The 274,982-nt window shown below is 45.4% G+C and overlaps 2 protein-coding genes across 2 annotated transcripts; one reads left to right on the forward strand and one right to left on the reverse strand.

Annotated features, from left to right (window-relative positions):
- Positions 1–2,261: 2,261 nt before the first annotated feature.
- On the forward strand, positions 2,262–145,757 carry NOP14 (NOP14 nucleolar protein). Its single transcript, XM_069203512.1, has 18 exons — positions 2,262–2,588; positions 59,665–59,799; positions 60,529–60,670; positions 68,823–68,965; positions 71,460–71,597; positions 74,803–74,925; positions 79,352–79,489; positions 80,853–81,162; positions 84,783–84,913; positions 95,199–95,284; positions 107,372–107,507; positions 108,478–108,579; positions 122,215–122,368; positions 131,280–131,439; positions 134,857–135,004; positions 142,342–142,460; positions 144,507–144,662; positions 145,042–145,757. The coding sequence occupies exons 1-18, from the start codon at positions 2,391–2,393 to the stop codon at positions 145,142–145,144; spliced, it is 2,622 nt and encodes an 873-aa protein (XP_069059613.1). The 5' UTR covers positions 2,262–2,390; the 3' UTR covers positions 145,145–145,757.
- Positions 145,758–156,661: 10,904 nt separating this feature from the next.
- On the reverse strand, positions 156,662–230,592 carry LOC138296090 (vimentin-like). Its single transcript, XM_069234931.1, has 3 exons — positions 230,055–230,592; positions 193,121–193,786; positions 156,662–156,882 (listed from the first exon to the last, which is right to left on the reverse strand). Exons 1-3 carry the CDS (start codon positions 230,548–230,550, stop codon positions 156,797–156,799), a joined length of 1,248 nt encoding a protein of 415 aa, XP_069091032.1. The 5' UTR covers positions 230,551–230,592; the 3' UTR covers positions 156,662–156,796.
- Between the last annotated feature and the right edge of the window lie 44,390 nt (positions 230,593–274,982).

Here is a 274,982-nt window from a genome sequence, read left to right on the forward strand (position 1 = left end):
ATGCAAAGAGGACCACGAGAGTATGAAATCATAACGGACATTCTATCCGCTGAAGACGTCAATCATAAGGACAAATAAACTATGTGAGAACTGTTATGGGGTGACAAATTTAATGAAGTCATTGAAACCCTATTGGAGGGAGATAGTGGGGTGCTGACCCCAACCAATTAAAACTTAGGGGATTGTACAACAGAAAAGGGATAAAAACCCTTGACACAAGGAAGTAAATTAGAATAGGAGACTAGGAGATAGAGGAGGGGGAGATGCTGTTGCGATTTGCTATGACCCAGACACTTTGTCACTCTGCATAGAGACTTTGCTCTTTGGTTCTTCAAACCATCCTTGCCCTTATATTGCCCATTTACACTTTACCTCCTTATGAGGGAAGTGCCCCTTTTACCAGACTGCTGAATTCCTGGCTGATGGCGAATCAACTGATGTCCTGAGGACGAAGACCGAACCTGTATGCTGACCCAATACGGAGGGTAACTATATGACAATGAAATTGTAATTGTCTGTTTGCTTTTCCTTTCTAGGTACCAACTGCTTCTTTTGACAGAGACCATAGCTAGATGTTTTCTAAATTGGTGTTGCTAAATTGTTTTGCATGAAGCCCAACATGCCAATGCTAATTCGAGGTTAGATGAGAGGTTCACTAAACAGACGCAAATAGACAAATAACAATCTATGCTTTGTTGAACAATGTGATAATGATTCTCTGCTAAGGATAACCTATGTTGACGTTGTGCTATATTCTAATATTTGTGATTCTTGCCTTGATGAAATCTTATCAGAGTTGTCATATTGTGACTATGCTAATGTGTTTCTTGGTTTTGAGACTAATAAACTTACTAGTAGAATTGTAATAAATAGGGAAAAAACTTCATATAATAGTACTAAACTAGTGTGGTTATTCATGACTGCAAGGTCATGGTGGTTTCTGAGTTTTATTAATGTCTTTGACTAATCTGAAATGTCTGATTATGGTAAATATTGATGACGTTATTGACATATTGTTTGACATGCTGATTAGTTATCTCGTCCTAAGGTGTCTTCAATCAGGGTCAAAAGATTCATTGGCCTAAAACGAGTCCCAGAGTGAGTAAATTAGTCATAAAGGGACGCGTTAACACTCCTAACTCTTTTGACCCCCTCATTCTCTGGGTTAAATGCCATGAAGGTGCCTCTTTGTGGCTTGTTTGGTGCTATAAAAATTTTAGTAAACACACTAGCAAGGGTTGTATCTCTAAGTTATCACAGCCAGTCTGTAGGATTGAGACAAAAACACTCCCAAGATGGTGGCCTTGTCGTGTCCTCTCTTCTATAGTGACAGGCCTGGGAGGGTTGCAGTGGCACGTGGCGTACATCCACTACTCTCCAAACCAAAACACATAAGTAAAAGACATTGTCATTTACAAGCGAATAGCTCTAACTCTCACAAATGTGAGACCTATTGCATTACAAATGCCTGTTACCCACGAGCAGTATAGCCTAAAGCACGAATTTCTCCACCAATAAACACAAAAGAAAGACTATGAGCTTCTTCCTCAAATTGATTGAAAGTTCTCGCCATTTTAGTGTTTATACCGCTGTTATAATCGCAAAACACGAAGGAATGCAATATATTGCTTTATGTAAAAAAAATACTAAAATCTATCATTATTTGTACTCGAGTGGCCCGTTTCTAATTTCTGAAAACGCAAAGACTGGCAAAGGATGTTTAGCTTTGATGGTAGTTTAGATAAGAGAGGATGTGGCACTACGGCCAGACCAGCCGACGTTTAGAACTGAAGACAAGGTTCGACTCTCGCGGTCGGCTCGATATGCTGTGATTTCTGACAAATCATTTAATCTCCCCGTGCCTAAAAAATAGATGCAGGCACAATTTAAGGTCGAGTTCGCGCTATATAAAACAATTAAAAAAAAATAATATGATGATCTGCAATATTGCTTCTTTGCACTGGAAAAAAATGTCTATCGTAAACACTATTGGGCATACCCTGCGTCAGAAACGCTAGACTATGGTATCAAATCTAAAAGACACTAACAATCGCTTATCAGCGACAAATGTTTCATTTTCATGATGTTTTCGTTTGCAGCATCCATCATATTTGTGCCAGTCGGAATGTTTTTACGTCCGGCTGGTAGTGAAATGACACTGGAACACTGTTCCAATGTGTCCGACCTGTTTGCAGCAGATCTTAGAGTCTGTCTTTTATGTCTAGTGAAATTGGCCCACGTGTGTAAAGCATGCCACTCTCTGCTGGACACAGACGAAGGACTAGTTCTGGTCTTTACAGTTTGCAGTGAAGCTGGGCACGACTGTCCGCTGCCAGACAGGTATTTTGCTCTGCTCAGGTACCTGCACGGTAGCAGTCTCTGTGGCGACCATGGGGAAGGCTCAGAAGAAAAGAAAACCGCTCCCAGCGGGCAGTAAAATGCCCAAAGGAATTGCTCAACAGAAATTAGACATACGAAACAACCCTTTCGAGGTTAAAGTCAACAAGCAAAAGTTTAACATCCTGGGCAGAAAGACCAAGCACGACGTGGGGCTACCAGGGGTGTCCAGGTCCAAAGCCATTAAGAAGGTAAGAACCTTTGGGTGATGCGGGCTGCTGGTTGATTGAAGACGTTTCAGGGATTTTTCATTTCCGACTGTGGTGTATAACAACTTGTCATTGGGGCTTCTGGTGTGGGAGGGTCGCCCTGGAGAAAACAGCTGCATACTCTCCAACATTTGGGAACAGGGAAGAATAAGATTTCGAAAGAATAGTAGGAAATTAATTTCTCCGTTGACTTGAATTGATCTGAAAGATTTTCTAAGATGAGTAATAAAGCTATACCTTTTTAAGGTCTCACCTACTAGACAGTGCATGTACTGTCTATTATACTTATTGTTACCTTAAAGAGGGCTAGAGTCCACCCATTGGTTGGTTCCATTGTTACTCTCATTTGCTTGCTTTTTATTTTTTAGTGTGTGTGGGCGTTCCTGCCTCTTCTTGTGCTTGTTCCTCCCCTGGAGAACTGACGCATTACTGTGCCCTTACAATGCTTGTTTTTCTGGTGCTACTTTTTTCTTTTTAAGTACTCAAGAGAGTCTGTGTGTTTTACACCGATCTCCCTGTTCACGTCTCTTCCCCTCATTGTGGTGATCACATTTGCCCATGTACTTCTCCCTGCCCCCTCTGCGGTGGACGTGTGTGCTTCACCCTCCTGCATTGCTTTCTCACCAGTGTGCATCTATCCTATCTCAGCTTCAAATGCAATCTCGCCCGTTTGCTTTTCTTCTGTACCTTCAGCACTGCTTTTCTCTTCTTTTCGCCTATTTGCTCTTTCGCAAATTCTTTTCCTTTTCTTTGCCAATCAGAGTTAGTTCAACACATAAAAGGGGGAAAAAAAACACCTGCATTCTTTTTCTGGGGTGCATGCACCATTAAAACAATGCGTTTAAGTTTTTTTTCTTTTTTTTTTACTCAGCCATGCTGCACATTTAGGATTCTGCACAGCATAACTAAAACATTGTAAAAGCCAATCTGTCCAAAAGGCAAGAACTATTGGCTTTGTCAATGAATATTTCAAATGGGGCTCTCACATCTAAAGTGGGAATGTTGCAGCAGCGGGAAGGGATCCATTAAGGGCATTATTGGGGATTCTACTTTGAGAACAGAGTTGTTGCTGGGAGAAAATACACCAAGGTGGTAGTGATCAAAGCTACAGTTCCATTTGGAGGTGGCAGGACGGTTATTGCAGATGCATACTGGGAAAGAAAGCTAAAAGGTGATCAGCTTTGGTTGAAAAATAGAGGTATGAGGGACCATTGCATTCCCTTGGCCTGCCTCAGTGTTGCTCCAGGGTAAACTTTATAGAGAACTTTTAGGTCTCAATTACAGACATATTTACCTGTATGTGGTTAAAGTCACATTGTCTACAGTACAAAGATATATAGAGTGAATTGAAGTAGTATCTTGCTCGGTAGTGGATGGCTTTGTTTTCTGTTTCATTTCGATTCTTCTGATTTGATGGCTTTTCCCCCCCTATTCTTGTTTGTCCTGCCCCTGGGGCATAGTGTATTTACCATCATTTTAATTGGAGGACTTCCATCCTCCCAGTGCTGAGATCAGGGAATTCGTTTTTCATTTATTTGTTTACCTTCAGTTGAACACAATTTGATTAAAATGGCTTCAAAGAGGCATGGCAGGCTGCTGGTAATAATCAACGTGGATGGTTTTGCCCATAGTATACACCTATTTACTTTGGCAAAGATGCCTGCCAAATCCAAGAATCCATAGAAAATGATATACAGTTTTTTTTGTTGGCTTAGCATGTCAGCTAGGTTTTTTAAGGGACAGTTAGTTGAGGAGGCTGGTCTAAAATTTGGCCTGCTGAACTGGATTTTTTTTTTTAAACACTTTTATTTTATTGGCATTTCATCAAATACATTCCAACTATACCACATATTTTCCAACCATCGCAGGAGTACTGTTGATACAAGCATATATATGTCCTATGTCTAGACACATGTACAGTATAGTGCCCCTTACAGCAAGTATAGTGTTGCAGTTTCTCATTATATATCGTGTGTATCAGATTTGTAATGGGTATACTTTTTTTCAGGTTGGCTTATTGGTTCCTATGGTCTGGGTTGGGTTGGGATAGGCTTAGCCGCTGGGATAATATTACATAGATTATTAGTGCCCGGTGTATGGAACTAAGCAAACCTGAAAGTTCAGAACTGGGAACTGACCCGTGGTGGAGGCACAACTTGGTGTCATAGGTATCAATGTCTAGACACAGTATGTCAACTATTTAATACTGATTTTAATACCCGTGTGGGGATGCTTGGGGGAGGGGGAGGAGAGGTAGGGTGTCAATGCTTGCACCAGGCGCCTAGTCCAACTGGCATCTATATCCCTGGTGGGTACATTCACTTTGCACCCTTGTCACACTCTGGCTCTCACATCCCTCTCTGAGGCACCATCCGAGCCTGAGTCCTCCTCCGAACCCAATGTTCCCCACTCATCTATTACTTCAGACCACTGAGGAGCTATCGGCTTGCGTCTGATCCCTTTACTCTCCTCCCTCCCTGGGCTCTCTCTTCTGCTCTGGCCCAGCGCGTTACATCCCTATTCCATGTGGTGAGGTTTGGACCTCTACTCTGCTTCCAAGTTAAGGATATTCTGCGTTTAGCCAGGGTCAAGCCAGGTCCACAAACCTGTTACCAACTTTCCAGAGGCTGGGTCTACTGTACAACCCTAACAAGCAGGTCGCAATGGAGTTCTCAAGACTTCTATGTGGTACCTGATTAAGTTTGTGTATAACCCCGTTCCAAAGCTCTTGAAGAGTCAGATATCCCCAGGTCATATGGCTAAACTCTGCATCCTGCATTCTACAACGGAAACAGTTCACCGCATCTCCACCATATATAAGCCTAATTCGACGTGGAGTAAGATAGGTCCTATGGTTAGAGTTGTCTTGGATATATTTCAGTTGTGTATTTCTGGATACTGTGGGAGCATAAGCTAACACATTTTTCCACTCTGCTTCTGTGAGGGTCCAGTTCAGGTCAGACTCCCATTTAGTCCGGAGGTTGTCTAGTGAACTGCGCATCATTCCGACCAGTGCTTTATATAACCAGGAGACAAGATGAAAACTGTCTCTGATGGACAACATAGTCTGAAGAACTGCTGATAGCCCTGACCACTGCTTCATATGTCAAGAATTGCCCCTGGGGTAAACCAGTCTGTTCAGCCAGATCGCCAAACGGGATCAGCATTCCCTGGAGTACATCTCACCCAGCATTTGTATCCCTGCCATCAACCAGTGACGTAGCTGGTTCCCTGTGAAGCAGGTGTATGGATCACTATGGGGGATTCGCACCAGGGGAATAGCTGGGGTGTATGGAGCTCTGGTCTTTGTTCTCTTAAGCGTCCTCCACCAGCTAGCAGGGGCCAATACCAGTAGCAAACCCAGTTGGGGGCACCGAAGAACTGGAATTTAGTTCTTACTAATTACCCAAGTTTGTTAATCTTCCAAGAGAGGTTTGTGATGAGCTTCCCTGTACAATCCCACAGTGCAATCGTAGAGTACCTGCGAGGGTCAACCAAGGAACTTTATTTGGTATGCATAAAATAAACCATAAAAGTAATGCATGAAAACAAATAATTAGTTAATTATAATTAGAAAATTCTAAAATGGTGCAATATGGATAAAGATTAAAATAGGCCACATCTATCTTTCCCACATCCACAGAGAATCTCCTGCTCCCTGGCCAATAAATATTATACAGACGACATTAAAATTTAATCGAAAGTCTCCTATTCGATTTCTTATACAAATTGCATGCCAGCTATACATGTGAACAGGAAAGCAAACCTCTGGTGACTGTTTTGTTGCAAGTAAACGAAAGCAGGTTTATGTTTCCTCAGTTGAAGTTTATGCAATATTGGTTTAACCCCTTCGCTGCCAGGTCTTTTCCCCTCCTGTGCCGAGCCTTTTTTTGGCTATTTGGGGCAGTTCGTGCTGAGGCCCTCATAGCTTTTTGTACACATAAGCTACCCATGCCAAAATTGCGTCTTTTTTCCAACATCCTAGGGATTCTAGAGGTACCCAGAGTTTGTGAGTTCCCTCGGAGGAGACCAAGAAATTAGCCAAAATACAGCACAAATTTAGTTTTTGTAAAAATAAATGGGGACGGGGCTGCAGAAGAAAGCTTGTGTTTTTTTCCCCTGAAAATGGCATCAACAAAGGGTTTGCGGTGCTAAAATCACCATCTTCCCAGCTTTCAGGAACAGGCAGACTTTAATCAGAAAGCCATATTTTTCAACACAATATTGGCATTTTATTGGGACATATCCCATTTGTACTATTTTTTTATGCTTTCAGCCTCCTTCCAGTTAGTGACAGAAATGGGTATGAAACCTCACATTTCAGTGACAGAAAAGTTCTGGAATCTGAGAGGAACCACAAATTTCCTTCCACCCAGCATTCCCCCAAGTCTCCCGATAAAAATGATACCTCACTTGTGTGGCTAGGCCTAGTGACAGGAAATGCCCCAAAATGAATGGTGTTTGAACTTGTATTTATGGTTCAATATTAAAAAGCCTTTATTATTAGGGGGAGCGCTGTAAATCAACATTTTATGGTTACACTGCACTACTGACTGTGGTTCCAGTAAAAAATAAAAAAAAGTGTACACACATTTGAAAAGTTTAGCAATTCAAGGCTAAATATAATGCTCCCAGAATGCTTTCTGATTAGATGCAAATGTTTGCAGAAGCTTGTAAGCAATAGTGATGATTCTTTTCTTTGAAAACAAAATGTTTAGAAAAAAATGCAAGTAGGAAAAAATGTTTAGCTACTATAAAAATAGGTGCTATTTCTTTATGGATCAAATCTGTTGATTGATTTTTCAATTATAGAACATCGCATATGCACTACATCACAGTATTGCCAAAAGGCTCGTTATTAGCTTACTCCATGCGAAACATTAGAAAAGAAGAAGGTTAAATACACAATACAACTATGTTTCCCCACTACTGGCTGACAGTACAAGAATCAAACGATCTCAGGCTCTTTTACAATGTAATTCTGGTCCAATATATACATCTCTTTGAAGGTGCACTCCCCTGCACTCAATTCAAATTCAGAACCCTCAAATAAGTTGGACATGTCCGCTCTATAAACTCCCCGGATAGAATACGTAAGTATGGATGCCAAAGTTCTTTAAAGTCCCCACTCCGCTGCTGGGAAGTCAGGGTGAGCTTTTCCATAGCGAGGATAAACCAGAGCCTGTGCAGCCAAGAGACTGTTGTCGTGATTCGTTCGGTCCCCCACACAGATAGCAACAGCTGTATTGCAGCATTTAAGGCTAAAGCCATCTGCCGTCCCTTCAATGATCTCGGGGGGAAAAGTGAGAGGATTGGGAAGGCCCAACAAGATATACGCAGGAAATCTAGGGATCTGAGTGTCAAAAGCCATGTCCACAGTGTCTATTATGTCCTTCCAGTACCGGTGTGGTTTGAGACAATGCCATAGTAAATGCACAAGCGAACCCCCTCCCCCACAGCCCCTCCAGCAAAGACTAGATTTATCATGGTCCCAGGCATGGATCCTAGTTGGGGTGTAATACCAAGAGGAGGCTACTTTATAAGCTGTCTCTGTACCTGCTGAATTGTAAGCTGTGTGGTGCGCCCTATAAAAAACACTCATAGGACATAAAGCTCAGAAACCACGCGCTTATCGCCCTCTTTCATTAGAATCCATTTTTCAAACGGTGTTAACGGCCTGTCTATTAATTTCCTGTTGGCTGGAAGCAGGGCCCAGTGTCGTATTTGATAGTACATCATCCTGTCAGCCTCAGTTAGGCCATATAGCTCCCTCAGCTGGTCAAAGGGGATAACCCACTGCTCGTCGAATAAATATCCCACCCTTTTGCAGCCCCCCTCTTACCATCGACGCAATGCTTCAGACTGTAGGCCCGGACCAAAATCAGGGTTCACACCCAGGGGAGTCATTGGGGACGGGAAGGTCGTCAAACCCACCCTGCCGGCCACCCGATCCCACACTCTCATCGAAACCTCAGTGACCGGGGATATATACAACCCCTGCGCCCTGTGACGGCACCTAAGCCAGGGTTCCTTCCATATGTGAGAGCCAGCCACTGCCTGGTCCATGAAACACCAATGCTTCTCAGAAGACGGTCGGCTCCATTCCAAGAGGAAACGCAACTGTGCTGCTTGGAAGTATCGAAGGAGGCAGGGGACCGCCAGCCCCCCCTCCCCCTCCCTCTTGGGGCGATACAGCACCTGCAGCGATAACCGCGCCGCCTTCCCTTCCCATATAAATCTTAGAACCGCTGTTTGGAGGGTCACTATCGTTCGCGGCGTGGGGCTCCGGCGGGAGTGCCTGAAACAGATAAAGTATACGTGGTAGGATGGTCATCTTCACTGCCGCAACCCTACCCAGCCAGGACAATTTAAGTCTCCCCCATGTCTCTAAGTCGCGCTGCACCTCCCGGGTTAGTTTTGCATAGTTCAAAGTCGCCGTGCGGGCGACTGTGGAGCCCAGCTCGATCCCCAAGTATGGAAGCCCCGAGGAGGACCATATAAAATGGAATCGGGCCTTCAGGTCCCTTTCATGCTCCGCACTGATAAACTTGCCCATAGCCTGCGATTTAAGCATGCTCATTCAGAACCCCGAGACCCGTCCAAATTCCTCTAAAACACCCGTTAGCGCCGGTAATGAGGTCATAGGCCCCGCCAGAGTAAGGATGACGTCGTCCGCGTATAGCGATATGAGATTTTCATCCCCCCCCAAACTTCACGCCCGTGATCTGAGGTTATCCCGGAGCATCTGCGCCATAGGCTTCATGTAGAGTGCGAACAGGAGGGGCGAAAGCGGACACCCCTGCCTGGTCGCTCTTTGGACGGCGAATGGTAAAGAAAGTGTCCCATTAACTCGAACCGCCGCCCGAGGCGCCCGATAAATGCAGCAAATCCATGCCATGAAGCCCGGACCCAGGCCGAAGCGTTCAAGCACCTTGAACAGGTATGGCCAGTAAACCCTATCAAACGCCTTTTCAGTGTCGATAGATAGGAAGAGCGCCGCCCTACGAGAGCGTTCGGTTTTATCCAAGAGATGAAGCAGTCGCTTAGTATTATCACTACACTGTCTATACGGTATAAATCCCGCTTGGTCGGGGTCCACAAGCCCCGACATATAATAGTTGAGACGGTGTGCCAAAATGCCAGTGAATAATTTGGCATCAATATTCAGGAGGGAGATCGGCCTGTACGAGGCGCATTCCTCGGGATCCTTCCCTGGTTTCGGGATAACCACGATAGTAGCGTCTAACATACTAGGCGTAAGAGCGCCCGTTTGATGAAAGGAGTTAAAGAGTCGCACAAGAACGGGAACAAGTTCCACACAGAAGGATCCATCGGGCCAGGTGACTTCCCGGTCTGCAGCCGAGCGATCGCTGATATAACCTCTACTGCCCTTATAGGTTGATCTAACGCGGTTGCCTCCCTTACAGACAAAGGAGTAATTGCTATACCCTCTAAGAAGGATTCTGGAGTTAAGGTGCTGGGCTCCTCAGCCCTGTATAGGCTTCGATAGAATTCCGCAAAAGCCTCTGCTATTTGGTCGCTTGTGCGCGCTTCTGCTCCAGAAGGGGAGCGCACCATTTTTATCATTGACGCTGCGCTCTCAACCTATGAGCCAGTAGCTTCCCGCACTTGTTACTTCCTGCATAGTACCTTTGATTGAGGCGGACTACCACATACTCTGCCCTGTCCCAGTCCAACCTCCTCAGCTGCTTTCGCACCTTCTCGAGCTCTCGCCATGTTCTAGGAGCACCGGTGTGTTTATGTGAACACTCTAACACCCTCACTCGCTGCTCTAGGTCCCCCCTGAGTCGACTCCTTGCCTTATTGTCCCTAGAAGAAAGTGACATCACCTTGCCCCTCAAAACAGCCTTCAGTGCCTCCCACAGCATTGCAATGCTTATTGTCCCATCATCGTTAAAGCTAAGATAATCTGTTATTGCCCTTCAGATCGCCTCTAACGTTGCCCCATTCTGAAGCATCGAGTCCCTAAATCGCCATCCCAATGCACTGACCCTCTCCATGTCCATGTGGATCTCAACTGTAACCGGGGCATGATCTGACAGGGCCCGCGGCTCAATCGCTGAGTCTCTAACCCTGGGGAGAAGCTCCTGAGTTGCCAGAAAAAGGTCCAACCTAGCGTATGTTTTAGTTGCTGATGAGTAAAAGGAGTAGTCCCTCAGCGAGGCATGCGCACTCCTCCACACATCCACCAGACCACACTCGCTCAACCACTGCAGCCCTGCATCCGACAAAGACCCCGTCTGCCCATACCGATGGCCTGAGCGATCCAGGTCCCCGTCCATCACCAAATTAAAATTGCCCCCCCAGCAATAGAGCACCATCAGGGGATTGGAGCAGCGGAGTCAAAGACTGTCTTAGGAAGGTTTCTTGTTGGGAATTAGGTGCATATAGGGAAGCGATCGTAAAGGAAAAAAACCCCAGTCTAAGCCTCATGGCCAGAAGCCTCCCTGGAACCTCGTGCAATTTTGATATCACTTTCCCCGGAAATGAGCGTGATAAAAGTATCACCACCCCTGCATCCTTTGATGGTAGCGAGGACCAGAACTGCCTGGGGAACCACTTAGAGCGCATACGGTAAGTATCTTTGAAGACAAGGTGCGTCTCCTGCAAGAGACATATATATGACTCCCCGATCTCTCTAAGGCAGATAGGATGGCTAGCCTCTTGGTAGGGTTATTAAGCCCCCTAACATTTAAACTTATACATTTAATGGTCATAGCCTATACTGAGGGGAACAAGCAGCAGAGGCAGAAGCACGACAGAGGACCACCCCCTACATTAAGATCTAGACCACCTAGAACACTCAGGCCTGAGGGTGTCTCTACAAAGAGCCAGCATCGCAGGGAAACCCAACAACAGACAACTAATAAGCACAACTGGTGCATAGAACACAGAAGTCCTCGGTCGTCCATCCTCACGAGGTGAAGTCTCCATGGGGCAATATATCCAACCATGTCAGGTAACCAGGTCCATCGCCCCCGCCGCCCCGACCCTCTTCGACGATCAGCATATTGTTAGTCAAATTTAGATAAAAAAAATAAATCAAATTTTCCCATATTTCTGTGTGGTATCACTGAAAAGGCACAAATTTCCTACCACCCAACGTTACCCTCCTTCTCCCAATAAAAATGGTACCTCACTTGTGTAGGTGGGTCAAGTGCCTGTGACAGGGAAGAGCCAAAAATACAAAAAAAAAGAAAGTGGGTGGGAACCAAAGAGGGTCCAGAAGGGCAGTTTGAAAAAAAAACGTTTTTAGGCTGACAAGTGGGGCAGAATTTTTATTGGTATAGATGAGACAATGCTGGTTGGTAGGAATTTTGTGTGTTCCTGCAGATTCCTGAAGGTTCATTCACAGAAATGTGGGGAAAATTGTGTGATTTCAAGCAAAGTTTGAGGTTTGCAGGGCATTGTGGATAAGAAAATGGTGCGGGGTGCATGTGAAGCACACCAACCTGGACTCACCCAGATGTTTAGTTTTCAGATGTGTCTAGGTTTCGTAGATTTTTTCACATGACAGCGTCCCAAAGTCCCAAAAGTGCAGCCCTCAACATTCCAAGTGGGACGATTATGAGAGTTAGACAAACTCTCATGGCCCAAATGTAAAACCAAAACCCGAAATAATCAAATGTCCTCTTGCTTGCCGTTGGGATAAGACCTTTTAGTGTGCGGGGGCAGAGCTGAAAGACTGTTACCCCCTTTAGTTGGGGTGGGGGCATAACCATACCAATACTAGTTGGTAGCCCCTACCTCATTATTTTTTTTTTCAATTCCCTGGCATCTAGTAGGCTTTCTGCTTCCCCGGAGAGTGGATCGGGGGAGCCAGTGTTTCTGCCCCTCCCTTGGGCAGATCGGCCTAAGAGAAATAGGCTGATCTGCCCCCAAGGGGGGCAGAAATGGCTTAAAATAAATTTGCCCCCTGTGCGAGCGACCCTTGCCTAAAGGGGTTGCTCCCCATGTGTAAAAGAAATACCTGGAGCCTAGTGGTTTCTGCCCCCCCCGCCCCCTTGGGGGCAGATCGTCTTAAATAAAATCACCCCACTTGTGTGAAACTGACTTAAAAAAAATCCCTGGTGTCTAGTGGTATCTGCCCCTGGCAGAATTTGCCCCCCAGGGGAGTGACCCTTGCCTAAGGGGTCGCTCCCCACCTTAAAAAAAAAAAAAAAAAGTGGCTTCTGCCCCCTGGGGGCAGATCGGTCTAATTAAAATAGGCCGATCTGCTCCCCGGGGGGGGGGGGGAGATGGAACAGAAAGGGCCTCATAAATGACTGCCCCCCAGGGGAGCGACCCTTGATCAATGGGTCGCTCCCCTTCATTGTTTATGTAAAAAAAAAACTAAAAAAAAACTCCCTGGTGCTTAGTGGGCATTTCTGCAGCCAGATCATAAAGCGATCAGGCTGCAGAAATGCTCAGAGAGTGCAATGGGGACGGCCTCTGATGAGATCAGTGCGCAATCGCGCTGACGTCATCAGACGTCACTGGGGTCGGGGGTGGAAGGGGAAGGACTCTCCTTCCATCCCTGCCTGGGGGAGGGGGGTGGGAGGCCCATGCTCCAGTGCCAGGACGTAATGGTTATGTCCTTGGCACAGGAGCACTGTGCCGCAGGGCGTAACCATAACGTCCCCGGCACACAACCGGTCAATAAAAGTAGACCTCGGAACATTGCAAAGGATGCAGAAAAACAAAGTATACGGAACAATGTTTTGAGATGCCATCAAGGTCACTAAACGGTGAACCATATTACATCTGCACCTGCTTAGCACAAACCTGTGCTGAGGAATTATTCCAAGTAAGGTTGTAAACCTTCAATGACCATAAGTCTGTATACAGGGAGACCACACTTTTCTGACCTCTGCAATTTCATAAGATTTGTGTCCCCCCAGACATCTGACAGGTAGGTGGCCAGCACTATGCCCGATAAATGGTGCCCATCTGCTTTAGGGGTTTAATGTCTAACTTTGAGGAGAAATGAAAAAGGGCAGTTGTGGCCTTCTGAGATTTGCTGATGACAATTTGCTGTTTCCAAGTGCCACCAGAACCAAATTGTACACCCAATAATAAGGGAAAGTGAAGCTGAAAGTACGGGAGCGCCATAACTCGCAGGTCCTAATGCAAGCTTTATCCATGTTTACCCTAATGTTCTGCTCTCCTATAAAATCTACATAGGTGTTCAACACACGTTGGCGGACCCTTTGGGGGAGGGCAAGACATTAATACTGCGTCATCCCCCTACAAGAGGGCTGGTACAGAACAATGACCTATTTGGGGTATGTCATTCCCCCACCCTCCCAACACCCTCTCCAGATTACTAACAAGGAGGGTAAAGAGGAAATTAGCAAGGCCACATTCCTGCCTGGCAATGCAGAATTCCTTAGTGCATTTTCGTTAAGGTTCTTATTGTAATCTGGCTCTCAAACCTATATAGATTTTCTGTAAAATGTTAATAATAGGTAGCTCACACCACAGCTTCTCCACCAAGTGCCACAATTTAGAGTGTGAGACACAGTCAAAGGCACTTGACAGGTCCATAGTAGATAGATAAATTGCACTGTTTTTAGCCACTGTGTATTTTGTAATGAGCAATTCCAACTTCAGCACTGTTCCATAGTATCAGTGCACCTGTGGAACCCATACTGGATGTTGGATATGTTTGAATGAGTATCAGGCCAATGCTCTAGTCTATCTAGTATAATTCTACCTGTGATTTTCACTAATGAGTCTAACAGGGACATCGGGCGGTAACAACTTGGATCAGCCCTGTTGCCCTTTTTGCAAATGACAATGAAAGCCTCAAACTATGAGTCTAGTTTACCCAAATTGCACGAGGCCCTCAAGATGGTGGTTTACGGAGAGTCCTAGAAGTCAATGTTTTCCCTAAATATAAGGGCCAGGGCGTTGGCATTTGGACTTTTGACAGTGGCGGCAATAACTTCTTATAGTGTGTCCTGCCAAGGGTCTAACTCAGCACAAGGGGAAGTAGTACTACAAGTAACAGAGGTTTCCAGGCCTAACCCCATTTCAGACCTTGAATCATTGTAACGGCTGCTGAAATGGTCGAGCCTGGGTTCAGCCCTAAACCACAGACTCCAACAATGGAGCACCAAAATCTCTAAAATATAGTTTAATAACCTTCCAGAAAGGAGAGGTATCCCTTTTCTCACTCACCTCCACTAGGGCTGCCTAGACCTCAACTTTGATGGCTTGTGTTCTCATTTTAGCACCTGCACAAGCAATTACTTCTCCCTTATTTCTGTTTGATTTATTAAAAGTTTATTTGAAAGCAACATGTGCCTTAGTGCAATCGTGGTCAAACCGGGCTATTGGCTTAGAGTTGTTTCTATAGAGATTGTGCTTTATATATGGGGACAGTTCTAAAAATGCCCTCTTAATATCCCCATCATCAGCCATTTCATCCAGACAGGTATCTATTTGCAGGGGTGTGGAATTTAACAAAATATCTATTTGTCCATGGGGCAGGTTGCTTCATAAATCCATGTAGTCCAGCGACACATTATGGCAGCAATCTCATTTTGCACGAGCTCTGATAATAGCCTCTCTGGTTATGTCAGGGCTAATAATATAGTAGGGCTTGAATAATAGAAATTTCAAGCCCTACTATAGCAATTTCCTTTTTTGTCACCTTTCCCCACATCTACAGACTGGGGCTGGAGGAAACAGTAAGCAATGGTTACAGGACTGGAATGGCTTTGAGTCTGTGCAAACCTACTAACTTGCATGTTTTAAGGATTTTCACCCCCCCCCCACTCTAGTCATTTCCGATATTGAGAAAGACTGGAAATTTACTCCTGACAAGGTCAAAAGTAGACATTCTTCCAGGGTTGGAAAAAAGAGTGGTTGGAGGGAAAGTGAACTTGTAAACACACAGTAGATTTTCGTATGAGCAAATCTACACATGCATGTTTACTTCTGTAAGCTCTTGTCAATTCATGAAAGCCACTATTGCAAAGACATACACCAGGGGTGAACTTTTGTGACTTTCTTTAGGAATTGGGTCCCTTACTAGGTCTGGCATTGACCAAGACATTTTGGTATTCTTAACATTTTATTTCTTTCCGGCTTTACTGTGAGTGATAGCATTCTGCTCTTCCACAAGGAGCATATTGGCACACAAAGTAGTTTTATTCAGTGCCGGGAAAACTACTGTGGCAGTGTGTGCTTTATGAGACTATTTTATTTTTTATTTTTGCCAGTGTTTGTTACAATGGTGAGGCCCTGGCAGATCCCACAACAATAAAGTTCCACAAAAGCCACGTCAAAGCAAGACATGCATTGAATAAAAACAAAAGACTGACCACCAATGTCAAATCTATTGGTTTTGCCAGAGATTGTTTATTTTCATGTTTTCCATCATTTTGTTGAAAATGGTCAAACTGATTTTCCATTATGAATATTTTTATGGAAATATTAGCATGCATCAACACATTTTAATAAATTATGCTTCAAAGAAATAGTACTTACAATTTCACAGTAATTTAGCAAAACTTTTTTTTTCTACTTGCATTTTTTTCTGAACATTTTATTTTGAAAGCAAAGAGTAATCAGTCATACTTACCAGCTTCTGCAAACATTTGCATCTAATCGGAGAGCATTCTGGGAGCATTTCACATAGCCTCATATTGTTAAACTTTTCAAAATGTGTGTACGCATTTTTTTTTCTTTTTTCTTTTTCTGGAACTACTGTTAGTAGTGCAGTGTGATCTTACAATGTTTAGAGTGCTCACCCTAATAATAAAGGCTATGCATTAATGAATCATAAATGCAAGTTCGAACAGCATTAACATATGGACACCATTACCTCAACTGCAGAGAGTCCCTTTCCCTGTAAACTGGCAGCTAATGGGTTTGTGCTGCAGGGGGTTGGGCCTCGTTACCCAAGGGCAAGCTAAACATGAAAACTTGTTGTCCTTGACCCTAAACAATATGCCCTGGGCATTGGTCTATAGGAATTCCACCCCCTTAATTAGCATTGTTTCCTACACCCATTGGACATCAAGATTTTATTATTTCAAATTGCTGGCTACGTACAATAGTGATGTATCCAACTGAGTTTCAAGATATACTAGTAAATTGAGGCCCATTGACCTAAGTTGGAAGGTATTTTGTTTTGCATTGAAACTGACAAAGGCCAAGACCAATTCGGGTTTTCTGTTCCTCTTAAATAATGATTGTCAATAAGTCTCACTCAAGACCTTCCTTTAAATACTTTAAAGTTGAAATATGAATGTTTTGTACCATGTTTATAATTGTATCTGCTGCCATATTGTAGTGTAATTGCCTTAATATAAAATGTTACAATGAGACATGACGTGATGGCTTATTTCTTATAGTTGAATCTTTTGTCACATGATCTGGAAAAAATATAATGTCCTGAAGTACAAAGCTAAATTAATTTGACTAAATAACTTGCAGATTGCACAATGGTTTTATTTGCTCCAGGTGATTCATGGCTAGTTGACCTACTAGGTTGCAGTCACTTGATTTAAACTCTGTCAATGAAGATTTAAAATGACATGTTGTATATAGGTAGACAAAAAGAACTTGGAATTAATTACAGACCTCTGATTTAAAAGAATGAATAGGACTCCATTTCCCTTTGTCAGATAGTGACACTTAACACTATTGTTGTTGTATTCAGGTTGATATACTTTATAACTTGACCCTTGTCAAATGCCAGCACTAGTTCATGACTCAGCTGACAAGCCAAGATGTCCTGCCCATTGTGAAACTGGACAATCTCATCAGAGTAAGTGACGAGGCTGCAGAGTTAAATGAAACCCTGACCCACCTTCTCCCGTGTTATGATAGCTGTATCAGATATTCTATCCCAGTTGGCAAATTTCCTTTTCTTTTTTACTCATCTTGAAATTTGTACAAACTGGGTGATTTTTCTTTTTTCTTCTATGAGCTACAGTTCTTCTGATTGTCATAATCATATGCAACAGACAATTGACGGGTTACCTTTTAAGTATGTGTGTATGGTTTTGTGGTGTTGTGTGTTCCATCACAGGGCATTAAGTGCTGTGATTTTATAAATAGTATTCCATTACTGAACATGGAGTTCTAAAGTTTCCATGTCGGAGACCTAGAGTTGCTTAATACAGTTTGTACATGCTTCCTGATTTTACAACAGCACTGATCTTCGCTTAGCTGCTAATTGAAACTGAAAACTATCTGAAGTGTCCCTAGTCGGTACATGGATGCGAGTTAAAGATTGAGAATGTTCAGTTGAACAGCACATTCTGAAGATGTTGGTCTTCATAAAAGAAATACAGTTGTCAAGCGGTACTTACCAAGCCAAATAAACTGGTATTTATTGCACTTATCGCTTGAAGAACTATGGTTAAATTAGTGTCTCAGTGCTTGTTAACGTGTTAGGAGACTTGAAGATTTTCCTGATTTCTGCATGTTGGATTTTAGACCATTAAAGGTTCTGACTCCGGTCCCTGAATCCCAGTTTGCCGCAATTTTCATCCGATACTGTCCGCACTTCCTGTGCTGGGATGATGGCTTGTGATGTTGATGTCGGGGTCAGCTGTAATTGGAGGCATAGTTGTAGTGATCATTCAGAGTTTGAGGGTGCAAGAGGCCATTTGGCAGTAGAGTCGTGGCTGTACATTTCAGGCGATATACAGTATTTGTTGTGTTTTAGGAAGGTGTTTAAGGGCGAAAGCCAGGAAGCAACAGTGCCCAGCAGCCTGAAGGCGATGAGCCTGGATCTACGCCTCGAGTGCACTTCCCAGTAATCCAAGGGTTACCCTCGGCTCGTTTAAAGTGCGGTGCGTCGAGTATAGAACCAAGTTAGCAGTAGGTGACAGCAGACAAAAATACAGTGTTTCAGAGCTTCTCATATATTAGTACATTTGTGCATGTGAGCAGAAAGGGCTGAGAGGAAAACAAGGGACTCGACTGAATTGGCGCTAAATCTATGCTCAGATTGCATTTCCCACTGGATCTGCTTTTCTTCGTAGGTCGTTCACAGTGCGATGTGTAGTGTTAAAAAGCAGGTTAGCAGCAGGCAACAGTAGCATAAAACTGTTTTATAAATTAAGTAAGATCCCACCCAGAGGGACATTTTTTTGTGAGAAAGTGTCAATCGCCAAGACTTTGCGGCAGGAAAGTGTTCAGTCACTGCTTTCGAGATAATTTTGGTGGTGGTTGCACTGTCTGGCACAAGTGAGTCCCACCTGCAACATATTCTGTAAAGAAGATAGTAGTATAAGAAGTGACTCTATTACTAGATTGTTAAGCTATGAAGTACGAATAATGTGTGGTGTTTATTAAGTATGCAGAAGTCTGTCCAAGATATGTGCTGAATATAGCTCCAAAAAGACGTTCATAGTTTACATTTGGACACACGTTGTTGAAAAGCTGATTTTGAGCGGATTCGTTTCTCCATTCCACACCACCTAAGGGTTTTATGCAAATGTCAAAGTGCATGATCTCTGAGGACATAAACTAGCCCTGGGAGAAGTACTATCTAGGAAAGTCATACTTGGAAATTCATACTCGGGACCACCAAAAGATGCTGCAGTGCTATACTAATGGCAGATTCTGTGCTTACAATTGTTGATTAACGGCAAGAGTACATTTGTGCGTTCACACAAATCAAATGAGATTTTCGAGAAGAAAAAAAACGTTGAAACCAGATAGCTAATTCAAGCAACTGTGAAATGATGAAACAATGAACACACTCTTCTCAATTTAAAATAACCTCTCCAAATTCTGAATGCTTAAAACCACTTTTCAGCGAAGGTGGCAAGTAATGGAATAAAATGCAGTGAAGCTAGGAGATGGATTGTTAAACTAAGGAAAAGCCTAGATTACATGGTCCTGAGGACCACTTGCTGCTGACACAGTTTTCACCTTCTTTTAATTATCTGCCAGGTTTGTGAGCACAATAAGGATATCTATCGGTTTTAAGTCTTATACCTGTGTGCGCGACCATCACCTTTAGTGGTATAGCTCGTACAGTATCTTGGCGCATTTTGATCGATGTTTGCAAAACTTCTTACCTGCTACTGAGGCACCATACTTTGGGATTGTGTATGTATGTGGTAGGTGAGTCATTAGGATCTGCCAGACGACTTTGATTCTTTTGTTTGATGAGCATGAAAATTAGCATTGGATTTTTTTTTTTTAATTTATTTTATTTTTACCCCTAACAATTTGCCATTTGTGGTTTTCGTGGCGGTTTGCCAGGGCTGAAAGGGCATTGGATTTGCCTGGGGCAGCTTTGTTGATGTTTATTTGATGTACATGGACATAAACATTAGAGTATGTTTTGGTTTTTCTAACTGAACTTTACTTGTGCCCTGTGGCAGCAGGAACTGCCCTTTTCTGCATGGCATCGATTAATGTTTGTGACTAGTTCTGTTTATAGGAATTTACTTTACAGTATGTTCAATAATCGCATGCACAGTGTTTTCAATTTTATTTGTTGGCAAATGATTATTCTCTGAGAATGAATGAATGTGTGTGTGTGTGTGTATGTGTATATATATATATATATATATATATATATATAGAGCACTGCCCGTTTCAAAAACAGCTAATTGTAATCTCACCAAACCAAGAAAAGGCAGCAGACAGAGAAGTGCTCAGCGCGTCTGGAAAATGTGCTGTTCTTTCTTTTAACCCGGAGGTTCTAACCTTTTGACTTCTGCGGACTCCCACCTCATCATTACTGGAATCTGGGGGCCCCACTGAATCATGGTTTGAAACCAGTGGCGCCCACTGAGTCATTAATGGAAGCCGGGAACTGCGGCTTAAGCAGTTTTAGTGATTTGAACCCCAAAACAATACACAAAAATGCAGAAACAAGCATTCATTAAACAAATGCACAAGTGATGAAATGTGTAATTCGCAATTGTTACAAAAAAACTTTAGCCTCCAATTTCAAATTCCTTTACATTTACGACCTGTTTTAAAATTCTCAATTTTTAATTTTGATTCTTTCTTAATATACACTTAATTAATCTATATTATTTAATTTTCTAAGGCGTCACAGCATCCCAGGGATTTCTGGTCACAGGTTAAAAACTGCTGGTTTAATCCTTTTTAGTTTTTTGCGCAGAAAGTCAGTTAAGGTGGTTTCTATGTTGTTCGGAAAATCAGTGGACTGCGGAACCTCTTAAGACTTCTAACCCCATTTACTAATCTGCACCAATGTGTCACCCTAAAAGGTTGAGTTTTGCAGGTTGTTTCCCTGAAGTTGGTTCAAATTAGTCATTGAAGGTCAATGGACTTAAGAGTGCAAAAATGGAATTCCTTATGGAGTGAGGTGTCAAACTACTGGTCCTTGTTATTATGAATATGTATCATATGACTTAATAACTGATTTCTTAATATACATCACAATTTTATGTAACTAAAGTCGTAACCCATTTAAATAGCATTTCCAAAATCAATTTGGGCCCTCCCCGGCCACCACCAAGAGCCGTAGCCAAGATCCATGGCTGGAGCTCACTATTCACCAGAGAGTAAATAGTGGTGTGTCTTTTTGAAGTAAAGAGCGACCACCCTTACACCAGTCTTTCAGGGGTTGGCTGGATTAAAGGCAGCGAGTAAAGTGTTTTAGTTACAGCCCATATTGCACTGAGCAAGCAAACCTGTTCCTGGAAGTGACTTTGGGGAATTTCTCTTCTCCATAATGAAAATTGAACCACATGCTTTATTTATTGTCACCCCCGCCTCTCATCTCGTCACCGGAGACTGGCCATAGTGGTTTCCCATGTTGCACGTCAGTGGAAGAAAACGAACATTTGCAGAGCCAATTGCTTCACAGCTCGCAGAACAGGTGTTAAATGTACAGCAGGAGAAGTGCAAGGTCCTTGCAAACGGATATACTCAAACACGTACACCTTGCCTCCCCATTACCGCCCAAACAACGAGTGTAAGTTTCCTTCAAACACAGAAAAGGTACTGCAGCAGCACTGCAAGTGTCACTTGCTAGTCTCGTGAAAACTGAAACGGGCTGTGTTAGAATTGGGGTCTCTAGTTGGCAGTGGTTTGCACCCTGTCCAAGTGGGGATCCTCACTCTAGTCAGGGTAAGGGAGTCACACAGCTAAGATAACCCCTCCTCACCCCCTTGGTAGCTTGGCATGGGCAGTCAGGCTTATCTCAGAGGCAATGCGTTAAGTATTTGTACACACACAGTAACAGTCACACAGTAACAGTCACACAGTGAAAACCCCACAAAAGTACTCCACACCAGTTTAGAAAAATTGGCAATATTTATTGTGAAACAGCCATTACAGCGTGGTCATTACCACGAATGGCCGTTACCACGATTCCATTACTACGCAAATGCCATTACCACGCTTCCTTTACCACAAAATTCATTCTAAAGGCATGAATCGTCAAAGCATATGTTTGGCATGTGGTAAATGTTTTACAGATGAGAATTAAGCGTTTTAAGTGTGTGTGTGTGTGTGTGTGTGTGTGTGTATATATATATATATATATATATGTGTCTGTTATTTTAAGGGTTAGGATAGGTACTTGTTTTTGAGGGGTAAGGGCGATTTTAGGGTGGGTATGGGTTTTTGGTGTTAAGGGGGGTTTAGGGTAGGAATGGGCTTTAGGGTGGTAAGGGCATTTTTAGGGTTTAGGGTGGGTACGGGTTTTTGGTTGGTAAGGAAATTTTTAGGTTTTAGGGTGGGTATGGGTTTTCGAGTGCTAAGGGGTGTTTAGGGTGGGTTTTGGTTTTAAGGTGGTTAAGGCGTTTTTAGGTTTTAAGGTTTTAAGGTTTGTATCGGTTTTTGGGTGGTAAGGGTGTTTTAGAGTTTAGGCTGGATATGGGTTGAGGGTGGTAAAGGTATCTGTAGCTTTTAGGGTGGGTGTGTGTTTTTGGGTTGTAAGGACATGTTTAGATTAGGGTGGGTATGGGGTTTTGGGTGGTAAGGGTATTTTTAGGTTTATTGGTGGGTATGGGTTTTTGGGTGGTAAGGGGTATTTAGGTTTACAGTGGGAATGGGTTTTTGGGGGTGGTAATGGTGTTTTAGGTTTGGTGATAAAGACATTGTTAGGTTTTAGGGCGAGTATGGTTTTTTGGGTGTAAGGGGGTTGTTCAGGGTGGGTATGGGTTTTCAGGTGGTAAGGGAATTTTTAGGTTTTACAGTGGGTATGGGGTTTTGGGTGTTTAGGTTTTAGAGTGGCTGTTTTTTTGGGTGGTAAGGGTATTTTTTTTAGGTTTTAGGGTGGGTATGGGTAGTTCAGTGGTAAGGGTGTTTTTAGGTTGTAGGGTGGGCATAGGTTTTTGGGTGGTAAGAGATGTTTGGATTTTAGGGTGGGAGTGGATTTTTGGGTGGTAAGGGCATTTTTAGGTTTTAACGTGGGTTTGGGTTTTTGGGTGGTAAGGGGATTTAGGGTGGTATGGGTTTTAGGGTGGTAAGGGCATTTTTAGGTTTTAGAGTGGGTATGGGGTTTTGGGTGCTAAGGGGTGTTTAGGATGGGTCTTGGTTTTAAGGTGGTAAAGGCATTTTTAGGTTTTAAGGTTTGTATGGGTTTTTGGGTGGTAGGGTGTTTTAGGGTTTAGGCTGGGTATGAGATTTAGGGTGGTAAAGGTATTTGTAGCGTTTAGGGTGGGCATGGGTTTTGGGTGGTAAGGGCATTTTTAGGTTTTAGGGTGGATATGGGTTTTTGGGGATAAGGGGTGTTTAGGGTTTAGGGTGGGTGTGTGTTTTTGGGTGGTAAGGGCATTTTTAGATTTTAGGGTGGTTATGGGTTTTTGGGGGTGGTAATGGTTTTTTAGGTTTGGGTGATAAGGACATTGTTCGGTTTTAGGGCAAGTATGTTTTTTTGGGTGGTAAGGGTTATTTAGGGTGGGTATGGGTTTTAGGGTGGTAAGGAAATTTTTAGGTTTTAAAGTGGATATGGGGTTTTGGGTAGTGAGGGGTGTTTAGGTTTTAGAGTGGCTGGTTTTTTTGGGTGGTAAGGGTATTTTTTTAGGTTTGAGGATGGGTATGGGTTCTTCAGTAGTAAGGGTGTTTTTAGGTTGTAGTGTGGGCAGTGTTTGGGTGGTAAGAGGTTTTTGAATTTTAGGGTGGGAGTGGATTTTTGGGTGGTAAGGGAATTTTTAGGTTTTAGGGTGGGTTTGGGTTTATGGGTGGTAAGGGGTTTAGGGTGGGTATGGGTTTTAGGGTGGTAAGGGCATTTTTAGGTTTTAGGTTGGGTATGGGTTTTTGGGTAGTAAGGAATGATTAGGGTTGGTTTGGGATTTAGGGTGGTAAGGACATTTTTAGTTTTTAGGGTGGGTATGGGTTTTTGGCTGGTAGCATTTTTTAGGTTTTAGGGAGGGTATGGGTTTTTGGGTGGTATTGGTGTTTTTAGGTTTTAGGGTGGGTGTGGGTGTTTGGGTGGGAGGGTCATGGTTAGGTTTTAGGTGGAGTATGGATTTCTGGGTGGTAAGGGGTGTTTAGGGTGGGTATGGGTTTTAGGGTGGTAAGGGCATTTTTAGGTTTTAGAGTGGGTATGGGGTTTTGGGTGCTAAGGGGTGTTTAGGGTTTAAGATGGTTATAGGTTTTTTGGGTGGTAAGGGTATTTTTTAGGTTTTAGAGCGAACATGTTTTTTTTGAGTGGTAAGGGTATTTTTTTTAGGTTTTAGGGTGGGTATGGTGTTTTGGGTGGCAAGGATGTTTTTAGGTTTTAGGATGCGTATGGGTTTTTGGGTAGTGATGAGGTTTAGGGCGGGTATGGGTTTTAGGGTGGTATGTTTTTGGGTGATAAGGGCATTTTTAGGTTTTAGGTTGGGTATGGGTTTTTGGGTAGTAAGGAATGATTAGGGTTGGTTTAGGTTTTAGGGTTGGTATGGGTTTTTGGCTGGTAGGAGCATTTTTTAGGTTTTAGGGAGGGTATGGGTTTTTGGGTGGTATTGGTGTTTTTAGGTTTTAGTGTGGGTGTTTGGGTGGTAGGGTCATGGTTAGGTTTTAGGGTGAGTATGGATTTTTGGGTGGTAAGGGGTGTTTAGGGTGGGTATGGGATTTAGGGTGCTAAGGGCATTTTTAGGTTTTAGGGTTTGTATGGGTTTTGGTTGGTAAGGGGTGTTTAGGGTTTAAGATGTTTATAGGCTTTTTGGGTGGTAAGGGTATTTTTTAAGTTTTAGAGCGAACATGGATTTTTTGAGTGGTAAGGGTATTTTTTTTAGGTTTTAGGGTGGGTATGGTGTTTTGGGTGGTAAGGATGTTTTTAGGTTTTAGGGTGGGTATGGGTTTTTGGGTAGTGAGGTTTAGGGCGGGTATGGGTTTTAGGGTGGTATGTTTTTGGGTGATAGGGGCATTTTTAGGTTTTAGGTTGGGTATGGGTTTTTGGGTAGTAAGGAATGATTAGGGTTGGTTTGGGTTTTAGGGTGGTAAGGACATTTTTAGGTTTTAGGGTGGGTATGGGTTTTTGGCTGGTAGCATTTTTTAGGTTTTAGGGAGGGTATGGGTTTTTGGGTGGTATTGGTGTTTTTAGGTTTTAGGGTGGGTGTTTGGGTGGTAGGGTCATGGTTAGGTTTTAGGGTGAGTATGGATTTTTGGGTGGTAAGGGGTGTTTAGGGTGGGTATGGGATTTAGGGTGCTAAGGGCATTTTTAGGTTTTAGGGTTTGTATGGGTTTTGGTTGGTAAGGGGTGTTTAGGGTTTAAGATGGTTATAGGTTTTTTGGGTGGTAAGGGTATTTTTTAGGTTTTAGAGCGAACATGGTTTTTTTGAGTGGTAAGGGTATTTTTTTAGGTTTTAGGGTGGGTATGGTGTTTTGGGTGGTAAGGATGTTTTTAGGTTTTAGGGTGGGTATGGGTATTTGGGTAGTGAGGAGGTTTAGGGCGGATATGGGTTTTAGGGTGGTATGGGCATTTTTATGGTTTAGGGTGGGTAGGGTTTTTGGGTGGCAAGGTGTGTGTATATATACATATATTTATACTTACCACTTCACTTTTTACCACACATATGCTTTTACCAACCATGCCTTTACAACAAACATTTCATGGCAAAGGCATGTGTGGTAAAGCCATATATGTGGTAAAAATGTTAGTTGTAAATGCATGTATGGTAATGACGCATGCATTGCAGTGACCGCATTCTAAAAGGATGCGTGTTGGTTGCATGCATGGTTCCTTCATACAACTATATTTACCTGAGTAAAACATACACAAGGAAAGATGTGAATTTTCAAAGATTAACTGTAATACAGCGCTTAGAAACACAGTAACTCCAACTGGGGCTATCACAGCGTCTTGACTGAGTCGTTTCCAACAGTCAGACGCCACTCGCGAGGGAGTGCGGACCGGTTACGGAGTCGCATGGACCCCCGGGTAGAGTACCCTGGAAAACGATGAGGAAAAAAGACATTGCATGGAGTCAAGGAGGTGAGGCATCACTGGCGGCGGTGCAGCGTTGCTTCCTTACTGCTTGCAGGGAGGAAAGGCATTGTTCCTTAGTGCTAGACAGGGGAGGTGAAGCGTTGGTTCCTAATGGTCTCAAGGGAGGTGTGTCGTTGGTTCCTTACAAAAAGGTGGGATCGATGAATCCAGCAGGTTAAGATGCGAGGTGTCAACTTTGTGGTGTTGCAATCACACCACGGAGCCACAGGTGCTGCAGCAGGGTCGGATGTCACGGACGTTAGTGAGACGGCACTCTGGGCTCACACGGAGGAGGCACTGCAGCGGCATCAGGCCTGTGTTGCATGTTGCGGTTGTTGAACTTTGGCGGGTACCATAGTTCCGGTGTAGGCAGCCCCCAAGAGCGGCATAGGTTCTGGAGTCACTCTGTAGTCGATGTGCTTAGTGTCTTAGTTGCAACAGAGCTCACTTCCAAGGGCCCAGAAACTGGATTTGGATTTCTCAGCGAGAGAGCCCAGGTGCTGGCAGGTGAAGTCTTTCATGGCACTGAGACTTCTTAACAGGAGGCACACTCAGTTCAAGCTCCTGGAGAACCTTGGAAAGCTGGATCTAGGAAGCAGAGTCCAGTACTTGTCCTGGGAGTGAAGAAGCAGCAGGCCATCACAGCAAAGCAACTTGCAGAACTGCAGTTCCTCCTATAGAATCCAACTCTTCTTCCTAGTAGAATGTCCTCCGTCCAGAAGTGCCCTTACTATGTGGTGTCGGAGGAACAGTACTTATACCCATTTCTGTCTTTGAAGTAGGCAAATTTCAAAGAGAAGTCTTTGTAGTGCACAAAATCCAGCCTTTCCCTGCCTTGGCCCTAGGCACACTCCAGGGGGCTGGAGACTGATTTGTGTGAGGACAGGCACAGCCCTATATAGGTGAAAGTGTTGTCAGCTTCTCCCACCACTCTAGCTCAGGAAGACCCATCAGTCTTCAGGATATGCAGGGCACACCTCAGATTTCTTTGTGTGACTGTCTAGAGTGAATGCACAAACAGCCCAACTGTGATCCTGACCCACATGTGTATTCAGCAGACAGGTAGAGGCGCAGAATGGTTAAGCAAGAGAATGTCCACTTTCTAAAAGTGGCATTTTCAAACTCACAATTCAACAAACCAACTTCACCAAAAGATGTATTTTTAAATTGTGAGTTCAGAAACCCCAAGCTCCATATCTCTTTCTGCCCCCACTGTGGAAGTTACACTTAAAAGGTATTTCATGGCAATCCCTTTGTTACCCTGTGGGAGAGATAGCCTTGTAATAGTGAAGAACCAATTTAGCATTATTTCATTGTCTGGACATGTAAAACACATTACCTTAGGGGTGACTTACTGGTAGTAAAAGGGAGATTTTGGGCCTGGCAAGTGAGTGCACTTGCGATGTCGAAATGGCAGTTTAAAACTGCACACGGTATTGGCAGGTCGGAGACATGTTTGCAGGGTTACTTATGAGGGTGGTACCATCAGTGCTGCAGACCCACTAATAGAATTTGATTTACAGGCTCTGGGCACACCTGGTGCACTATACTAGGGACTTACTAGTAAATCAAATATGCCAATCATGGAGAAGCTAATCACCAATACAATTTATTCAGGGAGCAGTTGCACTTATGCACTGGTCAGCAGTGGTGAAATGCCCAGAATCCTAAAGCCAGGAAAAACAAAATTCAGCACCGGATCAAAAACCAGAGGTCAAAAGCACAAAGACAGGGGAAACCACGGCAAGAGCTGCCAGGTCTAACAGGTTGTGAAAGCCAGTACAGATTCAGTCAGGCCAACAAGACTAATAGTTAAATGGGGTGATGGAGAAAGATTAAAACTGTTAGCTTAGAAATAGTGCGCTTGAAACAGCGGGTGTGAGCTGGGGTCTTAGATTGAGGACCTAGATCGTGTTTTATTGATTGATATATTCGAGGCCAGTAGTGCTTCAGGAGAGTCATCTTTAAAGTTTTGCTTATTTCTTTTAATGAAATGTTTTTGCACATAACCCAAAGGAAACAAAATTTAACAGCCCCGTGCTCTGTTGTCTAGCTTACATATGCGTAGACACAGTACAGCAATACAATTCAATACCATACCCATCAGTTGACGGAAGCCATTTCATATCTAGTTCGTACCAACACTGGTGACAATGTCTAAACACTTATTTGCCTAAAGATTGCTATTATGGGGCATAACTCTACCAATAAAACAAATCCCCTCTTTCTTTGTGACATCTTGTACAGTTTGGAGACTATGCTGTACACATTTTCCAGAGTCGACTGAGGGCTAAGAACACCCTGTGTATGTACTCAAGTTTTATAGAAATGTGCTATGCTGATATTCCCAGTTCTCCATATGCGAGCAGCACACATGCAATCTGCCTCTTCTAGCCAGCCTATTTGTGAGCCCCAATGGACTTTTTGGTTGACAAGTTGGTTGGTGCGTCGAACATAAGGAACAGTATGTTTTGGAGCCACCACCCATATCAATTATTTCCATGGCCATATGCGCCTCAAGGGGGCTATTGTGTGGCAGTGTGAGTTGCTGAGAGTGGTGTGCTTCAATGGCATGCCATACTTGCAGGTAGGTAAAAACTGTGACTTATAAAGCTTAACTTCCTTTTATAGATTGATAAAGTACTTCATAATAGATATCTCTCGCACATTGCCAGATTGGGGGATTCCGTTGAAGTCCCAAGACCAAAAACCCTCGTCACATAGTGCACGCCAGGCAAGTGTGGTGCCAAAGTGGTGTTGTGTAAGTTTATCCTCCATTCTTATTCATCACCAAGCCGTATGTAAGCACTCCAACACTGGTTTAGTAATTTGGGGAAGTGTCTTTTGGATCCGTGAAACATAAAGGCAATTCAGTGTGCACATTACTTCTAGGAGAGGTTGCTTTGCATGGAATGCTGTTTCTCCCCTATTTCCCGAAAGCTAGTGGTGTACCACAACCAGTTGGGATACCCAGTAATACAGCTACAAATCTGCCAATACAGCCCCCTCTAAAATACTGAATAGGGTCAATTGTCAAATGCAAGCCAAAGGGGTTTGTTTGCCCCTAGAAAGCTAATCATGATCAACCTCGTTTGTGAAGCTTATATGTGTAGTTAGGAGAGCCATACTCTCCGGCCCTCATGATAAGTATGCTGCATTTTTTTTGCTGCTGGATACAAATCCCATTTTTACAAATCCTGGACTGATAGACCTGGAATTGGAGATGGGTTCGAATGCCAGTTGAAGTTTATTAGTATAACTGATGTGGTCGTAGTGGAGCGACAATTCTATCAATTCATTGCATGAAATTCTTTAAGTAAACCTTTATGAGATGAGGGTTTACTTAAATAAATCTTTTGAAATGTAGGTCATTGGAGACTATAACAAAGACACTTGCTTTCATTACATGTTTGTAAAGAATTGCTGAGTGTCGTAATGCTCAGGGTAGACAGCACAGGTGGTTGTATAGGAGATACGTGATTTAGGTGACACATGAGCTATAGAGTCTAGGTTGTAGGTCGTGCAAGTATAGATTCTAGGTGGTGCTAGATAGTGGCTTGAGGGAATTTAGAGGAAGAAGGCAGCACGTGATGTAAGAGAGAGAGAGATGAAAAACAGGAAAGGCCCACTGCTGCTTTTTAGTCTTACTGGGAACACAAATGATCTACGTATGCCAGGGTGTAGATGGTAGTAATGTACTGTGGGCTGTAAGATCTAGGGTCTAAAGCAGAGTGTTGGGGTTGCATAAACTTTCACTGGTGCTGTAGGTGGTGGTTTGAGATGTTGTATGTTTCAGCTCTAGATGGATGTATAGTTGAAGGTGATAGTGCAGAATTTAAGGGGAGAAGTGGCCATTTGGCTGTAATGTCATCGCTGTACATTGTAGGTGATATATGGTGTATGTTGTGGTGTGTTTGGGTAGTATAGGGTGAAAGCGAGAAAGCAACATGCACTGTGAGCTGAGTGGTGTATGTAGTGATGCGGAATGTAGCAGGTGGTGGTGTTATAGGGATTAGATAGTGCTGTAGTTTAGAGTGCAGGTTAGTGTCTGCTAGTTCAGAATGCAGTAGAATACTGTAAATCATGGCTTTGGTACATACATAGGTAAGTGTTTAGGCTATATGGTGTAGATAGTGGTGTGCAGTGTTTGGCATTAGCAATGTTGCCACCGGGTCCTATAAGGTGCTGGTGAAGGGGGTGGTGTAAAAAGAAAGGCAGTGGGGTAGTGTTTGCAATCCCCTAAGTACTTCACAAACATCAGATAGTCGCATGTGGCCAATGTATTTTTTTCTAAAGAAGGATCAGTGTGCCATCCATGTGCCCATATTTGCTGCTCAAGTCTTTTTTTGAGAAAATAACTGACTGTCTTCAGTAAGGGAAAAAGGAAAGCAGATTGCCAATAATTATTCAAATGTTGTGTTGTCCATCCCACGTTCTTTCCTTATATTGGTATGGACAATAATGCACTGGAAATATCACCTAAATATACGGTTTTTCAAGCCACGCTGGCAAAGGACCAGTTCTTTTGTTGAAGAAAACAAAAAATTGGTGAATGGAATGCTTGTATTAATCTTGGCCACTGGTAATTTACTCGGGCCATATTCTATTCCATTGTGTTTTTTTGCCCATTGTGTCACCACAGGTAGGAGCCAGCTATATGCAACTCAACTTTAGACCAGCACGAACCACCAGTTTTTTTTCCTCTCTGAACAGCAACACAAGCAACTCCAACCTGGCTTTGGCCTAGATAATCCTTGTCCGTGAGATACTGCTTGATCCCTGTGACACGTAGACATTTGACCCATGTCTGGGCACACCCTTCACACATAAGGCATCAAAGCGATGAAAACAAAAAAGTGATGGATGGAATTCTTGAATTAATTCCAGCCACTGGTAATTATTAGGGCCAGGTGTTTTGCTTATTTCTTCTGAACCGTTTTCATACAGCAAACATTTAAATTCCCCTTAAAAGCTCGTTGAGAAAGTATGTTGCAGCTTGATCATGACAGCCCAATGTACAGACTGTGATAAGTGTGCCATATGTCACTGCCCGCTGCTTTTTTGCTAAGAGTCACATAACAAATCATCTAAATTACATCCCTTTTGTCTGAGGCACACTGTTCTATTTATTTGCGTCATCTCAGATTCTCTGAAATAGAAATTGGTTGCTGACTACTAGAAAACTGTATGAATTCAGCGGCAATTGCAGGCACAGTGGAAGCCTGAATGTATTTTTCCCATAAAAAGTAATGTGATCTTTCCCAGTTGTGATTGTTTTCCTCCAGGCTTTCAAAATCTTTCTGACTTGCTCACATACATCTCTCTGACTTCTCAGTACTGACCTTTTTGTTTCTGGAGGAGATTGAGTTTGCACTCTTTGTGTGTTACAGCTGGAATATAACCATAGCCTGGGGGCTCCATAGAGCCAGGCCACAAGATGGTCACACTGCTATGAGGCTGTTGCCGTGGGGGACCATAATCCAGCATCATCCGCTTCCTAGTGCCTGTCTAACAGCCCATGTACAGTGGGACCGCACATATCCTGACCCCCGCATGGCCTGGCATTGTTCATGTCTCCAGATTGGGATCCTGATCATCTTCTGTGTCGGACTGGAGGCAGCCGACCCTGCAGACTGCAATGTGGTGGCCCCCAGGTCGTGCTCCCACTGAATCCGGGGCTGAAAAGGGGGTCTGGCAGTGGACAGGGGTGCTGATTGGCTTAAGTGCTCCCTGGGAATGACCGCTGCAACTTTGCTGCTTAAGTGAGGGGGCATTGTGGCATTCTACTGTGAGGGCTGCCTTGAGGATCCTGCTGCACCAGCCCAGGCGTGGTCCCGGGTCGTTGAAGGCCCTGTCTTTCGATGCCAGTCACTCATCAGAGTGCATCCCTTTGCTTCTCTCTGACCTGCTGAGGCCCAGTGTCTCGGGGAGGACTCTTCACCCTGGGGATTCATCTTTTCGGTGAAGCTTTGCTGACTGCGTTATTCAGGCTAAGAGGGTCTGCTTATGCTTTTCACCCCTGCCCCCACCCCGACCTCCTCCAATGGTGCAGGTACCCAAACACGGGAGGGTGAGGCTAGACCCATTGCCTTGTGGCTCTGGGGAAAATTGTGGATTGTAAGGTGCCATTGCTGCTGTGCATTGTTCTTGTGCATTGTTCTTGTGAGTTGCGGATTCGCCCTTGGGCCCTGGTGCACTGTGCCTGATTCTGCTATTGGCTACATATGCACTGCAGGTTGTCTGCACCCTGAGATGAGGCCGGATTTGTTGTCTGGGGCTGCAGGTCTAGCACAGGCTTTAGTCCATCACTAATGCTGTTCCGCTTGCCTTCTAGGACAGCTTCAGTATTGCTCCTGACTTCGATTTAGGGTGCTATGGGTAAAGTGGACAGGCAGGCAAAACTGCACTTCGAATCCTGCAAGGAGATGAAATCGATTGCCGAGGCTGGATGTGGTGGGGAGACACCAGATATGCGCTCAGACACGGGAGCTCATTCAAGATATTGATGTAAGGTATGTGCTCGAAGCCATGCAGGAGAGCCTGGTGTCAGTAGACACTAAAAGACTGGATGAGGTCACTTATAAGCTCAAGAACCATGGTGACCATTTAAAAGTGGCTGAGGATAGGATCTCCACGTTGGAGGATGGATTGGCATCCAAAGAGTGAATATATAAAAGGTCCTAAAAGTCATTGTAGCCAAGAATGAGGACTCTGAGGTAAGATTGTACTGCAACAACGTTCGTATACATGGGGTGCCAGAGTCTGCAAGTACCAGCAAGATGGAAAACTGTAGTACGGCTCCCCAGTTCTCTTTTTGGTGCGGATGCTTAGCCCCCTTGCCCCCACTGTGTCGTGGAGAGGGCCCACAGGGTGCTGGTGAGCAGGCCACCTCTCGGAGCACAACACATCCCATTATAGCACACCTGTTACATTTCCAGGATAGAGATGCAGCTCTCCAGGGCAATACTGTGTCACTTTTTCCTGATTTCACCATTGTGATGCAAGAGGCCAGACGTAAATTAATTCATGCTAAAAAGAAACGTATTCAAGCCATGATGCTGTACCCAATTCTGTACCTGGCACATCTAAGTATCATGCATCAGGGACAACAACACATCTTCAAAAAATACTTAGCGCTGCAGAAGGAGTCGAACTAGCAGTAGGATGGTGCAGCACTGACAGCCAGGAGCGACCCGCTTCAGCCCTCCATGACTCCTTGATTTTTGCTGAGGGTCGCCTCTTGTGGCGCAACTGATGCACACAATGCAAAGCTGATGAGGTATGTGTCCCCATGCCCATGAACTAACTCCATCTCCAAGCTACCCTACCCTTCTGACATTTTGCTGTTTCCCCCTCTAGAGGGGATGGGCACTGGTCGCTGATTTAATGCCTTCACTCTGGATATGGGTAGCATTCATAGATGTGCCGGCATGGTATGCTGATATCCCTGACAATTTCACCTCCTCACCCCCGGCAGAGGATGACTTATTGACTCTATTGGCACACCCTGGGGGTTACACCGTGTTTGTAATTCTTGGTTCTGTTTGCATGCTTTTACTTCTTTGTTCAGTTGTCCCACAGTTCCCCCTCCTGAGAGTTGGGGGGTTTCTTGCTTGATGGTATTGGCCATCAAATTGGGTGGGCCAATGGTTGGGACTCCTGTCCCGTTTTTTCTTTGTTATGGGGTAAGTTCTGGCGTGTTTCGGCTGCCAGAGTGGGAGGGGAAGAGGAGGATTTTTTATTTTCTCCATTTTTTTTATTGCATGGATGTGTCATAGTATGCTGGGATATTGGCATGTACACCATGTACCATGCTCTCTGGTCTGTGGGGTAAGAAACCACCGACAAGCTGCTCATCATTTCCGTGGCACCTAAATGCTGCCTGTCATACTAAATGGCACTGCTCACCCACTGTAGTGTGTGAGAACGTCTGGGGTCTAGCTGATCCTAGAAAAAAGTGGCTCGTATTGTAGTTCTTCGACAGGCACCACATAAGCGTAGCCCCCTTGGAAGGATGTCCCCTCCGGTCCCCATAGTGTAAGGCACAAGGCAGTGGTGCTCCCTTTCCCAATACTATTTGCCCTGGCACAAGAACCTCAGGTGACTAGACTCAGACAGCATTTCCCTGATCACGCAATCGGCTACACCAGCCGGACACTCCTTATCTTGCTCATTGCGGACAATATGACTCTATGCTTGAGGGACCCAGTTAAGGACCCATATAATATTTAGAAAGAATACATAAGATATGGATTGTTATCTGGGATCCATAGCAATTGGTCAAAATCGGTCCTTTTTCTGCTCACCCCCAAGACTCCGAAGTATGTCTCAAAATATCCACTGGCGTGGGCCAGTGATTCTGTCAAATACCTGGGAATATGGGTGCAAAGGTATATGGGTATGGTAATTAGTGAAAATTATGGCTGTGACTTAATAAAGATGAATCCGCAGATCACAAGATGGCTGTCTCTTCCTTTGTCATTTGCAGGGAGAATAGGTCTTATTAAAATGGTGCTACTCCCACATCTTTTTATCAGTATACCAATGCCTCTGACACAAGCCCTATTCTGTCAGATAGGAGCGCCGTTTGTTAGGCTCTCTTGGGCAGCACAGAGACCTAGAATATGTTGGGACACTTGTTCTCCCCTTCTACTTAGAGGGGGCGGGTTTGAATCCCAAGACACGGAGCTATTGTATGTATGTGCGCAGGTTGTCCTCCAATTTCTCCCGGTCACATCTCCCACGAGCCCATCCATCACCACTGATACCAATGCTTCATGCTCCGATTCCTTGCTACTTGCTTAAAATGGAGACTGTGACCTGCACCTCAAGAGCCTGACTGGCCTGGCCAGGCACACAGGCAAGAAGCTGTTATTTTCTCCTCTGCTCCCCCTCCATCATCATTTTCTCCTTCTCGTCACACATGAGCCAAAAGCGATTTCTCAACTCCATACTCTGTGCCTTGACACATTGGGTGATTTATATCGTAATCAACAATTTAAGTAACTCTGACTTTCTGGAGAGTCGGCCACACATGCCCCACGATGTCTTTTTGTATTACAGATTAAGGGAGAGTAGTACGCACAGTCGTTCTGGACTTCCCATGTGAGCGCCCGCCTAGTCACACCTTTGAAAAATTCCTATCGGCCCCAAGAAGAACCCGTTTAATGTCTATGTTGTGTAATGTAGAATTGTATTGAGCCCCTCTGAATCGCCTTCTGGTGAAACGTGGGTGGGAGGAAGAATTGGGTCTTGAAATATCTGATAAGATGTGGTGTTTCTGCTTTGGGCAATTAGGCATTTTATTAGCCAGTATTTGGATGGGCATTATACATTATAATTGTATACACATGGCCTACTTCACACCCCAAACTATTTTCAAACTTGGACTGCATCAGGACACAAGTTGTGAATGATGAATCCAGGAGGACCCAGGTTTTCTGCATCTCTCATGGTTGTGCGTCAGGGTCCGTGAGTACTGAAGGGAGGTCTTTTCATCACTCTCTGAGATGATGGGACATGATATACCACGTGCCCCCTGTGTGGTACTACTGGGGTGGGTGTGGGATGTGCCTTCTTCCTTTCACCGCTCCACCACTCAGGCTGTTTTGCAGGCAACGCATTTGGTGGCCTGGTGCTGGTGTAGGGGCAGGTCACCTAAATACAAGCAGTGGCTCACTTCCTTTATCTTTTGTAATGATCAGCTGAATCTCTGTGCAAAGTTGATCCCGCCTACTGCTTGGCTCAAAGACATTTGGAGCCTACTTCAGGACTACCTGTGAATGCTTGATGCTGGTGGTGATGTCGAGGGAGGGGAATTATTGCGCCAGATCATTTGTCTGAACTAGATGGGGTCTGCACTGCAAAGCCGGTCACCGGCTGTAGAATAAGTGAGAGGGATGTACGGGCTGGTCCCACGCTACCCACTGGACTCAGTGACTTATGATGGTGAACGTTTTGCTAACTTTGTGATCTCCTTCGATGGGGGGAGTGCCCTCCTTCGATTATGTCTGTCTGTTGTTTGTAGCAATAATATTTCATTTTAAAAATATATAAACTTAGCCCAAAAGGCAGCCAGGTAACTGTGGCATAGCTGCTTTCCAGTTGGTCCTTTGGATAGCACATCTTCTTTTTTACCAGTATAATTATTCTGTCACTCCTTTTTTGTGTTTTCTTGCTATGAAGTTGTGGTGTGTTAGCTTGTGTTCTTGGCCGTTGCGCCAATTTTGAGAATCCCCACATCCTGCAGTCTTTCTTCCCTTTATGTGTTATATTCAGAAAGACGTCTTTCCTCTCTGTCTGTTGTACACCTAGGCCTATATTTTGAAGTACCTATTGCCCAGAAGTAGCAGACAGACTTTTGTATATTTATGAAGCCGCTAGGAGCAGACGTGATCTAGAGAGAATTTGACAGTGGAATTTACATATTGCATAGATGATTGTTTAACATAGAAGATGCAGATAGTGTGTCTGTCAGTGTTGAGCTTTGCAGTATAGTTTAAACACCGACTCCTCAGCCAATGTCCAAGCCCAACTTAATGCCCATATCGATGTACTGCAAGCCCTGCTATCAACACCAGGTCATATTAAAGCAATCCTCCTATCATAGGTATCAGATACTGTATTAACCCTATCTGTAGTCTCTGAAGGGGTTTCTGGATCGCATGCTGCTGGTAACTGCATTGAGTTGTTTGCCAAGTAGGAGCACCAAAGTGGTCTGTCTGCCACTGGACGTCCTTCTGCTTTGAAAACCTTTATTACCTGCAATGGCATGCATTTTTATTGAATGCTTGCTGGTAATATTGGATAATGAAACTCGCAAAGTAATTTGGAAACTTGCAAATGTAAAGCAGCTGAAATATCTGATCCCATAGAATCTTATTTAACTCTGAAATAAACCTTTGATAAAGATGTTATTTAAACTATTAATAATTATATTTCAAAGTATCTGACCACCCATGCCTGATGTTAGCCACCATAGTGCAGCCGGGCGTTTCCTATGTCCATCGCTTTGAATCTTTAGAAATTAAAATAAGAGTATCTTGAAGATAACTGTAGTTCTGTTTTCTACAAAATAAATGGGTATTGTTCTTTGTGTGATGTAGTCAGGTTTAAAACCAAGGTAGAATCCTTTAGCTCACAGTGAATACATGGAAGAAGCGAAAGTAAGTTTCCAAAGATGATGCATTATGTCTAGGTTTCAGACTGAACACGAGTTCCTCACCACCGGTCGTGCAGAGAGGAATTTCCAGCATGGGTTAACCACAGAGTGTCCGCTGATGTGAGCCATAGAATTAGCAGGGTTGGAAACAAACCGCGACAAATGACAAAATGCCATTTGCAGGGATAAACTAGTGGCTGCTGAAAAGGTAATTGTATCATTCAAAAATATCATGTCTGCAGCGTAACCGGAGCTTTCGTTCTCTAAAGACCACCAAAGAGGCGCTTCTGATATCATCTGCAGTGTGATTACACTGCAGAACAAGAGCAAAACAACAGCTTTGGCAGCAGGAGGAGGTACACACGAGGACTTGGCATCATTGACCTTTATCCTGTCCACGGAGGATCAAGGTGTTTTCATAGGGTATTTATAATATAATCAACCTAGACATCTTGAATGTGACTGTAGATTTAATTCTAGAAGCTTTTCACGGCAAATAAAAAAAACAAGCATTGGTAAAGCAAATAGGTCTCGCCCATGGGTGAGTTATTAACTTTGACAATCGGATGGGTGCGGGGAAGGCGAACGGGAAGGGGCAACAGGAATTGAAGAAGGGGTGTGCGGGTGTCAGTCAATGGGATGGGTAATGGTAGATGGCACCAAAAAAGTGTTTGAGAAAATAGAAGCTTTTTAGTGTTTTTTGTGCAGTCGTGGCTCTAAATTCTCTGAATCAGTACAGCCAGCACATGGCCCCTGCAAACCCTACATCTTCTCTCTTAAACCGCATATGAATTCGAAGCACTGTGGATTTAATCATGCAGTCACAACTGCCTCTGGTGTGGAAGGAGGATGAGAGAAGGGAAAGTGAGTTGGTCAGTGGAAAATTAATCCCATTGTAGTCGCAGCTGCAACCCTGGAAAAACTTGCATTCAGTCATCGAGGATCAAGCTTGGTAGCTGGATGCGATGCGGCTTCTCACAGCCCTGGTGGCGTTAGGATAAATGCTGCCATAAGAAGCTGGAAACCAAGTTAAGGATGTGTCGTAACATACAGAGCTGCTGATTTTGGGACTGGGGAACTGGGTTTGAGTCTCAGCGTCCGCTCTACAAAATACATGCAAATCATAACAAATAAAATTAAACTCGTAACAAAACTAAACAATGGGTTTAAATTAAACTTTGTATGCATATGAAACTTGAAGCACGTGTGCCAGGCTGCTAAAATAAAAGCTGTGGGCTCAAAAACATAAAATTAAACTTTTGGATACACAAGTTATAACTGTAAATGCCAAAAAGCACCAAAAGCGCACAAGCTGAGGCAGGAAACAATTAAAAAAAGAGTTCCTACAAACAACAGGTAAACTATACAAAGCGTAAGGAAACTGTACTTGGCTGGTGCTCCTCAGCCAAGAATGGAAGTGATATATCGACTGTGCGAACCCGTTAGGAGGCAGCAAAGAACAGCAACACTGCAGTTGACCTATGGTAAGCAGCAGGCGTGATCAAAGTCCTTTTACTGAATAAAACAGTTCTTGCAGACAGTGTATGCGCACTGCCTAGGCTCGACCTAAAAACTTAGCAAGTAACCTGAATGTGCTGCTGCAAGTAACAATTGGTGAATTTGACAGCACACCAACTTCCTGATTTGCTTTCATGTGCCTTATGAATACAGCTTAATTTCAAAGCAAGAGAGACTGCTGGTAGAAAACATTTAATGCCTGCAGCACTATTGATCATTATGTCCTTGTAAACAGTTCATATATATATATATATATTTTTTTTAAGTCCATTTTTTTCATTTGAGCAAACATTTTGTATATGCATGGATCTCTAAAGAGATCATGAAGGAAAAAAATATAAGTATTGGCAAAGCCATAGATCTTGCCCTTGTAATACAAGTGCTAAGCCATTGACTTTGCCGCTGCTTGTTTGTAAAGAAAAAAAATGAAAGTTCTAGAGGAAAATCAAACCTATATGTTAAGCAATTTCAGAATGGAACAATAAATTTAATGTTTTCAGTCTTTATGAACTGCAGTTTTTTCCCCCCGAAATTTCACGCAGGAACTTCCTATTAGAATTTATGAGCAATGGCAAAGCCAGCTGGTCTGGAATTGGCTGCCAGCACTTTGCGTTTTCAATGCTTGTTTTGTCATGATTTTTATACAACTTCATTACTGGGGGAAGCTTCTAGCCCCTCACCAGTTTAAAAAAAGTTGGCTAAAAGCAAAAATTTATTTTTGGTCTCAGAAGGCATAAGTTGCCGTAGTAGTTCTTGGCACTGAAGGGACTTGCTTTGGGTGTGGATGTGCTTCTTGTGAAAAGGCATAATCCCACCATTCACAGTGATTATCCAATGATTGAAGTGGGTTGACCCATTGGCCCATGCTGCATTTTCTATTGCATTTAAGAAAAATGTGAATGATATAACAACAAACCAGTGGCTGAAGAGGGTTCACTGAAACCCCATGCAAATATAATATATATCGTTTTAGTAAAATTGAAAGGTCTTGACTAACCCCAGACTTTAAAGGCCTGTTGCCCATGATCTAGCTTAACCTTAACAGAGTACTTAAAAGAACATATCAGCTGCATGAGGAAGTGTAAGAATTTAAAGAAAAATTTTACCATCTACTTTCCCAAAAAATCTGAACTGGAACAAACGCTCAGACCTTTTGATCTCTGCAGCAGCGGTGGGAGCAGATTTATGGTCCTCTTGGAGACTATGTAAACCTTCTGTCTCAAATGCAGGCTGAGTGAGTGCAGCAGTCTGCTCCTTCCCCCCACCATAAATGCTGTATTTGTGCGCCAGAAGCCTGGGCAGAAGGCAGAAGCTAAAAGAAAACAAGCCCGATAAAGTTTGCTCGTTATTGAAGACCTGTGCAAGAATACATAATGCTGTGATTTTGCGGTTTAATGGTACGGATGGGAAGCAACACTGAAAACATGGGCAGTGGGGTTATGAGGGAGGAACACCGCACTTTGGGGAAAGAGCATGAAAACACATGCACTTTCTTGGAATGTGCAAAGAAAAGGAAAAAGGGTAGTTCCATGCTGTGAGCTTTGAAAGAGTAGAAGTCACCCATTCAAAAGGAATATAAGGAAACTGTGCTCCAGGGAAGGAGGGGCAAAAACAAGAAGAAGAATTCAAGCCATCAAATAAGAAGCAAACACATGAGAGTGGCAAGAAGCCATTCACTGGTAAGCCGTGGGCTGGCCAAAAGCCCACTGTGAAGTCTCATGTTATCCAAAATAGGTGTTCGTCAACTTAACCTGTAGGCAAGACTACGATGTTACCATGCCAGTCAAAGTTATGCTAGAGAGAGCACCACACTGCGATGTTTGCTTTTGTAGTGCCAAATAAAATATATTTGAGCCATGTCCTATGCTGTCTTTGGGTTTTTTCTGTGAAAATAAAGAAGCTTGGATGAATTGTTTGTGTAGTTGTCAGTTTTACCCCTTCAGTAAAAGGACTATCTGGCACGTTCTACTATGTAGTTCTCTGAATGTTATAAGCTATGTCTTGTATTATCCCGTATGTTTGTCCACATACCTGACTTCATACATTGTAGCATGTTCAACAAATTGGGAGCAAAACACCCACCTAATGAACATTAGCATACATGCCAACCCTCCTGGTTCAGTTGGGGGGACTACTGATTTCAAGGCTAGCCTCCCGACTCCCAATTCCTGCATGCAAAAACCTGATTCCTCTGCAGGCTTCAGCTGACCGGGACTGGTCTTGTGTGACTTGGAGCATCCCCTTCTCCTGCAAACCAATCCACAACATTTTTGTATCACTTTCTCTGCCAGCCGTAGCGCTTTCTCTGGACAGGTAAAAAAAAAAAATGTATTTACACTCTAATATCGGTTCTGCAGCAGCTCACATGCAAGTCCAATATACGAGAATAACCAAATGTAGGCCTCACTAGAAGTCAATGGAGAAAATACAGTCTCTCAATTTTATTTGTTTAATTCTTCCACCTTTCTCTTCTAAAATGTAGGCATGTATGCATTAGACCCAGTTTATCTAAAAATAAGCCCTCACTGATGTATTGCTACTTATATCATCAGATTCAGGAAAAGGCTCTTATTGTATTTATCATCTCTCGTCTTTCATCTTGAACACTTGCCGCTTGTTCAAAAGTAGATGGTATTTCGTGACAGGAAGAGGGACATCATCCAGAATATTAAGAGCAACATTTCTGCTTACTGTCGGGAGGTGGAGGAGGGTTCGGGTCCACCCTTTGTCATTAAAGTATCTGCTAATTCCAGTTTGAAACTGGTGTTGATATTAGCTTCCTGGTTACAAAGCCGCTTTTCATAGCTTGCTTCTGGAATTTCTTTCCCAATTGCTTTTGGGTAGCCAACTTTTGTTTCAATGGGGGAATCTATTCACCACATGGATGCTGCAGTGCAGGCCATGTGATACAAATTTGCACATCTTATTCATTGGATTTGCTTTCCAAATCACTTTAGCACGGTTTAGGATTGTTTGTCATGACTGTCAGTGGTCGGCTTTCAGTCATTCAGCTTCCACTTACATAGCCTGACCGTGTTGCCACACTTGAAAATACTTCTATAACACCACAATAATATACACATTCTGTTTTCTAGAAAAATGTCAATTACTATTTTAACACCCTTTTTATGCCTGTTTTATTTGTAGCTCAGAGAAAAGAGGAGGATTATCGCATTGAAAGCACTATAGAAAAAAGGCTATATTGAGGTTCACATCTAATTCTAGCAATCCTATTCTGGGCGCACTCCCCCCTTAGCTGGTTGTAGTTATAAACCACACATATTAAGCATGCATTCAGGTGTTTTTGATGAGTGATTAAATGACACTTCATTTGGCATCTGTTGAAACACCAAGACATTTGAGATTTGTAAGCATATGTATTTATCTTGCATAATTGCCAACAAGATACATCCTGACTGAGTTTTGGCTTGGAAAGTTTTGGGAGGGCCCAGTTGCAATATATTTAAGAAGCTATTTAAGTTTTGCCTCCCTCAAACCTTTATCTCTTTGCTGTGAAAGGCCAGGCCCTTCTTCGTCAGTGCAGTATGGGAGAATTTCTTTTGACTGCGTAATCATAGGGTCAGCATTTGTGTGGTGGACATTAAATGGTAGATGATGATGGTGGTCTTTTATAGTATACATTAAACTCCGTAGTGCTGTTCCCAGGTCCAGTCTCTATCTTATACAGTGGGATATTTTCCTGTTGGTCCAGTTGTTCTAAATCAAGATTGTGTTCAGTACACTGGTCTTCTAATGATTTAATTAATCCTTTGGTGCACATGGTCTATTTTGTGCATGGCTGCTGTGGATTAAGCTTCCCAACTAAATTTGCAGCTACCTATTTTATGGCCCGCATTGACCCATTTGGATTTGGGGGGATGGAGAGACGATTCTAACGAAAGTACCAGAAGATCTATTTTCAGTTTTTTGTTAACTGACTTCCAGACCAGGAGGATGGATTAAATAATGGGGTTGATTGGCACGTAATCTGTGGATCTGACATAACAGAATATCTCAAGATCTGGTGGTTTTGTAGCAGTGATAGTTGGAATTGAACTCGTAACGGATTGGATCGAGAGTGAATGTCGAAGTATGCTAGCTGTGACAATTGTTGGGCTAAGAAATTGTGTTCCATATGCTTTAGTCTATGGCTGCTAGCATTGGGCACAATGTGTATTTTGAAATCCTTCCTGCGTGGTTTTGTTGAGTGCCCCCCCCAAAAAAAAAGAAAATAAATCTGTCTGCTAATGTTAGGGGGGGGAACAAAAAAACCTTTTTGGAATCAAAAGTGGGTGCATACCAAAATGTATTTGAACCGAGAAGCAGCAGTCATTTTGATAGCCTGGACCCTACCCAAAAGGCGAAGTTGAAAGCTGGACTATCAGATGAAATCGTTGATAGTCTTAGACATCAGGGGGATTAGGTTATCTTCCACCATATATTTCAGGTCTCTATGAGCTATGTAAACAGTTAGGTTTTTACGTTTCCCCCATTTTATCTTAGAAAAAGAAAAGGCTGTTATCATGGATAGTAAATTCAGGATGGAAATTCTGCGATCCGTGAACAGTGTGCCTTAGATTCTCCTGCTCAGGTGGCTATTCCTTTTATATCAATTCTGATAAATGGCTGCAGAGAGTGGTTCTAAAGGTAATGGGAATAAAGAGGAGAAAGCAGGGCCAGAATGCAGCCCTGTCTAGTGCCTCTATGGGAGATGACTCGCATAAGAAACTCCCAGTGCTCACCTGTTGTAGGAAAGTACCATCTTGCCTGGCATGTTACCCCCATTTTTCACTGTATATGTATATGTTGTTTTAGTTGTATGTGTCACTGGGACCCTGGTAACCCAGGGCCCCAGTGCTCATAAGTGTGCCTGAATGTGTTACCTGTGTAGTGACTAACTGTCTCACTGAGGCTCTGCTAATCAGAACCTCAGTGGTTATGCTCTCTCATTTCTTTCCAAATTGTCACTAACAGGCTAGTGACCATTTTTACCAATTTACATTGGCTTACTGGAACACCCTTATAATTCCCTAGTATATGGTACTGAGGTACCCAGGGTATTGGGGTTCCAGGAGATCCCTATGGGCTGCAGCATTTCTTTTGCCACCCATAGGGAGCTCTGACAATTCTTACACAGGCCTGCCACTGCAGCCTGAGTGAAATAACGTCCACGTTATTTCTCAGCCATTTTACACTGCACTTAAGTAACTTATAAGTCACCTATATGTCTAACCTTTACCTGGTAAAGGTTAGGTGCAAAGTTACTTAGTGTGAGGGCACCCTGACACTAGCCAAGGTGCCTCCACATTGTTCAGAGCCAATTCCCTGAACTTTGTGAGTGCGGGGACACCATTACACGCGTGCACTACATATAGGTTACTACCTATATGTAGCTTCACAATGGTAACTCCGAATATGGCCATGTAACATGTCTATGATCATGGAATTGCCCCCTCTATGCCATCCTGGCATTGTTGGCACAATTCCATGATCCCAGTGGTCTGTAGCACAGACCCTGGTACTGCCAAACTGCCCTTCCTGGGGTTTCACTGCAGCTGCTGCCAACCCCTCAGACAGGCATCTGCCCTCCTGGGGTCCAGCCAGGCCTGGCCCAGGATGGCAGAACAAAGAACTTCCTCTGAGAGAGGGTGTGACACCCTCTCCCTTTGGAAAATGGTCTGAAGGCAGGGGAGGAGTAGCCTCCCCCAGCCTCTGGAAATGCTTTGTTGGGCACAGATGTGCCCAATTCTGCATAAGCCAGTCTACACCGGTTCAGGGACCCCTTAGCCCCTGCTCTGGCGCGAAACTGGACAAAGGAAAGGGGAGTGACCACTCCCCTGACCTGCACCTCCCCTGGGAGGTGTCCAGAGCTCCTCCAGTGTGCTCCAGACCTCTGCCATCTTGGAAACAGAGGTGCTGCTGGCACACTGGACTGCTCTGAGTGGCCAGTGCCACCAGGTGACGTCAGAGACTCCTTGTGATAGGCTCCTTCAGGTGTTGCTAGCCTATCCTCTCTCCTAGGTAGCCAAACCCTCTTTTCTGGCTATTTAGGGTCTCTGTCTCTGGGGAAACTTTAGATAACGAATGCAAGAGCTCATCCGAGTTCTTCTGCATCTCTCTCTTCACCTTCTGATAAGGAATCGACTGCTGACCGCGCTGGAAGCCTGCAAACCTGCAACATAGTAGCAAAGACGACTACTGCAACTCTGTAACGCTGATCCTGCCGCCTTCTCGACTGTTTTCCTGCTTGTGCATGCTGTGGGGGTAGTCTGCCTCCTCTCTGCACCAGAAGCTCCGAAGAAATCTCCCGTGGGTCGACGGAATCTTCCCCCTGCAACCGCAGGCACCAAAAAGCTGCATTACCGGTCCCTTGGGTCTCCTCTCAGCACGACGAGCGAGGTCCCTCGAATCCAGCGACTCTGTCCAAGTGACCCCCACAGTCCAGTGACTCTTCAGTCCAAGTTTGGTGGAGGTAAGTCCTTGCCTCACCTCGCTGGGCTGCATTGCTGGGAACCGCGACTTTGCAGCTACTCCGGCCCCTGTGCACTTCCGGCGGAAATCCTTTGTGCACAGCCAAGCCTGGGTCCACGGCACTCTAACCTGCATTGCACGACTTTCTAAGTTGGTCTCCGGCGACGTGGGACTCCTTTGTGCAACTTCGGCGAGCACCGTTTCACGCATCCTCGTAGTGCCTGTTTCTGGCACTTCTCCGGGTGCTACCTACTTCAGTGAGGGCTCTTTGTCTTGCTCGACGTCCCCTCTCTCTTCAGGTCCAATTTGCGACCTCCTGGTCCCTCCTGGGCCTCAGCAGCGTCCAAAAAAGGTTACCGCACGATTTGCAGCTAGCAAGGCTTGTTGGCGTTCTTTCGGCGGGAAAACACTTCTGCACGACTCTCCACGGCGAGAGGGATCCGTCCACCAAAGGGGAAGTCTCTAGCCCTTTTCGTTCCTGCAGAAACCTCAGCTTCTTCTGTCCAGTAGAAGCTTCTTTGCACCGGCAGCTGGCATTTCCTGGGCATCTGCCCATCTCCGACTTGCTTGTGACTTTTGGACTTGGTCCCCTTGTTCCACAGGTACCCTAGATTGGAAATCCACAGTTGTTGCATTGCTGGTTTGTGTCTTTCCTGCATTATTCCTCTAACACGACTTCTTTGTCCTTAGGGGAACTTTAGTGCACTTTGCACTCACTTTTCAGGGTCTTGGGGAGGGTTATTTTTCTAACTCTCACTATTTTCTAATAGTCCCAGCGACCCTCTACAAGGTCACATAGGTTTGGGGTCCATTCGTGGTTCGCATTCCACTTTTGGAGTATATGGTTTGTGTTGCCCCTATCCCTATGTTTCCCCATTGCATCCTATTGTAGCTATACATTGTTTGCACTGTTTTCTAAGACTATACTGCATATTTTTGCTATTGTGTATATATATCTTGTGTATATTTCCTATCCTCTCACTGAGGGTACACTCTAAGATACTTTGGCATATTGTCATAAAAATAAAGTACCTTTATTTTTAGTATAACTGTGTATTGTGTTTTCTTATGATATTGTGCATATGACACTAAGTGGTACTGTAGTAGCTTCACACGTCTCCTAGTTCAGCCTAAGCTGCTCTGCTAAGCTACCATTATCTATCAGCCTAAGCTGCTAGACCCCCTATACACTAATAAGGGATAACTGGGCCTGGTGCAAGGTGCAAGTACCCCTTGGTACTCACTACAAGCCAGTCCAGCCTCCTACATTGGTTGTGCAGTGGTGGGATAAGTGCTTGAGACTACTTACCACTCTTGTCATTGTACTTTTCATAAGAGAAAAATATACAAAACAAGGTCAGTGTATATACACATAGCTAAAAAGTTTTGCATTTCCTCTTTTCACTCTTTTCTAAGTGCTGAAAAGTACTTCTAACTTTCTAAAAAGTTTAAAAAGTTTTTTTTCTCGGTCTTTCTAAAAGCTCTGACAAACTTTTTATCTTTTACTATCACTTTAACTCTCTCTAAAAATGTCTGGCACAGGCCAAAATGTTGATCTGTCCAAACTTGCATATGACAACCTTAGCTGGAAAAGAGCAAGGAGTCTCTGTATAGAGAGAGGTTTGAGTGTAGGGAAGAATCCTTCCTTGGAACTGTTACTTAACATGCTTAGAGAACAGGATAAGGCCATAGGTGCCTCATCTGTTGAAAAAGTACCTAATAGTTCTCAATCTGATTCAGGGACTCCCCCAGGAAAAGATTCAGGAAAAAAACTTCCTAGCCTGCCCATTACTAGACAGTCTAGCATAGTTGGGAATGATGATGAGCCACACCATACAAATAGTGTTGTCTCACATCATAGCAAAAGCATTTATTCTCACCATACTGGTAGTAATGTTTCTGTTAACCAAGCTGTTAGGGTGGCTTCTGTAAGGGACAGGTCTCCTTTTGTTCATTCCCATCATACCTCTGTATCTAGGAATGTCCCTCCCACCAACCCTGATGACAGAATGTTAGAGAGGGAACTCAATAAGTTGAGGGTGGAACAAACCAGACTGAAGCTTAAAAAGCAACAGCTGGATTTGGATAGACAGTCTTTGGAACTAGAGAAGGAAAGACAGAAGTTGGGTTTAGAAACCCATGGTGGCAGCAGCAGTATTCCCCATAGTCATCCTGCAAAAGAGCATGATTCCAGGAATCTGCACAAGATAGTTCCCCCTTATAAGGAGGGGGATGACATTAACAAGTGGTTTGCTGCACTTGAGAGGGCCTGTGTTGTACAGGATGTCCCTCAAAGGCAGTGGGCTGCTATCCTATGGCTATCATTTAGTGGAAAAGGTAGGGATAGGCTCCTTACTGTGAAAGAAAATGATGCTAATAATTTCCAAGTTCTTAAGAATGCACTCCTGGATGGTTATGGCTTAACCACTGAACAGTACAGGATAAAGTTCAGAGAGACCAAAAAGGAGTCTTCACAAGACTGGGTTGATTTCATTGACCATTCAGTGAAGGCCTTGGAGGGGTGGTTACATGGCAGTAAAGTTACTGATTATGACAGCCTGTATAACTTGATCCTGAGAGAGCATATTCTTAATAATTGTGTGTCTGATTTGTTGCACCAGTACTTGGTGGACTCTGATCTGACCTCTCCCCAAGAATTGGGAAAGAAGGCAGACAAATGGGTCAGAACAAGAGTGAACAGAAAAGTTCATACAGGGGGTGACAAAGATGGCAACAAAAAGAAGGATGGTAAGTCTTCAGACAAGGGTGGGGACAAATCTAAAAATGAGTCTTCATCAGGCCCACAAAAACACTCTGGTGGGGGTGGTGGGTCCAAATCCTCCTTTAATCAGAACAAGGAAAAGAAACCATGGTGCTATTTATGTAAAATAAAAGGCCATTGGACAACAGATCCCAGTTGTCCAAAGAAAGGCACCACTGCTCCTACCACTACAACCCCTACTGCTACACCTAGTGTCCCTACTAATAGCAGTGGTGGTGGGAGCAAACCTACTAATAGCCAATCCAAGGGAGTAGCTGGGCTCACTTTTGGTAATTTAGTTGGGGTTGGCCTTGTTAGGGAGGCCACAGAGGCTGTGTTAGTCTCTGAGGGGGCTATTGATTTAGCCACCTTAGTTGCTTGTCCCCTTAATATGGATAAGTACAAGCAGCTACCCCTAATAAATGGTGTTGAGGTTCAGGCCTACAGGGACACTGGTGCCAGTGTGACTATTGTCATAGAGAAACTGGTCCACCCTGAACAACACCTACTTGGTCACCAGTACCAAGTAACCGATGCTCACAACAACACACTTAGCCACCCCATGGCTGTTGTAAATCTCAACTGGGGGGGGGGTTACTGGTCCAAAGAAAGTTGTGGTAGCTTCAGATTTACCTGTAGACTGTCTATTAGGGAATGATTTGGAGACATCAGCTTGGTCAGATGTGGAGTTGGAGGCCCATGCAGCAATGCTGGGCATCCCAGGGCATATTTTTGCTTTGACAAGGGCTCAGGCCAAAAAGCAAAAAGGACAGGGAAGCTTGGATCCTGGAACAATGGACCAAGTGCTCCCTAAAGCTAGGGCTAGTAGAAGCAAACCACTTCCTACTATCCCTCCCTCTACAGTGGATTCAACTTCTGAGAAAGAAGAATTCCCTCCCTGTGCAGAACCTACACCAGAGGAGCTGGAAGCAGACACTGCGGAGCTTTTGGGTGAAGGGGGGCCTGCCAGAGAGGAGCTGAGTGTGGCACAGCAAACCTGTCCCACATTAGAGGGTCTCAGACAGCAAGCTGTCAAACAGGCTAATGGGGATGTCAGTGACTCTCACAGAGTTTACTGGGAGGACAACCTCTTGTACACTGAGCATAGGGATCCTAAACCTGGAGCTGCCAGGAGATTAGTGATTCCTCAGGAGTACAGAAAGTTCCTCCTAACACTGGCACATGACATTCCCCTAGCTGGGCACCTGGGTCAAATGAAAACTTGGGACAGATTGGTTCCATTGTTTCATTGGCCTAGGATGTCTGAGGACACAAAGGAATTTTGTAAGTCCTGTGAAACCTGTCAAGCCAGTGGCAAGACAGGTGGCACCCCAAAGGCACCCCTTATCCCACTGCCTGTGGTTGGGGTTCCCTTTGAAAGGGTAGGGGTTGACATAGTTGGCCCCCTTGACCCTCCTCCTGCTTCAGGCAATAGGTTTATCTTGGTGGTAGTGGACCATGCCACAAGATATCCTGAAGCTATTCCTTTAAGGACCACTACAGCTCCTGCAGTGGCAAAGGCCCTCCTGGGAATATTTTCCAGGGTGGGCTTCCCAAAGGAAGTAGTATCAGACAGGGGAAGCAATTTCATGTCTGCATACTTAAAGGCCATGTGGAAGGAGTGTGGTGTAACGTACAAGTTCACAACACCCTATCATCCACAAACAAATGGACTGGTGGAGAGATTTAATAAAACTCTCAAAGGCATGATTATGGGTCTCCCTGAAAAACTCCGCAGGAGATGGGATATCCTTCTACCATGCCTCCTTTTTGCCTACAGGGAGGTACCCCAGAAAGGAGTGGGCTTCAGCCCCTTTGAACTTCTTTTTGGACACCCTGTTAGGGGTCCACTCACACTTGTAAAGGAGGGTTGGGAACAACCTTTAAAAGCTCCTAAGCAGGATATTGTGGACTATGTACTTGGCCTCAGATCAAGGATGGCTGAGTACATGAAAAAGGCCAGTAAAAACCTTCAGGCCAGCCAAGAGCTCCAGAAGCAATGGCATGATCAGAAGGCTGTTTTGGTTCAGTACCAACCAGGGCAGAAAGTGTGGGTCTTGGAGCCTGTGGCCCCAAGAGCACTCCAAGATAAATGGAGTGGTCCCCACACAATTGTTGAAAAGAAGGGAGAAGTCACCTATTTAGTTGACTTAGGCACTGCCAGGAGTCCCCTTAGGGTGCTCCATGTCAACCGCCTGAAACCCTACTATGACAGGGCTGATCTCACCCTGCTCATGGCAACTGATGAGGGACAGGAAGAAGACAGTGATCCTCTACCTGATCTCTTCTCTTCCACAGAACAAGATGCTCTTGTGGAAGGTGTAGTTTTGGCTGATTGTCTTACTGCTGAGCAGAAAGATAATTGCATAAATCTCCTAGATCAATTCTCTGAACTCTTCTCTACTGTGCCAGGTACCACTTCTTGGTGTGAGCACACTATAGATACTGGAGACAGTTTACCTGTCAAAAGTAAGATCTATAGGCAGCCTGACCATGTCAGGGACTGCATAAAGCAAGAGGTCCAGAAAATGTTAGAACTAGGAGTAGTTGAGCACTCTGACAGTCCATGGGCTTCTCCTGTGGTACTGGTACCAAAACCCCATTCCAAAGATGGAAAGAAGGAAATGCGGTTTTGTGTAGACTATAGAGGTCTCAACTTGGTAACCAAAACTGATGCTCACCCTATACCCAGGGCAGATGAGCTCATAGATACACTGGCATCTGCCAAGTATCTAAGCACTTTTGATTTGACTGCAGGGTATTGGCAGATCAAATTATCAGAAGATGCTAAACCTAAGACTGCATTTTCTACCATTGGAGGACATTACCAGTTTACTGTAATGCCTTTTGGTTTGAAAAATGCACCTGCCACTTTTCAGAGGTTGGTGAACACAGTCCTGCAAGGGCTGGAAGCTTTCAGTGCAGCATATTTGGACGATATAGCTGTCTTTAGCTCCAGCTGGGATGATCACCTGGTCCACCTATGGAAAGTTTTGGAGGCCCTGCAAAAGGCAGGCCTCACTATCAAGGCTTCAAAGTGCCAGATAGGGCAGGGTAAGGTGGTTTATCTGGGACACCTTGTTGGTGGGGAACAGATTGCACCACTTCAGGGGAAAATCCAAACAATTATTGATTGGGTTCCCCCTACCACTCAGACTCAGGTGAGAGCCTTCCTAGGCCTCACTGGGTATTACAGGAGGTTCATTAAAGAACTATGGCTCCATTGCAGCCCCTCTTAATGACCTCACATCCAAGAAAATGCCTAAAAAGGTATTATGGACAGCAAACTGTCAAAAAGCTTTTGAGGAGCTGAAGCAGGCCATGTGCTCTGCACCTGTCCTGAAAAGCCCTTGTTACTCAAAATAATTCTATGTCCAAACTGATGCATCTGAATTAGGAGTAGGGGCAGTCCTATCACAACTTAATTCTGAGGGCCAGGATCAACCTGTTGCTTTTATTAGTAGGAGGTTGACCCCTAGAGAAAAGCGTTGGTCTGCCATTGAGAGGGAGGCCTTTGCTGTGGTCTGGGCTCTGAAGAAGTTGAGGCCATACCTGTTTGGCACTCACTTCATTGTTCAGACAGACCACAAACCTCTACTTTGGCTAAAACAAATGAAAGGTGAAAATCCTAAATTGTTGAGGTGGTCCATATCCCTACAGGGAATGGACTATACAGTGGAACATAGACCTGGGAGTAGCCACTCCAATGCAGATGGACTCTCCAGATATTTCCACTTAGACAATGAAGACTCATCAGGTCATGGCTAGTCTTATTGTCCTTCGTTTGGGGGGGGGGGGGTTGTGTAGGAAAGTACCATCTTGCCTGGCATGTTACCCCCATTTTTCACTGTATATATGTTGTTTTAGTTGTATGTGTCACTGGGACCCTGGTAACCCAGGGCCCCAGTGCTCATAAGTGTGCCTGAATGTGTTACCTGTGTAGTGACTAACTGTCTCACTGAGGCTCTGCTAATCAGAACCTCAGTGGTTATGCTCTCTCATTTCTTTCCAAATTGTCACTAACAGGCTAGTGACCATTTTTACCAATTTACATTGGCTTACTGGAACACCCTTATAATTCCCTAGTATATGGTACTGAGGTACCCAGGGTATTGGGGTTCCAGGAGATCCCTATGGGTTGCAGCATTTCTTTTGCCACCCATAGGGAGCTCTGACAATTCTTACACAGGCCTGCCACTGCAGCCTGAGTGAAATAACGTCCACGTTATTTCTCAGCCATTTTACACTGCACTTAAGTAACTTATAAGTCACCTATATGTCTAACCTTTACCTGGTAAAGGTTAGGTGCAAAGTTACTTAGTGTGAGGGCACCCTGGCACTAGCCAAGGTGCCCCCACATTGTTCAGAGCCAATTCCCTGAACTTTGTGAGTGCGGGGACACCATTACATGCGTGCACTACATATAGGTCACTACCTATATGTAGCTTCACAATGGTAACTCCGAATATGGCCATGTAACATGTCTATGATCATGGAATTGCCCCCTCTATGCCATCCTGGCATTGTTGGCACAATTCCATGATCCCAGTGGTCTGTAGCACAGACCCTGGTACTGCCAAACTGCCCTTCCTGGGGTTTCACTGCAGCTGCTGCTGCTGCCAACCCCTCAGACAGGCATCTGCCCTCCTGGGGTCCAGCCAGGCCTGGCCCAGGATGGCAGAACAAAGAACTTCCTCTGAGAGAGGGTGTGACACCCTCTCCCTTTGGAAAATGGTGTGAAGGCAGGGGAGGAGTAGCCTCCCCCAGCCTCTGGAAATGCTTTGTTGGGCACAGATGTGCCCAATTCTGCATAAGCCAGTCTACACCGGTTCAGGGACCCCTTAGCCCCTGCTCTGGCGTGAAACTGGACAAAGGAAAGGGGAGTGACCACTCCCCTGACCTGCACCTCCCCTGGGAGGTGTCCAGAGCTCCTCCAGTGTGCTCCAGACCTCTGCCATCTTGGAAACAGAGGTGCTGCTGGCACACTGGACTGCTCTGAGTGGCCAGTGCCACCAGGTGACGTCAGAGACTCCTTGTGATAGGCTCCTTCAGGTGTTGCTAGCCTATCCTCTCTCCTAGGTAGCCAAACCCTCTTTTCTGGCTATTTAGCGTCTCTGTCTCTGGGGAAACTTTAGATAACGAATGCAAGAGCTCATCCGAGTTCCTCTGCATCTCTCTCTTCACCTTCTGATAAGGAATCGACTGCTGACCGCGCTGGAAGCCTGCAAACCTGCAACATAGTAGCAAAGACGACTACTGCAACTCTGTAACGCTGATCCTGCCGCCTTCTCGACTGTTTTCCTGCTTGTGCATGCTGTGGGGGTAGTCTGCCTCCTCTCTGCACCAGAAGCTCCGAAGAAATCTCCCGTGGGTCGACGGAATCTTCCCCCTGCAACCGCAGGCACCAAAAAGCTGCATTACCGGTCCCTTGGGTCTCCTCTCAGCACGACGAGCGAGGTCCCTCGAATCCAGCGACTCTGTCCAAGTGACCCCCACAGTCCAGTGACTCTTCAGTCCAAGTTTGGTGGAGGTAAGTCCTTGCCTCACCTCGCTGGGCTGCATTGCTGGGAACCGCGACTTTGCAGCTACTCCGGCCCCTGTGCACTTCCGGCGGAAATCCTTTGTGCACAGCCAAGCCTGGGTCCACGGCACTCTAACCTGCATTGCACGACTTTCTAAGTTGGTCTCCGGCGACGTGGGACTCCTTTGTGCAACTTCGGCGAGCACCGTTTCACGCATCCTCGTAGTGCCTGTTTCTGGCACTTCTCCGGGTGCTACCTGCTTCAGTGAGGGCTCTTTGTCTTGCTCGACGTCCCCTCTCTCTACAGGTCCAATTTGCGACCTCCTGGTCCCTCCTGGGCCTCAGCAGCGTCCAAAAACGCTAACCGCACGATTTGCAGCTAGCAAGGTTTGTTGGCGTTCTTTCGGCGGGAAAACACTTCTGCACGACTCTCCACGGCGAGAGGGATCCGTCCACCAAAGGGGAAGTCTCTAGCCCTTTTCGTTCCTGCAGAAACCTCAGCTTCTTCTGTCCAGTAGAAGCTTCTTTGCACCCGCAGCTGGCATTTCCTGGGCATCTGCCCATCTCCGACTTGCTTGTGACTTTTGGACTTGGTCCCCTTGTTCCACAGGTACCCTAGATTGGAAATCCACAGTTGTTGCATTGCTGGTTTGTGTCTTTCCTGCATTATTCCTCTAACACGACTTCTTTGTCCTTAGGGGAACTTTAGTGCACTTTGCACTCACTTTTCAGGGTCTTGGGGAGGGTTATTTTTCTAACTCTCACTATTTTCTAATAGTCCCAGCGACCCTCTACAAGGTCACATAGGTTTGGGGTCCATTCGTGGTTCGCATTCCACTTTTGGAGTATATGGTTTGTGTTGCCCCTATCCCTATGTTTCCCCATTGCATCCTATTGTAGCTATACATTGTTTGCACTGTTTTCTAAGACTATACTGCATATTTTTGCTATTGTGTATATATATCTTGTGTATATTTCCTATCCTCTCACTGAGGGTACACTCTAAGATACTTTGGCATATTGTCATAAAAATAAAGTACCTTTATTTTTAGTATAACTGTGTATTGTGTTTTCTTATGATATTGTGCATATGACACTAAGTGGTACTGTAGTAGCTTCACACGTCTCCTAGTTCAGCCTAAGCTGCTCTGCTAAGCTACCATTATCTATCAGCCTAAGCTGCTAGACACCCTATACACTAATAAGGGATAACTGGGCCTGGTGCAAGGTGCAAGTACCCCTTGGTACTCACTACAAGCCAGTCCAGCCTCCTACACCTGTGCTCTTGCATTTATATGAAGTCACCTAACTTGAAATATGAAGTCTTGACTCAGACCATCTTCCTTCAGAGTTCTGAGTAGGTAATTCCAATCATTGGGGTCTAAAGTCTTCTTCGTGTTGAGGGAGAGTGTGCTTACTACTTCTGTAGAGTCCCGGACTAGCCATAGGAGATGTGAGAGAGTTTATAGATGATTCATCTAGGATCTACCCTAGGTTTCATTTGGCACCATCTGTTAGTATCTTGGTTAATGTCCACATTCATCAGATAGATTATTCGATAACTGGCACAATTCATCGGATCCTTCCCAGATCTGCATATCAAGTGGAATTGGTGCATTATATGCGATTGATGTCAGTTCTCCAGCAAGCACAGTTGGTTCTAGGGTGGATTTCGCCTGACAAATCCAGGGAATCAATCTTCTCAAGGAGAATTGTTATAGGATTAGTCACATATCACTACAGAGGTTTTATCTGTAGTGATTTCCCCCTCTAGAGACTCCTGCCCTTGTCAGATAATAGTAGAAGGTGAGGAAGGCCATGAAATGGCCCTCAGCCTCTACGGTGTCAGTGGCCCTTGTCAAGGTTTGTGAAGGCCTTTTTTAGGAGGAGGTGAAAGCACGTACAGTGTGCAAGGGAAACATGCAGAGTTCACCTTGATAATTGTAGAAACCCAAAATGACATTCTGTGGTTTCTTTCGACATAATTGTGCCCAGACAACAAGTTGCCAAGCTTTTTCTTCGTATTCATGATGCCGCCACTTTAGTCTGCTCAATGCATATTCGACCCTGTATGGCAGTGGTTCCCAGCCTTTTGACTTCAGCGTACCCCCACTTCATCGTTACTGGAATCCGGGGACTCCCACTCAGTCATTACTGGAAGCCACGGAGCCAGGCCTAAACATTGTTGAGGATTTGAACTGCAAAACAGTACACAAAAATACAGAAACAAGCATTCCATCAAACACATACACAAATGATAACATTTTATTTAAATTGCAAACAAATAAAACAAAAAATAATAATTTTAATAGGAAGGTTAGAGCTTTTCTAAATTCAATTGAAGCCACACATCATCCATACTATAGTCTGTTTGATGCCCCTGCACTGCTCCCACTAATCAATCTGAGGATCCTAATTTAATGTTTAGCCTCCGATTTCAAATTCCTTGACATTTACAGTACGTATTAAATATTTCAGTTGCACAATTAGCCACTTTGTTTATACACACTTTATTATTCTATTAATATTAGTTCATGTTCTAAGCAGTCACAGAGCTCCTGAGGAGGCTTTGCAGACTTCCAGGGGTCCCTGGACCACAGGTTGGGAACCACTGCTGGTAGTGGAAGAGTGAATTTAGTGCATATTTCTCCTGCTCAAGCAGTAGTAGTGTTTCCACTGTGGGCGTTCATCACATGCTTTGTCAGGTTTCTGATGGATTTCTCTAATTACCTCTGTGAACATTTGTGTTTGTTGTAGCAAGAGTTGAAACCATCAACATGCCTCTCCAAGAGGCCTTTCATGTTTATCTTTTGTGTTCAATAGTGTACTCTGTGTAGTCCTTTCCTCCAAGACTTTTTAAAACAAAATACAATTATAATATTTCAAGAAAATATGTAAAGAGGGTAGGCCATCTGTAAATATTCCAGGCAATTATAGAGGCCTCTCTCTGGAATGTTACTTATTGCAGCAATCCAAGTAACAACATATATAAATTCATCTTATTCCATGGCATCCTCCAAGTCCTGCATATATATCAAATCTTGTGTGTAACGTCTGGGTTCAGCATCATAGAGTGGATCAAATATCTCTATTGGGAATTCTCTTCTCAGCTTCTAGGTCAGTCCTTGCTCTGAGCAATTGTAATGCTCCTACCGCAGCCCATTGAAGGATGTTTTTGTGCTATCTATCTGTGGGTTGTTTTAAACCATTTAACGATGGTATAGCAGTTCCCACCTTGTTAACATAGCAACAAAATATGCTTTTAATTTTTCTCCTCTTTGTTTTGTACACAGTGCCAGCAGAAGTGATCATTTTGTTGCTTAACTACTTCAGCAATCAATTGGTTGGGCTCTTGTCCCTAGTCCCAACCTTATTTACAGGGGCATCCTCCCTTAGTGATCTATACAGGAGTGATATTGCATGGTGATTTACAAATGCAGAGGAAATTCTTACCATGTAAATGTGGCTGTGCTGGCATTACATAAATAATCCAGGATTAGTGCCTGTGGTAACGCTAGCAGTATTTATGCCTCAGTCTGCATCAACCAACCTCTCTCAGACTAATCACCCCTGTCTTTGCACTCTTCCTGTTTCCAACTAGTGTGCATAGCTTCTCGCCACAAGACTTTCAAACGTAGTAGACACCACAAATGGGCTTCTGGTGGTGTGGTATGTACTCCCACCAATTTATGGGTACACCTGTTCCACATGGGAACAATCCAAGAAATCAGGTGCTGGTTTACTAGATGCATTCTCCCCTATTGAAGGTAGACATCTTTTAGATCTATTGCTTCATAAAGCTTTTAAAGCTTTCCAGTAAAGAAGTCTCCCTATTGGGGCCATTTTCCTACTTTGATGTTATGTTTTAGGGGAATGTCAGGCAAAGCATTTTCAGGTCTGGAAGTGCAAGTTCTTCTTGTTCATATTGCATTTTTACTCTGTTTAGTTCAATCCTTGGGTGTGTTATGGCCCATACTATGATAGTGAAAAGGCTGTTTTGTTCATCAAAAATGTGCTGTTCCACCAAGTACCTGTGTAGCACCACCATCATCAATAGAGCCACCTATCCCATCAGTGAAAATGGTACCAACAGTTTCTCTTAGAACTTCAATGTTCCGGCCTGGTACTTTTGAGGATGCCTTGGCTATTGTGCATCACCCTCATTGTCAAATATTTTAGAGTATCAACTTGTTCTGAAAGTTCTGTGTCAGGCCATACTCCCCTCTTGTTTTGTGCCAACTCGCCCATTGAGCTAAACCTGGAATTTTGCCAGTTTGTTATAAGACTTAACACCAAAGCAGGTCCCTGAAGTAAATCAGTGTATCATCAGCATACATAGATCTCCCATAGGTGTGTTGTCAGTTGCTGCAAGCAACTCTATTGCCTTGGCAAAAAGCAGTGGCGACAGTAGACCCTTCTGGCGAGTGCAACATTCTATCTTTCTCATATTACATCTCTTGTCTTATCCCTGGCCCTTGGTAGAGTGTATAACTTTCTAGTATTTTAAGTTGCTCTTCAGAGCCGAGAAACCCTTGTGGTGTAAATAGTTTACAAGAATCTAAATAAAATTTAATTTATTCACATCCATCAAAGTGTCTCCCCAGTTGGAGTTGAATCAATTTCTCTCGTGTGCCAGACATTATGTGTAAGTTGGGACAAAAAACAGGTGACTCTATTAACCCATAAGCTCAGTCAGTGGCACTCTGTGGTAATGATTGATATCAAGAAAAACGATGTCCTTGAAACAAGTAACCTTTATTGAAGCACTCACACACGCTCCTAACAAACAAAACGCTCCTCATCGTAAGCCGACAGAAAGCGTTCCATTCAGAACATTCTAAAATCTGAATTCACTATTACACACTCTTAACGTTTGGGAATCCCTCAAAGTTTTTGCTTTTTTACTCCTAGCAGTCTGTTTAATAATAGTGTTTACACTCACTGCAGCAGAGTTTAAATATTTCCCTATATCATAGGAGTCCTAGCATTCTCACTTCGGCTTAATTATTTCTGTTTTCTTGGCAACTCAGCGTGTCCTTCGGATCACTAGAACCACCTGGCCATCGAGTAGAACAATCACCTGCTTGCTGAAGCTTGAAAATCATCTGTTGATTGGATTGCCAGGGAGCCCCAGGAGCTGATTCCCTCTCTTGGGGTAGTTGAATCTTTTCCATAAAGTTATTTTCCCCATTGAGCTTTCCATATAGCTCTGTGATGCTGGATCCTGGCATGGCTGTCTTAAGTGGTATTTGTCTCATGCCCATGCACTAAGATCTCAATAATAATGCACCCCAAAGTGTACAGATAGGATACCCAGGTAAGTTAAGATATGGAATCACGTCCCTATGGTGGAGAGACTCTAAGATGTCTGCTTTCTGTAGTCCGTTTTTATGGTCGATCTTGCAAGTGCACATGTATCTCGCATGTGAGAGGCTGTTGTGTTCAGTAAATGGCTTGGAAGCCCGAGTGTCACTCACCGTTTGTTGGTTTGCATGGCACTCTTCTTTACAGCCTCGTAATTCGTCAAGTAAGGTCTGGCATAATTTTCGTTCCTTTGTGTGGAGCAGGGATCAAGCACTAATTGATTTCACCTTAATTAGTACCTGTCCGCTGCTCCCGACGTGATCAATGTACTATTTTGTTCTAAATTTCAGTGCCCCGCAAACAGAAGGCTTGTGACTAGCAGAAATGTGCCCAGCAGGACAAACAAAATTGCAAAGTTTTATTTTTTAAAGCTAACTTTATTTTATTTTGTTAAGTCGTATTTTCTCAGTTGCTGTTATCAAAAAATGACAATTAACTTGTTCGAAATATGCAACACACATTGCATTTCAAATGCTCTTTTTCTATTATTGACAATCCAGGTCCTTCATCATATTTTCTTTTCCTGTTTATGTAGCTATCTTTTACAGTGACTCTTGATAATATTCTGGGGTGTCTAATGACTGTGTTGAGTTATAGGCATTTAGAGCATTCTGCTGTCCTTGCGGCACAATTTTTCATACATAAATGTTTTTTGGATTTCTTATTGACCGAATTGTGGTGGGAAGTCATTATGTTTGTCAAAGAAGAGAAGTTCATGTTTGTAGCACTGCTTAGTGAAGGAGGGTACTTGAGTCATAGGAGTGTAGCGTTTGACTTATACCATGAAGTTGAATGGTCGCCCTTTGCCTGGTCTGTTGTGTGACTACTGAGTAAATGATGTACCTTGGTTGTTGATTGTGATGTATTTTCCAACTTATATTTCAGCGCACTGCCACCCTTCTCAAAGAACACAAGCAGAGGGGGCGATCTAGTGTTTTCCGTGATAAACGTTTTGGCGAGTATGATACCAAATTAACACCAGAGGAGAAGATGATGAAGAGGTTTGCCTTAGAAAGACAGGTAACTTGTGTACTAACTATGATGAATACAATAGTGTATGTGTACAATAGAGTTTTTTTTTTCTCTTGGCTGATTTGTCTAAGTTTAGATTCTCAAGCTATGAAGAACAGTCAGGGCAGAGGCTGTTTTCTAAATGAGAAAACTTAACGTTTCAGGCAAACTGGCAAGGTCTATCACAAAGTAATAGGTCTTTTTTTAACACTGATTCTTTAATATGATCCTCGATTTAAAAGTGATTGGCTGCCATATTTGATGTGTTTTCTCTTGAGAGTCGGGCAGAATCTTAGTGTTGTATGATATTTGCACCAGTCTCTACAACTGACGTTCTGCCATACTCCTTACCCAGTGACTTCTTGCATGCAGTAGGTGACCAAAGTTTGACATGAGCTTCACTCTTCCTTGTATGTAGAGAGGAAAGGGTTTTGCTTAGTAAAGAAAACAAGAACTTAAATGTCCCTATATCAAATGTAACTTACTAAAAAAAAAATAGAATGACGTACACAATTATTTTGTGATGCACATGGTCTAGTGGGCAAAATTAACCTTAATTAGTAGTAACATAAATGACATAGAATTATTTTTCCAGAGCTTAATAGACCGTACTAGGCAGTACCTTTGTAGTGCTAAGCATTTTTGATGAGACACATTTTATGAGTGATCTACATATGCTGTATTTTCTACATATAAAATGTTGTTTAAACTGTACCAAAGTGATTTGTTTTTTTTTAGCGTAACCATGAAAAGAAGAACCTGTACAATCTCAACGAAGAGGAAGAATTGACCCACTTTGGGCAGTCGCTGGCAGATATTGAAAAGCTTAATGATATAGTTGAAAGCGATAGTGAAAATGAAGCGCAAGGAGCTTTGTCAGGTAAGTTTTGAGTGTCAATGTTTGTAGTGCGTATTCTTCATAACACACTTAAGTTCTATGCAGATAGAATATTTGTTAAGCTGTGAACTGTAATCCAAGCTACAGCAAGCTTATTTTGAGCTTTCATAACATTCATTCATCAAATTCATATATAACTTTACTAAAAATAATTCACAACTGAAGCCTTCCTATTCCCTAATCAAACCTCCAGGGTTTCCATTTTTAAGACCCCTGGGTCTAGACATGTGCTTTGGTCTCAGTTTTACTTAACAGATTCAGTCACGGCATAGTATGTGTTAAAAAAGACACAGCCCCTGCGTTAAGTTCTGTTCCTGCAAATTATTGCAGAGTAGATCAAAGCAATAGGCTGGAACTGAACGTTCTATACAAATTCTTATCTGTTGAGGGTCACCTGACTACAAATACATACCATCACCCAGCTATTTAGTATGATGTGTTGTTGTCTGGGCTTTGAATGATGTACAAGGTATACTGCAATCTAAATGTCTAGTAGTAGCAACTGATATTTTGATGTCTAGATCCAGAACATAGTTGTTTTTCCTGAGATGCACACATTTTTCGCTTCATTTGAATTTTAGCCAGTAGTTCTGGAGATATGACACATTTACAGTTACCTATGTTTACACTTAGGCTAAATATGTACTTGAAAAGATTTGAATGGAAGATCATTGGCTTATACCAGCGTGCCTGGGAGAAACCTGGTAGTGGTGGCAGGTCAGAAAAGAAGAGGGAGGAAGGGTTTATGGGGAAAATACTTATGAATGACTCCTGTGTAAGAGTCTTTTCAGTCACGTGAGATCCCAGGCAAAAACCTGGGCCTCCTGGAAGAGAAGGCAGGCCGGAAGGGTTGACACACACATGAAATACATTTTGATCTTTTTGGAAGACATGCTGTGGTTGCATTAGTTTTCTTTTTATGTTTTATGTGGGTGAGAGACCTTTTCAGCTTAGAAAGCATCCAGCCGTAGCCCGTTTTATATAGTTCTCCTGCAGATTTGGACTACAGGTGGCCATTTTCGATAGAACCTTACTAGTGTAGTAAAAGAGGCATGCTCTTGATGGGAACATATACCGTTGGCTAGTTTTCTTGGTTCAGTGTCGTGAAAGGATTTTGATGTTGTACACATCAAGTACTGTTCAAGTCTTGATGCATAAGATGCACTCAGTTACCCTTTTCGGAGGCATGAAATATTAGAATCTCCTTAATTAATCTCCATGGAGATTGATAACTTAATGTTTTCACCTACGTATGCATTTGACGGTTGATATTGTTTCCAAGAGAACCAGTAAGTGTTCTGACAATGTTTTTGGAAGTGCAGAAATTGCACGTTAGACATCATTGCCGTTGATGTTAGCATGTAGATTGTTCTTGAAGTTGCCTCATGCATAGTTGAGTGAAAGGCACATTGTCTTAGCTCAGTGGTGTTGATACAAGGCATCTCTTAAGTGGAGCAGGTCCTCAAACTGCAATAATACTTTAGTGGCCTACAGTAATTACCTCACTCTGCTCCTTGGCTGGTCTCTCTCCAGATCTATAATGGTGTTTCTTATCGGTATCGGATCATAAGCATTTGGGCTATATAAATGGACTAGTACAGTGGTTCCCAACCTTTTGACTCCTGAGGACCCCCACTGAATCACTACTGGTAGCCGGGGACTCCAAGCAATTTGTACGATTTAAGTTTCAACAATAAACAGTAATTCACAAAAAATACACAAACAAGTACACACCAAACAAATACTCGAATTAGTAAAGCTATCATTATTTTATATAAAACAAATATGCAAAAATCAAAAAATTTTAATGAGAAGATTGGCGCTGCATCTTTGCAACTGGATTTTCAATGTTTGGTTTTATTTAGGAGAGCAGAATTTTCAGGTCACATTCTACACTTCCCAAGCGATTTCTGTTTTTATTTTTTAGTTACATTAGATCTGAGAAAGCTTTGTCACATAAACATATGGTGGGGAAAGGAAGTAAAACCATAAGGGCCTCTGAACTCTCCATAGCCTCTCTGTCACATGTTATTAAATTGTTTTTATAGCATGTCTTATACCAGTGTAGAGTGTCTGTGCACTTTACAGGTGGCTACAAGGTGTAGGATTCACATGTCATCACTGGTAGGCTTTGTTCTAAAAGTGCTTGGTCTGGAGAAACAAAATCAGGATTTAGAACATAACACAGGGGTTAGTGTTGACTTTAATATTAAAAAGGTATTTCTACGCAAGCAAACCTTTTTAGCAGCATAATGAAAATGATAGAGTGGGAAAAAACATAACTTTCTAATTTGTGCCATGCGGTTTCCATGCAGCTCCTTGATGGCAGTTCATAGCTCATTGTGTTAGATTACGATTGCAATTTATGAACTGCACAGTAACAAAATAATCTGTGTGGCAAAGGCAGTGACCCATGGTGCTATGCACATAAACTACTGTTCTTTGCATGATGCATGTTCTTTGCAGCAGGCTTATTAACCATCTGCGCTGCTTTAGATGAATCAAAACTGCACCTAGACAATACTCCCTTCTCTCTCCAGCAGGTACATTAATCACCAGAGTTATCTTTACGCTTTTATTTTTGGCTGAAAGCTGCTGGATGTACAAGGAACTGCTGCACAAAGGACGTAAAACAAATAAAAACATGCACATGTTTCTGTTCAGAGGCTCCATCTGGAGAAGTGTCTTCCTGCCGGCCCAGGCCTGCGGACCCCCTGGGAATGTGTCACAGAACCCGGGGGGGGGGGGGGGGGGGGCACGGACCACAGGTTGGGAACCGCTGGACTAGCATTACCAAGCAACCTGTCATACTTGCATGTACTTCTATGTAGTGATTCTTTTCATCCACCATAGTTGCACCAGTTTTAAATCCTAGAAGGTGCTTTATTAACGTTGTAGTTTCTCTTAAATACTGTAACACAAGGTCATGTAATCCAAGGTTGGTATGACCTTGGTGCAAATTTTGCCTCTCTTGTAGAATGGTGCTACTGTCATAGTTAATCTGCATCACTGTTTCCATTACTGTGTCACTTCTAGACTTATCACCTTTTGGGAATTTTTTCCAATATTCTTTCTGTCTTGTGGATGGAGCTTTGGTGAGCAAGTTATACTTGACTAACTCTCTGACATTCTATAAAGCGCTGGAAAAAGTATGCCATTGCCGAATTAAATGAAAATCAGGTTTCATGATCTCCAGAAAACATTTACTCAGTATTTGTATAGATATGATGAAATTTGAGAATATCATCATGGCTCCTTCATATCTCATGCCTCCCTTGCATAAGATGGGGATGGAAACATGTTTTGGTTGTGATTGCTTGCAACCAGTGGCGCTGGTGCCAGAACATTCAAGGGTTTGGGAAATCACAAAATAAGGGTATTACCCTTAACATACTTCTAGCCTTTTGAAAAATGCATCAGTTAATGCCTGCTTTGAGATTATCCTTGTGATAAACGTTTGATTAGACCGTCTCAGTGACTGCATCAGTGGGGGTTGAAGAGGGAATGGATCTTTAATTCTATAAAAACAAAAATTCATGACTTGCCGATTGCTTGAATTCGTTTTTTCTCATTCTGGGACTGTTGGTCCTCCAGGCCCGATACATCTTCTGCTTTCTGTGGCCTGATTGACCTTACGTATGCTATTAGACCTCCTGATCCAAATTAAATTAAGGCGTGAGTGGAGGCTTTCCGATTTCTTGAGTTTCTGTATTATTTCAGGTCCTCCTACTGCACTCTGTGTGATTACTCCACTAAGGTAGTGAAATTCTACTTTTCAAGAACGGATGCTGCTAGTCCTTTCTTCTTGATGAAGCCATCGCCCATTTTTAGGTTCAACATAGAAGCGCACAAGCTCTGCTTTTCTTCAACATGTTGTAATCTATTTGCCCATCACTTTCATTCGTTACTGGACCTACCTTTCAAAAATCCCTTGATGTTGTTGGTAAGTGCTTTACGTTTGTCCCGCCTTGAGGCTGGTTTGTTACTGCCTGGCAGACTGACCCTGTAACATGGATTATTACACCATCAGCCACACATTTCAGTGTGGACGCACTACTTTATTCTTTTGTCTCTCCCCCTCGGCAGCCATGGCGCTTTGAAGTTTCATGTAGACTGACCTACATCAGAGGTATTGGAGTTGATCGTTTCCAGCTGTTTGGTGTCAAAGCTCTTTTTCTGAAAAAACTGAACTTTTCACCTAAATCTAGGGTTGTAGCAACTATGATATTGTCTTGGAGTTTCAGTGCAAATTTGCTGTTAACACGTTAAATAACTTGTCCAAAACACTGTGTGGACTGGTCTCGATTCAGGCACCTTTTGAAGGATAGTGGTGCTTGTTTTCGGGCAGTGCTCATGTCGCTGAGTAATTCCACCCTCAATGCTGGAGTTAACATGCCTCTGGCCCTGCAAACAGGAAGTTGTGGAAAACAGGTTTTAAAGAGAACATTTTTAGTGTGCATGCATATTGTCGTGCACATGCATACACGAGTAATAGAGCTTCAACAGACCGACCACCCCGCCCCAATACCTACCACAGAGGTCAGAGTTCTCTGATGTCAGTCTATCAGAGAGCCCCTTCTGCATGACCGACCGGCAGCGCACGCAGCCTGGAATGGTTTTTATTGTGCTTCAGCGGCTTAGAGGTCACCTCCAGTTGGCGGGGGCAGTCTCCTTGCTGTACCTCTCTCTTTTAACCAATTGCGGGCTTCAGATATCCTGCTCTTTCCACTACTGCCTGTTGTTTGTCATTCAGTATGAGCAAGCTTTATGATTGGCTCCCTCTACCTTCAGTTGGTTAAGTACTTTAGAGTCGAAAGCAAAGCAGAGGCATCAGATTTTTTTTGGAAGATCCTGCGAGGCGGGAGGCAAATCTTACTGTATTGACGCTTTGAGTTGTTGAATTTGCAACAGTTTATTCTGGCACTGCGCTGGCTGTATATTGTAAGCATTGTTTATTTGCAAGATTTATCGGGCTGAAAGAGGGAACCTGAGTGGTTAAAGTGGGGAGGAGGGAGAAAGAAGAAATAACTTGTGAAGAGGAACGTGTTTTCAGATGATAAAGTTAGGGCGCTCGTCAAGACTGGAATGTTCATAGTGTTCCTTCTAAGCTTCCAGTAAAGCATAAAAAAAGTTAGACCACCTCAGTCTCCCAAGTAATGAACTCTTATATGTTCTTAGTCCATATGGAAAAGAAGGTCAAATGATGCGGAGGGGCAGGCTGTCCTCCAAAAATTAAAATAAAGAACAATATTTTCCAATCTTTTTAATTAGTAAAAATATTTCTAAAAAAAAATCTATTTTCTTGTCATGATGTGACCCTTCAGAGAAGAGAAATATTATCATTTATTGCTTTTCTCTTTAAACTCCTCACAGGCATCAAAACAATCTGTATTTTATATCCATGATTCACATTACATTTATGGTCATTTAAAGTATAATACCTTTATTTATACAGCATGTAATGTACAACGGATTTGCCGTTTCTAAGCACAGCAAAAACAGAGTTCAATGCTGTTCAATGAATAGCACTTAAAAGCAATGTAATTTGAGTTACCTTTGTTGGGATAAAACTTTTCACATGCTTTACTCAATCTTGCATTCTGAGTGTTTGCTTTTTCCAGCATTTTGTTATATATTTTTTTTCTCAGCCAGCATACTACTCTTGTCTCTCCTCCCTCATAACCTAATTCCCTTTTTCTGGTTCTCCATCGCTGCAAGGTCATACGAATGGCAATAGTGCTATGCAAATACAATCACTCCATTGCATACAAAAAAATAAAAGTAAAGAAAAATTCAATTTTCAACGCCAAGACCTCTCACTTTCACAATTGCGAGACGGATTGCATTGCAAATGCTTGTTTGTCTGAGGTTTCCACCTGATCCTAATGTAGCCTTTTGAACTCGATATCTGTCCCGTTCACGATATGGCACTTATTAGGCCAGGCACTCTCTGTGGTGGCATCACTTATGGTAAACGACCTGTGGGTATGGCCTTCTTTGTGACACTTCTGCTCTTTTACTTCAGCTTCTTTTCCCCTTATTGATTATTTGACTGTGGTTCTTTCAACTTTATACATAACTGAGCTTCTTCCTCTTGGAAACCTATTTTTGTTTAATAGACCACACTACTTTACTTTTCCAGAGCCATCCCTCAATAGGTTTTAAAAACATGGCTCCTAGCAGTATTTTTTTCTTCTTGCCAAAGGAATTTCCGTTCTGCAGTTGGGTTACCTTATCATTCAGAATCATGTGTACATCCCCTCTGACTACACTTTAGTCTGTTTGTCGCATTGGCCTATTGTTGGGATGGGATTGTCCCCTGCATGGTGTACAGTCATGTTTCCCTGCCCTGACTGCGTGTATCTGTATCCTGTTTTTTTTATTGTAGACATGTATGATGCTTATCTAACAGGTGCAGGGGCTAAGGCTGGTCATTTGACCTCATTGAGGTTCTTGACGTATCTTGTTATCCGGAGTGGTGCACCAAGCACATCCTCATTGACAAACAGTGGACTACTCTCCTTGTCATGAGCTTAGCACGTAGAGTGGTATTGGTGGCTTACAGTGTTTTGTGAACCTTTAGTTGTGGCCAGATATTCTTATATGTACACGAGAGGGTAAATAAGCCTCCATTCCATTGACAAAGTTACATTTCCATGCTCTTACCCAACTTTTTGCACTAACATCCCTAGTGTTACTTTGTGTGTGTGTGTATGTGTGTGTGGAGCCTTCACGGTACATGCATATTGTGTAGCCTCCATAGTACATGCGTGTCTCTGCACAGTTACATGCCTCAGCTTCAAAAATCATATGACCCATGCAGCCCTACAACTTGTCTGTTCATGATTTGTACCACTGTCCAGAATCCTGTTCTCATGCTTTCTACCGGTATGTAGGAAAATCTACAGAAGCGGTGTTCTCATGCATGATTTTTACGATGAAGAGTTACATAGGACAATTGTTTGGGGACTACTCATCTTGGCATGTTCCTCTTCTTGTAAGGGCCTTTTAAAAACATAGAGCAGCATATGCGTTCCATGCTTACTGTGGTGATATCTATTGATCTAAGAGGTTGCAGTGTCTTTCCTAATGGCTAAAAGATTCTTTACGAAATCATATCCAAGTATTACAGTAAAAGACATGCGCACAAAAAAGAAAACAAGCATTTTGTAAAATCTGCAGAATTTGTTCTATGTGTAGCCAGGGTGCTTTAATCAAAAACTTTGGGGACACTTCTTCACATCTGCACCCTTTCAATTATTTGGTTTCCAGCTAGTTTAATTTGAGACTCAGTATATTAATGTCTTGACCAGCTTTCAATAATGTCTTTTACGAAATAAGCTCTGGAGGCCGGGTTTATATTTTCACTGCCTTTTCAGGTTGGGATCAGCTGTTGCTTCCTTTTTTTGTCCCTGATCATTTATCTTAGGATCTGCATAAAAATTAATTGTCTAGCAAGGTTTTACTCAACTTTGTATTTAAAGCTATCTACCTTTCAATTTCAGCTCAATTCTTGAGATAAAGCTGTAGATAACTGGCAGCATAATGAAAGGTCCAATTCTGTAGGTCAAGTTAAGCCCAGTACTTAAAAAGGAGGCACCACATGTGTCAACATCATTTATTTCAGATTCTGTGACTGAACTAAAAAAAAGGACTGAGCAATGGACCTGTAAGAGACCGAGCATATCTTACAATATAAGGGGCACTCTGCACCTGAACAATAACCATGCTATCCCAGGGAAGAACCAGCTACACTGGAGAAAGAGTGGAACCCGGGAGAGATAGTGGATAGAGGCACAGCTTGAACTCTGCATCCAGGAAACTATGAACACACAGGACTAATGCAACAGGAAATTGGTGAAAATAAATATTTCAGATATTTGAAAATGTGAGTTACATTTGATTATCTAGATGTAAACAGTGTCAGTTTGGTTGTTTTCTTTATTTTAAGGTAGATATAAAGGGAATATGGTAAATAATCTAGAAAAAGAAAACTGCAAGATGTTTGCTAGGTATCGCTGGCTTCATTGGACATCATTCTGAATAACATAATTACTGGAGCAGAATGGGAGCTCTGTAATACTCATGGGGCATGTTGTATATCCAATTCATTAGTGCCATATTTGTTTCTTAGCTGAGCTGACTGCTGCACATTTTGGTGGTGGAGGACTGTTACGTAAAAAAGACCCCTCAGGCGAGAAGGAGGATATATCTGAAAAACCAAAGTCACGAAAAGAGCTCATTGAAGAGTTGATTGCAAAATCCAAGCAAGATAAGGTTAGTATGCATATTTGTGCAAACCAGCGCCAAATCACACTGTGCCCCAAACAAAATCTTCTAATCTCGTTTTCTGATCCATAGACATAATTAAAGATCAGATGTTTGCTTAGTCTAGGATTTTATCCAACTATAAATGTTCCTCAGCTTGTTTATCAGAGAATTGTTGAGCATCAGTGAAAGCTTTCCTCTTGTACAAATAAAAGGATCGGTCTCTCCCTTCGTCTTGATCTCTCTTGGTCTCTCCCTCAGTCTGTTTCTCTCTTACATACACACACACACACACACACACGTACAGAACAGGAAACAGCATAGTTTCTTTTTTCATATACATAGAATAGTTAGCTCTGCTTTCTTCAGTCGATGCATCCCATCAAACACAGATAACAGGACATGTGCTATCAATTCAACTGGTGTTCTCAAGACTCTACTCAAGCGTTGAATTGCCTAATAAGACAATTTAATGAAGACTACTGATATTTGGCATGTTGATTTTATAAGAAGGAGCTTTCAAAACCTAGAACAGCATACCTGGTGATCTAGTTATACTTCCCTAGCTTGCTGTGATATCTATTTAATCTAAGAAAGGGGTCCCCAACTTTTTTCATAGTAAGAGCTACTTCTTATCAGTGAAAATCATTGTGTGCTACTGAAGGCCAAGGCACACGCAGTGTTATCACTGCGCCCCCCCCCCCACTCCCAGCTTAATTGACTTTAAGCCTAATGTCTATAAAGCCAGATACTATGGTTTGAACAAAATACTTTGATTAGGGGCACTATGATGGGGGTCCCCTTGTGTGTCATTGAGAGCGTGGCCTTTAAGAATGTACGAACAAGTAGGAGTATAAATGGGATATATGTATATGGGGGAATGAGCCTGTGTCATATGTGCTTGTGACACAGGACATATTTTACACCATATGCCACGTGTATACACAAATATGCATTTAAATGGGAGAAATTTAAAGTGAGGAAAAATGTTCTGCTGAAATGTTCATAATATTGAATATTTTTCTGCACTTCAAATTTCTCCCACTTAAAAAATAGCTGTATTTTTCAGTTATAAATATGACACTGTGTCTACCAGCCACTGGGAGCAAGGTGCCTGCTGTTTATAAATACAACACTAGAAAATTAAAATGAAGAGTTAACTTACTTATTGAGTTAACTCCTCATTTTGATATTCTCCCATTTGAAAGCATTCAGAAAAATCATATTGTCGTCACGCTCCAATATTGAGTTGACAAGGACTTTTATTTAAGGTGTAAATACCACATTACTTCAGTTCTTTACCTCTGTGCTCTGGGTCATAAATGTGACTCCAGCACTGCTCATTATCAAGCCCTGCTATCTGCAGCTCTAAGATAATGATGTAAAATAAACACAGTTTTTCCTTAACTTTAAAAGGAAAATGCCACCCTGTGCTTATTTAAAAATGGACTCAAGGATGTGAGCTACTCTGAAACTGTCTGTGAGCTACTGTGAGCTCCCAGTCGACTGTTTGGAGCCACCTGGCTAAGACATACCAGTGGGTTTTTCTAGACTCGACCCATAATATCCTTTACAAATTCATGCCTAAGCATTACAGTAAAACACATACACACAAGAAAGAAAACAAGCAATTAGTAAAATCTTTGGAGTTTTTGTATGTAGCTAGGATGATTTAATGAACAACATTGAAGACCATTCACACCTGTATTGTTTGACTAATTTAGTTTTTCCTTCACCCAGTGTTATTTTTGACTCATGATATTAACATCTTGCTCAGATTCAACAGTGTCTGTTTTTGTTTTTTAAATAGGCTTTTCAAAATAGTCTCTGGTGCCTGGTCTTATATGTTTGCCCCATTTTTGTTTGGGTCCAAGTGCTGTTTCCCTTTTGACCCTAAATCAAGGTTCGCCTAAGTTTTGCTGCCACACACAAATAATAGGGCAGTTGGCAGCACCACAAGTTCCTCTTCTTTCTCTAGCTCTCTGTCTCAATCTTTGTTTTTTGCTTGTGCACACACTCACATATGTATATATATGTAAATCACAGGCAGTAGCAAAAGCTTTCTTTACACATACATAGAAGAACAGCTTGAACAACAGCAGTGCAACATCTTTCTTACCCTCTACCTCCCTCTCCTCCCCGGCCCTCCTCCTTATCATTGTAAAATGTCCTTGTAGTTGCCAAGCTATATGACAAGGTCACAACAACGAGGAACATTGGGGGTGCAATAACAGATAGTATTATTCTTCACAGTTGCAGAAGTAATAGAATTATACTTAGCAAGCATATGAAATCATTAATTTAAATCCACATATTAAGCACCTATGTCTGTGCAAGCAAAATGTTGATGTGAGGGAACTTATTTACATGTTCCCAAAACATGCTATGTATTTGAAAAATAAACCAATAAAAACCATTTCAATCCTTGCCTACAGGTACATTAACTTGGCTACCTGATCTTATGCATTTACCAGTGCTGTTTTTATTTACATTCGATTCATAGAGGGAAAGGCAAAACCAAAAAGAAAACACCTTGGAGATGACAGAGAAGCTCGATAAAGACTGGAAAGCCATTCAGGGCCTCCTAGGGCATAAAGTTCCAAAATCGGAGAGAAAGTCTGAAGCAGAAGAGAAGCCAAAGGTAAGCATCTTATTGTGTGAAACTTGTGTTTTTATACCCTATCAGATGGCACAGTGGTATTACAAGCCATCTGCTATGGACTGATAATTTCAGAGTCCTTGACGCAGCTTCAACAGAGAAGCTATAACACCTGGTTCATGGGGCAGAACCAGCTGGGTTTTGAAGTGGCCACCTTCATTGCAAATGTAGTACAAGTCCCCCAAGTGGACCAATGCCATGCTAAGGAGCCTAGTCTTGTTGGATACTGCAAAGATACAAAGGCCTCGAAGAGGTGTCATTACTCATGTCAGAAGGTTCCACATGAACAAGATGGCAGCCATAGCTGACTCCATCGTCTTGGCCACCCACGACTGCGCGAGATAGGAGTGATCATTGAAGGGAAGGAACACAGCAACTTGCGCAGGATTGTACTGGCGCTTCAGGACAGTGAAGGGACGGCAATGGTTTGACACTCTGGAGCTTCGTTAGGGAGCTGTGGTACAGCAGCCATCATGCCAGTTAATGAAGGTGTGACAAGGTGAACCACACACTATGATGCTGCAAGGGTTGGTTCGAAAAGGCTGAGAGTTAATACTAGAGGCTGAAGTTCTGACCTATCAACCTACGAATAACGTCCATTGAAAGGGAGCACAGTGTGCATGGTGTGCAGGACTGGCTACAAAAATAGCGACAATCTAAAACAATAATCATGGAGCTCTTTTTCCCTGTAAGTAATGCAGCTTAAACAAGATGTAAAGCAGTACATTTAATGATACTGATTTGCAGCATGTGCTCATTAGGGACAGCAGGGAGGTGAACAGACAAATGTCATCCGTTCTGAAACACTGCTTTTTTTGATGATTTTTTTTATTTAGCTGCTCAGTGGGAATTAAAGCTTCAGCGGCCCTAAGGCAAATGAACAACTGGACTGTCTGAGTTTCTAGGCTTCTCAAAAGTGTGAGTATCAGGCAAGTAAATTTAAAATAGGTTACTGAAAAGTGAAAGCATTTTCGCTGCTGTGCTTTAAGCCTCCCCATTTCACAGCAGCACATGTTCATTGTTTATATATTCAGTTACCGGGTATTCCAAACCTGATGGTTATTGCCGTGTTTCTAAGCAGAGCTTTACCAGCTGCAGACCTTGCGTCATTGGAAGCCGGAGCCCTTCTCACCAAGTGCACAGTTCAGTGTTTGGATTGCGTTCTGGTGACCACAGCCCTCGCCACCGCAGTCTCCTACCTCTGCAGTGCTTCTCAGCCCTCAAGTTAAATGCATCACCAAAGCATGTGTTATTCTGATTGACATGTTTTAGATCTTTAATCATCGCATAGATTTTTGGCTCTGTCCAACTGTTGCTTTTTTCTGCTGCCTTTGTTACCTCAATCCACGATTTTCTTTCATAGCTGAATATGGTAGATAATTACAGTGAAACGCTTAGAAAAAACCTGCACAGAAGCATTCCATACAGCTAGCGAGTTCAGCATATTTTTAGTTAGCTTTTTACTTGTTTCATTTATTCTAACGATATTCGACAGAGACGTAACTCCGAAATAAATGCTGTCAGGCAATTGTATGATGTAATGTAGTAATGCAAATAGTTGGATATGCATCTCCGTGTTAACTATTTTGGCAATCCCAAACATGTCACAGCACACGAACCAATTAAAAAAGCCATTTCTCATTCCCTTCCCAAACAGCGCGCCAAGATAAGCACCCAATGGGATTGTGTTGCCTAAGTGGTGATCTGCCCTTTTGCTGTTGGATTCACTGTTGTAAATGGCTCCCCTACTAATTCTGGATGTCATCCGGAAATTCCAACCTATTTCTAGTTCATTTGTGGGTTTTTTCGTTATATTTTAATTACTTTGTCTGGCATTATCCGTCTTGCGTATTGCTTCTCAAGCATGCACAAATGTTCCATTCAAGTCAAACAAAGTTCAGAAATTAAGAAGCTCATTACATGCATAACATATGGAATTAATGTCAACAAGGGGGAGACTATTCTTTTCTGGGTTTGTTTCCCAGTAGTATATTTAACTTGATTAAAAGATGTTAGAACCAAAGCAATGTATTATTATTTGGTTAGTTTTAGAGCTGGTTCATCTTGTGTTTTCATCCAAGAGCCTCGGTTTATGAGCTTTGGGAAACCATGCTTGCCTGAAACTTTGAGAATTCCTCCGATTCTTTTACTAGGTGAGGGGAGTAGAAGAAGAAACTGTCTTCAATTCAAAACAACCACAACAAAGAAAATACACTTTTATTAGGCCTGACCACTTATCCTTTCCCCCTATTATTGTTTTGACTCTGTTCCCCCAAGCCAGCACGATTTGTCATCCAGTCACCATTGTTTGAGTTGGTTGACTGATTTGTTGCTTGTTCTTCATGCCTAGCCACTGTAAAACACCATTCCAGCTAAACGAGCTATAAGGAAGTTCACCTCATCGAATTAGGCTTCCTTTGCTATCTACTTGCCTCTCTTGCCCGTAGATGACCGATCTACCAGAAAACTATTTGGTTCACAGGCTTAGGAGAAGACACCACAACAGTGATGCCTGTTGCAGATCAAGCACCCAGTAACCTTCAGGTACTACGACTATTCTCCAGTCTAGAGCACTGGTATAATTGTTTAGTTATCACAGTTTTCCTCTGCTCAACTGCCCTAACTTAAAACTCTCCAACGAAAGCGACGAGCACTAAGCAGAAATGCTAGATCTTCGTCTCTCCCTACTTGTATTTAGACTTAGTGTTGTGTGATATTGATTTAATTACTGATTCATTCAACATTTCCAGAATATTAATAATTTTTGGTGAATACAAACTTGTATGCATAGTTCGGTGTTTATGACATAAACTGTCTATATTTCAATTTAATTCTCTGTTTGGACCTGAAGGTCTTTATTCTATTACAAATTGTATAGGGCTGTTAACCACAGGATTATTTGGATCTTAAATGGAAGATAGTTGTGTCCCCTTACAATATTATAATTTGAAGTTTGACTGTATTGTGCGCATTTGTACACTCCAGGCTCAGCGCTTGTCTAAATATAAGAAACGGATATACATCTGGGAACTGTATGAACTATTTGGTAAACTATATCTGTCTGAATGTACTTTTGTTTATAAACTAGCAATGTATACATTTACTTAGACACCATGTCCTGTTGTGGTTATCCCTTTGTAGAGGTAGTTGTGTATTCATTTTGAGTTGCCTTTCTTCCCTCTGATAGGCTGATGAATACGACATCCTTGTGCGAGAGCTTGGATTCGAGATGAAAGCTCAGCCGTCTGATAGGATGAAGACACAAGAGGAGCTGGCGAAGGAGGAGGAGGAACGACTTAAACAGCTAGAGGTACTGCACTAGCTGTGTGAATGGTACTAATTGAACCTCTTTGTACGGCTATCAATGCCTGCAGTAAATAAGAAAGTGATGCTTTTTTATTTCTAATGTTCTGCAAATCACTGGAGTACTTCTCATTATGAGCCATTATGAGCCAGAGGAGAATGTAAAATTATCAGTTACATATTTTAAATACAGATAAGCAGTTAATAATAAACATACTGCTAGCTAAGCTCATTTTATGGCTGTGTTAATTGGTAGAATGAGAGATGGCCTCCTAGTAGTTCCCAGCTAAGCTTCCTAGAACTCCTCTTTTGAGCTCTGTTCGTGAGCATTGAGTACAACCTTGCGGTTTTGACCTATAATGAGTGTATAGATGTACATTCACTCTTCTAATGAGTAAATGTTTTACAATTTAGGATACTAAAATAGGGCCATACTAAGATGATTTTAAGTAGAAATGTAGTAGCCAAAAGATTGTAGTGAAGAAATGTTACCCCAGAAAAATGTAAACTTTTAAAAGGTGGGGTTAAAAGAGTAGTAGGGTGTAGTTGGCAGTGTGATTTTTTTTTTTTTTTTCAGAGATGTGTTGTTTTTAATATAACAGAACGTATTCCAAAATATTTAAGGATGGCTATCGCATTATAGTAGGGCTGCAGGGCTTGTGGGGCATCTTATTTGCAAAATTTTAAAGAGATAATTGCTGTGTTAGGGTCTTAGCTGGCAGCAGAACACAAAGGGATACAAAGACCGAAGTGGTTTATACAGACCCCACAGGATATTGTAGCCTGGACTAGCAATTTTTGCTGCACAAATACTGGAATTTTGCTGCATTTTTGCAGCACTTTCTTTTGCAAGTCTTTAAGCACCAAACAGAGGGATCTTATTTTTGTGTTTTATTTATCTTTGAGACAATTTGTTTTTGGACAAGGTCTACACATATGACATAAACCTGTAAAGGAATGATAACCATGGAGCCTGTATGCTTGTCGCCTAAGCTTTTAATCTTGCCCATTTTTATGCAGTTCCTCTGAGCAGCTCCAATCTAGCCCGATATCATGCTGCTGATTATTATGTAAAAACAATAATGTCCTGATTAATTGTTCTGAGAAGGACTGACGTCTGGCTAACAAAATAATTTTGTAGATGCTTTTGCTCCTCTAAGCATCTACAGAAGTGGTCGCCCAGTTTTATACACAGCTGCAATCTGTGAAAGGACTGGAGTTCAGTCAGCCATCCCACGCCAAAAGAGGTCAGTGTCAATCACCCCTGAAACCGATGCCTGTACTGCTTCTGTGCCTACATGTACAAAGTAGAGGCGAAGCTCCTGATCAGGCACCTCGCTCAAACTAGGGATGTCTGAATATGCTGTCTTGTTCTTGAGTAGGATGCAGAGTCATGCGGTCTTGAAAAGGCGTACTTGTTTTAGGAATCCAGTGCCTGGTTGGGCCTCCCCCATGTACTTGCCCACCTTTTCAAGGGACTCTTCAAAAGCTTTGTTAAGCTGGGCTGTTACCTTTTTTTCTGTGCCAGAATCAATTACCCCCTGCAGAAGATTTTAGGAATGGCCGCAGTAACTCTAGAGTGAGGACTGAATTGTTTGTGAGGTTCATGTGGAGGTCCTCTAGATAATCATATACCTTCTTTGTCACTGGTGTTTGACTCTGTAATAAGTCCATAAGACTTATTATGTTCTGGCATTTTTCTGCCACAATGTCCAATTGAACTAAAATACAGTTTTTCTGGTCTCTCAACAATGTGTTGTATGCCTTGACACATGTATGCTGCATTGTCTGTATTAAAAGTAATAACATTCTGAAAGGCTATGTTGAACTCTGTGAGCAACCTCACAACTGCCTGCGCCACAGTTCCATGGTTTCACTTGGAGAGGAATACTGTGTCCGCTAGGTGGGTGAGGGTTTGACGGCCACCCTGTGAGGAGACCACTGCAAATAAAACATTCAATAAACATCGTCCTTTGATATCAGGTGTTTCATCAAATATAACACTAATCAGATCATCCTAAGCTCTACATATCTCTCTGTTAGATAACGTTCTTGAAGCTGATAACTTCCAGGTATTGCTCCACCATTCCATACTCGCTTGTGAAGAAACTTGCGCAACACAGGGTGGTCAGTTTTGCTCAATGGAATGTTCAGTGCTGTGCAGACACTGACCCACTCACTTTTTATTTCCTGGTTTGATTCTCTGTCTGCTGTACTCCTTGTGAAAAGTGAGTTCACAGTCCTCTGATAGGCATGTTTTGGAGATGAGTGAGGATCCGTAGTATCTGCGCATCGCTTCAAGTGTTTTTGGGACCGCAAATGCATATCCACTGTGTGTTTTTGAATGTGGTCGACTGCCACAGTGCACATGCTGCAAAACAGCACTCCACAAACAGCATGCCTCATGCCACTGTAGTCTCTGTCCCAGTCTGCTGCTGCTATCTGGATAGCCGGATGTTATTGATGCTTCACGGCCTTCACAGGCTGCATAAACATCTCCATCCTGCTTTTGGTGTGGTGGCTCGTCGCTCCCTGGGAATCTAATGATCTACATATATGTAGGGAAACAGTGATTAAAAAGTGCACCAAGCTCTGATGCACTTGCAAATAAATGGAAAATATGTAAACTTGGGGGAAAAAAGCCACAGTGGAAATCAGCAGCTCTCAAATGGAGTGGAACAAACACAGGCCCTGATCACGAGAGTGGCGATCTTAACGGTGGCAGTCGGACCGCTGCCAGAGTGGCAGTCTGACCTCCACATTACAACCATGGTGAAAGAGCCACAGTCGGACCGCCAGCACAACCACTTTTAGGCCAGCCGATGGTCTTAATCCACCAGGGCAGCGCTGCCCTGAGGATTACGACTCCCGTGTCTGCCAGCTTTTGCATGGTTCCACCGCCATGCAAAGGCTGGCGGAGACGGGGTGCTGAGGGCCCCATGGGGGCCCCTGCACTTCCCATGCACTTGGCATGGGCAGTTCAGGGGCCCCCATTGACAGCCCGCTGTGCTTTTCACTGCCTGATTTACAGGCAGTGAAAAGTGCAACAGGTGCTGTTGCACCAGACGCACAGCAAAATTGCCGCCGGCTCGTCAATATTGTGGTGAGTTTCCCGCTAGGCCAGCAGGCAGAAACAGCATTTCTGTTCGCTGGCCCAGCGGGAAACACGTAATAAGGCCAGCGGGTAGAAGACCGAAGTGGCAGTCTTCCGACCTAAAGAGTTTGACAGGCAGCCTCGGCCGCCTGCCAAACTTATAATGAGGCCCACAGTGTTAAAACAGCATGGCTAGTTGCAAAGGAAGGAAAATGTGCACCGTTTTGAAGTGAAGTTGCCTACGTGTAGTTTAAATACGTAAAGGAAGGCAACTAAAAATTTAAATGACAAAGGAAACTGAAATGGAACTACAATGGAAAACTTCAAATTTTTAGGTTGAGCATAGCAGCGCGCATGTGCTGCTTTCCTGATGTGTTGGTATGTATCTGGGCTTTTAGCCACACCCACTGCACACCCATCACTATCACTCGTTTGTGGGCTTGCATTTCAAAAATCCTTTCTTTTCACTAGTAAATGCAGTATGTTTGTCCCTCCTAAGGGCAGTTTTGTTACCGCCTTGGGGACTGACCCTGTTACATGCGTAATTGCACTTTTGCCGATAACTTTGCCTGTGGGCGAACGTCTTTTTCATTTTGTGTGTCTCCTTCATGCTCATGGTGGCGCATTGAATTGTTGGGTGGGGGTATATATTATTTTAGGGCCCCCGCTCACTGGACATGGGCGGCGGGCTTGAGGTTGTTTATTTATTTTTTTAAATGCATGCAGCTGACCACGCATGCAGTGGCCAGCTGACTGGATACATTTAAAAAAGTACAGAAATGGCCCGTGGCCCACTGAATATGTCCTGTGCTTTGCGGGACCAAAACACCATCACATTTCCCCACCTAGGGTGCCCCAGGTGAGGAAATGTACAAGGCCCGGTCTTTGTCTGCTTGTCCATTGTAGTGGGTGGGCCCCAGTGGAATGAACAGCAGGCAGGGCAGGGCAGGTGCAGGTGAGGAGTAGATATACACCACCTTACCTGCCTTTTGTGACACCCTCCTTCTATATGGTGTCTAAAAGTTGCCATGGGATGTTACTACCAACATCCACCTTAAATCCTAATGCTAGCCTGCTTTCTACGTCCCATGTTTTTGATCATGTAAATAGACCTTTAAGTTTCAGTCCAGCAGTTTTCATTATGCTATTATCATTTTATATGTGAATAGTCAAATAGCTGGCATAACAAGATAATAAACAGAAATTAGCCTTGGTAAACGTGAAAGACATGGTAAAAAACACAGGTGCTGTCATATATTTATGGTGCAACATATTTAGTTTTCTTCTTTAGAATATTAAATTGTGCTCTAGAGTGTTTATAAAGGTGTTTAAATTGCAGGCGGAAAGGCTACGTAGAATGCATGGGGAAGAGGAAGATGATGATAAGACTCTCAAGAAGCCAAAGCATGTTTCTGCTGATGATCTCATGGACGGATTCATTTTGGATAAGGACGACCGTCTCTTATTGTCATACAAGGTGAGATTTCCTTAGTTTTTCCAGTTGTGTCAGCATTCACAAACTGGCTGCCAGTCATTTTCTGTACAGGTGGTGTGTGAAAAATCGAGCCCCCCGGGGAAACCAGCTTTGTTTTCTTAATTATTTTTTCTGTTTTTTTTTGCTTTGGACTTTTATTGTTGGGCTTTAATGAAAGTATCCTTCCTCTGGTAAGGAGACGCTAACTCTTCCATGGTGTATTTTAGTAATGAGCAGGGAATGTAGTAAGAACCTCTTTCTAGAGTGAAGACCTACATGGTTAGATTTTGTATTCTTCAGGCTCAGACAAAAGACATTTGGTTTTCCAATCTACATTTTACTTCTGTGTTCAAAGCTATGGATCTCCTTTTTCTTTGTCCAAGAACATGAAGCACTAATGTACCAGAGCACCACTCTGCATTAGGTGGACTGCAAAAAAAAAAAATAGACGCATGTCTGTGGATAGTATTCAGAAAGAGCTGATGGCCTTGTGCCCTGTGATCTCCTAAGGAGTTGCTCTTAGTTTAATGAATGCATTTGCTATAAAATTGGTTGCTGTCAGAATGGTGCCAGCAATGCCAAGAGGATTCACTAGGGAATAGATCCTGTTCTTTTAGTACCCAAAAAGATGTTTGGTTTCTCCTCACTGCTGTTTGCAACAAAATGTAATAGACCTGCTCAGGACCAGCAGCCTGTATCCACGAGTTTCCCCAAAGAGACTGGCTCTATCATAACACCTGGAGACATCCAAGCTTCCCTGAGGAACTTGCTTTCATGCATCCCAGAATTCAAGTGTGATGTAAATTATACTTTTGTAAATTATCCATTGGATCCCCATGTTTGTAAATCTTCAGAAGATTCAAACTGAGCTGCAGATGGGTGGAAAGTCACAATAGACAAGACAGTTTATTGGCATGCTAAGCTTTTTGAGGTGGGACAATTGTATTTAAAATTGACAGAACTTAAAGCAATTTAAAAAATAAGGGGCAATTACTGTTGCAAAATGTTATTAAATAGTTTTTATCAAAACAAATCTTGTACAAGTCGAACAGAACACCAACTTCTTTTGGAATTGATTCCGCTTGCCGTATTTTGTGAGTTATTCTCTGTTTTATTGTAGGAACTACTTTTTTTTTTTTTTTTTTTTAGCTGGTTAATTTACGGTCAAAAAATTTGTCTCACTGTAAGTTGCCATTCCCAGCAGTACCCTGGTGGGTGGAGGCGATCCAGAATACCATGGTGCCTTAACATTGATGCTAATGCCGCATCTACTGCCTCATGCAATTCTCCCATAAACACATTATAGTAATACAAGTTGCTCCAACCATAGGTCCTGTGTCATAACTAGTTTTACATCTATTTACAGGATGGCATGTTGGAGACTGACCTCCAGAAGCAAGATGATGGCAGTGAAAATGATGAGGAGGAAACAAAAACCGAGGAGGAAGAATCTGATGATGATGAGGATGATAATGATGATGATAATGATGATGATGACAGCAACGCTTCCGACCAACACTCGGACATTGAATCAGATGTATATAGTGACGAAGAAGCTGAAGTGACAAAGCCGAGCAAGGAGGCTTCCAAAGAAAAAACAAAGAAAGTACTGAGTGATGCAGAAAAAAAGGCAGAGATGGAAGCTGCAAAGGCCGAGCTTCCTTACACCTTTCCAGGTAAGCAAATCATTAAGTGTCTTCTGTCTCTTTTTAAATTTTTATTTTTTTTCATGAAGACACAGGGGGTCATTATGACCGCGGCGGTCGGCGATAATGTGGCGGTAGCACCGCCAACAGGCCAATGTACCACTCTGACCGCCACAACGGTAACAGCCGCCGGGCGAGAGATATCCATCTCCAGCCCAGCGACCGCCATTGTGCCACCTGCGGGATCATGACCCCGCCTACCGCCATGGTTTGCGTTGCGTTCGTAATGCCATGAAAACCATGGCGGTAGGCCCTATCAGTGACGGGGAATTCCTTCCCCGTCACTGATAGGTGAACCCCCAGCTTTCCAACAACCCCCCACTCCCTACCTTTCCAACGATCCCCCCCTACCTTTCCAATGACCCCCACCCCGCTACAGCCATGCCCCCTTCACACACACGCAGACACACACATTCACACATATATACACGTATGCATACATGCAATCACACACACATCCACACACACTTCAACACATACATGCAGGCATGCATCACAATTACAATACATACACGCACTTACACTCCCTTACATTCACGCACGCAGTCAATATACAACACACACCCGCATCATGCACACACATTCATGCACACACATACACACAACACCCCCCTCCCCTGTCGGAGACCCGACTCTTCTGGATCCAGGGGGTCTTCCGGCAGGAGATGGGACGGGCGCTGCTAACACCAGCAGCGCCTGCCAGCAGAACCCTGCCAGGCCGTATTATTTCTCATAATACGGCTGCGGTGGTCTACTGGCATGGCGCTGCTGGTGGTAGCAGCTCCACCTTACCGACATCTGCCAGTATGGCCACAGCCGGATTTCCGCCCTTCTTGTGGCGGAAATCCGTCTTTGGTCATATTATGGTTTTACCGCAGATGTTATAATGAGGGCCATAGTCTTTGTGACCATGCATGTTAGATGAGCAGTAATTATGAAAATTAGACAAGGTGTGCGTCGATAACACTTCAGTAGCCTCAGACAAAGCACTAGACTCCTTCCTTGCCCCCAAAAATACAGATGTAGGTATTTTCTAAGTTGGTACATTGTACTCATATTTCAATGATTGTGGATGGTTATTAAAATAGTCATCATAAAGTGTGTGTCTGTTTAACCTGTAAATTCACTGCTTCCTTAATGGGAACTGATGAAAGTTGCCACTTGCAAGAAACTGTCCTCAAAGTTATAACCAAAACACCTCAGTAGAAATTTTGATTTGAGGCCTGTTTGTTTCTGATGTGTTCAGTCAAAGTCCACCAAATGCTGTGGTTGGCTTTGATGAAGGGGTGTGGTTCACAAGTCATGTTGCTCACCCACTCTGACCGGTATTTCCTAAATATATGTTCACACATGCACTAATAGCAGTCAAAAGGGTTATTGGAAGCAGTCATATTCTATGGAAGTTGCTTATCATAATTTATTATTGTCTTTCCACTTTTCAAATGGTATTAACACTTGCTTTCAGCTGTCTCAAGTGCTTTTATCTTCAACTTCATCACAAGGTGCATAGTTTTGCTGGTGTATTAAGAAGAAAGGAAAGGCATGTACTGATCACTGCAGATTAGTTTTATTTCTAGAGTTTATTTTCCCCCATTCAGTCCTTGCAACTCTCTTTTTGTACAACTCTCCCTTATTTAGTAAGTGTTCATTTTATAACGTATAAAATAATAGTTTCCAGCATGATTGTTAAGGCATCTTAGATATGCTTGACTGACAAGTATGACCAGCTATCATTTGAATCTTTTTTTTTTTTAATATTCTTTTTATTTTAATAAACAGTTGCTCGGTACACTAAAGTTTGTCACAATTTAAAGCACAAATTTTAATCTTTAACCAAAAGTAGAATAAGTATGTAATTCCAGTATCTTACTTGTGTGAATCTACAATAACCCACAGTACATATTACTGTAGGAAACTGGAGCCTTTTTTGCAGTATCCCCCACTTTTTGCCTAATAGCTGATGCTGACTTGACAGAGTGTGTGCTGGGATAGTGCTAACCAGGTCCCAGCACCAGTTTTCTTTCCCTAAACTGTACCATTGTTTCCACAATTGGCAAAGCGCTGGCACACAGCCGAGACCCTTGTAAAAGGTACCAGTGGTACCAAGGGCTCTGTGACCAGGCAGGGTCCCTAAGTGCTGCAGCATGTATTGTGCCACTCTAATGGACCCCTCACCAAACACATGCACACTGCCTTTGCAGATTGTGTGTGTTGGTGGAGAGAAAAAGGTAAAGTCGACGTGGCACCCCTCTCAGGGTGCCATGCCCACAAACCACTGCCTGTGGCATAGGTAAGTCACCACTGTAGTAGCCATTGCCGGGTGCACTTAGACACTGTTGGGGCATTTTGCTCTTGCAGCCATGCCCTCAACATGGTATAAGTCCATTCTTAAAAAGAACAAAAAGGTACACAGTTCCAGACAAAAAATTATATATATAAATACACTGAGTAGACAAGGGAACCTGTGAGTCTGCTCTGATTAGAACAATTAGTGACATGCTTCATCATCGGGCTGTTGCTCCTCGTCAGGCCGGCACTGCAATGCCTGACGGGCCCCTCACGGGGGCTCTTTGCCGGAGATATTTTTGATATAGAAATGCCGGTTGTTGAGTGCTGGAATGTGGGATTGGTATAGAAAGATATAAGTGTGTGAGGTTAAAAATGGCTAGAGGTCTACAAAGCTCATATTTAATAAAGATCAGACCCCTGTCATGATTAAAAACAGTAATGTGGGGGAAGGATTAGTAGTAATGTCTAATCCACCCTCAAAAGGAACAAAATAAGTTTAGTCTACAGTCCCTAAATTCAGAGAATGTTAGGAATGTCAGTACAGAAATCCCTATACTGCTACTAGAAAGGTCAACATGTTTCTCGCATTTAAAGTCGTTTAAGATCAGAGCCTCGTACAAAACTTGCTTCATAGGTGATGCTGCTTGTATTTTTTTTTAAGATGATGGTCTTGTGTGGCTTTTATGTGTTCGTTCAGAAACAGTCAGTCTGGGGGGGAAAAATCAATTCGCCTGAAATAAAATTATTCCTTCGGATGAAAGGATTTTGTCAACCGTCGCTCCAGCTGCACTTGGCAAATTTCTGGGAGCTCCAGGTTATTGTCACTATTGAAGCTTCTATTTATTTTAGTTTTTTGTGTTAAATCTTTTTTCATGGCAAACAAACACTATGCATTGTTCTTTGGCCACAGAGAGGTTAAATGATTTGTCCAAAATTACAAGATGTGGAATACAAACCTGGTTCCCCAGTTGGCAACTTTAGTTGCTAGTTCACATCTCCTCAATTAAGGCGTATAAACACCACCAAATACTCGAGGAGTAGATTTATTACTATTCTAAGTCCTCGAGTGTGTTGGTGAAGTGTATTTTCTCAAGCCTTGGCATGCTTTTGGGTCACATGCTTGACATGCCTTCGCATGGACAGAAGAGGAAGGAATTTAGAGCATTGATTGATTGAGAACTTCAACAGATACTACACCAGCCTTGCCTCTTATAAGTGCAATTTGCTAAAGTTTTCGCTTCATACATTTTTTGATTCTGGGATTTGATTTTCTGTGTTTTTTGTGCCTTGTTTCACATCAGCGCCGGAGTCTTCTGAAGATTTAAAAGCTTTACTGGCAGGAAAATCAGTGCAGCAGCAATTGATTGTGCTAGAGCGTATCAAGAAGTGCAACCACCCAAGCCTGGCAGTAGGAAACAAAGCCAAGATGCAAGTACGGCCTTTTTACTTCTCTGTATAGGTCTATAAGTGAAACAGACATGGCTAACTGTAGTGGAGAATGACGGTCAAAATGCTCTTATTTATGTTGAGCCTGTAATTGTCTTCAGCACCATGCACTGTATCCAGCCCTGCCTGTTCCAAATAAGGGAGAGTATTCCCATTGAGTGGGAGGGACTGATACTTGAACCCTGTGGACTCCACTGCCTTTTGTACGAGTTTTTACCTGATGAGTTCTGTATATTTAATTTGTCTTCTTCACCTGGTTTAGAAAAGTATACAACAAATAACAATTGTGTTTCTTGAAGCAGTCTTTTCTCTGTGTCTGTCCTCACAGTGCCAGTGTTCATTAACTTGGATATTCACACACCACAGTTAAAGTGCAGTTCATGGTTACTAGTTAAAACCAGAAAACCACTGAAATGTGCAAGGTAATGTGGGACCACAACCCATAACTGACAGCCACGCAAACTGTAGCACCCTCAGCAAATGCAATGTTCATAACTTTACTGTAGGAAAGTGCCTCTTTATGTATGGTCACCCCTACGTTTTGCCCCAATGCTGATGTGTATGACTCTGTCAGTGCAATGAAGCCTTCTAACCGGGCCCCAGTGCCAATGCTCTCTCCCTAAATTGATTTGTCAACTTGGTGATTCCCTGATTAGCAAGGACTTTAACCCCTTGTATGGCCCTAGTAAATGGTGCCCAGGTGTTAGAAATGGGGTTTCTGGTGGCAAGGGTATGCACCTAAGCCAAGCAGCACACACCAAGGATAACCTGTTCTCGCCCCCTTTGGTAGCTTGACACAAAGCAGTCCGACTTATGCTTAGTGGTCATGTGCAACACAATAAATAGAATTATATCAAAATAGGTTTCTATATTGCATACATATCATTAGACCAAAAATGACATAAAGCCTAAGTATGGTGCATCTCATGCAATGACTGACTTAGTACTCAACATTCTGGCAAAGCAAGAGCCACATTAGGTAGTACCCTGCAAGCTTTGGGGCAAGATCATATGACCAACTGCATGAATCTTAGGTGCTGATCATTTGGAGTAACTAGTGTAATAGGACCCGGGATCCTGATCATGCAGGGATCTAAACAAACTGCACCCCAGATCAGTTAGGCCAGGTAATGCATCAGACTAGGGAAGCAAAAGGTACATAGATCACCAAATTGGAATACGTGAGGCATTACAAAAATTACCACAGACATTTACTGGGTGCCAGAGCATGTGCACTCCTATTAGGTATATTATGGTAATAGCTGGAGGAACCTCTGTGTGGCTACTACCTTTGTTATAATAGCTCGAGTGAAGTTCTATGGGGGTGATTTCCCCACTTCTTTGTGCCTGCCATGGGGCTCCTATCTCTGTGATCAATGCCCCCCTTGGCCGGTCCCCAGGTAAGGAGAGGGGGCAGCCGTCCCTGTTGCAGCGCAGACGTGTTGTAGGGACAGTGTCGCTCCCTCTCACCACGAGTGCCCGAATAGAGCATTCCTTCTGAGGAGATCCTATCTGGCAGGAAGACATGGAGGCTCTGGGTGCCAGCTAACAGGGAGACCAGGCCCCGGCAAGCCTCTGTGGACCCCGGGTCCTCAGATCATGACGAGAGCACAGGATCACCTGGACGAAGCCACGGTCGCTTCCGCAGACTTTTCCTCGGTGCAGCATCGCCCCTTGAAGCAGTAAATACACTGGGCTATCCCTGTCAGCGCTTCATGCAGTCTCTCCTTTACTGTGCAAACATGGCAATCTCGGCCCAACCAAAGCAGAAATAAAGCACTCACCTTGCAGAACATAAAGCACTCATCACGTGCCAATGATGAAAGTTAAAATGGTCAGCCTCAGAGCCTCACAGTAATCCTGCTAGTGCAGGGGCTCTGAAGGAGTAGGGGTCAGTCATTTAGCCCCTGGAGAACACTTAAAGTTGGGACAAAGAAGGCAGGCCAGAAAACAGGACAACAGTGGTGGTTCCCCCTACAGGGCCTGGTGACCCACAGTCAAAAAGCAGTTGGCAGGAGGGACAACAAGTAGAAAAGCAATCCAATGAGACCCTTACGCCACCCAGAAGACAGCAGGGAAACAACAGAAGAGCAGCCAGATGAGTCCTTTTTGCAGTTCAGCAGTCCTTCTGACAGAGGTTCAGTCCCAGTTTCAAAAGTGCTCTAAAAATCATGGGGTCCGAGCCCCTGTACTTATTCTCAGAAATGTCTTTGTCCAGGGGGTGACTTCAAAGGAACCCTTTCAAGTGAAAAACAACCCCCTTCCAACCCAGCCCTGTCTCCAGACAGCAGTAGGGAGTAATCAGACCATTGTGTGAGGGCAGGACACAGCCTATTGACATGTAAGGTGTGAACGACCCTCCCTCTCCTTGGAAGACTTTCAGTATACAGATGTCTCTTCTGTCACACCCAGCCCCTACTGTGTTGTGGCTGTCTGGTAAGTATGCACCAAGTGAAGCTGTCACTCTGTCCTAGATGTGGTTTGTAGTTAGGCTGGAAAGCACTTAGAGTTATAAGCACAGAGAAATGTCCACTTTCTAAAAGTGGAATTTGTAAAATAGTAATGTAAAATCCATCTACACCAGTAAGCAGGATTTCTCACTACCATTCCAAACATATCAAACATTCCCACACAGAGCCGAAATTACCACTAAGATATATATAAGGGTATTCCCAATGCTAACCTATGAGAGGAGCAACCCTCACAGTAGTGAAAAATAAAGTAGGCTGTTTATCACTACTAGAACATGAAAAACATAAAAATACATGTCCTACTTGTAAGGAAATGCCTCCTTGGCATGGTTACCCCCTGACTTTTTGCCTTCTGTTGATGCCAGTTATGATTGAAAGTGTGCTGGAACCCTGCTAACCAGGCCCCAGCACCAGTGTTCTTTCCCTAAACTGTACCTTTGTTCCCACAATTGGCACAGCCCTGGCACACAGTTAAGTCCCTTGTAACTGGTACCAAGGGCCCCGATGCCAGGGAAGGTCTCTAAGGGCTGCAGCATATCTTATGCCACCCTAGGGAACCCTCACTCAGCACATGCACACTGCTTCACAGCTTGTGTGCGCTGGCGGGGAGAAAATGACTAAGTCAACATGGCACTCCCCTAAGAGTGCCATGCCCACCTCACACTGCCTGTGGCATAGGTATGTCACCCCTCTCTCAGGCCTTACAGCCCTAAGGCAGGGTGCACTACACCACAGGTGAGGGCATATGTGCATGAGCACTATGCCCCTACAGTGTCTAAGCAAAACCTTAGACACTGTAAGTGCAGGGTAGCCATAAGGAGTATATGGTCTGTGAGTTTGTCAAACACAAACTCTGCAGTTCCATAATGGCTACACTGAAATCTGGGAAGTTTGATATCAAACTTCTCAGCGCAATAAGTGTACACTGATTTATTGTAAAATGCACCCATAGGGCATCTTAGAGATGCCCCCGGAATACCAGTCCGACTCCTAGTGCTAGGCTGACCAGTTTCTGCCAGCCTGCCACACCAGACCAGTTTCTGGCCACATGGGGAGAGTGCCTTTGTCACTCTGTGGCCAGAAACAAAGCCTGTAGTGAGTGGAGGTGCTTCTCACCTCCCCCTGCAGGAACTGTAAGACCTGGCAGTGAGCCTCAGCGGCTCATACCTTTTGTTACAGCACCCTTAGGGCATCCCAGGTAGTGGAGATGCCCGCCCCTCCAGCCACTGCCCCCACTTTTGGCGGCAAGGCCGGAGGAGATAATGAGAAAAACAAGGAGTCACCCACCAGTCAGGACTACCCCTAAGGTGCCCTGAGCTGAGGTGACCCATTCCCTGAGAAATCCTCCATCTTGAGATTGGAGGATTCCCCCAATTAGGGATGTGCCCCCCTCCCCTCAGGGAGAAGGCACAAAGAGGGTGTAGCCACCCTCCAGGACAGTAGCCATTGGCTACTCCCCTCCTGACCTAAACACACCCTGTAAGGAAATGCCTCCTTGGCATGGTTACCCCCTGACTTTTTGCCTTTGCTGATGCCAAATTATGATTTGAAGGTGTGCTGAGACCTGCTAACCAGGCCCCAGCACCAGTGTTCTTTCCCTAAAACTGTACCTTTGTCTCCACAATTGGCACAACCCTGGCACCCAGGTAAGTCCCTGGTACCAGGGGCCCTGATGCCAGGGAAGGTCTCTAAGGGCTGCAGCATGCCTTATGCCACCCTAGGGACCCCTCACTCAGCACAGACACACTGTTTGCCAGCTTGTGTGTGCTGATGGGGAGAAAATGACTAAGTCGACATGGCACTCCCCTCAGGGTGCCATGCCAACCTTACATTGTCTGTGGCATAGGTAAGTCACCCCTCTAGCAGGCCTTACAGCCCTAAGGCAGGGTGCACTATACCACAGGTGAGGGCATAGGTGCATGAGCACTATGCCCCCAGCGTGTCTAAGCAAAACCTTAGACATTGTAAGTGCAGGGTAGCCATAAGAGTATATGGTCTGGGAGTCTGTCAAACACAAACTCCACAGCACCATAATGGCTAAACTGAAAACTGTGAAGTTTGGTATCAAACTTCTCAGCACAATAAATGCACACTGATGCCAGTGTACAATTTATTGTAACATACACCCCAGAGGGCACCTTAGAGGTGCCCCCTGAAACCTTAACCAACTACCCATGTAGGCTGACTGGTTTTAGCAGCCTGCCACACTAGAGACATGTTGCTGGCCACATGGGGAGAGTGCCTTTCTCACTCTGTGGCTAGTAATAAAGCCTGTACTGGGTGGAGGTGCTTCACACCTCCCCCTGCAGGAACTGTAACACCTGGCGGTGAGCCTCAAAGGCTCACCCCCTTTGTTACAGCACCACAGGGCACTCCAGCTAGTGGAGTTGCCCGCCCCCTCCGGCCACGGCCCCACTTTTGGCGGCAAGGCCGGAGGAGATAATGAGAAAAACAAGGAGTCGTCACTGGTCAGTCAGGACAGCCCCTAAGGTGCCCTGAGCTGAGGTGACTCTGACTTTTAGAAATCCTCCATCTTGCAGATGGAGGATTCCCCCAATAGGGATAGGAATGTGACCCCCTCCCCTTGGGAGGAGGCACAAAGAGGGTGTACCCACCCGCAGGGCTAGTAGCCATTGGCTACTAACCTCCCAGACCTAAACACGCCCTTAAATTTAGTATTTAAGGGCTCCCCAGAACCTAGGAACTCAGATTCCTGCAACCTAAGAAGAAGAGGACTGCTAAGCTTAAAAACCCTGCAGAGAAGACTGAGACGCCAACTGCTTTGGCCCCAGCTCTACCGGCCTGTCTCCCCACTTCTAAAGACACTACTCCAGCGACGCTCTCCCCAGGGACCAGCGACCTCTGAATCCTCAGAGGACTGCCCTGCTCTAGAAGGACCAAGAAACTCCAGAGGACAGCGGCTCTGTTCACCCAAGACTGCAACTTTGTAACGAAGGAGCAACTTTAAAACAACTTGCGTTTCCCGCCAGAAGCGTGAGACTTGCTATTCTGCACCCGACGCCCCCGGCTCGACTTGTGGAGAACAATCACTTCAGGTAGGACACCCCGGCGACTGCGAGACCGTGAGTAGCCAGAGTTGGCCCCCCCTCCCGAGGCCCCACAGCGACGCCTGCAGAGGGAATCCCGAGGCTCCCCCTGACTGCGACTGCCTGTTCCTCAGATCCCGACGCCTGGTAAAGACTCTGCACCCGCAGCCCCCAGGACCTGAAGGATCCGAACTCCAGTGCAGGAGTGACCCCCTGGAGGCCCTCTCCCTTACCCAGGTGGTGGCTACCCCGAGGAGCCCCCCCTTGCCTGCCTGCATCGCTGAAGAGACCCCTTGGTCTCCCATTGATTTCAATTACAAACCCGAAGCGTGTTTGCACACTGCACCCGGCCGCCCCCGCGCTGCTGAGGGTGTACTTTCTGTGTGGACTTGTGTCCCCCCGGTGCCCTACAAAACCCCCCTGGTCTGCCCTCCGAAGACGCGGGTACTTACCTGCTGGCAGACTGGAACCGGGGCACCCCCTTCTCATTGAAGCCTATGCGTTTTGGGCACCACTTTGACCTCTGCACCTGACCGGCCCTGAGCTGCTGGTGTGGTAACTTTGGGGTTGCACTGAACCCCCAACGGTGGGCTACCTTGGACCTAAACTTGAACCCCGTAGGTGGTTTACTTACCTGCAAAAACTAACAAACTCTTACTCCCCCCAGGAACTGTTGAAAATTGCACTGTCTAGTTTTAAAATAGCTATATGTGATTTATGTGAAAACTGTATATGCTATTTTGCTAATTCAAAGTTCCTAAAGTACTTACCTGCAATACCTTTCATTTGAAGTATTACATGTAAATCTTGAACCTGTGGTTCATAAAATAAACTAAGAAAATATATTTTTCTATACAAAAACCTATTGGCCTGGAATTGTCTTTGAGTGTGTTTATTGCTTGTGTATGTACAACAAATGCTTACCACTACTCCTTTGATAAGCCTACTGCTCGACCCCCCCCCCCTCCCCGGTGCCCTACAAAACCCCCCTGGTCTGCCCTCCAAAGTCGCGGGTACTTACCTGCTGGCAAACTGGAACCGGGGCACCCCTATTGCCATTGAAGCCTATGTGTTTTGGGCACCACTTTGACCTCTGCACCTGACCGGCCCTGAGCTGCTTGTGTGGTAACTTTGGGGTTGCCTTGAACCCCCAACGGTGGGCTACCTTGGACCCAACTTCGAACCCTGTAAGTGTTGTACTTACCTGTGAACTTAACATTTACTTACCTCCCCCAGGAACTGTTGTTTTTTGCATAGTGTCCACTTTTAAAATAGCTTATTGCTATTTTTGCCAAAACTGTACATTCTATTATGATAATTCAAAGTTCCTAAGATACCTGAGTGAAATACCTTTCATTTAAAGTATTGTTTGTAAATCCTGAACCAGTGGTTCTTAAAATAAACTAAGAAAATATATTTTTCTATATAAAAACCTATTGGCCTGGAATTGTCTTTTGAGTGTGTGTTCCTCATTTATTGCCTTTGTGTGTACAACAAATGCTTAACACTACCCTCTGATAAGCCTACTGCTCGACCACACTACCACAAAATAGAGCATTAGAATTATCTCTTTTTGCCACTATCTTACCTCTAAGGGGAACCCTTGGACTCTGTGCACACTATTTCTTACTTTGAAATAGTATATACAGAGCCAACTTCCTACACACCGCTAAATTTAATATTTAGGGTCGACCCTGAACCCAGGAAATCAGATTCCTGCAACGTACACAAAGAAGAAGGACTGCTGACCTGAAAGCCCTGCAGAGACTACGTAGACGACAACTTCTTTGGCCCCAGCCCTCCCGACCTGTCTCCAGACTCAAAGAACCTGCACAGCAACGCACCCGACAGCCTCAGAGGACTGCCCTGAACCCGAAGGACCAAGAAACTCCAGAGAACAGCAGCACTGTTCAAAAACAGCAACAACTAGGCAACTTTTTAGCAACTTTTAAAGAACTCACTCTTCCCGCCGGAAGCGTGATACTTCACACTCTCCACCGGACGCCCCCGGCTCGAGCTCCAGAGAACTAACTCTGCAGATAGGACTCCCAGGCGACTGCAACTACGTGAGTAACCTGAGACGACCCCCCTGCATCCCCACAGTGACGCATGCAGAGAGGATCCAGAGGCTCCCCCTGACCGCGACTGCCTGGAACAAAGAACCCGACGCCTGGACCAAGCACTGCACCCGCAGCCCCCAGGACCAAGAGGAACCAAACTCCAGTGTAAGAGTGATCAAGTGATCATCAGGCGACCCTCTGCCTAGCCCAGTCGGTGGCTGGCCCAAGAAGCCACCCTGTGCCCTACCTGCACCACTAGAGTGACCCCCGGGTCCCTCTGTTGACTTCTGTTAAAAACCTGACGCCTGCTAAGCACACTGCACCCGGCCGCCCCTGAGCCGCTGAGGGTGTGTTTTGTGTGCCTACTTGTGTCCTCCTAACCTCCCCCCCCCCCCTCCCCCCCCCCCCCCCAGTGCTCTACAAAAACCCCCTGGTCTGCCCTCCGAAGACACAGGTACCTACCTGTTGGCAGACTGGAACAGGAGCATCCCTGTTCTCCATAGGCACCTATGTATTTTGGGCCCTCCTTTGATCTCTGCACCTGACCAGCCCTGTGTTGCTGGTGCTGGGTGTTTGGAGTTGCCTTGAACCCCCAACAGTGGGCTACCTATGCCCCAGAGACTGAACTTGTAAGTGCTTTACTTACCGTATTAACCAAATTGTACTTACCTCCACCAGGAACTGTAGAAATTTGCAGTGTCCACTTTTAAAATAGATTATTTCCATTTTATGAAAAACTGTGTACATTCCTGTTATGTGTCAAAGTTCTAACTATACCTATGCAAAGTACTTTACACTTAATTTACTTACCTGCAATTTTACATGCCAAAATAACATGGGCGCCGGTTCCAGTCTACTGGCAGGTAAGTACCCGCGTCCTTTGGGGGTTTAGTAGAGCACAGGGGGGCCCTCCAAGTAGGCACACAAAACACACCCTCAGCGGCACAGGGGCGGCCGGGTGCAGTGGGCAAACAAAGGCACTGTTTTAGGGAAAGAACATTGGTGCTGGGGCCTGGTTAACAGGATCCCAGCACACTTTCAATTAACGTTTGCATCAACACTAGGCAAAAAGTGAGGGGCAACCATGCCAACACTGGCATTTTCCTGCGCTTGCTAAAAGCAAGCTTGGTCAAGGACAGAAATAGAGAATTTTTTTTACTTTTCTCTACTTCTGTGGTTGATCAGGCTTGCATTTTGCAAGGCAACTGGTGGGGCGGCATCCCGTAGAAGGCAATTGAGTGTGACTTTGCAGCGGCATGTGGAGAAAAAGACTGGCTCCTTCAGCACTGTTACACCAGAACTGGGCTCAAGCAGCACACCAAAAGGATGTTAAGAGCTGGCCGCCACAGACTCCTCCTGAATAGGTCCATTACAGTAGCTGTAGCCCACAAATCTATGGCTTCTAGGTGCAGGGTTGGAATATTCATACTTACAAGCTACTCTCACCAGGAATGTATGCAGAAGAAATTTGGCTGTTGCACTAGTGATTAGTAGAGGTCCTCCTGGTTTTTCCCTTCACAGGGAACGTCTATTCAGACTGACTACCTGCACCTGCTTTTATATATCACAGCCCTTCATGTATGCCATAATGTTCAGTTGCTATTAAATGTTCTTGGTGCAACCTTTTACCCGTCATCCTGCATTCGCTACTTCCAGCTAAGAGACAGCTGCCTATGCTAGCAGATATGACCTCAATAGTGTTCTAATGAAAGAACCCCGTCACTTTAAGGGAAGTTTGGAAGTTTGTTTAAAAAAAAAAAAAAAAAAAAGGGCATACATCAGTAACTAAGCCGTTCAAATGTTTCTGTTGAGTTTTTGTGTTTGCTTGTGGCAGAATTCATCCAAAGTCACTGAGTGACTATCTATTGTTCATGTACGGAAAGGAACCGGTACTGAAGGAAGTGGTTGCTGTACACACGCTCACATAGGCAACATCGCCTACTGCGACTGATCAGAGCTTTGCCACCTGTGTACTGAGCCCTGTAACTGCTTGTTCCGGAGTTGAAACCTCCAAGTACACAAACTTGATAGAAATGTGATATAACATCATGGGGGTGGGGTGGGGGGGAATGGTGAAAGGCATAAAGCATGGGCTTCATGTGATACCAAATAGTTTTATTTTTTTGTTTGTTTGTTTTTTATTTACTCCAAATTGGTTTCAGTAGAAAAAAAATAGTACTGTTGCTTCAAATCTTCACTGAACGGACTTTGAGCATCATGGGGTTGATCAAGCTCACACCGATCTCTAAACTAGTCTCCTGCTAGGATCCTAATATTAGTACATTCGTAACAGGAACCAGTGCTTTGCTACTTGTAATCCTGAATACATTTTGGCATTCTCTTGATTAGCTAAAGGCAGTTCTATAGGGATAGAAACCAATACTTGCTTATATTTCCTGCTTACACAGCAGCAGCAGCAGCAGCAGACTGAGGCAATCAGCAGTATCTGGCGGTACCATAATGTTATACGGCCTATCATCTTAAAAAGATAATCCAGTGGGGCCTTTTTAGCACGCAGCTCATCATTGGTGAGTAATCAAAGCTTAATCTTTGTGTCCAGCTTCAAAAAAGGATAGTACTTTCATTTACAGTTAAGTAAAAAGAACAATTAGAATTGTGCTGTTCATTAACAAGGAGAATGTGATAACCAGTAACATGCACAAGGTCATGCAGTTTTTTTGGTGTTCTTGCAGAAATTGTTTGGATTTCTCCTGGATTACATTGGAGAGCTAGCAGTCAATGACCCGAAACAGCTAGGAACTATTGACAAAATGACTGCGTAAGTAGAAAAGTATTTGGGATTAAGTCTGAATAAAGTTCACTTTTCTTGAGAAACCTGTATGAAGTTAAAAAGTCTGTTACACATTTGAAAAGAGAAAAGAAAAAAAAATGGAATGTGCTTGGAAGGAAAAGATGACCTGCCCCCTAAACCAGTATGTATACTTTCTTATTTGTGGCCCCTTTCAGCCTCCATGTTAAACACAACAACATGAGAAAGAAGCATGATCAGTAAGTGAGCATTTCAGAACTTGCTGTATATCCCCATCATAAATTGTAAACTGACTTTCTGTGTATAGGTCTAGTTGTAGAGCCCAGTTTTAGATATGGTGCTGTATTCAATCTCTGTTTGTAGTACTGTACTGTTCATGACAGTTTTATTTGTGCGAGGCTAGGGTATTGTTGTACACATTGTAGTAATAGAAAGAGGCACCACATTGCTAATAAGCGTAGAATGAATGACAACATTTCCTAATCTGCCTGCAGACCTATGCTGGATTACATAACAAACAATTGTGATCCTTTGTACTTTTAAAATTCATAGGCAGGATCTTTACCTTGGTGGTGTCAGTCTTCTTTTTGTTTTGATGTGTTTTACTGTTTTCCAACCACAGATAAAAGGTACAGTTAGTTTATCTGTGCCACAGTGTACAGCACATTTCAAATACATAATTTATTCATTCTTCGGGTGCCAAACCATGATATTCGTACCATTTACCCCATATTGTCCTATGTTTTTGTGGGCAGCCTCGGGACACATAGATAAGCTTTTCTTGTTGAGCACACCTGTCCATCCCCACCTGCCAGTCTGCCACTGTGTGAGGGTTTGCAGCTCTCCATTTCTGTGTAATGTCTCGTTTGGCTACCAACATCGAAATCCCTACAAATGAGCACTCCAGTCATGGGCCCCCGAAGTCCTTCAGTAATCTTAGTAGTGCAACCCTGGTAGAAGGTTCCAGTGGCAGATCCAGGATTGACAAGAGCTCTCGCTTTATTTTCCGCCAGTACAGGACCATCACCGGACAGAATCAGACCATGTGGAAAAAAACTGCCTCCAACGAAGCACAACGAAAGCAGGGGAATCTTACTTGCCTTGTGGAGCCCTAGGGAGGTCATATAGATTAGGTGGAGGTAGTTCATCTGAATTAGCCTGAGGGGGATGGAAATATTTTATTCCCAGGGGGCCATTCTGGCTTCCCTCCACTCTGTCATGCAGCTTACCAACCCATGCAATCCCATCTGTGCTTCATTGTAGGGAATTTGTCAGAGGCATTAATGACAAGGGATTGGTAGACTTGCGAAATCACACTTTTAGTAGACTTCCTGGTCAGCAGCTTAGCCTCAAGAAGGCTAAAAGCAGGAATTGCAATGTGTGGGGGAAAGTGAACTTTAAGAACGTGTCATCATTGCAGGTGTTTGTTGAACTGAGTTCAGGAAAGGTGGTATTGCTCCTGTATCTTTTGGAACGTCTCTATGTGACTAACTGAGCAGACATCTCTGTGTGGAGTGATTAGTCAGTCTCCTTTTTAGGTCGAGCCTAGGCAGCGCATGCGCTGTCTTTGCGAGGCATGCTGTGTTCAGTATATGGGCTTTAACCACTCCGACTATTGTCATTCGTTTTTTGTTGTGCTGGTCTTAAATGTTTCACATTTATTGGTGCATTGTGCTAAATTTGCGTTCTAAGTTCCCACACAGGGAGCATTAACTAAGAGAGGATTTTTGTTAGCCATTAGACTACGTCACAAACCAACAGTTTGGAGATCAGAGGCAAGGCAAGGCATGGCAAGGATCGGCTTGGCTCTAAAATCCCCAGCGGGCCGAGCCATGAATATATCTGGCAGGCGATTCGTGCAAGATGTGTCATATCAAATATAAGAAAGGCTCTTCACAATGCGAAACAGAAACTTTATTTAACATGCAGAAGTGTTTCACTTTAGTACATTTGTTTGGGTCATAGCATTGAGTGGCATTTATTTACCCTGTGAGACAGGATTTCACTACTGCTCATGAATGGGTGAGCTGCAGTGTGAGAGGCAGAGCTGTAGCACTGCCCCATGCTCCAGAGTGGGACAGTGGCAAGCAAAGACGAAATTATGAGGCAGGGTTGACAAGTTTATGTGGCAAGAAAAGTCCAGTTATGAGTTTACAATGCTAAATAGCTCTAACTCACGTAAATGAGAGACCTTGCTTGTTTGAGGATCCACTCTGGCAGGGTGCAGTAGTAGTCTGCTGCCATCTGCAGACCCCAGGAGAGACATAATGCTATAGTCGAGCTAAAATGCGCTCATCAGTTCCTTAACTGATATATTAATTTATCTCACAAGTAACATTTCTGAGTCTCACTTGTCAATCATTGAATCCTTTTAGCCTAGCTGTGAGACTCCATAGCAGGAGCATTTGTGCTACTTTGAAATACGGGGTAAAACAGGCTGATGGTGGTGCCCAGAGCTCCTCCAGCTGGCCACTTGATTCTGCCATCTTGAAACCAAGATGTGCATAGGCCCCAGGGAGCATCTGGTTGGTCAGGACACGTAACTGACATTGGTGACCCCTCTGATAGGTGGTCACCCTGCAGAGTGACCAAGCCCCCTGTAAGGGGTTTTTAGGGACTTCCTTGCGAGTGGGTCCACAGATTTGGCATGCAGAGCTCCACCAGGACTCCTCTTCTGCTCCTGGCCATCGTAACAGCTGCTGGACTTCACAGGAACCAAACAAGCCTACAACTCCTGAGATGACCTCGCCTTGCAACATTGTTTCTCTGGCTCCTTCAAATAATTGCAACATTTCCAAGGCTGTGCATCCTCTGGGGTCGGCAAGAGTTCCGCTGCATGAAGCAAGAAGGAATCCCCCTTTGAGTGAAGGAGCCACTCCCCTGCATTCGCAGGCACCCAAGACAACAACCTCTGGCTGCTGGGATCTGTCCTCCTCTGGAGCTGCGTGGATCCTGCAACACAGGTGGTGGTGGTGAGTGGTCCTCATGGTCCTGTCTGCCCTCTGTCCAACTTGGGAAACAGTGAGCCCTTGCCTGTCCTTGCAGGACAGCACCCCTGTGCACTTCGACTTTTGCAGCTACCAAGGCTTGTTGACTTCGGATCCAAATGATCTTCAGGCTCCAAGTAGCTCTGGCCTCCAGCACTTCATTCTTGCAAGGAGAGTCTTTCCTCTGCTCATCCAGCCACGTGGGACACCTCTCCAGGTGTGCTGACAGGGCCTCACCGCAACTTACTGTGCCTGCTGTCAGTGGGTTGCCTGTGGGGGCTGCAACTGCTTCTGCTGACTCTCCTGACTGCTGATGGTCAGCCCGACTCCCCTCTAAAGATCAAGTCCCCTAGACCTTGCTGGTCCACTTCTTCTCTGCAAATCTTCCTTTGCTCGAGCTTACGTTTGCCAAGGCTTGTTGGTGGTCCTTCTGGCCACTGAACATCTGCGATCCGGCTACCAACGTGGGACATCACCTGCACAACTCTAAGGACCTTTCTGCAGCTCCTAGTCTCCAAAGCTGATCTTCAGCTTCCCCTGTCGACCTGGATCTTTATCCTCAGAAGAGAGGGGTAGTGGCTTCTGCCCTGTTTGGATACTCCTGTCTGGACTGGACTCTGTCCCCTTCTTTTGCAGGTTCTCTTCTTCCGGAATCCACCGTTGGGTTTCACTGGACTGGTCCTGATCTTGCAATCTTTCTTTTCCAAGTCCCCTTGTTAGTCTTTGGGAAGAACTTAGTTCTGCTCTCCTGGTCGCTGGGGGCCATCTAGGTTCTCATCTTTGAAGGTCCTGAGTTCTCCCTGCTCTCTTCTAACTATTCCACATCCTTGGCTGGGGACTTCATTTCGTATTCCACTATTTTAGTATATTGTTTGCCCCCCCCCCCTTCAACCCCCATCCAATAGAGCCCTAACTATTTGTCACTATTTCATGCCAATGCTTGTTTTCTATGCTGATTCCTAATTATTACTGTGTGTATATATAATGTTTACTTACCTCCAGTTGGAGGACTGCCTATAAGTAATCTAGTTCAGTGTTAATATTAATATAATAAAGTACCTTTGTTTTTGCAACACTGTGTGGTTCAGGTGTAAAAGTTGCCGTCTGACTGCTGGGGTATTGCAAGTGCTTTACACTCCTCCTAGATAAGTCGTGGCTGCTCACCAGCTACCACTAGAGAGCCTTGTCTTCCTAGCCACAGCCCTCATTCACTAATATTTGGATTTGGTATAAGGTGCAAACACCATAGGTGTCCACCACACACCAGGCCAGTTTCCTACAGTTGGGGTTGCAAAAGGGTATCTTTCAAAATGAGTCTCATAGTGTCCTTTTTTGCATGGATGAATGAAAGTCACTATTGCTCATATTTGTTTCAGATATTTTTATTGATTTTATCCAAATACACATACCATCACCTACATCCAACGGATGGCAAAGTGTGTTGTCAACATTTTTTAATCAGCTGTACTGCTCTCTTAACAGTGGCAACAATGGAAGTGATTTTTATGGGGGCACCCAAGCACCACAGATAAAATTGGTAGTGCCACCTATAGTTGACTACCATGAAGATTGGAAACTAGGTCCTAACCATAACTACCTACTGGCGACCACCAGCAGGTATTATTATATATATACATACACACATTCATTCATTTAAAAGTTTTTGAGCATACTGTTAATTATGCAATTTTGCAGCTGCAGCGTTTCCCACATAATTATGAATCTGTAGTACATAATCCATCATCTGCTGCATAATCTGGAGATTTTACTAATACAATTTTTTTCCAGATCAAAGAGGTGGAAAGTTACTAAAAACTACGTAAAACATGTTGCCACACAGTGGAAGGCCCTTTGCAAAGGTTAAATGGACACCTTTCCTTTACTTATTGCTAAATTTGGGTGGTGTTAGTACCAATGAGGTAAAACCTATACTTAGACAGAATTAAGATGTTAAATGACAAGATAATATAATTAGACTATCACAAAAGGTGCTGCAATTTAGTTTTATCATTTTGAGTTGTACATTTAGCCACTTTATTTATATACACTTTATTAATCTGTTAATATTATTTAATTTTCTAAGAGTCACGAACCCCCTTGGGAGGCTTTGCGACCCCCCACGGTCCCTGGACCACAGGTTGTGAACCCCACTACCCTGGATAAACTATACAATAAAACGTTGAATTCATGGATGGTACAGTTTCATCAGGCTAAAATTAGAGAGGTCTGCTGCATTCTTAACAATTCCATAAGGACACAGCTGATACTTAACAGAGTTAGCTTTTCTTCCTCTGTAATGACAAACCTGCCTGGGTAACTGAAGGGTCTGCCAGGTATTTAACCGGTGGTTAAGCTTCTGCAACTGATCATTCTGTCACACACCTTTCCCTGGGATTTAAGTTCTACCTTTGTACATTTTAACACTAAGATTTGTTTAAAAGTCTTATAATCCATATGACCTGCTTCCGCTGCTGCCCAGTCTCCTCCCCTGGACTTGATATTGCCTGAGCTAGTTAAATTCCCCGAGTCCTGTCAGACTGTTAATGCTTGGCAGAACCTATCATAAGTCACCCCAGCACCTGTGCTCATGCTCTGTTCGGCACAGATACAATTGGTTATATAGCACAGACAAAGGACCTGATTTAGAGTTTGTAGGAGGTGGGACATGTGCAAAAAAGCAGCTGATGTCCCGAATACCCATCTAGGAATGCATTGATGTTAATAATTTTTAGTAGATTTACGGCATGTGCAAACCTTAAATTCAAACCCTTATATTTTATGGTGTTTGTTAAAGAATATGCTCTCTACATGTTTTTATAACATTAGGAACAACGTATATTTTGAGTGTATGGCAAGATAAGCCAACCATGGTGATGACTAGACGTTAAATGTCACAATGTTTACACGGAGAGTAAATATTTGGTGAACATTTCTGAATTGAAAGAAGCCGTTAAACTTGGATTGCACTACAAAACTTATGCACATACTTGAGCTGAGTTCTGTAAACTTCAGTCGTCTTCATATTAGATTAGTGCTTTTCATTTCAAGATTAGCATGCATTTTGCAATATGGTAAAGTAAGGACGCTCTAGTATTTAGTCCAAAAGCAAACTTCTTGAAAGCGTTAATGAATATACTCACCTCTGAGAAAATTGCATCAGGAAACACATTTTCATTCAGGGAGCTTTGTTGTGCATTGGCATAATAAACACACACCTTTTATCCGTGGAAAAGTGTATGGGTGGAGAAAGATGACACACAGTCACAACCTTTGTGTCTTTAGGGGAAAATGTCAACCTTTTTTTAGCATCAAACTCTACATAGTTTTTAGGATTAAAATCTGTGTTGTCTAAATAACTTTTTGAAATGTTCATCAAGGTCAAGTTCTGGGGGTCTGTAATGGCTTCCCTGGATTTTTGGAACACCTTATCCTTGGCTGGTGATTCCATTACCTTGACATCCTCCCTTAGGTGTAAGACCTCAGACCCTGGCCTCTGGACCCCATCACTGAGCCTGCCACTGCACGGCCTGGGAGTCTCCTGTTGGTGGTACTGCCCTTCCTTAAGATTTTGTTATGGGTAAGTTAAGGTCAGGCTCAGTGGTTGAGTTCGGGAGCAAGTGGAGGGGCACCAGCCAGGCATAGAGGCGGTGCCTGGTGCAGCCTGTGGCTCGGCGGTGGAGTGGAGTATAGCCGCTGGGCCAGGCTGCTTAGAGCTAATGGTGCAGTTGTGTCGCTCAGACAATTGATTCTGACCATCATTTGCATATCTGAGAGTAGGTGAAAATTGTGGAAGCACTATTAACTTAATTGCTAATTTCCACATTGTTAGATACTGAGCACTAAGAAGTGTGCAAGCTTTGACTGTAGTGAACAAATAACTTCTGCACTCTTTCTGAATTACAGCCATGCTGGTAACACTTAATGATGTTCCCCTATTCAAGAATTCCCTGCCAGGAGTGCTAATCTGGATAGAAGATGAGGGTTACATGTCCCATTGATCTTTTTTTCCTCACTCTGCTCCCTCTTCCAAAACCATTATAGATAGTTTCTCTCTTCTGTGATGATCTTCCCTATCTTTAAAGTGAACTCCACAGAAGGGTGTTTGTGGATGCAGGTAAATTATTTTGGGGGATATGAATGCTGGTAAGTTCATTAAGGTGAATCTCTTGTTTTCCTTTTGAGACGACATTTAACATAGTCCACTTTGGTTTCCAAAATTCCCATTGAGAGGACTTAAACGACTTAACCATTGCATGTGACCTTCGCAGCTGTAACAGAAAATTTACTTAGCGGTTTTATCCACCCCGCGTTTCTCAGAATTGGAGCCCTCGCTGTTGTCATCTTCTTCTTGAAACCTACTAATGTTTGCCATCAGCCTGATGCGCATCTTTGCAACTGCTGGCACTTTGGCTGCACTCAGCCTTTGTCTGCCCTCAGACCCTACAAGAACACTTGACAACTGTGCACCAGACTCCTTCCACGTTGTCTTTATAATTTGCTGAAAATTTCAAGGCCTTACAACGGCATTTAGTGCTATGTGGCATATAGGGCTCTGCACAGTGTTGCACATTCTCTATTTTCTGCTCTGTTCTCCAGGCTTCCCAGCCCCCGTGAAAACAACTGGGCATCTGGTGAAACCATTCCACTAGGCTTTCTTTCCTTCCGGTTGACTACTCGGCTGTCATGGTGGATGTTGTGGCCCCATTGGACTCCTGTACCCCTCTAAAAACCTCTTCAGTTCTCCTACAGCCCTCTTCAGCAATCACAGAGAGGCTTACTATAGCGTTTGACTGTAGACAGTTAATTTCCTGGAGCAGTGTGAAGGTGGAGGTCAGGATTTCCACTGTTACCCTTTTGGAGATTGTAGGAAGTTGGCTCTTTATGCACTATTTCAAAGTAAGGAATAGTATGCACAGAGTCCAAGGGTTCCCCTTAGAGGTAAGATAGTGGCAAAAAGAGATAATTCTAATGCTCTATTTTGTGGTAGTGTGGTCGAGCAGTAGGCTTATCAAAGGAGTAGTGTTAAGCATTTGTTGTACACACACAAGCAATAAATGAGGAACACACACTCAGAGACAATTCCAGGCCAATAGGTTTTTGTATAGAAAAATATCTTTTCTTAGTTTATTTTAAGAACCACAGGTTCAAGATTTACATGTAATACTTCAAATGAAAGGTATTGCAGGTAGGTACTTTAGGAACTTTGAATTAACAAAATAGCATATACCGTTTTCACAGAAATGACATATAGCTATTTTAAAACTAGACACAGTGCAATTTTCAACAGTTCCTGGGGGAAGTAAGAGTTTGTTAGTTTTGCAGGTAAGTAAACCACCTACGGGGTTCAAGTTTGGGTCCAAGGTAGCCCACCGTTGGGGGTTCAGAGCAACCCCAAACTTACCACACCAGCAGCTCAGGGCCGGTCAGGTGCAGAGGTCAAAGTGGTGCCCAAAACGCATAGGCTTCAATGGAGAAGGGGGTGCCCCGGTTCCAGTCTGACAGCAGGTAAGTACCCGTGTCTTTGGAGGGCAGACCAGGGGGGTTTTGTAGGGCACCGGGGGACACACAAGTCCACACAGAAAGTACACCCTCAGCGGCACGGGGGCGGCCGGGTGCAGTGTGTAAACAAGCGTCGGGTTGGTAATAGAAATCAATGAGAGACCAAGGGGTCTCTTCAGCGATGCAGGCAAGGGGGGGGGGGGCTCCTCGGGGTAGCCACCACCTGGGCAAGGGAGAGGGCCTCCTGGGGGTCACTCCTGCACTGGAGTTTGGATCCTTCATGGAGGAATGAGAAACCTGCGAAGGTCTTGGCGGGTGCAGTGTCCCTACCAGGCGTCGGGTTCTGAGAAGAAGGCAGTCGCGGTCGGGGGGAGCCTCGGGATTCCCTCTGCAGGCGTCGTTGTTGGGACTCTGGGGGGGCAACTCTGGCTACTCATGGTCTCGCAGTCGCCGGGGAGTCCTCCCTGAAGTGATTGTTCTCCACAAGTCGAGCCGGGGGTGTCGGGTGCAGAGTGTCAAGTCTCACGCTTCCGGCGGGAAACCCAAGTTGTTTTAAAGTTGCTCCTTTGTTACAGAGTTGCAGTCTTGGGTGAACAGAGCCGCTGTCCTCAGGAGTTCTTGGTCCTTCTAGATGCAGGGCAGTCCTCTGAGGCTTCAGAGGTCACTGGTCCCTGGGGAAACCGTCGCTGGAGCAGTGTCTTTAGCAGGGGGGAGACAGGCTGGTAGAGCTGGGGCCAAGGCAGTTGGTGTCTCCGTCTTCTCTGCGGGGTTTTTCAGCTTAGCAGTCCTCTTCTTCTTAGGTTGCAGAAATCTGAGTTCCTAGGTTCTGGGGAGCCCTTAAATACTAAATTTAAGGGCGTGTTTAGGTCTGGGGGTTAGTAGCCAATGGCTACTAGCCCTGAGGGTGGGTACACCCTCTTTGTGCCTCCTCCCAAGGGGAGGGGGTCACATTCCTATCCCTATTGGGGGAATCCTCCATCTGCAAGATGGAGGATTTCTAAAAGTCAGAGTCACCTCAGGTCAGGACACCTTAGGGGCTGTCCTGACTGGCCAGTGACTCCTCCTTGTTTTTCTCATTATCTCCTCCGGCCTTGCCGCCAAAAGTGGGGCCGTGGCCGGAAGGGGCGGGCAACTCCACTAGCTGGAATGCCCTGGGGTGCTGTAACAAAGGAGGAGAGCCTTTGAGGCTCACCACCAGGTGTTACAGTTCCTGCAGGGGGAGGTGATAAGCATCTTCACCTAGTACAGGCTTTGTTACTAGCCACAGAGTGACAAAGGCACTCTCCCCTTGTGGCCAGCAACATGTCTGGAGTGTGGCAGGCTGCTAGAACCAGTCAGCCTACACGGGTAGTCGGTTAAGGTTTCAGGGGGGCACCTCTAAGGTGCCCTCTGGGGTGTATGTTACAATAAAATGTACACTGGCATCAGTGTGCATTTATTGTGCTGAGAAGTTTGATACCAAACTTCCCAGTTTTCAGCGTAGCCATTATGGTGCTGTGGAGTTCGTGCATGACAGACTTCCAGACCATATACTCTTATGGCTACCCTGCACTTACAATGTCTAAGGTTTTGCTTAGATACTGTAGGGGCATAGTGCTCATGCACTTATGCCCTCACCTATGGTATAGTGCACCCTGCCTTAGGGCTGTAAGGCCTGCTAGAGCGGTGACTTATCTATACTGCATAGGCAGTGTGATGTTGGCATGGCACCCTGAGGGGAGTGCCATATCTACTTACTCGTTTTGTCCTCACCAGCACACACAAGCTGACAAGCAGTGTGTCTGTGCTGAGTGAGGGGTCCCCAGGGTGGCATAAGATATGCTGCATCCCTTAGAGACCTTCCCTGGCATCAGGGCCCTTGGTACCAGGGGTACCAGTTACAAGGGACTTACCTCGATGCCAGGGTGTGCCAATTGTGGAAACAAAAGTACAGGTTAGGGAAAGAACACTGGTGCTGAGGCCTGGTTAGCAGGCCTCAGCACACTTTCAAATCAAAACTTAGCATCAGCAAAGGCAAAAAGTCAGGGGGTAACCATGCCAAGGAGGCATTTCCTTACAGAGATCGTAGATTGGATGACTGCCGGTTGACCAGTGAAGTCACCTGTCCATTTACATATTTGTTTGTTGTTTTAAAGAATATTGTATTGGTTTGCACAGCAGAAGAAACAGCATGACAAATCTCTAAATATACCCCACCTCACCCACTGTACATATCTTAATTTGGCAATAAATTTCGGGCTCTATTAACTTATTCACCTTTTTGTATCTTAAAGCGAGCTTCCAGTGTCCATTGAGTCCAGCCCAGAGGACCCCTCTCCTACTATATGTGTTCCACCCGAGGGACCATAACCTCCCCTGTGGGCAACCATTCTACCCCAGCTCAGCATCCCAACCACCCCATATCCTCTCATATTTCCGTTCACAGCCTCTACCTCGAAATGTTTTTCTTTCCAGTATTCTACATTGGTCCATACCCTCCAACCATTCTTCATCTCGAGGTAGTGTCCCCGATCCCCATTTCCCAGCAATATCTAGTAAAAGTACTGACAAGCGCCACCCTTATAGCTGAATCCCCATTGGTCCCTTAAACCATTTCAGGCTATGGCAAAAGATATGTGGCAAAAGATCTATCCTTTTGCTGTTGGCGTGAAGAGGGATGTGAAAAAAGCTGGAGATGTGTATTTTAGTATTAGATTCCTCGCATTCACACAGGCACAAAGACAACTTGGGATGGGATGGGATCGTGGAAGTTTCTGCAGTGCCCCAAGATTGACCACACAGTGCTCCCCAGATAGAATTGTCTTCCTGCGGCCCCCACAGAACATTGTTATGCAAAAGATTCTGGATTTGTCTGGAAGCAGAAGATTGCTATTAATGCTGGTGTAGAACTGAGGTGGGAGATATGGAGAAAGCCTGGGATAGATGGTCAGCTGACTATCCAGAGGGCCTGTCAACCTTACATTGAAGGGAAGCTTTAGGCAAGTTATATATCCAAGCACATGGTCAGCTTGTGGTAGGTGTGGTGTACAGGAAGCTGTTTTCCTACATATGACATGGGGGTGCACGGGGGCGTACGAAGACGTACGGCCGACGTTCGGAATGAAGTGATATAACTAGTAAGTGAAATATCCGCAGTGGCTAGCTATAAAAAAATAATGCCCGTTGGCCTGTTGCCAAACTGTAACACTATGAAATAAGTTGTGAATATTGGCACTGGGGACTGTTTTGCCAAAGAGAAGACTAGCCAGGCTTTGGTTCTTCCCTGGTCTCCCAGGAGTAGCACAGTGAAAGAAGGACTTACCGGAGTGGGCTCTGCCAGACAAGCAGTATGTGAAGACATAATGGAGGAATGAGAAACCTGCGAAGGTCTTGGCTGGATAGGAAGAAATGCTGACTGAACTTACATATTTTCCAGAGAACAAAAAACAAATAAAAAAAAAAAAAAATACTGGAAGATCATGCAACAGCATATTAACAATTCATTTATATAACGTATTCTATTCCTAACCCTAGGAGCAAATGGTAACATACATGCACATGAAAGTGTAAGTGGAAAATATTGCTATTCTGTCAAGAATATTTTGCTTTGATTCGGTTTGTTCATCCATAGGCATTTGTATGATCTCTGCCAGCTGTTTCCTGAAGCTGCTAGTGAAAGTCTCCGGTCTGTCTTCCGAGATGCAGCACATGAGATGGAAGAAGTCTTAGAGATCCGAGGTCATGCCAAATTTCCTACATTGGATATGGTGAGCTAGGTGACACTGTTTTAAAACATGTATCAATCGTTTTTGATTTGTTTTGTTCGTTTAATGCACCTCGAAGACAATGATACTGAATAACTGAGACAACAGAGATTGTTAGCTGTTTTTTTAAATAAGGCAGCACCTTTAAATGGTAGGCTTTTCGTACAGCCTTTAAAAGTAGATCTCAGACAAGTTGACCATTTAATACTAGGAACCCTTCAGCCTAAAATGCTCCTTAAAGAACTTGACTTTTACTTAGTGATTGACTTTACGTCTCCGCTGATACAGCACAGGAGCCCAGTGTTCCTGCCTCCATCTTAGATTATTCAATAATATTAACAATAACTTCAAACCGGTATCATTGACATGCCTTATGTCTCCAAACTGGACTATGCCAGTGTCTTACTCTGGACTTCCAGTGCACCAGCTGGGTTTCTGCTAAAAAATAGTAAAGCATTGCTGTGAGGCCAGGTCTGGACTGGAACTCACACGCCAAAATGACTTGTTTACATCCTTGAAGCTGGATCCCCGCTCCATCAAATAGCACAAATTAAATATGAAAGTAAACTGACCTTTTGAACTCTGGTATTTTTCCAATACAGCTGGAACAGTGTAACAATTGTTCACTCTTCAGCTTGTCAACCATTTCTCAGATGCCTTATTACGAGCGTTTCACTGTTGATGTTCTTTTCATGAGATACGTCCACGACCCTTCCTGCATCTGTTCTTTCTAAAGTCAATGTCCCATGCCAGGTACTTTCAGAGCGGTGCCACCTTGGACCATGGCACTCCATTCCGTGCCTGTCACCTGTTTCTGTGTGGCATCAGACCAATGACTATTTAATATTTCTAGCTTTCTGATACTGAATACATGCTTCAAGAACATTGTACCAAAAAAAGGATGAAGCATTGTTTGATAATGCTTTGCTAAGTTCTTTAAATCTGCTTTTTTTTTTCTCTCAACTGTTTCCAGTTTGTGTATTTGAAAATCACTGCAATCCTGTTTCCTACTTCTGACTTTTGGCATCCAGTTGTAACTCCTGCAATGACATACTTAAGTCAGTTGCTCATTAAGGTAAGTAAATCGGATTTTAGCAACATATCTTACTCTCATTTTGTGCTCTGACCTTTGGATGTCCTGCCTGCCTTACTTTAAATGTAGTTATAATGGTAAAACAAACCACAGTACTGGCAGAGTACTGCTCAGATTTAATCTTCTGCCTTTATCCTATTTTGTTAATCACATTATTCCTGTGTCATTTAAAGATTGGTTGTATTTAATTTATTTTTGTCTTTTTTGTCATGGATGTAAATCTGTACTTTTGTACCATCCTGGAAATTATTCTGTTTTTTCATGATGTTGTATAGCTTTATTATGAAGATGCCGTAATTAAGTGTGAAACTCGTTTATTACACAGAGAGCACAGAAAAAACAGTCATCTCCAGACATCATAACTGTTTCTTGAATTACTAGATTGGAGAATACATTTAAAAATATTTTCCATTGTACTGAGAGAGTGTAGCTTGTAATATATAATGCTATTTATACACCAAGACAACTTAATGATTTTAAATAGACTAAAGCAAAACATATTTATTTAACAATGAAATTATTTATTTGTTTGTGTAATGCACAAAACCTCCTGGACTAAATCCAGGTGCCGTGAACAACCATGACTATGAAGTGAAGACGTAACCGAAACAAAGGAAAGTTAACAGACAAGCCAGACTTTTAATGAGTTGTGAAACAATAGCAATGATTCTTCCACATTTGCAATTGAAGTGCATTCCAGAGTTTGTCCAATCACAGCGAACTGCCTGCCTCCCCAAAATTTATATTTAGTTTGAGGGATGGCCAAAAACAAGAGAACAGCTGAACGCAAAGATTTGTAAAACTTATGATCGTAGGAAGCTGGCCTGGTGTGTGGTGGGTACCTAAGGTACTTACACCTTATACCAAGTCCAGGTATCCCCTACTAGTGTAGTGTAGGCAGTGTCTAGAAGCCAGGCTCTCTAGAGGTAGCTGTGGATGAGCAGCCAAGGCTTATCTAGGAGATATGCAAAGCTAATGCAATACCACTGTAGTCACACAGCACTTACACACATGAAAGAAACCACTCAGTGTTAGAAAAATAAAGGTACTTTATTTTAGTGATACAATTACCAAAAAGTACTAGAGAGTCAACCCTCCAATAGGAGGTAAGTAACACACTAGATATGTACACTAGTAATCAGAAATAGGCATAGAAAGCAATACAAAACATGCAAATGGCAATAGACGATAATGACCCTAGGGGGAGGCCAAACCATATACAAAAAAAATGGAATGCGAATGCAGAACCCCCACCTAGGTAAGTGGAGTGAATAGAGGGAAGCTGGGGGAACTAGGAAACCCCAAAGGTAAGTACCACAGTGCCCCCCAGTGACCAGGAAGAAAGGAGCAAGTTACTGGATTTTCCCTGAACCACCCAAAAGAAAGAAAAATAAGATAATGTGACACCCACACACAGCAAGAAACCAACAGTGAATTCCTGAAGAGGAAGACCTGTGGAAAAAGGGAACCAAGTCCAGAAGTCATAGAAAAGTCCAGTGGGGGCAGGAGCCACTACCCACCCGTCTGTGGTTGCAGGAGTTGGTCGACGGTAGGCCGAAGATTGTCAGGAATGCAGCCCTGGAGTTGGTGAACAGTTCCTGGAGGATGAAGTCAACATCCCACGCCGGATGGATGATTGCAGTCAGTCAGTGACGTGGAAAAGCCACCAACAAGCCTTGGCAAAGGCAGAATTTTTGGTGAAGCAAAAGTGGAGCTGCCGGGGACCAGCAAGGTCCAGGAGGACTCAACCCACGGGAGGAGTCCTAGAGGGACCCTCAGCAAAGCAGAGAGTCCACAGAAGAAAAGGCAGCCCCCACAGGAGACCCACTGGAAAAGGAACCAGGAGTCACAGAGGAGCCCAGGCAGCACAACTGGAGAAGGGTCCCACGCTGCAGGAGAAGCACGCAGAGGGCTGTGCGTCACAGGAAGGAGGGCTGGAGCTCCCTTGGAGGAGAAGCCAACAAGCCTTAGTAGCTGCAAGAGTTGTGGTGCACGTGGGTACTGTCATGCATGGGAAGGCATGGGCTTACCTGCACCAAAGTTGGGTGGAGAGGACCAAGAGTACTATTCCAGACCACCACTCGTGATGCAGTATCCATGCAGCTCAGGATCAGAGGAGATCCACGCAGCCGGTCGTTGTTGCAGTTGGTGGCTGCGGAGGCAGGGGAGTGACTCCTTCACTCCAAGTGAGATTCCTTCTTCCTTCTCGTGCAGACTGAAGACTTGCTGCCCTCAGAGGATGCACAGCTGGGGAAATGTTGCAGAAGCTGGAAGGAGCCGTGGAAACAATGTTGCAAGCAAAGTCTTCATCGTGGATGTAGATTGTCAGTTCCTGGAGGGCCCAGTCGCAGCTCCAATGGCTAGAAGTCAAAGTAGAGTATGCAGAGGAGTCCTGCTGGAATCTTGTAAGCTGAATCTGAGGACCCACCCAAGAGAGAGATCCTAAATAGCCCTGAAAGGGGGATTGGTCACCTAGCCAGGTGACCACCTACCAGAAAGGGGCTTTGACATCACCTGCCTGACCTGGCCACTCAGATGCTCCCAGAGGCCCCTGCCCATCTTGAATTCAAGATGCAGAACCCAGAGACCCTCTGGAGGAGTTCTGTGCACCACCCCCGGGGTGGTGATGGACAAGAGAGTGGGCAGCCCCCTTTCCATTGTCCAGTTTCATGCCAGAGCAGGGACTGGGGTCCCTGATCCGGTGTAGACTGGTTTGTGCACAAAGGGCACCAAATGTGGCCTTCAAAGCATACCAGGGGCTTGGGGAGGCAGCCCCTCCCAAGCCATGTAACACCTATTTCCAAAGGGAGAGGGTGTTACCCCTCTCTCCCAAAGGAAATCCTTTGTTCTGCCTTCCTGGGCATGAGCTGTTCAAGCAGCAGGAGGGCAAAAACCTGTCTGAGGGGTGGCAGCAGCTTGGGCTGCCCGGAATACCCCAAAAGGCTGGTTGGAGCAATACTGGGGGTCCTTTAAGAAGCCCCCAGAGTGCATGGAATTATACTTCCAAAACTGGCAACAGTATTGGGGTATGATTCCGACATGTTTGATACTAAACATACCCAGGTTCGAAGTTACCATTATGTAGCTGGACATGGGTAGTGTCTCATGTCCAGTACACACATAAAATGGCATCCCCGCACTCAAGAAGTCCAGGAAAATGGAGCTGGAGTTCGTGGGGGCACCTCTGCTAGTGCAGGGGTGCCCTCACACACAGGTACTTGCACCCTAGAAGATGTTCATGTTGATTTATTTTCACTTGTTCTTAACCAGGCTTCTCACACCAGTAGCAATAACTTGAGGCTATAGACCAGTGGCATGCACAATACAAGCCTTTTTTTAAAATATCATTTGCTCCAGACCTATGGCAGCCTAGAGCCAGGCATGAGCAGGTTATTTAAACTCATAAGCTCTTGGAAGCCCCTATTTTGGTTCCAGATCAAGAGAAGAGGCTCAGTTTTAATCCAGGAACGTCATTGACCACAAAGAAAGTCTCTGAGCATCTGGCTTATATCAGACCGCTACAACTTGGACCAGTTTGCCAGAGCATGTTCTTAATCGACATTGGTCAGGGAGATTATGCTAGCCCATACACATCCACTATTGCGAACAGGCTTTTCCAGTGACATTAATCTGACAGATTCCTTACTAGGGGTGGTGCCTATATAGTACCAAGCAGGTAATTTCCAGCATGAACAATGCCAACGATGTTTAACCGAAGATGCCACCTACCGGTGCGCAGATGTACTGCTCAGAAACATTTTAAATACAGTCTGATGTCTGGGGAATATTCTAAAATGAGGAATCTGCAGCTAGATAATCTCTACCGGATAAGGTGTTACTGAAGGTAAGTAACTTGTGCTTCATTGACATTGTGTCACAGTATTGAAAAACAAAACTTGTTTTTCACTGCTATGGCATATTAATTGTCATTGTCTATTCACAGTCATTCTACTGATTTATTCCTGTCTGATGTGCATTGGACATAAACATTTTTTTAAATACATCTGTATTGTCATTTTGCATAAGATTACATGTGCAGTTTGTTTTGAATATACACCATACATCTCAAGAAAAATGTATATTAGTGTAATATTCATCTACATTATTCAATTTAAATGACTCCCATCTCAGTTTGACTCCCCAACGACTTTGTCGTACTAGGATGTTAAACCAAAGGTTACCTTGGTAATAAGGGTCAGTGCACACCAGGTTTGTAACAACCTGAGTATGTTGTGTGTGGCATCCCCTACGAGGGGATATAAGTTGTGGGGAGGGGATATTAGTCACATATGATTTTCTTTCTTAATCGTAAACTATGAAGTGAACTGAACCTTTCTGCAAATGTTACATATCTTGTTCAGCCTGACCGGGAGAAGGCACCTGGCCTTTGTCTTCGCCTACTGAGAGGACTATTTTAATTGGCAGGGCATTTAGGGGGGCTTCAGAGTGATCTCTCACCTGTCTCCTCTCAGTGTATTGTAGTCTTCCCTGGAGATGGGGATGGGGAGTAAGGAGTGTGTTCGAGTATTCAGTATCGGCAAGATGTCCCTGCTGCTGTTCTAGGTTTGTCTGGACTGGGTTCCAGATTGGGACTCTGCTGAAGTGCACCTACTACTTGTATTTCCTGCTCCTGTTGTGTCTGAGTCACCACCTCCCAGTATGTTGGTTGGAGTGTCCCAGCTGTTCAGGACCTCCCTCCACAGCCCTGCCACAGACTACCTTTTGGGACCCCTCGCGTCTTCCCAGCAAAGAGCTCTTTCTTCAGCCATAGCCTAATTGGAGACATCTCTCACCCATGACTCAACTACCAGTCCCGACTGGGATTTCCAAGCCATTGCAGTCTTGCGCTTGGTTAAGACAAGTGCCAGATCTATGAATTTTGTGCCCACCTGCTGCTTTACTGGTCTTCAGAAATTCCCCATCAAGCTTGACTTTATCATGTGTGGTGGTGTCTGCCCAAGGGCCTCCTCAAGGTGTTTTAACACTGCTGTCCACAAAATTTGGAGTGCTGGGCAATCCCATGTCATGTGCTTAAAGTCGACATCTGGTGTTTGGCATTTTGGGCAATGCTTAATGTTTCTTTCATAGATCACCTGAAGCCTGTGCGAGGTGAGGTATGTCATATGTAGGTAGTTGAATTGGAAATATTTCAACCTTGTGTTGTGTGACATTCTTTGGGGGTAGCCTAGTATTTTGTCCCAGTCTCCCTCTAAGATTTTGCATCCAATTATCCCCTCCCACCAAGTTTTGAGTGTCTAAGGATTCTCTACTCATAGTGTTCAGCGTTTTATATATCCAGGTCACCTGTTGTCTCGCAGAACCAAGTGTCAGTAGTGACTGCAGAACTAGGTGTAGTGCAGGTCATCTCTCCCTTCTCCCCATAGTACCTGGAAGGTTTTACCAGTGCCTTGTATGTCAGGAATTGGCCTCTGGGTAGCTAGAAGCTGTCAAATAGGTCCTCTAGTGGGATAAGGGTCCCCATCTCAAAACAGTCTCCAACTCAATTTATTTGGAACAGAGGAAGCTATCTAATTTTGTGTGGAGTGTGTGAATTGGGGAGTAAAATGAGTAACCCCGTTCTTGTCCATGTTGGACCCTCCAGATAATCATCCAACTCCCATCTCCAGTGCCATTCCCCAAACCCTGTTGCCAGTTTATGGGCAGACACTCCCGGTAGTGGGGACATTTAACTGCCTAACAATACATCCGCTTCACAGTTATAATCTCCTTTCAGCATCAACACATCGCTGGCCATGTACCTTAATGGGGTTGATAGTGACTGGAAGAATGCGAGCTGACCGTGATTGGGTGCGTATATGCTGCCTGATGTCATTTCTTTACCCAGAAGCTTACCTGTCAGCAAAACAACTCCCCTTTCCCAGGACCGCTCGGCAACAGCCAGCCGCCCAAACGTACAAATTCCAGGAACCAAGTACATCAATTCAACTCCACCGACACCTTCCAGGGGTCAAGTGGGGGGTGTAAGAGAAGGTACCATTGACCTGCTCCAGCCTACCCCTGCTTATGTCGCAGGGGCAAGTTCTCAATGATATTCCTGCATGAGTGTGGCCCCCGACCAGGCCACAGCAAGGTGTCAAACCATTGTAGCGTGTGGGCCCCATTAAGGTGTTGTCACAGCCGAGCATGTCCCTTTGAGGGCAGGCAATATGCACTATGTTCCGTGTGCTGAGGTTGTTGTCTCTTCTTGTTGTCGATCTCTGTGTGTGCTGGACAGTATCAGATCAACTCTACTCATGCGGTGTCACTCCAGGCAAGGCCGCTTGCGACAGTGCTGATCCATCTGATTCGAAATCTGATGATAGTTTGTCTGAGAGGGATTCCTGTTCAGATTCCGTTCCTGTTTTATTCTTGAAGGCCACCGCCACTTTGTCTCTGTCTGACTCCATCTTGCTGGGTTTCTTCTGGGTCTCCCTGGTCTTCGCCCTTTGTGGGCTTTTCCTGGAACTCTGAATTTTTCTTGCCTTCTTGGGGTCTGGGAGGGGCCGTACCAGTTTTGTGTGTTTCCAGCAAGTCCATGCCACTGTGCTCACAGAAGTGTGTCTTACCGTCCAGCGTGATTTTTTTTAAGCTTGGCTGGGAACAGTAGAGAGTATTTTATCCCTTCGTCTCGGAGCGCTTGGAGCGCTTTTTTTTTTTTTTTTTTTAACTGTCATGAAGGAGGCCTTTTTAGATTGGATTGCCGCTGTGTAGTAAGGAAACAATGTTACCTTGCCATTTCTAATGTTGTATGGGCCATCTTTTCTTGCTCTCTGCAGGAGAGAGTCATGATCTTTAAAATGTAAGCTTTGCGACTACTGGACGAGGCAGTCCTCCCAGTGCTGGTGGTCTGGCTGGGACTCTGTGTGCACGTTTGATGGCAAAAAAGGGTGTCAAACGTCCCGGAGCCACTTCTTTGTTTAACCATCTGTCTAGGTATGCCACCATATCTCCGCCTTCCCAGCCCTCAGGAAGTCCCTCTATGCGGACTTTATTTCTCCGATTACGTCCTTCGGCGTCCTCAGACCTTTGTTCCAATGTCTGTAGACTGTTGTGCAATGCTCCTACCTGTTGTGCTAGGTCTAGCTGGGCTGGCTGTATTTCTTCGTGCCCCGACTCCACTTCCTTCACCCTGTCTGCCAGTTTATGGTGTTCGGCCCTCTGTAAACCTAGGCCCATGGGCACAGCCCCCGTATCTTGTTGGAGTGTAGCTTTTGTGTCTGCCATCGCTACCAGTAGTATTCTATCAAACTGCATTTGCAATGAGGGGACTGTGTCCTTTGAGCCTCCCGTCGTGTCATGTATGGGCTGTGTTGGCAGCAATGACCCGATCTGACTGTCCCCTTGTTTTGTTCTGGGTTTCCCTATAATTTATTTGTCTGAGTGTCCGGCCGACCGGTCAGGCTAGGTCAGTACAGCTAGGAGATACGATGTCTTCAGGTATTGCTGCCAGGATAACAGTGGGGTGTCACTCGGAGATGTACTGCAGGCCGGGGCAGGGTGGTGGTTGGGACTTATTAGGTTCTTCGTTGCTTGGGCCAAACTTGAAGATGGTTATGAGCCTGAAATCTCTGCTCTTTGTCAGCTGGATGGTCCCCAGCATTTGTCATTAAAAGAGTGTGTTTGTTTCATTTAAGCCCGTCCAGCTGTGACTCGCTCCAACCCTGCCCCCTCCTAGGCACTCCGTGGGTTAATTTCAGGGCCTTGTATTGGCCGTCTTTAAGACGTTGAAGCTGTTATTTCCACTGCACCTGGAAGAAGCATCATTAGTGTCCCATCAGGGGCAGGCAGGTGGCGAAGGGCTGTTGGAGCTCCTGTAGGCAGCAGGATGCCCCCAGCTGTGCGGGTGGCATGTGTTTATCATCCTTTTCAAGTGGGGGGTCACGCTGCAATGTAAGGCACTGTTTGTTCATCGCCGGTCTCACCATTCATTTTCTTTAGCTTATTAAGTCTGCGTGCGAACTCTGTGGTTTTCTAATGTTGTAACAGCCAGCAACTTCCTTGGAGCCCTTAGTGCATTTCCATATGGTACTTGCTCCTTTATCTAGGATGGGGGCGCACCCCATCATCAGTAGTCCCCTAATGAGCTCTGTAAGGAAATGCCTCCTTGGCATGGTTACCCCCTGACTTTTTGCCTTTGCTGATGCTATGTTTTGAATTGAAAGTGTGCTGAGGCCTGCTAACCAGGCCCCAGCACCAGTGTTCTTTCCCTAACCTGTACTTTTGTATCCACAATTGGCACACCCTGGCATCCAGGTAAGTCCTTTGTAACTGGTACCTCTGGTACCAAGGGCCCTGATGCCAGGGAAGGTCTCTAAGGGCTGCAGCATGTCTTATGCCACCCTGGAGACCCCTCACTCAGCACAGACACACTGCTTGCCAGCTTGTGTGTGCTGGTGAGAACAAAATGAGTAAGTCGACATGGCACTCCCCTCAGGGTGCCATGCCAGCCTCTCACTGCCTATGCCAGTATAGATAAGTCACCCCTCTAGCAGGCCTTACAGCCCTAAGGCAGGGTGCACTATACCATAGGTGAGGGCACCAGTGCATGAGCACTGTGCCCCTACAGTGTCTAAGCCAAACCTTAGACATTGTAAGTGCAGGGTAGCCATAAGAGTATATGGTCTGGGAGTTTGTCAAACACGAACTCCACAGCACCATAATGGCTACACTGAAAACTGGGAAGTTTGGTATCAAACTTCTCAGCACAATAAATGCACGCTGATGCCAGTGTACATTTTATTGTGAAATACACCCCAGAGGGCACCTTAGAGGTGCCCCCTGAAACCTTAACCGACTGTCTGTGTAGGCTGACTGGTTCCAGCAGCCTGCCACACTAGAGACATGTTGCTGGCCCCATGGGGAGAGTGCCTTTGTCACTCTGAGGCCAGTAACAAAGCCTGCACTGGGTGGAGATGCTAACACCTCCCCCAGGCAGGAGCTGTAACACCTGGCGGTGAGCCTCAAAGGCTCACCCCTTTGTTCCAGCACCGCAGGACACTCCAGCTAGTGGAGTTGCCCGCCCCCTCCGGCCACGGCCCCCACTTTTGGCGGCAAGGCCGGAGAAATTAATGAGAAAAACAAGGAGGAGTCACTGGCCAGTCAGGACAGCCCATAAGGTGTCCTGAGCTGAAGTGACTCTAACTTTTAGAAATCCTCCATCTTGCAGATGGAGGATTCCCCCAATAGGATTAGGGATGTACCCCCCTCCCCTTGGGAGGACGCACAAAGAGGGTGTACTCACCCTCAGGGCTAGTAGCCATTGGCTACTAACCCCCCAGACCTAAACACACCCTTAAATTTAGTATTTAAGGGCTTCCCTGAACCTAAGAATTTAGATTCCTGAAACTACAAGAAGAAGAAGACTGCTGAGCTGAAAAACCCCTGCAGAGGAAGAACAGAAGACACCAACTGCTTTGGCCCCAGACTTACCGGCCTGTCTCCTGCCTTCCAAAGAAACCTGCTCCAGCGACGCTTTCCAAGGGACCATCGACCTCTGAATCCTCTGAGGACTGCCCTGCTTCAAGAAAGACAAGAAACTCCCGAGGACAGCGGCACTGCTCCAAAAGAACTGCAACTTTGTTACAGAGGAGCAGATTTAAAGACCCCTGCAAAACCCCGCAAGAAGCGTGAGACTTGCAACACTGCACCCGGCGACCCCGACTCGACTGGTGGAGAACCAACACCTCAGGGAGGACCCTCCGGCGACTCCAAGACTGTGAGTAACCAAAGTTGTCCCCCCTGAGCCCCCACAGCGACGCCTGCAGAGGGAATCCCGAGGCTCCCCCTGACCGCGACTGCCTGAACTCCATTTCCCGACGGTTTACACACTGCACCCGGCCGCCCCCGCGCTGCTGAGGGTGTACTTTTTGTGCTGACTCGTGTCCCCCCCCGGTGCCCTACAAAACCCCCCTGGTCTGCCCTCCGAAGACGCGGGTACTTACCTGCTGGCAGACTGGAACCGGGGCACCCCCTTCTCTCCATTGAAGCCTATGTGTTTTGGGCACCTCTTTGACCTTTGCACCTGAACGGCCCTGAGCTGCTGGTGTGATAACTTTGGGGTTGCTCTGAACCCCCAACGGTGGGCTACTTTGGACCCCAATCTCAAACCTGTAGGTAATTTACTTACCTGCTAAAACTAACATTACTTTACCTCCCCCAGGAACTGTGAAAATTGCAGTGTCCACTTTTAAAACAGCTAAATGTGTTTTATGTAAAAAGTATAAATGCTATTGTAATTGTTCAAAGTTCCTAAAGTACTTACCTGCAATACCTTTCAAATGAGATATTACATGTAGAATTTGAACCTGTGGTTCTTAAAATAAACTAAGAAAATATATTTTTCTATAACAAAACCTATTGGCTGGATTTGTCTCTGAGTGTGTGTTCCTCATTTATTGCCTGTGTGTATGTACAACAAATGCTTAACACTACTCCTTTGATAAGCCCACTGCTCGACCACACTACCACAAAATAGAGCATTAGTATTATCTCTTTTTGCCACTATCTTACCTCTAAGGGGAACCCTTGGACTCTGTGCATGCTATTCCTTACTTTGAAATAGCACATACAGAGCCAACTTCCTACAAATCAAATCAAATCATTAACATTTATAAAGCGCTCTACTCACCCGTGCGGGTCTCAAGGCGCTAGGGGAAAAAGGGGGGGTTATCGCTGCTCGAACAGCTAGGTCTTTAGGAGTCTCCGGAAAGCGGAGTGGTCCTGGGTGGTCCTGAGGCTGGTGGGGAGGGAGTTCCAGGTCTTGGCCGCCAGGAAGGAGAAAGATCTCCCACCCGCCGTGGAGCGGCGGATGCGAGGGACAGCAGCGAGTGCGAGGCCAGAGGAGCGGAGGAGGCGGGTGGGGACGTAGAAGCTGAGGCGTCTGTTGAGGTATTCCGGTCCCTTGTCGTGGAGGGCTTTGTGTGCGTGGGTGAGAAGTCGGAAGGTGATCCTTTTGCTGACTGGGAGCCAGTGCAGGTGTCTCAGGTGTGCGGAGATGTGGCTGCTGCGGGGTATGTCGAGGATGAGGCGGGCCGAGGCGTTTTGAATGCGTTGCAGGCGATTTTGGAGTTTGGCTGTGGTCCCGGCGTAGAGGGTGTTGCCGTAGTCCAGGCGGCTTGTGACGAGGGCGTGGGTCACGGTTTTTCTGGTGTCGGCGGGGATCCAGCGGAAGATCTTGCGGAGCATGCGGAGGGTGAGGAAGCAGGCGGAGGACACGGCGTTGACTTGCTTGTACTACAAGCTCCTTCTTTGTGGATTTGTGAGTTTCCTGTGCCCGAGGGCCTTTCCTTGGGTATGCATTGGCCTAGTGAGTAGTGTATGCTAATTTGGTGGTATGGGGAATGATTGTGCTCCCGTCCTCCTCCCTTCAGCTTTATGGAAGTCTGTCCATGTTAATGAGGACTTTAAGGTTGTGGGGTGGAGCAGGGCCAGTTGTCCATGATCAAGGCACCCCACCACCGTGAGAAGCCGCCTCACTGACTACGAGGAGATTCCCGGGTCCTCTTTGGTGGTGTTACGCGCTCAGTGTGTGCCCTTAGGCCGTTTGGTGTGCAGACCGCGTACACTGAGTATAGTGTCTCCCTGGCTGTCACGGGCATTTGTTGAAAGCCCTCCAGGTCCTGCAGCAGCTCTTGGTTGCTGGACTTACCTGTCGTATGGGCCCGTGACTCCGGATCGCTCCCCGCTATTCTTGTGAGGTCGGCTTGCTCCAGGCGGGGCCGGGTCCGGCGAGTGCCCCTCACTAGTCTTCTTCCACCTCGCCTAAGGTCCCGCCCGAACCCATCCACACACAGTTGGGAGAATGGCAGCACAGGATTGAGTGGTTAGTGAGCTACATGGGCCTCCAGGGCTGACAATGTTACAGGATTTTAATTAGGCAGGAGCGGAGTGCCCAGGTTATGTGTCCGCCGTCTGAGGCTGTCAAGCCACACCTCTGCATGAGACTCAAACATGGCATGATACTCAAGGGACTCAACCGAATACTGAGAATTCGGGCAATCTGGATTTGAACCAAATAGTGCCATTCTGTTCATGGCAGGCTTGGTTTTCTGACTGTATTTGGTTATCAACAGCTTTTTGGGTCTTCTACAAGTTGCTGATCTCCTGGTCCCAGCCATTCCTTCTTCTCATTGCTGACCTCGACATCTGGGTACCTGATAAACTAGCATATACAAAGGCAGGCTTCAGACAATCAGTCTATTCTACCATGCATGCTGCAAAGAAAGTCCCATTACACAAGGTGTTAGTACAAGAACAAATGGGAACATCGCCATAACATTTACAGGCTCATTTGATCACATGGTAACATTATTAACCTACTCAGATTGAGGAATCCATGTAGTCCTTCATTTATGTTTTTCGGTCCTAGACGTTACGTCTCTGTGGCGTATCAGTTCGGTCCTTAGCTCCTATGTGCACAAACCAATGGGCTCTGTAGAACAGTGGTTCCCAACCTGTGGTTCGGGGACCCTTGGGTTTCCGCAAAGCCTCCTCACGGGGTCCACGATTGCTTAGAAAATTAAATTAATAATATTAAGGCATTAGGTCCCCAGCTCTCAGTAATGACTCAGTGGGGGTGAGGGTGGCGGGGCGGGGGGGGATGGCGGATTCCAGTAATGATATAGTAGAGGTCCCCCGGTTCCAGTAATGATAAAGTGGGGTCCACAGAAGTCAAAAGGTTGGGAACCACTGCTATAGAACCTTGTGACTTATACCTTTTGAGATAGAAATCAGCTTTGCAACTACTTCTTTTTGCAATAATGATTTGCGAACTTCATGTTCTTTCTTCTTCAACAAATCAGTCTTGTCCTCTTTTCCTGTTAAGGTTTTGGCAGACTTTTAGCATTTAACTGGGAATTAATCTTTAAGGAAACTTTACACAATATTGATGTAGCTAATGTTTTTTATGTTTGGAACTTTAAAAACCTGCCTGAAGTCTGTATTCATCACGAACAATAGTCTCACCAAATGCATCAAAGTGGTACTTGCTACTGTTGCAAAGTGGATGGGCTTATGTTTCCAAAGGCCCACAACACAAGAGGCTTCAGTTTCCTGCGAAACTCTATGGTCTTTCCTCCAAAGCCTAACCAGTATTGGCAGCTATAAATAAAGCATGTGCCCATAGGAGAGATTTATCTGACACTAGTTATGTTTCATGAGCCCTGCAGTTTGAATGTATCATTACACAAATATGCAGATTTAGTCTGGAAAGTTCTGTACACACAATTGAAGCTTTGTTTACTTTTTTGTACTTTTACTTCTTCCTCCTTTAGAACACTCACTCAGTCATTCCCCTTTTACGCATCCGCTGTGCTCTAAGCATGTGTGTCAAAAACGTTGGATGTGGGGTGGGATGATTGTGTAGCATATTAGTATGGAGCCAAGGGACTGGATGTGAGGAGATAATGCTGACACATTATCCCCTTATAAAAATATCCTAAAAGGAAAATTTAGGAGAGGTTGTTTTCCAGTCTTGCAGTGCATTCCAAAGCAGTAACAAATGTCTAAATGAATCATCATTAAAGTAATTCTTCTTGTTAAAAACCTTATTTTAAACATTAGTACCTCTAACTTCAAATGTCTCATTCTCAAAGTTGTGATGTTTTGTTTTCTTTTTAGTGTCCAGTTCTCTCGCTTAAAGATGTTGCAGCTGGTTTGTTTCTGTGTTGTATTTTTATTGAGTATGTGTCTCTATCAAAGAGATTTGCCCCTGAACTCATTAATTTCCTCTTGGGAATCCTACATCTTGCAGTACCTACAAAAGGAGAACGAGGTATGTATATTATGCAAAAATCATGTGGGAGACAAATAAGTTTGTCTTCACATATAATAGTGTTTCTTGTATTCAAAGCTGCAATTGATATGTGATTTAGATGTGCAGAGTGTAGCATGCTATATATTACCATTGTTGAGTGGGCATAACTGTTGGAAGGCAAAGCCTTGAGTGGGTCATGATACACCTCCCTCAACAATGGCGATAGATAGCATAATACACTGCACAGCAGCACCTACGGGTTATGTCATGGCATCTTTATGTGTACTTGCTTAAAAAAAGACATATATTTAAATAAAAAAGGATGCAAGAAGTTACATTTGTACTGTAAGTTAAAATCACATTGAAAGGCCTTCTGATTGTCAGGATTGTTGTTCCACATGCGGAGCATTCGTAATATACAATGAGCTAGTTTTTTCTTTTGCTTTTCTTTTTTCAGTCTCTCCCCATGTATTCCTTCCCCCTCAACATCCTCTACTCCCATTGTTACTCTTCCACACCCATCAGCTGTATTGTTTTTAATATATAAACCTACTCCCTTCCGTTGCTCCCTGGCTCCCCACTGCTGCTGCTTATCGTCTTTTTTAACTTGCTCCCTCTCCCGTAACCCTCTGCCCCATCCTTCAGGTCTTCTATTGCTCTCCTTCCCCTTCTAGCAGCTGTATTTTTCCACGGCGCCGCCACATTCTGCAGTCACGCTTTTGCACACATTTTATTTAATGATTTATTAATATTACCATTCCAAGATTGGCGTCCACCACCTTGGAATGTTAAATAAAAAGAAAAGTATATGTCATGATAGGTGATGACATATGCACCTGTATGTGTCATCATGTTAGGGTCCCTTTAGCGTCATAATGTATCGATGCGAAAGCGTGGTAACACATACAGTCGTATACACCATTGCTTTCTTAGTTTTCTGATGCTGTTCATCATTGGCAATAGTTTTGTTAAGCATTGTCAGAGCCAATAGTTTTGTGTTGGCAAAGTCAAAAGACGAGATCCACAGGCTTTACCAATGCCTGTTTTAAAGATGAGTTCACAGGAAGAAATAGAAAGTAGCAGTAATAAAAAATAAAAAAAATACATTGTTCTGGTTCAAAGTCAAGTTGCTGTCCATTGCCACATTTGGTGATTCCACCTCCTATCAACGTATCAGGAGCAAACTCTGCCCCTGGTGCTAATGCGATTCTCACTGACAAGTGGTCAAGTGGAAAACCCATGACAGGTTGGATGTAACCAGTTACCACTTGAATGTTCAACCCACATATGGCTCATAGGTATTTCATCAAGAACCTCCCCATTGCACACACTGAAAGACAGTCTCATCCACCAGCCTGTAGCACTGCAGCATCTCTTCTCTTAACACCAACCTTAAATACTCTACAAAAAGACACAGGAATCAGCACCACCCAGGGCATTTTCCATGTGTCCATGATGCTATAATTTCATGAACCATGAACTCCTTCTTCCCTTCTGAGACTCACACATCACCACAGAACTAAAGGTATTTTGCCATTTGCTTTAAATAATCAGTGCCACAAGTACGCAAAGACTGATGAGGATCCTTAGTTTTGCCAAGTCAGAAATAAATAGCTTGTTTAGTCCTGTTTTTTGCATGGTGGAGTCTGGTAATTTCAGTTTTGCTTCTGTAATGGATAGAAATACAAGTATCCTACTACACATGAATGGAACATACCAGGACTGGATATATCACTAAGTTTCCTTGTGGGGACCAAATGCACGTGACTCTACTAAAGCAGAACATGCTAAATCGTGTTGTTTTGATCACTCCCCAGAAAACTGGTCCCTGCCTGTAGTCATTGTCTTGAAGTGAATGTAGTGATAGGAGTACAGACTTGGACAATAGATCTGAAAGGAGGTAACCCCTTTTATGTTGCTGAAATAGAAACTTAAGATTTGACTCAGTTACTATGATACATGCTGAAGCAAATTTGCAAATTATGGTTTCCACTAGTGTTGTTTTTGTGTATGCATATTTGCAATCACTTGTTTCAAAAAATAAAAGCTGAAGTGTGTTTTTAGTGAATCACGGTGTCACAAATTGCAATAGCTAAAACAATTTATTTAGGTATGCCTCTTCACACCTGTGTCCTTTCACTGCCCTAGTCTCCAAGTAGGACTATATTGAAAGATTATAAAGGGGGGTTTATACCACTCATTGAAATTGGACTGGATTTTTTAAAAGGGTAGACTGGTACTCGATATTTGGTATTTTACTGTAAGTAATAGCACACAACTGGCCACCAGCATAATATAACGTATTCTGGGAATTCAACATGTGGGTCACCAGCCCACTGAGTTAAACATTGTGGCACCAACAGTTGGACCTGCACCAGAAGTGGATCTGGAATTGGTTTATCTGTATCCTTTTGGTTAGTCTGTTTCCATTGTTGGAGGAATCCCCAACGAAAGCTGGAGGCACAATTAAACCAAATGCTACCAAAGTGTACTAAGGGCAACACATTAGGATAACATTGGACATAGGCCTAAAGATAGTTACAACATAGTGCATAGGAGCTGTAAAATCATTTAAAATAATTGTATCTTAACCTCAGTTCCTTTCATTCAGGGTTATTATGAAGATTGTAGTTTTAACTGTTGGATGCACCTTCCTGTTCACAGGTCCTATTTCTTCCTAAAGATAGAGATAACTGTATATGGAAGGGATGGGGGGTTATTTGTGGCCATGCTGTATCCAAATTCCTAACCGGTGATGCCTTTTAGATTTAGACTTGTCCGTGCATGACCTAGAAAGCGGTAAGTGCGCAAAGGGAGTAACTTTGTTCTCCTTTTGGATTTTCGTAATGTTGTGGCCCATGGTCTCTATTGGTTAGCAGATATTGACAGTAAACCCTGACTGCCCCGGGACCACAGGAAAAGGTCTCAGTGAGTGTCTGCCAGTTGGGAGGGAGATTAGAGAAAGGAATCAACACAGTACATGAAGAGTTGAGCTTGTGGGATCACCCAGTTTCTAACATCTTGAGTACATTCACTTTCTTGATTGAAGGTGTGGTAAAGGATGGAAAAAAGAAGTGCTGGATAGGTGGTGATAGGAAAAGCCAAAAGAGGAGATGTTCTCGCCGAGGCAGATGTAAAGAGAAAGCATTCAAGGCTGGGCATTGAGAGACCCCCAGTGGTAGGGAGCATGCAGGGAGTAAAAGGAGCTCTAGAAGAAAGGGAAAGAACGGTCTGAGAAGTAGAAGTAGTAGGCTAGTGTTGTGTCAGTGAGTCTAACTGAGGTAAGTGTGTAGACTACTGCTAAGTCAATAAGGAAGAGATAGTGGAGATGTGATTATTATGGGCAGACGTGATGAACATTCCCCCCTGTATGAGTGCAATCTCGGTGGAGTATTTTGGTGGAAACCTGATTGTAGGAGACTGTTCAAGAGTTTTGAAGAAAAGGAAAAGTTATAAAAGTGAATGCCAGTTTAAGGGAGTTACAGCTTTGTGTGTGCATGCCAGAAAGAAGAGACTATTTAAATAGCATGAAGAAGAAGTAAAATAAACCAAAATAAAGTTCAAGGCTATGGAAATAAACCTCTTAGGGCTGGGGAAAAGACTAATGTTTGGAACATTGATTTTAAGGAAGATATCTGATGCCAAATTGCTAGCCGAGAGATTAGACTGCATTTGGTGAAATTAAGTCTGAAAGAAAAATGAGTGAAGTGATGTGACGAAATTGTGATAATAAGTAGACTTAGCAGAGTCAAGAGCTATTGTGAAGTTATGTAATGTTTGTTCATATTTTACTAGATACTCAAGAGTTTAGATTTCCCCTAAGAGGTCACACTTGGGTTTTCAGAACTCAAATGTTTGAGAATCCTGAAAGGGGATATGTTGTGGTTTCTACTAGAATGCATCAGTGATCTCTCTTCTGTCCGCGCAAGCAAGTGGGAAAATTGATATGTCAAACTTATTAGGAATGACGGCTGCCTGGAGCTTGAGTTCTCTTCTGACTAATGGTGTTTCGATGGGATCTAGAATTGCCATAAAAAGACTTTGCTGTACTGAAGTTGCCCTCAGGGAAAGTCTTTCTATATTTGGGAACCCCTCTGACCCACCATCTTCTTAATACCAGTTTTTGTCTATCAGTGCCGTGCATTGCATATTAATGGTGCACGTTTCTTGGTTGGTCAAATGCAGATTGTTACAACCAATATTATTATTATTAATTGGTTGTAGCAAAACTGGTATTAGATTGCTAATACAGAGGGGAGTTTGTAAGGAATGCCAGGGAAGGGGTAGAATGATTACCAGGGTCGTGGGGAGGCTGCTGAATGCTTGTTTGTGGTTTAGGGGGAGAGTAAGTTAGTGACTTTAGAGACTTTGGTGGGGGGCTCAGTGTGAGATGTGGTGGGGCTGCAAATGGAAAAGGGAACAGTGTAGGCTTTCAGTAACTTGAAAAAAGTGATAGGCTATGACTACAGGATAATCACAAGAATCATTATGGCAGGGACTGAGCACGTAACAGCAAACCCAGAGGGGGTTAAATGGGCATTTGTTGGGTGTAGGGACTACAAGGCTAACAGGAGTTGCAGGCAAACCACAAAAAGTTCAACGAGACTGCCAAGAGCCAGACACCATGCATACAGACTACTGATAATTCTGTGCAGTCAGCTGCCCGTGATAGTGCCCCACATTCAAGCTAATCCACTCAGATTCATGGTGAAATCCATGAGCTAGCTTGAGCACAGCACATCAAATGTACATCAGGACATGCTGGGCTGTTTGCTGGCAGTGCTATGGTGGATTGGATGTCATGCCGAGAACAGAGACTGTTTGAAGGTAAGTCCAACCTAGATGCTTCACCACATGGCCAAAGCTGTATTCAAGCAACAAGGGAGGTTTAGAAGGGTCCTGGGTAAACATGGTCCTAGTTCTTTTGTCCTACAGCCATTTTAGGATCACGTTTTAGCCCTGCTCACAGCATAATGTACTGTACAAAGTACCAGCATACTAGTGAACCACACGCAGCCACTAGACCCAACAAACTAATAGTCTTCAAACACAATGTGTGCCTTGCACCATACAGAAAAACATCCACCTGCAAGCCCAGTGCGGGGCCAACAAAAGAGCAAATGAGAACCAGTTCACAATACCATAAGGGAGTTTTAAAATCCAAATCTGGAGTCCAGGAACACCACCAACTTCATAACGCCAAACCTCTGCCAGCACCTGCTTACTCCCCCTGTGACTATGAAGCACACACTGGAACAGCCACAGCCAAATACACCCATCCAGCAGCTAAAATGGTGAGCATAAACCTACACCTAGACATGAGAGCACTACACCCACTAGTGCATTATGCAAGGTTCATATGAAACACTTAAACCCAGGCAGACTGAAAATCCAGGAGGGCTCTGAAACCCTAGAGCAAGGAAGCACTGAACAATACTGGAGGGAAAGTCACACTGTGCTGTAGAGAGGTGTAAACAGCAGGACAGCGGCATGCAGGTGACGGAAACAACTGTGAAAGATAAAGGATAATCAGAGGTGTAATACACTAGGACGAGAGTAAGATTGCAAAAACCAGTAATCAGATCTCTGGTTACAGATTCACTGGCTAGAAATGTAGACATAATGTTCGATGACCAGCTAACATGGAAGTCTCTGGTCTCTAAGCTCACCTGCACATGTTATCTAGTCTTGTGCCCACTTCAGAAAATTCTCAATTTGTTTCTTCCAGTAGAAGAAACTCCTGCTCTCATGTTGTCCAGGCTGGGCTGTGTGAACTCCATATACCTGGTTCTCCCTGTGTAATATAACATAACATTGCACATCTATTTTTAACCATTTAAATCTTGCCACTGACTTACAGATGTTTATTAATATTATCATTAAGCATCTGATTTATTACTCATTTTGGTAACCTCAAAATGCTTAAAAGCTGATATACCCGCTAAGATTTGAACCTACTCATTCTCGAAGATCCTTCTCATTGAGCCAGACAAGGGGTTGTTTATTCTCTTACCTCACTGTGTAAAGGTGAAACTAACTCCTTCTGACCTTTGTAGGAAGCTGGTCCTTTATATAGTTTACCAAAATGAGGTATACTGTGCAAAGAGTCTATGGGTTCTCATACTAGTGGACAGTGGCTTGTTCTAGCAATCCTAAGATGCTCTGTTAAGGGGTAGTGTGGTTGAGCAGCCTAAGGCTTATCAGAGAGGAGTGTTAGACATTTACCATAGGCACACAGTCAACAAATGAGAGACAGAACTCAATGAGGAGATCCACACCAATTTATAAAAATAACAAGTATCTTTATATATATGTAGGCACCAGAATCAATATGATCAGGCAAGTACATTTTGCAAGAGAAATACTTTCAGGTTTCAAAAGTCGACAGTGCATTTTTCAGAGGCAACAATGTTATCATATGGAGGAAAAACAAATACTGCATACAGGTACAGTACGACGACCTACAGGACCAATCTCCTGGACTTGAGGTAAGTGTGGGGTGAGGTCCAAGGCAGCAACAACAGGTCATCTCGGACGGCACTGGGGCACCCGGGTGCTGAGGTGCTTTTCAGCGTTGGGTGCCCAATGTTATCCTATAAAGGAAAAACATTACTGCATTCGGGCACTTCACGGCAACTTATGGGACCAATCTCCAGACTTAAGGTATGTGTGAGGAAAAGTCCAAAGCCACAGCAACAGGTCACAGCTGGCGGCACTGCAGTGGCCGGAGGTGCAGAACAATGTTGGGTGCTTAATGTTAGTCAATGGGGATCGGTCCCGTTAAGAAGCGGCTGTAGGTTTGGACTGGGAGGCCAGTGGGGCTGAACTAGCTAGTGGGCGAGCTCTCCCAATGCTCAGGGATGTGGGGACACCTTAGGTCCTCTTCTTTACAGGGCAGGGGCGACGGGTGCAGAGGTGTCTTGAGCTGTCAGATTTTCATCACTGGGAGCCCTCGCAGTCGAGGGGGGTCTGCAAACCGAGGCTGCCGGCAGTGTTGGTGAGTCCACAGTGGGCAAGTCCAAGGAACGCTTTGTCTCTGTGGGGCCAGCAGACCATGCTGGCACAATACTTAAAATGGCTTCCCTGTTCAATCACTATGTCTGAGAGTCGAAAAAGACATAGCAGGGACATATCTGCTCTTGCAGATATGTCCTCACATGTAATATAATGCACCCTGCCTTAGGTATGTAAGGCCTGCTGTATGGATGATTTACATATATTGCACGCAGTGTTAGAGGACATGGCACACACATGATGTGTGCCATGTTGTGGTTTCACTTTTAGCTGCACCAAGTCTCACAGCCTGCAAACTAGGCTTTTCAGTTCCACTCTAGCTGAGTAGAAGTTCTGCTACTTTTCTGCATTTTTCACAAGCCGGAACACCTCTGCCCATGTTCCGCATGCACTCTGAAAGTACCTTCATTCGTTCTCACCATATGGACATCAGCAGACAGAGGAAAGAAAATTCTCATTGTTGCACAACCAGTGTTCTGCTGATTTCCCCAGGTAGTCCCATAATCGTAAACAAAACCTCCCACACCCATTCTGTAGTACAGCAGTGGTAAAACACAGTTTCCTGCTTAAGTCTACTGACGTAGAGCAAATGTGGACCCACCCAATACCTGAGTGACTTGCCAAAAAGCCAGTAGGGCTCAGCTTAAATCTTTATTTTAAAATCTTATTGAATTTTCATAATTCAACAGTAACCTTGGACAGCTACAGGTTATGGCAATGTACTCATTTTCACATTACAGAGTCATCTCAATCATCCATTTTTGAGGCTCCCCTGCAACACAGTAACAAAAACAAGTAGGATACAACTAAAATCTTGACCTTACTGAAGAAGTGACTGGCAAAATAACTTTCTGTCAGACCCCTTACAACTTGTTCTAATGTCAAGTATGCCCAGCTGCTGTTCATATAAGTTCCAAGCATCTGATGCCCATAGATCCCACCATGAGCCCACTAGATCCCAGTCGCTGCTCCTAAGAGGCCCATGCCAAATTCCAGTTGCCACATTAATACCGGCATCCCAGACATCCTGCAGAAAAGAAAAGCCCACGTTTCCAGAATGTGGATATCCCAGACCATTACTGCCATATCATGAGTTATCGGTGCTAGGAAGGGGTTGCATAGGGTCCCAAGGCCTTTAGAAGCATATGGAATCATTATTGGATAAATACTAAGGGTATGGAGGGAATTTTCTCATAATAGGGTGAACGGTTTAAACTATGTGGCATTCATCTTGTCTGAATATACCTGTAAATTGTTGATAGTAGTTCCTCTGTTGTTAGTCGTTTATTTGTACATAACCATGTGATCACTGCATACTCCATTCATTACGGAACCTTCAAACTTGAGCTCTGACTGCCTCAGAGTCATTCTGGTGAAAGCATGTTCCCTGGAAACGTTGAATTGCCATTGGTCAGCACCTCGAGACCTTCACGGGTGGTTATCTGTGCTCTATAAATGTTTGATTGATTTATTGATTGTTTCAGGATTAGAGCTAGTGAACTGAGCTGTTGACTCTTGATGTAGCTGGGATCTCCCTCTTGAGTCACTAGACATCCCTCCTTAGTAATCAAGGCAAGGCCACATAGGAAGGGTTTCATTTAAGTACGGGCTGTGTTGCCGATGACCTGGTGGTCCAAATCTGTTAACATATTTCAGTCCTTTAGTACCAATCTGTCAAGAAGAAATTGAAATAACCTGCAAAAAATCATAAAGCCCCAATGGCATGAATTTCAGTGCCTTTGTTTGGAGTGTTTTGTGTTTAGAGTAAAGTTTTAGAGCTTGTATTGTTAAGTTGTGTAAATAAAATAGCATATGAAAAGAAATGCAATGGTTAGTGTTCTCTTAATTAAATCCATTTTAAAGGTATGAATGTGTCATATACTATTGAGTGCTGAAAGCACATCTTTTATTTTAGGATATACCCTCGTTCATCCATTTAGACCACAGGGAAAAAATGCAGAAATGCTTCTAGTATGCAATAAGCAAGATATTGAAACCTGGGAAAAAAAGAAGTTACCCCTCCATGCAGTAACTGAAGTAACGCAAAGTAGTGAAACAGAGCGGAACCATTTCAGGTATGTAAAAATCTTGTCTAATTAAAATAAAGTGAAGTATTGTGAATATGGCTACTTTTCAATTCACGTCCAACTTCCTAAATAAACATGTATTCTAAAATCTCACTTTCATGACAGTTCTGACTACTGGTTGAAAAATGTTGTATCTGCTTCTGCCCTGAAACGCTGTAAGAATTCCCCCTAAGGGAAACCTTTTTCTCTGTTCACATCGGTAAGGAACACTTCATTGACCCAGAGTTCTAGCTAAACAATTGTAGCAAAAAGCGACCTGACATAAAAGATCTTGAAAGGGTGGTGTATTGCTAGGACTTTAGGTGGGGCACTATAATGGCACAGCCGTTCTCACAGAAGATCCAGGCTTCCAGAGATGATATCACTGGCCCATAAAGTGCTTGCTTGTAGGGTGAGAGTGACACCTGTGGCTGGTGTTGGCTTCCACAACAACTGAGGTGAACGGGCGCGTAATGCTTTGCAACTGACATTTTGAGAAGAATCTAGCACTGATGATTATTTCCCAAGGAATGTTTGGAGATGTTGAGAACAATTTCAGAGGTACTTCCTTTGTTGTTCGCTTCTGGAGATGTCTGACACTGATCTATTGATTGCCTAAGTATTTTTGGCTATTTAGCTATTCTACACAGTGGTAAGTAAATCCAAGCCACTCATGAGAAGGGCTGCAAAGGGAGCCTATGATTGGTCATCTGTGATGTTGGTGGATTAGGCAGCAAATAACGGAGAATCCCTGGGCGCGGTAACTTTGTGAACACCAGCTTGCTCAATACTGTCTCGCTGGTATTCCACGTCACATCTTTGTTTCTCCTCCATAAGTAGGCAGTATGGCATCTTGCAATTTGTGTACATCTTCATTGAAACTGAATCTAGTTTCTTAAAAAGATATTCTTGCTTTATTGCATGAAACTGTTAGGTTTAGTACAAGCTGCTTGCTGTATTAACAGAGCATTGACGCTAGCAGTTGAGAAGAATGCCCTGAATGCTGATTGAACCATTCTCTTCAGTTACCCTAATGGCGTTACATCCCATCACCACCTTACACTTGGCCTCACTGCTTTGTTTCTTTTACTAGTCTGTATTCCATTGGCCAAACTGACAAGTCTCAGAAAATAATGGATAGGTTTATACAGTATAAGTTGAAGTTCTGTGGGCACAGATGGCCTGCTTTGGTATTGAGACGTACATTATGCAGGGATTAGATACCCAAACAGGGTGCAGAGAGCCTGTAGGCCTCACACCATCGTTAGATGCATATTCTAGCTGTGTTCAGGACTAAGCAGAGAACTAGTGTCCTCAGTGTGTTGTGGGTACCTCTTGGAAGGCCAACGAGCTAGAAACTAGCAAGCTAAATAGAGTCCTAAACAGTGATTTTCAAACTGTTTGTAAAGAATTAATGTTGGACTAGTTCAAGGGACTTTGCTACTAATTTTTACTTATACTCCAATATTGCAAACAAGCTAAACCATTTAGGGAAGTTTGAATGGGTAATCTTCCTAGAGATGCCCATACAAAATGGAGTTCTGTGCAATATCAACGTACTTGCCCCTCACCCCAGCGAAACAGGTACATAAATATGACAGTGCAAGATACTCCCACATGCAAAGGGGCACTGCATAGTCCGGGGCAGTGCATGTTTCAGTGAAAACTAACAGCAGGTACATCGAAGTGCAGCAGGGATGTAAAAGTGTTACACATAATGCCCCAGTATTGACAGCTGCAAGGCACAGTTTCTCTTTAGGGGTCGGTAGAAGTCATTATTGTGGGTCTCCGGTGCCTCAAGCGATGGTTGGAGGGTGAGGTAGCCGCGAGGTTTGGAGACTGCCTGCCCACAGTTTTACTGGCAATGGGCAGGAGCTGGTACTGTGCTATTTAGCCCTGTTCTAGCATGTTCAGAGGTGGGGAGTGCATGCCTAAGGTCCCCCTACCCCAAACCACAGAGTGGTTGGTAATTTGGGAAGGGGCCACAGTAACATATCTCTTATGCCACCAAACCTTATTGTGAGCACAGTTGGGACTAGAGGCTTGGGCTCTACCAAGGTTCTCTGATTTGTACCATTAGTGTGTGTGCCAGCTATAATGGTATGGACTTTGGATGTGTGCTTTGTTGCCTGTAGGTCAGTGTGGTGGGGATAGGCCCAGGGTCATGTCTGAGGTTCGATTAGCCAAGTATGGGTATGGGTATGGAAAATGTGTGTGCTTTGGGGACTTTAGCTCCCCCACTCGCCCCCCCCAAGTTTTTTTGTTTTCAGGGTGTCCATCTCCTGGCACTGAACCTCCGTTCCCTGATGATGCAGGCAGACATGATGCTGCAGCTCACCTCCTACACCAAACCTGAGTGGTGTGAGTGGTGGCATTGGTATGCCTCCAGTACAATAGTTCCATTATGATGAAAACTGACCCATCGCACATGTTCAAAAGGCCGAAGTGGGGGGGGGGGGGGGGCGGTGCAGAGGCTAATAAGAACCCGGGGAGGAGACAAGTTGTCAACATAAAGTGTGTCTTCCCTGTCTCTTGTCCATACATCAATAGCTTTCTTCCATGTCGCTCAATGTGTATTGTAGCTCTTCACATCATGAAAGTGCAGTCCACATTAAAAATATTAACTTCCAAGCTGCTAATCCTCTTTAAGGGTAATATCCTCTCCCCTTAGAGTATTTTCGGATATGCCTGTGGGAATCATACTGCTGCCTCCCCCGTCTGCCTTTTGGAATTCTGCAAATCCTTCACATACACCTAGAACAAGGCAGGGAGTGTCTTGACCTAGTAAGTGAGGGTAACTCACCCTAGTGGCTTTTTGTGTCCCTATTCCCTTTTGCTCCCCAGGTATCTGTTGACAAACTGTTTCTTTGTTTTAATGTATAATGAGCAAAGGTAAAAGGATATGAAGTCAGCCGGTGTGCTTGCAGATAGAATCTGTCTGTGGGTAAAGGTTGGATTTATGGGTCAGTATTAGCCATTTGTACTCCCCAAAAATGTGCTAAGGTCCTCTGATGTGACTGTATCGGATTTGACGTGAACGTGGCTCCAAAGAGTTTAAATACCAGAAATCGTGTTACTGCAGTGAATCATTTTCTTATTGCAGGAGAAATCATGTGAGAATGCGTGTTGGTACTTTTTAATGTGCTAGATGTGAATCTTCTGTATTGGGAGCTCTACAAAGGAGTTAGTCAAATTAACTGTATTGTTTGTATGATGCAGTGTTAGGTATGTATATTGACCGGGATGTAGGAAATGTGTGTCAGTAAGGGGGTTTTGTGTGTACACTGTGTTTAAGTGTTATGCAAACCATAATTTAGAACGACTAATATATTTTGTGTACTGTTCATTCTGTTCTTCCTAGATCTTTATGTAGAATGACTGCATGTTATTATGAACATCATCATAATTGGCTTTATCATTTTATAGATTGTCTTGCATAGCACTCTGCTTGGATCTTGTGCAGAGGTGTGTTAGTCTGTATGGAGAGTTGCCAGCCTTCAAGGAGATATTCCAGCCCATTAACTCCCTCCTCACTAACAATCCACAATCTGCTGAATTACCAAACCAGTTGCAGGTAAATATTTATAATCCACATTAAAGGTTTATCCGCTATAATCGCTCTTTACAGAATAGGGAAAGCATTCCATGCTAATGATTGGCCAGCCATATTGCACAATACAACCAACTGTGCTGGTAGAATGTGTGAAATATATAGTAGTAATGTGAACAGTGATAGACTTACAATACTATCAGATGGAAATAAATCATAAATGTAAGTGTAAAGAGAGTCCAAACGAGCCAAGCTGAGAAACGTTGCATCCTTTCTTCTGGACTAACTCTCCTCGGTGATGAACTCTGGGAGCTTTGACCCACCGTTGACGGCGTCTTATCTGCTATAATGTAGAATGAAAGGGATACACTGAATCTGCTCCACATCTGTCCATTGCCTCTAATTCTGGATGCAGTCTTTTTTATTATTTAGTTAGGTGATACCCATCACGAAGAGCTGCTTTGAAGGATAGCGCTAACTGTCCAGGAAAATGGTCAAAATAACACAGGAGGCTCAAGCTTCCCCTCGGTTATTCTCGCTGGCCCCGGAAGGAACGGCCCTCAGGGCCAGGTAGCCGGGCACAGTGGGCTGTTGGAAGACCTCACCCAAGCTGAATGTTTGAGAGTTTTTGGCCAACTCTGACCCTTCGTCAAAATGACGGCGTGGCACTGCAGATAACAGCCGCTCCACCCTACGTCACAGGACGCTAGTGTTAAGCCCGTGAGCGAGAAGTGTCTCCAGGATTGTCTTAAATTATTTTGCCATACACCCACTGGGTGAGAATGTGCCGGCTTTAGCGGGTGAGACTCAGCATATGTGACCCAGTTGAACTTCTGATCCATCCTCCCAACTGAGGATAGCATCTTTTAGCTCCGCAACTTTCCTTACTTCCCAATATGGTGGTAAGACATGGGAACCTTGGCAAATAACCATTCTGTTCCTGATCACGGTTCAGTATATTGAAGCCCAAGAAAACAGACTGTGCCATTCCTGCAATTTATAGATGGTGTTTGCCCAAGACTTCTGCACCTCTGCAGAGATTTCTGGAAAAATCAATGCATAATTTGTTTCTGCTGAGCACTGTCTCAAGTATCTAGCAACCAAATCAATCAATCATAGCATTTATAAAGCGCGCTATGTACCCGTCAGGGTTTCGAGGCGCTGGGGGGGGGGGGGGGGAGCGCTGCTGATTTAGCGGTCGAAGAGCCAGGTCTTGAGGAGCCTTCTGAATGCGAGGAGGTCCTGGGTCTGGCGAAGAGATGTGGGGAGAGAGTTCCAGGTCTTGGCGGCGAGGAAGGAGAAGGATCTGCCGCCGGATGTCTTGCGCTGGATTCGGGGTACGATGGCGAGGGCGAGGTTGGCGGATCGGAGTTGACGTGTTGGAGTGTAGAAGTTAAGTCTGGTGTTGAGGTAGGAGGGTCCGGTGTTGTGAAGTGCCTTGTGAGCGTGGGTCAGGAGTTTAAAGGTGATCCTCTTGTCTACCGGGAGCCAGTGGAGTTCCTTTAGGTGAGGGGAGATGTGACTTCGGCGGGGTATGTCGAGGATCAGTCGGGTGGAGGCATTTTGGATACGTTGGAGTCGTTTGATGTCTTTGGTTGGGATGCCTGTGTAGAGTGCGTTGCCGTAGTCAAGTCTGCTGCTGACGAGGGCTTGGGTCACCGTCTTTCTGGTTTCTGTTGGAATCCACTTGAAGATTCTGCGGAGCATTCGAAGGGTGTTGAAACAGGAGGAGGAGACGGCGCTGACCTGTTTGGACATGGTGAGGTCGGAGTCCAGGATGAAGCCGAGGTTTCTTGCTTGGCTGGCAGGGGTGGGCGGGGGTCCGAGGACGGAGGGCCACCATGAGTCGTTCCAGGCCGAGGGAGTGCGCCCGAGGATGAGGACTTCCGTCTTGTCGGAGTTGAGTTTCAGGCGACTGTTGTTCATCCAATCGGCGATGGATTTTAGTCCCTCGTGGAGGTTTGTTTTGGCGGTGAGCGGGTCTTTGGTCAGGGAGAGGACGAGCTGGGTGTCGTCGGCGTAGGAGATGATGCTGAGATGATGTTGGCGGGCCAGTTGAGCGAGGGGGGCCATGTAGACGTTGAACAACGTAGGGCTGAGGGAGGATCCTTGGGGGACGCCGCAGATGAGGTTGGTGGCTTTGGAGCGGAAAGGGGAGAGACGGACTCTCTGCGTTCTGTCGGAGAGGAAGGATGAGATCCAGTGGAGGGCTTTATCTTGGATGCCGGCTTCCTGGAGGCGGGTCAGTAGGGTGCGGTGGCAGACGGTGTCAAAGGCGGCTTATAGGTCGAGGAGGATGAGGGCTGAGGTTTCGCCGTTGTCCATTTGATGTCTGATGTCATCTGTGGCGGCGAGGAGAGCAGTCTCAGTGCTGTGGTTTCGTCTGAATCCGGATTGTGAGGGGTCCAGGATGGAATTGTCTTCGAGGAAGTGGGTGAGCTGAGTGTTGACGATCTTCTCGATGACTTTCGCTGGAAAAGGGAGGAGAGAGATCGGACGGAAGTTTTTGAGATCGTTGGGGTCGGCCTGGGGTTTTTTGAGGAGGGGTTGGATTTCTGCGTGTTTCCAGCTGTCCGGGAAGGTGGCAGAAGTGAAGGAGAGGTTGATGATCTTGCGGAGTTCGGGGGCGATGGTGGCGTTGGCTGAGTTGAAAACATGATGTGGGCAGGGGTCCGTGGGGGAGCCTGAGTGGATGGTGTTCATGGTTGTTATGGTTTCTGCCTCATCCACGTGGGTCCAGGCGGTGAGGCGGCAGTCGCGGGAGGAGACGTCGGGGGTGGGGTCTGGCGGTGGACCGGTGTTGAAGCTGTCGTGGATGGTAGCGATTTTCTGGTGGAAGAAGGTGGAGAGGTCGTCGCAGAGTTTCTGGGAGGGCGGGATGTCGTTGGAGTTGGCTTTTGGATTGGAGAGTTCCTTCACGATGCCGAAGAGTTCTTTGCAGTCGTGGGCGTTGTTGTTGATGCGTTCGGTGAAGTGGGCGCGCTTGGCGATGCGGATCTGTTGGTGGTGTTCGTGGTTGGCGTTTTTGAGGGCGGCGAGGTTGTCGGGTGTGCGTTCTTGGATCCATTTCTTTTTGAGCTTCTGGCAGATGCTTTTGGAGGTGGTTAGATCGTCTGTGAACCAGGCTGTTTTTTTCTTTCCTTGGATGGCGGTGGGTTTCTTGAGAGGGGCAAGGGTGTTGGCGCAGTCGAGGATCCATTGATGGAGGTTGATGGCGGCTGTGCTCGGGTCGGTTGCGTCGGGTGGAAGGTTGTTGATGAGGGTGCTGGTCAGTTGGTCTTGGGTGACTTTGCCCCAGCGGCGGTGGGGAGGTAGCTGGATGCGGTGTTGCTCTGTGGTTTTCTTATAGGTGAAATGGACGCAGTGATGGTCGGTCCAGTGGAGTTCGGAGGTGTGGCTGAAGGAAATGTGGTTGCTTGAGGTGAAGAGGGGGTCAAGGGTGTGTCCGGCGATGTGGGTGGGCGTGTTGACTAGCTGGCGGAGTCCGAGGTTGAGGAGGTTGGAGGTCAGTGATGCGGTGTTGACGTCGTTGGCATTTTCCAGATGGTAGTTCAGATCTCCCAGGAGGATGTAATCCGGGGAAGCGAGTGTGTGGGTGCTTGCAAGGTCGGCGATGGTGTCGCTGAAGGGGGCTCTTGGTCCTGGAGGGCGGTAAATGAGGGTTCCTCTGAGGGTCGTGTTGGGGTCCGTGTGGATCTGGAAGTGGAGGTGTTCGGCTGTCCTGAGGGTGTCGTCCGAGTGGGTGTGGATTTTGAGGGTAGCTTTGTGAGCGATGGCTATTCCGCCACCGATTCCGTTGGTTCGATCTCTTCTGGTGATTTTGTAGCCGTCCGGTATGGCGATGGCGATGTCCGGAGACGAGGAGTCGTTCCACCAGGTTTCGGTCAGGAAAGCCACGTCAGGAGCAGTGGTGTCGAGCAAATCCCAGAGCTCGATGGCGTGTTTTCGTGCGGAGCGGGTGTTGATGAGGATGCAGTTCAGGTGGTTGGGGTTGAATGTTTCAGTAGTTGGATTGGTCGTTCTGATGCAGGAGAAGTTGCAGGTACGGCAGGAAAAAGGTCCTTTAGTGTGCTTCGGGGATGCCCGGCAGCATTCAGTGGAGGGGCCGGGGTTGGCGCCAGCCATTAAGAAGGGAGGGGGGAGGGAGGAGCAGCTGGGAGGCGGAAGGCGGGAGGGAGCGGCAAATGGGGGCGCGAGGGGGGCGGGGCCGCAGGGAGGCAGCGGCAGGGAACGGGGAGCGCACAAGGGGCAAAAAACACTGAAAACGAGCAAAACTACAAGCAGTTACAAAGAGAAAATACAATCAGAAATACAATCAGAAATACAATAATGGCACAATACACGATCGGGGAGACAGCAATCAGGGGGGCACAAAGGGGGCAGAAGCGCCGGCGGCGAGGCGCGGAAAAAACGAAAAAGCCAAAAAAACACTTACAGGACGGCGGAAGCGGCTCACGGGTCAAGTGAGCCCACTAGCCACCAGGGATGAGGCGCAGGAGGATGCCTGCGGGTGGAGGAGGGCCTCGAACATGCAAACGGCAGCGTGCTCGTGGGACAGAGGCAGAGGGCAGCAGGTTGGTGCTGCGGTCGTGGGGGGCGAGCTCAGGACCTGAAACAGGTCAGAGTTCGCTCACTCGCGACGCGCAGCGCCAGCCATTAAGAAGGGAGGGGGGAGGGAGGAACAGCTGGGAGGCGGGAGGGAGCGGCAAATGGGGGCGCGAGGGGGGCGGGGCCGCAGGGAGGCAGCGGCAGGGAACGGGGAGCGCACAAGGGGCAAAAAACACTGAAAACGAGCAAAACTACAAGCAGTTACAAAGAGAAAATACAATCAGAAATACAATCAGAAATACAATAATGGCACAATACACAATCGGGGAGACAGCAATCAGGGGGGCACAAAGGGGGCAGAAGCGCCGGCGGCGAGGCGCGGATAAAACGAAAAAGCCAAAAAAACACTTACAGGACGGCGGAAGCGGCACACGGGTCAAGTGAGCCCACTAGCCACCAGGGATGAGGTGCAGGAGGATGCCTGCGGGTGGAGGAGGGCCTCGAACACGCAAACGGCAGCATGCTCGTGGGACAGAGGCAGAGGGCAGCAGGTTGGTGCTGCGGTCGTGGGGGGCGAGCTCAGGAACTGAAACAGGTCCAAAGACTTCTGGATGCATTTGATAGATTATCAGCAATCAAGTGGAAGCGTATGTGATATTACCGTAACACCCCCATGAGCTGGGAAATTGGTTAATACTTATGAGAGGGGAAAATGTCAGAGATCCTGATTTCGAGAGCATTAACAAAATACTCCTGGTCATGTTGCGAACTACAGCACAACACCAGTTGTCCATGATCAAAGATCTGTTCTGCTGAAAGATTAAAAACGCAGGAGAGATACTTTTAACACTGAGGCTTTTGAATGGAGCCCTCAAGCTGAATACGGTGCGATTTCGACATCACTCTGTTTTGCTGCGGTCTTATCAGATGCCAAAAAGTGGGTGTAGAATACAACTCTTCCCCCAAATTGCTTCAGGTCATTTTTCGACTTTCTGAATGGTATCCCAAAAGGAGCAATTTCTTTTTTGTCACTTGTATGCTGTTGAGGGGCTTCCATCTGCAAGATATGTTTTATGTTGTGTCACTCATCTACGTTTTTGGTGTTGACATGATAATAGCGATACATTCAGGGCTAATAACCACTCTTCTTGGCAGTCCATTTACTCAGTTTAATACCTGCTGAGGCTGATTGAACTGTAGGATTATGCAGTGAATTAAGGAATAAAGGTGTGTGAAATGTATTTAAATCTGGCCTTATCAGGGAGGTTCTTGATCTGTCCTAGATGCCACCTTTTGAAAAGGGTAAAGATAGTCATCCAAACGAAGATTATTACGCACAACCACATCTGCAGATATCTTACTCCTTCACTCCACTTGAGCATAAGCGCGGCTGCTTGTTCATAGGAGTAAGATCATAGCAGTCACACAACACCCAAACACCTCCCCATTTAACACATCTGCATTCACATATCCTTCAATCAGGCATTATTTTTTCGCTCGACTAATGGCCACACTAAGAGCACAGTTCTACTCATCATGTAAGATGGAGACACTTTTTGGAGGCCACAATACGAAGTCACATCTATCCAGATAAACTCAGTCTATAGAATGGCTTACTATTTGTCTACCAAAGCCCCTCGCCGCCTCTAGACGGTATGTAGTGGTGTGTAAATGCTATTACAATACAAAATGAGAACAATATAAACCTCTGTCTTAAGAGTCTGAATTTACATACAACTGTTGGAGAAATTCATATACCCACATTCCTATTGGAGTACTTGGAGAGAGGCAAGTTGTGCTTGGGCATCGTAGAATACATAGTAAAAAAAAATCCAGGACTTGTAAAGCGCAGCAAATCACCTGTGAGGGTCTCAAGGCGCTGAATTGTGGACACGTAGAGATTAAGCGATTTGCCCAGAATCACAGGGTGTTGAGCTGACTCTGAGACTCCAACCTGGATCCCCCAGCTCTGAAGCCGCAGCTCAGGACGTTCTGCCACACCCTCTCCCTTAGAGTGGCTACACCTGCATTGCGTTAAAGCTTGAGGCAGACGTAGTGAGCTGCTGTAGTGGAATATCGATCAGAAATCAATTGGATCAGTGATGTTGAATAGACAGGTTGCAACCAATAAGAAGCATCTTGACCTAGCGGAAGTTTATTTTTACATCTTTAGGACCCTGAACATATTTACATTTAGAATATATAGTTGGAAAGTTTGGGGTCAAATGGCCAGCTAACTAAAAGAGGTTTGTGTTGCACATAGCATGGTTACCAAATGTGATCCCTTTTGGTTGAACCAATAAAGTTCAAAGGATTTTGCCTCCACGCTAACTCTCACGTGCTGTTGGTTAATCACCTTGAAACACAGTTCTTTTTCAGCTACTTGTCTTTTATACATTGGAACTGAAATCATTGTTGCCCCGAGGCCAGCAGTGTGCTTAGCTCTTTACTAACCCCCCAGGTAAATCATTAATCTGGGACCTTGTGGGTATTGGTACTTGTATAGTGCGGACCTAGATGGGAAGCAGTGAGCGCTGGAAGTTCCTCCAGTCAGTCTAATTCTTAAGAAAATGAAGCATGAGTGAGCAGTCTTGTAGTCAAGTATATGCCTATTATCCCTTTCGGAGGAAAATAACTTTTAAAATGAAATGCAAGTTTGGTTTCGAAAAAATAAAAACCCTCTTCAGCTGCCATCTAGATAAACTACTGCTATAATCATCATTCCAGGTAAACAGTGGGTGGTTGAAAGATTTTCTGAGGGTTTTATGTGACTCTTTTCCATTGTTGGTTCATGTATTTGTTTGCCTCTTCAGAATGTCATACGGAATGTGCTGCAAGACATACAGAGCAAAGACAAGTGTGAAGATGCATTAGTATTTGAAAAGAAGAAACCAGTTCCTCTGAAACTGTATACACCGAAAATAATGGAAGTGTAAGTAACCTGGCCATGAACCCTGCCAGCCTTTGCTGTGCATTAGGCATGTTTGTGTTCAGATTGATGTAACTAGTGCAAATGCCTCCACATGTAGGCACTGAAATATATAAAAGAGTGATGGATGGAATGCTTGAATTGATCTCAGCCGCTGGTAATCTAGGGCCATATCCCAGTCCATCGTTATTTTGCACACCATGCCACCTTGGTTTGGACCCAGGCATCTGCAAATCAGTTTCAGCCCTGGTTCAAAGGGAACATTCCAGCCCGAATTGTCAAGCCAGGTCCTCCCAGAACCCTTAACACAAGCAACCCTAAGGCTGGTTTCACCCTTATTAGGGTCATCAGTTGGGGATAACCTGATTCGAGTGGCATTATGTGCACTGGAGATAGATACCATTTACAAAATCCACAGAGGTGAATCCAGATGAAATTAGAAAATTGTGGACTGAGTCTGCTATGCTCAAGGATGGCAGAGATTGAATGTGGCTCCTTCAGCCACTTGCTTTAGCCTCCATTTATCCGTGCTGTGAGGGCCATCTTCAGTTGTTGTCCCTGTAGACTAGCTGCTTGAGCACCCTGTACTGAATCCTGCTGACATTACAAGGCTCTGTTCCCTTAAGAGCAGCTGATGTGTATTTAGGGTAGTCGCCTTTATCATGGTGCAGCGGCCCGCAGGACGATAGCCCTGTTCACTTGGACCGTGGATGACGGTGGTGGGTAAGGACCGCTGTTTTTTTGTATACTTTATTGTGACGTCCTAAGTGCAGCGAGTATACTCAAACAAAGATCCTGTGCTCTCCGTGCCACTGGAACCAAGCTACACCCGCCCAAAGACCTCCTTTTAAAAAAAATATAAGTCTATTTCTCGGGAAAACATTACATTAGGGATCTTTTCTATGTAAAGGGGAATGACTGTGGTTTGTATTCATAAGCATTTGACTTTTGGAGGTAATGAAATAAGTAGGTTGATGTATTATTCATAACGAACGAGGGTGAAACTTGTCATGGGTTGCTTGTGTTGCGGTTCATGAAGGGCCTAACCTGGAAGTTCGGGCTGGACTATCCCCATTGGAGTTGGGTCAAGACTGATTTGCGATGGCTGGGTCCAACTTGAGGTGGTGTGGTGTGCAAAATTACGATGTACTGGAATGCGGCCCTGAGTATTTACCAGTGGCTGAGATAACTTAAGCATTCCATCCATCACCACTTTGTATACTTCAGACTACATGGAGGCACAGAAACCTACAGCTATTGAAAATACTAACACTTGCACACTCTTGGCTCTTGGGGAGGGGAGGTCTGGTTATTGCAGCATTACAGACTGAGCAAGTGGTCAACCCACTTTGTCAGTTTCAACCTTTCCATGCCACTGCCCTTGTAGCCACATAGGAAGAGGATCTCCATGCTAGGTGCTAGGAGCCCCTTGGGGACTGCTTCCAAGGCCAAGGTATATGACACAACTTGGTGAGTAACCAGTGGGAGCGGTGAGGGTTCAGGTATACTGCGTGTATCCTGTGCAATGCTTGTGTTGTAGAGGAGCCGGGGCTCCACTGAGGGTCTTATCTTGTGGAGAAGCAGAGCTGGGGATGGAGTAAATGCCCAGTAGTTCACTCTGTTGCACCTTGCCCCGACTTGAGCTGCTGAAGTACGGTGCACTCACTATTGCACTCAGCCACTCTACATTTGGCACCCAATATCAACCTGTGACAGGGTTGTGCCTTTTTTTTTTTTACTTTCTTTTAGTAAAAGTAAAGATTTTGGGTGCGAACAACAGAAGTCATGAGCCATGAACCCCTTCTTAGCCTATACGCTTTTGGTGGTGTAATTGTTTAATGCAGGCATTACATTCCTAAGTATTCAACACTTTCTTGTAATATCCTTACTATAATTGCCTACACAGTACCCATCAGAAATATTTGCAATGTACACAAATTGCTACTGTGATGTCAAAGCTGCAGCCCAGATGTTCTGACCCCCAGGCCAGACAGCTTTGTCGCTGTTTAATCTCATGGTTCTGCATTCACTCCGATGCTGTCGTTTCAGCCTGGACTTCACCAAAAAACAAGGAAGCAGCCGAGAAGAGCGGGAAAGGAAGAGGCTGATTCACAAACACAAACGTGAATTTAAAGGAGCCGTGCGGGAAATCCGGAAAGACAGTCAGTTCCTAGCCCGACAGCAAATTTCAGAAGTCATGGAAAGGTAACGGGATTTCTGCTTGCTTTCCACTTAAGAAGAATTGATTTCAAAATGGCGGCGTGGATGCTGAAAACTAATGCAAACTTGAAAATGTGACGTTTTTATTTGGGAGGTTATTCTTCATGCATGCTTTCTGGCTGCACGTGATACTTTGAAGCAGCCTAAAGGCCCGCGGTCATGGGTTAGCAATTAAGTGCTCCAATAAATGTATTTATTTTGTTTGTTTTTAATTAATAAATGGGCTTACTTTATTGTCAAAAAGTAGTTATCACTAAGGCACCGTTGATTAATGTATTTATTCATGTAAAAAAGGATTTTGTCTTAAGATTGTTCGCATTTTTGTCCATGTATACGAATTAAAATAAAATGATTGTCTTTGCAGGGATGCTGAGAGGAAGAGGAAGGTGAAGGAGCTCTTTAACAGCCTTTCAGCCCAGGAAGGGGAATGGAAAGCCATGAAGAGGAAAAAGGGAAGAGCGCGTTAACGAATGCAGAAGCGAGCATTGAGAGTTTGTGCTAATCACTGTTTACAAGTGCAGATTCCACCCAAGGACCTTTCTGTCTACCATATTTTTTAAAACAAGTCTATTTATCAGAAAAACATTAAGTCGGAGAACTTTTCCATAAATGGGCAAAGACTGTGGTTTGTATTTCGTAAGCATTTCGCATACGGAGGTGATGAAATAAGTAGGTTGATGTATTATTCATAATCAATGAGTTTGCAGAAGCCCCAGATAATTGGGATGTGCAATCAGGGAAGGTGCAGTATGGGACAAGTCTATTAATGCTGGGAACTCCTAGATTGCGAAACGCTCCTGGAGAAGTCGCCTAATGGCGTGAGCAGTGCCACAAAGTGGTGGAAAATTGTCAGTGTTGGCCAAGATTCTGAATTATTGATTGCATACTAATATTGGAGTAACAGGGTAATGCTTAATTTTTTTATAATACGCATCATTTAATTGGTTTGAATAAGCATTAATTATCCTCCTACTTTTTCAGCAGAACTGTTTCATCAAGTGAGAACCTTGTAGTACAATTGGCTGGCAATGTTTTTTTCTGTTAAAGATTTTATGTGTTCAAATATATAATGTGCTTGTATTTTGTCTGTGTGTGTGATGTTGCTGTTGGTGACTACATGCTCCGAGCCCAACCTCTTTGCAGGCCTATGTCTTATGTTGCTTACGAACGTCAAATGTTGTACCCATCTTCTCTGTATGTAGAGGTGGGCGAGCCACTGAAAGCTCAAACCAGGCTCAACACTCAATCAGTACTTGTGAAGCGTGGCTTATCACCCGTGAGGGTATCCACGTGCTGAAGCCTGGCTGTGGCTCAAATTGAGGTCTTATTGGAACCTCGAGTCCAAAGCAAACTGAACTCTCATGGATTTTGCCTGCCACACTCAGGGTCGGACTAAGATAGAAAATAGTCCCCAGCACTAAATTAAATGTGGCCCCAATTTGCAAACATGATAGCTCAAAAAAAAAAAAAAAAGGCCTACGTGCAAATTAGGGCAGTTTTAAACTTCTAAAGGCAAGGTGCATAGGTGTTTTGCAAGGTATGGTAGACGGCGTGCATTTGTACTTGCAGCAGGCAATGTATGTAGCAATATCGGAGAAATCAGCAGTGAAAGCGGGCCCAACAGACAATAAAACAGACCCACAAAAAAATGTTCCACACACTGATCTGTGAAACCAGCCCTTGTGGCAGTGCCTGGTTGCCTCATAGGACATTCTAACCCCGGCCATCCTCACTCTACCCAGGATATGTGGTATTATGGCCGGAGCTGCCAACCTTGAAACTGGGGAACCAAATTTGAGTCTCAGTGTCGTTTCAACATCCAGTAATTGGGGGCAAATATTTAATCTCAGAGTGTTAATAAAATTGGAAGTGACCTTGTGTAACACGACTCTTGCTCATTTAAAGTGCTCCAGTACCTTCAGTCGAGTTCACGGTATTAAAAAAAAACCTGTAGAAAAATGAACAAACATGTCAAAATAAACCGTTAACATAAACAAATGACCTATTGATAACAATTTAGTGGGTGATTTGTACAAAGTGAAACCAGAACACTTGGATAAATCACAGCTCTCCCACTCAAACTGATTTATCATAGGCAAATATTGTATTTTACCTAAATTCCTTTTTTTGGATATCACTTATGAAAGTACTTTCAAATATGTGAGTTCAGAATACTGGTTGTACAAAAACTTATTGTGTTTGATTTAATATAGGATGACGTTGCTCTATAATAATCTGGCCATGTACATAGTTTGCATGACAAGTGTCTTGCCTCTTTGTTCATGTTAGAGAAATACATTTTTTAAATTTTGAAGATGCTTTATCATACTTTCCGTGATGATTCTTGTATGATTTACATGGTAAACATTTTCAGGGCTTGGTTCCTGTACGGGCTGTAAGAGACCAGACCCTTGGCGCGGCTCCGGCTCAGCGTGTTAATTTCTTGGCTCACCCGCCTCTATCTGCATGTCCCTGTGAACATTAAAGGTTTGGTTCAGTCTTTAGAAGAAACTTGTGCTAGCAAGATTGCACCCAGCCGTTACAAACTTCAGAGCAGTCACACCAGGCAGATGGATGTTTTACTCAAATGCTGTCATTAAGAAATACATTAATGTGCATATTTGTAAACATGCAGGGTTGTGTGTGTTGAACCTAAACATAGGTAGTTTTGAGGCCAATCCCAGTTAAGAGACATAAAGAACACATCCATCCTGAGATCTATCCGGAATTGATAAATGAGGATCATTTTAAGCATACTGGTGACATGCCAGATACAGTAACACAGTACTTGGTGGTACCATCCACTTATGTATGCTTATTACATTCTTTTAAGTGGCCTTATCGCCTGCTTTGTACGGGTTTTTAATTTTGTAGCCTGTTTCCTTTTGTTGAATGCTGATATTCACTGTACACAGCATGTGTCAAGTGGCATTTGTAAACTAGAAGACTGTAAACAATTGTATAAGGCACCCCTCTAATCCTACCTTTCATCTGGTGTACTTTTTGGAACCATACGCTTATATGCAGTTGTTAAGCAGATAGAGGCGGACTTCGGTTTTATACCATTCACCTAATGCTGATATTTACTATGGGACACGAGCCTCCGCGTGTGAGAGGTATCTCTTGCTCATTCCGCGCCTCGAAGCTGTGCATGCCTCGCCTCACAGCTTAGCAATTGCCTGAAAGAATATTCTGAAATAGTCTGAAAGATAGCAAGAGAATGATGAAAGTATAACAGTTAAGTACGTGCAAACCAACAGATAATTACTATTCAGCATGCGAAATTGGAATATTTACTTTCACTGTGAGAATTGGTTATCTAGATAACTTTCATATGTTTTGCAAGAAAGTTTGTAGGAAATCTGATAAAAGAGTACACTATGCTTGAGTATGTAAAGAAACAAGCAGTAAATATGTTAATACATATGAATTGCTAAGAGGATGGAATATGAGTTGTGGCACATACCTGCTCGCCTTTGATACTGATTCATTGTGGTGCCTTCGAGAAAACATTTGGTGAAGAGGGGTACATTCTGGAGGAATTTGATATTGAGCCTGGGGGTGCATCAGAGTCTTTCACCCCTAATGAAGTGGAACCTGCTGTGTTTGTAGAAAGGTCCCATTAGTAAAGGGGATGTATACCTGCAGGATTTTCTGAAGTATTTCCTGATAAACTAACAAAAGAGAGCTCACTCCATAGCACTGAAAGTGCATCCTGTCCCACACCTCATGAAGGAACCAATGAAAGGAAAGAGGAGTTGAATAGACACATGGAACCAGGTGTGACTGAAACTGTTGATTCCGCAGAATATTTGGTCCCATAGTTTCAGCCACCAAAACAGGTGATGGATCTTCTACATGTATGTGGGAGAGTTCTCTGCATCAATATTTATGTGCATCAAGAAAATGCTCAACCTAGTTAGGTTTTGACAGCTGTTTTAACAGCATACATCTATTTTCTGCCTACCCCAGACAGGCTTTCATCCTGAGTTAAAAGTCCCTTTTGAGTGGCCGTTTTGATTATGCCACATCCGATAAAGACGTAAATAAGTGAACACATTGTAAATCACGAAATGGCAGCAGAAACATCCTTACTTTGAATAGAAGCAAGAAATTGTTAAAGGAGACAGTACATACCAATGGTTAAACAGAGCCAGCCAACAAAAGCAAATTTTTTGCAAAAGTTTGAATAACCATAGTAGAGGTAGAACTTTTAGAGGGTAGTGAAGTCCCCATTTGCAGTAATCTGCTATTCGTGTAAAGAGATAAAATTACTGCTACTAAATGATTGCTATTGAAGTTGAGACTGGAGGCTGACAGTGGTGAAGGGAAACAAAAGAACCCACAACGAAGATTCGTGTGAAGTAACAAATAAGATAAAATACTCAGCCAGAAATAAAAAAACCTTATGTGGTACCAACGCCACAGGCAGTCCTATTTGCCGGCATCAGTCTTGGAGGGAAACTGTTTAAACAATCGAGACAATTTCAATGCCTCAGAGCGAGCAAGCCTGATGTTCCTTCTGAATTTTGATAAACTTAAGGAAATGTTCTAAAAAATCAGTAGTTTGATCTTTTAATTAAAAGGGCTGGTGCTATCAGTATAGTTTTTGAGTTTAAGCTTGGCTGCCGTTATCCTCCCTATCTATCCTGATGTTCATTGTAATGACAAACAATTGGACATGCGCTGTCGAATGCTGTCTAGACAGTGTACAGAGTACTGACTCGTACTGGCCATTATCATCCTGCTTTTGTGGCCAGTGTCTGAAGCCTAAAAAAAAGTGTACAATATTCTTCAATTCTGGAGATGGGTATCTGCTTTTTGGTCCCTTGGCTTTTGTGGGCTTTCAGAGCAGGTCTAGGCCAGACTAGCTTGAACAGGTCAAGGTGTCAATGTGGATTGTCACAAAAGTCCAGCATAAAACCACCATTGCTGAGCTACAGGAATGGAAAATGTCAAAGAAGGGAAATACCAAGCACTGAAAGGAGATGGGAAGTCTCCACCCAAATACACTGATTACAGGGGACGCAAACAGCACCAGCACCAGTTTCAAAGGGAGACCGCAGGTCCCAGCAGGCTCATGGCCCCCAGGAGGCGGGCCTAGGCCTATCGGCACTAACTCACACTTTCATTCTTCTGCAGCGCAGGACGCGCCCAGGCCAAGGGCAGGCCCGTCCACGCCCGTCAGAGCCCGAAGGAGGCTGGGCTGGGCCACCTCTATAACATCTTCTATTAAGTAGGCCTTTGTAGGCTACACTGTCACCCACATTTTATCAGTACTGGGGAATGAGTCACTATATGATGGTAGTGATGTCCTACCTTGTAGAAACCGCTTTAGCCCCTGAAGTGACATTTTAGATCTACAAGATGATCCTGATATAGGTACAACAGTAGATGTGATATTAGATGCAACTGTCAACCCTATTGTGACTGAGGCCCAGTACACTTCCCACATACAAGATCTAAAGTGTGAGGTGGCCAAGTTTAAATCCGTGCCAACTATCAATCTTCATGGTTAAACAGATAATGCCAGTAGTGGGGACGACTATCTTGGACCGAGCCCATAATTCCATTCTTTGTTCTTCAGGCCTTCTGGCTCTGTTGTCTAAATTGCCTTTGTCAACCTGTAATAAGAATCACACTTGTGTTACCTGCTCTACCGCTGCCAGCTTGGTTCCCTGTGTTGGCCATTGCACAGCTGGCGGCTGAACTGGGAACTCCCGACAGGTCTCCATGTGTAATGGTCTGGGCTTAAGGAACCAATAGTCTGCTGGCAATTCTCCAGGCCTGTGGATGATACTAATCGTGTTGCACACTTTGTTGCTGATATGTCCAAATCTACCAACACCGTCTTGATTTATGTGCCCAAGCTACATCCAGCGACTCCTAGGGAAGGGGGAGAATCCATCAGAAATAAGGCGATTCATTGGATCCATCATGTGAGAGGCTGTTACCCTATGATACGTGAGGACATAATTGAGGCAGTTAGAAGGCTTAATCCTGTCACACATTATGATATGATTGAACTAACACTTGGGGACAAGAGTATGGTAGACAACTTGGTGCTCCTAGCCATTCTTGTATCCAGTTTAAATACCCTAGGCTTCTTTTACATAAAAAAGCTCATCTTAACCCCCATTTGGAGTGTAGTTCATCTGGTCTAAATGAGAATGACTGAGTTAGAGTATTATCTGGGACCCCTTTAGATTTACCACCACTGGTTTCCTCCACATATGACACAATTAGCCCTGGCACTGGTGTCTCCCCCATTCTTGTTTCTGAGCCCACTAGCTCTTCTTCTTCTGATAGGTCTTAGTCAGCTCAGGACCAGCTAGCCTATTGAACTAATACTACACCCATGCTCCGGTTAGCTTCTCAAAACATTGGGGTGCGCTACCCTTCCTGGAATGTGGCAGGTTTAAGATCTTTCGTCTCCCGTCCAGCTTTTATTTCGTTCATTGAGGACCATGACTTCTGTCTTTTTCAGGAAACTTGGGCAGTACTTACTAGTAATAGGGGCAGACCGTCTGGTGGTTTAACTATATGGGTTAGACCATCATTAAACTGCTGTATATCTCAGTTATCCAATGACTACCCAAACATATTAGGCATCCGGTTATCATCTGAGGCAGACGTAGGTGTGATCATTCTTAACATCTATATAAGAGGGGTGGGGGGGGGGGGGGGCCTGGGTTCTGGTACCCTCCGTGTCCTGGAGATGTTCCTAAGGCAATGCCCCTGGCATTTCAAAATTGTGGCAGGTGATTGCAATGTCATGTTTGAACCTCTTGACTGGGATGATCTTGGGTTTACTCGTGAGGAGGATCTGTCCCTTCTTTGGACATTCCCACCATCAAAGGTGGTCGCAAGTAGCTGTGCAGCTAAAAACCTTTAATATCGAATTTGGGCTTAGAGCTCTCAATGGTAGGACAAACTCTGACGCAAAGGGTTCTCAAACTTACAGCAAGGTTAACCATACAAGTAGAATCGACTATTGTTTAGTTGATATAAGACTGTGGCCTTCAGTCATTGATATGATAGTTAGTGAGAGAACAGAGAGCGATCACAGTCTGCTCTTAGTACAGTGCTTGCCTTGTGTAATCAAACGTATACAACTAATATCCCTACTATACCACTAACGGATATTAGTATGACCAATGATAAACACCAATTAAAGTGGCACAAGGTAGCAGCCCGGCCAGATATCCTAAGCTCTGCGAACTCTGTTTTGAGGACCTTATTGGTGCATTTAGAGACGGGTCTTGTAACCACCGGTGAGCAATTGGTTACAATCTCATGCTTTGTTTTGAGAGTATTGCGGACCATGTTATGTCAGGTATTGATTCTGGTGGTGGAAGGCCCAAAGGGAAACATCCCTGGTTTAATAAGGAATGTAGGGCTTTAAATAAACCATTGATCGAGGATTTAGTTGATATCCATATAGCTAGGACGTCTTTTAAGGCCGCCATTTGTAAAGTCAAACGTGAGCAGGACGATAAGTGGTGGACTGCACTAAATGATGCATCGCGTGAGAAGAACTGTACAAAATTCTGGTCTTTGGCTGCATGCGGCCCTGATAATACTGTATTGAATGTTACAACAAACATTGCTGCAACAGAGTGGGTAGACCATTTTAGCCGAATGTATTCTGCCTATCATCTCAGTATGGTATGTGAATTTGATAGGGTCTCTCCTACTACCATTGACCAAACTCCTAACCCCTCATCTTTACAATTGTTTACTCTCTCGGATGTTGTGCACTTATTAGACACTTTAAAACGTGACAGGGCAGCTAGTGTGGATAGCGTTTCGGCGGATTTGTTTCTAACTGATGTTGAAGTCTGGTCGAGATAAATGACTATTATATCCAATGCAATAGCGGCAGGGGCACCAACTCCTGAGTCATGGAAGGGTGCTGTTGTAGTTCCTATCTACAAAAAGGGCGATAGAGTTTTCCCCTGCAATTACAGGCCTATTATCCTACTGGACTATGTGCAGAAAGTCTTCTGCCACTGTCTCCTGGGGAAGATTCAGGATTAGATGTCTGAGCATGACATACTTAGTTCATTGCAAGCTGGCTTCCGTAAGAAAATGTCCACTATTGATCAAGCTTTCAGGTTTCTGCTCTTAGATGGTTTTTATTGGCAAGGGGAATCTGTATGTTGCCTTAGTAGATTTGAAATCTGCGTTCGATTTAGTGCCTCGTAACAAGTGTGGGAAGTCCTCTCTGGTATGGCAATCCCCACCCACATTCTTTCCTTATTTATACGGTTTCACAAGGGCAACTATGCACGCGTTTGATGGGATGATCTGGGGCAGCTTACTGACAAAATCCCAGTGTCAAGGGGAGTACGCCAAGGGTGTGCCCTTGCTCCAACTTTGTTCTCATTATAAATTAATGACATTGTTCCTTTCCTACTCAAGGTAGAGGCAGATGAACTATCTATAGGCACCCAAAGTTCCTGTCTTCCTATTTGCAGATGACACCCTTTTGATATCTAAGACCCCGAGTGGTATACGGAAACTCCTTATGTGCTTTGAGAAGTTCTACTCCTCTTGGGGACTGGAAATCAATACTTCGAAAACTAATTTGATGTCATTCAATCCTCAAAGATCTTTTAAAGGGAAGATTTCACTTGGAGGTATCTCACTTGAGAAGGTGAAATCTTTTAGTTACCTAGGCCTAATGTTATCGGAGAATATGTCCTGAAAGTCACATATTGCCAAGCTGGTGTTGAAGCAAAAGCAAATTACAGGGGTTCTAATCAAGGATTTTGGCCTTTCTTACACTAAGCCGATATGCCCAGCACTCCAGATCTACGAGGCCAAGGCTGTGAGTTCTCCTCTTTATGGCGTAGAACTGTAGGGCCATGTTAAAGCCCAAGAAATATTGCTTGTTGAGAATATATATCTAAGGAAGCTTGTCTCCCTTCCACTGAGCTCTCCGTTGTTTCCTCTTTTTAAGGAATTGAGCATTAAGGGTATAGGTCATAAGGCTAGTTAACGCCCTCTTTTGAACTGGAGGCAGCTTTGGACTACCCCAGAGCTTGCCTCTTACACTGTTGCCCTGCAGACCGTAGTGTAAGCTGATCGCTCCCTTAGCATTCCTTGGCTCAGATACATCAAAGAATCATTATACATGCTTGGTCTCAGCGACCTTTGGGTTTTCCCCAGCCACTGCTCCCTTCCCATCGAAACATGACCTGAAAAAGCAGTATTAGAAGGTGGTAGACTCTGAGGAATTGTGTGTAGCACTCCCTTCCAAGTTGTCACATGACTTTGTCGATCTGAAAGATGTGTGCAGATATGAGGCATTTTGGGATGCAATTTTGGTCCCTAAAGACAGGAAGTTGTATTTCCAGTTTTGTGTAGGAACTTTACCATTAAGATCGTTTACCAGCCATTGGTCATCTGAGGGGGTAACCACTTGTCCAGCTTGTAATGCTCCTATCAAAACCCTGCCTCATGTTTCATTAATTTGCCCTGCTTACGCAACCCCTCATAGGAAATAGATTGTTGGATGTTTATAGGAACATTGTTGCTCTTTGAATTCTTAGATCAGACACCCACCTGGCACTGGTTATTGCCGTTGCCAAGTTTCTTGGAGCCATGTGGATTCTCGGAGCAAAAATGTAATCCCCACTTATGTGATGCATTTGTAGGAATAGTTATATGCACCGAAGAACGTTCTATGATATTAAGGTTTTTAGGCTTTTACAAAATGTACTGTAATTATTTTATTTTTATACATATTTCTCGATTTATTTTTGGCCCTAAAGGACAAAATATAGTTTTTGGAAACGATTACAGGGTGGGATAACAGGGCCTTCATTATACGGCTGTGAAGTAAATATTTTCCACTCTGGGGGAAAGACTGTGAACAGGAAGACTGTCGTCTTACACATCTGTGAACATGGTCTATCCAGTTATCTTGAAATCCACATTCTATTTTTATGTCCTAAACTTAAGTGTCCCACACATGATGACTGGCAAGAGATTCAAGTTACAGTGGACTGGACAGACCTTTATAGAGTGAAAGCTAGGAGGCAGTCTTCCCATAGTGGCACAGGTAGAAAGACCTGTTATTCCTGGACTAGAATAATTCTGTAATTACAGTCAGGCTCCCCATAGCTTTGGAGAAGGGGGCTGAGGATTAGTGGTCAGTTATGTGGGAACACCTGTAAGGCCCAGTGCTACTCTCTGATAACAGCACAGTAAAATGCATCCACAGAATGTGTATTTTTGTGAGAGGAAAATGAAGAGTAGCTTTTTCAAGCCTTGCAGAGGGTGTTTGTTCTAAAAACCTCCCCTGAAAATGGTCTTCAAAAAGGTGTCCTCATTCGATACCAGAGTTTTCTGCCAGATCAAGACACCAAATCATAATCCTGGCTTCGAGTGGGCTTTTATTGAAGGATTCCACAAACTAAATATAGGACTAAGAGAGTACAAAAAGAGACATATGGACTTGCTCGGCCTACATGCTCCCTGAGACGTATGGGACTATAATGTGGTTTTCTAATTCATCTGAACTTTAGAATTGGAGTCATTGGTACTATTAGTTGGCAATTAGCTTTTTGACCTGCATGGGCACACTGGGTCTGTAAATAACTTAAGATAGCTAAAGAGAATACTTTATGGACAGTGACAGAGAGCCCTCTCCGAACTCCATGGTGGAAAGTGAAGCGCTTGGCGTATGAGAGGAAAAATTAGTAGGAAAAGAGATTTCAGGGACCACATACGAAGAGAAGTCCTTTAAATTAGAAAGACAATAAAACATTTCTTATCGGTGGAATGGATTTACCATTCATCAGTCTGTACCAGGCTGCTAGCACCTCACAGCGGTCTCTGGACATTGAGTTTCCTATAAGTTGCCAATAATTTAGATTAGGTTGTAATACCCCATGGATACAATTTCAAAAGAAACTGAAAGTTCGGACTTCTAAGGTTTTGTTGTAAAGGGGGGGAGGATTGCATTTAGCAAACTACACTACTGAATCCTATTGTTAGAAAGATGGGCCCCAACTCTTCCATTCTGAACAGAATGTGTCCACCGCTCAGCTACTAGAGTGGACAGGTGGCATCAAAGACTGTATTACATTCCAGCAGGGTCCACCACAGGAAGTAGTGGAAAGGTCAGGATTGAGGTTGGGGAGCTTCTCCTTGGGTCCACCTTGTTACAGTCTTTATTTAGTCAGCTTGAGGATCACAGCTCTTGTACCCAGCACCCCACAGGCCATCGCCAGTCAGTATCCTCGTGATAATGTTGTGAGCACTTACAGGAGATCTTTCAAGTCGAACAGCCTATCATTGAATGGCAATGTATCTGCTCTCAAGCTACTCACTGATCAGTTTGTTTAAAAAACCATCGGTCCAATTGGGTGCAGAGCAGCTGGGATTGGGCAGCTTGTAAATACACTGTACCCGGGGGCAGTGACCGTGTAGGGGCCTGTGGTCACATACAAGCATGTTTGCCTTTGGTAGGTGTTTAATCCAGTTCTTCCCTCCCTACCGGAAGTTACCAAATGTTATAGATATAATTATCTGTACTGCACTGTTTAAAGAGAAACATCACAATTTTCACTGAACTGGTTGAGTGCTGAAATGGTGCCCTCATTGCTAGTCTTCTGCCAGCCCGTGTGCCATTAGCCTTCATTCCACTTCCCTGCCAGGCCATACCTGCAAGCCATTTCATTGTCACATCACTAGATGGTATGCGAAAGATGACTGCCAGCAGAGGTCTGTGGTTAGGCTCTGCTGAAACACTCTCCAGAATGGATTCTTACTTCTGAGACCACTATCTCAGGATGTACCCCAAAACACACACTATAACGAAGTAAGCAAAGTATCACATTAAAAAGTGCACAAATATTAATAAACAGATACACAGGTTGTAGTGCCAACCTTAGAGTTCCCATTAACTCTTTAGCGTTTGATAAACAGCAGAATGATGGAATGTTTCTACTTTCAAGACATGCTTTATTAAATATTAGAGTCAGCACAATAACATGTGGTAAACGTGCAAATGTTCTTGAAACTAGTGAAAAGGCCATTAAAACACAAAACAGCTATGAGTCCAGCTTCACTTGGCCGAGCAGTCAATGGGCAGCGACTGGGAACCTTCAGGCAATCACTGTATGAGCGGTGAGCGTTTCCACATGACGGACGACAGAAGTGGTCACTTCCTCGGTCTGGACGTCACCACGAGCTTTCAAAACAAAATATGAAAACAAAGCACGTCACACAAAATCCACAAAAGTGCACTGGTTCTACTTTTTTTTCCTTGCAGTAATCGGATATCGTGTTTCAAGAAAATAAAATTGCTGACCAATAGGAAACTATTGTGACACTGCATATTTGTTATATTGAGCTGTTATAGCGCTTTTATGCTCAAGTTCAGTTTATATAAGGATATAAAAAGAATAAAATGAAGTAACTTTGTTTCAGTTTAGCACTACAGCAAATCACCATTCGTAATTCCTTCCCAGAAATGTACTTATGCACCCAATCCAATGCAGGCATTACATTTTGCCAACCGGTTTTATGTGAGCGTAAAATCGATTTTTTTTTTCATAAAGATCTTTCTTGGAATACATTTTTATTAGCCACGGTTTGAAGTCCACCTGATATACACATATACCCATCCAATGTAACAGGCCCTTACGCCCAGTGCTTAATTTGTAAATAAAAACGTACCGGTGTCCAAAGCCCTCCTCTTAAGCACGCAGCTGCTGCAATTAAATGTGTGAACATGAAATACGGAGTCGGCGTAATCCTGAAGCCATCTCTGGCCTCTTCAATCCATATAAAGCCACTCCCTGCCCCTTCAGCTCACTCTGGCAGCAACTTTCTCCCTTTGTGACGTTTTTTCGTTTTTCTCTTCGTCAGTATTTCCCATATGTGTCTTTTGCTCGCAATAAATGCTTGAGGTAGAAGAATAAGCCCCGGCCCTCTAAAATAAGTGCCGGTGCTCAGCACCGGAAACAACAAGCACAAATTAAGCACTGCTTATGCCTATAGTAATGGCTGATCCCATTAAAAATCTAGACTGACAGCTGGTCTTGACTGATAGCAGCCCTACCACTCGCTCCCTTTGCTGAATGAAAGCTCACTCTTATTCCTTTTTCAATCTTTTCCATGAGGAATTAGCCCATTGATGTGATAAGAGCCGCGCCATATTTACTCAGTATATTTGGCTGTAACCGCCATTGTTCTGGCTAGTGGTCTGGTTGCATCTCCGTTGTAAATTATTTGATACATCTTCCATTCCACAACTTTGGAACTTTTTACTGTTAGATCTCTTAAATTTTAATGTTCTGTCCCATTGAAGTTGAGTCCATAAACTGCGAGAGATCCCGTGACATTCTCTCAAAATGTCAGATCAGTGCTTGTATTCTGCTTTTTACGACAGACAACGCAGCTCTTTCGTATCCACAATTTTCTGTGGGTAATTTGCCTGTGGTCGTGTTGGTTTTAATAGACTGTAGTCTTCTGTCTTGCAACGGATCACGGGTTTCTGATTTTATGGAAGCACATGGTCTAAAATGTCCTATTGGCAAGGACTGCTACTGCTCAAGGTCCCTGGAGGCATCATCTACTCTTCCTGCTAGTTTCATAAATGCTACCTCTGATGAACTTCATGTACACTTTCTATAAGAAACTGTCCTTCATTGAAGCAAACCACCCTGTCACTGCTTGGGTCTGATCCCCATGTGCAAACTGTTTTATTCTGTAAATACAAAGATATGAAAAGCTTCCTCATATCATGCATGGCTATTTGCACCATTTACATCTATGGTCCCAGTTTTTTTCTGTCTGCTGCAACACCTTGTGCTTAAATTGGTCTCCGGCTCTTACTTTGTGAGATCTACCCTGTGACAACCAGTCGAACGCATAAGGAATCATCAACACTTTCTTTAGATCCAGCTGCACTCTTTAATTTCCAGGGAGGTTGTACTTCTTCATTATGTTGCTTGCTCTGCAAGCAATCTTACCAGAAAAATAACATTTTGCCACTGACCAAAAAAAGTATCTACCTGGTACATGTTTTTAAACCTGTCTGCCCTCGTCTGGCCTGAATTGTAAGTCAATTTATCTGACTTCGGGCAGCTACCATGCCAAGGGATTGGAAATCAAATGTACCAAAGAGCGGACAAGGTTGTGGTCCCTGTGTATATTAGACTCCATTACCATTAAATTGGGTATGCGTTTAATCCTTGTATCCTGGTTGGTATGTTTTTTTCAGCACTTAAGACTTATTTTTTTGTGGAAAGCAGCTGGTGTAGGTGTGTGCGGTGTCTGAGTGGAGAGGGTGTAGAGAAAATATAGAAGGCAGCTGTAAAATAGTTTTTAACACCCCCCCCCCCCCCCCCAGGGAAGACTCCTCCGAGTTCCCTTACCGTTGTATTGCAGTGTAAGCTGTAGAGCTTTGTGTCATCCGCAGGGAGCCGCACCTACCTTCCAGCCAGCCGTACTACTTTTGTAAACGAGTAGTAAATAACCGGATAGTGTATGGACCCTCATGACACACCCCTGGCTCTCCCACTCCTGTATTTACTGGTTCTTTTCTCAGCACATTCAGCTTTCCTAACCACGCTCACCAGCCTAGGAGCTACACAGAGACTAGTTGGATTGGCTATGAGTCTTGTCGCGCTGTGCCTAAAAGCATTGCTGACCACATCCATTTTGCTTCTGTTCTAAGTCGACGTTAAAGAAGTGCATGACCCTAGGCAAAAACAACATTCATCTATGATCATGTGTGCAAGGTTGTTTCACTACTGACCAATCTTTCCTTAGCGCTAGGGTGATCACCTAACTCAATGTCATTACAAACACAGGCCCATATTTGTGGGCTTTTGAAGCTGTGCTGCATCAAAAATAAGGGTAGGAATGCACCGTATCTATGCATTATGGTGCATTCCTGTCCTTTCCCCGCTACTCTGACTCTGTGTGGCTGCGTAGCACCATAGCAAGCACCCTTAGAACATGGTGCAAGGGTGTCTGCGTTGTAGACAGGATTGTTTTTGTGCAGGAAGGGGCACCTCCCTGCATAAAATAAATCTGGGGAGGCTTTTTTCCACTGAGTGCTGAAGAAGGAAATAAATGAGGAGAAATAAACATATTTCTCCTTGTGCCTCCCTTGGGGAGACATAAGGTTTTGGTGTATCCCCAGGTTTACAAGCTCCTGTAAGTCTGGGGATGCGTCAAAACCCATGGGTGTTGCATGGAAACACCCACCGCTATGCACATGGAATACCTCCCTTGTGCAGAGTAAGGCAACATAGCGATTTGCGCTGCCTTTTCCTATTCCATATCTATGAGACCACCCAAAGCCACACATAGTGGCTTTGTGTGGACTCACGGATATGAGTTGAAGGTGTGCGCCACGTTGGCGTCACAATATGATTCAGAGGTGGCACAAGGGGCTCATAAATATGCCCCCCTGTTTCCAGTTTTGGACCGGTATGTGTGTGACCCTAATACATTCTGGGTGATGGCTTAGTTTGCTTCCATTCCACTAATTGATCAGTAGGTGACAAAATGAGTACTAGAAAGTCTGTCCATGATGACATGGGGTGAGGTGGCCCCCCTACTCACCACCTCACTCAGGCTCAAGTACCTTTGGTTGCTAGCCTCCCCCATGCATCCACCTGTGTACACTAGAACATCTGTTCATCGCCAGTGGGCGGTTACGTAGGCTAGAAAAGCAAAATTGTCAATGCTGCTACTAGTAACTGGGCCTGGGAGGAAAATGTCATTCCGCTTGTGGAATTGGCAATAATTTGATGACTGCTGTACTCTTGTAACACTGAGTTCTGGCTAACTTTCAACAATTGCCTTGTGGTGGAATGTCTTCCTCTTGCAATGCGAGTGAGATTTAGCATCCTATAGCATGATTTCTGGTCCCTAGGAGGACTTCCGGTGCGATTGTCTGATGTGGGTGGTCGCGGTCCGAGGGCTGCTTCTCAAGTAGATTTTCTACTTGAGCGTCTGCAAAATCAGCTGGAATGACTGCGTGGTGCCGTTTGCGCAGATTTTTCAATGCAGAACTCACTGCTGCCGCTAAATCACAGTGTGATGTGCATATTCCCGCCCATTGGCCAAATTCTGCAGAATCTTGCAGAATTTTTACGTAGCTCCGCAGAGTGAAATTCCAGGAGATCTGGCCACCCCTACTAGAAATTCCTGATCTCCGAGTCTACAGCAAAGCACTTCATCTCCGCCCAACCAGCTTTAGTTTTGTCATACAACAGTGGCTGTGATTGTGAAGATATTACAACAACTTTTCAGGCTCCTTTCCACATACCTTTCTTCTTTTCCCTTCAGTGTTTCACTTTAAACCCTTTCACCTATTGTTCCTCACGAAGATAAAGATGTTCTGTTTCCTTCTCGACTGGTGTTTCTTTCACTGAAAATCATCATACTTCATAAAAGCCAAAATGTTGCCACGACAATTATTAAATGTGTTTCAGATTTTCACCATTCATAGGACACTTTGTTCCACCGTTCCCTTTCCTTCTTCTTGTCATCTGTTCTAGGACATTTTGTACCGTAAGATTGTCAGCTTGGACTCTGACTGCACTTGGGAGATATCATCACTATTGATGGTGAATAAATTGCCTGTGCGCTCTATTTAATTCATTTGGTGAGGAGGAGGATATCTAAACCCACACGTGCAAAGATAGTTCCACTGTTATGAAAGTTAAGATTCATTAAACCTTTTGTGTCCGGTAGGAAATGCATCTTTTCTGTAGATATCAGTTATGCTGCATTAGGCGCTCCTTTCTCACATAAATATGGTTATACCAGCAACAGATATGTTGACATCACCATCCCTAAGTTGGGTGAACCATTAACAGTAACTATGCTTTGACACCACCACCGGTAAGTGTGCGAATACACCATTTAGTAACTAAAAGGAATGTCACCGTCTCAGAAACATTCATAAAATACATTTTGGCGTCCTCGTTTTAATCACACATCTATCATAAAAAAAATGACGATCTTGTTTTGAAGTCACTAGTCTAATATAATGGCACTATTTTCTAAGCATTCATCTAAGCCACTCCTTCCTTCAAATTTTTCGTTTCACCTGCTTGTAGAACTGATCTTGATCATTGCTCCATTCATCCTTAGTAGTTGGGACATTGTGGACGATGTGATTGTAATATTCTTTCATCTTCATGTCGCAACCAGTCCAGAGATCTATACGCATGCGCAATCAAACGCTGGCATCTTTCTCCGAAAATGAGCATTTTGCTCTTCAAACAATTTTCTTCACTATGCCAGCAAACTTTCTCTTGACAATCTCGCATGCTCACTTAATCCAGAGAAAGTAAATTCACTTGCATATATAATGTAATCCTTCTTTATAGCCCATGAAAATGCAAAGGCCGCGTGTGCCTCAACGTATGCTGTTGCACATTATTAATCAACAGCTACTCTGTTTTTGGACCGGCTTCACGTTGAAACCCACTAGACCCTTAGATTTATTGCACACTTGCACTCGTTTAAAATGAGTTCTTTGTTGTTCACCCACGTTGTACAATGCCTATTGAACCATTCTAGTAAGTATAACCTTGTTCGGAAGTTGGCTCATTAAAGTGACGCCATTAAACTAACACCTTCCCAGAAAACCACGCTGAGCTCATACACGATTGTTATGAGGCTCCCTATGATGTTACCTTCAAATCATCCCACCTTAGCTGCCACCTTAGAATTGCAATTGAACAAGGATACAGTCCTACATTATTGCAGAAAACATACATGCTGGCTTTGCAGTTGCTGCAGCCCACTGATCCGACCCCTATCAAGTGATGCTCTTCATCAATACAGCTGTTTGGTGTTGTGGTTTAGCTCCTCCCAGTGCAAGTGTGCTGCAACTCCCTAAGATGACTGGTCATCGTTTCCTGCTTCTGGACCTGCATCAAACCTCAGGCCGGGGTTCACTGCCTGAGCTGTTGCTGCTCTATTGCATGCCAGCAGGCCAGATATCTACCCTCCTCCTCTTCATCTCAACAGATGCTCAATGCAGAGCCCTTTCCCCCCTCATTGTTACCACCCCTGCCCAAGGAAAGCGCCCCACTACCCCCTAGATACTGGATCCTTCTGTGAGTCGGGCCGGCTATCTTTGCTGCTGCCATCAGTCTCTGGATATTGGTGGGATTCATCATTGTTGTGGAACAGGGAGTTATCAAAAATCATAACTTTACTGCTCAGTCACTAATTATGAAAATACTTCATAGCTTCTGTTGCTTGAGAAATCTCTCCTGCTCAATTTGCACACTCTTGGCTGCATGTCTTCGGGGCAGGGTGCCTTTGTTCCTGGTGCCTCTAGTCCAACACAAGACTTGCGGGATCTGTTCTATCCGACTACCCGAACGTGCTGGCATCTGCCTCCAGTCTTTCCAAGGCCTTGAAAAATACTACAATCCCACTGGCTGTTACAAACCTGGTGTTACTCATCTTGCCTTCTCTGAAAATTAGTTGTTTGGTGAGCACCACAAAGTGAATGTGACGTTGTAGAGATTATACATCATGAAGAAAACCCCACAGTCTCCCCACTGGTATGGTGTTTCATAAGTGTCAATGGGTTTCCTCAAGACTGGACTGGGGGTCTGGCACGCAAGCTACATTGTCCCTGCACTCTGCTGACCATTGTCTGCAACAAAAGCGGGGATACCACAAGGTCTCCGAAATGAACAGATTTTTCTCCATTTTGTTCCCCAGTTATAGTGTAGGACAAGCCATTGGAGCAATTAGATGGAATGCTCAGATACCGGAAGAAGTTGCAAATGTCACAGTTGTTACCCTAGGTTTCATAACCAATCAGCTAGATGCCTAAAATACCATGTTCTTGCAGAATACTATGGCTTTAGACTACATCCTAGCATCCAAAGGGGATGGGTCTGTTCAATAGTAGGTTCTGAGTGTTTTACACACCTCCACAGTACCCCCTTTAGCATATATGAACAGATAGATTATAGTAACAAAAGTGTGAGGAAAATGTATGAGATCAACATGGGTTTGATTGTAACTAGAGCAGCATATGGTTTTGGTTGTCAGGAATACTCAGAATCTAGGTGTTAGAAATTGTGACTCTAGTTGGCAGAGAAATGCATTCTGTCCAAATAGGGACCAGAATCCTAGTAAGTCACAACATAATCTAAATTATCCTGTGCTCACCCTCCGGTAGCTTGGCACAGAGCGGGCAGGCTTAATTAAGAAGGCAATGTGTAAAGTATTTGTGCAATAACTCTTACAGTAACACAGTGAAAACACCACCAAAAGTCCTCCACACCAGTTTAGAAAAATAGATCATATTTATCTGAATAAAACAAGACCAAAACAACAAAGGTCCAATATACACTGGTCAAGATATCACTTTTTAGAAGTTTAAGTAGGTCTTAATCCTTAAGAGTCAATGGATGTATTTCTTTAGCACAAAGTACCTGGACTGCGTCAAAACAAAGAAGTTGCGGGTCACAGGGGAGGTGAGGCACCGGAAATCAAAGCATTGCATCGATTCCTTACTGTACAGAGGAGGTAATGCATTGATTCTTCCCAGCTAGATGAGATGATGCGTCAGTTCCTTACTGGCAGGGGAGGCGATTCATCGATTTCCGGACATGCATACGCTGTTCCTCACACCCCTGTATGCAATCGATGAAGAACTGTCACGCAAGGACGATGCGTGGAAAATCCAGACGTGTGGTGTTGTTGGGACTGCGATGAAACAGGCGCTGCATCGATTCTGCAGCCGCACAACATGTACTGCATCAATTCTTCAGGTGCTGTGTCGATTCACCAGCCATGAGGCACACATTGCATCAATTGTTTTCCAGCATGGCCTGTTAGTGCATGAATTTTCTTTCAGGTGAAGTCTTTGATGCCCCTGAGACGTCTTAACAGGAGGCAAGCTGACAAACCCTTGGAGATCACTAGTGGTGGAAAGGCAAATTCCTTCCAGCAGGCTGCTGCTGCAGGGAACAGCAGGAAGCAGCGCAACAAGCAGGAGAGCTGTCCTTTCAAATAAGCAGTACAGTTGAGTCCTTTGGGCAACACTGCGGTCCTTCTGACAGAGTCCAGTTGTAGGTCCAGACGTTTCTGATTTTAGGGGGTCACAGACCCAGTACATATTCCCAAATGTGCCTTTGAAGTGGAGGAGACTTCAAAGAGTGGTTTTGAAGTGCATCAGTTCCTCTTTCAGCCTAGTCCTGTTTGCCAGGAGATCTCTGGGGGGGGTTATCAGTCCTTTATGAGAGGTCAAGCCACTATCCTTTGAAGTGTCCTTGAAAGCCCCTCCACCCTTCCTGCCCAGGAAGACCCATCAGTATGTAGTTGAATGCATATGCAGCTGTGTGTCCTGTGTTTATGGCTGTCTGGATGGAATGCACAAGGTGAGCTGTCAATCAGCACAGACCAGACGTGGAATTGAGACAGACTGTAAAGCATAGAGAACAGTAAGTGCAGAGAAATGCCTACTTTGTTAAAGTGACATTTCTATAATAGTAAGGTTAAATCCCACTTCACCAGTAAGCAGGATTTCTCACTACCATTCCAACCATACCAAACATGACAATGCCTCTCCTTTCAGATCAGAAATTAACACAAAATCCACTAGGCACTAGGGATTTGTGTGTTTTTTTTAAATTTTAGGGCAGCAACCCCAGGGGCAAGGGTCGAAGCCTTGGGGGCAAAATATTTTTCCATGCTTCAGCCCCCCTGGGGCTAGATCGGCCATTTTGTTCAGCCGATCTGGCGCCGGGGGGGTCGAAACACACTAGATACCAGGGATTGTTGCATGTGTATGTTTTTTGTTTAATTTGGGGAATGACCCCCTTAGGCAAGGGTCGCTCCCTTGGGGGCAATAACAGATCTGTGTTTCAGCCCCCCCCGGGGGTTAGATCGACCGTGTTTTCAGCTGATCTAGCCCCCTAGGGTGGTCGACACCCACTAGACACCAGGGATTAATTTTAATTATATTTTTAGGGCAGGGTCGCTGCCCTGGGGGCAATACATTTTTCAATGTTTTATGCCCACCGGGGCTAGATCGGCCATATTTTTGGCCGATCTGGCCCTAGAGGGGGGAGGGGAGTCAAAACCCACTAGGACCCAGGGATTGCTGTGTGTTTATTGTTTCTTGGGAGCACCCCTTGGGCAAGGGCCTCCCCACCAAAAGGGGCACATGACTGTTGCTCATTTTTGCCCCATGGGGGACAGAAGCCATAAAGACGCCAGGGTTTTTTTTGTGTGAGGAGGGGGTGACCCCTTGGGCAAGGGTCACGCCCCAAAGGAGGTACACAACTGTTGGCCCTTTCTGCCCCCCCTTGGGGGAAGATAGGCCTATTTTTTTTTAGGCCCATCTGCCCCCAAGCGGGGCAGAATCCACTAAGGCACCAGGGATTGTTTATGATTACATTTTTTTTGTGTGGGGGGGGGGGGCAGCCCCTTGGACAAGGTTCACCCCCCCAAAGGGGACGTATTGCTTCCTTTCCTGTGACTCTTTGCAGTTTTGGCAGTGGTGGACCTGTAGTTTGCGTAGTTGCATGTCTTAGGTAAGGAAAAACAATTGACTTCAAATGAATTGTGTTGCCATGCATGAAATACTTTTTTGTAATTGGTGTACTAAATGCAGGATTGTGTGTGAAATTGTCCTTCGATTTGTGCACAGTGATATTTGTGTTCTCTTATGTGTAATCTTCTTTTCTTTTTCCGTTTTAGTGGGATATCATTGGTGATTGCTGTGTCTGTGCAGAGTTGTTGGTGGCGAGTCTAGCTTTTTCAGGAAAGTGAGTGGTATAGGTTTTGAGTTTATAACTTTTTGTGATAAAGCCACATTTTGTTTACTACTTATCTTACACAGTGCTGGTTGTTGGTGGTGCATTTGTCAAGTTACTTTTCGTAGGAAGGATCAAGGCTAGCCGCAGGATGACTGCTCAGCAGGCTGTTGCTATGCTTTTTGAGTCATCTTCTGACCATGATTATGAGACTGACTCTACATTTGAGGCAGAGGAGGAAGTGCAAGATTCTGGAAGTGAATTTTCTGTCGGAGAGGAAGCATCTGATGATGGAGCCACTCTCAGTGCTGATGAAGTGCCTGTTTTAGAGGTGGACACTGATGTGACAATAGTGCAGCAGCCAGCAGCTGAAAGGCTTCCCATTGGAAGACCTGACCTCTGGGTTGCCTCAAACATGGAGCAGCCGGAGTTGCCTGTCTTTACTGGTCTCCCAGGGTGTAGAGTGAATAAGGAAAACTTTTTGCCTATCAGTCCCTTTCAGTTGTTTATGGATGATGTATTTTTGGAAGAGATTGTTAAGCAGACTAATTTGTATACTGAGCAGTACTTGAAGGACAACAGTGCTAGACTTAGGCCACACTAGAGCTACCCAGTGGATTCCCACAAATCTGGAAGAGTTGAAGACGTTCTTAGGTTTAACTTTTTTGATGGATTTGATAAGGAAGCCATCCCTGTCTTCGCATTGGCCTATTAGTACCTTGGTGGCAACAGCTATATTTGCTGCAACCATAAGTCGTAATCAATATTTGCTTCTTCTTCGGATGATGCATTTTGTGGATAATGCTTTAGCCTTGCCATGGGATCTCACTCATTCTGACCGTCTTTTTAACCCCTTCGCTGCCAGGCCTTTTCCCCCCTCCTGTGCCAGGCCTTTTTTTGCCTATTTGGGGCAGTTCGCGCTTAGGCCCTCATAACTTTTTGTCCACATAAGCTAACCAAGCCAAATTTGCGTCCTTTTTTTCCAACATCCTAGGGATTCTAGAGGTACCCAGACTTTGTGGGTTCCCCTGAAGGAGGCCAAGAAATTGGCCAAAATACAGTGAAAATTTCGTTTTTTTCAAAAAAATTGGAAAAAGTGGCTGCAGAAGAAGGCTTGTGGTTTTTCCCCTGAAAATGGCATCAACAAAGGGTTTGCGGTGCTAAACTCAGCAGCTTCCCAGCTTTCAGGAACAGGCAGACTTGAATCAGAAAACCCAATTTTTCAACACAATTTTGGCATTTTACTGGGGCATACCCCATTTGTGCAATTTTTTGTGCTTTCAGCCTCCTTCCAGTCAGTGACAGGAATGGTCATGAAACCAATGCTGGATCCCAGAAACCTAAACATTTCTGAAAAGTAGACAAAATTCTGAATTCAGCAAGGGGTCATTTGTGTAGATCCTACAAGGGTTTCCTACAGAAAATAACACTGAAAAAGAAAAATATTGAAATTGAGGTGAAAAAAACATCAATTGTTCTCTACGTTTTACTCTGTAACTTTTCCCTGCAATGTCAGATTATCGAAAGCAATATACCGTTACGTCTGCTAGACTCCTCTGGTTGCGGGGATATATAGGGTTTGTAGGTTCATCAAGAACCCGAGGAACCCAGAGCCAATAAATGAGCTGCACCCTGCAGTGCGTTTTCATTCTATACCGGGTATACAGCAATTCATTTGCTGAAATATAAGGAGTAAAAAATTGCTATCAAGAAAACCTTTGCATTTCCAAAAAGGGCACAAGATAAGGTGTTGAGGAGCAGTGGTTATTTGCACATCTCTGAATTCCGGGGTGACCATAGTAGCACGTGAATTACAGGGAATTTCTCAAATAGATGTCTTTTTTACACACACTCCTATATTTGGAAGGAAAAAATGTAGAGAAAGACAAGGGGCAATAGTACTTGTTTTGCTAATCTATGTTCCCCCAAGTCTCCCGATAAAAATGGTACCTCACTTGTGTGGGTAGGCCTAGCACCCCCGACAGGATATGCCCCAAAACACAACGTGGACACATCACAGAAAACAGAGCTGTTTTTAGCAAAGTGACTACCTGTAGATTTTGGCCTCTAGCTCAGCCGCCACCTAGGGAAACCTACCAAACCTGTGCATTTCTGAAAACTAGAGACCTAGGGGAATCCAAGGAGGGGTGACTTGTGTGGCTCGGACCAGGTTCTGTTACCCAGAATCCTTTGCAAACCTCAAAATTTGGCTAAAAAAACACATGTTCCTCACATTTCTGTGGCAGAAAGTTCTGGAATCTGAGAGGAGCCACAAATTTCCTTCCACCCAGCGTTCCCCCACGTCTCCCGATAAAAATGATACCTCACTTGTGTGGGTAGGCCTAGCACCCGCGACAGGATATGTCCCAAAACACAACGTGGACACATCACAGAAAACAGAGCTGTTTTTAGCAAAGTGACTACCTGTAGATTTTGGCCTCTAGCTCAGCCGCCACCTAGGGAAACCTACCAAACCTGTGCATTTCTGAAAACTAGAGACCTAGGGGAATCCAAGGAGGGGCGACTTGTGTGGCTCGGACCAGGTTCTGTTACCCAGAATCCTTTGCAAACCTCAAAATTTGGCTAAAAAAACACATGTTCCTCACATTTCTGTGGCAGAAAGTTCTGGAATCTGAGAGGAGCCACAAATTTCCTTCCACCCAGCGTTCCCCCACGTCTCCCGATAAAAATGATACCTCACTTGTGTGGGTAGGCCTAGCGCCCGCGACAGGATATGCCCCAAAACACAACGTGGACATATCACAGAAAACAGAGCTGTTTTTAGCAAAGTGACTACCTGTAGATTTTGGCCTCTAGCTCAGCCGCCACCTAGGGAAACCTACCAAACCTGTGCATTTCTGAAAACTAGAGACCTAGGGGAATCCAAGGAGGGGTGACTTGCGGGGCTCGGACCAGGTTCTGTTACCCAGAATCCTTTGCAAACCTCAAAATTTGGCTAAAAAAACACATGTTCCTCACATTTCTGTGGCAGAAAGTTCTGGAATCTGAGAGGAGCCACAAATTTCCTTCCACCCAGCGTTCCCCCATGTCTCCCGATAAAAATGATACCTCACTTGTGTGGGTAGGCCTAGCGCCCGCGACAGGATATGCCCCAAAACACAACGTGGACATATCACAGAAAACAGAGCTGTTTTTAGCAAAGTGACTACCTGTAGATTTTGGCCTCTAGCTCAGCCGCCACCTAGGGAAACCTACCAAACCTGTGCATTTCTGAAAACTAGAGACCTAGGGGAATCCAAGGAGGGGTGACTTGCGGGGCTCGGACCAGGTTCTGTTACCCAGAATCCTTTGCAAACCTCAAAATTTGGCTAAAAAAACACATGTTCCTCACATTTCTGTGGCAGAAAGTTCTGGAATCTGAGAGGAGCCACAAATGTCCTTCCACCCAGCGTTCCCCCACGTCTCCCGATAAAAATGATACCTCACTTGTGTGGGTAGGCCTAGCGCCCGCGACAGGATATGCCCCAAAACACAACGTGGACATATCACAGAAAACAGAGCTGTTTTTAGCAAAGTGACTACCTGTAGATTTTGGCCTCTAGCTCAGCCGCCACCTAGGGAAACCTACCAAACCTGTGCATTTCTGAAAACTAGAGACCTAGGGGAATCCAAGGAGGGGTGACTTGCGGGGCTCGGACCAGGTTCTGTTACCCAGAATCCTTTGCAAATCTCAAAATTTGGCTAAAAAAACACATGTTCCTCAAATTTCTGTGGCAGAAAGTTCTGGAATCTGAGAGGAGCCACAAATTTCCTTCCACCCAGCGTTCCCCCACGTCTCCCGATAAAAATGATACCTCACTTGTGTGGGTAGGCCTAGCGCCCGCGACAGGATATGCCCCAAAACACAACGTGGACATATCACAGAAAACAGAGCTGTTTTTAGCAGTGACTACCTGTAGATTTTGGCCTCTAGCTCAGCCGCCACCTAGGGAAACCTACCAAACCTGTGCATTTCTGAAAACTAGAGACCTAGGGGAATCCAAGGAGGGGTGACTTGCGGGGCTCGGACCAGGTTCTGTTACCCAGAATCCTTTGCAAACCTCAAAATTTGGCTAAAAAAACACATGTTCCTCACATTTCTGTGGCAGAAAGTTCTGGAATCTGAGAGGAGCCACAAATTTCCTTCCACCCAGCGTTCCCCCACGTCTCCCGATAAAAATGATACCTCACTTGTGTGGGTAGGCCTAGCACCCGCGACAGGATATGTCCCAAAACACAACGTGGACACATCACAGAAAACAGAGCTGTTTTTAGCAAAGTGACTACCTGTAGATTTTGGCCTCTAGCTCAGCCGCCACCTAGGGAAACCTACCAAACCTGTGCATTTCTGAAAACTAGAGACCTAGGGGAATCCAAGGAGGGGCGACTTGTGTGGCTCGGACCAGGTTCTGTTACCCAGAATCCTTTGCAAACCTCAAAATTTGGCTAAAAAAACACATGTTCCTCACATTTCTGTGGCAGAAAGTTCTGGAATCTGAGAGGAGCCACAAATTTCCTTCCACCCAGCGTTCCCCCACGTCTCCCGATAAAAATGATACCTCACTTGTGTGGGTAGGCCTAGCGCCCGCGACAGGATATGCCCCAAAACACAACGTGGACATATCACAGAAAACAGAGCTGTTTTTAGCAAAGTGACTACCTGTAGATTTTGGCCTCTAGCTCAGCCGCCACCTAGGGAAACCTACCAAACCTGTGCATTTCTGAAAACTAGAGACCTAGGGGAATCCAAGGAGGGGTGACTTGCGGGGCTCGGACCAGGTTCTGTTACCCAGAATCCTTTGCAAACCTCAAAATTTGGCTAAAAAAACACATGTTCCTCACATTTCTGTGGCAGAAAGTTCTGGAATCTGAGAGGAGCCACAAATTTCCTTCCACCCAGCGTTCCCCCACGTCTCCCGATAAAAATGATACCTCACTTGTGTGGGTAGGCCTAGCGCCCGCGACAGGATATGCCCCAAAACACAACGTGGACATATCACAGAAAACAGAGCTGTTTTTAGCAAAGTGACTACCTGTAGATTTTGGCCTCTAGCTCAGCCGCCACCTAGGGAAACCTACCAAACCTGTGCATTTCTGAAAACTAGAGACCTAGGGGAATCCAAGGAGGGGTGACTTGCGGGGCTCGGACCAGGTTCTGTTACCCAGAATCCTTTGCAAACCTCAAAATTTGGCTAAAAAAACACATGTTCCTCACATTTCTGTGGCAGAAAGTTCTGGAATCTGAGAGGAGCCACAAATTTCCTTCCACCCAGCGTTCCCCCACGTCTCCCGATAAAAATGATACCTCACTTGTGTGGGTAGGCCTAGCGCCCGCGACAGGATATGCCCCAAAACACAACGTGGACATATCACAGAAAACAGAGCTGTTTTTAGCAAAGTGACTACCTGTAGATTTTGGCCTCTAGCTCAGCCGCCACCTAGGGAAACCTACCAAACCTGTGCATTTCTGAAAACTAGAGACCTAGGGGAATCCAAGGAGGGGTGACTTGCGGGGCTCGGACCAGGTTCTGTTACCCAGAATCCTTTGCAAATCTCAAAATTTGGCTAAAAAAACACATGTTCCTCAAATTTCTGTGGCAGAAAGTTCTGGAATCTGAGAGGAGCCACAAATTTCCTTCCACCCAGCGTTCCCCCACGTCTCCCGATAAAAATGATACCTCACTTGTGTGGGTAGGCCTAGCGCCCGCGACAGGATATGCCCCAAAACACAACGTGGACATATCACAGAAAACAGAGCTGTTTTTAGCAAAGTGACTACCTGTAGATTTTGGCCTCTAGCTCAGCCGCCACCTAGGGAAACCTACCAAACCTGTGCATTTCTGAAAACTAGAGACCTAGGGGAATCCAAGGAGGGGTGACTTGCGGGGCTCGGACCAGGTTCTGTTACCCAGAATCCTTTGCAAACCTCAAAATTTGGCTAAAAAAACACATGTTCCTCACATTTCTGTGGCAGAAAGTTCTGGAATCTGAGAGGAGCCACAAATTTCCTTCCACCCAGCGTTCCCCCACGTCTCCCGATAAAAATGATACCTCACTTGTGTGGGTAGGCCTAGCACCCGCGACAGGATATGTCCCAAAACACAACGTGGACACATCACAGAAAACAGAGCTGTTTTTAGCAAAGTGACTACCTGTAGATTTTGGCCTCTAGCTCAGCCGCCACCTAGGGAAACCTACCAAACCTGTGCATTTCTGAAAACTAGAGACCTAGGGGAATCCAAGGAGGGGCGACTTGTGTGGCTCGGACCAGGTTCTGTTACCCAGAATCCTTTGCAAACCTCAAAATTTGGCTAAAAAAACACATGTTCCTCACATTTCTGTGGCAGAAAGTTCTGGAATCTGAGAGGAGCCACAAATTTCCTTCCACCCAGCGTTCCCCCACGTCTCCCGATAAAAATGATACCTCACTTGTGTGGGTAGGCCTAGCGCCCGCGACAGGATATGCCCCAAAACACAACGTGGACATATCACAGAAAACAGAGCTGTTTTTAGCAAAGTGACTACCTGTAGATTTTGGCCTCTAGCTCAGCCGCCACCTAGGGAAACCTACCAAACCTGTGCATTTCTGAAAACTAGAGACCTAGGGGAATCCAAGGAGGGGTGACTTGCGGGGCTCGGACCAGGTTCTGTTACCCAGAATCCTTTGCAAACCTCAAAATTTGGCTAAAAAAACACATGTTCCTCACATTTCTGTGGCAGAAAGTTCTGGAATCTGAGAGGAGCCACAAATTTCCTTCCACCCAGCGTTCCCCCACGTCTCCCGATAAAAATGATACCTCACTTGTGTGGGTAGGCCTAGCGCCCGCGACAGGATATGCCCCAAAACACAACGTGGACATATCACAGAAAACAGAGCTGTTTTTAGCAAAGTGACTACCTGTAGATTTTGGCCTCTAGCTCAGCCGCCACCTAGGGAAACCTACCAAACCTGTGCATTTCTGAAAACTAGAGACCTAGGGGAATCCAAGGAGGGGTGACTTGCGGGGCTCGGACCAGGTTCTGTTACCCAGAATCCTTTGCAAACCTCAAAATTTGGCTAAAAAAACACATGTTCCTCACATTTCTGTGGCAGAAAGTTCTGGAATCTGAGAGGAGCCACAAATTTCCTTCCACCCAGCGTTCCCCCACGTCTCCCGATAAAAATGATACCTCACTTGTGTGGGTAGGCCTAGCGCCCGCGACAGGATATGCCCCAAAACACAACGTGGACATATCACAGAAAACAGAGCTGTTTTTAGCAAAGTGACTACCTGTAGATTTTGGCCTCTAGCTCAGCCGCCACCTAGGGAAACCTACCAAACCTGTGCATTTCTGAAAACTAGAGACCTAGGGGAATCCAAGGAGGGGTGACTTGCGGGGCTCGGACCAGGTTCTGTTACCCAGAATCCTTTGCAAATCTCAAAATTTGGCTAAAAAAACACATGTTCCTCAAATTTCTGTGGCAGAAAGTTCTGGAATCTGAGAGGAGCCACAAATTTCCTTCCACCCAGCGTTCCCCCACGTCTCCCGATAAAAATGATACCTCACTTGTGTGGGTAGGCCTAGCGCCCGCGACAGGATATGCCCCAAAACACAACGTGGACATATCACAGAAAACAGAGCTGTTTTTAGCAAAGTGACTACCTGTAGATTTTGGCCTCTAGCTCAGCCGCCACCTAGGGAAACCTACCAAACCTGTGCATTTCTGAAAACTAGAGACCTAGGGGAATCCAAGGAGGGGTGACTTGCGGGGCTCGGACCAGGTTCTGTTACCCAGAATCCTTTGCAAACCTCAAAATTTGGCTAAAAAAACACATGTTCCTCACATTTCTGTGGCAGAAAGTTCTGGAATCTGAGAGGAGCCACAAATTTCCTTCCACCCAGCGTTCCCCCACGTCTCCCGATAAAAATGATACCTCACTTGTGTGGGTAGGCCTAGCGCCCGCGACAGGATATGCCCCAAAACACAACGTGGACACATCACAGAAAACAGAGCCGTTTTTAGCAAAGTGACTACCTGGAGATTTTGGCCTCTAGCTCAGCCGCCACCTAGGGAAACCTACCAAACCTGTACATTTCTGAAAACTAGAGACCTAGGGGAATCCAAGGAGGGGTGACTTGTGTGGCTCGGACCAGGTTCTGTTACCCAGAATCCTTTGCAAACCTCAAAATTTGGCTAAAAAAACACATGTCCCTCACATTTCTGTGGCAGAAAGTTCTGGAATCTGAGAGGAGCTACAAATTTCCTTCCACCCAGCGTTCCCCCAAGTCTCCCGATAAAAATGATACCTCACTTGCGTGGGTAGGCCTAGCGCCGGCGACAGGAAACACCCCAAAGCGCAACGTGGACACATCCTAAATTTTGGAAAAAAACAGAGGTGTTTTTTGCGAAGTGCCTACCTGTAGATTTTGGCCTCTAGCTCAGCCGGCACCTAGGGAAACCTACCAAACCTGTGCATTTCTGAAAACTAGAGACCTAGGGGAATCCAAGGAGGGGTGACTTGCGGGGCTCGGACCAGGTTCTGTTACCCAGAATCCTTTGCAAACCTCAAAATGCACTATCACAAAGAATTGGAAAGTCCCCAATCTCCTTCCACAGTGGCCTGGTATTATTCTCTGACAACCCAGGCCAGAGCGGACTCTGTGGCGCTCCACAGGGTAGCGGCTAAGGGCATGCAACAGCATCAGATTGCTCACATATGGAATTACCTTCTCACAGAATTCATGTTGACCCAGTCCAAAGGTGCCAGGTCCCCATGAACCTGCCCTTACCCCAAGGGGGCATTCTCCTCCCCCGATGCAGAGGTAAGGTGTGGGGTGTCCCCTTCACCTAAGCCTGTGTCGTCCAGGGTGTCAACAGTTTCGCTGGATAAACTCCTCATTACATCTACCAGGCTACACAAGGCTTTTGGGCATCTTCCATAAATTAGTTTGGGTTTCTGACCTCACATACCCCTTATCTTACCTTGCCAACAGGTTCAAACTCCCCAGCAATGTACACAATAAGGCAGGTATCATTTGGGTTCACCAGTCTCTCCCTACCCTTCCCTGCTCCGAAGCTATGTTATTTTACCCCTATTTATTAAGCATGTGTACACCAATCAGTTTCATGGCGCTGGGGCGGAGGAGAGTAGGTTTAGTTGCTAGTGAACAAAGCCTTACACCTGTCTACATGACCAAGTTTTTAACAGTTTGCCGAATTTTATGTAGCATGAGGCCAACCTGATCTCTAGGGGGAAAGACATGGGGTGCAATGACTGAAAATCTGGTGCCACCCAACCTCTTCTTTTTAAATGTATTGGTCTACTAGTACCTTGATGGCAACAGCTATATTTCCTACAACCATAAGTCGTAATCGGTATTTGCTTCTTCTTCGGATGATGCATTTTGTGAATAATGCTTTAGCCTTGCCATGAGATCTCACTCATTCTGACTGTCTTTTTAAGATTAGGCAGATAGTTCATAAGGGTGGACTGCAGTGTGTGTTTTGTGGTGTACTCCTGGATTCGGGAAGTAATAAAGGCAGGACGTTTGTTATTAAGTGTTTTGAAAACAATGCAGCCAGTTTTGAAGATTTGGCTGTCTTTCATCAGGGAGGTGATGTTTATAGGTTGTTAGGATATATATTAAGATATAATAATTGGGAAGCCTAGTTCTGGACAATTTGAAGCCTATGAATGAGGCGTTTAGGTAGGCGTACTTATAGGAGTTTGGCGTAATCTATCCTAGAGAGGACAAGGGCAATGACATCTTAAATAAAGGCCTCTGGGGTGAGGAATTTTGCAATTTTTCTGATTCTGTGGGGCATTAAGAAGGATGAGGAAATCACTACCCCAATGTGTGGCTTCATAGAGAGTTTATCATCAATAATCACCTTTAGACTATCGATTATTTTTATTTAATTTAAAAATGTTTTGGAGTGGTGTGGAGGTTGGGATGGGAGGCATCCATCTCATGAAGCCAGAAAGATGCAGTCCAATATTCAAGCTTGCTTTTAGTAATGACGATATTGGTTTTATCTACGTTTAATTTCAGGTGGTTGCTGTTCATCCAGTCGCGGATAAACAGCACTGTGGTTTGAAAGTTCTCCTTAGATGCAGGGGAGTTCTCAATCCTGAGAGTGTGGACTAGAGGGCAAATATATAGAAAAGTGAGGAGAGGGACGAGCCCTGTGGGACTCCACAGTCTAGGCGGACTTTGGATGAGCTGTGCCGCGTCAGATGGACAGGTTGGGAACAGTCCTTTATAAAGGAGATAATCCAGTACCTCTCCCAGTTCATCACAATCTTTTTTCTTTCAGGTGTCCAACTCCCCACTGGATTGATATGACACTTTTACCTGAGGTCTATTTTTACTACCAATTCAATCTAGCATGTTGTATGGTTCTTTTCATTACAACCTTGGTGTATATCGGTTTAATTGCACAACACCAATAAAAACATTTACAAAAATAAAAACAATAAAAAAAAAAATGCAAATGCCCACGTCTGCCTTAACATGCCTTAACATGTACTGTTACCTATTTTTTGATCAATTGCTATTTAATATTGCACCTGCTTTCAGCCCACTATAGACTTAGCTTTAATGCACACTCCTACACAATTTAAATTAGTTATTGTTTTGTTATTCTGTGTTGTACACTGCACAGTTTAACTGACACCTTCTGGTAATAGTAGTCTTGTTCTGAAGTTGGCACCTTGAAGCGAGGATTTTAGAAAACAGCAGTGCCAGCTCTTGCTGGCGATACATGTGTTATGTCTCACAAGAAGAGCCTGGCACCAAACTATTAGTGTCTATCTGTAGATTTCAATTGTACAACATGCTGCTGCTTCCATTTACTTGCATTCAGAAAAAGTGTATAAATGTTGCATCAAAATGTATTGATATTATAGCAGTAGCTGCTCCAGATGACTGAAGGGGAATCTCTGGTTCACTGAATAGGCAATTGCCTTGCTTAATTTGAATGCTTCATGGCTATTTTTGCAATAAACACGTTAGACTCCTATATACTGGCCCAAGTGTTTGTGTTTTCTTCTGCAATCATTAAGGATCATGGGAAGCCATTTTACAGCTGTTTTCCAGTCCACTTGTAAACTCAACCCTCTGGTTGCTTTTTCTGATTCCCTTGCTGTTTCCTAACTACGCCTCCCCTTTATCCAATAACTCTAGAACAAACAAGCCATGTAAGCCTTTATACTGAAAAATATAAGATAACTTTATATCTATAGGAATGTGGGTTTCAAAATCTTACACAAAACACTGTCCAAGGGTGTACCGTTGATTACTGTGGTGCACATATGAAGCCAGGTTAAGTAGAGAAAATAGGTAAATAATGTTTTCAAATGTGAATTCTTTGTTGTAAAGGGAACACTATTGCTTTGCCCTTCTTGGCTCTGCAAAAACCTACAAATATCGCAAAATGTACTCTGTCTGATGATGTGTAGTTGATGTAAGAAATGGCATGCCTGGAGTCCACTAGGCCTACCCACACAAATGAGGTACCATTTTTACAGTGAGACTTGGGGGAATGCTGGGTGGACGGAAGTTTGTGGCTCCCCTCAGATTCCAGCAGCCTCTTGTTCTCTCTGGTGAGTGGAGGAGAAGGGAAGAAAGACAGATAGAGAGATACCTCTTCCAGTAAGCAAAAAGGCCGTGTGTGAAAAACCAGGTTATTCACGTAGAAAACTGTGAATGTTGGTCAGACCAAGAAGCCTGAAGTTCACTGACCTTAAGGGCCAAAGTCATTGCCTCTAATTACACAGTTTTCAGACAGGGGCTGAATTGGGCAATTGAATGTGGATGACGTAAGAAAATTAGCTTTATGTTTTAATATCACCGAGGAATAATAAATGCAGTGGTGGGAAACAACTGAAATAAAACCTTCAGAAGACGTGCCCCCAGTGGTGACTTTAACATAGAAGGCTGGTCAGGGAGACACATGAGGGAGGACATGGCAGCTAAATAAACTTTTAGTGTATGCACTGCTTGATCCTGCTAACCAAGGGACAGTTCTAAGTGTAGAACATCTGGAAGGCACGACTAAAATGGTTTCAGACCTGACAATTAACACTGAACAAACTTATTCCAGTGATCCACATAAATGGATTTGTGGCTGGTTCCCTGACAGCCAAGATGGGGTCAATACCCTCAGAAAGCAAGCAGGACTCTAGTTGACACCACTTAATCTCCACACATGCAGCTGCAGCGTTTGAGGAGTAGGATGAAGGATGTGGCCAACCAGCTGCGAAAGCACGTCCACCCTATGCTGAAGAAGTGGCGTGCTGAGTTCCTCGCCAATTTATGGCAATCAGATTCAGTTGTGTTTTCCTCTTCTGTAGAAATCAACAGAAGTGGAATCCAGCCAAACCCAAAGGTATCAACAGAAGAATCTTCTAGGTGGACGTGTAGGGCACAAAAATAAGGATACTCCCTTTACTGCATCAGGGTGAAATGATCCATTCAGGGACATTCCAAGTTGGAAAAGATTTCTGTTACTTTGCGATAGAGCCCCCACTAGTGGTCCTCCAAGGAAAGACTACTCAGAACATCTGCTATCATGTAGAGGATGACTGCAAGGTGTTCCACTACCAGGAACAATTTCTGTTGTTAGTCCCACCTCCACAGACAAATTGCCTCCTAACAGATAGGCATTGGTCCTGTACTGCCCTGTCTGTTAATGAACAGTGGTGGTGTTGTCCGACAGAACTTACATGGCACTTACTGAGATGGTAAGGAGGCAAGTATTGATGGCAACGCAGATTTATGTGCAGGGGTTGCTCTGAAGTGAACCATAGGCCAGCATCATGTTGTCACCCAGAAGACCACCCCAACTCAGCGAGGCGGCATCTGTAACTTCAGTAGCCTGCAACTACAAAGTACTGAGGGACACAACTACTAGTACTTATCTTGGAGGTAAGAATCAAAAATCTGCACACAAGTCAAGAGACTTACCACTGATGATTGACCTGTTACCCCTTTGGGCACCTCTGAAGTGCTATCAATCACCAACTGGCACGCAACACCAAGAGGATCTAAGAGGCCATCAAGCCTAATAGGCAGAGGACCTGCAGAGCCAAGATCAGACTCTGAGACAAAATATTGGAATTATATTTTGAATATCTTCATACCTACGAGGAAAAAGAAAGGCTTTCATTTGGTCTTGTCTACCATCCCTCTTAAAAAAAAAAAGCTTCTGTGTGGGGGAGACAGGCATAAGGGTGTGGCTAAAGTGGCATGGTATGCTAAAGATGTTCCATGACCAGCGTTGGGAACACTGCCTACACCAGACAGTCATCCAAATCCATACATTGACCCCTGAACTCAGCAGTAAAGCTACCATCTTGGCCGTCACCTAGGTGAAAATTTGTGGTGCAGTTGTTAGGCTAAATGATACGTTTGTGATCTGATAGGAGAGGCCCGCTGTAAACCTCAGATATCACCTGTGAGTGGAGAGCATCAGCAGGTGAAAGTAAGCCCCCTTGAGGTACAAGGACAATAGACAATCCTCAGTGCCGAGGGCCAACAGAACTTGGTTCAGAGGCACTTGTACTGCTGAATGAAATGTTTTGAGAGGTAAAGGCCCAGGACTGGTGTCTGGCCTCCATACTTCTTGGGGACCAAGAAGCAAAGGCAGTAAAATCCAGTGCCCCTTTGCTCCATGACGCTGCCTCAATGGACCTTTTGTTCAGAAGAGTAAGACCTTTTGCCCACAAAATCAAGACATGTGCCTGGGAGCGCATCCTAATGGAAGGAGGGTGGTCAGGTGAAGAGGACAGTCAAGGTAGGGTGTAGACATTGCAGATTAGCTGAATGACCCAGTGATCCTTGTTGATGATCTCCCAATTGGTTGAGAAATGGGAGAGTCTTCCCCACCACTGGTAGTTGGTGGCATAAAGTGGGGGTGGGAAAGTACCCTCTTTTTGGCATGGTTACCGCCACTTTTTGCCTGTTATCAGTATGCTTGAACTGTTTTCCCTGAGATCCTGCTGACCAGGGCCCCAGTGATTGTGTTCTCTCCCTCTAAATGTGGTTGCCTAGGACTTTGCACACCCCACAATTGGCTTACTGGTGCCTCCTTAAAAGTCCCTAGTATATGGTACATAGATATCCAGGGCATTGGGGCACCAGTGGTTCCCCATGGGCTGCAGCATGTATTGTGCCACCCATGGGAGCCCATGCAAAATGTGTCTGCAGGCCTGCCATTGCAGCCTGCATGAAAAGGTGCATGCACCCTTTCACCACAGGTCACTGTACCAGGTCACTGTAAGTCACTGCTATGGTAGGTCCTCCTAGCCCAGAGGACAGGGTGCTGGTACCTGTGTGCGAGGACACCCCTGCATGAGCAGAGGTGCCCCTACGAACTTCAGTTCCATTGCACTGGACTTTGTGCGGGGAAGCCATTTTACTTGTGTACTGGACACAGGTGGGCTAGCTACATGATGGTAACTCCGAACCTGGGCATGTTTGGTATCAAACTTGTCAGAATCATACCCCATTACTGTTGTCAATATTAGTTGTATGATTCCATGCACTTTGGGGGCTTCTTAGAGGCCCCCCCACTGTTGCTCCTACCAGTCTTCTGGGGTTTTTCAAGCAACCTGCGCTGCTGCCGTCCCTCAGACGGGTCTCTGCCCTCCTAGTGCTTGACCAGCTTAGGCAGGGAAAGGCAGAACAAAGGATTTCCTGGGGGAGAGGAAGGCAACACCCTCTCCCTTGGAAATACTTGTTACAAGGTTTGGAAGGGGTAACCTTCCCAAGTCACCAGCTTGCATAAACTGATTTGCACCAGCACAGAGACTCTCGGTCCCTGCTCTAGCACAAAACTGGAGAAAGGAAAGGGGAGTGGCCACTCCCCTGTCCATCACCACCCCAGGGTGGTGCCCAGAGCTCATCCAGGTGGCTACTTGAACTTGATTCTGCCATCTTGAAACCAAGATGTGCAGAGGCCCCTTGGACCATCTGAGTGGCCAGGTCAGGCAGATGACATCACAGCCACCTCCTGATTGGTGGTCACCTTGCAGGTGACCAATCCCCCTTTTAGGGCTATTTAGGTACTCCCTTCCGGGCGGGTCCTCAGATTCGACATGCAAGACTCCTCCAGGACTCCTCTGCATCATCTACTTCATCTTCTGGCCACTGGAACCGCAACTGGACTCTTCAGGAACCAACAATCTGCAACTTCAGCAATGACTCCGTTTTGCAACATTGTTTCTTCTGCTCCTTCCAGCAACTGTAACATTTCCCCGGCTGTGCATCCTTTGAGATCAGCAAGACGTCAGCCTGCACCAAGAAGTAAGAAGGAATTTCCCTTGGAGTGAAGGAATCACCCCCCTGTATCTGCAGGCACCAATTGCATCAATGACCGGCTGTGTGGATCTGCTTTCCTCTGGAACTGTGTGGATCCTGCATCACAGAGGGTGGTTTGGAATGGTCCTCTTGGTCCTCTCTGCCAGCTGTCCAACTTGGGTGACGGTAAGCCCTTGCCTCTCCTTGCAGGACAGTACCCCTGTGCACCGTGACTCTTGCAGCTACCAAGGCTAGTTTGCTCCTGCTCCAAGGGATCTTCAGGCTCCATGTAGCCCTGGCCCCCAGCACTCCTTCCTGCCAAGCACATTCTACTCTCTGCTGCTCCAGCGACGTGGGACTACTCTTCATGTGTGCTGCCTGGGCCCCACTGTGACTTACTGTGCCTGCTGCCAGTGGGTTGCCTGTGGGGGCTGAGACTGCTTCTGTTGGCTCTCCCAACTGCTGAGGGTCACCTCAGACTCGCCTTCCTGGGTCAAGTCCCCTGGGCCTTGCTGGTCCTCTTCAGCCTTACAACTGTTCTTTTGATTCTCTTGCATTTGCCAAGGCTTGTTGGTGGTTCTTCAACACCCCTGACCATCTGCCAGTCTGACAACCGACGTGGGACACCGTCTGCACTGCTCCAAGGTCTTCTTTTCAGCTCTTGGGTTCCACTGCTGGTCTTCTTCATCCCTCATCAACCTGGTTCTTCACCTATAGAAGGGTGGGGTAGTAGCTCCTGCCCCTAATGGACACTCCAACGTGGACTGGACTCTGTCTCCTTCTTTTACCGGTCCTCTTCTACCAGAATCCACCTTTAGTTTCTTCTTGTCTGGTCCTGTACTTGCATAATCCTTTTTCTAAGTCCTCCTGTTAGCCCTTGGGAAAACCAGGTACTTACCTCTGCTCTCCTGGTCGCTGGGGGTCACGCTGGTACTCACCTCTTGGGGCTCCTAGTTCCTCCAGCTCCCCTCTAACAACTCCACTGCCCTGGATGGGGGACTGTGTCTAGCATTCCACTTTCTTAGTATATGGTTTGGCACTCCCCTAGGGCCCTCACTGTTTTCACTAAGTATTGCCAATGCTTGTTGTTTCTATGCTATTTCCTAATTGCTATTGTGTATTTATATATAGTGTGTACTTACCTCCAGTTGGGGGACTGTCTATAAGTAGTCTTGTGTTGTGTTACTATAATAAAGTACCTTTATTTTTGTAAGACTGTGTGGTTCTTTCATGTGTGATAAATTGCTGTACGACTGAAGTGGTATAGCCCCTTCGCTGCCAGGCCTTTTCCCCCTTCTGTGCAGAGCCTTTTTTTTGGCTATTTGGGGCAGTTCGCGCTTAGGCCCTCATAACTTTTTGTTCACATCAGCTACCCAAGCCAAAATTTGCGTCCTTTTTTTTCCAACATCCTAGGGATTCTAGAGGTACCCAGACTTTGTGGGTTCCCCAGATGGAGGCCAAGAAATTAGCCAAAATACAGTGAAAAGTTCGTTTTTTTTTTTTTTTAAATGGGAAAAAGGGGCTGCAGAAGAAGGCTTGTGGTTTTTCCCCTGAAAATGGCATCAACAAAGGATTTGTGGTGCTACAATCACCAGCTTCCCGGCTTTCAGGAACAGGCAGACTTGAATCAGAAAACCCAATTTTTCAACACAATTTTGCCATTTTACTGGGACATACCCCATTTTTATGATTTTTTGTGCTTTCAGCCTCCTTCCAGTCAGTGACAGAAATGGGCATGAAACCAATGCTGGATCCCAGAAACCGAAACATTTCTGAAAAGTAGACAGAATTCTGAATTCAGCAAGGGGTAATTTGTGTAGATCCTACAAGGTTTTCCTACAGAAAATAACAACTGAAAAAAATAAATTTGAAATTGAGGTGAAAAAATCTGCAATTTTTCTCTACGTTTTACTCTGTAACATTTTCCTGCAATGTCAGATTTTTTAAAGCAATATACCGTTACATCTGCTGGACTCTTCTGGTTGCGGGGATATATAGGGCTTGTAGGTTCATCAAGAACTGTAGGTACCCAGATCCAATAAATGACCTGCACCCTGCCTTGGGTTTTCATTCTATACCGGGTATACAGCAATTCATTTGCTGAAATATAAAGAGTAAAAAATAGCTATCAAGAAAACCTTTGTATTTCGAAAGTGGGCACAAGATAAGGTGTTGAGGAGCAGTGGTTATTTGCACATCTCTGAATTCCGGGGTGCCCATACTAGCATGTGAATTACAGGGCATTTCTCAAATAGACGTCTTTTTTACACACTCTCTTGTATTTGGAAGGATAAAATGTAGAGAAAGACAAGGGGCAATAACACTTGTTTTGCTATTCTATGTTCCCCCAAGTCTTCCGATAAAAATGATACCTCACTTGTGTGGGTAGGCCTAGCGCCCGCGACAGGAAATGCCCCAAAACACAACGTGGACACATCCCATTTTTTGACAGAAAACAGAGGTGTTTTTTGCATAGTGCCTACCTGTAGATTTTGGCCCCTAGCTCAGCCGGCACCTAGGGAAACCTACCAAACCAGCACATTTTTTAAAACTAGAGACCTAGGGGAATCCAAGATGGGGTGACTTGTGGGGCTCTGACCAGGTTCTGTTACCCAGAATCCTTTCCAAACCTCAAAATTTGGCTAAAAAAACACATTTTCCTCACATTTCGGTGACAGAAAGTTCTGGAATCTGAGAGGAGCCACAAAGTTCTTCCACCCAGCGTTCCCCCAAGTCTCCCGATAAAAATTGTACCTCACATGTGTGGGTAGGCCTAGCGCCCACGAAAGGAAATGGCCCAAAACACAACGTGGACACATCCCATTTTTTTTTTTTTTTACAGAAAACAGAGGTGTTTTTTGCAAAGTGCCTACCTGTAGATTTTGGCCCCTAGCTCAGCCGGCACCTAGGGAAACCTACCAAACCAGCACATTTTTTAAAACTAGAGACCTAGGGGAATCCAAGATGGGGTGACTTGTGGGGCTCTGACCAGGTTCTGTTACCCAGAATCCTTTCCAAACCTCAAAATTTGGCTAAAAAAACACATTTTCCTCACATTTCGGTGACAGAAAGTTCTGGAATCTGAGAGGAGCCACAAAGTTCTTCCACCCAGCGGTCCCCTAAGTCTCCCGATAAAAATGGTACCTCACTTGTGTGGGTATGCCTAGCGCCCACGAAAGGAAATGGCCCAAAACACAACGTGGACACATCCCAATTTTTTTTTTACAGAAAACAGGTGTTTTTTGCAAAGTGCCTACCTGTAGGTTTTGGCCCCTAGCTCAACCGGCACCTAGGGAAACCTACCAAACCTGTGCATTTTTGAAAACTAGAGACCTAGGGGAATCCAAGATGGGGTGGCTTGTGGGGCTCTGACCAGGTTCTGTTACCCAGAATCCTTTGTAAACCTCACTATTTGGCTAAAAAAACACATTTTCCTCACATTTCGGTGACATAAAGTTCTGGAATCTGAGAGGAGCCACAAATTTCCTTCCACCCAGCGTTCCCCTAAGTCTCCCGATAACAATGATACCTCACTTGTGTGGGTAGGCCTAGCGCCCACGAAAGGAAATGGCCCAAAACACAACATGGACACATCACATTTTTTTCACAGAAAACAGTGCCTACCTGTGGATTTTGCCCTCTAGCTCAGCCGGCACCTGGGGAAACCTAGCAAACCAGCACATTTCTGAATACTAGACACCTAGGGGAATCCAAGATGGGGTGACTTGTGGGGCTCTGACCAGGTTCTGTTACCCAGAATCCTTTGCAAACCTTAAAATTTGGCCAAAAAAAACACTTTTTCCTCTCATTTCGGTGACAGAAAGTTCTGGAATCTGAGAGGAGCCACAAATGTCCTTCCACCCAGCGTTCCCCCAAGTCTCCCGATAAAAATGGTACCTCACTTGTGTGGGTGGGCCTAGTGCCCACGAAAGGAAATGGCCCAAAACACAACGTGGACACATCACATTTTTTCACAGAAAACAGAGATGTTTTTTGCAAAGTGCCTACCTGTGGATTTTGGCCTCTAGCTCAGCCGGACCCGGGGGGGCAGAAATGGCCTAAAATAAATTCCCCCCCCCCCCTGGGGAGCGACCCTTGCCTTCAAGGTCGCTCCCCTTGCGTGACGGCACAAAAAAAAAGATCCCTGGTGCCTAGTGGTTTCTAAAATCAGCCGATCTGCCCCCAAAGCGGGCAGAAATGGCCTAAAATAAATTTGCCCCAAGGGGAACGACCCTTGTCTAAGGGGTCGCTCCCCACACCTAAAACAAAAAACTAAACAAAAACAAAACAAAAAAAAAAATGTTATCCCTGGTGCCTAGAGGTTTCTGCACCCCCAGGGGGGGCAGAGAAGGCCTTAAAAAAAAATGCCCCCCCCTGGGAGCGACCCTTGGCCAAGGGGTCATTCCCTTATGCCAATTTCCTTTTTAAAAAACACATCCCTGGTGTCTAGTGGGCGTTTTGACAGCCGGATTGCTTTCAATCCGGCTGCCAAAACGCAGAGAGAGACTTCAAAGGGAAGGAAATACATTTCCTTCCCTTTGAAGCCTCTCTCGGCCTCCCCCACGTGATCGGAAGAGAAATGCAAAGCATTTCTCTTCCGATGCTTCCAGCGCGATGGGGGAGGCTCTGTGACAACCAGAGCGCGCTCGCGCGCTGACGTCACAGGGGGGGATGGGGGGGTCAGGGTGGAAGGGGAAGGGCTTCCCCTTCCATCCCTGACTTGGGGGGGAACCCCACAGAGGGAGCGCTAGCGCTCCCTCTGGGCTGTGTGCCCAGGACGTATTGGTTACGTCCTGGGCACAGCAGCTCTGTGCCGCAGGACGTAACCATTACGTCCGCGACACAGAAGGGGATAGCATGAGCTTTGCATGTCTCCTAGATAAGTCTTGGCTGCTCGTCCATAGCTACCTCTACAGAGCCCTGGCTTCCTAGACACTGCCTACACTTCACTAATAGGGGATGCCTAGACCTGGTATAAGGTGATAACACCACAAGTGCTCACCACAAATCAGGCCAACGTCCTAAGAGAGGGTCTAATCAATAAGCCTCTAATACATTTTATAATAACTCATGAAAGAGCAGCAGACCACATGAGCTTCATTATAACAGGATGAGTTATACTATGAATTATATAAACAGTATTATGGGGAAAAAAAATTCAGTCAGTGCAGGATGTGATTATGTGGTGCAAAAATGAAATGCAATACAAACACTGTGTGCCCACACATATATATATAAAGGAATCTGCACTAGTCTTCACTGAATACAGTTTCTTTATCAAGAGTTCATCAATTAAGACTATGCGAAGTAACAAATTTCAGGTCTGGGCAGCTGGAGTGGTTGACGGTATTTCAACCTTGACATTACTTCAACACAATGTTTAAAGAGTTGAAGTATGGCCCAAATACAGTGGCAATAAATTATAAGGTACAGTATGGGTCAGTCAATCCTAAACATAAAACTGAATTTTAGTTACCATCCATTCAGTTTTGTTTTAATTGTATTTCTGCTACGTAGTAGTGGTGATGGTGGTTATTGACTTGAGGCAGTAAAAATGAGAAAAGCAGTAGGTAAATTATGCCAGTTGCAAACAAACACATTTTGTTGCAACGGAAAGGCGGCATGCTGAGAAGTCTCCGCCCGCTATAGAAGACATTAAGTGAAAGGCGACTCCTGTTGGTGGAGATGATGTTCGTTAAATCTACCCCTGCCTCAAAAGGAGTGATGCATTTGTTGGGATGTTTGGAATAGCTGTTGAGCAATCAGTCTGTGGACTGAAAGACTGGATAAAACTAGCAAGCCTTGACAGGATCCAAGAGTGTTTTGGCAAAAGGTAGCAGGGGTTCTAACACCACAGAGGAAGGCTGTGTCAAAATGTTATCTTCGACCTCACTTTTGAGCAAGTTTAATTCTAATGCTTCCTCTGCTTTTCATACCACTGAAGTGAAAGTAGAGACTTTATCTGCAGTAGGTTCAGAGGGGTAAGGGATTTCGCCTGCTGAAGATGTATTCAGAATACATGCATTTTATAAGTCTAGGGAAAAAACACCCTGTGTTGTAAGAGATTATCATCGTCTGTGGAGCGATAATATTTATCGGGCATGATGAGAACATCTTAGTTAATCTGAAAAGTTCCTTCATACGGTCAGATCTCTGGGCCTAATGACCTAGAGAGGGGTTTTCCCAAAGGTACCCATAAAAAATAGGTCAGAAATCATTCTATGGCGACTTGGATATTACCTGGTAACTTCCAAGTTGTTGGACACTGTATAACATCTGAAGGGGAAAGGGATCACTTTGATATATTCCTGAGAGTTATGGCCAAACCAGCTTGGCCTCCCACCCTCTAAAGGCCTTCGGGTGCATAAATGCATAAGAGTTAAAGGCTGAGAGTCTGTTTTCTGACCCTAGACACCATATGCAGACGCCGAGGGGATCTAATGACAACATCTTTTTAAGGCATCTGGGGAAGGGTTTGAACCCTGAAATCTTAGAAGGAGATATTTGACTAGTTGCTGTTGAAAGCAGAGGAAGTTTAGAGGTGAAGCGTGGAGAAAACCTCGGACCTGTGCTAATGGGGTGTGGGAAAACACTAACTGATGCAAGTGCTCCAGTTGCTGTATCCAATGAAGTCATATCCTGGAGGGGTGGAGTCATGATTGAGGCCCGCATGGTGCCACCTGGCGGCGCTGGAGACCTATAGCTGGGTACAAAGTTTTCAGATCTAGTCTGGGCCTGGAAGGTATTCATAAGGTGAGAAATATGCAGGAATAAGTATTCATCGGAATGCATATGCTATTGACCTGACAAGCTAATAGTGAAAATATACTTTAAGCTGGAAGTGACGTAGGGCTTTATTTAAAGTTTGGCTGGACATCCTCCAAAAGGCAGATATACAAATGTATTGAATATAGAAATTAAGTAAAAAAAGCTCTACAAGTGACATAAACATTGCTAAAAATATTAGAATAATAATACTAAAAAAACACTACAACATTAGGGAAGGGATTGGACTCCACCAGTCTAAGTAACAGTAGGCAAAACATTTGACTTCTGATGGGTTAGATCTACTATTCCCACTTCGATCTAAACAACAGTAGGGAAGGTGTAGGGCTTTGGTTGGGTTAGATTTACTATTCCCACTCCAGTTTAAAAAACAGCAGGGAACATGTTGGATTTCAGAGGTGACATTTACTATCCCAACTCCAGTCTAAGCAACAGTAGGGAAACACTGGACTTCAGAAAGTTTAGATTTACTATTCCCACTCCAGTCTAAGCAACAGTAGGGAAAGCGTTAGACACTGGAGGGGTTAGATTTACTATTCTCACTAAAGTCTGAGCACAGTAAGGAAGTGTTAGACTTCGGAGGGGTGACAATTTACTATTCCAACTCCAGTATAATCAACAGTAGGGAAAGCATAGGACTTTGAAATCATTTACATTTTCCTTCCCCCCCACTGCAGCATACTGCATGAAGCAAAATGTCAACCCACTCCTTGTTCACAATAGCACCCATGCTCACAAACTAGTTCCCTTCAATGCCAGGTACTACCATAGATTTTCCCACAGCGCCAAACAAAATGGCCTACAGACTGGCCCATCGGGCAGCACCACAGTACCAGGCTGCTGGGCAGGCCAGTCCAACACTGGCACTGATACCCCAAAGAGTGTCCTGGTGCTGAGAGGAAACAGAAAAGAAAAGAGGATGAAAATATTAACAGCTATATAACTAAAAAAAGATGAGTCTTAGCAAATTCAGGAACATGAAGAATAGCAAATTTCCTTACAGAGACTAGAAGGGAAGTAATTCCTTAATTTTGTTGACCCAGTAGGAGTAAGCATGGCCTCCCACTACGGTCTTAAGAATCTTGGCAAAAGATTCTTAGTAGAACATAATAGATGTACAGGAGCATAGATCTTTTGCTTGAATGTACTGTAGACCAGAGCCACGAAGGGCTCAGTAATTGAAGCAGAGTGTTATAAATATAATCCGCTCCAGCACCAGAAGCTAGTAAGGCCAAGAAGGAAGTGGTGATGCTGAAGAAAAGGAGAAAGTTTAAAGAACAGATGGACTGCAGCTTTCTGTATGATCTGAATTTGTTTCACAAGGTAGGAGGGGATCAGAGGAGTAACGCCAGACCGAGTGGCACCGGGGGTCCTAACCCTCTAATAGGCCCCAACCCTTCAAGGTGGGGCCAATTCAGCCCAAGGTCAATGAATAGATTTGGGAGACTCCAGGTTCCCTCGTCACATTCTGTAGCGGGCGCCATCGTTTTGCAATAGGCCACTTGGCGGATAACCAGATAAAGAGAATTACCATAGTCCAGGTGCAATAGAATAGGTGCCTGGACCACAAATTTTCTCACAGTTGGAAGGGAGAAGATGCAGAATTTTACAAATAAATCAACTTTAATAATAGCTATTTGATGCAAATCATTGAATTTGGATGGCGTAGGAAAGGGCTAAGTTCATGAAAACACTCAAGTTCTTAAAGTCACAGGGAGTGTCGTAGGACCCAAATTAGATGGCTACCAAGCTGAGAACCACATTCAGCACAGGTCACTTATAAAAAGGTATCTCTGTTTTATCTGAGTGCTGTTTCAGCCAGCTGGCGCTCATCCAAAAGCCTAGTTTAGATACACATGTATGGAAATTAAGCCAAGAACCCCACATATCTCGATCAAGATACAGCACAAGTTGAATAGTATATGCATATGAGATCAAAGATAAACCATAAAAGTGAATATTTTGGATAAGAAGGGTTATGTAAATGTTAGAGAGTAGGACTCAAAAAAGAGCTCTGAGAAACCGCTTAAGACAGAGGTGAAACTCAGAATGAAAGGGAGGAAGGTGCTCAGCTTAAGGAACACTTCTTGAAAAAGGGTAAGCTGCCAAGCCAGCACTTTCCTTGTACTCACAAGCAACAAGTCGAGTAAGTGGGAGAGATACTTTGTCAAATGTTGCAGACAGGTGGAGCAGGATGTGCCCTGATCTATGACAATGCTGAGTTAATTGAAAACAGCAAATAAGGGAGATTCTGTACTGAAAAGAGGAAGAAACCCCAACTGAGAGAAGTCCAAAATTGACTGGGTGTTAATGTGAGGGGATAATTGAATTCTGGTGTGTATTTTTTGGCTGGGAGAAGGGTGGAAGAGATATAGGACAGACATTGTTTAAAGTAGACGGGCCAGCAAAATAACTTGCCAACAGTGGCATTACCAAGGCCTTCTTCCATTCAGCTGGGACTGGTATTCCCTTAATAGACAGATTTCAAAGCAGCAAAAGAGTACAATTGACAACAGACACAACGGTATGACGCACGGCAGGAGGGCACAGAAACAGTGGTGATCCTGACTTCGAATTGAGCAATAAGGCTTCTACTTGACCTGAGGCGAGAAGAGAAAACTCAGCACTGAATAATACAAGTAGAGATAGAAGAGACATTAATATTTTCCTCTGAATGATCTAAGGAGGTTTCCTTAAAATTTGTTCAGGATTTGTTTAATCTTGTTGTGGAAAATTTGAGACAGGGAGGTCCACAGATCAGCTGATAGCTGGCTTTTGGAGGTCTTGCACAGTGGTATTATCATTAATATTGTTATTATTATTATTGAGATTTGTAGATTGAAACAGCGGGTCAGTGAGTGTCCCAGCGCTTGGCAGTAAAGTCTGATCCCATGCTAATAAGGTGTGCTAGAAAGCAGACCCAAAGAGCCAGGTCTTGAGGAGACGCTTAAAGATCTGGATGTCCGTGGTGGCGAGGAGTTGTTGTGGAAGGGCATTCCATTCCCTTTCGGCCAGATAGAAGTAAGAGCTGCCACCCCACTTTTTCCTTCTGCATCGAGGAATTAGCACCAGCAAGGAGTTGAAAGACCAGAGAGACCTAGTCATTTGGTAGGGGATAAATCTATTGGATGGGTACTGAGGGCCTTGTAGAAAGCTCTGTGTGACCTTTGAACAGCAAACGTTCCTTGATAGGCAGCCAGTGCAGTTCTTTTAGGAAAGGTTGGATGTGAACTCTCCTAGGGAGTTGCAGCAAAAGCCTAGCGATGGCGTTCTGCCCCAGATGTAATCTTTTCAGGAGGTAGGTAGGTAGGCCCCACTATAGAGAGTTGGAGTAGTCCAACCTTGAAGTATTCAGGGCCTGGATCACTATTTATTTTACTGCGGAAGGGGGAGAATGTAAAGGAACTTTTCTACCATCTTTAGCAGACCAAAACAGGTACCTATTACACCCGCCACATGGAGTGAAAATGAAGCAGTGTTAACAAATTTCACCCGCGATTACATGCCACCGTGGCAGGTAGCAATGGGACATCATTTGGCCAATAGCCGTTGTCCCAGCTTGGCAGGAAAGTATCTATAACTGTCAAGAAGACCTCTTGAAAGAATTCAAAGATACAATAATTTTTTCTGTGCACACTGTAAAGCACAAGCTAATCACCTGCTTCTTGAAAACTTTAATCATTGTAGTGTGTAACAAGCTTTATCTTCGGTACTGTATGTGCAACGCAATGCTCTCTCTATGCTGGTGGTTCTTAAACTGTGGTCCATAGACCCCAAGAGGTCTGTAAGCCTTTTCAGGGGTTCCACGACTACTTAGAAAATTAAAAAATATTAACAGACTAATAAAGTGTATAGAAATAAAGAAGCAAAATGTAAAAGTGAGAAAATTAAACATTCTGTAAATGTTTTGGAATTTGAAATTGAAGGCAAAAAGTTAGAATCCTCAGATTGATTTGTGGTAGTGGTGCAAGTCATTAGAAATAATATAGTATGGACAATGGGGGTCCTAAATTGAATTTAGAAATGCTCCAACATTCCCAATAAAAATTAGATTTTTTGTTTGTTTCTGAAGTAAATAAAATATTTCATCATTTGTGTATTTTTTAATGCATGTTTCTGTATTTTTCAAGTATTGTTTTTGCAGTTCAAATCACTGAAAATGCTTAGGTCGGGGTCCCTGGCTTCCAGTAATGACTCAGTGGAGGTCCCCAGATAATAATAATGATTCATTGGGGGTCTCCAGGTTTCAGTAATCATTAACTGGGAGTCCACAGAAGTCAAAGGCTTAAGAACCTCTGTTCTAAGCTATTAAACCTACGTTTATCAATAGTTAGTTCAGAAGTATTTCAGGTGGACAAAGGATGATGTCTACCTATGTACTTTGGTTTGGGTAGAAATAAAAGATCAATGGCAGAAAAATCCAGTGATTGCACTCTGCTGCTCCATTCTCTACTGGAGTATCGAGATTGCATGAAGCATTACTTAAGAGCACAGGGAGCTTGACAGGGTAGAGAGAAGCACAAGCTGCAGAATGTTAGTGGCAGAACCATTTGATAAGTGCATTGTCAAAAGAATACTAGTCTATAAGGGTCTTACCAGCACTTTGCGAAGAAAGGCCAAGTCTTTGCTCCTCTCCCTCCAGAAGCTTCCTGTAGACTGCGATCTCAGCATCTAGTTTCAGCTTGATGTTTAACAGGTCTTGGTAATCCTGCAAGTATCTAGACAGATCAGACTTGGTCTCCAGGAGCTGGCATTCTAGTTGGGCAATGGTTTCCTGAAGACCAGCTACTTTCTCCAGGTGGTTTGCCTCCATGTCTTGAAGCTGACTCTCCAATGCTTCATTTCGAGCCCTCAAGGCACTGATTTGGTTTTCAAGCTCTGTAATCTTGGATGAGTACTTACTGATCTCTTCCTTCATGCTGCTTAGCTGGACATCATGTTTGGACACCTGCCCTTTTAAAGTGTCAAATTTGGTTTTGTACCAAGCTTCTGCTTCTTGGATGTTCTTGGCAGCCAGTTTTTCCATCTGAATTCTGACGTCGCGAAGGGCTGCAGCAAGATCTGGCCGGGTACTCTCCAGCTCTACTGTCACCTTTGAGTCCTCTATCTGCCTCATTAGGTCAGCTACCTCTTCGTCATGAAGCTTCTTGAGGAATTCAATTTCATCTACCAATTGCTCCACCTTCCGCTCTAGGTCTAGCTTCTGAATGGTGGCGTTGTCTACATCCTGCCGGAACTCTCTCAGGGTCCTCTCCGCCTCTTCTGAAAATATTAAACAATACATATTTATTATTTACTGAGACAGTGGATTCATTTTTTAGATCTTTAATCTGCTCTACCAAACACGAAACAATTTAAACAGAGACCATCGTTGTACTGGTGAATGAAGCATAACTCACTCATCTAAAATTTTACAACTCACACAAAGCAATAATTTGTCTTACAGTGAATCATAAGAGAAAGCTACATTCTAAGCACTTTATTACCAGGTGTTTACCATCATTTGTGTTTAACGCTGAGCCGGTAAGCTAGCATATTGAGTTCAGTACACACAGATTCAAAACCTGGCAAAATGAATTTGACATAAAGGTGCACATTTACTAAACTTTCACGGAAAGCAGGGCAGAAAGCAAAGTTGCACTGCGTTGCATGAAAGGGAGAGAGCTGAAATGCTCCATACTTACAACGATGTGGAGCATTTCTGCTCTTTCTGTGCACTGATGCACTTTGTGCAGCCTAGCGCCAATGCAGGCTTCTTTTGTGCAGAAAGGGTTAAGTTCCTGCACAAAAACAATCCTTAGAGGCATTTTCCCCTTCCTATCTGTGATACATTGTTACACCTCACTCAGGAAGATGTAGCTTTTTTGATGCATTCCCAGGTTATTAAATCTTTGTAAATCTGGAAATGCGCCAAAATTCATGGGTGGAAGCAAGAAACAAGCATGCTCCACCCATTGAATCTCACCGAACTTGAAATGTAACGTAACAGAGATCAAGCAGATGCCTTGCGTTACTTTTCTTTACAAGGCCACGCAAATCAGGCCTTGCCTGGCTTTGCAAATATTACTAAAGGCTTTGCGTCACCTTGCGTAACATAAGGAGAACGCAAATGCTTCATAAGTATGGGCCTTCATCTTTAGCAAGGATGATAAAATGAGAACTGTTGGGTAAGGTAACGTGTTACCTACAACATCAGGAAACTACAATAATGTGTGGCAGCAAGTATGGTTGGGCAAAATTACCACCTGCAGGCCACCTCCTACTTCAGCCATTGTAGCTGGAAAGAGAATCCCCAATACTGTCCGATTCACATTGAGATTTGCTTCTATGTTCTGTGGTTAAAAAGTAAAATTTGGCTTAGCTGTAATATCAAGCAAAACATAATAATAAAGTTATTATTTTACTTATTTTTCAGCAGAAAGGATGTTACCTTTTTCATGGATAAACCGTGATTTTTTAATTGTTTCTATATGGTCAGCCATGCTGGACATTGCTTAACCTTGTTTTGGACCATGCATTTGACCACAGCAACACTCTCAGCTATCTAGGCAATGGACTACAGATACACTGGCCCAATGCTCTGTCACACAGACCAATCAATTCATATAGCGTAGACTATTTAATTTAATTTTACTTTGTGCACACCCCATCAGTATGACCTCCCTTTTAAAATAAATATGACTACAACATGGGCAACTGTGACATACAATGGAAAGGACCAGCTCAACATGCTTTATAAACCTATAACTTTAGTGATGGGACATCCATTAGGAATAACTATGCTTTCATTTTTTATTTATTGAATTGATTCAACACAGTTAACCTAATTTACAAATACAATAGAAAATATAAATTGATTGAGCGAACTTAAAACCAAACAAAGTATGTAGTGACAGGCAATGAAAACAGGTCTCACCTACACAAGAGCTATTGGCTTTACCAGTGTGTTTAGCCATGTTGTACACCAGTGTGGTTGCTGTTCAGCATGGCTGAAAGTTAGTGGCGTAAAGGAGAATAGCATGGAGTGTTGTAGAGTGGAATGGGAAGAGTGCAGAAGAGTATCTTAGAGTGGAATAGAGTGGAGTCGCATAGAGTGGCGTACAGTGTAGTGGCTGAATAGAGTGTAGAATGCATTGGCCTAGAGTATTGCAGAGTATAGTGGCGTAGAGTGCAGTGGCATAGAATTCAGCAGCATACGATGCAGTGGCAAAGGTTAGAGTGGTGCACGGTAGAGTACAGTGGTGTACAGTGAGTGGTGCAGAGTAGAGTTGCATAGAGTGCAGTGATATAGAGAACAGTGACACAGTGCAGTGGCATAGAGAACAGTGACACAGTGCAGTGGTTCAGAGTAGAGTAGAGTGGCGTAGTGAGGCATAGAGTTCAGTGGCATAGAGTGGTTCAGGTTAGAGTACAGTGGGGTGGAGTAGCGTGCAGTGGCATAAAGTGGAGTGTTGCAGCGTGCAGTGATGCAGAGTAGAGTGGCATAGAGTGCATTGGCGGTGAGTGCAATGTTGCAGAGTAGAGTGGTGCACAGTGGCATAGAGTACAGTTGCATAGTGTAGAGTGGTGCAGAGTAGAGGGCAGTGGCATAGAGCAGAGTGGTGCAGAGTAGAGTGCAGTGGTGTAGGGTGCAGTGGCATAAAGTGCAGTTGCACTGAGGGCACTGGCATAGAGTGCAGTAGTTTAGAGTAGAATGGCATAGAGTGCAGTGACATAGAATGCAATTGCGTCAAGTGCATTGGCGTAGAGTGCAGTGGTGTAGAGTAGAGCGGTGTACAGTGCAGTGGCATGGAGTGGTGTAGATTGCAGTGGTGCAGAGTGCAGTGGTGTAGAGTAGATTGTTTCAGAATAGAGTCGAGTGGAGCAAGGTAGAGTTCAGTGACGTAGAGTAAAGTGGCGTAGAGTGCAGTTGCATAGAGTGCAATGAGTAGACTGAAGTGGCATACAGTGGATTGCCGTAGAGTGCAGGGGCCTAGAGAGGAGTGGTATAGAAAAGAGTGTATATTGACATAGAGTGCAATGTTGTGTGTGGAGTGGTGGTGAGTGAAGTTGTAAAGAGTAAAGTGTTGTTGCCTAGACTGGAGTGGTGTAGAGTGCAATGGTGAAGAGTGCAATACTGTAGAGTAGAGTGGCATAGAGTGTACTGGCATAGAATAGAGTGGTGCAGTGTAGAGAAGCATAGTTTGCATTGGCATAGAGTGGTGTAAAGTGGAGTGTTGGAAAGTAGAGAGCAGTGGCATGAAGAGGTACAGAGTATAGTGGTGTGGCGTAGAGTTGAGTCTGCATGGTGTGGTAGCACACTGCCATTACATACAACACATTTTCATATTGGGTTAAGACTTCTTTTTGTACACAAGTTTGCCCCCCCCCTGACTAGAGCTCGAAATACACTTTGAAGAGGAGGACAAACCAAGACTTTCAAAAGTGAAAAAAGCACTGATGGCTGTGTTAGGCATGATTTATACAAAACAATCAGGCACTATCAATAGACAGTTATAAAAGCAAATATGGTGGTGTTTAAGGCAAGAGTGTCCATCACTTAACTCAAAATAGCTACTATGGAAGCTCACTGGAAAGAAGCAGACTTAGTGGTAGGCACATGGCCATGATGTAAACAAAACAAGTTTATGAAAGCACAATATATGCTGTTGCCGTGAACACAAAATGTATGAAGGGGATGAAAGACGGGACCAGCTTTTGGTAGTGACCTCTTTTATTGTGATCCCATTAGTCTCTTGTGAAGTCTGTTAATTTGGAACCTATGCTGGGGGTTCCTCCTTATGAAATAGGTGGTCTCACACACATAATAGTGTCATGATCCATCATTTGGCCACCTACCCCAACCAGGTAGGACAGTGCCACCTGGGAGGACTCAACCTTGTGGTTAGATAAGCCTAAAGGGAATTCTTAGATATAGTTTTTCTGGATAGTAAAGGGATCCAGTCATCTAAATAAAATTACCTAACAGATAACCAGTGTAAACCACACCTTTATTAGTGGTGTCTGCTGGTAAAATTAAAAACAGGAAATGGACGGCTATTGAGTATTGACTCATTCCGTCACTATAATCATTAAGGCCAACATGTTTCTGCCCTCACGCTAAGCCATAACTTGTCAGGGGCATTCTTCAGAGCCTGAGATCCCTATTAATTCTTGTGTGGAGTGGAACCTATCCTATCTTACTAGTGAGAGGCTCATATACAACATACTCAAGGCCTACCTGAGTATTATTCAAATTTAGGAGGTACCCATTTATTTCAAAAATAGGAACAAAACGCATTAAACCTGGTTCTACATTGGAGTAGCTGTGAATATGGCATGCACTGATGACTATATATATGAGCACGTCTAGTGTAGTAACACAGCGAACCACTGCAAATAAGGTGCCAAATATTATGCTGCATGTGGTATCACAAACCATGCAAGTCTTCATTCTTGTGGACATGGTGCCTATCATTGTTATTTATTACGTCCACTTATTCTCATTGATTCATGAGAATGTTCATAGTCTTACCCTAAATTTTAAGGGCAGCCTGCTTCTGGTTTGGGGTGGGAGTGATGCCCCTTGTTTTCAAAAACATCAGAAAAGGGAAAGAAAAACACTTGCTACTGGGTGGTACTAGATGTCTAACACCTCCACTGCAACTCCTATCTAGCCTGGTGATAACCTATTTACTTGGTAATAAATTATATATGTGGAGTGACTCAGGTTATCGAGTCTATCTGTGATAGTACTTAGCACTCAGATATAAGAATTAAGAGATAAAGCCGGTAGTCTGCTAAGCGAAACTCTGGTGATTCCTAGTAGGTACATATAGTGTTAAGCGGCATGTTTCAAACCTTATTGTCTTGCCAATGAGGTATGTCAGCATTGATATCCCCATGCGCTCATCGTGTCTTGCAAAGTTAGCACTCTCAGGTCGCCACTGGAACCATGTATATCAGAATTTCAGACCCTCACCCTCCCAATGCCACACCCGCAGGTAACTCTCTTTTCATATGGTGCAGTCTTATTGTAGTAATTTTCTCCTGCTCCTGTTCGGAGTTGGAGGCTAACGGAATCTGGCCCCCTCCCCCTGTATACGTGCCCCCCAGCACTTACTTCATCAAAGTGAGCATCAAAACCAATTGAAACAAGAATAATAATTACGTTATAACATCCCTTTCCCCCCACCATACCTTGGCATAATCATTCTTTGAGCACAAAAAGAAATTGATTGAGGACAATAGTACATCCTGTGCCTATCCGTATGGGTCCTCAACTCATTTTCAGGCCACACAAGCTCATGCACATCCAATGTACCTGCATCCAACTATGATCTTGCAATCCTAATACTCGTGGTCCCCAAAACACCAACACTGCCTCCCCCAACATGGGCAACCTATCTAGGGAGGGCCAGCACGCTGGGACTCAAGTAAGTCAGTGAGCATGGCGGCTCAGCTCTGCAAATCTTTTGCCAATTTATTATCCCTCCTGCAGTTATGCAAATGGCTCTCCTCTGCTACTGCCCATTTAGCCACGTCCCTCATTGTAGGAGGCTGGACTGGCTTGTAGTGAGTACCAAGGGGTACTTGCACCTTGCACCAGGCCCAGTTATCCCTTATTAGTGTATAGGGTGTCTAGCAGCATAGGCTGATAGATAATGGTAGCTTAGCAGAGCAGCTTAGGCTGAACTAGGAGACGAGTGAAGCTCCTACAGTACCACTAATGTCACTTGCACAATATCATAAGAAAACACAATACACAGTTATACTAAAAATAAAGGTACTTTATTTTTATGACAATATGCCAAAGTATCTCAGAGTGTACCCTCAGTGAGAGGATAGGAAATATACACAAGATATATGTACACAATACCAAAAATATTCAGTATAGTCTTAGAAAACAGTGCAAACAATGTATAGTTACAATAGGATGCAATGGGGACACATAGGGATAGGGGCAACACAAACCATATACTCCAAAAGTGGAATGCGAACCACGAATGGACCCCAAACCTATGTGACCTTGGAGAGGGTCGCTGGGACTATTAGAAAATAGTGAGGGTTAGAAAAATAGCCCACCCCAAGACCCTGAAAAGTGAGTGCAAAGTGCACTGAAGTTCCCCAAAGGACATAGAAGTCGTGATAGGGGAATACTGCAGGAAAGACACAAACCAGCAATGTAACAACGATGGATTTCCAGTCGAGGGTACCTGTGGAATAAGGGGACCAAGTCCAAAAGTCACAAGCAAGTCGGAGATGGGCAGATGCCCAGGAAATGCCAGCTGTGGGTGCAAAGAAGCTTCTACTGGACAGAAGAAGCTGAGGATTCTGCAGGAACGAAAAGGGCTAGAGACTTCCCCTTTGGAGGACGGATCCCTCTCGCCGTGGAGAGTCGTGCATAAGTGTTTTCCCGCCGAAATACCGCCAACAAGCCTTGCTAGCTGCAAATCGTGCGGTAAGCGTTTTTGGATGCTGCTATGGCCCAGGAGGGACCAGGATGTCGCAAATTGCGTCAGGAGAGAGAGGGGACGTCGAGCAAGACAAGGAGCCCTCTCAGCAGCAGGTAGCACCCGGAGAAGTGCCAGAAACAGGCACTACGAGGATGCGTGAAACGGTGCTCACCTGAAGTTACACAAAGGAGTCCCACGTCGCCGGAGACCAACTTAGAAAGTCGTGCAATGCAGGTTAGAGTGCCGTGGACCCAGGCTTGGCTGTGCACAAAGGATTTCCGCCGGAAGTGCACAGGGGCAGGAGTAGCGGCAAAAGTCGTGGTTCCCAGCAATGCAGTCTGGCGTGGGGAGGCAAGGACTTACCTCCACCAAACTTGGACTGAAGAGTCACTGGACTGTGGGAGTCACTTGGACAGAGTTGCTGGATTCGAGGGACCTCGCTCGTCGTGCTGAGGAGACCCAAGGGACCGGTAATGCAGCTTTTTGGTGCCTGCGGTTGCAGGGGGAAGATTCCGTCGACCCACAGGAGATTTCTTCGGAGCTTCTAGTGCAGAGAGGAGGCAGACTACCCCCACAGCATGCACCACCAGGAAAACAGTCGAGAAGGCGGCAGGATCAGCGTTACAGAGTTGCAGTAGTCGTCTTTGCTACTATGTTGCAGTTTTGCAGGCTTCCAGCGCGGTCAGCAGTCGATTCCTTGGCAGAAGGTGAAGAGAGAGATGCAGAGGAACTCTGATGAGCTCTTGCATTCGTTATCTAAAGTTTCCCCAGAGACAGAGACCCTAAATAGCCAGAAAAGAGGGTTTGGCTACTTAGGAGAGAGGATAGGCTAGCAACACCTGGAGGAGCCTATCAGAAGGAGTCTCTGACGTCACCTGGTGGCACTGGCCACTCAGAGCAGTCCAGTGTGCTGGCAGCACCTCTGTTTCCAAGATGGCAGAGGTCTGGAGCACACTGGAGGAGCTCTGGACACCTCCCAGGGGAGGTGCAGGTCAGGGGAGTGGTCACTTCCCTTTCCTTTGTCCAGTTTCGCGCCAGAGCAGGGCTAAGGGGTCCCCTGAACCGGTGTAGACTGGCTTATGCAGAATTGGGCACATCTGTGCCCATGAAAGCATTTCCAGAGGCTGGGGGAGGCTACTCCTCCCCTGCCTTCACACCATTTTCCAAAGGGAGAGGGTGTAACACCCTCTCTCAGAGGAAGTCCTTTGTTCTGCCATCCTGGGAAAAGCCTGGCTTGACCCCAGGAGGGCAGAAACCTGTCTGAGGGGTTGGCAGCAGCAGCAGCTGCAGTGAAACCCCAGGAAAGGCAGTTTGGCAGTACCAGGGTCTGTGCTACAGACCACTGGGATCATGGGATTGTGCCAACTATGCCAGGATGGCATAGAGGGGGCAATTCCATGATCATAGACATGTTACATGGCCATATTCGGAGTTACCATTGTGAAGCTACATATAGGCAGTGACCTATATGTAGTGCACGCGTGTAATGGTGTCCCCGCACTCACAAAGTCCGTGGAATTGGCCCTGAACAATGTGGGGGCACCTTGGCTAGTGCCAGGGTGCCCTCACACTAAGTAACTTTGCACCTAACCTTTACCAGGTAAAGGTTAGACATATAGGTGACTTATAAGTTACTTAAGTGCAGTGTAAAATGGCTGTGAAATAACGTGGACGTTATTTCACTCAGGCTGCAGTGGCAGACCTGTGTAAGAATTGTCAGAGCTCCCTATGGGTGGCAAAAGAAATGCTGCAGCCCATAGGGATCTCCTGGAACCCCAATACCCTGGGTACCTTAGTACCATATACTAGGGAATTATAAGGGTGTTCCAGTAAGCCAATGTAAATTGGTAAAATTGGTCACTAGCCTGTTAGTGACAATTTGAAAGAAATGAGAGAGCATAACCACTGAGGTTCTGATCAGCAGAGCCTCAGTGAGACAGTTAGTCACTACACAGGTAACACATTCAGGCACACTTATGAGCACTGGGGCCCTGGATGACAGTCCCAGTGACACATACAACTAAAACAACATATACACAGTGAAAAATGGGGGTAACATGCGAGGCAAGATGGTACTTTCCTACACTCATCCAGTCTCGCACTCCAGGAAACTTGGAGAAAGCCAGTGAATGGCGACTCTGCATTTGGCTAGGATTAACCCCAACACCAGGAACTTCCTGCTCAGACCCTTCTTCTTACGGACGGGAAGTAAGCCCAAGAGGCATTGTTTAGGCTCCCTTGGGACCACACAACCCGTGGCTGTGTTCAACCGATCAACCACCATTTGCCAAAAAGTATTAAGTGCATGGCATCTTCATGACATGTTCGACCAGACACCATGGACAGGTAGAGGCACTCCCTTGATAAATAGTGTGTAGCATCGCTGGGGTTAGATGTGCTTTGTGGATAACATTATAATGTATCAACTTAAACCTCGCATTCACTGTGGTGGTTTGTACCGCCACATGCACAGTTTCCCACTCCCTTTCTGTGAGTTGTTACCCCATCACCTCTTGCCACCTACCTTGTACCTGCAGCATGCTCTGTGGAACTTTGTCGCGAAGAGCTCTATATATTCAAAGAAGATTGATCATGTTACGCAGTGTGACTAGTGTACTAGACTCCTTAGGGACATCCGGGAATAATGACCATATACCACAAGCAGTGGTTGCCATTTTAGCGAATTGCAGAAATTACCACTGGCAAAGATTGAAAGATTGAAAGATTGACGGTCTCTATGGCATTCTGAAGAGTAATAAATCTGTCATCTGAATTCAGATCACGTAGGGCATTACAATCTCCCACCTACCACCTTATCCCTTTCCATCATGTGTGTTATCTGGATGAAGGGCAGCAAGGACCATGTGGGCATGTCCATTGCATAAGAGGTGTGCCGCAGCACCCGCCAAACCATCCAGTCCATGCCCTACACTCCTGTCATACCACGTAGAGAAATGCGTTGGGCACTCTCTCCCCCAACATCAGGAGTTCAGAAAGGGGTTTGTCACCATGAGCGCTGTGAAGGAAGCTTTTTTCTCAGTTTCCCTCCTCATCCAACCAATGCACTGCATGCTGTAGTTGCATTGCGAGGTAACAGAGCTCCAGGTTGAACAATTCCAGCCCCCAGCTCCAGGGCCATTTGAAAGTTGCCAGACTTAGGGGGTTATTACAAATTTGGAGGATGTGTTAATCCGTCCCAAATGTGACGGATATACCACCAGCCGTATTATGAGTTTCATAGGATATAATGGACTTGTAATACGGCTGGTGGTATATCCATCACTTTACCGTCACTTTTGGGACGGATTAACACCTCCTCCAAAGTTGTAATAACCCCCTTACTCTTCCTCCCAGAGTAGTTCGACAATGATTTTGTCCAGTTCGAGAAAATATTTCCTGGAGATATCAATTAACGCACCCTGAAGGACTTAGAGCAAGATGTATCAAGGAGGCCTTTTGCGAGTCGCAAATTGCGATTTTTAAGAAATCGTTATTTCTGATTCGCAAAATGCAATGTATCACATTTTCGAATTGGTAATAGCGATTTCTTGAAAATCGCAAATGCTATTACCGAATCGCAAATTGCGATACCGGCCCCATTCACACCTATGGGCCTGTAGGCCCATATCTGCGAATTTTTTGCATTTCCAAAATTGCGATTTCTTAACCAGAAAATGCAAAACCCCAGGGTGCTGGGGGCCTAAGGACCCCTTTGCTGCACCCCAAGATAATTGTTTGAAACATGTAAGATGCACACATGCCAAAAGGGCATGTGTGCTTTACGTGTAAATTAAAAAAATGCATCTTAAATGCATTTTTAAAATTTTCACATGGCTACCACCAGGTTCAACCTGGTGGTAGATAGCGATTCCTAAATGCCCAAATCGCATTTGCGACTCTCTAAACAGGGTCGCAATTTTAAGGAATCGCTATTTTAGTGATTCCTTAAAATTGCGTTCAGAATGCCTTTAATACATTCTGAAATGGCTTTTTGCATTCGCAAACAGGCATTCGCACCGTTTGCGAATGCAAAAAGCTTTCATACATCTGGCCCTTAGAGACAACCAGGCAGTACAATCATTTTCACAAGTGCCACCTTACTCATTAAGGATAAGTGGAACATATTCCAGAATTTGACCGACAGTCTAATGCTTTCCAGGACACTTCCAATATTCAAGGATTCATTCGTCCCCACCTCCCTTGCGATCCATATCCCAGGACACCTCAAGCTATCAGTCTCCCAAGGACGGTCCTGAACACCTAACGGAAACAGTATTGATTTGGCCGGGTTGACATGGAGTCCTGAGAATAGCAGAATAAGGACTGAATACTCTGACTGTCTCAAAGAAACAAATGTGTCATCCTCATACAGAGAGGCCACCTGTGTGGTCTCCCCTATTGTCATTCCCCAATCGCGCAGCACCCAGTACAACCGACAGGCCACCGGTTCCATTGCCAAGGCAAATAATAGCAGTGACAATGGACACCCCTGTCTAGTCCCTTGCTGAAGGGGAAAGCTATGCAGCACCATTCTGCCAATACATACCCTCGCCACGGGGTCCCGATAGAGCAGCCGTACCCATTTGATAAATGCCTCTCCCACTTCCACTCTATGCTGGACCTGCCACAAATACTCCCACAATAAGGAGTTGAATGCCTGCTGAATATAATGCAGGGCCGCTGCATAGGAGTCTTCCTACATTTCAGGCATGTGCATTACCAGAGACAGCCTTCTTAAGTTACACAAAGCATTTCTGCTGGGAATAAAACCACATTGGTCTACGTGTACCAATGCAGGCAGGTGTCCAAGTAACCAGTTTACCAGAAGCTTCCTGAGTATTTTAACATCCACTTTAAGCATGGCGAGGAGGTGTTATGAGGAGACCTCCTTGATGCCCCTATCAGGCTTGGGTATCATGACTATAAGCACCTCCCTCATTGAATCAGGTAGCTGTCTCCTTGTAAAGGCTTCCTGATGGACCACTAGCAAACGATCTGCCAAATAGTCTACCTTTCTTTGGTAAAACTCCCTGCCTCCCTTTGGTCACCCCCCCAGGCCTTTAGAGCGTTTGATACACAAATAGCTGACACTATTTCTTCCTTAGTGAGGGGCTCATCTAATTGTATTCTGCATTCCTCAGTCAGACTAGCCATGTGTAAACCTGCCAAGTGCTCTGTCCCACTAGCCTGAGAGGCATTGCACAGTTGTGCATAAACTCTGTGGAGGTGTTCTGCAAAAACTTCTGTAATGCCCTGCTGGGATCTCACCTCCCCACCTTGGGAGTCCTGCACCACCACCATAGGAGTCTTCTGGGTTTCAGTGTGGAGCAGCATGGCCAACATCCTGCCAGCCCTGTCACCTTCTGCAAATAGGTGATGCCTATAACTAGTGTTATACTATTTATCTGCCCGTCCCATGTTTCCAACAGTTCCCTTTTAGCATCCTTCCATTACCCCAACATCTGGGGGTACGCAGCCAGCCTCTCCTCCAGCACTCCCAGCCTTTTCTCCTATGAATCCAAAATGTGTGTGAGCTGCATTGTCACACCATACGTCACCTTCATACATTCCCCCATCAGAACCACCTTCATGGAGCCCCACTCCGTAGCTCAAGAGCCAGCGCTCTCCCAGTTTTCCTGAAAGTAGTGATTCGGCAGCTCAAAAACAGTATGGGCGAATATGGGATCCATTAGAGCTTCTGCCCTCATCCTCCCAAGGTGGGACCCTTGGGCTCTCTTACTGGTCCTGTAGGAGAATAACAGTGGGGAATGATCAGATATATAGTGCCTCAGATATGAGACAGAAACTACATCGTGAGCCAGGGTGCCGGGTATCAAGCAATAGCCTAAACAGCTATATGTCCCAGTCGCAGGCATATAACAGGGACAGGTGCACCCCTGTGGACTGCACTCTCTCTAGACATCCTGAAGACCAAGCCCCCGCGTAACCTCATGCAGCGCTTGGGTCAATACTGGCTTTGTGTCTACTCTAGGGGGATCATGATTAAGCTCACTATTTAACACACAATTAAAGTCCCCAGCTACAATCACTTCTGGGCCAATTTGGTCAGCTGCAGCCCTCGTCAGTGCGCCATAGAAATCTGGGTCATCTACAATAGGGGCATAAAAGCTTATCAGACACATCACCCTGCCATACAGCATACCGTATACTATGACATACCGACCTTCTAGGTCTACTACCACACTTGTGGCCGAAAATAGGATCCCTGGAGCCACCCAGATTAATGCACCTTTGGCTTAGCTAGAGTAAGAGGTTGCAAACATCTGTCCTCACCATTGTTTGTGCAACTGAACAATACAGTTCCGCCACATATCTGTTTCTGACAGGAGTGCAACTGCAATTCCATACCTTTTCAAATATGTGTACACCCTCCTCTTAAAAGGCTGTCCAAGTCCCAGCCTGTCCAAGTCCCATCACATTCCAAGTTAGGAATTTCCAGGTCTGGTCCCTCATGTATTATGTGTGAGGCAGAACGTCACTCCTCCATCCCATTCCGTCCCTCCACGCTCCCCATCCACTTCATTCAGCCAGTCAGAATTATAAACATGCTTGGTAGAGCATACTGTCCCATCCCAGTGTATCCAACCCACATAAAAACAAAAACAAGAACTGTACCCCCCACCCACAAGCAGTGTGTTCAAACAACGTAAGTCCAGTGTGTGTCCAGGCTAAAACCCACAGCCCCACCCAGCCCACGGAGGTCGAAGCATCAACCTCCCTATTTACGTTTTGCTGAAAGGCCAACATCTTGCCGGTGCAGCAAGGCTGTAAGCACTTGAACTGCACCAGGAGGCCCACAGCCCTCTGTCCCTTCCCATCGGCCATCATGGAGTCCGCCGGCCGCCATTGGAGTCAGTCAATGACACTACAATGGATTATCAAAAGAGTAGTAGCGCAACGCATCCCCCCCTTAAAACACAAACACAAAACCATATAGGTAAAGCAATGGCAGCCCCTTTCACAATAAGGCTATATACACAAGCTGAAATCATGATTACATGTCACAGTCTCGACTACAACAGGCAGGCTCAAATCAGAGAAATCAAGGAGTCTCTAGTCTCTTTGGACCAGTACCTAAGGTAGTTCCCAGCAGAATCGTCAGTGCACAAGGCCAGTCCACTCTACGGATCACCAACCTCATCACCAGGTCCTGGTCTTTCCGGAGCTCTCATAGTCCCACGTCCGTGCTGCTTCTGAGGCTGTCCGGGTCACCCCTGTAATAACAGAAATACTCACCGGTGTCCGGCACACAATTGCAGTCCTCGAGAGTATATCTGGGTGGACCAGGATCCTTCCAGTGTGCCTGGCTCCAGTCGGTGCTCTGACTCAGTGGAGCTCTGTTGCGATCTTGTGCTTCGTCGAGGAGCAGCCGGGTTGTCCCATTTGTAGCTCAAGGGGGTCTTCCGCCTCGCTCCCCCCTGCATGTCCAGCAAGCCATTGGTCGCGTTTGGGGTATCAAAGAAGTAAACTTTTCCATTGTGCTGTACTCTGAGCCTCTCCAGGAACATCGAGCTGTACCGGAGATCAAGGCCCCTTAAATGCCTTTTGGTGAGCAGGAAGATCCTGGAACTTTTCGGGTATAGTCTGGAAAATCATGATGTTCCACTCCTCGTATTGGGGTGCCCCGTGCAATCGGATGTGTTGTTATATGAAGTCTCAGTTTCAATAACTGTAGAGTCTGGCAATAAGGGCATAGGGGTGCCCCTGGCTTAGGCTTGGGGGCCAATGCACAGTGAGCCCGTTTAATTAGGAAACATTTTGAAAGCTTCCATGGCTTTAGAACAGTGGTAATCCACTTCTCCACTCCTCCAGGAGCAGCTCTGCAGACTGTCCTTTCGCCCGTTCTGGGAAGCCCACCAAGCACACATTTTTCCTCCTGGACCATTCATTTGCATCTTCGATCTGGTCTTCCATGCAGGCGGTGTTGGCCCGGAGTTCCACCACCGTTTTCTGTAGGGTCGCCACCTCTTGTTGGTGCACCGCAACTTGCCCCTCAGTCTCCACGACCTGCTCTGACATGTTCTTAAAGTTGGCCCAAAGCAAGCCCACCTCTATGGCTACTGTATCAATTTTCACCAACTTGACCTCCTTCAAGCTTATAATCACTGCCATGATGTCCATCATTGTTGGGGCACCTTGTTCTGTGGGCAAATCACGTCCGGTCAGGCTCTCTGCTGCCCCTCCAGAAGCACAGAATTAGTATAATTGTCCATTTTGTTAGTTTATACCAGCTTGCCAGGTTTATCTTTTGCCATGTTGTGATGTGCAGAAGCCTCCTTAATTTTGAGTATCCAGGCATAGGCTGGTGGATGCTGCTTTCACTATCCAAAGGCCGTCTCACACAGGATTAAGGAGAGATGCCGTAAAGGAACCCCAATATCATTAACAAAAACACATTCTAGACCAATGTAACGAATGGTGTGGTCCCAGAGACTCGCCCCCTCCAAGCTGAAGCGGGGCGAAGCAGGTGTGTTCGCCCGTGCATATAGTACCAATAGTCCTTAATGCAGGACTCCAGTGGGCAGATGGCAATAGTGACAATCCCAACCCCAATAAGGACCCCCTGATATGCGATGGGGCACTAGGTCCAGTCAAATGCCTCCCCCACCTCTCTGCCAAAGTCTCCAGATCACTGCTGCAGCTCACAATATTCAATCAATCAATCAATCATAGCATTTGGAAAGTGCAGCACTATCACCCCTAAGGGTATCTGGGCGCTGAGGGTGCCATGTCTCTGTTGAAAAGCCACATCTTGCGTCTCCTTCTGAAGTCCACCAGGAAGGGAGCTGTTTGGAGGTGGAGAGGTAGGCTGTTCCAGAACTTGGCTACTGTGTAGAAGAAGGAGCGGACTCCGCAGTGCCTGAAATAGATGTGGGTGTGTGTGCACAAGGTTTAGCGAGGCAGTGCGTAGTTGTCTTGCTGGGACGTAGAAGCTCAGTCGATGGTTGATGTAGGATGGCCCTATGTTGTGGAGAGCCTTGTCTGCGAGTGTGAGGATTTTGAATTGGCATCTCTTCTGGATGGGGAGCCAGTGGAGGTTCCTGAGGTGTGGGGTGATGCTAGAGTGATTGGGGAGGTTGAGGATGAGTCTGGCTGCGGTGTTCTGTAGAGTCTGGAATCTTTTAAGTAGCTGGGAGGACACTCCAGCATAGAGAGTGTTGCCTTAAGCGAGGTGGCTGGTGACCATGGCGTGCGTGACTGTCTTTCTTGTGTCGGTAGGGATCCATTTGAAGATTCGGCAGAGTGTACGGAGGATGTAAAAGCAGGAGGAGGTGACTGAGTTTACTTCTTGCTTCATGGCAGTCAAGGATGATGTTGAAGTTCCGTGCATGGTCTGATGGATAGGGTGTTGGTACGAGTTCTGCTGGCCACCAGCTGTGGTCCCATTGGAGGTCTTCTTCCTCGAGATCAGGTCTTCCGTTTTGTCTGTGTTTAATCTGAGGTAGCTATTTTTCATCCATGTTGCTACGTTGGTCGTGGCGTTGCAAAAGCTGGCTTTGGCGTTGTGGGGGTCTTCGGTGAGTGAGAAGATTAGTTGAGTGTGATCGTCGTAGAAGAATATATTGAGTCTGTAGTACCTGACAATGTCTGCAAGGGGGGTCATGTAAACGTTAAACAGGGCTGGGCTGAGGGAGGATCATTAGGGTACACCGCAGGCGATGTTCCTGGGTGTAGAAGTGAAGGGAGGAAGGTCGATGCTCTGCGTGCAGCCTGAGAGGAAAAAGGCTACACACTTAAGGGCCTTTTGTTGAATGCCTATGTTGTGCAGTTTGTTGAGGATAGTGTGGTTGTAGACTGTATCAAATGCTGTGGAGAGGTCCAGAAGGATCAGAGCTGCAGATTCTTCTCGATCGAGGAGGGTCCTGATGTCATTCGTGGCGGCGTCCTGATGTCATCCGTGATGGCGATCAGTGCAGTCTCCAAGCTGTGGTTGGCCTGGAATCCTGATTCTGAAGTATTGAGAAGGTGGCTTCGTTCATGGTAGTCAGTGAGCTGTTGGTTGATGGCTTTCTCAAGCATTTTGACCGGGAAGTGGAGCAGGGAGATCGGTCTGTAGTTTTTTAGGTCAGTGGGGCAGGTGGAGGGTTTCTTTAGGACGGGTCTGACCTCTGCGTGCTTCCATTCATTTGGGAAGGTTGCCATGTAAATGGAGGTGTTGAGGATGCAGGTTAGTTCCATGCTAATAGTGTTGGCTCCAAGGTTTAAAAGCCAGTTGGGGCAGTGGTCGGTGGGTGCCCTGGAGTGGATGGATGGCATGATGGCTTTGGTGGTCTGTGTGGTAATCGCGGACCAGGGATTTATTGTGTGGCTGGGGTTCACTGCAGGAGAGATGTTATCTAGGGTGGAGGGTTTGGGGTCAAAATGGTGTATATTGTGGTGATCTTGCTGTGGAGGTAGTCTAAGAGGGTGTCGCAGAGTTCCTGGGATGGGTAGATGTGGTCTATGGCTATTAGGTTACTGAATACCTTGATGAATCTGAAGAGTTATTTTGTGGGGTTGGCTGCGGTATTGATTCAGGCAGCAATTGCTGCTCTTTTTGCTGCCTTGATGTGGTAGTGGTTGTTGTTGAGGACTGCCTTGTAGGCAGCTCTGTCGGAGGGGTCTTTGGTTACACTCCATTGTTTCTTGAGTCGGTTTCAGTCACGTTTAGAGTTTCTGAGCTCTGGAATGTACCATCTCACATCGTTTGGAGGTGCTGTTGGTGTTAGCTGATTTCAGCAGGGTGACTGTCCGCGGATTTAGTGATCCAGGTGCTGAGGTTTTGGACAGCCTGGTTGAGGTTGAGGTCTGTCGGGGACTTGGGTTGTGTGGTGCTGAGGGCCTGAGCCCATACGGTCTCGGTTACCTTGCCATAGCTTCGGTGGGGGATGCTGAGGTGTTTGGAGGAGGTGTGCAGGGAATTGGAGTTGGTAAAGTGGATGATGATGTGGTCATCCAGGTGAGTTCAGTCATGTGGGTGAAACTGATTCTGTCGCTAAAAGTGAAGATGGCATCCAGTGTGAGTCCGGCTTTGTGAGTGGGTTTGGTGACCAGTTGGGTGAGGCAGACGTTGCCATGGTTCTCTATGAGGGAAGTGGAGTTGGTGTCACTGGTGTCATTACGGTGGAAATTGAGATCGCTGGGATGTAGTGGAGGGAGTCAATGGCGAAGGGGGCAATGAGGTTGGCGGTGGCATCGCAGAATGCTGGGCGTGGTCCCGGGGGTCTGTGAGCGAGATTGCCTCGCATCGTGGTGTTGACATCGGTCTGGAGATGGAAGTTGAGGTGCTCCTTGAGGGGGGTTGGGTTGTCGTCAGTAATGGTGCATTGGATGGTTTTCTTGAAGATTATGGCGAAGCCCTTGTCATGTTTGTTGGTGGGGTCTCGGTGTATCATCTTGTAGCCATCTGTGATGGCCATGGTGATGTCAGGGTTTGAGGAGGGTGTTAGCCATGTTTCGGTGATGAAGGCGACGTCCGGGTTGCATAAGGAGCGGGTGTTTAGAGGATGTAATGGAATGGTGCTTGGTTGTTCATGGTCTTCTGTGTGGGTGCAGTGCGGGCATTAGTGTGGGCAGGTGGGCCGGGGTTGCAGGAGAAATGGCAGTGTAGGCAGGTGAGGGGTCCTTTGAATGAGCGTGGGGAGGACGTGAGGCAGCTGTTGATGGGGTGTCCGATGTTCAGGGCCTGGAGGTCCTTGGTGGTGTAGTGTGGGCAGTGGGGAGACCAGGGGTTCTGGTGCTGGGCGTGGTCCCGGCGCAAACGGGCTTGCCTTTAGCACACCTGTGGCACGCCCGCTGAGCTCATCCGCTGTGCGGGCATGCTGCGGCCTCCATTATATGTCCTGGTCGGTGGGAGGAGCTGGGGTAGGAGGTGAGAGGGCTGGCACGCCAGTGGCGCAAAGGAGGCATTGGCACAAGCATCAGCAGACGCAATCAGGCTCAGGAATGCAGCGGAGCTGTCGCAATCAGGTTCAGGAATGTGGGTGGAGCGGTCATCATCAGGCTCAGGAATGCGGACAGAGCTGTCACAATCAGGTGCAATCAGGCTCAGGAATGCGGGCAGAGCTGTTGTAATCAGGCTCAGGAGTGTGGGTGAGCGGCAGACAGGAGGGCTGTGGAGCATATGGGGAGCTGTGACTGCCCCAAAGGGTCAGGCACTTCTCACTGAGACTGTGCTGCGGCCTCCATTATATGTCCTGGGACGTGGGAGGGGCTGGGGTGGGAGCCGGGAAGGTGGGAGGGAGGCCGCAACAGTGGCACAAAGGAGACTTCAGCAGGGTTCTCAGCAGATGCAATCAGACTCAGCAATGAATGCTAAGCTGTTGCAATCAGACTCAGGAATGTGGGCGGAGTGGTCGCAATCAGGCTCAGGAATGCAGGTAGAGCTGTCACAATCAGGCTCAGGACTGCGGACGGAGCTGTTGCAATCAGGCTCAGGAATGCAGGTGGACCTGTCAGTGGCAGCAGGAGGGCTGTGGAGCAGCTGGGGAGCTCTGACCTCTCCAGGACCTCTGCCCTATCACTAAGAACGGACCAGGTCAAGGTCAGCTGCCCGGCGCTCCTTGTCAGCAACTGTGTGTGTAACGGACCCAGCAAGCCGCCCCATTGCCAGGGCACACTCCAGATGGGGGGAGGGGGCAGGGCACAATGTATATGGGGAGACTTTGTAGGAAGCTGGTTCTGTATACACTATACCAAAATGAGGTATAGTGTGCACAGAGTCCAGGGGTTCCCCAGAGGCCTAACAGAGGCTAAAGTAGATAATACCAATGCTCTTTTTTGTGGTAGTGTGGTCGAGCAGTTAGGCTTATCAGAGGATAGTGCAAAGCATTTGTTGTGCACATACGGACAAGAAATGAGGCACACAGTCAATGACTAACGTGAGGCCAATTGTTTTTATATAGCAAAAATATATTTTGTTAGTTTATTACTAGAACCAAAAAGTCTTTTTTGCAGGTAAGTACCGTTGTAAGTAGGTATCAAGCATATGTATCAAATGTACTTTGTTTAGATTTTGCAGATAAATTAGTTTAAAAGTAAGTAACACTTTTCAGTTTTAAATGTTACATTTCTCATAGGACCCAATGCAGTCCTAGGGGAGGAAAAGTGTTAGTACAGTTAACAGGTAAGCACTCAACTTACACTACCAGTCTCCGGGGTTAGGATGTTCACAGGTCAAAGTTTCAGTTGATCCCAAAAGTGCCCCACCAGCAACACAGGGCCGGACGGGTGCAGAGGTCAAAGTTGGTGTTGGGTTTTCAATGGAATCCTATGAGGACTGAGGGCACTGGGTGGATCACAAATTGCAGGTAAGTACCCACGGTTTCAGGACACAGGCCTGGGGGGGGGGTTTAGGTCAGCACCTGGGAGCCACAGTACAGCACTAAACACACACCCTCAGTGGCACAGGGGTGGCTGGGTGCAGGGTGCAAACACAGTATTGGGCACCAAATGCTTTTCAATGGGGGAATGCCTGGAGTCACAAAGATGCTGCAAGCTGGGTCCAGGGGGTCGGTTCAAGAAAACCAAAGGCTGGACAAGAAGGAGAGGCACCCACTGGACATTGCTAGACCGTCTGTCGGAATCCTCAAGGCCAGTGGGCTGCGGGTACAGGGGTCCTGTTGGACGTCAGGAATCTTCATTGGATCCGGTCGTGGTCAGGGGGTCCTCGAGATTCAGGTTGCAGACATCATCGTGTTGGCCAGGAGGGTCAACCCAGGGTGGACTTGAGGTCGGAATCACCTGGGGACCTTCTCTGGACCAGTGGGCCACTGAACTCGGGCTGTGGGCATTAGGTGCAGAGTGGGCAGGGCTCACGGATGGGGGGCAGTTCGGAGTCCTTTTGGAGGGTTTCTTCTGGACAGGGCCACTGTCCTCTGGAGATCTTGGTCTTCTGCTAGGCAGGCAGTCCTCTGGGGTTTTGTAGAGGACCCTGGTCCTGCAGAATGCGTCGCCTTTTTGTAGCAAGAGTCGTGAAGCTGCAGACTGGCAGGTAGGGCTGGGGTCAAGTCAGTTGCAGTCTGGAGTCAGCTCTTCGGTCCTTCTTTTTTCTTTCTTGAGGCCACCAGGAATCTGAAGAGCAAGGTTTAGGGGTGCCCCTAAATACTAGGTGTAGGGGCATTAAAGGTGTCAGAGGGCAGTAGCCAATGGCTACTGTCCGTGAGGTTGGTTACACCCTTCCTGTGCCCACTCCCTTTGGGGAAGGGGGTAGCACATTCCTATCCCTATTGGTCCCTCTCCTCCAAAACAAGATGGAGGATTCTGCAAGGAGGGGGCCACTTCAGCTCTGGACACCTTAGGTGTGGACCTAGCTGCAGTGGTCACTCCTCCTTGTTTTTCCTAACTTTCCCACCGGACCGCCGCCAAAAGATGGGGCTTGGTCCAGGAGGTGGACATCTCCACTAGCTGGAGTGCCCTGGGACACTGTAACAGGAAGTCTGAGCCTTTGAAGCTCACTGCTAAATTTTGCAGTTCCTGCAGGGGGGAGTGTGAAACACCTCCACCCAGAGCAAACTTTGTTCCTGACCCCAGAGAGCACAAAGGCTCTCACTCCATGGTTCAGAAACTTGTCTGTTACTGGTAGGCTGGCAAAGACCTGTGAGTCCTACACTAGAGGGTTGGATAAAAACACAGGGGGCATCTCTAAGATGCCCTGTGTGCATTTTACAATAAATCCAACAATGGCATCAGTGTGGGTTTATTGTGCTGAGAAGTTTGATACCAAACTTCCCAGTCTTCAGTGAGGCCATCATGGAGCTGTGGAGTTTGTAATGGCAAACTTCCAGCTCGTGTAGTTAATATGGTCACACTGCACTTACAATGTCTAAGAATGAACTTAGACACTGTAGGGGCATATTACTCATGCAGCTATGCCCTCACCTGTGGTATAGTGCACCCTGCCTTAGGGTTGTAAGGGGTCACTTACATATGCCACAGGCAGTGGTTGGCAGGCATGGCACCCAGAGAGGGATGCCATGTCGACTTTACCTTTTTCTTCCCACCAGAACACACAAGCAATGGTAGTGTGCATGTGTTAGGTGAAGGCCCCACTATGGTTTCATAATTCATGCTGCAGCCATTAAAGACCCTCCCTGGCCACAGAGCCCTTGTGGTACCAAATGGACCTTTTAAAAGGGACTTAGCTGAGTGCCAGGGGTGTGCCAATTGTGGAAACAATTATACAGTTTAGGGAAAGAACACTGGTGCTGGGGCCTGGTTAGCAGGATGCCAGCATATACTCAGTCAAGTTAGCATCAACATCACACAATAAATGGGATGGGTAACCATGCCAAAAGGGGCACCTTCCCATGCAGACGACTCTGATCTCCGCCTCCTCCATGTGGTCGGGCCATCCCAGTAGTGACGCATCTGTCACTACAGTCGCATCTGAATGGGTAAGGGAGAGGAATCTGCCTCTGACCCAACTGCACAGTGGGGCTTGGTTAGCAGGATCCCAGCACACACTCAGTCATGTTAGCATCAATGTCAGACTTAAAAGTGTGTGTGTGTGTGTGTGTGTGTGTGTGTGTGTGTGTGTGCATGTGGGGTGGAGGGCTAACCATGCCAAAAGGAGCACTTTCCTACAGACTTGCTCTGCCTAAAGCTGCAGGATGCTGAATGTTTTTTGGCGGCTGGCAGAAGCCACCGAGGAACATGTTTAGGTGGCCACCCTGCTTGGCTCCTCCCCCCAACTTTATTGAGATTGTGGCCTTTGAATCATAAATGCAATTGACGGTGTGGGGACAGTATTGGGCAGTTTGTATATTTAAAGTGTTTCACCAATACCCTACTTCTGTCTATACTGAATTTGCACATTGGATTAATCAATTGCTTTGTACACTTGTCCCCAGAATGAAGCAGACCAGCAAAAATGGCTCAAAAACCACTCCCTGGTATAAACCTCAGCTCAAGCTGCTGGAACAACATTGCAGGATTTCAGAAAGAATTTGGAAAAAGGATTATTCTCTGAATGGTAAAGCTAGCTATAGGGAGATTATTAGGAAATATCATCTGGAAATCACAGATGCTAAAACGACTTTCTATGATAATAAAATAAAAACTGCCTTTAATCCTTCAAGAGAGATATTCCAGATTATCAAGACTCTTTAAAATCTTTTGATTTTCGATTTCTCAACCATTATCAATCCGTTGCAATGATATCACCAAGGTTTTTGTAAAACACATCGAAGATATTTATCTCTCTTTGGGTCCAACAAATCTTGATTTGCAGTCACAATGCAGAAACTCTTTCCACTTAAGCTCAATTGCTGTTCTTACAAAGTTCCCTAAAAACACCTCTGAGGCTTTTATTACTAGGTTAAACTTAAATCTGGTTCCCCACTCAATCCTGCCCCTCCGTTCATATTAGCCAAAGTTTATGAACAGATTGGTCCAGCTCTTCTTGAGATCTTAGGCTTGTCTTTGGCCAAAGGAGTGGTTCCTACACCTTAGAAGCATGCAATGGTAAAAGCCCTTGTGAACCTGGGACCTATAGGGCTATCCCTTTGTGCCTGGTCAAGCAAAATACTTGAAAGCCATGTTAATAACCCCCTGTCTAAATTTTTAGAGAAGTACAATTCCCTCAATCTAACGCAGATGGGCTTTAGAGCTAAACATAGTATGGCAATTGCCTAACTGGTGGCAGTAGAGGAGGTCAACATGCGGCTTGATCAGGGAAGTACAGTTGGGATCATCCTCCTTGACCTTAGTGCAGCCTGTGATACTGTTAGCTACAAAAGTCTCCTTGATATACTTTCAGAGGTCGGTGTGTCTGCCCAAGCCCTAACCTGGTTTCAGTGTTTTTTGAGCAATAGATATTTCCAGGTAATTGAGGGAAATTGCACTTTCAAGATCTTTTCTCTGAAATGTGGCATCCCACAACGATCTGCCCTAAATCCTACATTCTTTGATATTTCGATGCGCTTGCTAGCAGATGTGGTGATGGCCCATGTGTAGGGGGCTGGCCTGGCTTGTAATGGGTACCAGAGGTACTTACACCTTGTGCCAGGTCCAGTTATCCCTTATTAGTGTAGAAGAGGTGTTTCTAGCAGCTTAGGCTGATAGAAGGTAGCTATGGCAAAGCAGCTTAGGCTGAACTAGGAGACATGTAAAGCTCCTACTATACCACTTATATCATATGCACAATATCATAAGAAAACACAATACACAGTTACTAAAAATAAAGGTACTTTATTTTTATGACAATATGCCAAAAGTATCTCAGTGAGTACCCTCAGTAAGAAGGTAATATATATAAATAAGTTATATGTACACAAATTATATGTACACAAACCAAAATTAGGTAAGTAATAGCAAGAAAAGTAATGCAAACAGTGTAGAATTACAATAGATTGCAATAGGAGCACATAGGTATAGGGGCAACACAAACCATATACTCCAAAAGTGGAATGCGAACCATGAATGGACCCCAGACCTATGTGAGCTTGTAGAGGGTCGCTGGGACTGTAAGAAAACAGTAAGGGTTAGAAAAATACCCCACCCCAAGACCCTGAAAAGTAGGAGTAAAGTGCACCTACTACCCCCAGAGAGCACAGAAGTCGTGTTAGGGGGATTCTGCAGGAAGAACTCACACCAGCAGTGCACTGACAACGGATTTCCGGACCTGAGTACCTGTAAGACAAGGGGACAGTGTCCAGGGGGGGCAGGAGCCCAGGAAACCCCAGCTGAAGGTGCAAGGAAGCTGCCACCGGTTGGAAGAAGCTTGGAGTTCTGCAAGAAAGAAGAGGACTAGGAACTTCTCCTTTGGAAGACGGATGTCCCACGTTGCGATGAAGCTTGTAGAGGTGTTCCCACGCAGAAAGACCGCAAACAAGCCTTGCTAGCTGCAAGGGTTGCAGTACAGGTTTTTGGGTGCTGCAGGGGCCCAGGAGGGACCAGGATGTTGCCACTTGGAGGAGGAGACAGAGGGGGCGCTCAGCAACTCAGAGAGCCCTCACAGAAGCAGGCAGCATCCGCAGAAGTACCCCGACAGGCACTTAGAAGTAAAGTGAACCGGAGTCCACGCGAAGTCACAAAAGGGAGTCCCACGATGCCGGAAGTTTGTGCACTGAAGGATGGAGTGCTGGGGACCCCGGCTTGGCTGTGCACAAAGGAAATCCTGGAAGAGTGCACAGGAGCCGGAGCAGCTGCAAATCACGAGGTACACAGCTTTGCAGTCTAGCATGGGGAGGCAAGGACTTACCTCCACCAAACTTGGACTGAAGAGTCACTGGACTGTGGGAGTCACTTGGACAGAGTTGCTGTGTTGCAGGGACCACGCTCGTCAGGATGAGAGGGGACCCAGAGGACCAGTGATGAAGTCTTTTGGTGCCTGCGTTAGCAGGGGGAAGATTCCGTCGACCCATTGGAGATTTCTTCTGCGCTTCTGGTGCAGGGTGAAGGCAGTCTACCCTCAGAGCATGCACCACCTGGAAACAGTCAAGAAAGCCGGGAGGATTAGGCGCTACAATGTTGCTGGTAGTCATCTTGCTACTTTGTTGCGGTTTTGCAGGCGTCCTGGAGCAGTCAGCAGTCGATCCTTTGGTAGAAGGTGAAGAGGGAGATGCAGAGGAACTCTGGTGAGCTCTTGGATTGGTTATCTAAAGAATTCCCCAAAGCAGAGACCCTAAATAGCCAGAAAAGGAGGTTTGGCTACCAAGGAAGGGGGATTGGCTACCAAGAGAGGTAAGAGTCTATCAGAAGGAGCCTCTGACGTCACCTGCTGGCACTGGCCACTCAGAGCAGTCCAGTGTGCCCTGAATACCTCTGTTTCCAAGATGGCAGAGGTCTGGGACACACTGGAGGAGCTCTGGGCACCTCCCCTGGGAGGTACTGGTCAGGGGAGTGGTCACTCCCCTTTCCTTTGTCCAGTTTTGTGCCAGAGCAGGGCTGGGGGATCCCTGAACCGGTGTAGACTGGCTTATGCAGAGATGGGCACCATCTGTGCCCATCAAAGCATTTCCAGAGGCTGAGGGAGGCTACTCACCCCCAGCCCTTCACACCTATTTCCAAAGGGAGAGGGGGTAACACCCTCTCTAAGAGGAAATCCTTTGTTCTGCCTTCCTGGGCCAGGGCTGCCTGGACCCCAGGAGGGCAGAAACCTGTCTGAGGGGTTGGCAGCAGCTGCAGTGGAGACCCCGGAAAGGCAGTTTGGCAGTACCCGGGTTCTGTGCTAGAGACCCGGGGATCATGGAATTGTCCCCCCAATCACAATTCCATGATCTTCGACATGTTACATGGTCATGTTCGGAGTTACCATTGTGACGCTATACATAGGTAGTGACCTATGTATAGTGCACGCGTGTAACGGTGTCCCTGCACTCACAAAGTCTGGGGAATTTGCCCTGAACGATGTGGGGGCACCTTAGCTAGTGCCAGGGTGCCCACACACTAAGTAACTTTGCACCCAGCCTTCACCAGGTGAAGGTTAGACATATAGGTGACTTATAAGTTACTTATGTGCAGTGGTAAATGGCTGTGAAATAACGTGGACATTATTTCACGCAGGCTGCAGTGGCAGGCCTGTGTAAGAATTGTCAGAGCTCCCTATGGGTGGCAAAAGAAATGCTGCAGCCCATTTCCTGGAACCCCAATATCCTGGGTACTTCAGTACCATATACAAGGGAATTATATGGGTGTACCAGTATGCCAATGTGAATTGGTAAATTTAGTCACTAGCCTGTAGTGACAAATTTGGAAAGCAGAGAGAGCATAACCACTGAGGTTCTGGTTAGCAGAGCCTCAGTGAGACAGTTAGGTACCACACAGGAAACACATATAGGCCACAAACTTATGAGCACTGGGGTCCTGGCTAGCAGGATCCCAGTGAGACAGTGAAAACACCCTGACATATATTCACAAACAGGCCAAAAGTAGGGGTAACAAGGCTAGAAAGAGGCTACTTTCCTACACAATGGCATTTCGATTATCTCTTATGCTGATGACACCCAACTGTTTTGTTTGCTCCGTCATACTTAGACCACTTGTTCATCAACATTAGAACCATGCCTCACAGTGGTTGCCAATAAGATGAAATTATTTGCTTTAAAACTGAACGGGGAAAAAACTAAACTGTTGATTCTCAGTAATCCTTCTCCACCGCAGTTCAACCTATGATGGGACAAGACTTTGGGTGTTCCTCTCGTCCCAAAGCCCACTGTAAAAAGTTTGAGTTTCTGGTTGGACAAGGCCCTCACCATGGATCTACAAGCTACAAAACTAGCAACAACTTTCTACTGGATGCTTAGATTACTTTATGAATGTTCTCCACTTATTTCCTTTTTCATCCAAAAGATTAGTTGTCCAGGGATTTGTTCTATCTGGATTGGATTGGAAATTCCCTGGACTTGAGAGCTCCTAAATCTACAATGAGGAAACTCCAAGTGGTGCAAAACGCTGCTGCCTGCATACTTTTTAATGTTCCTAGACATCTGTCTCCCCAACCTGCATTGGACCCTGGTGGTACAGAGGATCAAATTTAAATCTCTCTCTATCACCTGCAGGGCCTTGATAAACACCGGACCAATACTGTTCAATTATCTTTTAACCCCTTGTGTGCTGACCAGGTATTTGCAATCATCAAATGTCTCTTTGGCTATTGTCCCTCGCATTCAAAAGAACCAGGAGTGGAGGCCACTCATTTCAGTTCAACACAGCCAAGTTGTGGAACTCCCTGCCCTCTCCTTTGAGGGCCCTGGATTCAGAAATCCAGTTCCATAAGCAACTAAAAACCTGGTTGTTAACTCTGCCGTCTCAATGATCCTCCACTTAGTAGTTTGTCTCCTTCTGAATGGGGTAGCTATCATACTTTATATATATGTACTTAAAGGCAACAGGAGAGTATCCTGTGACATGAGGAAATCAAGAAGGAGACAAGATGTGAAAAGCAATAGCATTCTGTTCTATGGATTGCTGCTTGAGATCATGGGGCGGAAGAGTGTTCTAGAGAGTTGAGGAGAACACTGGCTGACATGAGAGTTCAGGCCTCACTCTGATTTCATGGTAGACAGAGGGTCCTTCGTAACTATTCACACAGACGAAAGCAGCCAGAGAATGTGTGCCCAAGTTAAGAGGTGTGCATGAATGATATGCATGGAAAATAGCACATTAACCTTTACATTTTTATGCTCACCCATAGGTGATTCATTATTTTAATGCACCTTAGAGTGCACCTTAGAGCATTCAATATCATTGGATCTAAGGCCCGCTACTCCCTGCAGTTGAACCTTAAAGATAAAGGGGCCATGCATTGACACTAGTGAATGGCAGCTCCCCCTAGTGTTGCAAATTGACTAAGCCATTGCTACCCCTTTTCACATATCGATAATTGGTTGACTTTTGATTTTATAATAATAAAATTAAGGACCCTTGATGGTTGGGCTTCTAGATATTGAATGGGAAGTCGCTGACTTTTATGTATGCTTTGTGTTATACTTAATACAAAAAAGGTTGAAACATTCACAGAATGAAGATGAATGGGGAAAGCAATATGACTGAAGAAATATTGGAAGCGAAAAAGATAGAGAGAAATGAGCACATAGTATGGGAACTGAAAAATAATATGCAAAAACCTGAGTGAAGAATGCACCAGATAAAATGAGCATCTATGTGATAAATGTCAAGGAAAACTCACCTTTTTAGTTGAGTATGGAAGTGTTCAGTCTGCGAATCACAGAGATTATTAAGAATGGCATCCCACATCAGGGCCGGACTGGGAACCCAAAGCAGCCCTGGCAATTTTGTCAGACCAGCCCCCGGGTCGGGGGACGAAGCACTGCTGCTTTTGTTCTTTTGTTACTGGGGGCCGACATTGTGGCACTGCTGCAAAACCCGGTAACAAACAAGCATTTCAAAAGCAATGGGTCTTGCATTTGCTGCTCATTAGAGCTATTAGTACTGTAAACTCCTAACTGGACTTTTCTTGCGACATAAAATTAAAAGTAAAACAGTTTCACATAAGCGAGCCGATTCACAACGCAACGGCCGCCATGAACATCAGCGCTAAGGAGAGACACGAAAGGAAAAAGAAGTTCACTTGCAGTCACGCTTATTGGCAAAAGTGCAATTAGCCATGTAACAGGGGCGATGGCCAAGGTGGTAACAAAACCTCCCCAAGGAGGGACAAACGTAAACCGTTTACCAATGTCATCAAAGGAGTTTTGAAGGGCAAGCCCAGGGACGAGTGGTAGTTATGGGCGTGAGGTGGGCGTTGTTAAAAGTCCAGATACATATCAACACGTCAGAAAATCAGAGTTTGCATGCTGCTATGCTCGACCTAAACAGGCCCCCACTGCTGAAAAAACAGCCCCCACCCTTCCAGCCCACCAAGAAAACGCACGATACCCGCGACTGCCAGTCCGGCTATGTCCCCCATGCATCCTAAATGGAGTCCAAATATGTTGATCATATGATAAAGTACACACTGAGTAGGGTGACCAGACATCCCGGATTTCCCCGGACAGTCACGGTTTTTAGAGGACAGTCCCGGTGTCCTGACGCTTCTCTTAATTTTAAATAAATGTCCTGGTTTTTAGGACAAAGGTCAGATTATTAAATAAATGTCCCGGTTTTTGCGATAAAGGTCAGATCATCTAGGGAAGCATAAGTTAAAGAGGCCTAAAAAGTATGAAATAATTAAAGTAATCTATCTGTTACTGTCAGGCAACACAGTCCCCGGTCTGAGAGACCAGTGGGGAGAGAGGTGGGTGGGGGTGGGATGGGTTGCAGGGTGGGAGGTCAGGCCATAGCTAATTTTATATATGCAGTCTTGTAAATGTGTGTCTGTATATATGTGTGTGTGTGTGTGTGTATATATATATATATATATATATATATATATATAAAAACACGCACTTGTATAGGCACACATTCACAAATCTACGCAAAAAAACGGGACAGGCCAGATATAAAAGTGAGAGTAAAGTCTTCAGTCTTTCTTTTATGTCTGACCTGTCCCGGTTTTTGCTCCTCAAAATCTGGTCACCTTACCACTGAGGGTACAAGAAGGTGCGTAGCTGACCTCAGGAGAATTAGTAGATGACCTTCACGAGTAATAAAAATGTTAATAGTTTAGACTGAGCTAGCAAGTTTTCAAACTCGACAGACTGTACCCAGGGCATCCAAGGCTGAGCGATGGACACATCTGGTAAGCTAGGTTAGCATGAGCAAGGAATCATGGCTGCAGCAGGTTATCGTAACACTTAATCAAGACAATATGATTAAACTGGATAGATGAAAAAGTTGGACAAGTTTGATATTAGGACTATTAAATGACGTAAAATGATGCATCCAGGCATCAAGACTTTTTTCACTTAGGGTATTTTCTATGCCTAGTTCTATCAATATTGGATGGCGAACTCTCAAACTGTAGGGGGGTGACTTCCTGCCCCTAACTAAACCAAACAAGCCAGATCTAGCCCAGTGCACCCTATAAATAGTTGGTGTATATTGGGATCAAAGGGTAAATAATATGGCAATATCAAGCGAGCCCACATCTTCCCATGGTGTGATGGGGGTACTCATTTCAGTGGAGTTCTCTCTTTTTTCAAGGAACCATCTACACAAATGGGAATAGATGACATAAGTGTTCGCCTAGGCTGTAAACCTATCTAAAAAAGTCAGTGCTTAATTTGTGCTTGTTGAAACCGGTGCTAAGCACCGGCACTTATTTTTGAGGGCCGGCGCTTATTGTTCTGCCTCAAGCATTTACAGCTAGCAAAATACACATTTGGGAAAGACGGAGGAAGAGAAACACGAAAAAGCTTCACAATGGCAGAAAGCAGAAAGCTGCAAGAGTGAGCTGAAGGGTCAGGGAGGGGCTTTAAATGGATTGAAGAGGCCCGAGATGGTTTCGTGATTACGCCGCCTCAGTATTCTGTGTTAGCACATTTAATTACAGCAGCCGCATGTTTAAGAGGAGGGCTTTGGGCACCGGCACGTTTTAATTTACAAATTAAGCACTGAAAAAAGTAATTGCCTACATGTCACCAGTGCTTGAAATGGAAAAAATAAAGTGCAGGTACTCTGTGCTAGAGTACCTGCTTGTTTCCGAGAAGTGTTGGTACTCTCCAATGAAAAGTATTACGTTTTTCTTGAGATGTGCCGGTACTCTCCCGCTCAAAATAGAAAAGTGCCGGTACTCAGTACCGGACAGTACCGGCCCATGTAAAGCACTGCATGTCACTCCAAATACAACTGAGGCTATGAGCAGCCAAAGAACAGAGCATGCGTCCTGTTTGCAAGCATGAAGGAGAAGCCACGCCCTCTCGCTTCCACTTACCTGGGAGCTAAGGCGTCGCCCGAGCTGGCAGTTCCAATTAGCACCATGCCTTGAATGCTGATCCCTGCACTCATCCTAGCACTGATGGGCTTATTTTTAAACCACTTGAAGCCACCCCTGGGTTTTAACATGTTAGATTCTATGGATGTTAGAGTCTGCCTGTGAATTATGTTTTTAACTGAATGGGAGACATTGCTTAGTTTATACTGTAACTCAACCCCTTTCCTTTGTGGTCTTGATACATATTAATAGTGCTTTAAGTGTTCCTTCTGTGCTCTTCAGTGGTTTTATCAATATATTGTAAATGTTCCATACAAAATATTGAAATACGTCGCCTTACTGCATTATTTTGCACTCTTTTGTTTATGTTCCAATGTCATGCATATTTGGCTGTATCCCGGAACAAAAAGTGTTAAAACCCCTGGATAGGTTCTTGAGGGCTGCCCGTCCTATCATGGCTGCCCGTTTACTACGCTGCTGCAGGACCATGCGGGTAGCCTCCAGATCTGCCCATTCTTCCACTACATTAAGTTCCATGTTGTAGAGTCGGGGCCGGGTGCACATGCCTGAGGCCAGTTAGTAATACCCTACCACTGTGTCTGCGTCACGTTACTTCCCAGCATGAGGGCCTAGGGCCCCATATTACACAAGTGACTTCCCCAAGCCTCACAGCTTTTGTCGCCACAACTCCTGCTGCTTCAAGGCAATGCATTTTTCACTCTTTTTCAGTGGTGGGTGGTGACCCTCAGCAGTGGTGGGTCATCGAGGCAGCCGTAACCGGAGTGGCAGGCACTGTAATACATCAACAATCCCTTTAGGCTCAAATTCCAAAGCTCTCAATCATGGCTCGTTTTTTTATAACAGGCCATGACGGAGAGCTCTGGAATTAAGGCTGAAGGCAATGCGAGTTTCTCACATTGCCTGTCAGTAGGTGAAAAAGGTAAAAATAAAAATGTAAAACAAACTTTTTCACCTTGACTGCACTCAGTGCGAATCCTCCTGGAGCCTCAGCCAACTCTCTCCAAATCCCAACGCTGTTCTCGTGTTGCAGATGAGCAGCATGAGAGCAGCACCAGAATTGGCCGGAGCGGGCTTTCTCGATGCTCCAGCACGCACACGGGGGCTGGGCCTGCTCTCCACCAAGCTATCTAAGACAGCTAGGTGGAGAGGTTTATACTACGCATGTCACGCTGGCCGGCTGAAGACAGCCAGCCAAACTGACATGCGCAGTGTAAACTGGTGGAAAGAGCATCACTCCCCTGCTGCCAGTCAGCAGCAATGTCCCGCCCCCAAACACTGCTCAGGCTGAGAGCAGTGAAAAATAAAATGGTAATTGATTTTAATTACCATTTTATTTTTCACTTTTGCTGTACTGGCAACAGGGGGGCAACACTCCTTTGCCCTAATGGCGTGGTGGTGGCGCTATTCTTTTTAATGAAAACTAGAGGTCATAGGTAGTTCTCTATCACATGTGAGATGTCAGACCATGAACTTTGCATTCTCCTCCTGATGGTCCTTTCTGCAAATGATGTGAATGAAATGTGACCTACCTGAACACAGCGGATTCCAAGACAGCATGTGACTAGAGTTACACAGCACAGGCTGTACCAACAAGGGTGAAAAATTAAAAACTGCTAATGAAGTAAGTGTTATCATGCACTGCATTCGCCATGATGCTTTGGGGCGAACTGATTACTGGGATGTGAGACAGTGTACTCCCATCCCCTTGTATATACACATTTATATAGACGTATATATAGACGTATATATAGACATATATGTTCTATGACATCACTGATGACATCTCAAATTATATAACAGATGACTTCACTGACCTTTGGCCTCGTTTCTTTATATGGCTATGGAATTCCTCGGTGACTTGCATCATCCTTAAAATGTACAGCAGGGGTACTTATTCCTTATATAAGGTATGCTCCAAGTAGTGTTTATCAAAGGCCACATGGTGATGCTGTTGTACAAAGGGAGCTACAGGATTCTCGATATATTACGATATTTATATGGTTCCCTCGCCTTCATCGCTTGATTTTGCTTGCATGAAAGTGTCACTCGTAGTTGGTAAAATGTCGCTCATAATTACACTGAAATTATGAAAATGTCACTCAGCAATCTGAAACCCTGGCAGCTATGTGGGTGCTCCAGTGCACAGCCAACATCAATTGGGTCAGAATCTCCTCAGTGTGTCTACACATAGCAATTTGTATTGGAAGGATATGCTTCCAGTACCAACTCTATGCTAGAACGCGCTTGTTGCCTCTGTCCCACAGTGCAAGACTATGCGTTGCGCAAGACACCCTGTTGGTGCACTAGCACAGTGACTGTGCTGTGTCCCCCTTTGTGTAATGCAGAGCACCAGATCTGTGTACTAAACTGCATGAAAACTTTTTAAAATATGTGCCCTGGAGTTTTTTCAGGAATCTAGTTTCACACACAGTTGAGTTTTGGAAATTAGCCACATATTTAGATTTAGGGGTTTTGCCCCATCCCCAGTTTTTAGTTGGACTTTAGAAAGACTAGGTTGGAGCTGCAGCATTAAGCTGATGTGTGTAAGGTTTCCAGTGCACTATGTGTTTGCTGGACACTGTGAGCATGATGTCACGAAAGTCACAGGTAAAACATCAGACACACATTCAACTAGTATTACTGCTACGTTTGGACACAAGTTCTGACTTGTAAACAATTTACTAGGAATCCGAGGAATTTTAAAGAAGACCTAGACCAGCAGCAGGTCCTGTAGAGTACTCCAAAGTGTACACATTTTGCATGCAGAATTTTGTATGCTGCATTTCCAATATAAGAAACTACCTGAAAGGGCAATGTAAAAACTGTGCAGTTCCTGCCTCCACATTCTACGCATGCACTCATGACCAGCAGGCTGGACTATGAACACACTCTCTATGCCCGAATCTCCAAACAACTCCTACACAGACTCCAGCCCATGCAAAATGCAGCTGCAAGACTCATACTCGACCTCCTAAGTCACACTCACATCACAGTGCACGTCAGGAAGCTTCCCTGGCTCCCCATTCACAAGGGTAGCCAATTCTAACTTCTCATGCACACATACGAAGCCCTACACAACACAGGACCAGAATACCTGAACAGCTGCGTACACTTTCACCAACCCACCAGACACATACGCTCTGCATCACTCTCACTCGCACACACTCTTTGAATCCGCACAACTGGAGGTCGCTCATTCTCCTACATCACACCCAAGACATGGAACAACCTCCCTCAACACATTACTGTAGTCTCCTCCTCACTTCTTGAGCTCTGCAAGAAGCTGAAGTCCTGGCTCTTCATATAAGCACCATGGGACTACACGCCGTGCCCAAGAGCCTGACTACCCTCTTGGGTGATTAGTGTGCTATACAAATCAAAATAACATAAATGCATACAGATCTAGGCATTCTGAACACTGTTCATCAAAAAGGACACAGAATTCCATTCCTTGCCCAGAAACTGAGAATGCAAGAACTGCAACAAACTGATGGATGTTTGACATTTAAAGAGCACTATAGGAACGTTTTTTACACCAATTAAATTTGTGAACCAAGATGTGTATTTTACCTACACATAGGACCTATTTTACAAAAAATGTTAGCAGGTGTAACTGAAGTAAATATAAACTACAGCTTCCAAAATACACAATTTTGTTAAGAATAAGCTTTGGATAGGGAAAATGCTTCCTGTCAATATATCATAATTTGGCAATCAAAGATGTGTCACCAGCATTAATATACACATCAACTGTTATCCCAAGTTGACGGTGAAAATCAACAATTAGGTTTTTTTAAAGCAACCTTCTTATGATTTGAAGAACGTGCAGTATGTCCCTGTTGGTACATTAGCATGGCACATAAATGTTTCTTGTCCTACAAGTTTACCCCAAATGTAAGAATGGGGTTTGGAGCCACTAACATGGAATCGTAGGGATGACAGTTGAGATTGGGTAGATGGATTTTTAACCAGGTGTTATTAGAGTGATGTAATGCTCTCTGATTGGCCATCCCACCTAGCATGATGTACAATAAGGCCTTTCCTTTTCTACTCTTTTCTGACATCTCACAGATCATTCCATCCATGGTGAGAGCAGTCACATACTAACAAAGGTTTATGCTGTAAGCCTCCAAGTTCATCATGGTGATCATAAATGAAAATTATTTTCATGGGCTGAAATGTTGGCCAGCAGATGGACAGCGCTTGGAGAATAAGATGGCTGCCATGGTGAATACATAAATGTTGATGGTTTAACACCGCAAGGGCTTGTTTGGGACCTTAACGCTGGATTGGTTCAGTCTAACAGCAACTGAGGGGCATTAAGGTTAATTGAGTGACCCAATTACAGAGCTGCATAAATAGCACGTCATTTATAGCAATTCGACATGGTGTCTACAGCGTCTGGGTGTGGCAGAAGAAGCAGGTGGTATAAACTGTGAGACACGCCCTGCTTCCCCCGCTAGCTAAACGTGGGAGACTACCCCTGGCACCAAAAACTCAAAGGGCACCCACCTGTACTGAAGCCCAGTCCAGCTCCACAACAATACCACCAGCCAGCTGCAGGTGTCTGTACAGGAACGTCCAGTCCGTGTGTCTTGCCACAGGAAGTGTGGCGGAGTAGTCCTCAATGCGCTATAACCTATACTCTGTTCACCATACTTAATAAGCAGTGTCATACTGACAGGGCAATAGCTGGACTTCAGAGAAGGTAAACCCATAATTGACTAATGTTTATCTATATCCGTGGACTAGCAACTTTACTTGATTATTGAATCGATACTGGTCCTTTTATAGAACTAGTTATAGAACTATTAACTATAGAATAGGGATATTTCGTGAAATACGCAATGTATATGCTTATTAAACGCACTACAACAGAAAATTCATGTATTGTAGACACATTTTGAACAGGTGATCACTTGATAGCTGCAGACGTTGTACACAAATTGTACGGTTTGTAATATTAATTAACGTGACGTATCTCTGCTAGAAGTTTTACATAAAGAGTGACAAAGATCACGAATTATAATGTGTAATTTGACAGAGATATGATTATGTTTCAATGTAGAATATGATTGTGGAAATAACTAGTTATGCTGAGGCTTCTTCACTTTTTATTACATCCTTTGGGTAAATGTCACATGCATTTTCGCTTGCTGAACTGGACAAATATTGACAATTGTCTCTAACCCCAGAATGTAAGAAGCAGGAAATACTGCACTTTAAATGGCCCATGTGTTTCTCTCTTGGACTCAGGCTGCAGCCTCTCCCCGTTGCTTTGCATTATGCTTCCACAACATATGTAAGTCGGGGGACAGCAAGTAGGCACCCCGTTACTTCTCGTGCCTCTTAGGTATTTACATTTTCACCTGCGGATGTCATGCCTGCAGTGCAATAGATAAAGCCGGACGGTGGATGGACCCTGGCTCTAGAGATATGTGTATTGCCCAAAGTAAAATGGCGGCACATGCATGCAGTCCGTAACCCGTATAAACACTGGATAGAGCTACAGTGAAGGAGGTTTTGGTAATGGAAAATAAGAACTCTCCAGAATCAAAGTCAGTCTAATTAAGACAAAGATCTCAATGGGCTTAACTATCAACTTTTAAATTAAAAAATATCTATATTTCATTGTGATGCTGTTCTGGCCAGTTAGGTTAGCATAATACGGTACATTCTTTGTGTAGATTGTAATACATACCTAGATGACCCTTTTATCAGTATACAGATATAAAGGATGTGTCAATTAATATTGCAACTAATGGATATTTAAACAGCCCTGTGATTGGCTGCTCACCTTTCAACGTCAGCTCTTCTTCACATTTCACCATCCAAATGTCGATCTCTTCCACTAGATTCCCTCTTTCGATGTCTTCTGCACCCTTCTCCTGGGTCAACTTCTCAATCAGCTCCTTCAGCTCTTTAAATTCCCTCTCGTACTCGTCGGCCATGCCGGTCCCCTTGGCCTTGAAGCGGCTGCCCAGTTCCTCCAGCTCGGCGCGCAAGGCGCGGTTCTTCTGCTCCAGGGAGCGCACCTTCTCAATGTAGCCGGCAAAGCGGGTGTTCAGCTCCTGCAGCTCTTGCTTCTCGTTGGGGCGGTGGAGATGGACGCCCGGTCCCACCTCCAGCGGCGTGCCCTGGTTCCCCATTCGAACCCTACAGGTGCTCGATGACCTCTGGGCTTCGGAGGAGGTGGAGCGGAAGCCAACACGAGATGGAGAGGGGCTCTGGACCCTCATCCTGCTCGAGCCGCTGACCGTCAGGGTCTGCTGAGAGTACGAAGTGCTCCTCATTGCTCTAAGACAAGCCCACGAGATCCTTGGCCTACAGTGTCCAGAACTAGAAGGCCACCTCGTCCTACCAGTACTTATAGGAGGCTGAGGAATGTGGCAATTACCGTGTAACTGTGGTCCGAGCATGAGAGGGTTTAAATTAAGAATATGACCACTTCCAAGTTTGACAAGGCCCATGTGACGAGCTATCACAACCCTCTATTGTAATGAAATCCACAGCGCTCAAGCACATGCCTGGAGCTCTGCACCTCAGTGGGAAATATCTGCAGAGGGCTGTGTTGGGCAGATCACGGTCTCCTGTCCAGGGCGAGCCATCAGGACCCCGTTTCACACTTCAGGGAAGACTAATGCATGAAAATATCACAAATAACTAAAGAGGCCAAGCCTTTCAGCTGCAGTGTCGTGCTTTGCGAAGAGCCTCGTGACCTGCTTGGGGAAGGGTTTTTATCCCTTGACTTAAACTCGTAAAACAGTGATGTTTAAAAAATTGGGTTTAAGCTTGGAATAATTTATCATTTTTATTTGCGGCTGAATTTGTGATTTCATCTGCGTGGAATACGGACACAATATTATGGTACTTCACTGAAACTTGTTAAAAATAAAAACTTTTTGCCAATAAGTCCTCTGCGTGACACTAGAGTCCTTTTCCGAATCAGTGTCACATATTTTATAAAGTCCTACGAGGCTGTACAAACGGTACAAGGGTGCTACACAAATGCTGGTAACATACCATGCTATTACGCTGCGCTCATGTCAACATGCAGTGAAAGTCCATCAGACATGTCGGACAGCAGCGGGAGGCAGGTGCAGGCACTGAAACTCACTGGTCGAGTGCTGGAGAGATGAGCCCAGGAACTGGGGCACCCCGGCCTATCCTGTTTACTTGGTAGTGTCCTCACCAGCAGTAGGAGGCAGGTGCAGGCCCTGAAACAGTCTGGTCAGGTGCTGGAGAGATGAGCCCAGGAACTGGGGCACCCCGGCCTATCCTGTCTACTTGGTAGAGCCTTCACCAGCAGCAGGAGGCAGGTGCAGGCCCTGAAACAGTCTGGTCAGGTGCTGGAGAGATGAGCCCAGGAACTGGGGCACCCCGGCCTATCCTGTCTACTTGGTAGAGTCTTCACCAGCAGCAGGAGGCAGGTGCAGGCCCTGAAACAGTCTGGTCAGGTGCTGGAGAGATGAGTCCAGTAAGTGGGGCATGTGGCCTAATCTGCTTACTCGAAAGAGTCCTCACCAGCAGCAGGAGGCAGGTGCAGGCCCTGAAACACATTGGTCAGGTGTGCTAACGCTGAGTTTTTATTAGGATTTGCTAATGAATATTCATGTATTTTGACTGATGGATTTGCGTAGAAATTGTAATAGTCTAGAGAAAATTAATGCATGCATTTGAAAGTGTTACCACATGAGTGGCCACCATTGTTCACAAAGTGTAATTATTAATGGCTTTTTAATATGAAATGATGAGCTTATGTTTGATGTAGGAAGTCAGCTCTGTATATACTATCTCAAAATGAGAGATAGTGTGCACAGAGTCCAAGGGTTCCCCTTAGAGGTTGATAGTGGCAAAATTAGATAATACTAATGCTCTATTTTGTGGTAGTGTGGTCGAGCAGTAGGCTTATCAGAGGGTACTGTTAAGCATTTGTTGTACATACACAGGCAATAAATAAGAACACACTCAAAGACTTAAATCCAAGCCAATAGGTTTTTATATAGAAAAATATTATCTTCTTAATTTATTTTAGAACCACAAGATTCAGAATTTAGGTAAGTACATAAATTGTAAGGTACTCCACACAGGTAAGTATGGAACTTTGAATTAAAACAATAGCATACACAGTTTTGTCAAAAATGGCAATAAGCTATTTTAAAAGTGGACACTGCAAAAAATCAACAGTTCCTGGGGGAGGTAAGTATTGGTTAGTTTCTCAGGTAAGTAAAGCACTTACAAGTTCAGTCTCCTGGGCATAGGCAGTCCACTGTTGGGGGTTCAAGACAAGCATAAACCCTCAGCACCAGCAACACAGGGCCGGTCAGGTGCAGAGGTCAAAGGAGGGCCCAAATAACATAGGTGCCTATGTAGAACAGGGGTGCACCGGTTCTAGTCTGCTAGCAGGTAAGTACCTGCTTCCTCGGTGAGAAGACCATGGGGGTTTTGTAGAGCACTGGGGGGACACACACAGGCACACAAAATACACCCTCAGCGGCACAGGGGCGGCCGGGTGCAATGTGCAGAGTAGGTTTCGGATTTGTAATTGAAAACAATGGAGGGACCCGGGGGTCACTCTGGTGATGCACGCAGGGCATAGGGGGGCTTCCGGGGCCAGCCACCGACTGGGCTAGGATGAGGGTGTTGGGGCACGGGGAAGACAATGATCCGGCCGTCCGAATTGGAGGCCGTACTTCCGGGTTCCACATCCAATCAGCGCCCGGACCTCGGGCAGCGGCGGTGATTGCCTCCACCTGTCTGTAATTTACTCCAGCGATTACCACTATATTTACCCGTCTCTCCCAGGCCACTCCATTCAAGCGGTCCTGAGAGAGGACAATTCAGGCGTACAGTGAGCACCCACCTTTGATGCGGCTACCTCTGGACAACACAGATAAAATGTCAACAAGCTTTCTTATCTCTCATTCCTCTCTTTTTTCCCTTTTTCTTCCTTCACTCACTTCTCTTCTGTTTTCTCCCCTTTTCTTCTTTCTCTCTTCTTTAGCCTGTTCATTTTCCTTGTTTCCCCTGTTCCCCTCCCTCTTTTTTCTTTTAATCTTTTTCCATTTTCTTTTTTCCACTGCTTTTTCCTTTATTGCTTCTTTTTTCTTCTTTTTCTCCTTTTTTCAGTTATCTTCCCCTGGTCCTTTTCCTTGGTCCCTTCTGCCTCCTCTCTGGGTGAGGCGCCTTTTGCATTTTGGATCCAAGTAGGTGTCCTTCCACCAAGGGGCCTTGCCTTCGCATCTCCAGAGGCCGCTCCTGTTTTTATCCTCACATAGTTTTCTTTCCCCTTTCTCCCTCTCCTGAACCTTAGTGTCTGACAATAAGGGGGCACTCCCTCTCCTGGACACCAGAGGCCAGTAGTCTCTAGGGATAGGGTAAGAACTTATTACTTTCCGTCCCAGTTTTATTGTCCTCCACTTAGTTGTGATTTTTGCCCATATATTATGTGATGTATGCCTTGTGCACCCAGTAATTCTGTTTGCTGCATGATTATCTGCTTCATGTGTGCTGTGGTTTGCTGTGCATTGCTGTGTCACAATGTTACTCCCATTGTTGGTCTGTTTTATTTCCATCAGGCCCCCTCCCTTTTGCCTCTCCCCTCTCTCCCTTATACTTTCCCATTGTGAATTGATAGTAGAACAGCCTCCAGGCTGCAAGAGTTTCCTCTCCCTTATCGAGCACCCCAGGCTCACCTCACCCCTAGCACAGTACTAAGGTTCCACCCATCCACTAAACCCCCCCTTCTTTTCTCCGCCTCACACATATTCCCCTTAGCAAGATGGCTGAAGGCCTTTCCTTTAATGATGAGGAAGTATCAGCAATCCTTGTAGCCCCCTCTCTCCTTGGGGACACAGCTCTTTCCAAAGTCTGTCCCAATTGGGAGACTGGGGCACTCTAGTGGATTTAAAACGCTCACAGATCAAAACCATCCTACACGGAGCTGTCCTAACGGAATACCTCCGTAGTAACACGGCACCGAACAGGCTACTGGTTACCAATGAACCACGTATATTTCTAGACGACCTCGAGTTTAGGAAAGACTGGGCCCTTATAGCGTGGAAATGTACACTCGATTGGCTTATACTAATCATAAAAACAGCCACTAGGTTATCCGATGCTCTCTTAATTCAGATCAAAACCAGTGAAAATAATTTGAAGTCAGGTGTGAGCATCCTCTCGTTTAAAAAGAAACTGGAGGAGGTGAATAGGAATATGAACGAATACAAAGAATACCTGACCCAGCAGAAAATAGCAAAATTTCAAAAAGACCTGAATCGGTTCGCCCTAGAAAGAGTATATCCCTACACCAAACCCGATTACGTAGCCAAAACCTCCAATAATACATCTGAGACATCCTCAGGCAGCAACACTAGCTCAGACAATGAGAGCGACTCCTCAGGGAACACACGGCAACGCCGCGGAGGACATGGGCAACGCCGTGGTAGATGGAACTACCCACCTATGCCACCCCCTTGCCCTCCATATTTCAACCAGCAATGGGGCTGGCCAAACCAATATGGGCCTCCTACGCAATACCAAGCACCCTTCCTGCAGCACCCTGCCCAATGGTCCTTCCCTGACCCACAGCCTCCTTTTTTAGACAGAGGCCACAGGAGGGGAAAAGGGAGAAGGAAAGAAGTGCAGTGGTGCCCAAAAGAGGACACGATGGAGAACCTAACGCACAGAGAAGCCACCCCAGGGACAAGCAAGACGCAATAAAAAAAGATTCAGACAATAAGATCAACATCATAAACCTGAGCAACCGGACACTGAGTGAATCGGAAACCCGAGCATTAAGTAAAGGTCTAAATTTTGTACCTACCCCACAAATTGATCTGTTCAAAACTAGAACAGAATTAGCGGGTCTGTTCCGCAAGATTCGCCTCAAAACCTTCTTTCTTGGCAAAGAGTATGAGGCCCCTGAACAGAACACAGGACTGCGTCCTAAGTCCATCTTTTGTCCAACAGCAGGGCAAATGCCTCCTGAGGTCTTAGCATTCAAGAAATCAGTGTCCCTCAAGATCAATGGGCTCACAAAGACATCAAACAGAGTATTTCACAACATGAGTAAGGATGAACTCGAGGCCCTTGCATGTCTGACATCCGACCCCAGCATCATTATAAAACCAGCCGATAAAGGCGGAGCAACGGTGATTCTCCCACAAAAGATGTACAGAGATGAGTGTGAGCGACTCTTGGGTAACACCAAACACTACTAACGTCTTGCCCGTGACCCCACTCCTGATATCCAAGAAGAAATCTCCTTCTTGGTAGCTAAAGGTATGGAGAACAATTGGCTCACTGAACAAGAGGCAGCCTTCCTAATACAGACTAACCCTAAAATCCCTTACTTCTACATTCTGCCAAAGGTACATAAAGAAAAGATTCCCCCGCCTGCACCTATAGTATCCGGGATAGGCTCAGCATTAGAGCCCCTGCGAAGTTTGTGGATTTCCTTTTACAACCATTAGTGAGAAGAATCCCTACCTACCTCAAGGACACCACTGATGTCCTACTACTACTGGAATCCATATCTTTTGACAGAACTAAGGAACTCCTGAATACTAGATGTGGAATCTCTATATACTAACATCCCCCAGGAGGCCACACTGGAAGTGATCAGTAACCTGTTAGAAGCAAATATGGGTGAATCTATAACCCCACCTGAATTCATACTGGACCTAGCGCACCTTGCACTTACGAGGAACTACTTCAAGTTTGAAGAAAGTTTCTTCTTACAAACGCAAGGGACATCAATGGGCAGCACCTTTGCCCCCAGTCTGGCATGCCTATATGTCGACAACTTCGAGAGGCTTGTGGTCCTTCACGATGACAACCCTTACCGAGACCAGATAAAACTCTGGAAGCGGTATATTGACGACGTCCTGCTGGTGTGGACGGGAAACAAGGAAGAGGCCCTTGCTTTTGCTGTCTGGCTCAATGGGGCCAACTCCTTCCTCACTTTCACCATGACCATAGGCGATAACAAACTACCTTTCCTTGACCTTCTCATCTATGAACACAAAGGTAGCTTGGCAACAGAAGTATACTATAAACCCACGGACCGCAATAATCTGCTACAATACCAGAGCTTTCGTCCACGAGCTCTGAAGGATAACCTCCCAGTGGGACAGTTCCTACGACGGAGACGGAACTGCTCGTCTGTGGCTGATTACCGCAAACATGCTGATAAACTAGCCACCAAATTACAAACAAAGGACTATCCCACACACCTGGTCAAAAGGGCTTGCAAAAGAGCACGCAACAACAACAGGGACCAGCTACTGCAGCCCCGGGCAGTGAAACCAGACCTTGAGAAGATCGTGTGTGTCACCACTTTTAGCCCCTTATCCAATAAGATTCAGAAGATTATTAAAGATGACTGGAAGATCGTCACATCAGGTGGCTTACCCTTCAAGCCGCCACTACATGCTTACAAGAGAGCAACTAACATACGTGACATAGTGGTCCATACTAGACCTAAAGAAAAGCCCCGTCCCAGACAGACTACAATTTGGCATATCCCACCTCCAGCAGGCCACTACCCCTGTGGCAATTGCAGTGTGTGTCGCTTAACCTGTAAATCTACTACCATCAACCTCGACCTCAAAACCCCATGGGTACAAAAATCCCTCACAAACTGTAATAGTAAGAATGTGGTTTATCTAATCAAATGTCCTTGCCTACTCAAATACGTGGGTATGACCACCAGAAAGATCAGCACTAGAATCTACGAACACAGAAACATGATTCGGTGTAAACGCGATGCCACCAAATTAACCAGTCACTTCCTGCTGAAGAACCACTCTCCGGATGACATGTCCTGGACGGTCCTCGAGCAACTTCCCCCGACAACCCCCAACATGTCACAAAAACTGGTTCGAGCTGAACAACGCTGAGTGTGGAGGTTGCACACTGATACTGCTGGTCTAAACGATGAGATACCCTGGTTCTCTCTCCAATATTAGACCCTCCACTAGTAGCCTACCAAACCAAGTCGGTCTTTCTGCCTCCCTTGCCTCCTCCTACTGCTTATGCCCTCTGTGTCCTTCTGTGTCCCACACACATCCACCTCCTTTGCACATCTCACCTCTTTCTCCTTGTCCTTAACCTTCTTCTCTACCCTTCTCCCATCCCTGTATTTCCCCCCCTTTCTGTTTCCCCCCTTAACCGTCCTCCTCCCTCCCACCCCTCCTCCGTTCTTTCCACTTTGACGTTCTCTTTTCTTTTCCCTCCTTCCCATTCCTCTTTCGCTCCTTCTTTGCTTCCTCCTATCCCTATTTTCTTTTCTTTTTTCCACCTTATAGTCCGCCCTTCTTCCTTCCTTCCTTTCTTCCCTCTTTTCCTTCTTCCTATCCCTCTTTTCTTCTTTCCGCCTTATAGTCCGCTTTTCTTTTCCCTCCCCCTTACCCTGCTTTCCTTCCTCGTTTCCGCCCTCCTGCCATCTCTCTTTCTCTTTTCAACCCCTCCCTCCCACCCTTCGTTCCTTTCTTCTTTTTTCCACCTTTTTTCTCAGTTTTTCCTTTCTTTCTTCATCTTTTCTTTTTTTCTTTCATCAAAACCCTCCCCTCCACCCTCCCCTCCTCCTTCTCTCCTCCTTGGAGCCCCCGCTGCCCCCCTTCAGTACCCCTTCTTTCTTCCTTTTTTGCCCTCTCGGCCTCACTCTCCCAGGCCGCGGGGCGCCGGGCGTACATTCCCCCGGCCGTTCCCCGCGGCCGCCGGGACCGCGTCACTTCCTGACGCCTTCCCCGCGTTAGGGCGTTAACCACGAACCGGCCGCCCGCAGTGGACACTCCACTGGCCTCCACAGTGGATTCTTTTCCAAGTCCCACGTCCTATGGACGTTGGGGCACGGGGAAGACAACGATCCGGCCGTCCGAATTGGAGGCCGTACTTCCGGGTTCCACATCCAATCAGCGCCTGGACCTCGGGCAGCGGCGGTGATTGCCTCCACCTGTCTGTAATTTACTCCGGCGATTACCACTATATTTACCCGTCTCTCCCAGGCCACTCCATTCAAGCGGTCCTGAGAGAGGACAATTCAGGCGTACAGTGAGCGCCCACCTTTGATGCAGTGAGTGATCCGGCTACCTCTGGACAACACAGATAAGATGTCAACAAGCTTTCTTCTCTCTCATTCCTCTCTTTTTTCCCTTTTTCTTCCTTCACTCACTTCTCTTCTGTTTTCTCCCCTTTTCTTCTTTCTCTCTTCTTTAGCCTGTTCATTTTCCTTGTTTCCCCTGTTCCCCTCTCTCTTTTTTCTTTTAATCTTTTTCCATTCTCTTTTTTCCACTGCTTTTTCCTTTTTTGCTTCTTTTTTCTTCTTTTTCTCCTTTTTTTCATTTATCTTCCCCTGGTCCTTTTCCTTGGTCCCTTCTGCCTCCTCTCTGGGTGAGGCGCCTTTTGCGTTTTGGATCCAAGTAGGTGTCCTTCCACCAAGGGGCCTTGCCTTCGCATCTCCAGAGGCCGCTCCTGTTTTTTCATCCTCACATAGGGGCATATTTATACTCCGTTTACGCCGAATTTGCGTCGTTTTTTTCGACGCAAATTCGGCGCAAAACTAACGCCATATTTATACTTTGGCGTTAGACGCGTCTAGCGCCAAAGTATGAGGAAAGAGCGTCATTTTTTTGCGTGAACGCCTTCCTTGCGTTAATGAGATGCAAGGTAGGCGTTCCCGTCCAAAAAAATGACTGCGACGCAAATGCGTCGTATTTATACTCCCGGGCAAAAATCACGCCCGGGAGTGGGCGGGGCAAAAAACCCCGCATTTGCGCCGGATTTTAGCGCCTGGGTCAGGGCAGGCGTTAAGGGACCTGTGGGCTCAAAATGAGCCCACAGCTGCCCTCCCATGCCCCCAGGGACCCCCCCTGCCACCCTTGCCCACCCCAGGAGGACACCCAAGGATGGAGGGACCCATCCCAGGGACATTCAGGTAAGTTCAGGTAAGTATAATTGTTTATTTTTTTAATATTTTTTTTTGGCATAGGGGGGCCTGATTTGTGCCCCCCTACATGCCTCAATGCCCAATGACCATGCCCAGGGGACATAAGTCCCCTGGGCATGGCCATTGGGCAAGGGGGCATGACTCCTGTCTTTACTAAGACAGGAGTCATGTAAATGGCATCTGGGCGTCGTTAAAAATGGCGCAAATCGGGTGGAGGCGATTTTTTGGCGTCAACCTGACTTGCCCCATTTTAAGACGCCCTAACGCCATTTTCCCCAACGCCGGCGCTGCCTGGTGTACGTGGTTTTTTTCCACGCACACCAGGCAGCGCCGGTCTGCTAGCGCCGGCTAACGCCATTCAATAAATACGGCGCCCGCATGCCGCTTCAGAATGGCGTTAGCCGGCGCAAAACTTTTTGACGCTAAACTGCGTTAGCGCAGTTTAGCGTCAAAAAGTATAAATACGGGCCATAGTTTTTTCCCCCTTTCTCCCTCTCCTGAACCTTAGTGTCTGACAATAAGGGGACACTCCCTCTCCTGGACACCAGAGGCCAGTAGCCTCTAGGGATAGGGTAAGAACTTCTTACTTTCCGTCCCAGTTTTATTGTCCTCCACTTAGTTGTGATTTATGCCCATATATTATGTGATGTATGCCTTGTGCACCCAGTAATTCTGTTTGCTGCATGATTATCTGCTTCACGTGTGCTGTGGTTTGCTGTGCATTGCTGTGTCACAATGTTACTCTCATTGTTGGTCTGTTTTATTTCCATCAGGCCCCCTCCCAGGTAGCTCCCTGGCAAGGTAGGCCCCCTATATATTATGATATATATATATAATTTTTTCCACACTTATTCATACACTGAGCATGAGTAGCAGGGATCCTTCGCCCTGATGAATGCCCAGAGACTTTCCAGAGCTCATTAGTGAGGGCAGAAACATGTCGGCTCCTTCCTCCTGGATAGGTGACCCTGTGAGTCCTTGTTCTCACAGAGGTGTCCCAATCTCCACTTTTTAACCACATCAAACAGAACCTTTTATTAAATATTTACATAGGTATCTGTTTAGGTGTTTTTATTCCTTAGTTTAGCTGGATCCCTCTATTTCCAGAACCAGAATTAATTTACGAACTCCCTCCTGTTCCTTTAACAGTGAGGTCGAGTCCGCCCAGGTGGCACTGTCCTACCTGGGTGGGGCTAGGTGGTCATATGATGAAGCATGACACTATATAGTGTGTGAGACCACCTAGTCCGTAAAGGAAATTCCCCTCCTTTTTTTCCCCACCCTGTCCTCCAGACCCTCCACAGCACCGTATTTAACTGATACCTCGCCTCTAATTGAGGACCACGAGGGATCTAGTGTTACAATTGATACACCACTGATCCGTCCTTCGTTACATTAATAGAACCCCGTACTCCCTGTTGTGATTTTCTAGGATGAGGGCCGCCTGCTGGTCACTCCTGCACTGGTAGGTGGTTCCTCTCGGTCCTGGAGGCTGCGGGTGCAGTGCTTGGTCTAGGCGTCGGGTTCCTTTGTTACCAGGTAGTCGCAGTCAGGGGGAGCCTCTGGATCCTCTCTGCAGGCGTCGCTGGGGGGGGTGCAGTGAGGTCGACTTAGGGTGTCCACGTCGTTGGAGTCACCTGGGAGACCTCTCTGCGGTGCCGGTTGTTCTTAACTTGAGCCAGGTGTGTTGGGTGCAGGGTGGGAAGACTCATGCTTCTGGCGGGAAATTAAAGTCTCTTTAAAGTTCCTTTCTTTGTTGTTTCTGGACAGAGCCGCTGTCCTCGGGAGGTTCTTGGTCCTTTAGGTGCAGGTCAGTCCTCTGAGTCCTCAGAGGTCACTGGAACCGCTGGATGCGTCGCTGTGCAGGTTCTTTAAGTCTGGAGACAGGCCGGTAGGGCTGGGGCCAAAACAGTTGTTGTCTCCGTCGTCTCTGCGGGGCTTTCAGGTCAGCAGTCCTTTTTCTTTCTTCAGGTGGCAGGAATCCGATTTCCTGGGTTCAGGGTCACCCCTAAATACTAAATTAGGGGTGTGATTAGGTCTGGGGGCAGTGGCCAATGGCTACTGTCCTGGAGAGTGGCTACACCCTCTTTGTGCCTCCTCCCTGAGGGGAGGGGGCACATCCCTATTCCTATTGGGGGAATCCTCCAAAACAAGATGGAGGATTTCTTAAGGCAGGGGTCACCTCAGCTCAGGACACCTTATGGGCTGGCCTGACTGGTGGGTGACTCCTCCTTGTTTTTCTAATTATCTCCACTGGACTTGCCACCAAAAGTGGGGGCTGTGTCTGGAGGGACGGGCATCTCCACAAGCTGGAGTGCCCTGGGGCGCTGTAACACCAGGGTTGAGCCTTTGAGGCTCACCGCCAGGTGTTACAGTTCCTGCAGGGGGAGGTGAGAAGCACCTCCACACAGTGCAGGCTTTGTTCCTGGCCACAGAGTGACAAAGTCACTCACCCCATGTGGCCAGAAACCCGTCTGGATGTGGCAGGCTGGCAGGAACTGGTCAGCCTAACACTAGGAATTGGACTGGTATACAGGGGGCATCTCTAAGATTCCCTCTGTGTGCATTTTTCAATAAATCACACACTGGCATCAGTGTGGATTTATTGTGCTGAGAAGTTGGATATCAAACTTCCCAGACATCAGTGTAGCTATTGTGGAACTGTGGAGTTCGGGTTTGACAAACTCCCAGACCATATACTCTTTATGGCTACCCTGCACTTACAATGTCTGAGATTTGGCTTAGACACTGTAGGAGCATAGTGCTCATGCAGCTATGCCCTCACCTGTGGTATAGTGCACCCTGCCTTAGGGCTGTAAGGCCTACTAGAGGGGTGACTTACCTATGTCACAGGCAGTGGGTTGTGTGCATGGCACTCTGAGGGGAGTGCCATGTCGACTTAGTCATTTTCTCCCCACCAGCACACACAAGCTGTGAGGCAGTGTGCATGTGCTGAGTGAGGGGTCACCAGGGTGACATAATACATGCTGCAGCCCTTAGAGACCTTCCCTGGCCACAGGGCCCTTGGTACCAGGGGTACCACTTACAAGGGACGTATCTGTGTGCCAGGGCTGTGCCAGTTGTGGAAACAAAGGTACAGTTTAAGGAAAGAACACTGGTGCTGGGGCCTGGTTAGCAGGGTCTCAGCACACTTTCAATCATAACTAGCATCAACAAAAGGCAAAACATTAGGGGGTAACCATGCCATGAGAGGCATTTTCCTACATTTGATTAATGTAGTAATATGTCATATTAAGGGTTTTACATTATACATTAGCTTTATTAATTGTAGGCCTTAACTTAGCAGAGGTCTTGGCCTAGTTGCACGGCCTCAGGTCAAACTGTATTTCTTAAGCGTTTAATAAAATGTCTGCTTAGAGAATTAAACTGTAATTTTCCACTGTGCTGACCTAATGTGCTTGTAGCTAAAAGTCATTCTCATGACAACTGCTGTTGCTTCTCTTGCCAGAGCCCGGTAACTTTGTTGTTCTTTATCTGATGTGGCTTTGAATTTGCTGCCTCTCTTCGTCATCCTTGGCTTTTGGAAAGCAGAGCCCAGACAGGGCAGACAGGCGTTTCTTATTGACGTTTTGCAGAATACAGAATACAGCAATCAATCAAATTGCATGTACAAAGGTCATGCATGCGTATAGGTTGTGACAGAAATAGGCATGCAGAGGAGTCAGGAAAATTATGGCAGAAGGAGGAGGCGCCGCAAGGAGAGGGGATAAGGGCACTGATGATGGGGGAGGAGGTAAGAAGCAGGGCAAAGGAGTAGAGCATAAAGGGTCCTTGATGTTAATGAGGGTTGACTTACAAATTGTCTAGGGAAGGTAGAAGTGGGCATTTTAGAGGGGTGCCTGCTGTATGGCATAAACGTCAGGGTCGTGGGAGCAGTGTCCGAGGATGGGCCTAATGGTGGGTCAGTCAGTCTGGAAAGCAGCTCCTCTCACAGCTGGGCCATCAGGTGGCAATAGACCTCCCTAGCGTTCTCAGGGTGAAGTGCTGTCACCTTTGCAGTGGCCCAGCGAGTGAATATCAGCCGCCAATGGTCAGGGATCGGTGGGGTAGACGACTTTCATTGCACTGTAGTGGTTTTCTTAGCTAGTTCTAGAAAGCTCGCTGCTACTCTACACTTACAAAGCTTGGTATAAAGTCCCACCTCCCAAGAGGAGATATTAGGGATTGCGTGACGCACTCCAGCTGAGACAGTACAGTGCTCCAATATGGACGCCTCACATAAAAGTTTAGTTTAGTTTAGTTTAGTTTAGTTTAAGAATTTATAAAGCGCGTAGTGACCCGAAGGCATCCCAGCGCTAACCTAACCTGACCGGTGCTGTCACTAGGAGAGTTGAGAGCGCTACCTACAGAAAAGAATAGTCTTGAGTTTTTTCCTAAAAAGTAGTTCTGAATGTTCCTGACGTAGATCGGAAGGAAGATCATTCCAAAGACGGGCGGCCTTGGTAAGGAAGGAGTTGGCCCCCCAAGCTCTCTTAGACCTCAAGATGGTCACAAGACGAGAGGAGGAGGACCTCAGACTTCGAGAAGGAACATAAAGACATAGCCGCTTTCTAAAGAACATTGGGCCCTTATGTTGAAGAGCTCTATGAACAATGCATAGGGCCTTAAAATAGGTACGTTGCTTGAAGGGGAGCCAATGAAGCGAGGAAAGAGCAGGTTTAGCGGATACATGTCTGGGAAGATTGACAAGAAGCCGGGCGGCTGCGTTCTGGACTGTTTGTAGCCTTTTTATAACATAAGCCGGGGCGCTGAGAAAAAGTGAGTTCCCATAATCCAACCGGGAGAGGATAAGAGTTTGAACGAGGATTCTTCTGGCCATAGGGGGGAGAAGAATCAAGATTTTCCTAAGAACTCTTAAGATGCCAAAGCATATAGAGGAGACTCTTTTTGCTTGATAATCCATGGTCAGACGAGAATCCACCCAGAAACCAAGGCTTTTTACCTGGTCCTTAGGGGGAGGAAGATTATTGAAAGCCTCAGAGTACAGCGGAAGCGAAAGAGCTGGGGGGGAATTGCCTAGTACGATGACTTCTGACTTTCTGTCATTGAATTTGAGCTTAGACTGGACCATCCAAGCTCCAATGTCTTTCATACAGCACGAGAGGTTCGCTGCCGACGAGTCCCCGGAGCTGGATAGGGACACCACAAGTTGAGTATCGTCGGCGTAGGTGACCAAAGACAAATTGTAGGGAGCGATCACCTTAGCCAGCGGGGATAAATAGACATTAAAAAGAGTTGGGCTCAAAGAAGAGCCCTGGGGAACTCCACAAGTCAAAGGAAAAATGTCAGAGAAGTAGGCTCGATCCAGGACTTGAAAAGATCTGTCTTTGACAAAAGCGGACAGCCAGGACAATGCCAGGCCTCCTATCCCCAATTCGGAGAGCCTGCGGCAGAGAAGGTTGTGGTCCACTGTATCAAAAGCAGCGCTGAGATCAAGCAGAATCATGGCCACATGGGACCCTTGGTCCAAAAGCTGCCTGGCTGACTCAGTCACTGCAAGGAGAGCTGACTCCGTGCTATGATGGGCTCTAAAACCCATTTGGGTGGGGTGGAGGAGTTCATGGGTCTCTAAGTAGCTGGTTAATTGGTGATTAACGTGTTTCTCCAAAATTTTTGTTGAAATAGGGAGAAGAGCAATGGGTCTATAATTCTCCAGCAGAGATGGGTCCAGTTTCGGTTTTTTTAACAGAGGCTTAATAATGGCATGCTTAAAAAGAGGGGGGAGAAGACCTAACGATAGGGAACGATTCAGTATTTCTGTGAGGGGAGGTACAACAATATCTGAAACTCGCGAGAGGATGGGGGGAGGAGCGGGGTCCAGGGGGGAGCCCGATTTAATCTGAAGAAGAAGTTTAGTGGCAGCAGTATCAGTAAGAGGTGTGAAGACAGTTAATGTGGTTCCGGAGAGGGAGGGATCCATCATTTGGTGCTCTACTGTACCTGGGGGAGGAGGAGAAGGGAACCCAGAGTATATCTTAATGACTTTGTCATTAAAATGAGATGCCAAAAGATTACTATATTCAGTGGAGGGTTCTGTGGGAGGAGAGGGCATAGGGGTTATAGTTAATTCCTTAAAAATCTGAAAAATTTCCTTTTGTGAACAGGAGGAGCTTTCTATTCTTAATCCATAGTAGGAGGACTGGGCGGCTTTGATGTTTTGATGGTAGAGTCTGACGGATTGCCTATATATTTCTCTATCAATGAGACTGTAATTCTTTCTCCAAGCTCTTTCTAACCTTTTGCACATTTTTTTAGTTCTAGCAAACAAGGTGAAAACCAGGGTTTGGCCTTATGGGGGGGCTTGTTAGATCTCAATTTGATGGGCAGAATACTATCCAAAGAGGAGGAAATCCATTTATTAAATGAATCTGCAGAAATGGAGGGGGTGCTGGCCCCCAAGGAGGTCTGGAGAGCAGCCCGCCACTCCACAAGGGCCAGTTTTGACCAAATGCGACCAAAAGTAGGGGGGGTAGACTGCACAACTGGAGTAACATTGCAGGGGAAAAAGAAAGATAGAAGGCAATGATCCATCCAGGTTAGAGGCTGGGATGGCAGAGTGGTGAGGACAGGGAGATTACTGAATAAAAGGTCCAGCGTATGGCCTTTGGTATGGGTAGGTCCTATTACGTGTTGATTTAAATCAAGCGCAGAGAGAGACGCAAGTAGAGACCTTGCGTGTGGACAATTTCCATTATCAAGATGGATGTTGAAATCCCCAAGGATAGTAAAGTTAGGGGATTTACAGATAAGACTCGCTGCAACTTCCAGCAGGGAATCTAAAAAACAGGTACAGGGTCCTGGGGGTCGGTAGAGAAGCAAACCTGAGAAAGTAAAGGTAGGGGAGAGGTGAAGGGAGAAAATTAAGCTTTCACACTCTGGGATATCAGAGGGGAGGGTGGTACACCAAAGGTTATTTTTGTAGATAATGGCTAAGCCGCCACCTCTTCCATGGAGACGATCTACATGCACCATAGAGTAGGTGGAGGGTAAAGAATTGCAGATATCTGCTGCTGAGTCATTGCCCAACCAGGTTTCGGTGAGGAACAGGGCGTCAGGGGACAGATCTTCTATGAGGGTATATATGTGAAGGGAATGAGCTGGTAAAGACCGACAGTTAAGGAGCAGAAATTTACAGGTTACAAATGGGTACGAAGCGGGGGGTGAGACAGCCTTACAGGTGCTGGGGCAGGTCGGGCAGAAAGAAGAGGCAGAGGACCCAGGGGATACTAAAGGAGGTAGTCCAGGTTGTGCCCCTCTAAGTGCGTGGAGCTGCAGGGGAGAATAAACTAACCTGTCTGTGGTAAAAGGAACAGCATTTCTGGGCTCTGTGCGCTTCAGGGCGTGGACGGGCGATGTTTCAAATCAGCGTCCAAGACGATGCACCTGGCACAAGCATCCAATGCCCCCGGAAATGTACAAGCAGTTCGCTAGAGAGATAAGTATGCCCTATGCAAAATACAAAGTGATTAAGGTAAGCTGTGAATTACGGGATAACTGTCGTGGGTAAGCCAGGGCCTTCTCCCATTCTTTTTCATGAAGTGGTCTACTGAATTCCGCTTCCCACTACTCTCACAAGAGTTTAGTGTAAGCCAGGAGAGCTCTGGTGAGCCACGTAATGAGTCTATGGCTCAACCCCATTGTGTGCAGGGTTTGGATAAGTTGGTTTGTGGTCAGTTTCCCGCCTCGTGCAGCCCAAGTATCAGTTATCATTTACCTTACGGAGGCATAGAAAAGACACTGGCCCTCAGGAAGTGTGTATTGTTTGGTCAGTGCCTCAAGCATCAATAGGTGGCCATCCCCAAAGAGATCACCAAGAGTGGAAAGACCAGCCTCTTCCCACTCCAGCAGCTGGCCGTGAGAAAGGTGCCTCACCACTCAAGTCAGAAAGACAAGCAGTGGAATTGCTGGGGCATATAGAGGTATGGATTGAGTAAGATGAAATGCTTGTGTCAGACAGATGGGAGCCACCATGGGAAGGCGAGTCGTGGCATGGGTAATGCAAAGGAGGGTGCCGTCGGAGGGGGGATGGGTTGATGGACCTCATATCGTCCTCAAAGTGGCCTGCCAGCCAATAAGACAGCCATTGCAGTTGGGCCACCAGACAACAGTGCTCACAGATGGGAGCTCCAAGACCTCTTGTTCTGCAGGGAGATGAAGCTTGGCCAGGGTGACTCATCTACACAAGTTATGCCAACACTGGTCCTCCAGGAGGACATGAAGCTCTCAAAAAATGGTTGAGGTATCAGAATTGGGACGTTAACAAAATAATGTCAAAGTCGGGGAGGATTACCATCTTGGCGATTGCCACCTGTCACATCACCCACAGGGAGAGAGAGGCCCAGAATGGGATCTGGGGATGAAGGGATGCAGTTACCACCAGCAAATGTTTCTTGTACTGGTCCAAGGTTGCATGATAAATCCAGACCCCCAGACTCTGGATGGGACCTCCACCAAGAGCCACAAGCCAAGCCGCGCCTGTCAGCACCAGTTGAAAGAAACATGACATTCCCACTAACTAACCCGTGCCCTGGTGTCCGTCAGCACCAGTTGAAAGAAACATGACATTTCCACTAACTAATAGTCCCAAAACTCATCTGAAGTCTGCCAGGAGTGAGGCTACCGAAGTAAGATTCACCCTGACATTCCAAAGATAAAGCAGGACATTGTCGACATATAACAAGATTGCATGGATGCCATCGGACAAAGGGATACCTCAATGTACCCCCTCACGTCGTGCACTAAAGGCAAGGGGCTCCAGTGCCATGGAAAACCAGAGAGATGAAAAGGGGCAGCCCTGCAGAGTGCCACCGCCACTGTCAATGAGGTCTGAAATGACTGCTCCAAAACATGTCCTGGCTATAGGGGAGGTATATAACAAGTCGGACCAATTTCGTCATATAGGTACCAAGGCCGAGAGATGTGGAGTGTCATAGAATGGAGTAGCAAAGAGTGGAGTGGTGTAGGGTGGAGTGGGGTAGAGTGCAATGGAGTGGAGTGTTGTAGAGTGGAGTGTCAGAGTGGAGTGGAGTAAAGTGGAGTAGAGAAGAGTGGAATACAGTGGAGTATAGTAGAGTAGAGTGGAGGAGGGTAGAGGTAAGTGTCAGAGTGGAGGAGACTAGAGTGGAGTCGAGAAGGGTGGAGTAAAGTGTTCTAGAGTAATGTAGTCTGGCATAAAGAGGAGTAGCATGTTGTAGAGTGGAGGGGTGTAGAGTGGCATAGAGTGGACTGTTGTAGAGTGGAGGGGCCTACAGTGGAGTGGTGTAAAGTGTGGCATGGAGTGTCACAGAGTGCATAACGTGGAGTAGAGTGGAATGGCATAGAGTGGAGGGGTATAGTGTGATATGAAGTGACGGAAAGTGGCATTGTGGAGTGTTGTAGAGTGGAGGATCGTAGAGTGGAATAAAGTGGAATAGAGTGGAGTGGTGTAGCGTAGTTTGGAGTAAAGTGTCGTAGAGCTGAGTGTCGTAGGGTGGCCTAGAGTGAAGTTGTGTTGAGTGCAGTGGCGTAAAGTGGTGCAGTGTCATAGAGTGAAGTGGCACAGAATGAAGTGGCATAGAGTGCTGTAGAGGGGAGGGTCATAGAGTGAAGAGTCGCAGATTGGAGTAAAGTGTTGTAGAGTGGGGTGGCATAACGTTGTGTGGAGTAAACTGTCGCAGAGTAGAGTCGAGAGTGGCCTTGAGTGAAGTGGCTTAGAGTGGTGTGGCATTTAGTGTGTTGTAGGGTAAAGTGGCATAACGAAGTCTGGCGTAAAGTGAACCGGCGTAGAGTAGTGTGAGCAGAGTGTTGTAGAGTAGAGTAAGGTGAGATAGAGTGAAGTATCGTAGAGTGGCCTAGAGTTGCATGAAGGAGAGTGGCAGAGTTGATTAGAGTGTCATGGAGTGAAGAGGCACAGAGGGGAGTATGTGTCATAGATTGAAGTTGTGTAGAGTGGAGGGGCATAGAGTGGTAGGAGTGGCGCAAAGTGGAGTGTCGTAGAGCAGAGTGTCATAGAGTGGAGGGGTGTAGAGTGAAGTGGCATAGAGTGGAGGGTTGTAGAGTGGAAGGGCATAGCGTGGAAGGGCATAGAGTGAGGTAAAGTGTCGTAGAGTGGGGTGGCATAGCGTAAAGTGGAGTAAAGTGTCATAGAGTGGAGTAACAGACTAAACTGGTGTAGAGTAGCATGGAGTGTTGTACAGTGAAGTGTCATAGAGTGATGTGTCAAAGAGTGGACTAGAGTTAAGTGGCCTAGAGTGGCCCAGAGTGGCGAAGAGTGGTGTCGAGTGTCGCAGAGGGGAGTGGTGTAGAGTGGCACTGAGTGGAGAAGAGTGTTGTACAGTGGAGTGGTGTAGAGTACAGAGGAGAGGAATTGAGTGTCATAAAGTGGATTTGGGTGGAGTGGATTGTCAGAGTGGCATAGCACAGAGTGGTGGAAAGTTTTGTCATTCAGAGTAAAGTGATTTAGAGTGGAGTGGAAAACAGCAGAGTGGAGGATAGTGTCAGAGTGTTATTGGTGTAGCGTAGAGTGGCGTAACATTGAGTGTAGTACAGTGGAATGACACAGGGCGCTGTGGAGTGTTGTAGAGTGAAGTGGCGTAGAGTGGAGTGGCGTATGCTGGCACAGACTGTCATAGAGCAGAGTGACTTAGAGAGGAGTGGCATACAGTGGCGTGGAGTAGACTATCATAGAGTGGAGTGCATAGAATGGTTTGGAGGAGATTGGAGTGGGAGATGGTGGTGTATCAGAGTAGAGTGGTGCAGAGTGGAGTGGCACTGAATTGAGTAGAGTGTCATAGAGTGAAGAGGCTTAGAGTGAAGTAGAGTGCAATATAGTGGGGTATAGTAGAGTGTAGTGGAGTACAGCAGTGTGTTGTACAGTACGGTATTGTGTTGTAGGGTGGAGTGGAGTGGCATAGAATAGAGCAGCATAGCATAGCAAGGAGCAGAATGGTGTAGAACAGAGTACAGTAGAATGCAGTAGAGTGGCATGCAGTGAAGTGAAGTGGCGTAGAGTGGAGGGTGTAGAGTGGACTATGCATGTGGTAGTGTGGAAGTACACTGTCTTTATAGACAACACATTTTTCAATTGAAATGACCACTATACAGTTTTACCATTAAAACTAAAAGGATTTGTTTTGATTGTATAAAAAAAATGTGTTTCCAGCATACGTCAGAATTACAAAAAATATGCTTCATTTCTCCTTTCATAATTCTCAGATATTCTGAAATATCTGCACAGTTCATTTACAGGCATTTAGATGTTGTTGTGTGCTAGAAAAAACTTTCCTTTCACACCTTCAGATTGTCAGATAATGCTCTCACTGGTTTTCAACACACTGATGTCCACATTTAATACACAGCATATGCTGATGATATTTTACTTTATATTTCCAAACCAGAATCCTCTCTTCTACATTTCTTTGAAGAGCTACATACATTTTCAGAGGTGTCTTAGTATAAATTTAATATAGAATAATCTGAAGTGCTGCCTTTAAATATTTTTGTCTAAAAACTAATTTTGCTGGTATGGCCCTAGCATGTAAACCTGACAAGATTAAATGCCTAGGGATCTTATATTACAAAAATCTCAGACACACACTTAATTCTAAAATGGACACTCTTCTTTCTAAAATTACTAAATTGATGCAGAGCTGGTATCCCTTATTTCTGTCTTGGTGGGGTCGCCTCGATACAATTAAAATGATGATTCTTTTAATCATTAATTTAAATTTCCTGGGAAACATTTAATTGCTATTGATAAGCTTTTATCAAAATTTTATGGAATGGGAAACCATCTTCTTTTTTTACATCGCCTTAAATTACCCAAACATTCAGAAAGGGTCAATTTCCCTGATTTCTCCCTTTATCATAAAGCATTTAGTATTAATACATGTCAGGGATGTTTTCAGAACCCTCCGGAGTCTCAATTCAAATTATGGTGTCAATTGGAACTAGCATTGATTTCTCCCATCCCTCATAATCACATCTTACATAAGTCCCATCCCCCTAAATATTGCATACCCTCAGTTGTCTCATATTTATGTTCTCTTTTTAAGCCATACTTGGTAGCCTATCTCTCCTCAAAGGAGCAATTTCTACAGAGCCTTCCTTGGTATAACAAGCAATTCTTGAAGTGTGGAAAACCACTTTTTTTGCGTAATTGGCTTAAACAGGGGTATTTTTACAGTTTCTCAGTCAATCCTCTCTAATGATGTAGTCACTCTATTCAATACTCTATCCTCCCCCTTCAACCTTCCAACCAGTGGTCTAAAACAATATCAGATTTTAGAACCTCTGCTCACAGATACACTAGCTGACCTTTCATCCTCCTCCATACAAGGACAAGGCACACAGTTTACCCCTAGCTATATCACCAATCCTCCCAAAGCAGTATCAATACAGAAAACATTGACATTTCTCCCTGTAGAAAGACCCAAATCTAAAATAGAACTATTATGGGACTCTGACTTACTCTTTAGTTGGCCTACACCCATATGGCAGAAAATATGGGATACGGTTCATTCCACTGCATGCCTAGCCAACCTCACTCAAACGTTATATATCTTCTATAATAATCTTTATTAAACTCCAGCACATCTTTTTAAACTAAAATTACTTAAAACAGACACCTGTTGGTGTTATACAACTATTCCTGGTACCTACATTCATAGGTTATTTTTATTTCCTGAGCTATCTCAATTTTGGGAGCATGTATAGTCAAAGATAGGAGACATTATTGATGTTCATGTTCCATTCTCCATAAATGTGTTGTTTCTAGGTGGTTTGAGTGATTTGTGGCCTCACAATAAAATGACTTGCAAACTATTTGACTTTCTTATAGAGACTGGTTACCAGGTGAGCACTTCCAATTGGAAGTCAACAGACAATATCACTTATCAACAGTGGTGGAACTTGGTCTGACATAACCATCATTTGGATCAATATAATATACAGTCTGTAAAGGTCAAACGCCAAGAACTGTGAGAACCACTAACAAGATTTTTGGCTTCATCTGCAAATAATACTACTTAAATACTTATTCTGTTTCAATATAAAGTATATATTCTACTGTTTTGCTAATAGCCTAAGTAGTTTTCTTACCCTTATTACCATGCAATATTGTGTTTCATTTTTTCAATTTTGTTTCAGGAAGGTTTGTCTTTCATCTCTAACTGCATCATATAAGCCAGCTTTCTCTTCATCCTTCTTCCTCTTATTTTAAATAATCTTCCTCACCTTTTCACTTCTTCTCAAAATATTTATATATAAATATATATATATATATATATATTATATATTCTTCTTTAATGTGTAATAGATAGCTAAGAGATTGGTTTGTCAGATCTTATGTACTAATCTAATTCTTTCAATAAAAATATTAAACTTAAAAACAAATATCAAGACACTTTACTTGGTGATAAATATTCACTTAAACCCAATCTCCACACATTATCATTTGTCTGTAATATAGTTTTATCAGTAAAACTGTAGGTGCAAATTTAGAGGCCATTTCAATGGAAAATGTGCTATCAGTAAATGACAGTGAGCTACCACACGGTGCTTTATCGTCCAACTCATGTCCATTAAGGCTAAGTGGGTTGCGAACGTTTGTAGTTGTAAAAATGAGTCGTGTTTCTAAAAAGCTTGGGAAGCAATGATGTACAGCACAGCTGCGGTCAGTGGCAATGCCAAAGCATTATGCCCTTTTGTCTTGTGGATACAGACAAGTGTCTGAGAAAGAACATAGAGCTCCTTCAGACCAGATAATAAGAAGTTCAGACTTAGGGATGTTGAGATATCCTATGTGCTCATTTTTCAATCCATGAAAAAACTTGAGAGTCTGTGATATAAATAAGCTGTGCACATCAGCCACCTTCTGAGGTGGGGATGCAATGCAGGTCCTGTGCACAGACATCAGAATGGACACAAATCTGTATCCACATTTCTTCTTGGCATACAAAAGAGTCTCAGTCATCAGATATCTGACCTGTTTTTGGTCTTGAGCCCGCTTCCTCACACGCGCAGCACCACCTAGCTGTGCCTGTGTCCCTAACCCCCGCCCACGCTGCTGGCACGTGTTCGAGGCCCTCCACCACCCGCAGGCTCCCGCCTGCACCTCGTCCCTGGTTTCCTGGTGTGTAGTGGTAAGCGCTCCTAGTGTTGTGCCTTGGTTCTGTAATTTTTGCTGTGTTTTCTTTTATTTTGCTGTATTTTCTTTTATTGTGCCTTAAATTTCATTTTTGTGCCGCTTTCTGCCTCATTGCGATCTCTGCCCCTTCGCTGCGTTTCTCAGCTCCACCGAGCCGTTCTACTTCCTGCCGCTGCGTCCCTGCGGCCCGCCCCCTCACGCCCCCATTCGCTTTCCCCTCCCGCCTCCCAGCTGCTCCTCCCTCCCACCTCCCCTCTTAATGGTGGTCGCGCGCACCGGGCGTGCCAAAGGCAAGCCCGTCTGCGCCCGTCCGCACCTGGACCGCGCCCAGCGCCAGTCCCCCTGGCCCGCGGGGACCCCGCTCCACCAGCTGCCGGTTCACTGCCAGGAACTTCGAAGCCCTCAATCAAGGATGCTCCTCCGCCTGTTTCCAGTCCACCCCGAAGAACACCAAGGGACCCTTCTCCTGCCAAGCCTGCCACTTCACCTGCACCCCAACGCACAACGACAGACCTGCTGACAACCACCTCAGCTGCATTCTACTCAACAACCGCTCCGTTCACAAACATACAATCAAACTCTGGGACCTAATGACCTCAACATCACCGGACATCGCCTTCCTCACTGAAACCTGGACAAACTCGGCCTCAAAACCCGACTTAGCCATTGCCATCCCTGAAGGCTACAAAATCACCAGAAGAGACCGCACCAACAAACCAGGAGGAGGAATCGCCATAGTCCACAAAAGCTCCATCAAAGTCTCGACTAGCACCCACGACACCCTCAACCTCGCCGAGCACCTCCACTTCAACATTCACGTCGATGCCAACACCACCCTCAAAGAAACTCTGATCTACAGACCCCCGGCCCCACCTCAATTCTGTGACGCCATGGCTGACATCATCAGCACCCAGGCCCTTGTCTCAACTGACTACATCCTCCTCGGCGATCTGAACTTCCACCTAGAAAACAACAACGACATCAACACCACCAACCTGCTGGACAACCTCGCCAACCTCAGCCTCCAACAACTTGTCACCTCGCCCACTCACACCGCAGGCCACACTCTCGACCCCATCTTCTCAGCCAGCAGCTATGTCTTCTTCAGCCACACCACCAAACTCAGATGGACAGACCATCGCTGCATCCACTTCTCCTACCAGAAACCAGTCACTCATCACCACCACACACAACCCCCCTGACGCAACTGGAGCAAAATCTCAACAGAACAGCTGATCTCCACCCTCGCCCAGGCCCCACCCCTTGGGACCCCGGACCCTAACACAGCCACCAACAACCTGCATCGATGGATAAAAGACTGCGCCAACACCCTTGTGCCGCTCAAAAAACCCTCAAACACCCTCCAAAGCACCAAGGCCAGCTGGTTCACCCCAGACTTACAGGATTCCAAACGGAACTGCTGCAGAATGGAGAAAACCTGGTGCCTTGAACCTACTGAATCCAAATACATTGCACTCAAGACTACAATCCGCAAACATCACAAGCTGATCCGCACCACCAAAAGGACCCACTTCAAAAACCGCATAGACACCAACGCCCACAACAATAAAGAGCTCTTCAGGTATTATCAAGGAGCTCTCCAACCCAAGGCCCTGCTCCAACGAACCCCCTCCATCACAGGAGTTCTGCAACTCCCTCGCCACCCGTTTCCGTCGAAAGATAGAAGAAATCCACAACAGCTTCAACCCCCAGACCCACCAGCAGACTACAGACACCCACGAACCCAACACCCCAAGCAACACCAACCTCCTTCACACCTCGTCAACAAAGAAGACACCTCCAACGCCATGGTCTCCATCCACTCCGGCTCCCCATCGGACCCCTGCCCACACCATATCTTCAATAAAGCAAGCAACATCATCGCTCCCCACCTCTGCGACATCATCAACAGCTCCTTCGAGTCTGCCACCTTCCCGGAAAGCTGGAAACAGGCAGAAGTCAACACCCTGCTGAAGAAACCCAAAGCGGACCCAGATGACCCGAATCCGCGAAAAGGCTCTCGACTGGATCTCGTCATTTCTCGCCGGCAGAACACAGAGAATCCGCCTTTCACCTTTCTTGTCCGAAGCCTCCAAGATCATCTGTGGCACCCACTTCTCCTACCAGAAACCAGTCACTCATCACCACCACACACAACCCCCCTGACGCAACTGGAGCAAAATCTCAACAGAACAGCTGATCTCCACCCTCGCCCAGGCCCCACCCCTTGGGACCCCGGTCCCCAACATAGCCGCCAACAACCTGTATCGATGGATAGAAGACTGCGCCAACACCCCCGCGCCGCTCAAAAAACCCTCAAACACCCTCCACAGCACCAAGGCCAGCTGGTTCACCCCAGACTTACAGGATTCCAAACGGAACTGTCGCAGAATGGAGAAAACCTGGCGCCTTGAACCTACTGAATCCAACCACATCGCACTCAAGACTACCATCCGCAAGCATCACAAGCTGATCCGCACCACCAAAAGGACCCACTTCAAAAACCGCATAGACACCAACGCCCACAACAATAAAGAGCTCTTCGGCATTATCAAGGAGCTCTCCAACCCAAGGCCCTGCTCCAACGAACCCCCTCCATCACAGGAGTTCTGCAACTCCCTCGCCACCCGTTTCCGTCGAAAGATAGAAGAACTCCACAACAGCTTCAACCCCCAGACCCACCAGCAGACTACAGACACCCACGAACCCAACACCCAAAGCAACACCAACCTCCTTCACACCTCGTCAACAAAGAAGACACCTCCAACGCCATGGCCTCCATCCACTCCGGCTCCCCATCGGACCCCTGCCCACACCATATCTTCAATAAAGCAAGCAGCATCATCGCTCCCCACCTCTGCGACATCATCAACAGCTCCTTCGAGTCTGCCACCTTCCCGGAAAGCTGGAAAAATGCAGAAGTCAACGCCCTGCTGAAGAAACCCAAAGCGGACCCAGATGACCCCAATCCGCGAAAAGGCTCTCGACTGGATCTCGTCATTTCTCGCCGGCAGAACACAGAGAATCCGCCTTTCACCTTTCTTGTCCGAAGCCTCCAAGATCATCTGTGGCATCCCCCAAGGATCCTCCCTCAGCCCAACGCTGTTCAACGTCTACATGGCCCCACTCGCCAACATCGCACAAACTCACCACATCAACATAGTATCCTACGCAGACGACACCCAGCTGATCCTCTCCCTCACGAAAGTCCCTACAACTGCCAAAATCAACCTCCACAATGGACTTCACGCCATTGCCAGCTGGATGGAATCAAGCCGCCTCAAGTTAAACACAGATAAAACAGAGATCCTCATCTTCGGCACTGACCTCTCAGCATGGAACGACTCCTGGTGTCCCACCTCCCTAGGAACCGCACCCTCGCCCACCACCCACGCACGCAACCTTAGATTCATCCTGGACTCTACACTCAGCATGACTCAGCAGGTCAATGCAATCTCCTCTTCCTGCTACAACACTCTTCGCATGCTAAGCAAGATCTTCAAGTGGATTCCCGTCAAAACCAGGAAAACGGTCACCCATGCCCTGGTCGGCAGCCATTTGGACTACGGAAACGCACTATATGCTGGAACAACGACCAAACTCCAGACGAAGCTACAACGAATCCAGAACGCATCTGCCTGCCTCATTCTGGACGTCCCACGCCGCCACAACATCTCACCCCACCTCAGAGACCTACACTGGCTACCCGTATCGAAGAGGATCACATTCAAACTCCTCACCCACGCACACTAAGCCCTCCACAACACAGGCCCAGCCTACCTCAATGACAGACTCACCTTCCACACTCCCACCTGCCATCTTCGCTCCACCTGCCTTGCCCTCGCCTCCGTCCCCCGCATCTGCCGCACCACTGCTGGAGGAAGATCCTTTTCTCACCTCGCCGCCAAGACCTTGAACTCCCTACTGCTCCACCTACGCCAGACCCAGGACCTCCTGGCATTCAGGAAACACCTTAAGACATAGCTCTTCGACCAGCAGCTCCCCGCCCCCCAGCGTCTTGAGGCCCTAACAGGTGAGTAGTGCGCTCTATAAATCTCATGATTGATTGACTGATTGATATCTTCTGGCATTTTTAACTCCAGGCAACAGCAGACCTAAAGACGTCAGCATGTAAATGTTCAAAAGACTATGAAAGAGCATGGACCGTTGGGGGAATCTTACAGATGATGGCAGGGGGATGGCCGACAATGGAGGAAAGAATAAAACCTACTTTATTTCAACATATCAGCTAAATGTTCTTTGGTGCCCAGCTTTGTACATAATTGCAGCAAAGGATAAAATAATCTCTTACAGACACAACTACATGCATTATTTGGAAGAGAACAAAACATAATGTGAGGATAGTGAGGGATGGCACATCTGCAAAAATGCAGACAGTTTAAATAAGTGGATATGAAGAATTAATGGGAGGAAATTGTATTGTGGTAACTAAGGAAGAAAGAAGAAAAAACAGGTTTCGAGGCAAATCAAAGAAAATCTTGAACAAATGAATGCTAACATGACCATTTTTATTCACATATGCAGCAGCTGTTCTGGCTAGAATGGGGAGCTGGAGTAACAGAAAACCAAACACTCTCCGGGAGGTTGAGACTGCTTTGTGTGAGGACAGGCATAGCCCTATTCAGGTGCAAGTGTCAGCTCCTCCCACCACTCTAGCTCAGGAAGACCCATCAGCCTGGTGATGGGCCATCAGGATATGCAGGGCCCACCTCAGCTCCCTTTTTGTAACTGTATAGAGTGAATGCACAAACAGCCTGTTAGAAATGGGGTCCTTGGGTGGCAGAGAGGTTACCCCCTGTCCAAGCAAGAACCCTCACTCTAGTCAGGGTAAAGGAGGATCACACTCAGTTAACCCCCACTCACCCCCTTGGTAGCTTGGCACGAGCAGGCAGGCTTAACTTCAAAAGCAATGTGTAAAGTACTTGTATCAACACACACAGTAACTCAGTGAAAAAACTAAAAAATTACACAACACAGGTTTAGGAAAATAGGGAATATTTATCTAAATAAAACAAGACCAAAACGACAAACATCCAACATACACAAGTCAAGTTATGAATTTTCAAAAGAATAAGAGTCTTAATCCTTAGAAAACAGTGAGAATGCTCTTGTTACACAAAGTACCTGGTTAGCGTAAAAAATAAAGCTGCACGGGTGAGCATGCATCAAAAAAGTCAGCGATCCTTCGATTCCGTACTCACAAGTAAGGCCGTGCGTCGTTTCCTTCTCCGGTCAGGTCAGCAATGCGTTGATTTCTGAATGGAGCACCTTGGATCGGCACAGAGTCAGGTTGACTTTGACGCTCAGGTACGATGCGTGAAAAATCCGGTCGCAAGGTATCACAAAACCGCGCTGCGTGGGGTTTGTGTCATTATCAGCCTCCATTAGCGGGAGTTGCACGTCGTTTCTCCAGCTCCGTTGCGTCGATCTTCCAGCCGTGATGCAGGTGGAGCATTGATTTCAGCCGCGGAGCCGGCGGCGCATCGTTTATCACCAGCGTCACAAATGGTGCGTCAAAAATTTACCCGCATGGTGGTCTGCACGTGGATTTTCAGTTCTTGGCTGCCAGCTTCAACTCACGAGGGCCCAGGGACTGGATAGGGCACCACTTGCAAGGCAGGAGTTTCAGCAGAGAGTCCAAATGCTGGCGGGGAAGTCCTTGATGGCCCTGAGACTTCAACAACAGGACAAAGCTCAGTTCAAGCCCTTGGAGATTCTTCTCAAGCAGGAATGCACACCAAAGTCCAGTCTTTGTCCCCTTTCACAGGCAGAAGCAGCAACTGCAGGATAGCCCAACAAAACAAAGTCACAGGCAGGGGCAGCACTTCTCCTCAGCTCTTCAGCTCTTCTCCTTGGCAGAGGTTCCTCAGGGCTCCAGAAGTGATCTAATTTTCAGGGGTTTTGGGTGCTCTTCTTATACCCCTTTCTGCCTTTGGAGTAGGCCTACTTCAAAGAGAAGTCTCTGGTGTTTTCAAGATCCTGCCTTGCCCAGGCCAGGCCCCAGACGCACACCAGGGGGTTGGAGACTGCATTGTGTGAGGGCAGGCACATCCCTTTCAAGTGTAAGTGACCACTCCTCTCCTCCCTCCCAGCACAGATGGCCCAGCAGGATATGCAGGCTACACCCCAGCTCACTTTGTGTCACTGTCTAGAGAGAGGTGCAAACAGCCCAACTGTTAAACTGACCCAGACAAGGAATCCACAAACAGGCAGAGTCGCAGAATGATTTAAGAAAAACAATTGCCTACTTTCTAAAAGTGGCACTTTCAAACACACATTGTAAAACCCAACTTCACTAAAAGATGTATTTTTAAATTGTGAGCTCAGAGACCCTAAACTCCATATTTCTAGCTGCTTCCAAAAGGGAATCTGCATTTTAATAATATTTAAAGGCAGTCCTCATGTTAACCTATGAGGGAGATAGGCCTTGCAACAGTGAAAACCGAATTTGGCAGTATTTTACTGTTAAAACATGTAAAACACATAAGTACATGTCCCGCCTTTTACATACACTGCACCCTGTCCATGGGGCTACCTAGGGCATTCCTTAGGGGTGCCTTATATGTATAAAAAGGGAAAGTTTAGGCCTGGTAAGTGGGTACACTTACCAAGTCGAATTGGCAGTTTAAAACTGAACACACACAGACACTGCAGTGGCAGGTCTGAGCCATGTTTACAGGGCTACTAATGTGGGTGGCACAACCAGTGCTGCAGGTCACATTTGATTTACAGGCCCTGGGCACCTCTAGTGCACTGTACTAGGGACTTACTAGTAAATCAAATATGCCAATCATGGAAAGCCAATCAAATATGCCAATCATGAAAAGCCAATCACACATATATCTTACATAGGAGCACTTGCACTTTAGCACTGGATAGCAGTGGTAAAGTGCCCAGAGTAACAAAAACAGCAAAAACAGAATCCAGCATACATCAACAACCTGGGAAGCAGAGGCAAAAAGTTAGGGGAGACCATGCCAAGGATGCCAAGTCTAACACAGCCCAACTGTCATCCTGACCCAAACGTGTAATCAGCAGACAGGCAGAGACATAGAATGGTTACCCCAAAAAATGCCCACTTTCTAAGATGTATTTTCAAATTGTGAGTTCAGAGATCCCAAACTCCATATCTCGATCTGCTCCCAACGGAAATTACACTTAAAATATATTTCAAGGCAATCCTCATGGTACCCTATGGGAAAGCTAAACCTTCCAATAGTGAAAAACGAATTTAGAAGTATCTCATTATCAGGACATGTAAAACACACCAGTACATGTCCTACCTTTAAAAGACATTGCACTCTGCCCATAGGGTTGCCTTGGGTCTACTTTAGTGTTGACTTGCATGTAGTAAACGCGAGACATGTTTACAGGACTACTCATGTGGGTGGCACAATCAGTGCTGCAGGCCCACTAGAAGCATTTAATTTACAGGCCTTGGTCACACATAGTGCACTTTGCTAGGGACTTACTAGTAAATCAGATTTGCCAACCATGGATAAACCAGTCACCCATACAATTTAGACAGGGAACACTTGCACTTTAGCAATGGTCAGCAGTGGCAAAGTGCCCAGAGTCCTAAAGCCAACAAAAATGAAATGCAATCAAAAACAGGAGGTCAGAGGCAAAACATTTGGTGATAACCCTGCAAAAGGGCCATTTCCAACACCACCTTACACAGAAACTCGCGTCAGCACCTGCACTTCAGCTGTACAGACACCATATAAAGTTCACATTGTGCTTATGAGAAATATTTACCCTCATATCGGTGATGAATGATGCATAGGATATAGATAAAGGGACTATGCATAGGAACAATTGTCCTGCCACTGATGTAAATTCATTGGCTTGGTTTATATATATATATATATACTATATATGAACTGTAAGGTATGAGAGGTATGTAAGTACTCTGTGAGTGTGAAATGTTTTTTCTGTTTCTGGGGGTGTATGGCAGTCACTACATATCAATGTTTTAATCAAGTGGTAGAAATTGTATACATGCTGTAAATAAACATAAGAAATAAGAGATGTTTTCCATTATTTGAAGTTATTGTTATGTTATATTTAATTTACGGCTCCAACAAGACAACAAAGTGTTAGAGGTGGGTTGTTTTTTCTAATGTTCTGCAGACCCACATTAGACAAACATGTCAGAAACCAACATATTTAAGGGGCTCACTAGCTATATATTTACTTGCACAAGCATCTTAGCTATCTCTGTCTTCTGACTCTGTTTTCTTATTTATGTTCTGGAGAAGGTGTCAAGTGGCCTGGGAATGATTCTTCTTGTGACAGTATCTCCCATGAACCTGCTGAGTTCCTGAGATAGCCACTACATTGTCACAGGAAAGTGATATCTCAAAGAACCAGCACAAAAGCGTCTTAAAATTGCTTCAGAGGAAACTGCAGCCATCCTTGTTTTTTTCAAGGTGGCTTTACGCCTTTGCCACCTCTTTCCTACCTTCAAGTTATCTTTAAGTGTTGCTTCAGAAGAAATGCTTGAAGTGTGTGCTGTTTTCTTTGCATAGCTTTCGATCTAAAGTACTGCAGAACAAGTTAAGCCAGCAAAGCATTCTTTGTGGGCACTGGTTATGAAAAAGAGTTATAGTTCAACTCTGTTTACTGAGGTTTTCGGGCCCAAAGAGTGAACAAACCACAAACCCGCTGTTAAGGGGTAAAAGGCCGCTTTAATAGAACAGGTCTGGCAATATAAACACCTTGGCATAAAGCCTTACAAAACTACATAACCTCACTAATACTTAACTTTCCTCCTATCCCCTCCCCCTCTCTCTAAAGAACCCATTCAACCTACCCCTTATGCCTACCACCTTGACCTGACCTACCCCTTACCCATCCCTTCTAAAATTCCCCTTGCCTTGTGTAAATTCCCTGTCCACTGATTTTTATATCGATCCCTTTCCCCACCCGAAATGCTTCTTGCCCAGAAACCCCCCGCAGCCAGACCTGACTACCAGCGGCAAAAATAATAAAACCACCCAAAACCCCCCATCCCTACCTACACATCTAATGCGTCATTAACCAAACAAACCCAGACCTGTCCTGTCAAAGCTGAAAATTAATAAATGCTCAACCTACAACACCTCACTAATTAGAAAATCACCTCCAAACAAAAAACTTCAAACAAAAAAGAGGGTTCGAAAAAAAAAAAAAAAAAAAAAATCCCACCAAGAACAAAATGTATGCCAGGGAGGGCGGGCGGGCACGAAGACAAACACGCCTACTGGGTGTGACGACGGCCAAAGAGGCCGCCCACACCCTGCCCCTGTCCTTTATCCTCCCACCAACAACCCGCCCCTTCCTGCACCGACCACCAATCCCCCAACTTGTCAGTGGCCTGTACCACTCAGGCCCGAAAAGCCCGGGGGGAGACCGGGCGAGCCCTCTGCTCCCCCCGAGCACCCATCGGGCCCAAAGAGTGAACAAACCACAAACTCGCTGTTAAGGGGTAAAAGGCCGCTTTAATAGAACAGGTCTGGCAATATAAACACCTTGGCATAAAGCCTTACAAAACTACATAACCTCACTAATACATAACTTTCCTCCTATCCCCTCCCCCTCCCTCTAAAGAACCCATTCAACCTACCCCTTATGCCTACCACCTTGACCTGACCTACCCCTTACCCATCCCTTCTAAAATTCCCCTTGCCTTGTGTAAATTCCCTGTCCACTGATTTTTATATCGATCCCTTTCCCCACCCGAAATGCTTCTTGCCCAGAAACCCCCCGCCACACGGGAAAACCCGGTAGGCATTTTCCTGCCCCACCCGACCCCCTCTATCTATCCCGTAGTTTAACCCCCAAAAGGTCCGCAATCATCATTCGCAACTCAAACAAATAAATCTCATTACCCATAAAGGATAAATGAACCCCATCCTGACGGAAAAAACCCACATCCGAAAAGGTAATATTTTCATGACTCAGCACAGAAAAACCTTGAACTCGACAAAAAGACCTCATTTCCCTATTCACCTTCTTTCGTTGCTTCTCTATGCCTTGAAAGGAATGAGCCCCCCTCCAGACCCTCCGAGGTACCAGTCCCGTCCAGACAATGTGTGTCCCTGACCACTTCTCCTTAATGCGTAGTAAATCTAACTTCATTGCCTTCAGTAAACCTATACCCGAAAGGGGAACCAAATCATTTTCGCCAAGATGAATGACCAATAAATCCGGGCAAACACCTTGCCGAATCCTTTGTGAAAGAACATATAAAAGCTCTCCCCACCTCATCCCACTCTTACCCACCCAAATAACTTTAACCCTCACACCATCCAAACCCAATTGTCGACCAAAATGCCTCGTCGCAGCCTGCTTCTCAGCCCAGCGAATGAATGAGTGCCCGACGATCCACACCGTACATGCTCCATCTGGACCCCCAACACAACCTATGAAGCAAAAAAGATGTTAAAGTATGTCACACCCCCCGCTATAACCCACCCCAAAGAAAAGCACCCGAAACTGACAGCTAGAACAGGAGGAAAAGAGCAGATAGTTAAAAGGAGCAAAAGAACAATTTTGAAAAGAAACCCTTTACCAATGAAAGATCACCTTATGATCATTTATCTGCTCTAATATAACGTTTAAAACACTGTGACCTCCACCTACCCAAGTTTTGGATCAATTGATCACTCCTCCCCATTCTCCTGGCTTCTGTTGCCGCGCCGATCCTAAACGAATGAGTCCTGTATAATCCTGGATCCAAACCCAACCGCCTCAAGCACATTTTCAAAACCGCCAAAACCTGAGATGCCGATAATGAAGAACCATCTTGATGTAAAAATACAAACTTTGCAGACTCCGGCAACTTACCTGCAAATATGAACCACGACCTAACTGGACAATCTTGAGAGCCTGTACGCCGTAAAACAACCTCCTGACCCCTGCCCAACTGATCCCCTTTTGTTTTTCCCAACCACACAACAACCTCTCCTCCACTTACCTGTACATTAGAACGTAATAAACCTTCCCTCCCTTTTAAACCTAACAACTCTGAAATCCGAAACGCTCCATGAAAGAGCCAAGCCATGCATAAAGATAACAAACCCACCTCCCATTCTGAAAAGCAGACAACTTCCAGTGCCCGTAAAATGTCCCGCAATAACTTGGACGTGATTGGCCTCCTTCTATCCCACCTTGCACCCCCGACCTGGCCCAACCCGCTAAGACCCGCCTGGAAATTTCCCCTTCCACTGGATCATAACCCCAAAAATACTTACCGTAAAATGATATTCCCGCCAACTTACCTGCAATTGTAACAGCAGACAAACCTTTATCAATCAGATGCATAATGAAGCGAACCGCCATATCCCGTCTCCTAATGACGACGTCATCCCCCCCAACCAATTCCACAGCTCCCGCTTCCAAGAATTCCAACCATGCCTGACCATAACTCTTCCTTGTAGACGGGGCTAAAGACCGCTGTACCAGCTCCAACATTCTTAATCTCCTAAAACCCACAACTCCCCCGGAACCAGCGTCTTCTCCATATCCGCTCCCGGTGCTAGACCACGGAACCTCTGCCACTGAAAACGAGATAGGGCATCAGCAATATCATTATTGATTCCCGGGATGTACTTGGCCTTGAACATAACATTGAATTTTAAGCAATGCAACAAGAAAATACGCAGCAATTTCAACACTTTAACATCCTTCGCCTTTTGCGAATTCACCAAGGCTACCACAGTCTGATTGTCCACATTAAACACCACATTCCGATTGGCCAAATGAGAACCCCATACTACCAGAGCCACAACTAAAGGAAAAAATTCCAAAAAGGCAATGCTATGCCTTGCTTCTTTCCATCTGGCTGGCCAAGCCTCCGCCATCCAATGACCATCCCAAAACAGCCCAAAACCGTGGGCACCAGATGCATCCGAAAAAAACAACTCTACCTGCCAAAACCAATCCGAATCATTAATCAACATGGGAACTCCATTAAATTCCTGCAAAAAACAAATCCACATTCTCAAATCCTCCCTCACCTGAGCCTTAATCCGAATGTGATGATGCGGTAACGTCGCACCCCTCATTGCAAAACCAAGTCTCCTACAAAAGGCTCTGCCCACTCTGACCACCTTACAGGCGAAATTCAAATGTCCTAATAATTCTTGAGCTCGCCGCAACTCCAGCTTATGTCTTTTCACCGTGTCTTCCAAAAGCAAAATCAACTGCCTCACTTTGTCCTGAGGTAACCTCACCTCCATTCTCAACGAATCCAACTCAATGCCAAGAAAGCTAATACATGTCAGAGGTCCCTCCGTCTTCTCCTTTGCCAGTGGAACCCCAAATTCAGACATCAAATCCTCAAAATCCAACAAAGCCCTGCCACATGAACCTGTTCCTGCCGCCCCCACAAAGAAAAAATCATCTAAGTAATGTGTCGCCAACCTGTCCCCTCTCTTGTACTGAAAACACCACTGCAAAAACGTACTGAACATTTCAAACAAGGAACAAGAAACCGAACAACCCATTGGAAGCATGCGATCCACATAAATCGCACCCCCGAACTGAATCCCCAACAAAGAAAAATCCTCCGGGTGAACAGGCAATAACCGAAACGCTGATTTTATGTCCGCTTTTGCCATCTCTGCCCCATGCCCACACTTCCTCACCAAGGCAACAGCTTCATCCACTGATGCATAATGCACAACAGAATCCTCAACAGCGATAAAATCATTGACCGAACACCCCGCTGGCCAGGACAGATGATGTATCAGCCTAAATTCACCTGTCTGTTTCTTTGGAACCACCCCTAGGGGCGAAATAGTCAAGTTGGCCAAAGGCCACTCCAAAAATGGGCCCAAAATCCTTCCCAATTCCAATTCCTTGTCCAATTTTGCCTGAACCACCTCCGGATAAGTCCTCGCCGATTTCAAATTATTGGCCCACCTTCGCACTCTAGGACCTTGATAGCATAAACGGAAACCTTCATCAAAACCACTCCACAAAACCTTTGCTTCGTCCCTTCGAGGATACCAACGTAACCAATCTGAAATAATCTCAAACTTAATAGGCGTAGGGCCCTTTTCCAACAACATGCTGACTTTGGCCTCTGCCCCTGTCACCACATCTACTTTGCTGTCCTTGCCATCCCCAGTGCATGCCTCCAAGACACTGAAACGCTGGGTGCTTGCCTCCACAATGGGAGCAGTCATGCCGAAATCTACAGGGCTGCCTATTGCAGAAACTGCTGTTAAACGCCCAGCAAGACCCATTCCCTTGAAACTGCCCTCGCTGCCCAAAACCCACCCCAAATTGGGTGGGACGCCCCTGAAAGGGCTTATATTGCACCTGCAAACCACTTGCAGTGTGCGTAGTAGGAGCATACCTGGCTGTCCTCAACCACTGCATCCACAACTCATTGTCTATTTCCCCCCAAACCTTGGAGGGATCCATCGCCTTTCTTGCACGAAATTCCTCGTCATATCTAAACCACCCAAAACCCCCATAATCCATTTGGGCCCGCCGCACCACATCCATATATTTAAACAAAGCAACACACGAATCCACGTGCTTCTCACAATATACACTTGCATATATCAAAAAAGCTGATGTCCAATTTTCAATATTTGTAGGCACCTTAGGCCTCCGAGCCAGCTCCCATTCCTCTTCCTTTGACCCTTCTTTTGCTTGCACCTCTCTATGCAATAGTTTAAACACATCCACAAATTCACCTTTCCAAATCTTATCCTTTAAATTCTGAATGAGATGCGCCCCCAAAGGCATCGCCACTCCCATGTAAGGCAATTTTTTACCTTTTCCCGAAGCATCCGCACTTATTACACCCCTTTCCTTAACCGACTCCTGCAAGACCTTTGACTCATCTTCTTTCCGCACCTCACCCATGACTTCTGACTTACCTGCCCCATTATCAGTAATGCAATCCACCTGCACAGAAACGTCAACCCCACCCGAACCACATACTTCCCTCCCATAGCCGCAAACATTTCGACCCATCCCCAACCCAATCTCACCTCTAGGTAAATTCCCAGTTGTAACCTTGCGACGAGTTCCAGAGCGATCGCCCTGGACCACCTCTGGAACCATTGACTGCAACACCGGTACCGCTACCCTTGCATTTTGTTCTTCCTCGTCCTCTTCATAATCAAGCAGAGTCTCTTCTTGCATGTCGAAACTTGCACCAGCGCCCCAGCTGGTGGAAGGCTGCTCATCTTCCAAAATTGAGCCCGCACTGTGACCCAGCGAACAACGTACACCTGCTTCCCTCGTCGTCGGGTAAACCGCTCCGGAATTTACCCTCCCTTCTTTCAGGTGTATCAAAGGCACCCAGGCCTTAACCGGGAAACTCTGTCCACCAGCATGCCGCCCAGCATCCTGATGCACCGTCAAATCACCCGGCCTGCCCGAAAACCGAGGAGCGTCACACCCAGCACTAACCTCTTCAAAAGCTGGCTTGCGCCTAACCAACAAAACCTCCTCCTTATCCCTATTCGCACACTTCCCTACTTGACGATAAACCAAACCCTTCACCAAAACACCCTCCTGATCCACAAAATCCACCTGCTCACCCTCCTGCGAAACATTCCGTGAACTGACATTTCCCTCAAAGCTCCTTATACTCGAACTCCTTACCAAACTGGACTCCCTGAAACCAACTGCCTCAGCTCCTTTACTAAAAAAATTCACATCCTGTTCATCAATGCAGCTTTCCACCAAACCAAAAATCTCTTGCCCGTCTTGCTCCTCATCAGAGATAACAATGACCTCCTCAAACCATTCCCTGTTCCCCGTCACCTCCTGTGTTCCTGCCAAAATCCTTTTCTCCGATGCACTTGCGCCCGAAATGCCCTTTTCCATGGGCGCCGCCATTTTGATTGTGCCCCCTAAGGTTTTTTTATCTAAAATGGCCGCCTCGCGATCAGCCTCATTTTCCGACGGCAATTGGGCTTGTTTCCCAGCCCGCCCACGACGCAGTGCGCCTGACCTGCCCGCGCTGCTGAGCCGCGCCCCCTGCCTCTCTCCTCGCAACACCGCACCCACGCGGCCCGCCCCCCTCCCTCCCGCCGACACTCTCCTTGCCAGTGAGGCTCCAGAGCGCCTCAGCAGATGGCCCGTTCCTCTCCTACGAGGAACCACCTCCCCCGAGCTTGCCGCCGGCCCTAATGACTCCCGCAGCCCCAAAGGTGAGCGCGTGACTTTCCTCCCCTCCGCACTTTTAGTTTTACATTTTTTAGCCTTTCCTTGCGGCGAAGAGCAAGCCGCTACCGCAGCACTAACTCCTTGCGCCGACAACCTCCTCGGCCGTTTTAGACCCACCCACGCTTCTTCCAATACTCCCTCTTTAATTAAGTCCTCCCTGCCCTCATCCCTAAAAATTTTTAGGGCCTGCACCACCTTACTCAATTCCATTATTTTAGAAAACTAATTAAACAATTCAAACGATCCACCTCAAAAATCACCTCTATTCTTACCTAAATCAATATTAATCGAAAACTCCGCCCTAAAACGCCTACAACAAGCAGAAAAAACGCCTACCACAAGCCTAATCTCCTCCACAGCACGAAGACAAACACGCCTACTGGGTGTGACGACGGCCAAAGAGGCCGCCCACACCCTGCCCCTGTCCTTTATCCTCCCACCAACAACCCGCCCCTTCCTGCACCGACCACCAATCCCCCAACTTGTCAGTGGCCTGTACCACTCAGGCCCGAAAAGCCCGGGGGGAGACCGGGCGAGCCCTCTGCTCCCCCCGAGCCCCCATTGTAACACATACCCTCGTCTACAACCAACGAGCGGCATATTTTGGACATGTTAGTTCTCGGAATACCTTAGGTAGCAAGGCGATAAATGGGCCCCATATGTCTCTGTAGGAGTCACTGCGTGCTGTTAGTGTTAAGGTAAGCTTCTCAGTTCCTAGGATGTGCCACAGCCGATGTTACTACCCTTGGTGTGTTGGAAGCTGACTGTACCGCCATAGTGCAAGAATTGTCTGGTGCACTGTCCCTAACGCGTTGCATCACGGCCTTTACGGGATTTGAGTGGGTAGGTGAGCGGGTTGGGAAGACCCAGAAGTGTATAGGTTGGAAATCTAGGAAGGATTGTGTCTAAGCAGTTGTTTATGTTGTTCAGGACTGCCTCCCAAAATGGAGCCACCTTGGGGCATTCCTATAAAATGTGGAGTAGAGTCCCTATATGCTCACAGTGACCCCAGCAGTTTGGGCTAGTTACCTCTATGGTGTCTGGGTGATGTACCAATAAGTCACAATTTTTGTAGCTGTTTTGTTGCCTGCGGTGTTCGTGGCTGCGTCCCTGGTCTGGTGTTATAAGTCTCCCCATTCTTTTGTGGAGAGCCGTCTGCTGGGTTCTTGTTCCCAACGCATTTGACTGGGGTCTTTTCCTAGTGGGAGAGCCGGCAGGAGCAAACTGTACAATTCAGATACCAGCCGCTTATCATTAGTTTTCAAAATGAGCGATTTCTCAAACGCGTCAGTGGGCGTGCCCCGCTGCTAGTGGAGTAGTGGGAGAGCCAATGTCTGACCTGTACATAACAGTCATTCTAATTCTGGGAGCTCGTACTGACGTATCTATTGGTCAAACAGGATGGGACCATCCTCATTAAAGAAATGTCCAATAGGGCGATAGTCTGCCCTCTGCCAGTGACAGAACGCCGCTAGATCAAGACCAGGGGTGAAATCTGAGTCCCCCAAAAGTGGGGTTAAAGGCAAAGGAAACGTTGTCAGGTCTTTCCGTGTCGTGACCGAGTCCTAGACCTTCAAAGTCGACTGTGTGATTAGGGACAAATATGAATCCCACACTCGCTGCGGCCCTCCAAGGAATGAGACCTTCCACAGCTGGGTACCAGCGATCGCTCGGTCCATAAAGAGCCAGTGCTCTTCTGACTCTGCTTGCGACCACTCTACTAGGTAGTGGAGCTGTGCTGCTTGGTAGTAGCTCTTGAGGTGCGGGATCCCCACCCCACCCTCCAGAGGAGGGCGATAACTAATTTCCCTGTTCATTCTAGGGAGTTTTCCTGTCCACATAAAACTGAGTATGGCACTTTGTAGTGATTTGAGCGCCCTCACATGTGGGTCGCCCGGAGAGTCTGGAACAGAAAGAGTACCCTTGGGAAGATCGTCATTTTTACAGCTGCAACTCTGCCTAGCCAGAAAAGGCAAGAAGGTTGGCATGTGGCCATGTCTTTAGTAATCTCTTTCAGTAACGCATTATAATTAAAGGTTGCAGTGGCTTCTGCTGAATTGAATAACTGAATACCCAAGTAAGCGATAGATTCTCTTCTCCATTGTATGAGAAGACTTCTGGTAAGGAGTGCTTCCTCGACTGGCGGGACTGTGAGATTGAAGGCTTGTGACTTGTCAACATTTACAGAAAAGCCCGATGCTGTTCCATACCTCTCTACCCCTGCAAGGAATGCTGGGAGGGCCGTTGAGGGTTTATCAAAAGCTACCATCACATCATCTGGGTACAAGCTGATTGAATGTTCTTCTCCGTCAAAGTGGACCCGTTATGCATGAGTTATCTTGCACCCTTTGTGCAAATGGCTCCATATACAGCGCGAATAGTAGAGGTGACAGAGGGCAGCACTGTCTTGTCCCTCTATTGATGGTAAACAGGGCTGATGTTTTACCATTAACGTGGACTGATGCCCTTGGGGAACCATAATTGCTCAATATCCAGGTGCAAAAACGTTCCCCGAAGCTAAAGCTCTCTAGCGCCATCTCTAGATATGGCCAGTGTACTATGTTGAATACCTTTTTGGCAGCAACTGAGAGGAACCCAATCTCGTCGTTTTGATCGGTGTGCCTTGTCGATTATCTTCAGCAACCTCTTGCTATTATTACTGCACTGCCTGTGGGGAATAAAACCTGATTGGGCAGGAGCTACAATGCCTGGCATGAATAAATTCAAGCAGGCTGCTAATATACTTGTGAAAAGCTTGACATCATTATTTAGGAGGGAGATGGGTTGGTAGGTCCTGCGTTGTTTCTGATCTTTCCCCGGTTTGAGGATGATGCTGATAGATGCTTCTAGCATTGACGGGGAGATGGTGCCCGTGTCAGAAAAGGAATGTGAAGAGCTTTGTGAAGATTGGAGCTAACGTCATACAAAAGGATTTATAGAACAAAGCCGGGTAGCCTGGTGATTTGTGGGTCTTCTGACTTGCAATTACCTCTTCTATTCGAATTGGTGTGTCTAAGTTGTGTGCGTGGTCCGGTGTGAGCTGGGTTATGTTTACCCCCTGTAAATACAGCTCTAGGGGAGCATCTGAGCAGTGTATAGACCTGCATAAAAGTCTCGAAAGCAGTCTGCTATGTGGCAGTCGTCTGTGATCTCCACCCCGTTCTCCCCCTCTAGGGCCTCGACCTTCAACTTGTGTTGTTGGGCTTGCACTCTGTTAGCGAGGAATCAGCCATTCTTGTCTCCCCCAATATGGAACGAATGCTTAAGGCGCAGCAGGGAATAATCTTCCCTATCCATGTCCAACCATGCCAGATGTTTCCTACTGGCCTCTAACTGTCACCACACGCGGGGTGAGCTTGTGCATTGATGTATGTGTTCCAATTCCTTCACCCATTCCTGCAATGTTTCGCCTTGTTCCTTTCGCGCTTTGTAATTTGCTGCTAAAATGGCATTTAATTCCCCTTTGATTACAGGGATCTGCTGGAGCACTTCGGGCTTATAGGTGATGTGTGCGAGTTGTCGGGGGAAGTGCTATGTCTGCTATTATTGCTGCATGGTCTGAAAGGGCGCATGCATCTATATTGAATGTGTAAGCTAAATATTGGACCTCTTTAGTCCCCAAAAAATGGTCTAGTAATTCGTATGTTTTATGCAGGTGGGAGTAGAATGTTTAATCGTGGGTATTCGGGTGGCATTCTCTCCATAAATCCATTAGGCCCATTTCCTGAAGTCAACGCTTATTGTCATTGGCTAATTCTCCTGTCCCACCTTGTCTCTGGGCTGATCGGTCTAAGGTGTTAAAAACTATATTGAGGTCTCCACTCAGCAGAATTAGCCTGTCCTGTGTGGCCATAATCTCTGCTACTGACCTGCGGTTCCTGACCCTCGTTAGGCGAGTACAGGGAACCTAGCACAAACACGTGCCTTTCGTATTAATGTGATAAACCAAAAGGAGCACCCTTACCTCCGTCACTTTGACCCCTACCTTCCCTTGAAATGAGCGGGCCACTAGGATGGCTGGCTACCCCTGCTGTTTTAGTGGCTGCAGAAGAAAAGAATTGTTGTGGGAAAATTTATGATTGAAGGCGGTGACAGTCGCTTGACATCAGGTGTGTCTCCTGTAGGAGACATACTTCCGCCCCTGATCTTTCTAAGTATAAAAGCATGAGCTGTCTTTTAACAGGATTATTCAACCCCTTTACATTCAAGGATATCATTTTTAATCTATCCATTGTGAGTAGCCGATTCTAGGATTGCTTGGTGTCGCTTCGTCTCCTGTGAGACCCCGAAAGTGTTGTGGTAACCTATGCTCACATCAGTACTGATAATGTTCAATTTATGCAATTCAGAGAGGAGTGTCCTAACATTTGAGTACTGCCCTAAAAAAAAAGGAAACACCCCTTATAAAATAACAACAAACAAACAGTTGAGTGTCCCTGGTAGGTCCAGTGCTCCAGGTAGAGAAACAGGCATTCCACTGATGTCTGCAGACCTGGTCCATGGTCAAGTCTGGATTCTACTTGTGTCCGCAAACCTATCCCTCTACCCCCACTCCCGCACCCCACCTTCAAATGCTGTTCCTTATCGTGGCAAGAGCTCGATGATGACCCTCCAGCAGTCAGTTATCAGAGTCTCTTTGGAATATTTCCAGAACAGCTCTCTGCTCTTGGGCCTTAGTGTTTGGGTCCAGGCCTAGTGACCGGGAGACGTTGGGCGCCTCCACCATCCAGGTCTTTTCTTGGCTCTCTGATTCGCTTGGCTGGATGAGGCCTCCCCGGCGGTGTTTGGCTCAATTACCAGCAGGTCGCAGACAGGTTGAGGGAGCGGATATGGTGAAGCGTCTATTCCCATTTAAATTTGAGTCGGAACAGGTGTCCCGACGAATATGAGACACCTCGTCTTGAAGAAAGGAGGTCACCGGGCAAAAGTCTCTGTTTCTGCAGTGTCATGGCAGACAGGTCCTGATACAGCATCATGGTGTGTCCTCTAAACTTTAATTGGTGATGATCTCTTGCTTCACACTAGATTTGCTCCTTCAAGGGGAAGTTGAGGATACAAAACAGTATGCTAGTACGAGGGAGGCCCACTCGGTGCGCCCTATCCAGCTGGATCTGCTTATCACCTGGGGTTTCCAAGACTTGAGCAAAGAGAACCTGTAGTTAGGAGTCCACGTCTCCATCTTCTGCCCCAGTTGGGGCCCCTTTGATTCAGATATTATTACGCCTAGATCTATTTTCTAGGTCCTCTACATGGGCTTGGAGATCGATATGTTGCTCTTTGAGAGAAAGGATCTCTTGTTAAAGGTGTTCTATTTCTTTGTCTCTGGGGTTTCTCCATCTTCCAACGCGACAGTCTGTTCCCCCAGGTCAGCTAGGTCTTTGCACATCGCTTTCAATGCTTGAGATAGGTCCTTTCTGACTGCCTGGAGGTCCTCTATGAGGAACGTGAGGGTGAGAAGGGCCTCCATGAAGGTACGAGTTATGGGCCCTTCCATTTCTTCAACCCCCGGAGGAAGGTCCAGGCTGGAGGGTGTAGGAAAACTTTACCCCTGACCCCCTGCAGATCTTACTCAATCAGTTATGCATCAATGGCAACACTTTTATATTAACCTAAAGAACTGCTGAACGTCATATACAACTCTGCCTTACCCTGAGGATGCTGTCTGTCTTTAGCCTCACTTCGCAAATATCTAAACCAGGTACAATTCTTTGGATATGTGTTTTCAAGAGATGGAGTCAGCACAGACTCCCCAGAAATCAGCTAACATCAAGAACACCCAATCACTGTCAAACACACCAGAAGTGTGAAGCTTCCTCAGCACGGCCAACTCTTGTGGCCACTTCATCCCCAATCTGACGACCTTAATGAAACCGCTACGAGCCTTCAGAAATTCCAAGCCTTCAGAAAATCCCAAGCACAGTGAAAGTAGTCAGAGCACCATGATGCTGTTTTACAAGGCATTAAAGTGGTACAGGGGAGACATCTTTTGAATTCAACTTATAAACTAGGTTAAGTCCAACATTACGTACAGTCTTGGTATTACTAAAATCTATGTTTAGGAAGGCCTTTTTTAGCTTAAATCTTTTTGTGCATTTTGTAGCAGCCTATTTTCTACTGTGTCTAATGCAGAGATTAAACGAAAAATAAATGCCAGGTAGGTCAATCAGTGGGTAAGGTATTGTTGTACGTTATGAAACCTCTGTTAATGCACTGCATAGGAATGTGTCTGTAACCAGAAAGCCACAGACATGAATCCTGGTTGGTGTAGTGGAGAATAGTGACTTATTTATTTTTAATGCTATGAGGTCACAGTCTGTAACAGAAAGCACTGTGAACATGTAATTATTTTACATTTGCATTAGTTTGCTATATGTAGTTACCTGATGGTGAAAGATCGAAAGAAGTTACAGAATATTTTGTATTTTTAG

Source organism: Pleurodeles waltl, chromosome 1_2, assembly GCF_031143425.1.
Source record: "Pleurodeles waltl isolate 20211129_DDA chromosome 1_2, aPleWal1.hap1.20221129, whole genome shotgun sequence".
Lineage (NCBI taxonomy): Eukaryota > Metazoa > Chordata > Amphibia > Caudata > Salamandridae > Pleurodeles > Pleurodeles waltl.

What these genes read in the sequence shown, in the direction of transcription:
- NOP14 (XM_069203512.1), top strand. Translation starts at nt 2,391, where the DNA reads ATGGGGAAGGCTCAGAAGAAAAGAAAACCGCTCCCAGCGGGCAGTAAA. An exon ending in ACTATTGACAAAATGACTGC is followed by an intron (nt 95,285 to 107,371) that starts GTAAGTAGAAAA and finishes GTTCATCCATAG; the next exon opens with GCATTTGTATGATCTCTGCC. An exon ending in ACAGAGCGGAACCATTTCAG is followed by an intron (nt 131,440 to 134,856) that starts GTATGTAAAAAT and finishes ATCATTTTATAG; the next exon opens with ATTGTCTTGCATAGCACTCT.
- LOC138296090 (XM_069234931.1), bottom strand. Translation starts at nt 230,550, where the DNA reads ATGAGGAGCACTTCGTACTCTCAGCAGACCCTGACGGTCAGCGGCTCG. An exon ending in AGAAGAGCTGACGTTGAAAG is followed by an intron (nt 193,787 to 230,054) that starts GTGAGCAGCCAA and finishes TAATATTTTCAG; the next exon opens with AAGAGGCGGAGAGGACCCTG. An exon ending in CCTTTCTTCGCAAAGTGCTG is followed by an intron (nt 156,883 to 193,120) that starts GTAAGACCCTTA and finishes TTGTTTTGAAAG; the next exon opens with CTCGTGGTGACGTCCAGACC.